Source organism: Plectropomus leopardus, chromosome 3, assembly GCF_008729295.1.
Source record: "Plectropomus leopardus isolate mb chromosome 3, YSFRI_Pleo_2.0, whole genome shotgun sequence".
In the NCBI taxonomy this organism is placed as follows: Eukaryota; Metazoa; Chordata; class Actinopteri; order Perciformes; family Serranidae; genus Plectropomus; species Plectropomus leopardus.
The window spans coordinates 9,561,873-9,850,230 of record NC_056465.1 but is presented as its reverse complement, the minus strand read 5'-3'; the positions used below and the strand labels follow the sequence as shown (position 1 = coordinate 9,850,230).

The 288,358-nt window shown below is 38.8% G+C and overlaps 9 protein-coding genes, 1 long non-coding RNA gene and 1 pseudogene across 19 annotated transcripts; 7 read left to right on the top strand and 4 right to left on the bottom strand.

The window, feature by feature from the left end:
• Positions 1 to 19,679: 19,679 nt before the first annotated feature.
• LOC121962153 lies at positions 19,680 to 29,983 on the bottom strand (annotated as a pseudogene).
• A 569-nt stretch (positions 29,984 to 30,552) lies between these two features.
• Positions 30,553 to 31,243, top strand: LOC121966877. Its single transcript, XR_006107629.1, has 4 exons — positions 30,553 to 30,609; positions 30,813 to 30,894; positions 31,004 to 31,080; positions 31,202 to 31,243. It is a non-coding gene; the product is annotated as an uncharacterized LOC121966877 (long non-coding RNA).
• Positions 31,244 to 31,385: 142 nt separating this feature from the next.
• On the top strand, positions 31,386 to 45,952 carry stxbp3 (syntaxin binding protein 3). Of its 2 annotated transcripts, XM_042516934.1 has the most exons (19): positions 33,061 to 33,270; positions 35,644 to 35,693; positions 35,896 to 35,977; positions 36,087 to 36,163; positions 36,285 to 36,357; positions 36,457 to 36,557; positions 37,001 to 37,146; positions 37,558 to 37,651; positions 37,960 to 38,084; positions 39,141 to 39,239; positions 39,325 to 39,382; positions 39,466 to 39,531; positions 39,821 to 39,901; positions 40,200 to 40,335; positions 41,645 to 41,751; positions 41,999 to 42,097; positions 43,917 to 44,002; positions 44,590 to 44,738; positions 45,253 to 45,952. In XM_042516934.1, the coding sequence occupies exons 1-19, from the start codon at positions 33,225 to 33,227 to the stop codon at positions 45,354 to 45,356; spliced, it is 1,779 nt and encodes a 592-aa protein (XP_042372868.1). In that variant the 5' UTR covers positions 33,061 to 33,224; the 3' UTR covers positions 45,357 to 45,952. The 2 variants fall into 2 exon arrangements, with proteins under 2 accessions (XP_042372874.1, XP_042372868.1); XM_042516940.1 differs by lacking the exons at positions 33,061 to 33,270; positions 35,644 to 35,693; positions 35,896 to 35,977; positions 36,087 to 36,163; positions 36,285 to 36,357 and adding an exon at positions 31,386 to 31,429 and having other exon boundaries at positions 36,507 to 36,557.
• Positions 45,953 to 48,836: 2,884 nt separating this feature from the next.
• Positions 48,837 to 59,573, top strand: ankmy1 (ankyrin repeat and MYND domain containing 1). 2 transcript variants are annotated; one of them, XM_042482182.1, is made up of 20 exons: positions 48,837 to 49,222; positions 49,488 to 49,634; positions 49,728 to 49,922; positions 50,718 to 50,762; positions 50,845 to 51,083; positions 51,247 to 51,463; positions 51,701 to 51,862; positions 51,978 to 52,051; positions 52,838 to 53,384; positions 53,480 to 53,661; positions 53,740 to 53,911; positions 54,037 to 54,177; positions 54,819 to 54,926; positions 55,369 to 55,476; positions 55,568 to 55,690; positions 57,373 to 57,474; positions 57,728 to 57,893; positions 57,996 to 58,077; positions 58,800 to 58,954; positions 59,240 to 59,573. In XM_042482182.1, the coding sequence occupies exons 1-20, from the start codon at positions 48,989 to 48,991 to the stop codon at positions 59,440 to 59,442; spliced, it is 3,402 nt and encodes a 1,133-aa protein (XP_042338116.1). In that variant the 5' UTR covers positions 48,837 to 48,988; the 3' UTR covers positions 59,443 to 59,573. The 2 variants fall into 2 exon arrangements, with proteins under 2 accessions (XP_042338116.1, XP_042338110.1); XM_042482176.1 differs by having other exon boundaries at positions 53,477 to 53,661.
• Positions 59,574 to 60,874: 1,301 nt separating this feature from the next.
• On the top strand, positions 60,875 to 67,652 carry LOC121939425 (E3 ubiquitin-protein ligase RNF14-like). Of its 3 annotated transcripts, none has more exons than XM_042482457.1 (7): positions 60,875 to 61,208; positions 61,507 to 61,637; positions 62,288 to 63,202; positions 63,530 to 63,608; positions 63,924 to 64,124; positions 65,615 to 65,787; positions 65,967 to 67,652. In XM_042482457.1, exons 1-7 carry the CDS (start codon positions 61,055 to 61,057, stop codon positions 66,099 to 66,101), a joined length of 1,788 nt encoding a protein of 595 aa, XP_042338391.1. In that variant the 5' UTR covers positions 60,875 to 61,054; the 3' UTR covers positions 66,102 to 67,652. The 3 variants fall into 3 exon arrangements, with proteins under 3 accessions (XP_042338391.1, XP_042338385.1, XP_042338396.1); XM_042482451.1 differs by having other exon boundaries at positions 60,875 to 61,220; XM_042482462.1 differs by lacking the exon at positions 65,967 to 67,652 and having other exon boundaries at positions 60,875 to 61,220; positions 65,595 to 65,671.
• A 10,678-nt stretch (positions 67,653 to 78,330) lies between these two features.
• On the bottom strand, positions 78,331 to 89,358 carry zmat3 (zinc finger, matrin-type 3). Its single transcript, XM_042482666.1, has 6 exons — positions 89,092 to 89,358; positions 84,293 to 85,035; positions 84,070 to 84,210; positions 82,687 to 82,853; positions 82,325 to 82,428; positions 78,331 to 78,736 (listed from the first exon to the last, which is right to left on the bottom strand). The coding sequence occupies exons 1-6, from the start codon at positions 89,213 to 89,215 to the stop codon at positions 78,528 to 78,530; spliced, it is 1,488 nt and encodes a 495-aa protein (XP_042338600.1). The 5' UTR covers positions 89,216 to 89,358; the 3' UTR covers positions 78,331 to 78,527.
• A 1,414-nt stretch (positions 89,359 to 90,772) lies between these two features.
• Positions 90,773 to 122,568, top strand: LOC121963985 (phosphatidylinositol 4,5-bisphosphate 3-kinase catalytic subunit alpha isoform-like). Of its 2 annotated transcripts, none has more exons than XM_042514230.1 (26): positions 90,773 to 91,132; positions 91,552 to 91,620; positions 97,549 to 97,655; positions 97,907 to 98,075; positions 98,506 to 98,632; positions 98,986 to 99,195; positions 99,621 to 99,715; positions 100,215 to 100,370; positions 100,918 to 101,163; positions 101,719 to 101,804; positions 102,800 to 102,905; positions 106,119 to 106,271; positions 106,466 to 106,600; positions 109,806 to 109,930; positions 110,818 to 110,899; positions 111,248 to 111,412; positions 111,748 to 111,851; positions 111,990 to 112,161; positions 113,312 to 113,412; positions 113,531 to 113,652; positions 114,214 to 114,292; positions 114,429 to 114,599; positions 114,803 to 114,920; positions 115,767 to 115,918; positions 117,017 to 117,179; positions 117,316 to 122,568. In XM_042514230.1, the coding sequence occupies exons 3-26, from the start codon at positions 97,600 to 97,602 to the stop codon at positions 117,421 to 117,423; spliced, it is 3,201 nt and encodes a 1,066-aa protein (XP_042370164.1). In that variant the 5' UTR covers positions 90,773 to 91,132; positions 91,552 to 91,620; positions 97,549 to 97,599; the 3' UTR covers positions 117,424 to 122,568. The 2 variants fall into 2 exon arrangements, with proteins under 2 accessions (XP_042370164.1, XP_042370157.1); XM_042514223.1 differs by having other exon boundaries at positions 113,306 to 113,412.
• Positions 122,569 to 123,100: 532 nt separating this feature from the next.
• kng1 (kininogen 1) lies at positions 123,101 to 130,799 on the bottom strand. 3 transcript variants are annotated; one of them, XM_042514247.1, is made up of 9 exons: positions 130,691 to 130,799; positions 130,520 to 130,611; positions 129,256 to 129,402; positions 128,846 to 128,962; positions 128,564 to 128,639; positions 125,092 to 125,261; positions 124,902 to 125,012; positions 124,725 to 124,823; positions 123,101 to 123,997 (listed from the first exon to the last, which is right to left on the bottom strand). In XM_042514247.1, exons 2-9 carry the CDS (start codon positions 130,586 to 130,588, stop codon positions 123,701 to 123,703), a joined length of 1,086 nt encoding a protein of 361 aa, XP_042370181.1. In that variant the 5' UTR covers positions 130,589 to 130,611; positions 130,691 to 130,799; the 3' UTR covers positions 123,101 to 123,700. The 3 variants fall into 3 exon arrangements, with proteins under 3 accessions (XP_042370181.1, XP_042370174.1, XP_042370187.1); XM_042514240.1 differs by having other exon boundaries at positions 130,520 to 130,614; positions 130,691 to 130,798; XM_042514253.1 differs by having other exon boundaries at positions 129,256 to 129,399; positions 130,520 to 130,614; positions 130,691 to 130,797.
• Positions 130,800 to 132,890: 2,091 nt separating this feature from the next.
• LOC121941316 (lysosome-associated membrane glycoprotein 3) lies at positions 132,891 to 138,293 on the top strand. The gene is made up of 7 exons (XM_042484093.1): positions 132,891 to 133,015; positions 134,158 to 134,274; positions 134,830 to 134,912; positions 135,317 to 135,442; positions 135,717 to 135,789; positions 135,899 to 136,069; positions 137,685 to 138,293. Exons 1-7 carry the CDS (start codon positions 132,955 to 132,957, stop codon positions 137,822 to 137,824), a joined length of 771 nt encoding a protein of 256 aa, XP_042340027.1. The 5' UTR covers positions 132,891 to 132,954; the 3' UTR covers positions 137,825 to 138,293.
• Positions 138,294 to 138,614: 321 nt separating this feature from the next.
• On the top strand, positions 138,615 to 150,635 carry mccc1 (methylcrotonyl-CoA carboxylase subunit). Its single transcript, XM_042483870.1, has 19 exons — positions 138,615 to 138,894; positions 139,481 to 139,524; positions 140,098 to 140,237; positions 140,372 to 140,467; positions 140,674 to 140,795; positions 141,021 to 141,168; positions 141,274 to 141,395; positions 141,507 to 141,618; positions 142,172 to 142,253; positions 142,353 to 142,480; positions 142,578 to 142,761; positions 143,072 to 143,181; positions 143,369 to 143,585; positions 143,696 to 143,782; positions 145,236 to 145,285; positions 145,802 to 145,939; positions 146,865 to 146,972; positions 148,768 to 148,839; positions 148,937 to 150,635. Exons 1-19 carry the CDS (start codon positions 138,839 to 138,841, stop codon positions 149,069 to 149,071), a joined length of 2,151 nt encoding a protein of 716 aa, XP_042339804.1. The 5' UTR covers positions 138,615 to 138,838; the 3' UTR covers positions 149,072 to 150,635.
• An 11,223-nt stretch (positions 150,636 to 161,858) lies between these two features.
• On the bottom strand, positions 161,859 to 224,765 carry atp11b (ATPase phospholipid transporting 11B (putative)). Of its 3 annotated transcripts, XR_006107305.1 has the most exons (31): positions 224,484 to 224,765; positions 215,763 to 215,879; positions 214,561 to 214,650; positions 212,403 to 212,483; positions 211,891 to 211,998; positions 210,334 to 210,462; positions 208,063 to 208,166; positions 206,135 to 206,182; positions 205,760 to 205,824; positions 204,433 to 204,514; positions 204,185 to 204,335; positions 202,542 to 202,739; positions 202,138 to 202,296; positions 201,738 to 201,925; positions 198,726 to 198,794; positions 198,517 to 198,590; positions 197,653 to 197,756; positions 196,487 to 196,668; positions 193,723 to 193,926; positions 191,888 to 192,041; positions 191,692 to 191,794; positions 191,450 to 191,595; positions 191,179 to 191,238; positions 190,598 to 190,725; positions 189,574 to 189,712; positions 187,356 to 187,421; positions 186,081 to 186,184; positions 184,189 to 184,354; positions 171,273 to 171,436; positions 163,293 to 163,862; positions 161,859 to 163,129 (listed from the first exon to the last, which is right to left on the bottom strand). XR_006107305.1 is itself a non-coding variant. In XM_042514199.1 (30 exons), the coding sequence occupies exons 1-30, from the start codon at positions 224,508 to 224,510 to the stop codon at positions 163,781 to 163,783; spliced, it is 3,492 nt and encodes a 1,163-aa protein (XP_042370133.1). In that variant the 5' UTR covers positions 224,511 to 224,765; the 3' UTR covers positions 161,859 to 163,780. The 3 variants fall into 3 exon arrangements, 2 of the variants coding, with proteins under 2 accessions (XP_042370133.1, XP_042370126.1); XM_042514199.1 differs by having other exon boundaries at positions 161,859 to 163,862; XM_042514192.1 differs by lacking the exon at positions 161,859 to 163,129 and having other exon boundaries at positions 163,774 to 163,862; positions 171,152 to 171,436.
• Positions 224,766 to 288,358: the final 63,593 nt, after the last annotated feature.

Below are 288,358 nucleotides of genomic sequence, written 5' to 3'. Positions count from 1 at the left end.
ACATTTCAGGTTGGGTACCCTGCAGGTGGTGTTAGTGGAGCTGCAGCTGAGAAGTCGCTGATAATCATCCACGATGGTGGCGGTGAAGGAGTTTATCCAGGGCTCGCCACGCCAGGAAATCAGAGCCTCATTGGCTACACAGTCCACGGAAGCAGTAACGTCATGCGGTGGGCAAGCAGCTGCAGTGAGACAATGGCACATTTAACTCACAGAAACAAACAAACAAGACTTTAGACAGAATTTACAAAAAACTGACTGGATTTCTTTTAAAAACATCAAAAGAACGCAGCCTAATGACACATGGCCCAAAAAATAGCAAGAAATTAGTAAAAAGTTGCAAGAACATTACCTGAAAATAAGCAAAAAAAAAAAAAGAACAATAAAAAACCCTGCAAAAAGTGCAGAAAATTAAAAAAAATCTATGTATCTTTTTTCAGTAACAATTTTAAACATACAGATACGAATTTGAATATTTTAATTGCCATTGTATGAATATCTAAACATATAAATATAATGATTATAAATACACTATATTCATATTTTGGACTATTTTTTCTGTAGTTTTTTTTTAAAAATAATTTTAGGATAATTGTTTTTAAAACTATTTTTCAGTTAATTTTGAGGTAATTTCCTTTGTCACCTTTGACTAATGTTTTTCTTATGTGTGGGTCATTTCTTGCCATTTCTTGTCATTGGATTTTCTCAAGGTTTTTTAAAGAAGTCAAACCAATTTAGTTTGGTTTCAAAAGGTTAAATAGATTGTGAAATGTGTCTGATTTTTAAGGGTGAATGATGTGGTTTACCCATTCAGTATATAACAGATCATGCATAAACGTTTGTTCAGTCTGCCCAGACAAAGTTATTGATATCTAAAAGCTTAATACTGACTCAAAGCATCCTTCAGATGGAGGATGCAAGTCCCTCCTCCCACAGTGTTAATTTCAATCAGTTTCACGGTAAAATATTCCAGAGGAAGACAAAACAAGCAGCCACACAGTACCTGTCTCTATGGTGACCATCTCGCTCTTGGAGCTGTTGCACATGAAGTTGGAGGCAATGACGTACGCTGTGTAGTTGGTGCTGCACTTCAAGCCCTCGATCTTACATGTCATATCCATAGAGGAGCAGCTGTGAATGACACCATTATTGTCCTTCGCGATGGCCATATAGAAAAGCGCACTGCCGTACATTAACCAGGTCATAGTGATGGAGGTGGCTCCACAGTCGTTCACTGCTGATACGTTCCGAGGGACACATGGGACTAGAGGAGAGGGGACAGATCAATATGAGAACAAATTTGAGGTTACCAGTGCATCCCGACTGAGCCACTTACTCAAACTTTCCTTTGTCTTTGCTAATAATAATACAACTCAAAATTAAGATTGTTTTAATGACCAGTTTTTCTGTTAGTTTCTTTCTTAGTAACTAGATTACTAGTTTGATGTGTAAAATATCAGTAAATAATGAAAAATGGCCCTCAGAAAGTGCTTGATTTATCTGACCAACAGTCCAAAACCAAAAGATATTCCAATGATACTAGAATTACTACCTCACTATTGTATGCCTCCTCTAACCAGTCACTGGCAGGAGTCATTGCTCTGTAGGCAGCTACTTTAACTTTTGAATGTGGTCTAAGTACATTTTGCTGATACTTATGGAATAAGTAAAGGCTCTAAATACTTTTTCCACCACTGCTGATATCTAAATTATGGGCACTTGCATCTTCTTCTCACCTGTCTGAGCCACAGGCCCCAGCTTCCTCGGGCTGGCACACTCGTCATCATAAGCTGTGATGTAGATGGTCAGGGACTCTCCACAGTGGACGCCCCCTATAGCGCAGCTGTTAGACATTGCGCTGCAGTTGTAGCGACTGTTGTCTCCCTTGTTGCCAAAGGCCTCAACAGTGTAGCGCAGAGCCCCCTCCGCGAGGTCCCACTTGCTGAGCAGAACATCGGAGTTGCAGTCGGCTGAGGTTTGCAGATTCTGGGGAATACAGGGTGCTGGAGACAGGCAGGGTCATTGTACTTTAATTGTAGTTTTTATTTGCAATTTATAAAAGACAATAACTGAAAAAATGCAAGAATAAAAGAGCTCAAAATATAGAGTAATTCAAGTGATTGTCAATGGTATGGTAAATCAGTTTAAAATCGTGTTGTAAAAAAAAATAATCAAATTATGGAAATTAAATTGACATGTATATGTATTTTTTGCCAATCCAAAAAAAGACAGATTTTTCTGTCTTTGTTTTTTTTTTCTTACTTTGGGGGGGATTGAGGAAAAAATATCTAAATAACTCTAGATTATGCAAAATGAGAGGGAAAAAAAAGTTCTGTTTTGTTATACAAAAAGATATGTTTAATGTACGTATCTGCTGCTGTAGACTTAATGTGGTCATACCTGTTCGAACGTCAACAGTAGAGCTGATCTGGCTTCTGCATTGCCCTGCGATGGAGTAGACTGTGAAGTAATAGTGTCGTCCACACACTGTGTGTGTGAAATAACAGGAGTTGTCTTCAGTCAGACACTCCTGGACCACTCCCTGGGCACAGAGAAACCACAAAGTATTTAATATGTACACTAAATTTACAGCTGCTGTTTTCAGACACCTGGCCATTACTTCTTTAAATGTATAGCTCAACATTTTGGGACATATGCTTATTCGCTTTCCTAGTAATAGTTAGATGAGAAGATCTGTATCTCTCTCACATCTGCATGCTGGTTGAAGCTACAATCAGCAGCTGGTTTGCTTAATTAAGCACAAATACTTAAACTCATTTTTTTACTGTCAGCCAGAGCCAGGATAGCTACATAGAAAGCTACTGGCTTTACCTTCATAGTGATATCAATCTTCTCATCTAATTCAAAGTAAGAAAGCCAACAGTAAGTGTTACAGTGTGAAACATTTTTTTAAAATATTTTTTTACATTTAAAAAAAAATCTTTTTTTTTTTTTTAAAAAATTGTTGTTGCAAACATTTTTTGTCCAGAAAACAGGAAATACCTGAGAGTCCACTGCCCGGGCCATGTAATGGTCTGTATTGTCTGTATGTTCCCAGGAGAAGATGATGACTTCGCTGGAACAATCTCGCAACAACGTCAGATTCTTCGGCGGACAGGGAACTTAGGAGGAAACAATACAATTATTTATATTAGTTATGTTAACCATTTTTCTAAATTCTCCCTATACCATCAACTTCACCCACATCTGACTGATGGATGGATGAATAAAGGAAGGAAGGGTGGATGGATGGAAGGATGGATAGATGAATGGATAGACAAATGGACAGAAGAAATGATAGAGGGAAGGACGGAAGGAAGGAAGGAAGAATGAATAGATCGATGGATAAGCAAATGGACAGGGATGGATGAGTGGAGGAAAGAAGGATGGATGGATGGATGGATGGATGGATGGATGGATGGATGGACAGACAGACAGACAGACCAAAAGACAGATGGAAAGGAGACAGGCAGACAGATGGACAGATAGATAGATAGATAGATAGATAGATAGATAGATAGATAGACAGACAGATAGATAGATAGATAGATAGATAGATAACATTCTAAAGGACAAGAGAGGTAAAAAAAAAAAAAACAAGTAAATGGGTTTAAATATCATCATCAAAGGAGAGCGTCATAAATCCCTTTTGAGGTTAAAACGCCCTGATACTGAAGATTACGCTCCAGTGTTGCTTTTCACTGTATGAGGTTTCAGGTTTAACACAAACACAGGCTCATTCTCAGAAGCCTGAACACAACAGAATATGATATAGACAGTGGAGCTCAATAGGAGACCCACTTTTCAAAGGAGACAACTAGTGATGCACTCAAATAAACGTTAGAATTTACACACTGCACAACAGTAAACAACAATGGGGGGGGGATAGCTGTAAACAACTATTCCCAAATGACTTCTGACTGATTTGGCCTCAGTAATCCTTATTCTGAGGTAAAAACAAGTATAGTTAAGGTGTATAAATTTTGAGTCTTATTGTCACTTTTGTGCAATTTTAATGTCAGAATTCAAATATGGGTATAGTGTGGTTACAAAATTGTGTAAAAAATCATCTATGAAAGCCCAATAAAGCTGTATTATTACAGAACAAAATCAAAGCCATCTAAAGATGACGTTGTTTCCTTTTGCTTACGCCTTTAGGCCTTTCCCAAAAATGGTTTTATGTCACTGGATTAAGTTTTTTAATAATATTTTCCCTCAAGTATTAAATGGCTGTATACTTGACATGCAACAATTACTTGTCATAAAATCATATTCAGCATCATCCAAGTCACGAAAGCTTCACTGTGGACAATGTGGCCCCAGGGGTGGGGTTGGACAGAAAATCTCGACCGAGCTCTCGAACAGAATAGAGTGACATGTGAGATGAGAGGATTAACTGCCTGCAACAAAGTCAATGGCAGGGTGGAGCAGCAAAAATGTTCAACAGCCAAAACTTTAATAGATGCGGAGCTTTTCAGCCAGTTGACTGGCACTGATGGGTTGGTTACTAATTGGTTGGATGACTCTTCTGGAAAATGATAACCAAATCAAGGACTGGGTTCGGGGATTGGTTGTTTTGGCCTTTTAGTTAAGTGTAATCTGCTGTCTTTATTAAATTATACCACATTAGATCACATTTTCTCACAATTTTTGGTATTTTTTCAATCTTATTTTCAGCTTTCTATTGAATGGCATGCTGTTTGTTTCACTTTGTATTTTATATTGTCATAAATTTGACATTTGGCAGTCAAAAACTTAACAAAAATAATACCAAATTGATTGAACGAAACGAAAAAAGCAATGAGTGATTTGTGCCATGCACAAGTACGATTGCCAACCTTTTCCTCTCCCCTGTCATTTAGCTTTCTCATTAGTAATTTAGAAAAGCACACTAATAGCAAGATCCCAAGCCCATATAGTGGAGTCAAGCATTATGCCAACTGTTGTTGTGTTTTGAAGGCAATGTTCAGAGGAGACTGACGGCATTGAGCAGCTCTACTAGCCAATGGTTACTTGCGTTAAATAACAGTCCACTTCAGTCCTTTGATATGGCAGGTTTGCACACTTGATGCGAATCGTACCCGTGTACACATAAACCATACTCAACAGCACCTTTTCAAGTGGACCTGGGCATGGATCATTGAAGTACCATGCACAGGCACAGCATACAGCTTTTGGAGACTTGACTTTGGAGTCAAGTGCACTTGGATGGAAGTTGATGTCAAAGCCTCCTATGTAATTCACTACTTAGACAAACAGTCAATTATCGTCAACAGAGATTAGGACTTTGTCAGAGGGTCAGGCTTAATGGGGTACTCCACTTGACTTTAGCTCATGAAGTTCAATTTACTTGCTGATAACTGTTACTCGCAGAGTGTATAATGTCTTCTGCAGCTCTGGAGGAGCTATCCAAAAGTCTAAGAAATAAACCCCATATGATGTCAAACCAACGTCATCAGGGTTAAAGGCTCCATTACAAACAGAAAATGCCCCTAAGTTGCATTATGGAAACTATAGGCATACTTGTCTAGGGTTATTAGGATATATTGATTTTGACCATTTCTTTTTTAAATGAGCCTGTCACACATTTCCAGACATTATGAAATTGCAGTAATAAATTGGTGGCTTCAGGGCAGCATGGTTGGACCAGAGTTGTTTCTCTTCGTCCTGCTGCTTTAGTTTTCATCTTTTGTATAATTTACTCTCTTTAAGGGATTTGATTTAATTCAAAATTTAGTTAATATGACGGTGATTAAGATACACTACTGCAGCATCACGCTTGGGCAGACCTTTCTTTACTTTGCTTGTGAGGAAAATTCAGCTCAAATTATAACCTGAAATGTGACAAGTATGATGCCTCTATTGTACATATCATTTGGCAGTCGAATAAGATCCAGCAGATTACATTTACAATTCTAAACAAGTAGTAATGAGTCTATTCTTGGGCTCGTCTATTGAACTTTAACACTTCCCCTAATTTGAAAGGATCAGTTTGGCTCCGATGTTGCTGAATCATTTTTGGAAAAACCAACTGTTCCTGTACAAAGAATGGACGGCGACAATGACTCAGCTGGGTGGTTATAAGAGGGTCACACTGTCTGTAGTGAACTTGCTTTTTTTGTCTTTTTTCCTTTTTGTAAGCGTGTAAAGGAGTTAATGTCTAATAGATCCCGTAATAAGTTAAGCAATCCTAGTTATTTATTGATGACTGACTCACCGGTTTGAAAAATGGCCATGGTGGTGTTGACCGTATTCTTGCAGTTCTCTGACATGGGTATTACATGCACCATGTAGCTCTGGCCACAGGTCAGTCCAATGATCTCACAGTTGTGGCCCTGGCTTGTGCACGTCAGCATTGTGCCATTGTCACCCATCGCTGTGGCCTTGTAGGAGTCAGCCCCAAATACAGCAGACCAATGCACCATGGCGGAGTGAGTGGCGCAGATGTAGTCCACGGAAACTGATGAAACTGGTCTCAGCTCTGCAAGTAACACAGGACATTAGATTTTTTATCGTAAACTGGTAAGAAATAGTGATGGGGTGATTGTAGACTTTATCTAAGTTTCGCATCTCATCATTCAAGGACCATTTCCAGCACCAATCCTGATGGGAGAGTTATTTCTTTGAGTAAGATTCATTGATCTGTTCTGTTCTGTTTAAAACTATAACATTATCTCTGATTGGGGCAACCTGACAATATACTTTTAAGCTGCATATCCCACTATTAATATTCTATAAAAAATAACCTTAAATTTTAGTTTTTTCTTAGCTTCATGTTTATGTGACAGCCTTAACACAGGTAGGTTGTTAGGGCTTCTGAATCATTTTCCCCCTGAGGATCATATTCTGCATGTCTGAAAGGAGCGCCTCAGAGAGAATAGCTGACCTAGATCATAATCACCAAGTTATTGATATTGGTTTGGCTCTGCCGACTCACTGTTGGTGGTGTAGGTGTAGTCTGTGGGCTCGCTCGGCGTCAGGAAATCGTTGAATGAGGACACTGATATCAGATAGGTGGAACACGGGAGGATGCCTTGAAGATCCATCTGAGTGTCTGTAACGTTGTACACAAACTGGCTGGAGGGTTCATCAATGTCCTGGACGGTGACTCGGTATAACAAAACGTCTTCCACAGGCTCCCAAGTCACCCTCGCTGAGGCCTGGCCGGTCTGTGTTACTGTGACTCCCACCGGAGGATGCTTCACTGCAGACAGACATAAAAGCTTAGTTAAAGGGGATACCATTCAGTCTCATAATGTATGTAACTGAATTATTGTTGACACAATCTGAAACTAATACTGTGGTCTCTCTGATCTGCTGCCATTTAATTCATGAATTCATATTCTGCCATTACAACCAATGTCAAGTTCAACAGTATTTAAGGGTTAGTTCATGTACAAGCGAAACAGAAACCATTTGTTTAAACTTTAAAAAAGCCAGTGTCTGGGCTGCCTTAAAATTTTAAGTTAGCTGCATTTGAGAAGACAAGTTTAGCTAATTTTGTATTGATTCACCTTAAAATTTAGTCAATTTAAAAATATGTCACACCAAACACTAACTTTTTAAAGTTAAAATAACTAGTTTCTTTTTACAGGGTACGTCACAAAAACATATATCTCAAAGAATATCTCAAAGAATTTAAAGATTACATGTGAAAAAAAACACTGTATTCCCAGTAACTTTATTAGGATTACTAGTAACAGACACATCTTTGTGTTTTTGTAGAAACTATCTGTTCTGTAGAAAGTAGTTCCAGTTTAAACTGTGCACATTGGGGCTAGGATTTCCCAGACAATCAGTCCGACAGTTATCAAACAAATCGTTTCTAGAAAAGTTGGAAGCATTGGATATGTTGCTGTTGAGTTTTATGGTTGTTTTTTAGAACTTTGAGCACCAAAAACCAAATTCCTTTCACCTTAACTGTACTACAGTAAAGGCAGAAATCTCAGACACAGATGTTCAAAGTCTTAGAATAAACTCAAAGCTATCTGCATGTCTATATATTGTGTGACTGTGAGCAGATTTCTTTTTGTTCATTTGCATGAACTAACTTTTCTAAAGTAAAAAATAGAGACTCTGATGTTTTACCACTGTCTGAACTAAGCGTCTTTTGATAGGTGTTGATTGTGAAGCCCCTTGAGGCACATTTGTGATATGTGATTTTAAGTTATAGACTAAAGTTAACTGGTGTTAACTCTGCATGTAGACTGACCGTGTAAATCAAGAGAGCAACAATAAAGGGGCAGTTTTAGGACTTGGTAGTTACTCTGGGAGTGTGATATTTCAATAACATTAAATACTACATTCAAAGGCTATTTTTTTTTAACATATTGCAACTGTCCCTGTGTCATGTCACAATTGTCACCAGGGCTGGGGTCAGGTACAACATCTGATTTCTTCAATTCAAATTAATATTGTGAATAACATGTCATATGTAACAATGTTTAAATGCTATTGGTAATTAGCAGACAGATACAAGTTTAACATATAAGTTTGGTTGGTGTAGTCCAAAATGTTGTTGCATTTGCTGCCCTGTAATATCTGAGTGATTAATTGATTTTACTTAAAAAAAACCTTGAAAACTTGCCTTGAATTTTTAAGTTTACATAAAATTTAGTTAGGCCTATCTGTACATAATTTTGCCAAATTGTTGCAACTTAAAAATGACAAGTTTAATTAAATCAGTGTTTTAAAGTTCTTACTTTAGTAAACTTTAGTTTACTGAGTTATATACCTGTATTCTGCTGCTTGCAAACTAGTGAACCATATTTTTAATTTAATAAGCATGTTAATAAAACAGAACTTGCAGATTCCCTGTTGGCAAAAAAAAAGTCAGACTTCTTTGGTTTACTGAAGTTGCTAACATTTATAAAGAACATTGTAATTGCACTTGTCATTTTTAAATTGCAACAACTTTACAACATTAAGTAAATACAGCTCAATTTTAAATAAATTTAATAGTTAGACATAAAATAAACATAAATTAAGTTATATAGTTATACATACTTACTACTTACTACATACATACTGGCAGTTGGTTTCCAAGATTATTTCAAGATCAATTTATCAGATTTTACAGTGTCAAAGAAATGCAAAAAGTGTTGCAACCGTCCCCAGTCTCCCCTACATGATAACTACACTCTTTACAGCAGTCAGACGGACTACCTGTAGCCTTTTCAGCCATAAAGCTTGATTCAATAAGCACAACAGACATCAAGGATAATAATAATAAATCAACTGGAATAATATACTTGTGTTTCCAAAATACACGAAGTGAAGCAAAGCTCTGTTGTCTTCTTATTTCAATTGACCACACTCTTTCTTAAAAAAAACAATTTTAGGCTCAAAATGTACTAAAAGTGATGACTTACAGGTGGTGACTGTCCTCACTTTGCTCCTGCCTCCATGGCCTGCTGCGTTAGCTGTGACGACGTAGCAGTTGTAGTTGGTGTCGGGCTCAAGGTCTCCCACCACAGCGGTGTCGTCGGTAGAGGTCAGGTTGACCAAGTGTCCATTGTCCTGAGAATAAATCAGCAGGTAGTATTGCTCCGCCGAAGGTACCGTAGTCCACTTTACCACGATTGAAGTACTCGAAATTGCCTGTCCAGCTATTATCTGTGATGCGGCAGGGACTGTGAGGAGAGAGCAGGGGGGAAAGCATCGTTTAGGATGCGACATATTTGCGTTGTGTCCTGCTTAATGGTGTGTTCACGCATGTCAGTGCGCGAGGACAACGATTTGATACAGCTCATATTATGTCTTACTTTTCAAAAAACTCTTTGGAGCTTGTTATTATGTATATATTTATATAAATGTGATATTTCTTCTAATAGGTTTTTCATAATTTGGCCCATGATGTAGAGCAGTGATGCTGCCTAAAACAAAACAACAACCCCAGTCACCATAGGCGTGGATTCGGGGGGGGGGGGGGGGCACAATCCCCTCAAAAATTTGAAAATGTTAACCCCCCCAGAAAAAGGCCCAGATAAAGCAAAGGGCTTTAACTGGTGCTTGAAAAATCACCACAATACACGAAATAAAATGATGCTCAATATTGTCTGACGGAGGACCGCTACACCCATGTGCCATGCCCCCCCCATAGGTGAATGTTGTTTTACAATGTTGTATTAAGTGTCAACATCTTTACCTGTGGATGTCACATCTGTTGCTATACACATCACTGAGAAGAACCGAAAGATTTTGAGAGTAACGCTGTACTCAGTTCCTGGTCTCAGACCGTTGACAATCGTCTCTGTCGCGGTATCAGGCAGGGTCACCACAACCGGTGCATAACTTGTATTGTTTTTCACCCGAAGGTCTAAAAAATAGTTTGTTACTTGAGGATAAGTCTCCCATTTTACCAGAACTGATGAGGCCTCTGAGGACTTTGCTGACAAGATTTTGCACCCTGTAAGAGATGGAAATACAAAACAGTTTGAAATGTGAAAATATCGAAGTTTTTAATATTGATTCATGACTTAAGTAGATTTTTTCTCTTAAAAAGAATACAAGTTATGGCAACACAAATACTTTGACATATTATTTACATTAAATGTCTGGTTTACTTACCCTCTGCACTATAAGGTATCTGTAAATAACATAAATAACTTAATAAATAACATGCTATAAATATTTCAGAACAAGATCATATCCATATTGTTGAGTTTTACAGATTTTAATATTCAAAATTACATTTACCTGAGTTAGCGATACCAGTGCTAAAGAAAAGCCTATTGCTCCCAACAATCCCATCTTTGACTTTGAGTGCGGGATTACAATTAGTTTAGTATACAAGGGAGTCAAATACAAAAGGTGTTCTGGATTCTTTTGAGCTTCAGCCCAGCGTGCGTGAGAACCAATCAGTGGGTCCCAAATGGGGGCAGGCTGTCCCACCAACAGCCCCGGGCAGTCAGGGAGGGATGGAGGGCGGGATGAGAGTTTGGGCAATTTACCTGAAGTCAATGATGAGAAGAAGGTCCCTCTGTCAGTCTGCATAACCGCAATCAAAGCCATTTAGTCACATAACTGATCAGTCTGTCTGCTTGTAATGTGTCATTGTCAAAGTAATTTTCCAGCAGCACCAATGTGTTCCTGTTTTACTCTTACAGGTCACATCCATGCTTTTGCCATACTGTAGCCTCAGATAGAATATCAGAATACATATTATATAAGTGTGGTAAAAGTCTGAACACATTTTTCTTTTTTACTAATGTGTTGGGGGTCCTGGATGCTCTGTCCTCGCTAACAGCTAAAAAAATTTTTCATCAGATTGATACACATGTCCTTTCATAATTTTATCAGACTTTCTCGTGCTGATGACAGATGATCAAATTTTTATTGAGGTTTTCATGTTCTCTACATCAGTCATTGGTGTCACCAGTATTTTTTATTCAGCATGACCCATTCCAAATTCAAAATAGCTCATTTGGATTTTTGTTATTAGAGCTTTAAAAGAAATTGTGGCTTTAATGCTTTAATAATGTCATTATTTGGTGTATTAGCAATGCTTTATGTTCATTTCTTTATTTTGTCAGCTCCATCAAATGTGCAAGCCCATCAATCAATCAGTCAATCAATCAATCAATGATATAAAAACATATGAGATAAAAACATATGAGATACAACAACTCAAATCCAATGCCATCCCATCAGCTCCTTCAGCTTGTACACTGTAATTTAGCCCTTTATGCCTCTTCTCGCATTAAAGGCTGTTGCTTCAAAATTGTCCATGTTTCCAGACTGGCTGCAGTGTGTATGTTTATGACATCACAGATGGTACTAGTGGCCTTATCCATGGTTTATGGTTGTGGAATGATTTAACGGTAGTTTTGGGTACAAATGCTTCTGTTGTTTTACAAATTCAAGCCACCTCAGACTCAGTGAATTCATTAATGTCATTGTTGTCCACAGAGGTGTCCTGGAACATGCTCCAAAATTTGACTGGCCCCCTTCTCTTGCGTCACTGGGGGCGTATTTGGTTTGTTCACATAGCTTGACCCTAACACGTTGGCTGCATGGTTGCGTTTCTGGAACACAGACAGCGACTCAGCTCGGCAATTGAGTCTGAACGGCGAATAGCAGTGATCCAGAGTGTTTATTCTTCTTCTGGTGCAGGAACAGGACAGCACCTCACATTCCAATGTTAACATGAGTCCACGTGCTCTCTTGCAGGACGATCTCATGCAGTGTTTCTTTGTTTTCCTCAAAAAATAATGCACCAAAATTCATACATATAACATGTAATGATGTGCCAGTAATTTGTGGATAACCCACGTATTTCGGAAGGCTGTGATCATGTGACCAATGCGCTGACAGGAACAAAAAAGGAAGCAATCCTGAGCAGTCCACTTAGGAGGCAGGTCCCCTGGGACTTTTTTTCAAGGGACAGGTGTTCAGAGTTTGCAGTTTAACGTGCTGTTATACATTTTAATTTGAATCTGTGAATACTGGATTGACATGTCCTCTTTTGATTACAGCAACTGCAGTTGTGTTAAGTCAAGATTTTGTTAGTACTAAATTTATCATCATTTATTAGTTTGGGTACAAGTTGAGACAGAACATGAACCCTTAAAAATTATAACGTCTTTCAGGAAATGTAAAAACTTATTACTGACATATTAATCCAGACAATAGTTCTATTGCCACAGCGTGAACTTGACTTTAATTCATTTATTGGTGTACGAAAGTCGACAACAACTCAAGGGAGCAAACAATAAGGTGATCTACTTTAAATTAAGTTCAAACTGATGACAGATACCTGACCAACATTGATCTTATCGCAGCCATGCCATAACTTTTGTATTCAAAGGACCCAGTTTACATACAACTTTAAACTCTCCTGACCTACTTACTCAACCTATCCCCTCTGAATAGAGGGACACTATCACTTATAGAATCAACCCAAACAATGACATTCGAAAAAACTGTCACGGCATTATATACATTTGTTTTCACTTATTTCATTTCTCTCAAGTTCTTTCCATCCTTCCTTTCATAAAACCAAGCTACTGTAAATATCATGAATCTGACGGCATGCTGCGACTTCACACATGGCCTTGTTTCTGTGTTAACTGCTTTTTTTCATCCCTTGAACAATACATGAGAACACAGTGAATGACCTGAAGCAAGGAGATAAAGGCTTTGGGAGGGGCCGCCCAGGCAAAGGAGACAAGTGCCACTGAAACCCAAGTCAAGAATGCAAACTTGGGAATTGGGACTCAATCTAAATGGGATGCACAAACAAAACACATCATGTTTTGAACTGTTGCTAAGTTGTGTCTTTCCTAAACTGTTAGCTGTTAAAGGTTTTAAAGGTATTCAGTAATGGATTTCTGTGAAAAATGAAGTCATTTCCTCTGTGATAGGCTAATCCCTAAGATGGCTTTATGTAGGCTACATGCGGAGCTGAAAAGCATCTTTTATCTCAGGAGAATAAAGGGCTATCACCTCCTAGTTCCTCGCCGTGTATCAGAAAAAAAGGAAGTCAACATGAAAGTGGATACGGGCCATAAACATTGCCAGGAAACTTAAGCTGCCCCGCTTAAACAACAGAGCAATTTTGCAACGCGGTGAATAAGGACAAGTGATGTGAACACCTTGATTTTTCATTGTATTTTTATGCGGCTGTGATACTATCCTGAAGTAGACACTGTTACAGGTCACAGGTGTTGCACATCTAATGATGCAACTTCCCACAAATTTCTCAAGTCATTTTCATCAGAGCACTCCCTGTTCCCTAAAAATTATATCAAGACAATAAGGTTTGGTTGTTTTTTGCTGCTGACTCATCTGAAGTGTTATCCGTATTCAAATAGACTGTGTGCTCAATCAATTTACCATATTAAACTGCGCTTGAGGATGAAAAGAGGGATGTTTCCTGTGGACCATAACTGAAAGAAAGTCATGTCTAGGAAGCGTTGATTTGTTGTTGTATACATCAAAAGCTTTATAGATGTTTCATACATGTGAGCTGAATTTGCTTGACAATTATATATATTATAGCTTAGATTTTAGTATGAGGCTGGGTCTATGTCAACAAAATTAATATTTCATGGGTATAGTTACAAATACTGTAGCCTATGTGATGTCTTTTTAAATCTATTTATTACTAATGAATACTGGCACAAATAAAACATATTATATATTTTCTATGACCAAATGAGACTATTATATTACTATTATGTTAATTAAATAAATTCAGTGAAGTGGGAGGTCCCAGCTGGCCTGCCCATTATCATCCATCCCTTTTTAAAATCAAAGTCCTGCCGTATTCCATTGTGATGAAAATATCTGAAAAAAACTTTAAAAAATGCAGATTTTTCTAAGTAATATCCACAAGATAAACACCAACATTTTCAGACCACTTTGACAGAAAACTAGAATCTGATCAAATGACTCATTACACTGAGAAAAATCAATCAATAAATCAATCATATTTGTCACATATACAAGGTACAACTCCAGTGAAATGTAATCCCATCAGCTCCAACTTGTGCACTATATTTTGCTTCTTCTTACATTGTTTGCTGCTGCTTTAGAATTTTGGTTGTTTCTTAATGGTTCTAGTAATCCATGATCTAGAGAGCGGTATGGTTGCTCCACCCTAACATGGGCAGCAACTACGCTCTGCAGCTGCCTCCTTCAAGTATATAGTACTGATCCTCAGCAGGAACAGACAATCCCACCGTCACATCATTCCTTATTCACCAGGATTTGTCCAGGATTTAACCAAGTTCCGAAAATCAAAAAATGTTATAGTTTATTTTCCAATGCTGGTACAATGACAGCAGATGGCAGATCCAATATTTACTGATGTTTACATTTGAAAACCTTCACCTAGCTTTCAGCTAGCTAGCTAGAGGTCAGCAGAAGGAGAGTTTACTGACTGGTGAGTTGATTTCCACATACCGATGAGTTACCTAAGTCACACACCACTACTGTCCAAAGCCAACCACAAAAGGTACCACCAAGACTTTCAGAAATAGACATAAGAGCCTAAATTTAGCACAATTTAGCAGACAGAGACAGAGAGGCGACTGGAAACATCTGTGCCTATATTACATTATTCACTGACAGGATGAGATCAGATTAAGTCAGAAAGCCTCCATAAGCCTTCAAGAAACCGCCACTTGACATAAACAGGAATTTTAAAAAGAATTGCACATGAGTGGACCAAGGTTTAATCTCAATTTTTTCCTTTTATGTCAACAATCATTTCCTGTCACCTAACCAGAGTGGAAGGAGTCTGTTTTTGTATGCCCTTTCATTTTGTCAACAACCGTTCCTCCGATCGACTACAGTTAATCATGTATACAGGAGACCCTGTTAATGGCGTGCATACAGTACATTTATGAACAGATGAAGAAAGAGAGACCAGAGATACCAAATGGTAGCAAACAATGAGGCAAAGAACACTTTCATTGCTGGAAATAGCCTTGTCCCAAAAGTTGCTTTTTGGAAATGGTGCATATACTCTAGTGCTGCTAGGGAACACAGCTTTATCAAGGTAGGTGTATTGCTCAGGACCCAAGGCAACACAGTGCGAAATCTATCTTTAAGGCAGACAGAGATTTTGCACATTAGAAAAGTAAGGTGTTCGTGTGTGCATGTATTTGATAGCGAGATGCTTGGAGTTATAGCAAGGAAAGTTAAACAGTCTCACTTTATAGTTTTTCTGACAGTGGGATGTTATGTAAGCTGCCAAAATACCTCCAGATCTGTGTGTCTGAAAGAAATGCTACCTCTTTGGCTGCGTCATGTCCCAAGTTTTAGCTGTGAATGGCAACTGTTCCCCACTGAGAGCCACCAGTATCATTATTGATAACCTATACTGTTTAGCGCCGCACTGGGAATAGTACCAGACTCATCTCTTTTGTAATACAAGGGACTTAAGCCAACTGAAACTTGTGCTATGAAAAGGGGGCAGGGCGGCACATGTTTCTGGAATGGATGCCCTGTGCAGCTGGTGGCCGGTTGTGTTTTAAAGGAAAAATGCATTCAAACATTCATCGAAATTATTGGGCGGCCATTGTCAGATGTGGACTTTCGTTTATTGTAAGGCGAAGTGATATGGTGTTTATTTTATGCCCTGAAGTCACTCAAGTGGTTGACCTCTGCACTGAGGACAGATTGGCATTATTAGATCCTCTACCTGCTTTTAACTCTACTGGTGTCTGTGTTAATGACTTACTCTGACATCAGTTGCCGGGAGCGTTATGTTAACCTGAGTGCTCCTGTATCGTCACGCACATGAGCTCTAATAATACAAGGTAATTATAGATTGTAAACAAATATGTGGAGTGAATACAGAGGATGTTGAGTAACTTTAGGTGTCACCCAAAAGATAGAACCTGAGCTACACGACCTCCTCACCACCATGAAAACCTGGGAGAGGATAGACTACTCAAACAAACAAGACACACAACTCCTGTATGGAATATGAACATCAGAGGTATGATAGAGGTGTTTATGCTCTTGCATTCATGGAACTGCTCCAAAATGCTCCATAATGAGAAAATGGTGCTTAGACATATAATAAGACATCTGGTATCTGTTACCTACTCGACTATCTTCCTATAATAAAAGATCATCATTCTCTGCTTTTTATGCAGAGCACAAAAACACAGGGTATTATTTTAAAAGGTTTTGATATGATAAAATATGACTGTTAATGACTTCTGTATCTTCATAAATAGCCAGCCTGTTCTCATTCCAAAGTCGTCAAGTACTGCCACTTTTGCTGTGGTTTTGGTGTAAGATTGAGATGCCAAAAACCACCTTTCATGTATAAGCCTCCTTCCTTCACTTCAAGCAGCAGATGGAAAGTAAAACACAGGAGTGTGGCTCTTGGTGTCATGAGATGCCAAGCAAGGGGATGCAAATACAGGAGATGGAAGGCAACAGGAACTCAAAAGATCACTGTTTTTTCAGAGGAAACAGCAACTGAATATCACACAATCAAATCAAAGATCAAATGAAGACTGAACTAAAAACCAGGACTTAAACACAAACTAGACTGACAAGGGGATGAAGTGTAGGTGGAGAAAAAAGGGTAGAGAGGGGAATAAAGTGATAAGGCAGAAGAGCAGGCAGTGAGTTGATTGTCTGAGAGAAACTCAGAAGCAGGGAGGACTAAAGAGGCTGATGCAGAACAGGTGTATAGCTGGGTAAGTCAGGGAAAGGAGCACAAAAAAGGAGGGAAACAACACAGTGAACTGAAAACTCAGGCTGTGTTTGAAACTGCCTACTTCACTAGCAGTACATACTGATTTGGTCAAAATATAATATGCAGCATGCAGTATGCAGTATGTGATCAAAAGCGAAATCCACAGTATGCCAGAAATACCTGGATGTCATACTGATTCGGATCAAATCCTCAGTATGCATCAGACCAGTCTGCCTCCCCTACTGTTTCATGCAATGCATTGCACGGAGAGCGCAACTGTTGCTGTTGTGTCACCAGTGGCTTGAGCCCAGCCATCATGCAGCTTTGCAGACCTAACCCACCAGATGGGGTCCTATATTTTTATCTTTTAAGGTCATTTATATTACTTTTATCGGGTTAACCACATACCAATGTATGCTAACAAGAGTACAATTATACAGGAGACATGAGCGAATTTATTTATTTATGAATTTTTTATTTATGCGGTAGCGGTTTTGCTATTATTTGCTTCCGCTTTCAAAAACCGGAAACCAGCCATGCCAGGCTCAGCATACTGCAAAACGGATCAAACTAAACAGTTATACTGTATACTACTGTCCAATGCAGTATGTGGTTTGTAGAGCATACTGCATACTGAGTTCAACTGTAGTATGCAGTACACCATTTTGAACATAGCCGAAGAAAACACAATCTTCCCAACAGTAAGCCCACCGAGTGAAAACAAAGATAAACTAACCAATGAAAGTAACTTAAACGAGTCTTAAATAGGCACTTAGTCCAGGCTTCCCAAAAGTGTGCCCAGCCCTAACTATCAGTTGAATTAATTGGGAGGCCTTGTAAATGTCAACCAGTATGCTGATGACTTTCAACTGTATATTAGCAGGTGTCACCTAATAAGTGTAATCCCCCAAGTTTAATCATTTTTATTGAAAATATAAATTTATGGAGGCAGCATTACTTTATGAAGTTGAAAGGTGCCAAATATGCAGAAATGGTAAATTATTGCTAAAGCCTAAGCCAACAAGTAAACAGTAGGCTATTATTAGAAGTATGATTTGTCAGGTCTGCCATGTTTGATCAGTTGTTTTATATTATTTCATTAACACTGATCAAGGACATGGCTTTTCCTCTGAATCACAAAATTAAAGTGTTTAAATACCAGTCTAATGTACAATATATCCTCAAGAGTACTATCTTTATCTCTATCTTTAAGTTTTTATTTTAGATTCTTCACATCACTTTATTGATTTATTTGTCTATGACTTAGAGTTTTATCCATCTCTTCAGGGATTGTTTATATATGGAGCTGTTAGCAGTGTTCATTGGGAATTTTTTTTTTTTTTTTTTTTTTTAGCTAAATTCTCTATTGTTTCCTCCAGTAGGCTTACCTCACTTAATACAGTAATGAAGCCAGGACACACCTTTCCACCAAAGTGTATACAGACAAGCTATGAAAAGCTGAAAGTTCTTTGTATAAGGAAAAAGTGTTGTCAAACTAAAGGCTAACTCATCTTTTAGTTGAGGAAGACAGAAAGAAAGAGAGAATGAAAGAAACCAGAGATCTTTGTTTTATAAATGACAACTTATCACAAGTATTCCTTTAATAATTGCTCTACTGTGTAATGTCCATGGGTAAAAAGTACCAGGCTGAAAATTTCAGCAGTACAAAATATATTAAAATTAACAAGATTTTTGAAGAATTAGCCCACTGAAATATGACTACATTTAATCTAATATTTCGTTTTGTAAAGCACACATCTATGAGCAACACAAACCACAAAAGCACAACAATGATGCTGGGAATTCTTTATTAACTGACATATGCATCAGGTTTACACAAACCGCAGTGACACATATTTAAACAGTTAAATTCATCCTGCGAACAAGCAACAGCACACTGCAGAGATCAGAGGCTACAGGGTGACAAATGTCATGGTGAGACGCACAGATCAGTGACTGCCACTTATCGTCAGGAGGCTTCCTACTTGGGGTTGGAGCTACACTTTTTTTTTAAATTTGGTCAATTCTCCAATTAATAATTCTTAAAATGAAGGGGCAAAATTGTTTAAAATGTTTGTTGGGGCACTGTTATTGTTCTGTTAATCAATATTTTGTCGGTTCGGTCATTTATTTGGAGTTTTTTTTTTTAATGAAATAGAATTGTGATAAAGATCAAAATAAATTTCAAGTTACCCAAACTACAATTTTCTCAGAACAACTTATAAATTTAATTCTGGTTGTTAGTTTTATTATTTATCATGAAAAACTTTTACATTTACCAAATCCATACTGCAAACTTTGTCTGATGATATATATGTTGTTTGCGGGTTTGGGTCATATTTAAGTGCTTGATCATTATTGTTGAAGGCACAGCGGTGGTTTAGTTTGGCCAGAATACATGAACATCATTTAAAGGCAGCCTTACGACACTGACACTAAAACATGTATTTGTAATTACTCATCATGGTATCATGTGTGTGTGATGGCCAGCAAACTGACATATTTATTTCTGGTTTATCATTGTTCTTCAGTTTAGCTGTGAGCTGGCTTTATTCCACGGGGGCAGGAGTGATGCAGGAGGAAAAGGAGAATGAAGAAGATGGAGTTGTTTGTTGCATCTGTGGAGAAGTCATTCAGTCACATTCAGTTTGCAGGAATTTAGGTCATGTACTCAAATCTGACATGTTATAAGAGCAAAGTGTAGGGTCAGGGTTGGAATTTTGATGCAGAACACAAAATTTGAAATGCATGTAATGTTTTATTGTGACCAGCAGAGTGCGTCATTAAAGCTTAAGTAGGTACATTTTTATAAAAATAACTTTTTTTCACATTTGCTAACACTGTGACAATATCCTGAAAGTAGAACATGAGAAAGATAATCTTAGAATAAATCATGCTCCTCTGGCTCCTTGTAGTGAGACTTATTGTATTTGCATGAATCCACCATGAATAAAAGCAACCAATCAGAGCTAAGGAGTCTATAATGACTGTCAAACACTGATTGTGCACATGCTGCTCTGCAAAAAACAACACACACAGCAAAGACAAATGACAAAAAGCTTCCTATCACTTTCACAGAAGAAGACAACCGATCAGTGTGAGCACAGGCAGTGACACCGTCATGGTGGAATATTTCAAATGCTATTAAGAGCACTGGAAGGAGCCAGGGGAGTACGTTTTTTTCACAGATTATCTGTCTCATGAATGACTGAGTGGATGTTTTTTCAGCAAATACAACCAAAAGTTATTTTTTTAAATTAAAGTTATCTACTTTAGCTTTAATATAAATAGACTTTTGGCAATGAATGTTATTAATATGTATTTAGAAATGACTGGATATTTGTTTTTTAGTGGACTTTTTGTATTTTTTCTCGAGTGTGTTGCTTTAATATTTGTGCTTTCATAAAGCGTGTCTAAATGTCTCCATTTAAATGTAAAAAAAATGTAGTCCTATACATTACTGTAAAATTATTGTGTATTTTACTTACCATATGCTAGTCCAAACTTCTCTTTCCTCTGTAAATCACTGCAGAAGAACAGGTTGAAGTGACATTAGAAAAGTCATACATACAAAAAAACTCTTTTTACCTGTAATTGTTGGGGTGGTTTTAAATTATTTTGACCTCAAATAACCTTCTAAATATTTATGCAGATTAATACACTCACCTTTGCCAACGTTGTTCCCTATGCAAGTGACTGAGAAAACAGAGACAAAAACAGAGTGAAATTCAGTAAAAATGTTTTCATCCGTATTCAGAATTTTTCAGCTTCATTACATTTTTTCATCTGGTTTCTGATCATCTAAAATGTTTGAATCCTCTTTTCAGCTCTTTGTTCTTATCCCAAATAAAGCTATAGAAATTTCTTTACAGAGGTATATAAAATGTCACAGGGTCAACTACTGTAATTACAAACAAACAAAGAGAAATAAGCATGAAGACATTTTTTTTTCATAACCAGAATTTACTGTGAGATCCCACTGTCCTACCTGAGAACATTCTCTGATGGCAGAACATGACTTTGCTGCCCCCTGGTGTGAGTGGAGCCACCACTACATTATAGACGTCCCCACACTGGACATTGCCAACACTACAGCTGCTCTCCCCTGGAGACGCGGTGCAGGTGTAGGTGTTGTTGCTGCTAATCATCTCTGTGATGTAGCTGTGCATGTTGCTAGCGCTGTGCCAATACACCCGCAGAGAGTTACTGGCCATCCTGTAGATCCTGACACCTGATGGGCAGCAGGCACCTGTGACGGAGAGAAAGAGACCCAGATGAAGTGATGCGACGGTTGTGGATCTATTTTATTATTTCTGCTAAATATAACTGTTACACATTTAGCTTTAGCCAAATGTTTGGTATTGTTCAGTAAAAGTTACATACTGTGGCTTTAACTTATTTAAGGGAGCCGATTACCTTTAATAACATTAAAAAATATTCTAGAGAAACGTAGTGAAAACAAAACTTCCCAAAGCTTTTTGTTTTGTTGTTTTAAATTAATAAAAATGCCCTATATTTATAATTGTATATATGAATATGTATAAAAATTCAAAATATTGATTACTATCTGTTTTTTACATAGATGCATATCATACAATTATTTTAGATAAATAATCCTGAAAATTGGTTGAAAACCAGACCTCTGCAGTAGCATTTAAACCTGCAACATTACATTGGACTTCTATTTAAACTAATGTGGTTCTCAAAGGAGCTTGAAGATTTTGTGGTGAAAAATTTTCCCGAGCACGATCTGTCTGTAGAAAAATTGACAGGTATTATTTTATTTTATGTGTGACATGTAATATATTGAATTTAACTAGTCAAAATACACTTTTTGGCGGCTGTAGATACTCATCAATAAATAGAAAACATCATCACTCACTGGATGAGAAGCCTTGATAGGAACAGTTGGCCCTGCGCCCACTGTGGCTGTATGCCTCCATGGTAACGGTATAGTTGGTCCCGCAGGTGATACATCCCATGAGGCAGTGGGAGTCCTGTGTGTGGCAGCGGGCGTGACCACGCGTTGATGTCAGCGAAGTGATGAACGTATACCCCCCCTTGGCGTGAGACCATGAGACGTTGGTCATCGCCTGTGTAACCTGATCCACTGTTAGATTCATTGGACAACAGGGTTCTGTGAAAAAGATGATATATGTGGATGTTAAGGGTGGAACACAATGCTACGTCCTGTGTCTGTTTATATCTCAAACATATCTGTATTCATAGCCATATTCATAGTGTACCAGGCATGGACTGGGCCTACATCGTAAACTGTTAGAAACTGTCTGATCTGCTCCATTTTCTGCATCAATTTTTTATTCAATTTAAATTTTTGGCTGATATTTATACTCATCGTACATATGGTTTGCTACCAAAATAAAAAGGTATTTTAACCATGTACTTAATCTAATATTTGTACATATGGTGCTTTTGGACCTTGACACATTCTATGGATTAAAGTGAGGAAATCCTGATCTCTGCTGCTTTTTCAAATCTGTCTCTTTAGTCCCTTAACTTTATGTGAAATGCTAAATCACCTCAGGGATCTTTTGATTAATAGAGGTGAATCATTTTCAATTCACAATTTTTGGGAAATACCTGTTTCCAGAGTGTCAGAGTAGCTGGGTAAACTCTGGCCGAAGGGGCTTGTCGCGATGACAGTGACTTCATAAGTGGAACCGCAGGGAAGGTCAGCGATGTCACAGCTGTCTCCGGTGGTGGTGCAGGTGTACATGCCGTCATCTCCCAGTGCAGTCACAGTGTAATTAGCAGCTCTGTTGTTTGCTGTCCAGCTGACGGTAACGCAGGAGGAGTTTTTGGGATTCAGCATCAGATTCATCGGCATACAGGGAGCTGAAAGGAAAGAAGAAAAGACAAAAGATGGCTAAGCTGACTGATTATGTTCATTACCTTTTTACCTGATTATGTTCAGGGCAGTGGTGAAAATACTGACATAACTTTCTTCTAGCCAGTGTAGTTTTGTTATATAAAAAAGTAAATAACAGACAGTTACATGAAAGCAGTCATTTCTGGTAATTTAAGCTGAAAAATACATAAATCATACGGTTGTTTAAAAAAATATACGCACTTTTATTATCAATGTTTTTTAAAAGTCACTAGGCACAAACAATATTTCTCTTCCTAATAGGTGTTGCTAGAAACATATGTGTATGAACAGAAGCTTTCTACCTGTGGTTCGGGTGTGTGCTTTGCATGCACGGTTGCATCCGCTATTTTCATTGCAGGGTGTCACCATGACACTGTAGGGACTGTCACAGCTGAGGTCAGAGAGGGCGCACACTGGCGCAGTGTCGTTACACAGGATGACCTCTGAACCGTCTGCAGCCCGAGTCTCGTACAGATCTGCTCCCCGGGAGGCCATCCACTCAATCTCCAGTGTGTCAGTGCTCACCGCAGAGACAGATACACTCTCTGGACAACAGGGCACTGGGAGAAACAGGTGATACACAAGTAAACAGACATAAACATGCACCGTCCATAACCAGGAAGAAAATCTGTTTCGTAAAGACTCAAACTGATAAAACGTGTCCCCTCAACTGCCACTTACAGGTGGTGTAGTTGAGAACGTCTCCTTGAGGACTGCAGCCAGCCTGGTTGAACGCGTGCACAGATATCAGGTATGTGTAGCCACACTGGCAGTTGAAGGTGCAGTTGTTGTTGGTGGTGTTGCAGGTCTTCTCTGCGCCGTCATTTCTCTTGATGAAGGCCCCGTAGCTGTCTGCATAAGGCACCGTGTCCCACGTCAGCGTGCAGTTTCCTTCTGGTGACTCCACGAGAGCCAAAGACTCTGGTGGGCATGGGACTGACAGGACAGGACAGCAGGGAGTTAGTCACACTCATATAGCGACAAAATTCTCAGAGCAACACTGATAAACAGTATCAGCCAACATAAGTGTTAGGATCTGATCCAACTCTAATCTCTAATACTCACAGGAGATGAACACCACAGGGCTGGATGGGTAGCTGGGCCCGGCCTTGCTCAAGGCGGTGACCTGGATAGTGTGTACCTCTCCACAGCCCACCACCAACAGGGTGCAGGGACTGGATGTAGAGTTGCAAGTGAGGTTCTGGTCACTCATTACATGGTACTCAATGTCTCCATAGACCATCTGATCGAGCATCCAGGACACAGAGAGTCCGGCCTGACCGTGAGTCTTCACCAAAGAGACGCTGACAGAGGATGGTGTTGGAGGTCCTTAAAAAACAAACAAGAAAAACATAAATGATGCATCAAACATGAAAACACACATCTATTACACCAGTCAGATACAGACTTAGATATTTGATACTGCGACGCTCAACATAGTAGAGCCGTAGTTACTCAAGGTCTTTATTTATGTACCATTTCAATGTTTGGTACATAACGCAAGTGCATTTCTAATACAACCATTTGTTTGTATTAACTCAACTATATTTATCAGATGGCTGTAGTTACAAGATATCTTTTTAGGTGATACATATTTTTATAGACAATAAGTTGATAAAACTTCTACTTGTTGTGCACTTTATCACAAGTGTATTTTTCATTCAAGCACCTAAGTATAGAACGTAAATACAACAGTAGCATCTTTGCTCTGATAGCAGAAAAGAATTGGTCCAACTTATGTGTTACTAACAGCCAATAAATGCTTAGGGGCTGTACTTCATTTATCAGAGTATGTGGTGGCTGTTGTGCCACTTCAGTTGTTTCAAACACAACTTCCTCCCAAGTGTTTAAAAAAATATTTAAAGTGCCTCCTCAATTTGGCACCAACACCTCCATTCTCATAAAGAAGAGCAGTCCCTTAATGTCTGGTTTTGTATGTTTTGATACTACCACTAGGGGTCGCCAAAGTTGGGCTTTTTTAAAATTACACTCAAAGAGAGCCCTTTTCCTTGCGTTGAAATATTTTTCCTATATCAAGAAGATGTTCAACACTTTCATTCAGTCAAGGTCATAGACTAGAAGTGATAAATGAGAAACTAATAATTTTGTATGATTTTCACTTCATACAGGAGGCTTTGATGCTGCATTATATTTACTGAGATTGTGGTCTAGATCTCTTTCTATTCATGACTGATGGGTTTGGGATGTCAGAAAGTGTACTTTTTCTTATAAGGTGTTACTGCTGTTCTCTAGGGACGGGTACAATTTGGGGTGTTGGTGTGTTTGTCAACCCATACAGGTACAACTAGAATAAAACAGAGTTTACAAGTCAACAGACACACTAAAAACTCATATCACTAAAACAGTTATCTGATATAAAACTGTGATAGGTTTTGAACAAAATTGTAGACCTAATTATTCTCTTTATTTATAACATTTTAACAGATTATCATAAAGGTACATGGCTATAGAACCGTACCTCTCTGTTTTACATGATCTGGTGTAAACAGCTGTCCAGTATAAAAACAGCTTACAGGTGCTTACTTACTTGTTGTCTGGTTGTAGTATGGACTGGTCTCACCCAGTCGGTCCTCAGGGTCCCAGGCGACCACCTTGATGAAGTAGAGGCAACCAGCATCCAGGCCAGAGATGGTCAGATCAGTGTTGGTGGTGTTGAACATCATGTCGGAGCTTGAGCCAAGTTTATATACAGTTATGGAATATTGGACAGCGTGAGCAACAGGGGCCCACGATACAATGATGCTGTCGTTGCTGGGAGAGGAAGTGGAGACCTGAGGAGGAGGCAGAACTGTGGAGACAAGAATTTGAAAGGTTTTGTATGTATGAGATGTTTTGGGAGAGATTAATACCTAAAGGTGATTTTTTAAAGCGTTATTGCTTATTTTGGCATTAATATTTCATGTTTTTGAAGCCAGGCTTTCAGGAGATTTACATATTAAGTCAGGTTCCAGGTAAGTCAAGTGTCACAGCAGTTTATTTAAGCTTCCTTTTTACTCAAGGAATATATAAAAGTAGTTTCCTTCATTTAAGCTCCTGTCAGAGTTCGGAGCATGGAATATCACACCCACCCATATATATATGTGTGTGTGTGTGTGTGTGTGTGTGTGTGTGTGTGTGTCCAGTAGATCTTTACTTATTGAACCGACATGTTTTATTTGTTCACATTTCTCACTTTGGTAATGCAAACATATGTTTACAAAGCTTATATATAGTTATGGAGTATTGGACATTGCTATAATAAAAGGCAGTGCACTTGTTTAATACAGAAAGAGTGTACAATGCACAGCTGTTTTGCTACGTTTTGTCAGGGCTCAACACTGCATTCCAGTTCACAAATTTTCATTCTCTAGGAAGAAATGACCTGCCCTACTCTCACTTTCTTTGGCTAGCATACCTTTTGTTGGTTGGTCAGGTTACACAAGAGGAGTGAGATTAATAGGAATAAGGGTAAGAATCCCAAGGTCAGCCAATCATGCAGGGTAAAGCAGAATAGGGTGGGTCAGGCCTTTGCTATCCTGGGAAATGCAAATTCTGAAAACCAGTTCTAGGTGAGCCATTGTTAGCAATACCAGCAGCCTAAATAACAATGCATTGTGACGACCCCAGAGTCGGGGCCTGGGGTTGTAGAGGATTTAGTCCTCTGGGCATGTATACTGTATGTGTTTTGTGTCTCCAGGTCCAGGGCCACGTGCTCGAAGCGAACAGTGCATTCCTCTCGTAGTAGCTTAGCTTATTAGCAACAGACGCTAATCAACGGTATAACGACAGTGGTGCTGTCGGTTTTAATATTTATGTGATAATCAGATAATGGTATACCTTACTCTCTATACACACACACATACATACAACTTATCAGGGAATCATATTGTAATCATGACCGGAGAAATCAAATTAACAGAATAAAAATGTGTTGTGCCCACAAAAATATTAAAAAAGCTGGTGCCTTGTAAAATTGCCCCGTGTATTATTACACAGCTCAACTTTAAGTAAATACTACGTTCAGTACTGTTTAGTAATTGAGTGCTCCGCGCTGCTCACTGATAAACAGCAGACTGTATATACGGTCTCTGATACAGACACGGTAAGACGTCCATATTAGAGGTTTTACAACCAACAGCGTATGGATGTGTTGTAAGATGGTAAAAATTATGAATTATGATAAAAAAATATCCATTACTACGGCCGGCACGAAGCCTGTGTTGTGTCAGGGACTCCAAGAGTTACATGCGCATGCATGCGCAGTGGAGTCCCACGGGTCTGATGTGGGTTCCTTTTATGTCTGGAGAAATATCTCTATATTCGGAAAATGGCGCATTTTACATCTTTTGGACTTAATGATTGTAATAATGGCTATTAAAAATGCGTTCTGAAAAGTCAACATGTCTCAAAAAAATTATCCAGTGATTTAAGGATGTCTCTTTCCCAATGTTAAGCAAATGGGGAAAAGTGTTTCTGGGCCAGTGTGCATCACGTGACGCTGTAATTCCACTTTCAGCTACTATGTAAATTTTGCTTCAGAGCGTGAGCACCTCCTGGGGGCTTGGTGATGTTCCAGTGACTTGTTGAAATTTCTGAGCAGGACTTCGGAAATTTTTACTTTACAGTGCAAATGAAACACACCAATATGACTCAAGTCGGGTGTTGAGTAGTTACTATCAGAAGTCTAATATACCAGCAATGTCAGAATCTGACATGTGGTGACCTTACATGAATCCCCTACCTGCTCTTCATTTTTGTAAATTGCAGTGGGCCAAGCATTGGGGAGAAAAAAAAACGCAAAAATGCTAAAATGCAGTTGACACTATTTAGAGCAGTTGTTGGGTTTGTCCTTTCTGAGCTACTGTTGAACAATGTGGCATACTCTGTGGAAGAGGACCTGCTCTGTATGTGGGTACGAACATCTCATTTTAAGGTAACGAAAACACAGTGTTTATTAGTTTCAGGTTATTATAATAATAATGGCAACCAAAAGCAACAAAAGATGGTGAAACTGCTTGTAGCATGTTTATTCGGCTCATGCGGATCAGATTTTCCCCCCGGGATGGCAGTGAGAGGTGACAGCTATTTAGTCAGGATAAGGTCAACCTATTGTGTTCGCCACAGAAAGGTCAGGTATAGTTACCACCGATACAGTAGAGGCCCTGAGGGGGCGCTGACACATATATTGGATAAGAAAAAACTGGATTTGCACAAACAATGAGGGTGATGTGTATATCTCCTCACACAGTACTGTATTTAGTGGCTCTGCTGTGAGACAATGAGGCAGATCAAGTGACTTCTGCAGGGCATGTGGGCTGATGAGAGCACATTGTCTCTAAGTGAATGTGTGACTCATTTCAACACATAAACCAGCCCTTGGGTGTTATTTTCTTTCCCACTGAATATATTTATGAAGTTTTTGAAGGTAGAAATATGTAATCTAACATTCTGCACAGAAATAAAAAATAAACAACAGTACCTGTCTTTGCAGTCGTGGAAAGAGATGGCTGGCTCCGGCCTCCACTGTTCATAGCCATGATTTTGAGCGTGTATTCGGTGTACGGCGTCAGGTACCTAATCTCAGCAGGAGAGGTTGACACTGTGTCTTCTCTGAAGAAGCCATTGGCATCCTCGATTCGAATGATGTAATTAGTCGCCCCAGTTCTCAAGCTGAAATCCACTATCAAGGTGCTGCTGTCCCTCGACTTTACCGTGTGGATGGGATCCATCATCTCAGGGGCTGAAATAGTTACAGCCAGTTTGGATCACAAATAGCATCAAAGAAGAGGACATTACTGTAAAATTTAAATGTGAATAGAAAGATTTTGGTGGTGAGATACAAGGTTGTGGATTCCACCTTCTCAGAAATGGTTGGTTTTTCAGCCACACATTTTAGGATGAACTGAGGGCAAACGTCATTTTATTTTGTCTCATCTCCTTGGGCACGTTTAAGAAGACCACACACTGAATGCGACAATTTGTAAAATATTCCTCTTCATTCTATCATTTTATTGCAATTAAGGGGGACCAACATTAAGTCTACTGCTGTACTTTGCTCAGTGTAATTTGGCAACAATATCAAAGTAACATTTAGGTGCCTAAATTTATATTGTAGTCAATATCCACTTTGTATTTTTTCAGATTGCTTTCTAAATGGACTGTGAATTAATGTGCCTGAACACATCAGCATAAAACTGTACAGTACAAATGTTTATAAGTAATTTGCATGCAAAAAGACTGCTTGTTTTTAAAATGGAAAACCAAACAACAATAAAGCACTAAATAGAAAAGTATGTTTTTAAGTGTTAAAACACAAGTATACAGCCTCAAGTGAACTTACCTGTGGATGAGTCAATAGCTGCAGTGGCCACTGGTAATAGGTTATTATCCAGAGCTTCAATTGTGAATGTATACATGATGTTCGGGGACAGAGAGTTGATAGAACCCATCACTGTGTTTGGACCAAATGTTGCAAAAGCAATGGGGCTGCTTGGTGAGCTTTGGGGGGTGACTGTGATCGTGTACGAGGTGGCTCCAGGTAACCTAGTCCATCTGAGAATCGCAGTCTTGGATGTTGTTGAGAACACGGATACTTGGAAAGCTTATGGGAGTGATGAAATAAATGGAGATTATTATTATCATAGCACTTGCTCAGCACCCTGAGACATATTTTCTTTTTCATTCTCATATATGACATTATAAAAACATGACATAAGTGGATTTAAGAAAACATACGATACCTTGGGCTGCAGCCTGCAAATTTAGATAAGAAAATATTATCAACAATAGTTCTATTTATGCCTCTTTCACAACAAAATTTTTGTCTCTTCAATTGAAATAAGCAATCGATTATAGCAAATTTTATTCCATCACTGTACCTGTGAACATATGCCCAGCGAGATTAAAATCACCGTCCACTTCATAGCGCCCATTCTTCACGTCTGTCTCATAAACACTCTTCTCACTGTTTCTCACACTTTGCTTCTGTTCAGTTTTTAAAACTGCGTCACTCTTAACTGTTTTATCTTTTTCTAAAACATATCTGGTGTCTGTGCTGGTTGAAATACCTGCCTCTGGTCCGTCCCACTGGAGACAAGGATCCAGTCATAGGGAAGTAGAGAGATGCGCCCTGGGGCAGGTTCATCTTGGGTAGCATGAGAGGGAAACACCTTTGTAGCCTTTGGCTTGATATTCAATAACCAAGGAAGTAGTCGAGATGCCAGATATCTAACAAAAGAATTAGATTACCTCTATGTTGAGGCCTAAATGAACCCCCTCTAACACTGAGATGTGAATACATCTTCTACATTGCTAATGAGTTTTAATAATTGCAGAAGCCTTAAAAAAATAAATTAAATACTCAGAAAAAAGATTCTCAATATTAGGCCAAAGTCAAAACAGGGATCCTGAGTTCAGAAGTATTACTTGGCCAACTAAATGATATAAAATACTAAGTAACTGAAAACCTTAGAACTGTGACTTATAATTTATAACTGTTTTTCTTACAGGAATAAAAGATACAATTATTACAGACTGCAGGAAATCTGAAGTATGGAAGGTAGGACCATTTTCCATGTACTCAGTGCAGAATCATAAACTTGTGTTTGCAGGAATGGACACACTCCACAATTACAGATCCAATTTTTTATGTCACTGATTCCACATATGCACTGTGATATTTTCAAATAGTTTTGTAATTCCTGGCAACATGTGAAAGTGTGACAGAGTTGACTTACAGGTACATACTCATCTTCTTCACAGATATTGATTCTAGACTCCTTCACCACCAAACTGCTCTCTTCATGCTGCAAAATGTCCGATCTGATGTCCGAGAAAATAACAAGTAGGTTTCCATAACAGTTACACGCAAGTTTTTACATCATGAACTGACTGCAGTCTGTGTGTGGATGTCTGTAGCTACTCTGTTACAATAAAATGTTTTGTTTCTGAAGTTGTGGAGGACTTGTACAAAAACAGAGAGCCTGTTCCAGAAATGAAGGCCATCTACTTCATATCACCGACCGCTAAGGTTTGCCATTATATCCTCATAATGATGTACCATTCAGATTTAAGTTTTCATTTCTGCAAAATATGCCTTTTTTCTGCATCAAACTTTGTTGTGATATCTTAAATGTCATTTCATTTCATAGTGTGTGGAGGCCTTTATTGCCGACTTCAAGCCCAAACCCAAATACAAAGCGGCATATGTATATTTCACTGACTGTAAGCAACTTGAACCACTGACTTAATCAACCATGATAGCAAAATAACTGACAAATAGATCTCTGAAAATGTTTTGATCGCGAAAACTTTTTATTCGTCCCACACACTGCCCTGATGACCTGTTCAACAACATGAAGCTCTACTGTGCAAAGTACATCCGAGTCTATAAGGATGCTTGCTTTAAGCTACTGTATGATGTAATGTTTTAGCAAACTTAGTATTTTGCCAGTGGCTCATGAACTGTAACTGGTTGTTCTCTCTGTATTTAAAAAAAAAAGTAGGTATAAGGTGATATAATGATTTAGCAAACTTTGTATTATATTTCATAATTCAAACTGAGTCAGTCAGAAGTTTGACTTATTATCTCATGTTTAAACTTAATATCTCAACATTTTGACTCACGTGACTCATTATTTTGATTTAAGTCAGAATCCTGATTTATAATATTGTACGCTTTTTTTCTAATTAGCTCAGAATTAAGAAATAGTATCTTATTATTTTGACTTGAAAAAAAAGACTTTTTATGTCCTTAAGAACACTGTATATAAGATTTTTTGTCTCTCAATTTTGACTTAGAAAGTAAAGATTTTAATTGCATAGCTCCTGATTGTACTTGCTACGATGAGGACACAGCCTATAGTTTTATATCTATATTTTAATACATAATAAAAATGCCAGAGCAAGGGTAGTCTAGATTAGATAACACCACTTAGGCCCACCAGTTACTTGGTAAATTTAGATTATTAATAGACCTATATACCCTGAATCAAGTAATGACTTATGGTATATTAGCCAAAATTAGGTTATTCTACCAGCTGTATATGAGAAAAAGTTAGCTCAACTGTTACCAGCTGCAACATTAAAGTGAAGCTACACATTAATATCACTGGGATGGCCTATAATCTATATTATTTTGAAATGTATAACTTTATTTATAAAGCACCTGTAAAAAACAGATGTTTACAAAGTGATTTTAAAGTCAAAGCAAAGGCAGGAGCTCAGGGAAATTAAATTTAAAAAAAAAAATGCTAAACAGAGGAAGGTCTAGAAGAGTCAAACACAAAGGCAAGAACAAAATATGAAAACAAAAAGTCAACAAGAATAAAGGAATTTCAAAGGAATAAAAGTAATACAACAGGCATCTCTGGAGGCCAATTAAGGTACTAAATTAATTAAGTTTTTTAAAAAAGTAAGAAAAAAGCAATTAAAGACAATAAAAATAAGAAGACAATGAGGATTAAACAGTGAGCCACTCTGAATAATAAATAGACCACTTTTACTTTTGTAAAAGTAAAATTTGGAAAACAGGACTTTACTCAGCCTCATTTAGTTTAGTTTATAAATTTGTTGCAATACAGGCAGTACAGCACAATATCTGGAACTGAGTGTTTCTACTCAGTAATACTGAGCAACTTCTGAGGACTTTTAAGATCTGAGTACTTTTTTCACCACTGGTATGCGGCGGGGTATCCCTGTCTGGATGTAAACCAGACAGATGATGACATTTGGATGGTCTAAAAGCAAGATTAAATTCTTTGGACCACCATTCAAACCAGCCGAAACGCTAATCCGGAAGTCAGTCGCTCCGCCGGCAGGAGTTAACCGCTCGGCCGCGCTCGGCAGCGTTCGGCTACTGTTAATCTCTACTACGCAAACTCTGCAATGGGCCCGTAGACTCGGATATTTTACACATGATTTCTGACCGGAAAAAAAAGAGCTTTTTCTGCTTCATGCGCAATGAGCAGCTCTCATAGGAATGAACGAGGTCCCACCTCCACGGCTGTATCCAGATTTATAACAGATCATTGATCTATCTGTGGTATGCGGTATTAAAAACTACAGCAGCGCTCCGTCGCACACTTGTTGTCGCAGGTAGCGTCAGAGTGTGAGGAATAGCCCCATGGAGGACACGGGACCGGAAGAGGCGCAGGGAAATGAAAAAAAAACAAGATGGCAACGGGCGCAGATCACGGGCTGAAAAGAGTAGTTTGGAAAAGTAAGTTTACCCCAACGGGAGAGTGTTTTACTCTGCATACGAAACAGTGCAAAACGTTGTTTTCAAATGTTAATAGCTTTAAACTAACGTTACGGGCTGTTTTTAGGAGCCCTTTCTTACTTTGTGACTTCGCATCTTGTAATGACAGTTAACAGCTAAGTTTCATTCTGCTGTTTGTCGCAACGGAAGTTTACAAACTTGAAATGAGGGAAGACTCACAACACTTGACACCTATGTTTATCACAATGTTACCGAAACTGCCCCTTTCAGTGAAGTTTTGGAGTGAGTAACGCTGGTCGGAGACCGTGAGGTCACTTTGTTTCGCCTGGAGCCCCACCTCATACACCAGCAGGCTAATGTTAACACAACACTGCTGGAAGTAGCTTTAGCTAACGTTTACTGACAACAACATGATGTCAACTTGTCGACGTTTGTTTCTCCCTCGATAAAAACTTCCTATAGCGTTGATCTCGGTTGGGTTTAGGTTATGATAAAGGTGTCGCAGATATGACTGTTTCGGTTTGGGTTTCAAATAAGAGAAATCATAACGTTACACTCATTAGTCTGGTTCGTAGGCAACTGTACATGTAGCTGAAACGAATCCACTCAATACATTAAGTCAAGACTTATTAAGGTTATAATCAGTATTTCAGTCTTATATCTTACACACTACATATAGAAATATATAATATGATATAGATATTTGGCGTTTTGCTAACTATTTGTATCAGCATTTTATATTAATGATTGCTGATAACATTAATTAATCCAAAATTGCAAAGAAATTGTCAGCTTGGGAGGAACTTTACCTTTGCTAAATCTGAGGGGGCTTTTTTATTTAATTATTTTATTTAAATTTTTACTTGACTTAAAAAAAGTGGGAGACTTGCTGCATTTGATGTTGAATGTTTCAGTTTTTATTAAATATTTACTAAAGGCATTTTAACAAAGTTTTGTGTTTTGTTACATTCCAAATTCTAACTATTGAATGAAAGATTTTCATTTTTATTGTAAATGCTTATCTGTTCCAAATATCAGTTATCTGTATCATTAACTAATGATAATCGGTATCCGTATCAGCCCTGAAAAACCAACATCTGTCGAACATTAGATTCTTCATGAAGGTAACATTAGGATGCATCGCAGGGTAGCTTTATTAAGTCCTGGAGGAATTATTTATAACCTTTATGGTACTAATACAACACTGTGAAATGACTCCACAACAAGTTCTGCATTCAGAACTGATGATGTAGCCCAAGTAATATCAGCAAAGTGTACGTGCCCTAAGTAAAAATACTCACTGCGCAGTGAAATGTTTCCTGTTAGTGTTTAAATGTTATATGTTTTTGGATTGATTGTTTCTGCTGCATTAATGTGTGTGTTGCATTTTATTACCGTAGATGTTTCAGGTCGTGCTCCTATTAACTCCTTTATATACTGTTGGTGTTAAATCTGAAGTAATTGATTATATTCTATAAGATCATCATATGATTGTAGCACAGCTGTCCTGTGAGAACAATGTATTTCTAAAAAGTAAATGTTTCATGGTGTCAGAAAAACAGACCAGTTTTCAGCTTTATGCCAATGCATTTTCCAGCTAATCCAAGAATGTTTTTATGTTGTTTCATTTAGTTTAACAAGTAGGAGAATTCTAAAAGGAAAACTTCATCTCTCAGATTAACAAAAAACATGTCCACCTCATTTGGAGATATGTGGTTTTCACTGGTCAGGAAGGGGAGGAAAAAATGTATTCTGAAAAGTAACAAAAGCTGTCAGACACTTGTAATGAGGAAAAAAGTACAATATTTCACTCTGAGATGTAGTGGAGTAGAAGTATTTAGTCGCATGTAATGGAAAGGCACATGTTAAGTACAAGTACCCCAAATTTTATCGTAAATATTGTACTTGAGTAAATGTCTTCAATTACATTTCACCACTGGTTTTATTAGACTGCATCAGTTTTCATCAGGTGTTCCTAATGGAATATAAATCAATGAAGAGACACTTCAGGTGCTGTGATTTTTAGACTCTTTAGACTGACTTGCTTTATCAAGCTACAGACGCACACACACACACACACACACACACACACACACACACACGGTTGGCAAACTTGTCTCTTAGCATTGTGTGTGATGTAAATGGTATTAAACACATAATCAGGTACAATTCTTTGAGTAAGGCTGTTTACTCGATCAGTGACTTATGCAACTAATGGATTGTCAAAGTTATTGCCTAGTCATTTGATTTCTGTCCAACACAAGTGTTTCAGCACCGAAACTAAGCTACAGCTAAAATAGTGTAGTCATGAACAGATTTTTTTTTCTCGTGTTCTTGTTTTTCATGAGTCATGCTCTTGTGTTTTTCTTACAGGAATAAAAGATACAATTATTACAGACTGCAGGAAATCTGAAGTATGGAAGGTAGGACCATTTCCATGTACTCAGTGCAGAATCATAAACTTGTGTTTGCAGGAATGGACAAACTCCGCAATTACAGATCCAATTTTTTATGTCACTGATTCCACATATGCACTGTGATATTTTCGAATAGTTTTGTAATTCCTGGCAACATGTGAAAGTGTTACAGAGTTGACTGACAGGTACATACTCATCTTCTTCACAGATATTGATTCTAGACTCCTTCACCACCAAACTGCTCTCTTCATGCTGCAAAATGTCCGATCTGATGTCCGAGAAAATAACAAGTAGGTTTCCATAACAGTTACACACAAGTTTTTACATCATGAACTGACTGCAGTCTGTGTGTGGATGTCTGTAGCTACTCTGTTACAATAAAATGTTTTGTTTCTGAAGTTGTGGAGGACTTGTACAAAAACAGAGAGCCTGTTCCAGAAATGAAGGCCATCTACTTCATATCACCGACCGCTAAGGTTTGCCATTATATCCCCGTAATGATGTACCATTCAGATTTAAGTTTTCATTTCTGCAAAATATGCCTTTTTTTTACATCAAACTTTGTTGTGATATCTTAAATGTCATTTCATTTCATAGTGTGTGGAGGCCTTTATTGCCGACTTCAAGCCCAAACCCAAATACAAAGCGGCATATGTATATTTCACTGACTGTAAGCAACTTGAACCACTGACTTAATCAACCATGATAGTAAAATAACTGACATCTCTGAAAATGTTTTGATCACGAAAACCTTTTATTCATCCCACAGACTGCCCTGATGACCTGTTCAACAACATGAAGCTCTACTGTGCAAAGTACATCCGAGTCTGTAAGGAAATAAACATGTCCTTCATGCCTCAGGAGGCACAAGGAAGTGGCTGCGGAGGATAATCAACCTTTGTTTAACGTCTTTTGTAATGTCCCATTTCCTCTTTTTATCCAGACGGTAACTTGCTAACCAAGGCAAAAATTAACTCAGTGGGTAGTGTCATGTTGCCTCGGGGAAGAAGAGAGTTGCATTGTCTTAAGTGAATCTAATGGGTGTTGGCCGCTTTAAGCTATGATGTAATGATTTAGTAAACTTTGTATTTTGCCAGGGGCTCATGAACTGTAACTGGTTGTTCTCTCTGTATTTTTTAAAAAAAAAGGTATTAATGCTTTCATTGTTTGGATATTTTATTTATTTCTGTTGATATCCAGGTATTTATAGCGTATAAGAAAAGATTTACAGGCTGCTTAATTTCATTATTATATACAAATTGTTTAATTAAACAGTACATATTTTTCACTCCAGTGTGTTAAATGCTTTTCAGGTGTTCACATGCGACAATCCAGGGGCTTTCCAAAGCATCTACAGTCCGCACAGTCAGGACAAAGAGAAGACACTGGAGACACTCGCGGACCAGCTCGTCACGCTGTGTGCCACGTTGGACGAGTACCCAGGGGTCAGATACAAGAAGTAAGCCAGAGAAGATTTGGTTTCACAGCTAAGAACACACCTCAAGCCCTAAGCAGCGACCTTTTATGAGAAAAGCTGAAATCGAGATCATATGTTACCTAACTTATTTATACTGTTTTCACCTCACTTAGCTTAATCTAACATTCAAATTCCAAAAAACAGCAGTGTTTGGCTTTTATTATCTTACATGAAGTATGATTTAATTTTTCCCCAGAGTACACGCTTAAATTATACGCGTAAAACAGCAAGCGTCAGACCGCATTAAGCTGAAAAACTTTGTTCAAAAACACTTGCCTCGGGTGATTTAAAGCCATTTTTCTATAAATATCTTTTCCCTCTGATATTTTGCAGCCTTGTCGTGCACTAACTTGACTTTGATAACTCATGAAAAACAATTTATATCATAACTAGGGACAGCAACATGGAGAACGCCAAAATCCTAGCAGAGCTGGTGGACAACAAGCTGGCCAAACACTACGAGCTGGATGACAGCGGCAAGAAAAAGGTGATGCACCTCATGAACAAAGATACTTCACGGAATAAACAAAATCTCAGCCCAGGGAGAAATGCGAACCTAGAAATGCGGTATTATTTTCCACTGAGAGCTTGTAAAAGAATATAGATGACCTCCTTTGCCTTAAGCAGATTGGATTATTGCTGCACTTCAACAGAAAATTCAAATCAGAAAAGCTTCTGTTGGATCCTGGGTAGCAGTTAAGCAAGGAAAAAGACTATATGTCACCGCTGTTTTTATTTTTAAAAATGAAGTGGTATGTTTAATGTTTTTAATCTGTGTTTTCCCCTCATCTAAAGGGAAAGACCCAGGCCCAGCTGCTGATAGTGGAGAGAGGGTTTGACCCCGTCAGTCCCATCCTGCATGAACTGACCTACCAGGCTATGGCTTATGACCTCATTGACATACAGAGCGACACCTACAAGTAATACAAGCCTTACTGAATCTTAGCATTTTTTACAGTCATACATAATATATGTAAAGCACCATATCCCCATTCTTTTATGGCAGATAAGCTTTGTTTTTTTTAAATTAAAGGTTAAGTTTGATATTTTTGAGTGTAAATGTATTACCTTAAAGGGTAATTGAAGTATTTTTCAACCTGGGCCCTATTTTCCCATGTTTTTGTGTCTGTGTGACTAATTGGAAGAACGATTTTGAAATCAGTTCAGTAGTGAGTGAGAGTGAAACTGGCTGTAATGAAACCACTCGGGACATGTTCGCACCAACAGTTTATGTCCACTTAAAGTGCTTGTTTTTTGCCACTGACAGGCCTAGACTGTCATTTTAAGTTTCAGACATTACAGAAAAGATCCCTTACAGAGATAGAACTTTTTTGTTGAAGAGTAAGATCCTTTTAGTTTAACTTTGTTTAACAACCCCCTAATTTTCATCACCAGACTCTATTTACATAAACGGTTTTATCATTTTAGCATTGTAAAATACACTTCATGAAGTTGACAGAAACTAAACAAAATTCACAAAAAAAGTAGTTTTGGTTTGTCTCCCCCCATTTTTCACCCATTACCAGCCCTGGTTTGTTGGAAATAAACCCTTAATTCATCCATTTTGATGTGAAAACATGCAGTCTTTACACACTCTAAATTTACCGTTTATTTAAATGGAATCTGGAAGCGTTGGCGTTGGTGATTTTGGCGCTGTTTCTGGTTAAAACTAAAGGATGTTATTTTAAAAAAAGCTCCATCTCCATGGGGTTCTTAGGTATAATGTTGTCAGACATTTAGAATAACAATCTCAAAACGTCAGAGACAAAAATAAATACATTACGTTACATTACATTGCAGCCTGTGTCAAAGCTGCTGGCTGCAGCGCTTCTTGCTCAGTACTAAACCAGTTTCAAAAATTCCCATTAGTCACCTAGAAACAAAAACATGGAAAAATAGTGTCCACACTGTAATTACCCCTTAAGGTAATACATTTCTAGCTAAAACCAACTATTTGGTTTATTTTTTGTGGCCAGGTACAAGTCCAAAGATGGCTCAGAGAAGCAGGCCCTGCTGAATGAGGATGACCTGCTCTGGGTGAAGCTTAGGCACAAGCACATTGCTGAAGTCACAGAGTAAGTGCCGAAGATCTAAGGACAGAGGTATCCCATGCTGTGTTTCTCAGCCCCAAACATTAACCCCATTTTTTTCTCACAACAGACAAATCCGCAAGTTGGTAAAGGAAATATCTGCTAGCAAGAAACAGCCAGATGGGAAGGTACTGTGCTTTGGTTTCTTTGTGCTTCTCTGATACCTGGAGTTCAGTTAGTCTTCATAGTTCATTTTTCATTGTTTTTCCAGATCACAATTAGCAATTTGGCTCAGATGATGAAGAAGATGCCCGCATTCCGTAAACAGGTGACCGAGGTATGTGGCACCAGTGTTTATTAAATTATTTTTGGAGTGGTGTCTGTAGTTATAAAGCTGAGTGATCATTGTGGTTCATCATGGTGGCTGGGTGTGGTGCCTCCAAAGCCTGCTATTATGTGGGGTTGACATCATGTTTTTAGCAGCAAATCAGAACAGGAAGTCATCCTCTCTGGCCCCTTAGATGAATGTATTTGTCTTCCATTAAGGGGAATCATTTTGAAAGTCCTGCAGGAATACCAGGTCCTTGTTATAGTGTTCTTAACTTTTCTCTCTTTCTGAATTCAAGAAAACAATTCATCTGCAGCTGGCCGAGGACTGCATGGAACACTTCTCAAACAACGTGGAGAAACTCTGCAAAGCTGAACAGGTCTGTCTGTGCTCCCTCATCTGTTTTGGTGCAGCAAGTGCCAAACATTTTTATCACTCAGATTTGTTTGAACAAGTCAGCAGGTAGGCGTTGGGAGGGATAACATTTGCATAGAAAGCCTTATGAGTTTAAATGTCTGCCCTAATAAAGTGACGGGACAGTGTGTTGCGGTATGTTACTTACAGTGGTCAGATTCCAGATGTGAAATATGTGGAGCGTCATGAATAGATATTCAAAACTTTCACTATATTCCCAGCTTGAAAGGAAATTTAAAAGAAACTGCTTTGTCTCTGTGTAGGACCTTGCAGTGGGGTCAGACGTGGAGGGAGTGAAGGTGAGAGATCCCATGAGGACCCTGCTGCCTGTGCTGCTCCACCCGTACAAGATCCACGACAAGATCAGAGCTGTGCTGCTCTACATCTTCAGCCTCAGCGGTATGACAGTCTTCTCTTGCAGCATTTGGTAATGTGGTGTTTTGCAGTGTAACTTCCAGGGACCTTACAGAGTGCAGAGTTAAAGAGAGAAGTTTCAAAAATGGTAAGAGGCGATGAGAATCAGTCAAGGTATAAACTGTTGGGTTGTCTGTCCTGACAGAAATTCTCAGTTGACTACTATACAGAACAGTTCATAGACTAATCCTTTAGTTGATTTTTAATCATCTTTTATTGTCGTATTTGTCTACATTGCATGAATGGATAGACATTTAGATACAGGTAGATAATTTGAACATGTAAAAAAAAAAAAAACAGAATAAGATAAAAATTAAACAAAATGGCAATACAAAAATGGATACCTTTATTATTTCGTACCTCTTCTCAGGTAATCAGTTAAATACATTTGTGAACTTCACCTCTAACTTATGTACATACACTTATTTGCACGCACAGACTGACATACATGCAAGCATACACACATATATCCATATATATGCATACACATACATATATGTGTCCCACTGAATTTCCACATACTGACTTTAGATAAGGCTGTTCATGTTGCCCACTGTAGTTAGCAGCCTCTTTGCAATGAGAGCTTCAGAAAAAACACAGATTTTTAAAGTGAGACTGATTTATTCAGTGTTTTTAGCGGTTTAAATCACTGGGTCCCTTTGTGATAGAGAGGACGAGACCACTGCAGATACTTCAGCTCCTGGTAATAACCTCCTGAATATAACAAACTCCAGCACAAAACTTTGTTTAAAATGCCTTTAGCAAATGTTGAATCCAAACTGAAACGTTACATACAGAAAGATCCCAGCATCTTTTTTTTTTTTTTTTTTTTTTTTAAATAAAGTCAGGTGAAAAATGTAAATAAAAATGAATAAATAAAAATAGCTCCCTGAGGTTTACAAAGTAAACGTTTCCCCCATGCTGACACTTTCTTTTCACTTTGTAGTTAAATAATTTTATCGGAGATCATCAAAACAAAATGCTGATACAGATAATTGGCAAAATGCCAAATATCAGCCCCAATAATCGGCTTGGCCAATAATCTGTCAATCTGTAATTATAATTTGGAGACGTTTCGGCGGCTTGCCGTCCTCACTGCTAGATGCCACTAAATTCCCCTAAATATTACACACACGCTGTGTTTTTAACAGTGATAGATATCCCCCCCAAAAAACACCATAGATGAGACAAAAAACTATTTTTTTCTTTGCTGATCAAGGCTAATTATTGGAGTTAAAAAAAGCAGCCCTGATAAACTATCATCAGGTTTTCACACTGCTTTTTTTGTAAACAGGAACAACAGACGAGAACTTAAGCAAACTCATCCAGCACGTGAAGATCGAGGATGAACGAGAGTACATCCTGAACTGGAAAGAGCTGGGGGTCCCTATCATCACATCGGTATGTGGAGAAAAAGGAGGAAAAGATTGATTGTATTGATGCTTTTCAAGGGTATTGATTGTAGATGAGAGTACCTACTTCAAACTATAAAAATGACTAATTGTAGCTGGCTGCTTGGTTTTTCACTGTGGTTCACTCTGGGTTTTTTTTGTTGTGTCATCTTCGTTCTTGTCTGGTTTATCTGTTCAGTTCTTTCATTCAGTCTCAACTGAATCTGGCTCACTGTTTCTTGTGCTTTTATTTCCAGCCTAGTTTCTTCTCTCGCAAACCGACCAGGCGAGATCGTTCCCAGGATGAGACATACAACCTCTCCAGATGGACTCCTGTCATAAAAGATGTCATGGAGGTCAGTGAGAGCAGATTACCTTGTTATATAATGTACTCTGTTAGCAGCTAACATTTCTGCACAATCACACAACATTTACACCTGATTGCATTCCAGTTTACACACTGTTCTTTAGAAACACTTTCCGGCTGAACATGAATTAAGCAGCATAACTCCAGAGAAAGGGATCTGGGTGCAGCTAGGAAGCTTGGTTTTAAGTTGTACAGATAGGATGTAGGATATCCGGCATTGACGTGAGTTCCGTCCTACAAATCTCAACATATAGCTCAATCTAGGTCACTGTGCTGCCTCAGTCCCCCTCTGAATGGAATCTGTGAGACAAAATGAACAGAACTGTGAAAGCACGACAAAAGGAAATTATCAGATTCAGGTCATCTGATAAGCAGTGTTACATATTTGTTTGTGTTGTTGTGTACTGCATCTCAGCATCCATTAGGCACAATAATGCACCACTTGCGTGCCGATCTCTGGGGATGATCCTTCCGTCTCAGCAACATGTCTCTGTACTGATCCTCAGAAGATTTGGCAGTATGTTAAATGTGTTCCTTTTCAGAGGTTATTATATAGAGGTGAGATGTTTTGTGTTAAAACAGAGGTACGGTGCTGCCTTGTGTACGTTTGTACTTTTAAAAAGAGAGATGTCACGCACACAGCACATTAACGTAGCTTTTTATCCTTGTGAGGAAGTTTGCTTTTGAGTTTACGTTATATGATCTGTCAACCACAGATAATATCAGCTTTGCAGCTGTTACATTAAAAATCTCTGCTGTTGAGCCGAATTCTCAGAAAGAGATGAGGAACTGAGAGGAGTTATGCCAGTGACTTGGTAACAAAATAAGGTACTTTCTAAAACCTAATTGCTGCCTCTCAGTTCTGTAATCCCACAGAACTGAAATTTCATTTTTTGGTATCATATGATGTCAGATGAGGAAATGTTTTTTTAATAAGTAAAAGCCAAAGTCTCATGGTTAAATTTTTTTGCAAATATGATTTGTGTTGACTTTAAATTAATGATAAAAACTAGTTAAATTAAAATGAAAAATTATCCAAAAATGAAGAACTTATCTGATCTTTAACATAATACGATCTTTTATGTCCTCTCCTCATTTTCACATCCCTTTCCTGTTATTACCTGAAAAGCCCTTTCTAACACCACCTGAGTACCTGGTTTCCTGTAAACTGTGATCAAAGTTTCCTCTTGCAGCACGAAACTGACTCTTTTGTGCAGTGTGTCAGCATAAACTGGTTTCAACCATGAAAAATAGCATTGAATTTTTAGTGAAAATGTTCTAAGTACAAAAAACAATGAGCACTATAAGTTTAGAATCACAACTAAAATTTAAACTCCGTCTCTGAGACTGAAGTGCTTGACAGCAGATTGATTTTCTACTTTTTTGTATTTTGTCACCCCTTATTCATCTTGTAGTTAGCAGCAGAAATTGTCATACAGTGATGTGTTTTTTTAATATTCCAGAGACTACACCTACTTTAGAGTTCTTTAGAGGGCTCCTCTACTATTTAAAGAAGTTTCATAGATTGCATGCTTTTATGTCATTAAAGTGAAAAGCCAAACCTGTGTTTCAAATGTAGAGATAGAGGGGAAATACTGAAGTACCGAGTCGAAACTCATAACATTAGTAGGGTAACCACTGCGCTGTTAAACTCCAAAAAAAAGAGTCCTGTGTGTATGAATGTAAGAGGGATGCTCTCTCATAAATACAAACAGAGGTTAATACTTAAATTTATGTTTTCCTGCCAACGAGAGGTGATCACACTTTCACAAATGACGGATAAATAAAAATAAAACTGTGACCTTCAGGATGCCGTGGAGAACAAACTTGACACCAAAGAGTGGCCTCACCAGTCTGAGTGTCCTGCTGCCTGGAACGGCTCCGGGGCTGTCAGGTACAGTAGCATTTTTGTTTGTGATCATACCAGAAGTAGGTCAATAGTTTCTGGAAATAATTCTAAAAGCTGCTAGAGATACTCCTATCTGGCTTTTTTTCTAGTTGATACTAATTTCCAACTTAATGTCAAATGTTCCTGCAGAAGACTCTGTGATAGCCAACACTCATGACTAATTAAAAAATACTGATATATTTCTCCTACTGTCAGTTGCCGTCAAAGGGGCCGCGTTTTGCACACAGAAGGTCCTTTTTTTGCTTTTACAACTAAAGGCAGACAGTGAGACGCTGATAAGTTAGCGCCCTCTAGTGATGACTTGTGCTCCTGCTTTCAGCTCCAGCTGAATGTGTTGAATGTGTTGTGAATGAATGTGGTGTTTTTTAAGGGATTGTTTAAAGTGTCGTTGTCGTTGCATTAAATATTAAAAATAATCTGGGTCTGTTTATGGAATCTAGAGTTAGATCTGATGTGTTTTCATGTCTTTGTTGTTGGTTTTGCTGTTTCCCTCCACAATTTCGACATGCAGCTCCCACTTTTTCTTTGAAATGTTGGCAGTAAATGTCTGTCGCCCACCCTCTTTTCCACAGTGCCCGCCAAAAGCACAAAGCAAGTGCTCAAGACGAGCGCCGGACTGGCTCACGCCTCATTGTTTTTATTCTTGGAGGAATCAGTTTCTCTGAGATGCGCTGTGCCTATGAGGTCACCCAGGCGGTAAAATCCTGCGAGGTCATCATAGGTGAGCACTAATACACAATATTATAGCTGACTGGTTAGTATCATGTATTTCTGAGGGCATAAAAATTATTTGCATTTTTCAGTACTATTTTTTTCTTGCTTGTGCTCAATACGACTGTTTGGCTTTCTGTTGTTGTATCGCTGTCTATGTATCCCATTTCTGCTTAGCTTTGTTTTTGTCAAAGCACTTTGTAAACTCTGTTTTTGAAGGTGTTATATAAATTAAGTTATTATTGTTGTTATTATTACTCAGTGTCTATGAAAACAATGTTATGTAGTTTTTTTTTTATTGAATCCAGATGGTGACTCTTTTGAGTTGTGGCCATTCAGATTCATATAGTACATTATTATAAATTTCAATTCAACTGCTCTTTTTGTCTAGAAACACCCATTAAATTGTAACTTAGTTTTTATTTCCCAGGTGTTTAACGCAACCTACAGGAGCCAGTCAGAATTGTGAAATGTTTTTTTGCTATGATCTGGGACCCTAATAGTTTTTTATACTTTGTTTCCAGGGTCTTCTCACATTTTGACTCCGACCGGTCTCCTGAATGACATCAAGGCTCTGAGCAAAGGCCCCATGGAGACTTTCACAATAGAGGAAAGGAGCAATGCCTGAGAGGTTGCAAACTAACACGTCCCGAAAGTTCCCCTGCCTCCTTGCATCTCATTTTACTCAGCACAGTGCACTCAACTGGACTTCCTGAATGGAAGACTGAAGGGAATTGACCTTATACTTTACTTTATCTTTTTTAATACTCTTTTCAAATGTGGTGCACATTTACAGTAGGCATGAGGGGAAATTCTCTTTTGACTTGGTCAGTAACTATGGCTTGATTATGGCTTTTTTTTTGGTAATTGTCATTTCATTATATGGATCATATTAAAAGTGAATTGACCTCATCCTGCTCTAAACATCTTAAGTAAAAACTGTCTAATCTGCCTATCTGTGTTTGCGTTGTCCATAGAAAAGATGGTTATGTTATATGTTAAAAGGCGTCTGAGAAAAACCTTCAGAGAGAGAATGGTGGTGAAAAGTAGTGCAAAGCTAATGTATATATACTGTATGTAAGCACTGAGTCCCTGCTGTGTCATTCTGACTTTTTCAGTCACACTTTATGTAATTTAGAAGGGTGTTTTTAACATAGAGAATTTATGTTTTTGTTTTTTTCTCGAATTGAACAAATGACTAATAAATGGATGAAGTGGTTCAAATCTGATCTGACTTCAATTTAAGGTTAATATTTTCGTGTTTGTGAAATGGGTCGCAGCTGAAAATAGATATCGTGACAAAGCAGTAAAAAAAAAAAAAAAAACAATGCAAGAAAAATAAAGCACCAGGATGAGCTTAACCCTTTGAGACCTGGATCGACATCAGTTTTCTTGTGCTGCTTTCAGATGCCTTTTACAGCTGCTGAACCTGTTGAACATGAACAAATTGGTTTGATTTCTTTTGAAAACATGGGAAAAACGTCAGTGAGCAACTTTTTAAGAAATGTCCCATAAATTGCAATAAATTAGTTAAAGGTGACAAGAAAATGGCCTTAGCTTATTTTATTTTGTTAAAAGGGGGAAGTTGAGAAAAAAAAATAGAAAATTCTGTTCATAATTTTCAGTTATATATTTAAAAATGTGTTACAGAAAAACAATTTATACATATACATTCTTTACATTTTTCAGCACTTTTTGAGTCTTTTTTTAAACTCTTTTTTTTGTGCTTCAAAAAGCTTTTATTTTTAAAAAACAGTAGACTAAAAACTTTAAAAACAAGATGTTTTGGTGTTCATCAATTTTTTGTGCTTATTTTCAGGAAGTTTTCTTGTAACTTTTTCTTAATTTCTTGCTCATTTTTAGGCCATGCCTTCTTATATTGCTCATTGTCTCCTCCCCATTTTTTTTGCAAGACATCAAACAAAATTGCTTAGCTTACAAAGGGTTAAAAGTACCTAAATTATACCTGATTCTAGATATTTGACTTGCATTGACATCAGTCAACTATACCTAAGTGCTCTGGCATGTTTCAACACGTTTTGTTTGCGTAGGGTGTAGAGGCTGTTGAAAGAATGATGGTAAAAACTCTTACCCTGGTCCATCAAATCAGCAGTAATGTAATATTCATAAAAAAAGACCTTCATAAATCGAAAACCACATGTTCCATAGGAGCCAACATACAGCTGAACAGACAATAGGTGAACTATAGACATTATGGGGCTTCTGTAATGTTATACATTTAAATCTGTCCTACTTCTACAGGCATTATGCTTTAGTTACATGACATTTAGATGATTGATACTCAGGACTGTGCACAACACAGGAATGTGCATTTTAGAGAAAACTTGAGAGGGGTATTGAATCTTTAAGTGTTGCAGGCCTTTGTACTGCCTTTGTACTGAAATACTGCAGTAGTTTGGTTTTGAATGGAGGGATGCTTTGCTGCAATTTGTGGTGTAACTGAAAAGCAAACAAAAGAAATGTGAGGATTAAGGTAACATTTATCTAGTTTGGTAAAACTGAACTAAAATGCACACAGATGGCTTTGGCTCTATCCCACATCCTATACTGTACATCACACACAGACAGCACTTTCACTTCATCTCAAATCTCCCAAGTTGCATGTGCTAGGGGAAGCATTTCGTGGAATTGTAAGAACAAGTCAAGTCAAACTTAAAATATAAGCAAGAGGAAACACACATCAGATGTCCTGTAATTCTTCAGTACATCAGCATAGTACTTGTGAGGGTATCATGTTTGTGGAATGGAGATCTCATCAGATGTGATTAAACTCGAGAACAGGGTGGCTCTCTTACAGTGAGCTTTAAATCAGAGCCACATTAAATTCATTATTGTGTTAATAGGGTACACTTGTACGGTTGTCAAAAAAAGCAAAACAAATTTCTAAATTTAATCATTGAGGCTGTATCTATATATTATGCCCCAAACAGCATAATATTAAGTTGAATTAAGTGATTACTGCCTCACTAATACATGTTGGCATTTTCTGTTTTTTCTTTGACTTTTCTTCAAACTTGAAAAATTATCTGAGTTAGGACAATGTATACATTATATAATAAGTTCTCGACATAACTTGATAATATTTTAATAATGAATGTGATGGCCCCTGATGTCATCCTCCACCACCTGACTTACAATAGTGTACTGTATGCTGAAACCAACTTTGGCAGTGTCTGTTACAGGAAAACGTGTCAGGTGACATATCAATAGACACACACACTCACAGAGTGGTCCTGCTTCATTGACCCAAAACAGAGGAACACTTACACTTGACAAGGATAGCCCAGCTCTCTGACAATGACCTACTTTCATTTTACACAACTGTAAATTTAATCATCCACTATCTTTAGTCGGTTGGGGGGGGGTTCCTTTTTTTTGCTTCAGGGGTCGCCAAATAGGAACAGGTTGCAAATTGCTCATTTGTGCCAACAAATTTGTAGTGAAATTGTCAAGATTTAATATGAGCTAAATGAATTGTATATGCAGTTTAATTTGGTTCAACTAATGTTGTTCTTTGTGGGGAATATCAAAATAATGGAAATAAATAATAATAAATATGAGCTATTATTTGTGAATTTCTAATGTATAAAGTGTCAGCAAATTAACTTCCCTAACCCTAAACCCCCATATTTCTTAGGGGGTAAATTTAATCAGTAACTTGAGTACAATTAAAAATTGAAGTTAATAGATGCTTTAGTTATGTTTATTTTATTCACTGCAAACTAGCTTCAAACTAGCTTCACTGGAGATAAATTAGGCTATTTTGGAATTTATGAATTTAATGTTAATTTCATTTATATTGAAAGAAAAAATAATGTAACACATATATATAGGTATTTTGATTTATTTATTTATTTGTAATTAATTCAAGGAAAGCAATAGAGAAGTTTTGTTTGTAGTATTTGGTACGAGGTTTTTTGCTGCTTTAACTGATCAATAGAGAGAACTTTTAAGTAAACGCTCAAGAAAATAATATTATTGCAACTAAAAATCAAGTGTTATAACTTTGGATGCTTTGTTTTTCGTACGCGCATGCGTAAACCTCCGCTCCTCCACCCGCACAGGATCCCACTGTTGTTATGACGACGGCGCTTACAGGAAAGTCAAAACTCAAATCTGACCACTGACAGCTAAAGTTTTCTTCTCTCGTAACTCCTGTAACGTTAACTTTAAAATAACTGTCATTGCGCTCAATGGATTCAGGTGAATTATGTTTAGAGAGGATACGCCCCGGATAAAATGCTGTCGACCTGCAAAGGTGTTGCGGCAGACCCTCCAGAGAGTGGAGGTGCAGAGCCGGGTGCAGAGCCGGGGCCAGAGAGACACTGCGGCGGCCTCAGAGGAGCTCAAAGCGGGGAAGAGAGGCGACAAGGCCTCGGTGTACAGGGGTGGCCCGACGGAGCCAGATACGAGGGAGAGTTTGTGAACGGGTTCAAACACGGCAAAGGGAGGTACACGTGGAAAAATGGAGAGGTAATGTGAAATTAACATAACGAATCAGGCTATGACACAACAAGAGCATTTTTCCTTAGTTTTGGTTAGCTAAGGCTAGCTAGGAATTAAGCGATAGCTTTGCAAAAATAGTTAGTGTTGGTATTTTGTCATAGTATTTTGTGTGTGAACGTCAGATATATGTAACATAAACACAACGACATTTTGTTACTTTCTCCTGTCAGTTTTCCCTGAAGTTAAACAAAGCAAGTCACTATTTAACATCCCAATCTGCTCCATTTTGTAGTTCTATGAGGGCTCTTTCTACAAAGACTACAGGCATGGAGATGGAGTTTACTGCTGGCCAACAGGTCACAAGTTCACAGGCAAGTTCTACCTCAACAGAAAGGAAGGGTACGGACAGCAACTGTTCTCTGACGGTGCTGTATTTCAGGTAAACTGGATGGATGCCAGGCATATGGATAGTTTTGTTTTTTTTAGTTTTTAAATATCATAAAATATTCAAAGACCTCTCACTTCCACTCAGGGTTTGTACCACGCTGATCAGAGGTTCGGTCCAGGTGTGTTTACTTATCCAGATGGGCGTAAGGATGTGGGTCTGTGGCTCGGGGAGCGCCTGCTTAGGCTCTGTACCTCTGTAAAAGAGGGCTTCAGCCTTAAGAACTTTCCTGAATATGCTGCCTACATGGAGCCTGATGCCACCACAGACTACCTGACTCAGGTACGTGCTGACTGTTGTCTCACCCAGAGATGAATACATGTATTTGGTTTGAAATTATGATGTCTTGTATGTCTGTTGTCGTTTTTTTGAATATTGTCGAGCCCCAGCCTAAGTGTTTGACCCAGCCAAGAATATGTAAAACATAACTCCTAACCAAATTGCCCAAAACTACCTCTTTAAGACACTGGATCATTCTGTTTGGGTTTTTTTTTTAGCTTTACTGATTGATTTCCAGTAACCTCTATGCTGGAAAACACTGTACAAGCAAAACGATGTGCTAGGAAGTAGAACCTCTCTCTACATGTATACTGTACACAGGGTTCCCAGGGTCATGGAAAACCTGGAAAAGTAACTGAATATCACAAACACTTTTCCACGTCTGGAAAAGTCATGGAATTTTGTTTTTTATGAAGAAATTGTTACAGTAAACTTCCGTGGATAACCTTCGATGTCTTGTAATGTAACGACAAATTCATTTTCTGCAGCTGTCGAGGTGTCATAGCACTAATATGCCTTGATGTGTGACATTTTTTTAACATCATGTATGCTTCATTTACTCCTTGCAATTCATCTCTTTCTTTGTGTATGCCAGCTAGCTGAAATTATGTTTGAACAGAGGTTGCATATGATGTGTTTGCAAAATGATGGGAAAAGAGAGCCAGAATTTTTTTTTTAAGTTATGGGTCCTTGAAAAGTCACTGACAAGTTTTGAAATTTTGTCCCTAAATGTACATGTTCATGTATAAATGTGCAAAAAATTCTTAAATTACTTCTTGTCTCTTTTCTTCTGTCCAGCCTCCCACTGAAAGTGTACAGACAAGAGCCAGAACTGACTTTAAGGTAAAGTACTGCTACAATGAGCAACCATGTGACCTTTGTGACTTAACTCAAAACAGATCGATTAATTACCTATCCTCCTCAGGTGGCCATGAACAAAGATCTGCTGTCAGATGAGAGTTTTATCCTTCCCCCTGGCATGGAGAGTTACTCAACAGATGGGGACCACTTGCCGCTGCCCCCTGGCCGAAGAAAAGAGCTGGATCAACACTACTATGGTGAGCTGTGGGAGCCGGATGCTTGTCTGCACCAGGGCTATGAGCGAGACCCACTCTCCACTCTGCCCTTACAGGCCCGCATGCAGGCCCACATACACAAACACAGGTCAGACGCACATCAAAAAAGCATTGTTTGAAATGACATTTTGCTGGCCCCTCCTAATGTACAGGTATGTACAGTCTTATAAGTACACTGAAATTATATGTTTACTAATAGTGTGTGTGTGTGTGTGTGTGTGTGTGTGTTTGTGTTTGTTTGTATGTCTCAGACTACAGGCTGAAAATGTGAGCTGGGACGTGGCAGCTGTTCTCTCTCTGGACAGGGAGAGTTTTGGTCCCAAAGGGCCTTTGGAAGTCAGTTCAGAACTGTTGATCCAGCACGCCTCCCGAGGGGAACTGCAGGCCGTGTCACTGACCCTCCAGACCGGTTTGGTCCACCCTGATGTCACAGATTCACAGGGATACACTGCGCTGATCGCTGCCACAGTAACACATTATTACCCTTTATTTGCCTGTTCTTTGTTGATGCAGTTGTTTACTCATTTGCTTTTTGATTGTTATTGAAACCTGCACTGAAAATATTAATATAATGAAAAGGAAATTAACAATTACAGTAAACACTTCTGACAAAATAAAGAAAGGTAACATTTGAAGATTTATTCTTTGGTTTTAGTTTCATGTTTGTTCCTCTGACTGTTTCCTTTTGCTTCTTGTGCCTGTCAGATAAACTGCCATAATGATGTCATCCAGCTGTTGTTGGATATGGGTGCCGATATCGACAAGTTGAATTGTGAAGGCATGTCAGCCCTGGCTTTGTGTCATGTCCTCTACTACCCTTTCCAGTCTCTGCACACCACTTTGACTGAATCACCTGCAAAAACTCAAGTAAGATTCTGCCTAATGTAGTTTCTCTCTATCTTTGCTCATCACCACTTTGTGTGAAACTGTGTTTGGTGCAGGCAATTCAAGAAAAAAAACTTGCACTTTAATATGTCATCAGGCTTTGAAATCTACATCTCCATGTGGGAACAGTCCCCAGATCAGCCAAGTGGACTTCACTACGGACACACCCAGGTTAAACAATAGACTTCAGACCACTAACACAACCCAAAGCAACCACACCAACCAGAGTAGCCTCTCTGACCGGTAGGACTGTAGCTGATCAACTCTTACACAAATGAATCAGGAGAAACTGTTTATATTCTGTATTTTGTTATGCACGCTGATGTTTCCCACCTTTACAAATTGTGACAAAGCTAATTCACTGGAAATTATCTTGGAAATGTCATTCATAGATTTATTACTCCCTATTAATTTAACCCTTTGAAACCTGAGCAAATTTGCTTGCTTTCTTTCAAAAACATGGGAAGAAGGTTATTAGCAACGAAAAAAGAAATAACACAAAAATTAGCAAGAAATTAGTAAAAAGTGCAAAGTACAAGAAAATTACCTGAAGGTTAGTTAAAAAGAAAAAAGAAAAAAAGACAAAAGAAAACAAGTTTATAAAAACAAAGCTATCCAGACTAGGAAGAAGTGCTTAAAATATAAAACATAATTTTAGATATGTGATTATGATGATAATAAAAAAGTTGTTTTTCCATAGCTTTTTTCCCATAGATATTTTTCCCTACCTTTTTTAAAAAATATATTTTCTAAGTCTACTTATTTCTTGCAATTTGAGAAACATTTCTTACCAGGTTGCTCATTGCCTTTTTTCAAGTTCCTTAAAGAAGTTGCAGCAATATGCTCAGGGTTTAAAGGTTAAAATACTTGTGAAAAGCATCTGAAAGCAGCACAAGAAAAGTGATCTTTCTCTAGGGTTTAAAGGGTTAAGTTCCCTGTTTGTTTTATTGTTTTCAGGGCAGCATCAGAGCTAACAGAGCACATCCTGCATCACAGCAGTAAAGTGTCTAATAACAGTGAGCTCATCTCTGAGCGCTGGCCTGGGACCCCTGTGGACACCGGGCACCCACAGGAGGAGGAGAGAAAAGATCCAGTGGAAGAAAGAGAAGAAAGGGAGTACAAGGAGAAAGAGAGAGAAGAAAGGATCAGAAGGGAGGATGAGAATGAAAGCAAAGAGAAGGGAAGGGAGACTGAGATCAGGTGTGATCAAATTTGGGAAAACGGAGAAAGTGAGGTCGAAAGAGAATTGAAGAAAAGCGGGGAAGATGCTGAGCTTGGTGAGAGGAGAGAAACAGAGTTAAGAAGAGAGAATATGGAGCTTAGCGAGGAAGATGTGGAGAAAAAAACAAGAAATATTCCCAAAGAGGATGTTACAGAGAGAGAGGAAAGAGGAAGAGAGGATGTGCCTGGTGTGGAGCGCTCCCTTCAGGTGTTGGACGGTCACATTGCACTGGGCAGCGTGCAGTGGAGGGAATGTCGAGCTAAAGCAGCAGGAAGAGTTCAGGTACAAAGCACAGAGATCCTATCTGATAATTGCTTTGATAACTTGGTATATGTCTGAACACACTGTTGTCTTCTCAACTCTCTGTCTGGCAGCAGGGTAAAGACCAAGAACTGACCCAAAAAACGACCTTTGACTCGGCCTGCTCCGTCAGCAGCTATGACATCCATGTCACAGAGGAAGCCATGCAGCGCTCCGCAGAAGCGCTGAGTCGCACCGGGATCCCTCAGCGCTCTGACACGCAGGAGACCGTACGCAAAATGGCTGCGATGAAAACTGAGTCAGTCCTGTTTCCTTCTCTTTCCCTTTGCTATGTGTTAGGCTCTGATGACACTGATTTTTTTTTTGCACTGACCAGACACCGTGTTCGTTTGAACACCTTGAAGCTGCTACTGGAACGAGGAGCTGACCCCAACGCATCCAGGGTGCCCATGCCTGTTCTCTTTTTAGCCATTATGGCGGCTGATGCTGAGGCGGTCAGGAGGCTGCTGCTGTGTGGAGCTCGCACTGACATTCCCCTTCCACCCGAGGTAGGAAATATGTCGAGCTACAGAGAAAACCAGAGTGAAATTTCATCACTCAAACAAAAATCTATAAACACGCACCCGTCTTTTTAAACTATGAAATTGCCCTCCACCTCTTACCTTTTTGGTAGAGGAAAGGCCTGTATCCCCTGCATGTAGCTGCAGCACTGCCAGGTCCAGCAGGTCCCCAGATCACAGAGTTGTTGCTCCACGCTATCACTGACCCAGATGCACAGGCTTGTGACCAGAACGACATCTATGAACCGGATAAGGTATGTTTTTTTGATTTAAAGGTACAATTCACACAGAATAAAAAAAAAAAAAGATTTTCCTCTTACCCATGGCACTATTTATCCATCTAGATTGATTTGGTGTCAGTTGCTGAGTGTTGGAGATATTGACCATTGATATCTGCCGTCGTTCAAATGTAATTGGATGAGATAGCACTCAGCTTGTGGTGCTCAGAGTGCCAAAAATTTGCTTGAAAAAACTCAACAGCAATGCCTCTTTCTAGAAATCATGACCTGGTTACCACAGATCTTGTTACGAGCAGTTTCGTGTGGGAACTGTTTTCTTTCTACTGAACTACACCTGCCAACTGCGTCACAGCGCAGAAGGAAGCACGCGTCTACTGCCAGCATAGCACATAGCACAACTGAGCTAGTTAACATTACAGACCTGATGAAGAGGACACCGTTAATGTTTACATCCTGCGCTCCCTAAAGCTTTTTGTCCATTCATAGATGCATGCTTCCTAACTTTGGCCTCTCTAACACTTTGCAACTCCAACCAAAACAATCTAGATTTATAAATAGCACTACAGGTAACAGGGGAAATATGGATTTTTGATGAACTGTCCCTTTAAGCGTTTTTTAAGTCCTTAAAAGTAATTGCTAAGGTGATTTTTGGTCAGATTTTCATGAAGGCCCAGAAACCCCTCAGCACCAATGAGAGCCCACACCTCAAAGACGGAGGTCGAACAGCTCTGCATGTGGCCTGCCAGAGAGACAGTGACTACAGGGTCAGTACATACTGCACATGCACATGCCCACACCCATGTGTAGCACACAGTCACGGATGAAACATCATGCTATTGATTGTTCAGATTTGTGGCATGTTGCACACTTAAGTGATCGTGTTGATTATGTTTCCCCAGTGTTTTATGATGACAAAGGACACATTGGCACTAACAAAACTACACACAGAGCTCAAACAGTTTGTTGTATTTATTTTATTACTTTGAGTGTTTCTAGAGAAATGTAAATCAGTAATCTGGCTAAGAATTAAGTTTGATATCTTTACAATTAATGTAAAACTTTGCATGTCTGTTGCCTTTCCAAAAACTGAACAACTGCAGAATATTTATTTCAAGCAGAAAATCGTACATATTATGAGGCTTGCTCACAATATTACATTCCATTTAAAGGTCCTGTATTTAAATTTTTTTTTTTTTTTTTTTGTAGAATGCCAGCAAGGTGGTAGCCCTCCTGCTGTCCCACAGAGCCAGCATGGACCTCCTCTGGAGTGGACACTCGGCTCTCTCCCTGGCTATAGCGAGCGGGAATGACCTGGTAGACCACACACACACACCCCTACACTTTGACATATACACGCCAACAAAATCTTACTTTCTGCCTAAACCTGTTCCTTTTCTGTGCTCAGGCAGTGGAGGAGCTGTTGAAAGGAGGTGCAAATCCTAACATCCCTCTGGGCCGCAGGGTGGGCAGCGCCCTCTGTGCCCTCGCCAACATTAACTACCACTTAGGCGGCAACAGAGCTAAACTGGTAAGCACACACACAGACAGCACTGGCATGGTATAGATGATAATGATTGACAGATAGGTATTCATCCTAAAAGCATACAGTAGACAGACATGTCAAGGAAGTTTTTCAGCACATTCAGTCAATTTATTTCACTGCAAAAATGGCCTGTCAAATTTAAGGCCAAAAACCCTAGATTTAAGCATACTTGCACTTAAAAGAAGCAAATTTGGCTGCCAGTGCAGTGAGCAAATTTTGCTTGTTAAGATGTCTTAAAACCAGTAAAACTGTGTGACTCTCATTATAGCCCATAAAATCTTGAAATAAGATCAAAAACACTAATTTCAAGCAATTTATTTAAGCCTAGTTGGACATACTAGTGCTTAAAATAAGGTTTCTATAGACCTGAAGTGGATGTTTCCAGACTTGTCTCCTGTATCTAGTTAAAAATAACTCAGAAAAAGACAAAGATGCTTAACAAGACCAGGCAAGTGATATTTACTTGAATTAAGTCAAATGATCTTTCCTAGTCAGCACTAGATAATCCATTTATACTAAAACAAGACTAACTAGATTTTTTAATCTAAATATAAGATTATTACACTTGGTTAGATCGGCAGTTTTTGCAGTGTTTGCAGCTGACTTTTTACAAAGTCATTCATCAGGCATTTCTAAATTTCCAAAATGAAGCTGCCTAATAACGTGACCTTGTTGGTAAGGTTCAAGGTTTTTGCTTATCCCTGCTCTTCTCTTGGGTGAAATCAGGTGTGAAAAGATTATTTTTTACTGAGAGTGTGAAACCTTTAGATCCAAATTAATTTCTTTTCATTTGTTACATCTCAAAACAACACAGGTAACTGTGTTTTTTTGGTGGTCTCAAATGTGGTATATTTGATTTCATTCCAAAAAACATATCTTAAATGGCTGTATCCCTCAATATCATGTTTTTCAAAATAGTAAGCAAAGAAACACATTTTTTAGTTTTTTTGTACTTCAGTAAAAAAACAATTGCTATGTTGAGTCATATAAAAATATAAGGTTGCATCAGTGGCGTAAGTTAGTTAAGATGGGCCTGAGTGCATGTTAGTTACTAGTAAGGAAGCCCCGCACATCACTGGCAACTATTTATTTAGAAAGAAAAGCAAAGGAATCTAATTTAGAGATCTCTTGTCTTTCATACAACTGCTTTTATTTTGAAAGGCACTACTGGTCGTCTGGCTGGCGTATCATGGTATCATTTGATCAATAAAGGATGACAACAGACAGCATCATCATCAATGTCACATATTACTTACAAAAATACATTAACAAAAAAATAAGAAACTGTTCATGTCATTGAATTTTTTATAGTTTATTTATATTTTTGTACTCTATGCAGAATAATCGTATAGTTTTGTTATAGATGGTTAATGACAATTTAACGGGAAAAAAAAATTAAAAAAAACCCATGACAATTGATTTACCTTTTTGAGGGTGTATATAGCAGATGGCATCATTTAATATAGCCTGGCTTCTTTTTTGAACACAGACATATTTTCAAGGTGGCAGTCTTAATTACTTCTTCTCACCTAATTCATTGCTGGAGAGCCCAGTCTCACGACTGGACCCCCATCCCAAAGGTCCCAGTGCTACTGTGCTGCTCACACTGTTCATATTTACTCCCCTGGGTTGAATTGTGTGTATATGTGTGTGTGTTGTTGATGCAGTTGGACATGTTAGCTAAAGCTGGTGCCGACATCTTGATGCCAGTTACAGTGGGTGATGTTGTGGGAACCGCAGTCGACTATGCACACTTCTCTTTCAACCAGGTAAAACACCAACCGTAAAAACACTATCCATTTCAGCTGAATTCAGCCAAATACAAGAGCCTCGCAATAAATCATATTTTGTCACCATTATAAGGATTAGCTTTTGTTGAGACTATCAGAGAGTTATTGATTCACTTTGTGGTTCCTCTTGCAGCAACAAGTAGTATAGTTTTACTGGACGGCATTACATTGGCGTATTTTTCTGCATAATTTCATCTTAAAAGCTGTCTGTGTGTTAAACGTTGCCATCCAGGACTTGCGTATTGCCAACACCCCCTTCCACGCTCTGAACATGCGAGAGAGGGAAACATTCAAAACACGGCGCCAGCTGCTGAGCATGATGGGAGATCTGTTGAGACAGACAGCTCGTCAGAGGGAGAGAGAGAATTTAGAGAGAGATCAAAACATCACATGGAATGGTTAGTGTTTTTTCGCAGGAGAAAAAAAAGATCATCATTTTGTGTTTTTGAGTATGGCTGATCATCATAGTGTGTGTTTGTGTGTGTGCTGCATTTATGTAGCAGGTACCGGTAGCACAGAGAGGTACACAGGAGCAGGTGGCATTTCTTCAAACATGCTCCTCCCCAGCTGTGAAAAACACAGGTACATACATTCCTTTGTGAAAGGCACCTGCCTTTTGTCCTTTTTATCAAAATCTTTATTATTCTTATTCCATCTTTCGTATGTTTCTCATAAGTTACACGCTGAATTTTCCTCAATGTTAATATGATCAAATTGAAAGCTCTTTCAAATTTTCAATAGTTGCAGTGAAATAAAAAAAAATCTTATTATCTTTAATCTACTGCACTACAGAATTCTTCTATTCTTCATACTTTTATCTACAGACTTTGTAAAAGTAACAAGTCGCAAATTAATTATACTTCTCTTGTCAGTTTTGATAGGCTTAAACTATGGACGTGAAATTGTTGTGCTTTGTTATGGACATTTATGCTTGAATTCAACTTTTTATGCTTTTAGAGTATAAAGCATTTCGTCTTTCAGCCTTTTCAGTTCATTTCAACTTTCACCTTTAACAGGATCACAATTGAGCTTGAAGCTTTTGTGGCAGTGTCTTTTAGCTTTTAGCTTCTTTTAGTAATGTATTCAGCTTTCAGTTCTACCAGAATTTAATATCTTTTTGGAATTTCGGCAGTTCTTTTGAATCATTTTCAGCTTTCACACACGTTCTGCTGGAACTGCATTTTCTAGTTTAAACTTGTGCCTTGACCAAGTTCAAATAAAAATTAAATCCAAGAGTTCAGCGGCAAAATAGTAAAACTTTCAGGAGCCTTTTTCCAACTCTTCACGTGTGACTCTTTTCTCAGGAAACCAGAGTTTAAGTTCTGCTATCACTGCGGCCGCTCTGTGTCCGTGAAGCTCACTGCTTGTAGCCGCTGCCACAAGGTCTTCTACTGCTCCAGGACCTGCAAGCTCAAAGCGTGGGATGAAAGACACAAAGAGGAGTGTATCCGTGTGTCAGGTGGGAATCTGAGCCTCTCACTCCAACAGTTACAACCCAGCAAGCCCAAACAGCACCAGGCCCCGAACCCTTACCCAGGGGCCCCGAAGCTCAGACCAGAAAAAAATATCACTAAATAAGCTTTTAATAAAATGAAAATGTGTAACTTTGTCAGTGTTTTGAATCGGTGATATCTTTAGTATAGCATTTGGATATAATGATGTATAATATCTGGGAAATACTTCGTTTTATCTTTGAATGAACAGGGCTTGTAAATATATTGTCTGTCTGTCTTTCTCAATCTAGCATCTGCTGATGGCATCCAGAAGAGTGTTGTGTTTAAATCCGCAAGAGGCCCCAGACACTTGCCTGCCATGTTGAAATCCAAAACAGTCCCCAGGCCCTTGAGTGTCAAGTTGAAATCCCAAAAAGTCCCCAAGCCCTTGAGCATGGCAGAGAAGGTCTTTGAGAGCCAAGTCAACCTGAAGGAAAACTACAGCTGCAACTGATGGATACTAACATTTCACGTACTGAATAACAGCTTGAGTATTTTACTACCTAACATTTCAATGCTCTTCTGTACATTTATTTCTGAATCTAAGTCTTTAATTTACATTTTTATTTGGATAGTGATGCCAATATTTTGAGCCAAAATCATTTCTCTTTGGAATATTTATACCTGTAGATTTGCAAACTGTTTTAATCATGAAATACTAGTGTAATTATGCAATATTAACAGCACTGAATGGCTGCATTTACAAATTCACAAAATGAGTGGAAATCAGTACCAGCTTTTGGTATACAACTTATTTTGTATCTGCATGTTCTGTCTAAAGCTTTCACTGTTATTGACTTTATTTCCATTATATCCCTATGTATATCCTTTAATGTTCTGCTCAGCTGCTTGGTAGAGCACATTTTGAGTCACTATATATTAATGAAAAATGTGTAGAACTCAACTATATTGAGTTTTCTCCACCATTCAGTTTATCTGTAATGCTAAAAAAATATCCACAAGATGTCGATGTGCCTTTAAATAGTATGAGTTTCAGTTTGCCTCCAACACAAAGCTAGTAACAAAAAAGTCACTCCAGACATGAGGGCCTTGTGTGGTGGGATTTTCAAAGGTAGGCATATTTGTTATATTTTTAAGGGTCTGACTTAACAGATTTATGTAACTCTATACAAAAAAATAGAAAAAACTTCTATGGGTCAAATAATTATATATAAAAAGTATATATATATGCCTACATGCTTTTGTACATATGAATTGGAGTTTTTCTTTAACGTCTAAACCCATGCTCAACGAAATGGTTAATTTGTCCCATTATGGTTAAGGTAGTAGAGCTAAACTAGAATTCAAGATCATTCATTATATATATATATATATATATATATATATATTACCATTTATATAACGTTTAAAAATGGATACATTTTCACATTAATATCATTTATTTAATGTTATTCCATTATATATTTGATGGAAAAATAAACATGTTTTCAAACTACTAGAAAAAGTAAGTTTTTTAGAAAAAGTACATGGAATACTATCACTGATAAATGAAATGATATATGTTGGCTTATTAGCATATCACAATAATAATAACAACAGTAAGCTACATGGATTTTAATTTTCTTTTTATTAATTTTTTTTACCTTCATATTACACAAATACTACAATGGGACATCTGAACCGTTTTGTTAGAGTCCATTTTAAAAAACGGGTCTGTTTAAAAAAAACATTTTTATTTTTAGAAAATAAAAAAAAAATAGTACGCATTTCTTTTTTCATTGCTTCATTCTTGTGTTGGTGTGTTTAACATGATTACCATAGCTAATATTGACCTGTCTTGTACAGTCAACGGCAGCAGGGTGAGGTTACTGCTGAGTCCTGCGCTTTGCATCATTCACCGATGAGTCAGACAGAGGGACGGGCAACTGTGGACTGGCAGCAAGTAGGCACACACGCAGTAAACAGCGAGGATTCACCCAGCATTTTTACATTTACAGTGAAGAATATTGATAACTGTTGACAGAAACTAGGCCGCCGAAACAACTGCAACTCCAGACGTCTACTTCCTGCACTCACGCTGAGTTTGTCGGGACGCTGTTGGAGCTATGAACGCGGACAGAGAGGAGCAGGAAGACGAACTGCTCGCGCTCCACAGTATCTTTGATTCGGAGGAGTTCGTGCGGGATGAGTCGAAGTTTGCCGGAGAAATCCGAGTGTGTTTCGAGCTGCCTGCGGGCTTTACAGTGACTCTGAAAGAGGGTAAACGAGCCGGTTAGAGAGCTATTATGTTGATGACATGAACAGAAGCGTGTGGATTAAATCAGCAGTTTACTTTGAATGGGAATGTTAGTGAGACACATTGTCTTGTGAACAAAATTAGACTTTTAGGGCAATTTTATGTAACATTTATTGCTATATATTATTTTATAATAATATATGTTACAATATTGAGTAAAACAATAACAGGAAACCAGGGATGTTTCCTCAGGTGTTAACTATGTGTAATGTACTTTGGTCATGTTTGTTTTGTCGTTGTTCGTCTTGTTTTTTTCCTAAGGTGAAACGCTAAGGCAGTACGAGATAGCCTCCCTTCCTCCTTTGCTTCTGACCTTTGAACTCCCGGAGGACTACCCATCCACCTCCCCTCCGTCGTTCACCGTCACGTGCAGCTGGCTGACACACGCACAGGTAATCAGTAGAGCAGGGTTCCCGCGGATCCTTAAAAAGTCTTAAAAGGCCTTAACTTCATTAATCTGGCAAGGCCTTAATTGGTGTTAAAATGTCTTAAATCAGTCTTTCAAAAGTCTTAAAAATGTTGAGATATAAAGGATTTTATGTATCATTTCTTTCCTGACATTGCATTGTGTAATCTCAAAATCATTGATAATATCTATATTTTAAATATTTTTTTCTAATTTGAAGTAAGGCAGATAGAGATTGAGGAATCAGCAGTCCTTAGAAACATTTACCACATCTGATTAATGGAAAAATGAACTAACTTTTTTTCAAGACAAACCAATAAACACATAATATGCCCTTTGTCTTCCAGGTGTTCTTTAGAAAGTTTAAACTTTTTTCAGCATTTGTAGTAGATCATATAACTCAACCAAAAAAATAGTGTTTTATGTTGAAGTAAACCAAATAAGTTATCAATGTTGGTTACCCCCCCCCCCCCCCAAAAAAGTCACCTTGAGCTGTAGGAACCCTGGTAGAGGCCATGTGGGTCAAGTCAAATATTATTGGTCACATTTACAACCAGGTCACAAATGCAGAGATGAGTGCAGATTGCACAGTATCAGTAAAGGTTACATCAGTCTGTTTTCACTCACTTTTCTCAGCTCTCTGCACTGAGTGCTCAGCTCACTGATCTCTACGAGGCCAGCGGAGGCACTGTGGTGCTCTTCTCCTGGGTACAGTTTCTTAAAGAAGATGCACTCGGGTTCCTGGACATCAGTTCTCTGCTGGAGCTCCCCTCTGATGAATACAGCACAAAGTGTGATCAACACTCAAAGCCAGGACACACAGATAGTTGCAATGTCTCGGATCCATGTAAACCAGACCTCTCTGCACCAGCTTTAGAAGTTGAACATCTGATAGCGACTCTTGAGGATGACCTAGATCCATCAAGAACCTCAGACTCTCAGGAAGCCGTAGCATTGACCCAAAACACCTCTAATGATTCTAACCGTACTGCACAAGCCTCAGATCATCTGGGGGAGGCTGAAGAGACCCTCCAAAAGTCAGAGACTAAAGCTGACTACCAGATTGATCTGTCTTCAGCAGCAAGCAAATCGAAGAGTCTTCTATTTTCTCAGTCAGATCAAAGTGGCCGGAAAGATTTCTCAAATGAAGGAAATGATTCAGCTCCGTTATTACTTCCCTCCAGCTCCTCAGACCCTCTGGATCAAAGTGAACTAGGAGCTGCTTCTCTGCCAACCCATCCCAGAGAATCCCCTCAGAATGAAGACCACACTCTCTCTGGTCTCTCCCTAACTCCGTCACAAACTCTCCTGTCCCAGATCTTGATCTATAATGAGGCCCAGAAACAGAAAGCGTTTGCCGCCACGGTGTTTGACTGTGGCGTGTGTTTTACGGGCTGTCTCGGTTCAGACTGTGTGCAGTTGCCTGAGTGCCGCCACATCTTCTGCCAGACCTGTCTCGCAGAATTCTGCAAGCTCCAGATAACAGAGGGGAATGTCAGGGGTGTCACCTGTCCTGAGGCAGACTGCACTGCCACCCCTACACCTGCACAGGTACAATCCTGTCTGTTGTCTCTGCTAACAGCTTCTTTCTGAAGCACTTTTTTGTGTGTTTTTAGGCTTGAGAATGTAGAGCTGTGCTGAAAGAAGTAAAGAGACAAACTATGTAATGGAGATACTTTTTTTTAACATTACTTTGGCATATCTGACTTGCTATGTGTAAAGAGATTCACTAGTACCAAAATATCTGCAATATATGTCGGCCATTATATTGATACATCTCATCAAAACACACTAGTGTTTATTAGCTAAAAGGAATAACTTGCATTTATTGAGATTAACTCCCTGACACACTTTGTCTCTTTGTGGCCTGTTGGAAAGGTGAGGCGTCTGGTTGGTGAGGAGCTGTTCAGCCGCTATGATCGTCTTTTGCTGCAGTCGACTCTGGACAGCATGGCTGGTGGGTTCCCCTTATATCCTTGTTAAACTGAGAATATATCCTAAGCCTTTATACATTGGAGTGACCAGAGTTAAGGATATAGTACTTCCTCTGGGGAAGTCAAACACTATAACAGAATGCTTTTCATTGGTAACTACTTAGCAGTGTATTAAAATGTGTTTTTTGAATTGTTTAATTCTAAGCATGTGATGCTCAGCTGCTATTCTCAAGCAAATAAAACTAATTAAATACAGAAAGAACATTTTTAGCTACCTTTTGTTGATGAAAATAAGAGGAGTCTCTGTGCACATCTCTACTTTTCCTTCTTCCTTGTAGATGTGGTGTACTGTCCTCGGCGTTCCTGCGGTTCGGCCGTAATTCGGGATAAGTCCAGCAATGCAGCATTGTGCTTTGTGTGCAGCTTTGCCTTCTGTGTCACCTGCAGGAAGACCTACCATGGTACAGACTGTCAGGGAAAGAAGAACACAAAACTACTGGAAGCACAGCAAGGCAATGCAGACCTGCCACAGACAAAAGGTACACAAGCATGTGTGTCTGTTTGTTTCTGTAAATTTACAATCAGGATTTTTTTTTTTTTTTTTTTGGAGGCAGACTTGATTTTAAGTCCCCTATCAATGTCACAATCCATTTTTGCAGAAATGTATCAGCAGTTTTGGAGGATTAAAGCTACTCTTAAGTAGAGCTGAAATGATTCGTCAAATAATTGATTAGTCGATCACCAGCAACTATTTTGATCATCCTTTTAGTCATTTCCTAAGTAAAAACTGCTTTTTCCTCATCTTTTGTGATTATGTATTTAATATATTTGGGTTTTGGACTGTTGGTCCTACAGATCAAAAAAAGTGTTGGGCATTTTTCACAGTTTTCTTACACCTTATTTGAGAAAAACAAATTAATAATTAATGGAGAAAGAAATGGCCTGATATAGGAGTAATATAAACAGTTGTTGCCAACTGTAGCCCGACACAGAAGAACTGTGTTGTGTGTGTATATTTTAAAATGACGAGATAGGATTAGCACTGCTTCTATGTCTGAAATTGTTGTGTGTTACTATTGACTTTAGCCTTAAATTTAAATTGTAAATCAGTTCATATGTGAGAGTATCAAAAACTGAAATTGTATTTTAAATTTAGATTTTCAATGCCTAAAACTGCTTTCCCTCCAAATTTTTTCTGAGTAGATAAACTTTTAAAGCATGCTGTTGCAGGAAAACTATGTTTTATGATTAGGAACTCTTCAAACCTGGGTGAACTATTGAATTAACAAATAACAGAACAACACTCTACTATTTTACTCTGGGCTTGGTAATATTTTTGCTAGCAGTAATCAGAGAGGAAACTTTGAAGCAGAGGAATGGCTGATGGATATTTTGTATCTACTAGATCAGTGATTTCCAACTGGTGGATTGTGGTCCATAAGTGCATCCATTATGAGTGGACTGCAGGTGACTTATTGACATGTCAAGTTTGGAAAAAAACACTTTATTTTAAAGTACAGACCTGCAGACTTTGTTGAGGGCCTTATTAATTTATGCCAGCCAGTTTGGCCTTTAGACATGCTGTGCCTTTGTAGCGTTGCTGCTCTTGAGGCAATAATATGCACTTTTTTGGTTGCAGTGCTATTTATTTGTAAAGTTTTAGGCAATCAAACTTTATTCTTGCAATGTGTTTCATTTAATTGTATTCTAAGCCCACATGTTGTTGACATTTCGAGAATTCAAATATGTGGTCTTTTATCTTAGGTGTAGACCTTGAACTAAGGGCTAAGGACAAATGTGGACCCAATGGCTGGACCACTGGGAACCACTGTACTATATGATGTATGGTTGCATTGTAACTTTCACTGACTCCTTTACTTACTCTGTATATATGGAGCTGGAGAGATGGTCTCAATACAGAAGAGAACAAATTTTTTTGGTTAACCTTTAGTTATAGTTGAAGGTTAATTTTTTTGTGGGGGCACTTGTGTCTGGCTTTGTATCTAAAGCAGTGATCTGTGTGTGTCAGAGGGGCTGAAGGCTCTGTGGGACGACTATGCCAGTGGCAGTAAGCAGAGGAGGCGCCTCCTGGAGAGCAGATACGGCCGCAGTACAATGCAGGGCACACTGGAAGACAGCCTGAGTGAAAACTGGATCATCACCAATAGCAAGAACTGTCCTCACTGCTTCTGCAGAATAGAGGTATTTAGTTTTTCACTTATTGGCACAATATATTATACAGTCTGTGATTAGCACACAAATATATGAAATCATTAGCACAAACAAATATGTGATTACAGACACATTTTTTTACAGTGTGAAGTTGTGACTGTTTTAGACCACCGTGGCTAACACATATGTTGTTGTGTTGTGTGTTACAGAAGAACAAAGGATGTAACATGATGACTTGCACTCAGTGTGGACAGCGGTTCTGCTGGGCCTGCCTCGCCAGACTGGGAACAGGTCGTATAGGCGATCATTTCACAAGCAATGGCTGCTCTCACTACGAATATTAACCAGCCTAGTGCTTCAGATGCCTTTACTACAAGCCACTGGCCACGTGCCATCAAGAGAGTGGAATATGCATAATGCTCTGGGTACAATGTTTTTAAATCTGTTTAAGTGCACTTAAAAGAGAGACACTTGATAATGCACATAAATGCTGACATTTGGGGAAAAAATGCAAACATGTTTAAAAAAAACTACAATAATGTGGAACATGTTGCCAAAACATTGTATTATTAACACAGTTTGAATCTGTCAATGCTGGGAGAAGTACTTCAGTAAAAGTAGCAATACCACAATGTATAAGTATACAATTATGTAAAATGGCCTATTTCAGGATAAAATGTATATAATTTTATTATAATGTGTAATGTCTAAGCATCACTTATGTGGCAGCTGCTAAAGGTGAAGCCGTTTTTTCTTCAACTTAATATTCATTTTGAGGTGAAGTTAATTTGAATTACATCATATACAGCAAGGGTAACTTAATCTACAGTATAATTCTAAATCATAACTTATTACTTGATTTATATTTTTTATAATAATCTGAATCTGCAAAGTAACTGATATCTGGTGTTGGCAAATAAATGTAGTAATCTTGGCTTCCAAAAGGTAGCAGGGTAGAAGTATTTAAAAAAAACATAATATGGAAATACTCATGTGAAGTTCAAGTACCTCAAAACCATAAAAATGTAACTGAGGAGCTCACCTAATAGAGTGGGCGCCCCATGTACAAAAGTTATGTCCTTGCTATCTTTCCTGCATGTCTTCCCCTCTTTCTCCTGCGTTCACAGTTCACCTGTCCTATCAGATAAAGGCAAAAAGCCCCCAAAAAATCTTTAAAAAACAAAACAAAGCAAAAAAAACATACTGACATCTGCACACAGTGAACAGTAAAGGCTAAATTTTCTTTTCCTTAAGGTGAAGTAATACAAAACTAAATATTTGTCTTAATATCACTCATTTCTTCTGTAGCTTTCCAGCCATTCACAAAATCACGCCATATGTCATACTCTGCCGTGACCACTAGAGGACGCTTAATAACAATACAAACTGCTTAAAAAGAGATTTTGGTGATACCAGGAAATGCACTTCTTATAAAAAAACATGCATAAGCATTCAGTGTTTAATAATCAAACAATGCATTAGTGAAAACTGTTATTTATTCAACATGAATATTTGTAGCTCTGGATGCAGAGATGAATGATTATGAGAGGAATAACCCAATGTGCCTTTTAATGGACAAAGTCAGATTCTTTATACCAAGGCATACTTCCCCCTCAGTTATTACGAGAGCTTTTACTGTTTTTTTTAATCTTTTTTAATGTAACAATTAGTTTATTTATTGATACATTTATTATTTTGTTTATGCAACGAGCAACTAGTTTAAAAAATGAAAAGGACATCATAATCCCTGCGGTGATGACCAGCAGTCCAAAACCCAAACATATTCTGTGAACTATCATATCAGACTAGATAAATATGATGAACTGAGTATCAAAATTGTTGCAATTAACTTCTCTAGTAATCACTTACTGATTAAGCAACTAATTGCTCCTATACCTAGCAAGTCACTTTTTAAACCTTTAACTTCCTGTAATGTCCTAATAATTGTACTTTCAAAGAGTACTTTATCTTAGAGCATTTAAGGAATACATGAGTTTTACTGTGCAATAACTTTACTCCTATAATGTTATTAAGCTATAAGAGAAAAGTCTATCTGTCTATCCATCCAAACTCCAAGTTGGACTGCAACCAGAGTGGCTTTATTAGTTAAAATTTTCTTACTTTTTCTTTTACGTTTCTTTTTCCCTTTTTTTATCAGCAAATGTCATCCATGTAAGTAGTGTCATGGTAGCTTTTTAGAACAGAAGCAAAAGTTAAATATTGCAGTAATAGATATTAGTTTCAAAAAGCAGTTGGGGATGTCTTATCCTCAACATGTGCAGTATGTACTTATTTTAATGCTTTCAAAGGGAACTTGCAGGTAATTATTGGGGCGATTTGCATCTGCTCACTGATTGACTTCCTGTTTTGTAAACGCTTCCCTCCCATCCTCAACTGTTCTGTCAAAACAGTGGAACAAAGACCACTGTTGCATGTCCCCAGGCTGTCTCTGAAATAATCGGAAATCTGCAGTTGTCTTTCATATTTAGCCAAAAAAGACTGGACCTCTCTGTTGCTGTCTCTTTATCTTTATCTCTCTCTCTCTCTCTCTCTGTGTGTGTGTGTGTGTGTGTGTGTGTGTTTATGTTTGTGTGTGAAAAACTTCCAGAAAGAAAATCCAGTTTCCACACAGGGATCGTCACTTCCTGATACATGTCTAAACAACTGTTTGCCTTACTGACCTACAGTATTCTTAGCAGGCCCTGTGGGACTGGCCATGTGTTTGTGGTTGTTAAACCTCTCTGATGCTACATTGGATATATAAAGTACAAATGAAAAGAAAAGGAATGAAAAAAAGTATTTAAGGAACAAACCACATCAATTACAACACCCTTAGAAAATCGAAAGTGCTAGTGAACACCACAAAAGGGGGTTAAAAGCAAAAAAAAAAACAACACCCGAAAAACAGAACTTAACTGAGTCTATCTGGAGCCCAGTGACAAAAGCAAAATTTTGAGCTATTGTTGCATTGATAAGCATTTGGTATATAAAGTTATAATTGAGTCTGTTTACTAGTTTCACTGAGTCCTTAAAGCTGAATAAAACATGCATTGTATTCTAAACTAGCGGCAGTGCACCTGCAGCATTCGAGGACATGAATTATGCAGGAGAGTTATTAATATCAAAGTGCAAAAATCCCATATAATATGAAGTATTAATAGTAATTCATGTGCACAAATAATTCTGAAATGTACCCCTGCTATGAGAGCGTTTATGGACCAAAGATTCTGGACAAGAAACTTTTATTCGGAAACATTTTGTACCTCTAGCAGAAGCATTTTTGTCCCCTTTTACATTCATTTCTTTGTACTATACTGAGTAATGAGGAAGTTGGATGGACATCTAATGAGGACAACTGGTGAGCACTGGCCCAATTCAAGCACTGATTTCATAGTTGCAAATAATAATAGTAGAAACTCCAACCTGAGGCCAGCACACCACATTTCAGGCAATCTGTTCATTACGTTTGTGAGATATCCCGCTGACGGGCAAACAAATAAACTACCAGGGGCACGAGAACAGCTTTCTTGGCAGAGGAAGTAATATCAAGAATAATGAGTAAAGCCTGGCTATCAGTGCAGTGGAAACTAGGCTATGCAGAACGTCTCCTCCCTGTGAGCCAATAACAGCGTCAGCTAACAGAGTCAGTTATCTCCCCCGGAGCGGTATGAGACGAGCCGTGGAGGAGAACACATGAGACACACATTCACTGTAATAATCATCAACTCAGCTTAGTTATTAATATCATCTGCACGTTTATTCATCCGTCAGAAAACACACACACACACACACAGCCTCAGAAATTAGTATATCAGTCGTCCAGGCATCCATCTACTCAGTCAGTCAGTCAGTCAGTCAGTCCGGGTATATTGGCAACGTTGTTCAGAGGCACTGAGAGTGTGCTGAGGTTTTCACAGAGAGTACAGGAGTGTATTTTGTCCTGCAGGGGGCGATGCTGGGAGCCCCCTCCCCCCCCACCGACAATAGATGGAGGTGAGGGGTCCTGAATTCTGTCAGTGTACAAGACCGACACAGTCTGTAGACCAGGAGACATGGGCTTTCATGTGAGGCAAGCATAACCTGTTCTATATGTTGTTACTGAGTAATATTAGACGAAAGTAAAGCTGAAGTGGACAGGAACAATTGGTACATGCAGGAAAAACACAGATTTAAAGGAACATTGTGACATTTTGGGAAATGCGCCTGTTCTCTTTGTTGGTGAGAGTTAGATGAGGAGACTGATACCATTCTCATGTCTGTGTGCTCAGTGTGGAGCTGGCGCCAGGAGGTTATTAGCATAGCTTGGCAAAAAGACTGGAAGCAGAGGGAAACAGCTAGCTTGGCTCTCTCCAAGGTTAAAAAAGTCTAACCACTGGCATCTTTAAGTCTTAATAATTAACTAATTCCTGGCATGGTGGTTTAATCTAAACAGAAATGTAAAAAAAATAACAATTTGTAGTCCGTGATAGAAATTCTCAAATCCAGGTTCACTTTATTAGCTATTCCGACAGCTTTAAGGCTCAGACATACCTCAGATGCACACATGGTTCTGTTCATTTGAGGGTCTGCGTCCGCCCCTAGCAGTAAATGGAAGAGCTGAGTGGTGAGCTTACTGTCTTCCTACCGCCATCATCAGGTGAAAGTGAAACTAAGAAGACGCTTCTGAGTCTGCAGTGAATGCCCAACTTATAACAAACTTGACTTGGCCTGACTGCAGTGTTTTGGACTGAATTTTTGGAAAAAGAGGTTGTAGCATCCAGTTATGTCTAATAAGTAATTGGATAAACATCTTTTGAGGGTTTTTTGTTTGTTTCTTTGACTTAACCTCACAGTGAAGCCCATCTGCCCTGCTCTGTTCAGTCCAACAGTGCAACACATGGATAAACACACAGAATTACAGATATGGTACACATCCATAACAGCTTCAGCGTCTCACCTTGTAAACATTGGGATACAAATAATCGAGAAGCAAATAATGACAATGGTAGCAAAGTCTCCACTTGAACTAAACAACATGTGGTAGCATACTTCTCTTTACAAGTGTCTCTTTATATTCAGTGCAAAATCATGATTCTTTCCAATGCCCTTTTGTAGATTCAGCACAGCATACAGACATTTCCAACCAGCCAAACCTCAGAAATAAAACATTCTTGAACAGCATCCTCACTATCATATATTCTCTCAGTAGTAGAAACATCTCAACACTTATTAAGTCTTAACTCATGCACAAAGTAACCCAAATACAGTTTATATGGTGCAATATGTAACACTTCTCTGTCATTTACAATGAAGCACTGACGTTTGACGTTAGTTAGTTATGGTGCTGAAACACATCAGTATTCAGGTTGGTTAGAAACAGTGAAACCAATAATTCTCAGTATATTATAGTTACCAGCTGTTACAGTCACAGTTAGAACAAAACAAACAAAATCAGCACCCCGGGTATTTGAACTATTTCAGCATATTACAAAAAAAACAACTAAACAGTCTTCCTAGAAGTACAAATGCAATGTAATCAATTTCAGTGAACAGAGAGCAAATAAAAATGCCTATTGCCAAAATAATGAACCTGTTAACAGTTAATGTTAACAGTTATATGTCTTTATTTACCACAGTGTTTTTTTGATTGGGTTTTTAGGTTGTTGGCTTAAACATTTGTGCAACAATATCCATCCAAAAATAGTTCCATTTAGAAAGAGTGGTTTACCAATGGTTTGGCATGTTTTAGTCCATTAACTACAAATAGTGTTTACTATGTTATTTCAGCTGATTTCATTTCTTTTCAATTAGAGCCTCCTGGTTTCAACATGTTCTTGAATCAAGACAAAATGCCAAAAGATTGACGTCTTTTCCTTTTAAAACTCTCAAATGAACAAAAAGAATTTGGATGAAATGTTAATCATTATTCATACTTATGTTGCGGCCTCCTTTGGTTTTCCAGCAAAGGGTCAGTGATCTTTTATATGTTTTCAAAAATGAAACCAATCTAAAACCTTTGCTGTGAGATCTGTAATATTGTCACAAATAAGTAGAAGAAAATGTCTTTATGACATAAAGCAGGGGTTCCCAACTTGGGCTCATAAATAGATTAAGGCAGAGTGTAGTCTCTGCCACAAAATAATGTTGTTTTTTTTGTTTTGTTTTTTTAAATAGTGTTTTATTCTGAAATACCAAACGCCTTACCTCAGGCTTCAGACACATGGCTAAACTTATTTGTTAAGGGGCCCCAAATTGTATATATATACCCAGTCTCCTCAAAGTTCAATCAAGCACAATGCAATCAGCAGACTATATGAAGTAGTTTCAATGTTTACCCAGACACTCAGAAACCACCCACTGATGTGCTGGATTGATATCACTTGGCGAATGCCCTGGTTTCCAAATGGTTATAGCTAAATGCTACACAATCACAACATAGTTAGATGTGCCAAACCTGCCACCCTTCCCTTGTTCTCTGTCTGCTTTTACAATACTGTCTTTCCATTAAAGCCAAAAAATGCCTAAGGAAAGAAAAGTTAGGCAATCTGATTAACAAAAAAATATGCAACATGTGAGCACAATAGAGAGTAAAAAAGGGGGTCTTAATAGGTCTTAAAACTAGGTTTTGAAACAGTTCCTCTACAACACAGGACAGCAAAAGATCAGCTGATAATGTAATCTCTAGTTTAGTTGATGTACTTTAGCTGTGCAAACTCCCTGACAACTTTTCAATTTAAAAAAGTAGAAAATCCTATTTGAAAGGAGTAAACCTGTGATTTTTGGGGCCTCTGGGGGTTTGGGTTCCCGTTTTGTTCAAAGATAAAATCGGACAAAAAAAAAAATTAATCTTTGGTTGTCCTCACTGACGCCCTAACTTGTGACAGGGGGGTCTCAGCTAGATACTTTAAAGGAACCCTTCACCAACAAAGTGATAATATTTATATTAATTACTCATCCCATGTTATGTTGAATTCATGGAAGAAAATGTTTTGGGGGTTTTTCACATGCCTCCACAGTGAACAAGTAATCAAAAAACAACCTTGGTGAACAACCTTGATAACTTGAGGTCACAGGGGGTGGTATTTACAACAGAAAAATAATGTCAAAAATAATGTCAACATCTGTTTATAAAATCTCACACACCTGGTGCAGTATAATTCAAGTTCAAAGCAGAAATCAAATGCACGTGCTGGTCCAGGCATGCAGCTCATCTGTGTGCGAGACTAAATAAATGCGGAAGTATTTTAAATTGAACCATTTTGGCAAAAATGCATGTGTTTGGGAAGTGCTAAGCATATGAATGGATAGTTATTTGATTTCTGTTGTTAAACGTGGCCCCCTTTGACTTCAATTCATCAAGGATGTTTTTGGATTCTTCTTTCCCTGTTGAAGCATGTGAGAAAAACAATGTTTAAACAATTGATGGTAACACAGGGTGAGTCATTGATATGCAAATAGACATTTTGAGGGCTAATACACCTTTAAAAGGTCTCAAGCCAAAAGGTTTAGGAAACACTGGTTTACTGAGTCCAGATACAGGACTTAACATAAGCAAAAATGGTTTCCAGGCAACTGTCTGATCTTAAAGGCTGTTTAGGTGATGCCTGTTAGCAGCCTGATCTACGATCTCCTTGTTCCCTCCATTCCTTTGCAGTTCATTATTTCATAATTTGCGCGAGGTGTTCAGTAGCTGCTTTGGAGTGTGAGCCTGTCAACATAATAAAAGGTTATGGAACCCATTCTTTCTTGTCAGACAAAGCGTGTTATTTCTAGGAGGAGGAGGAGGAGGAGTGCTATTAACAGACTGCAGTTCAGCCTAATGTGAAGAAGAACTCCTCGACTAGCTGTGTCTCACCCACAGCTTTGGTTACAGCTCTGCTTTCATCAGTGCATCTTTGTTCCTTTTTTTTATTACACCATACAGCACAGTGGGATAATAAAACAGCCGGGCATTTTGTTTATCTCTCTCTTTCCCTCTGGCTGTGCCTCTCTTGCATGTTTAAATCCCTAAACACCACAGCACTTTGTCCTCACAGTGCTTTTCTCCTGAGTGTCCTCATGTGTGATCAGGTGTGTGTTTGTGCTCTGTGGAAGATGTGAGCAGCTGCCTTTCCGCACAGCTAACCAAACCAGGATGCTGCGTTCAATTCACTTTATAACACTTCTGATGACCTGATCAGACCTTTGACTGACTGAATTATGTAGGAGTGTGTGTACACGGCTGTTGTGCAGGAGCAAATTTAAACTGAAACTGCTGTGGTGAAAGATGCTGAGATCTCAAAATCAAGACGTAAAATCTCTTTGACACTTTAAAATTCCTTTTAAATAATGTGAAAGAAAATGTTTGTTTGCTTATTTTTGTGAGTAATTACTTTAAAATGTGTGTTCATAAATGTGGTATTTAAATACATAATAGAATTTCTTTTAGATAATGTTGAAAACGTAGATGGAACAAATTAACTTGTATGGGTTATCAATTTAAAAACTTTTGTTCATAATTAGGGTAATTAACTATTTAATTACCATACTTATTAACACACATTTTTAAGCTGAATACTTAAAAAAAATTAATTGGTCCAACAGATTTTTCTGCATTATTTAAAAGGAATTTTAAAGTGTTAACTGCTACATTAAAAAAAAAAAAAAATCTGAGGAATAAATACATTTTTCCTATTTATAGGATCAAAGAATCATCAGTCTGTAAATAACAACTTAAAAGACAAAAGTCATTTCATATGATCAAAATGCTAAATTTTTGGCCCTGTCATTGTCATCTCTGAATTCAGTGGCGATCACAGCCAATCTTAAAGGCACAGTTCACATTTTTAGTTGTTTAAAGTATGACTGTCTCACTCGAAAAAGGCCTTTGTGACTGCACTGCATTCAGCTCGGCACAACTGAACTGGAACAGATAATCAAATAAACAGAAACAGAAAATCTAATTTGATTCCGATTACATAAGTGATCTTTTTGGGAGGGGCTTAACACTTAAAAAACAGCTGGACCCGGGTCATAAGGGATAAACAAAAAAACCAAGACAACATTAAAAAAAAATCTGTGCACAAATCCATGTGACTCCTCTGCAGCTGCTTCACACTGCAGTAAAACCTGGTTATGTCCCCTCTGGGAATCACAATTGATTGGGGAGAATTAAATGATATGTCTTACAACCAGTAACATCCATGAGCTCTACACACGTTCATTTGCAATTTGCAAACTAATTAGAAGTTTGGAGTTAAATGCTTTTGGCTACACGCATTCAGTTTCCAACATTTTCCTCCCGTTACAGTGCCAGTTTGGCTGTTGTCAAGACAAAGACTGAGCTTCACAAACAGGCCTCTCCTGGCATGTATGTGCTCCTCCAGCACTGTCACAGTAATGAGACTAGCAGCTTTTAACTAGACAGATGGAACCAGAGTTACTTCACCAATGAACAAGGGCATCACCTCAAGTGGTACAGAGGGCCTATGGTAAAATCCACCCAAAAACATACAGAGCTGATGGACAGACATTCAGTCAGTGCACACTTTGTACAAGATTCCTGATAATTATTTAATAGAGTACGAGTATTTACAAGATATGCTAGGCTAACATTAACCAAAGATTTAGTAGTATTCATGTATATTGAACAAAAATTTAAACCCAACACTTTTGTTTTGGCTCCCATTTTTTAGAGGTTTCATGTAAAGATATCAGACTTTTTTTTAAAGTACTCAGCAGATGTGATCATAATAAAAGGCCACTCTTAAATGGGCGGTTTTATCACACAACACACTCACCAATAATTTCGGGGGAGCGTGTTATGGGAAGGCTAACTGTACTCGTGTCCGCCAGAGCTGTTATCCATGAACTGATTGTTTATTTTACCACCATAAGCTACATGCAATGTCTTTTCTTGGCAGTACATCCAACCACCTTCACAACTGTAGACAATGTATAACTACACCAGCTCAGGACCTTCACAAAGTATCTTTACAAATGAACACAGCTTTCAGGATTTTTTAAGGTGAAATTGCCAGAAGTAAAAAGCTAAATGTTAGGCTATAAACAAATTACACCTGTGTTGCCACTACTACGAGGCTGTAAAGCCATGTTCAGTGCTACTCAGGTTGATGTTGTTCTGTAGTCTCATTTAGCCACTTGTCTGCAACTGCCTTTTTTAAGACACATAAAAGCTTAAAAGTTTGCGAGTGGGGTATTTACTGACTTATTTTATGTTGTAGAACAAAACGGGAAAGTCTCTTCAGCTTGTGTTGACCACAGATCATATTTCAGGCTTCTAACAAAAAAAACAAAACATTAAACCCATTGACTTTGAGCCAAGAGAAGTAGAGGTGCTAAAATGCTATTTTCAGGTTTAGGAGTCATTACTCGGGTTATCTGTTGCTGCTCCTGGTTGTTGACCTGACAGCAGTTCATCATTGTAACTGACTTGTGCAGTTGTGAGGGCGGTTGGATGTACTTCCAAATTTGCATAAACAACATCTGGGATGTCTTCTGGTGGTTTTAGAGCAACAGCTCAGTTTTAGAGCAACAGCTCTGGTGGACATTCCTGCAGTCAGCATTGCACATACCTCAAAACATGCAACATCTGTGGCATTTTGTTTGATCAAACTGCACATTTTTGAGCAGCATTTTTTTGTGACCATCCCAAGGCACACCTGTGTAGTAATGATGCGGTTTAATCAGTATCTTGATATGTCACACCTGTCAGGTGGATGGATTATCTCGGAAAAGGAGAAGAGCTCACTCCTAAAATTTGACAGAAATATATCTTTTAAGTTAATAAAATAGTCTTAGATCTTTAACTTAGACCTCTGAAAAATAGGATCAAAAACAAGAGTTGCGTTTAAAGTTTTGTTCAGTGTATATTATCCTCTATTTACATCTATAACATAATTTGAGAATATTTACATAAAATTTAGGTGGATTTATCACAAGAGGAGAGGTGACACAGTATATAGAAAAACCCAATCAATACTGTAGATTGGTTTCCGCTATATGTCAAAATGGCTAGCCAAAGTTTACTCTTTAGCCTAATTCTCACTAAAGGCACAAACAAGGCTAGCCGGTGTGTAGCCTTCAGCCTGATATACACCAAAGGACCACTACGCTAAGAGGTCGGCTAAGGCTAACTGATTCATCTAACACTGTTTCTACCACATGATGTTGTTTGTTGTGCTTTGTTGTTTTAAATTAGCTAATAGTGCTTTGGATGTTACTACCTGTGTTAGGCAGGTTATAAACATGTTGGATTTGTGGCGCAGTGGTCACTACAGTATAAGTGGCCCTGAAGTCCCTGCTGTAGGGTCTGTACAAAAATACCTGCAGGGCTGATTGACACAGGAATTGAAACAAGTCTCAAACTTTGTCCTCAGTAATGATTGTGTTCCCAAGGACGAGACTTCTCTCCATTTTCTATATTTTGGGTTCTCTCTTAGGGATACTTCAGATTTTTGAATTGGGGTTGTAAGAAGTACTTCTCCTTAGACCGTATGTTACAAATAGTAGATGTCAGTCAACAGGCCCCCACTTTGGAGAAGCAGGCCGGTGTCGGACACGGAAAATAAGCAATGTACTGCTGTTGATAGGGGGTCCGCAACAAAACGTACTATGTACTGTATGAGCGTAAGCTTTATTGAGAGTATTTTTTATCACTTTATCTTTCTGTCAGATGGTGATGTCCAATGGGAAAATTAAGCTGTTATATTGCTCTTTTTGAAGCCAGACTCCTTTGAGAAAAAAGTGATTTAACATCGCTGAATACAGGAGTTGCTGGTCAACCACTGCCTCAGACAGCTATTTTATTTGTGTTATTGTGAGACTTTGGCATTTAAAAAGATTTGTTCATATTCAACAAAGTTGAACTGCTTGAAGCAGTTGTAGACCAGATCAGCGAGGTGGATGTTTTTTTCAAAGGAGTCTGGTGGCTTTGTCGAGAGTATAGATAGGGAAATGAAGCCATAAACGGCTTCCCCATAGAAACAGGCTGTCTGACGGAAATGTAAAGGGGTAAGAATAGTCTCAATATAGACTTAATATTTTTAGGTGGGACTTTTTTTTTTAGGTGGTTAAAATAAGTCTTATTGCTAACCCCCATCCACAGCGGTACATAATTGGGCTTCTGTGTCGGACTTAAGTCTGCATCTCTAAACTAGGGGTATGCTGACTGCCTTCTATTACATGTAATATTCTGACTACGCATAAGAACCCAATACAGCCCTACTTCAAACAATCCAAACAATCCCTTCAATGCTTGACCCCTCTGCATGTCCCACTCTCTTCCTGTAGCTTGTACAAGCTCAATACTTCTTGCAATTCATTTGCATTCACCTGTGTCCTGAGTCTGTGAATGCAACCCACCTAAAAAGTTGACCAGAGACGATATAACAACAGATGGAGGGTAAAAAATTGGATTCAGTACCTTTAAAAAAGAGACTTTTTGATTGATTCTTCAAAATCCATCCTTTTCTCAATACATGTTGCAGCCTGATTCAATACAGACTGAATTTCAAGAGTAATACCCAGATCAAATAAATCCATCAAATCCAATTATGGCATCATATGCCAGAGCATTATGTCAAATACGAGGATTTAAGTGTTTAAGCGTATATCAAATGAATTGCAACAAGATCTTGAGGCCATTTCGGCTAATCCCTTCACTAAATATGCCCTTCAAACACGGGCTAGAATTTGCTTCACTGCACTTTGGATTTGGACTGTCTCTCCACCTATTCTGTCCCACTCTAATCTCGGTCTTATCTCTCCCACCCCGTCCCCTCTAATGTCTCTTAGCTGTAGCCGAGGTTCTCCATCTCGTGGCGGTATCTTAACTCTGACACTTTCGCTTTGTGCTGCTTGCTCTCCAGATGCTGCCTGAAGTCCGTCTCCTGCTCAGCTCCGCAGTTGCACATGGAACAGTAGAACTGTCCACTGGGAGTCACACACATGGCCAAGTCCCTGGGGATGCGCTGCCTCGGTCTGGGGTTGTAGTACGGTCCTGGAGGGAGCAAGAGGGGAGAGACGACAGACAGGAGAGACGTAAGTTGTAGCTACACATAAAGTGGCTGATTCTTATTAGATTTATCTATCATGACAGCTAGAAGGTCACTCTAATTAAAGACTAACAGTACTATTATACCATAAGTTATCAGTTATTGTAATGGTACACTAGTTGTTAGTTGACAAGATGTCAGACATTGTGAAAAACACACAACTCTCCAACAGCCCAAGGTCTTAAATTTTCTCATTTTAAACAAGAGAAGTCCCAAACCCAAAGACATTCAACTGTTGGTCCAGACTGAAATGTCTCCGTTGGATGAATTGCCATGAAATTTGGAGCAGGTAACCATGGTACCTAGAGGATGAATTCAAATGTCTTTGGTGATTGCCTGACTTTTCCTCCAGCACTGCCATAAGGTTCACATTTGTGGTTTTGAATGGAATGTCTCAACAATTATTGAATTAATTAACATAAAAATTCTGTACGGACATTTATGTCCTCGTTAGGATAATTGTAGTAACTCTGGTGTTCCTTTAAAATTTCCTATGGTACCATTGTCAGGTCAAAATTTTGATATTTAGTGGTAATATTTAGTCATTTATGATCAAAAAATGATCAAAACTAATGATATTCCCATCAGCTTTAGCTGTTCTTTGTGTTAAGTGCTGAATAGGAAATGTAACCATGCTAAACTCAGATGGCAAACATGAACACATAGACTGTAAAGATGGATGATGTGTCTCCACTTCCACCGCTCCTGGGCTCTCCTGGTGTATTTCATGCATGCAGTGTAACTAGAGCTGCGATGTTGGAGAGTTACAGCAGATGATGCTAGAAATAAAGGGACGGTGTCCGCTGAGGTGCTCTTTGGGTGCCCTCGGCTGACAGAATTTTTTGGATATGGTGAAATAGATGGTGACTGAAAGACAATAGAGTTTTCATGTATAAATCATTCATTTATTGTCCTTTATTAAGGACATTTTAATAATTGTGGAATTGTAATTCTCACCCATATATTTATTTCATCTAAAATATATTCAGAACCAAGGCTGACTGTTGAGTGGACGTCTCCGTGAAACAAATAGATCATCCCAGTGTTCCATGATAGTTCGACAGCTATTGAGCCTTTCGGCAAGTGCAGAACAGAATTTATTGTGTATGTATTGTACCCCGATGATAAACAATATGACGCTGTCACTTATCTTTTTCAGCTTCTTGAAAATATCCTGGATATGGGAGTCATATAGAGCCACAGCCTGCACAATGGTCATCTCCTCTGTATTAAGTTCCCGCCCATTCACCTGCCCAACCAATTGTGAGCAGCACCCTCGATTGTAAGCACAGAGCTGTCAATCATGATGTCATACCCCCTTATAATGGTATCAAATAACAAACACTTGAACAAACATTAGGGTGATAAAAACATCCTTAAATGACAGAAACTATCTTTGGGAAAAATGTATGTGATGATGCGTACTTTTTAGTGTGGCCCATGTTCCATTCGCCATACCGTCCAGATGTTTTGGCTTAACTTTTGGGGAGCAGTCATGTCATCCATCTTTATTATACAGTCTGAGGTTCAGAATTACACCTGCTTCACATCAGCATGACTGTCATTGTCACTGTCATTGTGAGCGTTCTGATGTTGGCATTTAGCTCAAAACACCACTGTGCCTAAGTGCAGCCTCACAGAGCAGTTAGCATGGCTCCTAACAAGTGCTGTTGCTTGATAAATGACTGACACAATTGATTATTAAAATGGATTAATCCACTAATTGTTTTAGTGCAAATGAGATGAGATCATAGCCACATGATTTTGAATATAGACTATCAACACACACTTAAAATGATGTGTGATAAAGATTAACCAGGATTACGACTAGGTGAATCACTGGAAAAGGAGTATTGCTTGTTTTTGTATGTTTGTATTTGTGTGTGTGTGTGTCTGTGTGTGTGTGTGTGCGTGTGTGTGTGTGTGCATGCGTGTGTGTGTGTGTTACGGATACGAAAAATGAGAAGGAGATTCAAGAGAGAGATACGAAGACAGTGAGAAGGCAACCGCAGGAGAGAGTCAGGCTATTTTGGGATTTGTCCATCAAGAAAACTGATTAAATCAGCAGAACGTTGTAGTGTGTGTGTGTGTGTGTGTGTGTGTGTGTGTGTTTGAAAAAAGAGAGTGGATGGGGGACAGAGAGAGAGTGGTAGAGGGAAGGAATTGGCTTGACTTTATGATTTATCCTGCTTTATCTCCAGCTGAGGTGCTACTGTTTTTGTCTGTGGAAAGAGACAGAGTGGCGAGAAAGAAATGGTTGTTTGACGTCAGCACAAAGTCTGACGTTATCTGCTCTGTATCTGTTTTCACACGCCTGCACACACACACACGCACACGCACACACACACACACACACACACACACACAAGGGTCAAAAGAAGACACCCACATAAACACACAGAAAACACGGTAAAGTTAAAATAAAGTTTCAGCCAAAAACGTTGTCTGCCAACCCTTAAGTTAAATGGCACACTGGTAAAATGTTTACAACCATGTTACCCTCAGGAGAGCCACTGCGTTTCAGCTTTTCCAAAACATCTCAGGATGTCAATAAGTGGCTGCTCCTATAATTGTGTAAAATGCATCAAATAACAGTCACAATGCTTTGGGTGAAAAGGTCCAATATTACAACATTATTACTTGGATTTTCTGCACAGTGTCAACCACTGTTATAGCACAGAAATGCTACCTTCAGAGGCTGTTTGTTACTTAAAAAAAAAAAAAAAATCTAACTCGTGGTTAGATGTTTAAAGAGGACAAAAAGGTCAAATACAAAGCTTGTTTTAATTTAAAATTTTCGATGTGTGACAGTCTAATATTAGGAACAGATTATTAAGTGTTTTCTTGTGTTCACCATATCTTTCTAACCAGCTGCAGCAGTTTACTTCATTGATGTATTCTGACATCAGTAAATGTGAAATTCTTCTCTCCCTCAGGGACTCCACTACAGCTCAGTGAGCTATTGGAGCTCATGGCGGCATTCTGGGAAGCTAAATTGGCTTTCCAGTATACAGTGCTGTATACAGTATATACAGTATGTGTGCAGAGGTCATTATGGATTATATCACATTTGAGATCAATTCTGAGCAGCCAAAGGCCAAATAGTTGTGCAGTTCTCACTAGGCTGCACAGTTTTAGCATGGACTCTTGGATCCTGTAGATGCCAGTGCAAAAGAGTGGAGTGGAGTGCGTTAAATGGAGCTAAATTCTCTTTGAATCTAAAGTAATCCAAAAGAAATAACCAGGGCAAGGGAATATTTGACCGCCGATTGCTTCTTTAACATAACTCTTTGTATGTGTTCAAATGTAATACTTTCTTGAGTTATGATCGTCAAAGGGGGCAAGTTTAGCAAACAGTAGCTTTTTCGTATAGGATTGTTAATTTTTTCACCAATAAACCACAAATGCTACTGTTGGGTTGATGTGTTGCACAAACACATACAAACCACATTGTAAACACATGTATCTGTTGACAGTTTAACATTAACAGCTCAAAAATAAGTCGTTAATCTATTTATTTCTTAATATTTTACCTGGCATGGATGCAGGAAGCTGTGGGCTGCGTCGGTTTTTCACCAGTCTGTACTCACTGCCATCCTTTCTGTTTCTTCTCGGGGTTGTCTCACTGCTGCCTTCCCTGAAACAGGCAGAGCACCAGACAAATTACTTTGTTTGATCCAAAGATGACAGTAACTGCCCATCTGTTTCTACACCTTTTGTTTGGCTCATCCCATTCACACCTATTTTTTTTATCACAACTTTAGACTTGAGAGAAGTCAAACCAGGTAGTTGTAGTGGCTTTCAGGAGATCTGCAAGACAAATGCTGAGCCAATAGAAAGCTAAACAAGGACGAGACCTCTGTGTCCTGCAAAGCATTTCTATAATTAAACCTACATGTTATTGGAGTTCTGTTGGGCCTCAGCGAGTCGTAGTTTCTTGGCGTGGTTCTTGCCCTGATAGTGAGCCTGTGCCACTGCCAGTGAACTGAAGGAGGCGTCACACAGCTTACAATAGTCATTCTCTGTGGCCAAGATGACCCGGGTCGCCCCCTTATACTGCGCCTGCAAACACAGGACAAAGCAGCGCAGTGTATGTGGTGAGAGGAGTTAGAAAGTGACCAGTGAGAAAGAAAAGAAATACATGCTGGGAGGAAGAAAAGAATTTTCAACTAAAAAAATGCACACTGAAGAAAGTTATTAAATCGAAAGAAATCACATCCATGTGCTGAAGTCCAAAATAGTCTGACATATTTAAAGGATTATGAAGACAAGGGAAATGTTTAGGTTATATTGTTGCTTTTTTTTTGACAGTGTTAAAGTAGCTGTATGCAACATTCAGATTATAATCTATGATTCAGAGTGTGGGGTGAGATTGTCTGCACATGGCTCTCAATGTGGTTCTCAACAGTGCTAACTGTGTAAACGGCAACTGTGCTGACAGAGCTAACATTGCTAGAATGAGGGAAACCCAAGAGTGGACATTGTGCCTTTGTAACAGCGCCAACCTGATATTAGTGGTAACTGCTTTATCAGCAAGTGCAGAGTGGTGCCAATTAGCTAGCCAGTGGTATACACTCACAGGGACTCACATCCACTAACATACATGACCAATACTAAGGACCAGACTATCTACCATAACAAAGATCAGAGATGCTCAGATTTCAACACACAAAGAGGCAGCGTTAATGAAGTTTCTTCTTCTTTGCCATTATAGCCCATCCTTACATTTGCTGCAAGACTATTTAGGTAATTTCAGTCGCACAAAAAAAGACAGTTGCATGTATACAACATTTCCTGCTGTCTACATTGTAGATAATTTTGGCCATTTGACCTCACATGAACACAAGCATAGACATGGTGAATCCTTAAACCTTCAGTTACTGATTTTTTGGGCACTTTGAGGCAGGAGAAACAAGTTGTGAACACAACAATGACATTTCATCACCCTTTAAGTTAATTCTGCAAACTTGTTAGCAAAAACTTTTTTCCCATATACAGCACTTACAGAAATTTTTGGTTATTTTCTGGCTGTCTGGTGAATATAAGGCTGCTAAATGTTCCATAATGATCACCAGCAGTAAATTGTTTGGTGGTGAGCGGATGATGATTTTCCGCTGTTTAAATAAAACAGAATGACTGTGCAGTTCCTTGCCGCCTCCACACAGGGAAACTACCTCTATCAGCAGACTGTCCACTTGAGCAGAAGTACACCCACATCCTTGACTAAAACTGTAACATTTAGGTAGGCTGGTGCTGAGTTGCTGAGTTTGGATCTGACCTGCCTGCCTGCATCACTGTCGTTTGATCCTGAGCTGAGGGATGTCTGGCCAGCCGCCTCAAGGACTTCTGGGATCCTGATGGCTGGAGGCTGTTGACTGCCAGCGTAGAAATTTCTTAACTTTTTACTGTGGTTCTTCCCCTAGACAGAAAAATAAGAAGATATGTGTTTGTGCATACTTCTTGATAATTTACTTGATTTGTCCATGTGTATTTCAGCTGACCTGGTAGTGAGCTTGTGCCTGCTGAGCAGAGTTGAGGGTAACGTTGCAGAGTTTACAGTACAGTGGTTTACACAGTTCCCCCAACCCCAGGGAGTCCTCCTGCTCCTCCATCCCCAGCAGAGAGCCCTCATCTTGGGGCTGCTCGCTGGCTGGAGCTGCTTGACCCGGAAGAGGACCGGGGATGAGGCAGGACATCGGGGCGGGGATGAGAGCCGGTCCTGGGGGTCTTGGGGGCAGGTGTGAAGGGTCTGGGCCCGGAGCAGGAGGGGAGGACATGGGGCTGGGAGGGAGGGGGAATCGGCCGGCTCCGGGTGCCACTACAGGCGGGGGCACCAGTGCTTGTGCAGGGTTCAGAGGTGGAGGCCCCAATGGTTGAATGAGGTCCATGGTTGGAGGCACAATTGCTTGTGTGTGATCTACAGGTGGGGGCCCCAAGGCGTGTGCCATTGGTGGGGGCCCCAGTTGCTGAGCTGGGGCCATTGGAGGGGGGCCTAGGCTATGTGGTGGGGTAATTGGGGGGTGTCTTAACGTGTGAGTAGCAGTCATGGGAGGGGGCCCTAGAGTCTGGGTAGGAGCCATGTTTGGGGGTCCAATGGCCTGTGCGGGGGCAAGGGGTGGTGGGCCGAGAGGCTGCGTAGGCGCCATTGGCGGAGGTCCCAGCTGGTGCAGAGAGTCCATGTGGTGGAAAGGCTGTTGGGGATGGCTGAAGAGACTCAGGGGAGGTTTCAACATGGTCTCTGGGCCTGTGGACATTAGAGGCACATACACATTACTTCAAGACAGGGGCAGATATTACAAATCGAAGAAATGTGTTTACGAGGAAGTTCAGCAGCCGTGATGTGGAAAGCAGTGTTGTACAGACAATAGTACTTTTTATTCAAGGAAACTAGACAGCATTCAGAAAGTTGATGCAATCAAAGAACACATTTAGCCATTTTTAGTAATACGGGTTGGTTGGTCCACCGCACTTGTCCAGATTGAAATATCTCAACTACCGTTGGATGAATTGTCATGAGATTTTGTATTCATAGTTCACAGAGGATGAATCCTACTGACTAATTTAGTGCCACCAGTGATATTATTAGCTAAGAGACTAAAACAAACACATCAGGCAAAAAAAAAAAAAAACAACTTTCTTAAAAAATAAAAAAAAAGCGCTTTTGCATTGGATTGGACTGTTGATGCTTCAGATGCTGCAGACTTAAATGGATTTTGTCTATTTACAGATCATCAGACACACATCGAGAAAGATCTAGGTGAAAATCCAATGACCAATGTACAGTGGCACTAAGAAAGGAAGCATTTTTTCCCCCTGGATGCCTGAGGCAGTAGAGATGTAAAGAGATGGGCAAATGGAAACACATTCTCGGACAGAGGAGCTTCACACTCCAGTGGGCATGAGAAAGATTAGGCTTAGCCTGCAGCGCCTGCAGTCATGCATACGACGTTACATGCACATGCATGTGCACACACACAAACGGAGACAGTGACAATAAAAATCGCCAAGCATCTTTGATCGGGAGAGATCACAGCCTGAAGCACGACTGCTCGAATGGATAATGTAGTCTGTATGTGTGTGTGTGTACATGAATAGGAGATATGGGTGTGTGTATGTTAAAGAAAAAAGAAAAGAAAGAGCATTATATTAGGCAAGGCAATATGCTGATTTCATTCGCTTGTGCCACTCTAATGCTCCATTGTGTGTGTGTGTGTGTGTGTGTGTGTGTGTGTATGTGCTTAACCGCATTCTATATTGTCAGGTCAGTAATAGGCCAACAGCTGTGTCAAAACTCCCTGTGCTGGAAGCTTTTATCTGGAATCCAATTGGACGCCCAATGGTGGTGATTCATGGACCCAAAATAACATCCCGAGGTGTTTGTGTTTCCGACTGCTGCTCGCTGTCAGTCTGTCTGTCCAGTCTAAGAGGCTGCCTGTCTGTCACCTGGCCTGGCTGACCTCAGGAGAAAGGTATGCTGGACAGGGCGCTGACCTTATAGTCCTGTCAACTGCAAAATGAGAGTGTTGGGGAGTCGACAGGGCTGGGTGGGTTGCCCATACATTAATAAGGTAACATTATGCAGCAATTATATATTTATAAATAAGTTGTACTACTTATTGGCATTGTAAGTGTTGTTTAAACATATCCTGCGTATGAGAGATTGTATATTTGCTGTTTATGGGAGCTCCTTCTCAGATATTCTCTGGCATCCGTAGGGAGCACCAACAGTGATTTATTGGCAATAAGCATCAGTGGGAGCGGGTGAAAATTGGCCATTGTGAGTGGACAGTTATAGGAAAGAAGCTCTTACAGAACCACAGCTTCATTAACAGAAAAATCCAAAGAAAAAGACACAATTCATTTTCATTGCAGAAATATTCCAGCAATTAAAGCTTTGGTGCAGAAGACGGAGACAAAACAGGATGAACGTTGTTTTAATGAATGGATATAGCCATTAAAAGCTTAAAATAGTAAAATACAGCAAGTTTTGAGACTGAGCTTCAAACATTCATATTATGAATTTTTAAATCAGGCAACTCTTCAATGCAAAGAGATCACTATTAACCCTTCTTGTGCTGCTTTCAGATGCCTTTCAAAAGTATTTTATTTTTTTGCTAATGTTTGGGTCATTTCTTCTTTTGTTGTTTCATTGCCTTATTCCCATTTCTTTGAAAGAAAAGCCATTTGCTAAGGTTTCAAAGGGTTAACGCCATCCCGAACCAGATCCACCAATCAAGTTCCACATGCATCATCAATCCAATCAGGAATAGCCTCATGAGAACCCCTCAACTCCGATTGAGACAGCTTGCACAGCAGTCCGGAAATCTCACCACAGCAGCAATTTTAAGCACAAAGGGCAGCTGTGCTTTGCTTTATATCATTCATCAAGTAGTTCAGAGTTCACATTGCAGCACTACAAAATAGGCGACTAACTCCATATGCATTTATTGGATATCTGTTACCATGTAGTAAGCTTGAAGACGTTGCTTTCAACTGTTTTTCAAACACTGCCTCTCCGCAAAGTGTTTTCTTCTTCCTGACCTCTTCTTCAACTCCTGGGGATGCTACTTCTTATGAAATTACTTGACATTAAGATTTCCTGTAGTGGCTTTACTGTGGCTGAAAGAAGAACAGGGCTTATATGTTTCCATAGCTTTAGTGTGAGCTAGATAGGCCAAGGTCAGTTTTTACCACCTCCTCAGAGACCCAGATCCAGGTCCACAAAGTGCAGTCGACAGAGCTACAGCACATACACTATGCATGTTCACAGCAGTGGACCTTGCTGCAAAGTCAAAAACACCTTTGTATTTTGCATTTGAGTTTTTGGGAAGGAATCAACTTTGCAAGTCAAAGCATGTAATGTTGCTCTGAAGCAGAAGGCAGCTGATCAAGAGGTTGACAGCGCAATGATGTTCATCATATATTCGTGAAGAGATATTGTTCTCAAAGTCTCACAAGAATCGGCCAGATTTGGGGGAGGAAAAATCTCAAACTACCTCAGAAGTTATTCATTAGTTCTTCGCGCTATCTGATAATATCATGGCCTCCACTGAGAATCTCTAAATAGGCCAAGTCTTCATTTTCTCTAGAGTTTCTCTTGCTGTTCTGTCTTGTGTCACATCAATTATGGAGCGATGAGAAGCACATGCCTCCTGCGCTTATTCCATCTGCTTCAATGAGCACAGGAAGACCGCAGAGAACAGCAAAGACCATGTATGTCTTACTGTACTTTGATATACTGTCACGTAACAGTAAGGCCTGGCTTTCACTCTTATATCTCAGCAGCACCAAAGATTTGACTGTCTTATATAATAATGATCACAAAGTGAGCGGTATACCCATTTAGAGACCCTGAGCACCAGTCAACTGGCCTGTGCATTAGGCTGCTATTGATTAGCAATTATCCATTCCCTCTTTTAGAAAACAACTAGCACTAGACCTCAGGCTTCATTTGAAAAAATGATAAAAAGCCAATCACACACTCCCAGAGTCTAATATTGTTTACTTGGCCGGCAAAAAAAGTTGTACAATGAGAAAGACCAGTTTTGGTTATTTAATCCAGCAAATCTTTGGAATCTTTATTCTTATACTAAATGATTGAGGGTTTACCATAAAAATGTCCTCCTATTTTGGCACTGTGTACATTTGACTTCCAATCAATTACAATAACTTCTACTAACTTAAATGTGAGATTTCACGCAGTCAGTGCAATGAAGATGTCAGTTCAATTGCAGGAATAGTCACATCCTGTAAATGTGGATCATCTATAGCTACATGACGATGACACAAGTCCCTAAAAACCAAGAGTAACACCTTCCTGTATTGGCAGCAACTGTGCAGGTGCAATAGAGAAATACTAAACTGTGTAATTGCCACATGTCACCATCATCTGTGCAGATCAAGCAATGCATGAAAAGGGAGCAGCGACGATTTTGTTTCTTCACCTGCTCTGACAACCACTGGATTGACTGCCATGCACGAGAGATGAAAGTGAGCATTGCACTGAGGCTATGCACTGTTTCAAATTACATCAGCTCAACTCTCCAAGAGTCCTTTAGAGTATCTCGACAACCTCAGATTTTGCATCGCAGCATCCATGCTCTATAAATTGAGCAGAATGATGTCTAGTGCACCCCTCTACATGACATTATGATGATGACAGCAGCACCAGGGCAACCGGTTTCAGCATCCACCTTCCTCCTCTGCGAACGTCTCTGGTTAGATTTTTCTCCATCCCTGCACATTAGCGCATACGCCTGCTGACAGAGGGGAAGATCCTGTATGGCAAGCCTCTCCTTACCTGGCAATCGGGCAAGATAATGGTTGCTGTCACCGTAGTTGACAGGCGGCGAAGTGTAATTTCTGCAGTAATCCGCACTCTGGTAGTACGCTGCATCCCCGTTCTTCAGCTGCAGCGCCATCATCGCAGTCACATCCCCTTGCCAACTTATTCTCTCCAAAAAAAACCGGGCGGCCAGGCAGGCTGACAGTCGCTACCACACGCTCAGACACTGTGGCTTTCACCGAAGGGGTGTTTCAGAGAAGAGAGCGAAACAGCGGAAGAGGCAGTCAGCAACAATACACCTTAATCCATAACATGTAAACACATTACGTTTGCGTTGTAACATTAATGCAAATAAATAGCTCATCATCGCAGCATTAGATTTTTTTTTCAAAGACGTAAACCCTGCCGAGGCTCCTCCAGCGTCCTTCTCCTTCTTGGTACAGTCCATTTCCGATGCCACCGCTGCTGATTTGCATGGGTGGCAATCATGACACATTGTATAAATATGTTACACCTCTGTGGTACACTCTAATCACCAGTGGTTAGCTATTAATGAGTCTCAAATCTGCAGAAAAAAAAGACAGGATGATGTTGTGATTGAAATTATGTTAATTTCTGGGCAAATCAAACAAAATGCTACAATTGCCAAAAGAAATGTAAAAGTGAAAATATCATAAAGTATTAAATAAATTACATGTATTTTACTGTTTTTTTCTTCTTATTATTATTGTTGTTAGTGGTTCTAAAATTTGGACAGTAAGGTGAAATATATATATATTACTTGTTAATGTATTATTATTATTACTGCTACTAGTAGTAGTAGTGGTACTTTAGTAGTAGTACATACATATTTTATAATATTATTGCCTACTAGGTTCACACTACACAATACTATTTATATTATGCTACTTACATTGTAATATTGACATTTTTAGGTTACTCCATGTAACAAGCTAGTAAGTAGAAGTTTAATTTTTTTGTCCTCAAATATATGTATGTATTATATATCAATGTTTTACGAATGAAGATGATGATGATGATGGTGATTAAATAATAATAATAATAATAATAATAATAATAATAATAATGATAATACTTATAACTAGGCTACTACTAGACTACTAGTAATAATAGTCATTATTATGTGTGGGCATTTCATATTTTATTGATATATATCACTGCTATATATTTTCATATTTGATGCTCATTGTAGCCCTATTTGTCATATCTCAAAGTGACTACTCCACCTCAATTAAGACTGCGTGGTTTAAATGGAATTTCTTGTTAAATTGTATTAGTTTAATTGAAAGTGTCATGTTGCTATTCTTTTATCACTTTGGCCTGTTTTTGTGCTCCTGTGAAGTGTGAATTTTCCTCTCAGGGGATCAATAATGTCTTATCTTATCTCCTCATCTCAACAAATTGTGGTCTGCTTTACAAAAACAAGTGGGTGTCACGCCCACAAACAATGAGACGTGGTGTTGTATCATATTATCTGTGTGCTATGATGATATTGTGTGGTACTGTGATAACATTTGAATTAAAAAAATGTTTTTTTGTGGTTTGGGGCATTATTGAGGCGACTTGTTTTACCACTAACACATCACACTGATGAATCACACCCAGTTTCACTCTGTGCCTGTGCGTGTTTGTGTGTTGGAGGAAGGGAGGAGGGCCCCGGACAGACAGCGTGGCTGCAGTGCCGCAGCAAGACAGCCCGTCCAGTCTACCAGCAGTTCAGCAGCTGCTCATAACATCCCCAAGCTGAGCCCCTCTGACGGGACATTTTGGACTTATTTTCTGTAACTGTACGCCTTACAACCCGCAACCCGAGAGGATTTCTTGTCGGTTCTGAGAAACGTTTACTGTCACATACAAGTGGCACGGAAGCTGGCAGACGGAAGATAACAGCCTGCTTCGCCCGGTGCCGGGAGCCTCTAGCCCGGGCCGTTGGGGACTGGTGGGGTTGGCTAGCTGGAAGGCTAGCACTAGCCGGGGAGAGTCTCTCAGACCAGCATCCTTTAACGCTTCGCTGCGTTGACGCCAACTCAACAGGGTGAGCAATCATGCTAAAATGGTGATAATTGAACCTTTCTAATAAACAAATTTGGTTGGGTTTAATATAGGGAATATATTTGCCAATATGGGGATGACATGCTCAGCGTTAGCCGTTAGCTAGTGAACAAGAGAGCTAGCTAACCATTCCCAAACAGGTTAGTCGAAAGAGATGTGTGTGGTTAGACAGAGCCGACTTAGTTAGAGCGGTTGTTTGTATTTTTTTTTATTATTATATAGATACAACATTATCATTTTATCGAGAACTCACGGTGCTGTGTAGCTGTCAGCTCTTGAGCTAAACAGCCAACGCTAGCTAACCTGCTGCTAGCCCGTGTGAATCTGCTGCTAGATGCTCAGAGTGTGTGATGTTGTTTGTGTTTTCATGTCCTCTCCTCCCAACACATATTTCTGTGACAGCCTGAAGATGGATTGAAACATGAAGGGTGGAACCGTCCCATCATCAAAATAGGAGGGCGTCTCTCTTAGGTAACGTTATGCTTCACAAATTCCACTCCTGTGTTGACAGTCCAGCAAAGACATTTTATATTTAATGTTGTCTGCTTTCTTGTAACTGCCAGCCGAAATAGCAAAGCTAATTCAATAGAGAAAATTTAAATCGATCAAGGTTTCACAAGTGTTCTCTTGAAACCACATTATTGTGTAATGTGGTTCAAACCTTTTATCAGCCACAAATGTATGTGTGGTAGAGACTGAGCATATGATCTTGCCAACCTTCCGTTGCTAGCTAGTGCCACTGCAAGTAGTTGTGCAGTTGTGTTTCAGTATTCAATGCAAGCTTGTGTCTAGGCCAGTGTTTCCCCATTCCCCACATCCTGTGTTGTGAGGAAGCTTCCTCTTTTGTCCTAAAGTGCTTAGCTGCATCCTGATCAGGGTCACAGATCGCAGAACTGCTCAGTGGGTGGTTTGTTTTAACTGAGAGTTTTCCGTTTTGGCTTGTTTTTGTACATATTCAATGCTACTGTTCTTTGAAAATAAAGTTCAGTGTTTTACTTTTTTCATTAACTGTCAGTTTTTGCCTCTGCTGCATCTTTAAACTTTTAACTGGGATGACAGTTTTTTTCATCAGTTGGAGGATCAATGTCAAAATTTCAGAGGATGTGACTCTTTTTTTTCCTCTCTGTTGCCCCGTGTACATCATGTAGTCATTCATCCATGCATAGAGTTGTCATTTCTGTTTGTCAACTTTAAGACAGTTACTATAGCTGGGTCTGTCTCATCTGTGCTTGTTGCTATTTTTGTTGCAATTTCTCTGGCTCTGGCACAGGAAGTCAATCTAGATCAACAAAGCTCCGATTTGCTTTGTTGCTCATTCTACCAGGGAAACAGCCGTCAGTGAGCACAACACCAGATGTATGTGAATTACTGGAAAAATGTGAGATAGCGGGTGGTGATTCAGAGGCTAAAGTGTCATGTCATGGATATTCCCTGTGGATTCCCCCCAGTTGCAAACCCCCAAAACATTTCTAAATTCTGGTGCAGGAGGGCATCTCGCCAGGTGCCTTCACCACTGCATCCGATCTGGTGTTTAGGCTCCTTGTAGATGGCACTGAGAGATATAAAAGTAATACAGGCAGTGTAAAGCGAGACAAGATGTTGTGAGGGATTTTAATTATAATATATATTGATAGATCATATAAGTGTTGTTCTTAGAAAATATAATGACCCCAGTCATGTCCAAATTGGGGCCAATTGTGTCTCTCAGATCAATTTTAAATGGCCCTCAGTTTGTCTCAAAATATATTATATGATTAACACAATATTGGTTAATTAAGCAAGATAACTTTGCATTTTTTTTCATTTTCATTTATTATTAAATATTATTATATTATTATTGAGCGCTTTTCAAGAAACTCAGGCATGTCATAAAGCCCCCCCCCCCCCCCCCCCCCCCCCCCCCCCCCCCCCCCCCCCCCCCCAAAAAAAAGATCATTAAATACACACAGTATTATTATTCATATTGTATTAATTAAACATAGAAAGCAGTTTTGAAAAGGTGGGTTTTGAAGTGATTTAAAGTGGGAGAGGTCGGTGCAGTCCCGGATGTGTTTGGGGAGAGAGTTCCAGAGGGAGGGTGCAGCTATGGAGAAGGCTCTGGCGCCCCAGGTTCTGTGCCAATCATATAGTTTGTACACACACACACACCAAGCAGGAACTACGTAGGCAAAACTAATGTGTTTTCATAAACAGACAGTAAATAAGCAAACTAACGTTTACCAAACACCTGTTATTTCCTGCAAGGTAGCAGATATGGCCACAGCAAAGAAGCCTTAAGAGCTTTCACGAGTGTTCTATACTTCTATACTTTTTCACTTAAAGATGAAACAGTTGTCTTTGTGTCATTTCTTTCTTTCTTTTTTTTTTATAAGCCATATGATGCCAGAAGCAACTAGCCCTCAAGTATTGTCACATTATCTAATCTGGCCCCCATCAAAAAAGTCTGAACACGCCTGCCCTAATTTATTTGAGTAGTCTAGCTGTGTGAAATGAACAGTAAAGGCTCAGCTCCTATGTCCACATTATTTTCTAATATTTTTTCCTCACAAAAAGTATCCACCACCCATTTTCCAAAGAGAAAATATGAAATATTGTTACTGAACACCAGTTGTTTCTTTATCAGTTCATTAAAGTGTTGCAGTAGTGTAGCTTAGTAATTGGGTAATAATGTATTTTTTAAGGACTTCATGATGTTATCTTTAGTATAGTTTGCATTTGTGCAGTCCTTTGAGTGCAGGACTCTTTGTCATAATGTTGTAATACAGACCAAGTCAATGTGAGGAAACACCCAGAACGTACATACCAATACAGTGCAGTTTTGATGCAGTATATTTGCAGTTTGATGCAGTTTTGACAGCTAATACAATCCTGAAAGAATAGCAGCCACAATTATTATTATTGTTAAGAACTATTCTAATGAAGAAGAAGAGCAATGAAACACTAATGTAATGAATAAAAGATGGGTATTGGCTCAATATATGATGATAAAAATAACTCTTGGTTTTCTTCTCATCCTGATTTATTTCTTAGAGTTGTTTATGGCCACAAGTTGGCTGAAGGTTAAAATAAGGCATGTTGTAATTTTCTAAGAGCCCACACAAACACATACTTTCCCATCACCGTGTCACAATCTGTTGCAGTTGAGTCACTGTGTTGTTTTTGTGTTTGTGAGTGTCGGACATAAGCAGTCTGTCTAAAATACTCGCGTCAGTGCAGTCCCAGAGGACCCTGCTGCTTCCCAGTACTCCAGAACAGAGAATTGAATGAGCAAATGTTGACTGGTAGAAAAACAGCTATGGCTAGAAAGGCACTCTTGGCTAATTTTTTCTTTCTTTGTGAGGAATTGTGTTCACAAATTAAAGTAATGTATTCATGAGGTTAATCTCTAGAGGTTTAGAAAAAAAAGCTGTGATCGAGTGCAGATACAGTACTGTAATCTGTTTCTAGTGTCAGAATAAAGATAATAAATAGTGTCAGACCACCAGAGGTGATAGTTTGTTCAAAACAGTATTGGCAGCTTGTGAAGAGGTTAGTGCAGATGCTGCAAAAGTATCAGTTCTGTCAGAACTGGATAGTATTTCTTCATTGAGAGAAGAGCAAAGGACAGCACTGGAGGCTTTTCTCAATGGAAAAGATGTTTTGCTGTTTTGCAGACTTGCCACAGCAAGAGTTTGATTTACCAGCTGGCTTTGCTTGATCTGGTTGGTTGAAGTCTGCCCATGATAGATGGTGACAGACAGATGGTTTATCCAATCACCTGCAGAGTATTTTTATGAAAGTGCCTGCCCTTTTCTAAACGGTTTCTAATCACATCTTATCAGATGGTTATGTGGAAAATCTGATTCTTTGATGAAAAAAAATATTTTTTGATTACCTGAGATCTTTTTTTTAGCATGATTTTTTTTTTTTCCACACTGGTGCCCCCTGCTCGGTGTAAATAAGTCATTGCACTTTTTATGTCCTAAACTGCCACACTGATATGATATCCATGCTGAAAAATAACACCCAACTTGTTTGTGAGAAAAACAGGAATACATTTTGTACAGAGATGGCACAAACATGGTTACTTTGGTTTCCATTCACTTTTGGAATGCACAGTAATTGTGCAGTAAACCTACAGTATGTTTTGGGAAGATCTGAATATGTCTGAATGGGTCAGTCTCTGATATATTTCCTTTGCCGATAAATCAGATGAAATTGTCATTTATTTCCACTCTAACTCTTTTTGGATCACTGAAATAAGCTGTGGGCCGTGGTCCAGAATTTTGGATCCAATCTAGACCTGTCTACCTTTGACCGACAAGGGTTGAATGGAGGTCTAACTGGCTTTGGTGCGAAAAGACACATCCCTGTGATAATAAGTGGACTTTAGACTAGAGTTTCATTTTCAATTTAAATTGATTCTTGTTGCTGAGACTCAATCATTTGTGAAAGTGGCAAAAGAGAAATATAGCATACGTAATGCTCAGATGGGAGATGATTGGACTGGAAAGGCTTGTGATGAAGGTCTCTTTGCTGGATTTGATCTCACCGTTAGAGTGTCAGTTATAACTTGACCAGGCTGAATTTCCAACATGGCAGTGAGTTCTTCTGTCTTTGCATTTAGTGTCAAGTGTCGCGCCAAGTACTGTTCAGTGAAAGAGCCCATCACAGTCTGAGTGGAGAGACTTCTTCAGATTGGATTGGATCTCAACAGAAAGATGATTATGGTCTCTCTCAGGATTAAGCCATGTGGTAGTGCTGAGTTATCACCAGTAAAGGATAATCCAGACTGAAGTTTGACTTGCTGATAAATGGACTAGAGATTTTATAAGATGATGCTGAAGCCAAAGCCTGAAGAATATAGGAGTAGACACTGAGGCAGTTGATCAGAACAAGCACAACAATTTGATTCCAACCTTATACTAAGTCCATCTTTACGTGTTTGATTGTTGGAAGATGATTTTCAGGAAGTTAAAATATATTTTCTTTTCAGAGACCACAGGAAAACTATTTGTGTGTCCCTACCATCAGTAAAAGGGATGTTTCACCAATTTTCAACCAGCTTTGAATCAAAACAATGTGGGTAGTGTGTGTAGATGAAATGTGGTAAGTTGTCCTTCATATGACCAATGCCTAAAAATCCCTTCTCCCCCCTCAGCAAAACTCCTGCAAATTATGCATTTTACATAATTTTTCACTTTAAGGGCAAGTAGAAATGTCTTCCAGCTCAGTCTTTTGTTTTGCATAGATATGCATGTGTGTCTGTCTGTGCTTTTTTCAAGATATGCATTATGGGTGTCTGGGATCACCCATTTAATTCGGGTATAAGTAATCTTTTTGATGAAATATGAGTTTAAAAGGAACTGGCTGGACTATAAGTGCAGCCTGTTGTTAGGAGATATACTTGAGTGACATAAAGCAGTAAGCTGCGGCAGTTTTACACATGCCATGGATACTCTGCAGTCAGTCACTGTACTTGTTTTAGTCTTGCTGCTGTGTGGTTGACTGAACATGCTTGTTCTCTTTAACTCAGCGAGCACAGCTGAGCTTCAGCCACAGCAGGACAAGCAGGACTGCGGATTGACCGAGCAATAGTGCCTTCCTCTTCAGCTTAGAGTAGTAATGCAACTATTTTTATGTTACCAGATGTAGCAAAAAGTTGCCTAATTGCGTCACTGAATATTTTTTTTTCTTCATTTAAATAGTTTGGTGGAGTTTTTAAAGTCACAAGGCACATAAATAGCTGTTCAGTTGGCAACACTGGGTTGCTTTGTGTGTGCACTCATGGGCTCACCCTGAAAGTGAAGCACGTGGATCCATAAAAAGTCTTAAAAAGTGAATTCATTCATCTAAAAATAAGGTCTTAATTGATATTAAATTAACTTAATTCATCTTTCAAAAGTTTTAAAAATGCTCAGGCATGGGGAATAGCATTGTATGACTCTTTTTTTCTGATTTTTAGTTGTTAAAATCTATTTTTATTTTTTGTGAAATAATTCAATCAGTTCCTTTTCTTATACTTGTCATGATTGGAATCAAAACAGTGGAGTTGTTTTACATGCAGACTGAGAAACACATAATTGCTCAGAAAACCAGCCAAAAAGGCAAATATTTCCCACTTCTGTTGGTATACCAAATGGATGCCTTTATGATAATATAATAAGGTCTTAAATCTACCTTTCTTTGAGCTGCAGGAACCCTGGAACTATGTGTGCCAGTTGGTCTAATAACAGCATAAACAACATTCTTACATGCAGCCTGAACAAAAGCATCAAGTAAACTATAGTCATCAGTTATTTATTTATTTATTTTTTAAGTATCACCACTTAAGTGTAAGCATAAGTGGAATTGGGCTGTCAGCCAGTTGCTTTACACCCTGAGGATCAGAACTCGCTTGAAAGTGTTGTTATCTTTTAGGTTGTGCTCTGCAGCTTAACTGTGTGACTGAGCTGGGGGACAGAGAGGAAGATGCCTCCCAGGCCGTCCTCAGGGGAGCTATGGGGCATCCACCTGATGCCTCCCAGGTATGCACATTATAGAGTCTATTGTGGATCTAAGCACATTTTTTTGTATGTACACAGGCAGTGACAGTTATTATTTCCAGAAGCTCCAAAATTCACATGCCTTTGTATTTGTTACATAATTTCATATATATGTTCCTTACTGAATGCTAAAAAAATATCAATAATGTGAAATACTCCAAGAGGACACAGCAAGTAAAAAGTAAATAATTGATTTAGTCATTAAAATATAATGATGTTGAATGTGTCTGCAGGATCCTGGTGGACTGCCTGCTGCCCAATGGGATGATTCTGACCCTGGAGTGCCTCCGCGAGGCCACGCTTATCACCATCAAACATGAGCTGTTCAAGGAGGCCAGGAAATATCCCCTCCATCACCTCCTACAGGAGGAGACGTCCTACATCTTTGTCAGTGTTACACAGGCAAGAACTCTCAATCTCAATTTGAATATTTGGTGGGCATAGGTGTGCATCTAAATGAGAAAACATGATGGAAATCCATTGCTGTTTATAAAGATGAATGGTGTAATAGCCATAGGTGCTATTAAAAATAAAAAGGTCTCTGGGACTCATCAAATACTGTAATTTTTCTTGATCTCTGAAGATTTCAGAGAAAAATGCCTCCGCTTTGTTGTGAAAAATAAGTAGTTCAGATTTTTCTTGCCTCTCTGCAAAACTTAACGGATCTCAGCTCTCTGTACTTAAAAACACACAATTGCTCTTTTTCAAAACATCCGTTCTACACCTGCAGGAAGGCCTTCAGCTCTAACAGAAATTCACCAATGCTTTTCATGAAAAAAGAAAGTGGAAATGTTTGAACACTGCCTGTTTTGTTTTTTTTTCCTGCCTGCAGGAAGCAGAGCGGGAAGAGTTCTATGATGAGACCCGGAGGCTGTGTGACCTCCGACTCTTCCAGCCCTTCCTCAAGGTCATTGAACCAGTTGGCAACAGAGAGGAAAAGATCCTCAACAGAGAGATTGGTGAGAGGTTTTTCTCATCTGATAACACTGTTTTTATCACTTTGTTATTTTTTTTGTTTTTAGTTAAATGAAAGTAAAAAAAAATGTAGTTGGGAACATGAATAATTGAATGGGAAATAAAAAAAGATGCAAAAAAGTTTCAGTAAATTACCAGCTTTTTAGCTGATGCAAACAAAGTAAATCTACAAATGTATCTACAAATAAAGTTGGGAATGAAAAAGCATGCCTGAGCTATGTTACCCCTACTAATAAGCAGTGATGACGTACTAAAATAAAACATTATTTCTGTGTATCTCTAAATGCACCTATCTAGCCAAAATTGCCTTAAAAGACTCTGTTTTCCATTCTGTCAGGTTTCGCCATTGGTATGCCTGTGTGTGAGTTTGACCTTGTGAAGGACCCCGAGGTTCAGGACTTCAGGAGAAACATCCTGAATGTTTGTAAAGACTCTGTGGAGCTGAGAGATGCCAGTGGGCCCCACAGCAGAGCGCTGTATGTTTACCCACCCAATGTGGAATCCACACAGGAACTTCCCAAACACATCTATAGCAAACTCGACAAAGGTAGGCAACAGCTTGAATGGTCTTCTTTTTTCAGTGTACAATTGAACCAATTTTGCAGAAAAAAAATACTTCTTACTATTTTTTTTAACAATGATACACAAAAAAGCACTAGAAGACAATAAAGGGACAACAGAGAGCAAGAGGTGATCGTTTTAGCCTTCTATCAATACTTGATCTCTACTAGCAAGCCTTAACAATGGATAGGACCCACAGTCCTATCCATTGTTAAGGCTTAAGCCTATCCAGGGCACTCAATGAATGGATTGATGTGCTACAACTGTGAAGCTCGATACAATACCCTCAGACCTCAGGATTATTAGAGGTGGCTGGTTATTGTTTCTGGGGTTTCTGCTCAAGTAAAATTTGATTTATTGATTTTTTTTATTTTATCCTGAGCTTTGTCTTTTTTCTGTCTCTTTTTGTAGGTCAAATTATTGTTGTGATTTGGGTGATTGTGTCTCCAAACAATGACAAACAAAAGTACACGCTGAAGATCAACCATGACTGTGTGCCTGAACAGGTGGGATCAATTTGTGCTGAAATAAAAAAAGACAATGAATCAGACATGTGCAACCTTAATTTTTTAATTCAAAATGAAGAAATTAAAAGGTGTTACGCTCGGCTGGTGATACTCAACTTACTGGGTGGAGGGTGGTCTGCCAACCATTTTCTAATTCACAATAACAATGAATTGCTTTGCCCTTTTTTGTACTTAGAATATAAATGATTTTCCATAGTGCATGAAAAAACATAAAAGTAGGATCAACTATTTTTTTTTTTAAAAAAAAGTGGCTTGGGAGGATCACCTGAACCCCATGGCAGATGAAGAGTCCAAAATGTCCAAAAAATCCTAGAAATGCTGCCCCTGTGTGCACCTGACTTGTGCAGGGCTGCTTCAACTGGTCCCTGGCCTCCTATCATTTTGCAAAAATGGCCCCTGGGCATTGCAAGTTGATTATTCCAGCTTTAACCCTCATAATCATCTAATGTAGACTATATGCATGTATCTTGTCCTAAAGGTGATTGCAGAGGCCATTCGTAAGAAGACACGCAGCATGTTGCTGTCTCCAGAGCAGCTAAAGATGTGTGTTCAAGAATATCAGGGTAAATACATCCTCAAAGTTTGTGGCTGTGATGAGTACCTGCTGGAAAAGTACCCCATAAGCCAGTATAAGGTAAGAGACCAAAATATTTTTGAAAAAATATAATTGAGAAAACATTTAACTTGTGAAAATTCTGAACTTAAATGACAGTAAATGATAAGTGTAACCATTGCTGGCTTACATGAATGAGGAGTTGGAATGCTTATTGAAGCATGAGGAAAATTAGCAGGCATAGTTGGGGGCAGTCTGCACAGAAAGCCATCAAACTCAGCACTGAGATGCTGATCCAGGACTTTTGATAATCCGTATCAAGGTATAGCCAAAGCCTAATGCATTTCAGATGCTTTATTTTTTGTAACCATTGTGGACAACATTCATAAAAACACTGGAACCGTTTCCTCATGCGCACTGATGTGAGCCCACGCTCTGAGTCTATGTGAGCAAGATCGTAGAAGTAGAAGATGCACCAAGTGTCACTGTTTCCTCTGAAGCTGCTGGAAAACAGCCAATTGCTATCACTGGTTACACTTATGCACGCTGTAACACTAGCAGCTCTGTGTACTTTTGTTCTAACCAACCTCCTCTGCGTCATTCCCTCCCTCTGTCTTTCTCCCTCTAGTATATCCGTAGTTGCATCATGCTGGGCAGGATGCCTAACCTGATGCTAATGGCGAAGGACAGCCTATACTCTCAGTTGCCAACAGACAACTTTGTCATGCCATCATACTCTCGCCGCATTTCCACGGCAACATCCTATATGAATGGCGAGGCAGCTGCCAAGTCGCTGTGGACTATCAACGGAACGCTGCGAATCCGGATCCTGTGTGCCACCTATGTTAACGTTAATATACGAGACATAGACAAGGTGGGGAATATACCAGTGTCTGTGTCTCAATTGAATCACCCCTATCTATGCTCTATTCTTACATGGGTGGTAGTAGATTAGAATCAGCCAAAGTGAGAATAATGATCTTTTTGTTATAAAAAAAAAAAAAGTGGTTGTTTTTTGTTGTATTTTTGCAGATTATTGAATGAAGATATTTTGAGCAAAATCAGTTGACTGTTATTTCAGTTGTCCAAAGTGTCCCATCTTCCAGCTCCCTCACTTCCTGTGGAAACAAACAGTCATTGTCCAGGTCTCATGTGAACAGAGAGGGAGAGCAGTTCTCGTTGTTCATGTTGTGCTGTCATGAATCATTTGTGTAAATGTAATGTCTTCACAAAACAAAACTGCCAGACTCCATGCCTCTTAAGTATAATGATCATTTATCATGACAGCTGTTACATGCTATTAATGGTGTTCTTCTGAGATAGGTTGTGCAATAGGAAAATGTTATATTGAAGAGATATCACATCTTGTATTAGTGTTTTCAATAATGTTTTTTTCTTGTTGCATTTTGCTTCTCTTGTATATTTATAGATATATGTGCGAACTGGCATTTACCATGGAGGTGAACAGATGTGTGACAATGTCAACACACAGAGAGTACCCTGCTCCAACCCCAGGTAATTAGCCACCAAGGGATGCATGATTTGCTGTTATCGAAAATATACCAATATGTATCATCTCATTTGGCTTATAATCACTACCGATATCGATATATCCACTTTTTTCCCCCACCTTTTATCTTTTCTGTAGTGGAATTATCATCATATTATGCATACTCTTATCATGATGACCTATCAGCTGATGGAAACATAAAATAAAATGCTATTTAATGTTCATTCATAGTGCAAAATAAGAAAAACACTTCAACATAGGGTTGATATTTTGTACATTTTCACTTTGTCGTTAAAAAAAATCTGTTTGTAATATAGGCAAAAATCAGCATGTTGGCTGATTCAGATCTTTCTTTTTTTTTTTTCATTCTTTCAATATTGGCTGATACCGATGACATGCCAATATTATCGCGCATCCCTAATTTGACATTTTACATTTTAGTCACTACAGCAGTCCTTAAATGCATGACACATTAATTAAGACAATAAATTAATTGGTGAAAAGCTTTTACAAAGTGCTTAAACAATGTGATTGACAGTATTTAAACAGTGAAAAATCAAACCAAACAAAAAGAGATTCAATACAATATGATAAATTATGGCAATGAAAATTACAGCTTTTTAAATTCACTTTCCCTTTATTTCACTGAAACAGTGCTTTAGGCTATTTACACCGCTAATTTACTTTAAGTAGTCTAAGACAGGAGGGTAGCATTAACAGTTTAGTGCCTGCTCGTAACACTAAACTGCTGTATTACATTACTGTTAAACCCAAGTCTGGTTAACTCTTTTACCCCTGGACAGCTAAAAGAAGCTGCTGAAAGTATAAGCTCAACGCAGCCCTTTGTAATAGCAGTGTAAGGTGTCTGAGCATTCAGTTTTCTATTACTGGAAGCACTTTGTTTAGTGCACATCAGAGAATTAAGTGGCTTTTGAGATTGTTTCTGGTTGTTTTGTTGGCTCCCTTCTTATAAATTGTCCCTTTCGTCCTTTATCTACAGGTGGAATGAGTGGCTCACGTATGATATGTACATCCCAGACATACCTCGTGCTGCCAGACTCTGCCTCTCCATTTGCTCTGTCAAGGGCAGGAAGGGAGCCAAAGAGGTAGGATAGAGAGCAGTGAAATGATGACTTCACAGTGCAATTGCAGTTGACAGGAAATTGGATTGCAAAATTTGGAAGCATCTTAAGCCTCTTTCCCACTGCACAAAAAACCCACTAACATTTGGCTTTTGTATGTAATGGGAAATGTAACAATCCGCTTTTACACCCCGGTCAGTGAGTCTGCAGTGGTCATGGGTATTTATCAGCTCCGATCGGCAATGATGGAAATACAGCAACTGGGTGAACGGGCTAATTTTAGCCCTTCACTGGCAACATTCAGTTACACGCCACTACAAAATACCGCCTGTCTCAAACATCAAACATTGTTCCAAATTAGTCAGTGTTTGAGGTAGGGACTGAATAAGTAAGTGATATAAAAAAGTAATCATTCCAACATTTTCATTGGCCTACATGCTGCTTTTTACTGTTTACTTACCAGTTTCTAGCTTGTCTGTAACATTAACATCGTAACAACTTGTTTTCTGCAGAGCTGTGTACACAGCTCAGGTCTACTGGCAGTGGGAAATTAATCTATAGCCTATTTTTAGTGTGGGGCTTTTAGTGGAAAAGGAGTATATCTAAGCCATTTAACCCATTTAGTTATGAATAACCATAGAACAGTATTTGTTTTAATGAAGGGAAAATGCAACAGTACAATAGTTGAATCAAATCACATATTTTTGAATTTTGTGATATAAAACACAAAATAATCCATAACTTGCCACAAACAAACAAACAAACAAACAAACAAATAAATATGAACTCATGTTTGCCAAAGGAAACTTATACTTGATCATACGAATACCAATAGGAGTGTATGTTATATTACAGATATACAGACAGCTCTGCAGTAATCGCAGCTTAATGTTGGCAGAGAGCAGATGACCTCCATGTGTCTCAGTCTTTATCCAAGACTGGCATGCTAAGCCATACTGAAGGATCTTATATGTATAGGTACCTGTGTGTGTGTGTGTGTGTGTGTGTGTGTGTGTGTGTGTGTGTGTGTGTGTGTGAGAACATGGTGGTATTGGTGTATGAAACTACACCCTAATCTATGTGTCAGTCTGTCTGAGTATATGTGTCCAAGGTGAATGGGAGCTGTGGTATCGTCTTTGGCTCTGTTTAATTACTAATCAGCCACGAGCGCTGTGGTGGCAGAAAACATCAACAGATACACAATCGAGTAGAAGGGACTTTTCCATTCATGTTAGAATATGCTTCACTGGTGCAAGCCACGCTGATGGCATGTTGTTAGAGGACCTAATGTTCTCTCTCAAACTTCTATCAAAGCATTTGAAATTAAGACTTTGACAACAGAAAAACTGTTTACTGAAATAATCAGATCATACAAAATTCTAGCTGAGGAGTTGGCAGGAATCCATTGAATTAACTGAGAAGTGATTTGTCCTTTGTGTAGCAGAATATTAACACATTGTTAAGTCTTAAATCAGATTTACAATAAAAAGTGACAGTTTACACTGTGTTTAGGAACCATGTGGTGTAAAACTGTCTGGAGCGTGTCTGTGTTTTGTGCATTGGGTCTGATACTTGTAACACACACCCACACTGATTGATTTTTCTGCCATCTCTTGTGGTGGAAAAGCTGGAGGAAGAGAGTGTGTGTGTGTGTGTGTGTGTGTGTGTGTGTGTGTGTGTGTGTGCGTGCGTGTGTGTGTGTCAATGAATGCCAGACATGGATATTGTAACAGACACCTGCAGTGAGCCGTATCCCATACCGCGCCAGGCTCGGCTTAGGTCAGGTTAGCGGATGCTCTTTCAAGCCCCACCTGAATGAAAGACAAACACTTCTCTACAGTAGCCTTTTGTTCCAGCACTTACTATAAATAGGCGTGTTTTGACTGGCCGTCTGCATGTAACTCTATCTGCCTCAACATGCAGCCTTTTGTCACCTGGTTCTATCTCTGCCCCTTAGTGAAGACTTACTCTGAAGATCAAGATGTTATCTTAAATATTTCCTCAGCCTTTGTGAGGACTTACATGGTAGCTCCAGCAGAAGTTCTGCAGTTTAAAAGTTGTTCGATAACCTTTATACCTAAAGATGAAAAGGTTGTACGTATTGCCAAGACTTTATGCTTTTACTGTCTTCTGTGCCACAATTAATAATCTCATAACCAAGCACTCATAGAAAGGTCCAATAAAGAGTTCAATTGATTATACAATATAATTTTATCTATTACTGTGTGAGGGCTGGGCTGTCTTAAACCTGTGAAATGTCTGTAAAATCAATGAAAATCTATTACAAGTTGTTAAAATTCACCAACATCTTTATAACTGAAACCTTCTAAGAAAAATATTACTGCTCATATTTTTCCTCAAACCTCCCTTAGGAGAAATAAGATGCAGAGAAATAATTAAGCCGGAGTTCCTGTGCTGTTCTCATAGGCTTCTCAGAAGTGAGACAATTCTGAAATAGTGCAGGTTAATGTATAAGCCAGTCGAATTTTCTTTTTGATCTTATTGTTTTCTAAAGAGCGGATTATTTCAGACAAATAAAGATCAGTGCAGTGAGAGAGAAAAAGGTGCATTTTAAGTTCTTAAATTAGGATCGGGCTGCGACAAAAGGGAGGCAAAATCTTTGATACTAAAGTGAGCTTGGTTATTTATGAGACATAGGCTGGAAAATATATGGGATCTTATTTTGAATTTTCCTTCCCTCCGGGTAATTTTTGTCAAAGTGTCAGCATGCTGCAAACCAACACGTTGAAGGCAAACAAACAGCATCCAACAAAGAGCATCTCCTCTATCTGCCCAACTGAAGACATTAAACTATTTAAATAGGGTAAAACCCAATACGAGTTGAGAGTTTCATCAGTCCAGTTAATCATGGGGGATGACATGGAATAAGTTTGGCTATACTAAGCAAACTAAAAGCTGAGCTTACTTGTTAACGTGCTATTGGCTGTGCTCACTTTGCTTAAGCACTTTTTGTTATTACTATATCCAGTGACTATTATATGAGTGTATTGTATGATGTTGTATTTGATACAGGCTTTTTTCTAAGTCGCTGCTTTTAATGTGTCCCAAGCATAAGGAAACCTTAATGTGTAAAGAATATGATGGTGTTAAAAATCTCTTCTACACAAAATTATTCACCATCTGTGTTTGTGTCTTTTTATTCCCATGAGTATCTCATATTGAAACTAATTACATTTGCAATCAGTGGGTCTCTCTCTCTTCTCTTTCTGCCTTCAGGAGCACTGTCCGCTAGCTTGGGGTAATATCAACTTGTTTGACTACACTCACACTTTGGTGGCCAACAAAATGGCTCTGAACCTCTGGCCTGTCCCTCACGGCCTTGAAGACCTCCTCAACCCCATAGGAGTCACGGGATCCAACCCTAATAAGGTATCCAAATTTGGCATATTATTTTTTAATAGTTAAAAAAAATTGAAATTTCTGTCATGTTCAGATGGGGACTGTGCCAGAAATGGGGTATAAGAAAGTTGCAGGTCTCGATGTTTAACTGAGAGTTTGACTGTTTTGTGAGAAACTGTAATTGACACATTGTGATGATATTTCTTTAAATCTCTGTTGTTAAGGAAACTCCATGTCTGGAGCTGGAGTTTGACCACTTCAGTAGTTCAGTCAAATATCCAGATATGAATGCAGTAGAGGATCATGCAAACTGGACCATCTCAAGAGAACTGGGGTTCAACTACAACCTCTCTGGACAGGTAATAATCTGCTAGACAGCCTCCAATCAGTGGACTGAAAGGTACAGTGGGTTGTTTTATGTTTTAAAACTCAAATAAGAGTTAAGAAATATTCGCTAAAGTGACATATCAAAGATCGGTAGAGAGCTAGCAGGTATGATGCTGGTGACAGAAGTGGGTGTGAAATCAAGCAATAAAGAAAAACACTGCAGTGAAAAATAGTAAAATAAATTTTTGCCTTCATATTTCCATTGAACAAGTAGGTAAATTTAGGAAGTAACAGAGCTGAAATATGCATTTCTTAAAAACATAGTGTGTTCAGAGTTATTAGGAGAGATGGGGATGGTATTAATGAAGGTGTTCGAATTCCAGCTCTCATTAAATTCCCTTGTAGCATGAGGTAATTTGACATTGATTTATGAGGTCCTAATGCGAGGTGAGATTGTACCCTTGTTGAGGGCATTACATGTAATGAGTGAATCTGCTAAATTAGTGGTGATGGTAGTGTGGAAGCAATGTGAATGGATATGTGTGTTGTGTAAGACACTACTTGTGATTACATTTGGGTGTTATTGAATCTTTTTTAATATGTGGGTGTTAAATAGGGCTATACCCGACACAGAACTGTGCCAGTCAAATCAGATTTGGCATGTCAATACAATTTAGGTTTTTTTTTTTTTTTTTCATTTAAAGTTTTAAAGTTTGAGGGACTCAGCGGGACATTCAGTGTGACAGCAGTGTTATTGTCATATAGTAAACAAGCTACATGTTACATGTTACAATGACAATAAAGACCTATTCTATTCTGTTCTATTCTAACTGCTAACATTTTTTCCGACATTAGATACAAAAGAAAAGCCCAAGAGTGTGTCATATTAAGTTGTTGTGAGCTTTAAATTCACCACTTCTAAGCACAAGAGCAAAAATCATGTTATCACAGAGCCTTACAGTGCAGAGTCTCACTCCCTTTATGACACTGCCCGCAATGCAGCTCTCTGTACCAAAGAGTAGCGTGGAAGTCAGAAGCACTCACTCCACAGCAAAATCTGGGCACCAAAACATTCCCAAAAGTTCATAGACAGTACACTGACAAGCAAAAAAAACAAAAATGAAAAAAAAAAACTGCTCAACTTAAGTCAAAAAACAATCTTGTGAACAGTGTCTACAATAACGTAACAGTTAGTGCCATTATTTGGTTAAATGTGCTGTATCATTAGGTGTCAATAAATATTCTAGACCTTTTCAGTTTATTCCTGACAATTTATTAAAAAAATTGATATGAGTAAATTTAGGTCACCAAGTGATTTATTAAATATAGTTAATTTCAAGCACAGCAATAAACTATAAAAAAAATCCATGTTGATGTAAACTTTGTTAACTGAGTTGGTTCCCAACACTTTTCATGTGGCTCAATAGCGCCGCTGTAAGCTGCTGTGTTCAGTTATTCATGATGGTGTCAGTGATGTAATCTTATCAGATTTCTAGATGATGTGTGGCAGGAGAAGCATGACTTGTGTGTGCCTGGAGTTACTCTGCCATGTGAGAGGATGTGAACGGTGTGAGACAATGTGTCAAGTTATCCATGATGTGTGTCAAATGTGAGGAGGATTGCCCAACTCAGTACATGATGTGATGATAACATCATCGGACTTGAGCTTGGCCAGAAAAGGCACAATTAAAATTTCAATTAAAATTGCACATATACAGTCACAAATCTGACTTTGTTTAGACAAGTATGAATGTAACAATTTAGCTACAGATTCTGTGCCTTTGGCAAAGTGATAAACAAAAGAAAGAAGATCAAATTCAGGATTTTAGGGAATTGTCGGGGTTGTTAACAGCTGAATCTTCACAGCATCTGGCAGCTCACGCTCCAGTTGTGCTCTGCCTCTGTCACAGTGTCGATGTCCACTCTAAACATTTCAGAAATTAAGGGTTTGTTATTCTGCAGCCACATGTATAGCACCTTGGTGTGTGTTGCTGAGATTTTATTGTGTTTTACAAGCATAAAACACGTTTCTACACACATTTCGAGGTAATAATGGATGCTTTTTGGCCGTGTTGAATAGTTGATCCTTTTGTTCCTTCACCACCTTCCCTGTCATCATTCATGTAAAATGTCAATATAGCTGATATCACAGCTCAGGTACTGTAGTTACATTGTATTTCTTTAAACTTGTCTGATGATGTCATCATGATCCTAAAATAATGATCTGATCTTAATGTCGTTGACTGACAGCAGAAACCGAAAATATTTAATTGAAAACAACTCCCCTTTCTTTCTCTTTTCAAACTTTCAATACCTACAAACATGAATGATTAGTTTTGCTGTGTACATGTTAAGATGAAGTCCAAAAAAGGAAATGCTTCATTAGTATTCATTATTTTCAAGTCAAGTGCCAGAAAAATACAGCCCTTTAAATACATTTACAAATGAATTTTACGCCTCAGAGATGCGAGCTGCTTGGCTCCAGATCTGAAGATGATTTGAACACAGCTTGAACACAGCTTCTCATTTTACCATAAATAATGTGACTCTAAGGTTTGCTGATGTCGACAAAAACCTGACTGTGTATAAAAAAACGATGGTTATCTCGGTGCACTCATTTAGAACTGTGGTTGTAAACTGTGGTGAGCATGTTTGAATTATTTAGATTATAGTACAAGAGTGGGGCTCTCGTAAATGACTACAGCAAATAGACATATTTTTGAGCTGGCCTGTTGTTCCAGGTCCACCAGATAGTGTGTGATCCAAGAGAGCTGGTCCATTTAGTGTTGATTTATTTAAGATGATAGCATAATATGGTGCATTAAATAATTCCTTTATCTGTGCCTTGAGTTGTTGGAGAAGCTTTCCTAATAGTAATGGATCTTAATGGATAACAGTTGTTAATGCTCCAGGCCATTATTGTTTCTCATAATGGCTGCATGGCTGAATATCCAGACAGGCAAATCTAAAGATACTGTGATGCAAGAAAAAAAATAACAAATGGAAACTCTAACCAAAAGCGACAAAGTAACGCTGCTAGTTAGTGTACTTGGGTATGATAAAAGAGGTAAATAATAATATAACCATGTTTTACTGTGTTACCCTGTGTTTTACAATGAAGTAAATGTAGGGGTCTTGTATAGTAACTTGAAAAACATGACAACCAACAAGCTAATTATGACAGTGTTTATGTAAGACTGCAGTGTTTATTAATGTATTTTCTTTGTTGTCTTTCAGAGCAACCGGTCGGCCAGAGATCACGCCCTGACAGAGAGCGACACCGAGCAGATGAGACAGCTGAGTAACAGAGACCCTCTTTCAGAAATCACTGAGCAGGAGAAAGACTTCCTCTGGAGGCACAGGTAACCTTCCAGCCAGCAATTTTCAGACGCATTTGTACCTGTATGTAAAAACAGATTCAATACAAGTTTATCCTAGATGGTTAAAACATTTTGTTTTGTTTCTATACAACATGCATTTTTAAAAAAAGGATACATTTCTGAGATTAGTGCTGCGTTTTCATGGAATCAGGAAACTAGATATCATTTTCTTTGATGAGAGTAGGACGGTAATATTAGGTGAGGCTGACAGAGAAAGCCAGCAATGGTAACAGAAGATGGCATCACAGTTCAATATTAAAATATTTCAGCTTTTTGCTGTCCTCCATGATGGAATTTAAAACCGGATTTTACGTTGCTTCGTCACACAAGGAGAAAACATGAGCGATCTGGACAATTACTAGACATGACTGGAATAAATACATGACGTAATAAACACAAAAAAAATTTGAATCCCATTCTTCATAAGCAATAGGCTTGTCGTTAGGGGTTGACAGATTATCAGCCTGGCCAATTATTGGGGCCGATATCTGGCATTTTGCAGATTATCTGTATTGACATTTTATTTAACTAATCACAGATAAAATGAATGGTCTAATTAATTACTAACAATTGGTATCGGCCCTGAAAAAAACAATATTGGTTGATCCCTAGTTGTCGTGTGTTTTGTTTTACCCATTTTGTCGGACTGTTTGTTTGTTTATTCCCTGCCGTCCAGAAGGTGCCTTCTACTGTCTGTCTGATTCCATGTGAACGCAGTATATCCATTACCAAATTATGTATGATGAATACATGTGAATAAATGACACATTTGTGATGTATTCTTGCATGCAGGATGTAGATATGAAGAAACAACCAATTAAGATGTACAGCAACACAAAGTAGTGATCTAGTTTTCCTTTCTTTACCAGACACTACTGCATGAACATCCCTGAGATTCTTCCCAAGATCCTTCTCGCTGTCAAATGGAACTCCAGAGATGAAGTAGCACAGGTAATGCCATGCTATTTCATACCTGCGTGTTATATACATACTTAATCTGTCTGATAAGCCAGAAGAAGCAGAGTTACAGAAAGATGTTCTCAGCTCAACTGTTCCATAATGTATTTTCAATAAAAATGTATTCCATCTATTCGATAATTGACTACTTAAATCAAGTTGTTAGAAATGGACTGCTCTTTTGTTTTTAAATTTGAATGTATACTTCTGCATTTGATACTTCTGTATTTTAGCAACATTATCTTGCAAAATTACAAACTTGAAACAGAACAACTCAAAGGGTGATTTATATAATTTACTTCTGAGTATAAATTCACATGTTTTGGCTTGTATGTTTTCCAGATGTACTGTCTGTTAAAGGAATGGCCGTCTATCCGTCCTGAGCAGGCCATGGAGCTGTTGGACTGTAACTATCCAGACCCCATGGTCAGGCACTTTGCTGTACGCTGCCTTGAAAAATACCTGACTGACGACAAACTCTCACAGTACCTCATCCAGCTTGTACAGGTAGGTCTAATCGAGAGTCGGGGCTATTGAAAACAAGGAAGAGATTGATGAAATGATGGGGTAAAAAGGAAGACACTGAGGAACGACAAGTACTATGATTCAAGTGGACTGTGAAGTACCTTTCTCTGCCTGAGTGTCCTTGGCAGCCAGAGTTCTGTCTGTTTGAATGCTGCTGCTCTTTTGTGTTGAAGACTTTCCGGTTGTATTTGTTACTCGGTGTGCAGAGACTTCATGTTGAGAGACATAATAGCGTCTGAAATGACTAATCTGAACCTCCTCTGTGCATCTCCTCTTGCTCTTTTCTCCAATCTTTTCTCTCTCTCTTCCTGTCCTAGGTATTAAAATATGAGCAGTATCTTGACAATCCCCTGGCCCGATTCCTCCTCAAAAAGGCCCTGACCAATCAAAGGATAGGTCATTTCTTCTTCTGGCATCTCAAGTGAGTCACTATTCAGACTGCTTTTTCTTCATGTTTATTTACCTTCCTTACTCTGTCTCTTTCTAGAAAGCTAAAAACTCATCTTACCTCCCTGCTTCCACTCCTTGTTTCCCTTTTCTCTTTGCCGCTTCCTCACAGGTCAGAAATGCACAATAAAACAGTGAGCCAGAGGTTTGGGCTGCTGCTAGAGGCATACTGCAGGGCGTGTGGCATGTACCTCAAACACCTGAGCAGGCAGGTAGAGGCCATGGAGAAGCTCATTAACCTCACTGACATCCTCAAACAGGAGAAGAAGGATGAGACGCAGAAGGTAAGGAGGGCGACAGCACACTCACATACTCACAGGAACAAAGCCGTTGTTATTTTAAAGCTACACTGCGGCCCTCGCTGAATGAGTTCCCAGAATGGACTCATTAAGCTTATCGCCGTCAGGGAGAGCTCTTTGTGTTTCACAGTATACAGGAGTGAAAGTGTCTGGTGTCTGTGGCGACTTTCATGCGCCATGAAGTGATGCAATTTACGTCAACCAGCCAGAGCTAAAGGGGGCAGAATGGAGGGAAAGAACATCGTGATGGAGCAGCAGCTAAGAGTATGGTGGAAGTAGGATTGCAGCGATAAATCGGTTTTAAGGTATACCATGATATGAAAGTTGATGATTGATATACCGTGTAGATCTGCATATCTATGATATTAAAAAAATGCAACTGGTTGGCGAATATCACATTTATTTTGGTTATTTTTAAAAGGGAGACATTTTACAAATGCTTACATTAAAAAATAGTTTCAAGTCTTAATTATAATGATGAATTATAATCATTCCTTTAAGGGTCATTCTGGCAATTCATAATAATAATAATAATAATAATAATAATAATTCTGTAATACCGTGATAGTGCAATAGTTTTGTACTGTGATTATCGTTAGCGTACCATGAAAATCTCATACCGTTGCAACCCTCAGAGGTGTCCAAGAAAAGTTTTTGGAGTTGTTGCTCCACCTAAAAAGGAAACTCTGCATTCAGAGGAAGAATTCAAGTTTTAAAAAAAGAGCGATCAACAGCGAGGACAAACATAGGTCACCTTTGGAGTAGTTTTACTCATTGGAGAGCCCTAAAAGAATAGCATTACTTTTCTCAGGTTCGTATTTGTAAAACACTAGTGAAGTGCTTATTTCATCTTGTGAAGGGCTCCTTTTATGGGATTCTCAATCAATGCTGTAGCTACAGCAGATAACGACCCTGATGAACTATTCTATGTCGCAACGTGTTATTATTCATTCAACTATTTGTGGCTTTGTTAAATTCATAATTCGACCTGAGCCATAACACCACACAAAGGCAGTCCTTTTTAGAAGATTTCTCTGTGGATGCGTGTGTGTAAATGGCTTGCATTCACACACATTTATGTGCAAATGCTCGTGTCTGTTGTGTTTGTGTGTGTGTGTGTCTTGTGGAGGTCCAGATGCGGTTTCTTGTGGACCAGATGAAGAGACCAGACTACATGGATGCACTGCAAAACTACACCTCTCCTCTCAACCCTGCACACCAACTGGGAAACTTGAGGTTAGACACAGTATTAAATGAGCTGTTGTATGCGCAGTGCTGTGTGTGTTTGTGTGCCTAAGTTGGGTCGTTAAAAAATGATGTCATCGTTTAATAACTTGAATTGATCTGCCCACAGGTTAGATGAATGCAGGATCATGTCATCAGCGAAGAGGCCGTTGTGGTTGAACTGGGAGAACCCTGACATCATGTCCGAGCTGCTCTTTCAGAACAATGAGATCATCTTCAAAAATGGAGACGGTAACACACACATGCCATAGCATTTGACATAAATGTTTCGTTGCCAAATAAATTCTCATACCTCCCTTTGATGATAAGCCTTAATACTGAGGATTATAGGAAGCTTCTATTTTAAGCATGTGATATTGTCGGTGCTTATGACTGTCAAAACATGACCACATTTCCTGTAAACCCCTAAAGCTGTTGCAAAGATGTAGGCAGCAACACACATGCGCATGCACACACACACACACACACACACACACACACACATATATATATATATATACGTGTGTGTAACTTTTTTTTTTTTTTACACTCCTACCACCACATGCCAATTACACAAACTCTGAACTCTTGATTTCTGCTTTAAAGCGATGCAGCATATTTCCCAGTCAGGATCCTAAATGTTGACATAAACTGTGAGGTGCTTTTTAGCGGCTGCAGAGCTTCTCTGTAATGGCTGTCTATTACAATCATAATCGTCCTCATGTTGTGCATGAGTATAATCCGTCAGTCTCCCAGGATGCTATTAACTGCAACTGTCTTCATTGTGTGTGTGTGTGTGTGTTTGTGTCGTAGACCTGCGGCAGGATATGCTGACGTTGCAGATTATTAAAATCATGGAGAATATTTGGCAGAATCAGGGACTGGACCTTCGGTACTATCTCTCCCCTATTATCTCTGTTGTTTTTTTTCTCTTTCTCTCTTTATCTTTTTGTTTCAGTTTCTTTATTCTCGGTCTCTTGCCTGCCGCAGTGCATGAGGCTAAGAAAATCTGTTCTGTGTGCCTCCAGGATGCTTCCTTATGGCTGTCTGTCATTAGGAGACTGTGTGGGTCTCATTGAAGTGGTTCGCAGCTCCCACACCATCATGCAGATTCAGTGTAAAGGAGGCTTGAAAGGAGCCCTGCAGTTCAACTCAAACACTCTGCATCAGTGGCTTAAGGATAAGAACAAGGGCGAAATGTGAGTGTTTCTCTGCTGATATTATTTCTTACAGCATCTTCACATCATTAGACAGTATAGAACGTTAGTGGACAATAATGAGAAATGAGAGTAACAGTCCATTTACTTTTAAACACCTTCTCGTTGCTTATTTATTTTCAAAATCCAATATTAATATTGTTACTACTTACTGGTATATCTGGGCGTGTGTTTGTTTATTGCAGGTATGACATGGCTGTGGATCTGTTTACAAGATCTTGCGCTGGCTACTGTGTAGCTACATTTATCCTCGGGATAGGAGACAGACACAACAGCAACATAATGGTCAAAGATGATGGACAGGTAACTTCTTTATGCAAACATACAATGCACATAGTTTTGGTCAAGGGTGGGGAGGTAACAATTTCCATGCATGGTATACATACACATATTGAGATATGATTGATAATTAACCACACTTGAAGGTTCACTTATGCTGACTAACCTTAACCTTATTGTTTTAATCCTAGTCAAATTTAAGTAAGGTTATCAAAAGATCTGAAAATGAAACTTTGTAAGCTGCCTCTTTTTTTTTTTTTTTCACAAATAATACAGACAAAAATATGAAGATGTCAAAATAACCTCACAAAAAAGAATAAAAAATTGAATAATTACATTAACCATACCGGTTGTTTAGAAACTGAAATATACAGTAGAAGAGATAGCTAAAGCAGATTTATTCTCCTCTGTAATTGGCTTCAGAATGTTTTCTTTTATTTAATTTAAATTTGGATTCATTTTTTTAGACTGTATATATTTTAACAGAATAATTATATTAATTATCTGGGGACAGTTTTCATCCAGAGCCTCCAACCGAATGCACACTTAGTAGGCTGCTTTATCTATCCTGCTTGATGTAACTTATTTTCCTTTTTCTTTTCATTTATATTAATTTAGTGGGGATTTGTCATTGTCTAGTACATATTTTATAAATTGAATAAGTTTAAACAATTACTCAGCATATTTATAGATACAGTATACTCATCTCTGTAAAACAACTTGACATTTGTGTTGAAAGATTGCTGTAGATGCCTTGTCTTTTCCTGTAGGTATACAGTATATGTACTGTAGATTTTTATTTAGAGGTTTAATCGTTAGAGTTGCTAAAGCTTGTATTCCTGTTTTTTTCTTTGTCCTGTTCCTGTCCAGTTGTTTCATATAGATTTTGGCCATTTTCTGGATCATAAGAAAAAGAAATTTGGCTACAAAAGAGAGCGAGTGCCCTTTGTACTGACACAAGACTTCCTCATCGTCATCAGCAAGGGATCCCAGGAGTGCGCAAAGACCAAAGAGTTTGAGAGGTACTGAGGCGTCTTATCTATTTTCTGTCATCATCCCTTTTTGATCTGCTTCCTGTAAGTCGTATCAGTCAGCGTGTTGGTTTGTTGGCTGGTCCATCTCAAAAGCTCTGCTCTTGTCTGATCGTCAGCCACTTTAGCTTCAACTTAAGTGTTCTATAGGTGTGTTTTGCTCAAATGGGTTAAGTTAAAGGTAAAGGGTGACATTGTTTTTACCACTGTGCCATAGAGCACAGTGTTTTTATATGAAAATATTGAAATGGAGGTTTGAATTTACTTTATTTGTTTCAAGGAGCACTGCACATTTTTCTTGCCTGACTAAGGGTAGTTTTTACTCAACTTCCCCAACTGACTTAACAATGATGATCCCTTGGCTACTTTCAGACTGCAGGCAAAAATGCCCCTATTTTTTTGCTTTTTTGTGAGGTCTTTTTTTTCGTAACAGTGTGAACAGCACAAATCACACAAAATCGGACCTTTTCAGATCTAATTTAAGGCCACTTTCATATGTGGTCCTAAAGTAGATACATCACTTTTTTTTTGCAAATTGTCCCCAGTCTCAACAGTCATACTGGAATACATGTGACTCTTGCATCACACTAGACCTACATTTGTCAGAGTTCTGGCGGTGAATACTAGGTGAAAACAAACATGGCAGACAGCTGTGATGGAGGTAGTCAGTGGAAGGACAGCGAGGTGTTAGACCTTATAAGTAGTTGGGGTCTGTTTCAGTGAAGTTATTCACTTCATGATGCCACCACTTTTGGCTCCCACTCTACATCCAAACACGTACATTGATGCAAAAAATAGCAGCCATTGCTCCTCAAAATAATCATAATCATTGCTCCTCATAATTAGAAATTTGCCTCTCTTTCTCCTCATCCTCATTATCATCTGCTGACAAATTTATTGGCTTCCACTGCGCATCAACTTATTTGGCCGTGAACATCAGAGCCCTAAAATCTTCTTTAGATGGCATCCAACTGAAAAATATCAAACACTATTACACTTTTTGTTTTCTCTTGCAGCCAGGAAACAAATTTCATAAAAATGTTCATTATTTTTTGTCTCTCTCACATCCCCCTTTCCATCTCCCTCCAGGTTCCAGGAGATGTGTTATAAAGCCTACCTGGCCATCCGTCAGCATGCTAACCTCTTCATCAACCTGTTCTCCATGATGCTGGGCTCTGGCATGCCTGAGCTGCAGTCGTTTGATGACATTGCCTACATTAGGAAGACACTGGCCTTGGAGAAAACTGAACAGGTCATAAGATTTTTATCTTTTGTACTCTGATCCACTCAGTTCTGATCTTATTTTGTGTCTTTAAATAGTTCTGAAATGTCTGCAGGAGTGTTACATCTACTCATGATTCCCTCTTATTTCTTTCTGCTTTGTGCAGGAGGCGTTGGACTACTTTATGAAGCAGATGAACGATGCTCACCATGGAGGATGGACCACCAAGATGGACTGGATATTCCACACAATTAGACAGCATGCACTTAACTGATCTCCTGCAAACAAACAAAAAAACACCACCAGTCCCACCGTAAAGTAACAACTCAGCAATGATGGAAGTTTGCAGCAACACCAGTAGAAGCACCATTTTTGTTTATCCAAACGAGCACCCTGTTTTTCTGCACTTTCTTGCCATAATCATCTGCCTCTTTCTGTGGTCTTGGTGATGTCCTCCCTCCCACTGCTTGCTCTGGGGTCCACAAGAGAGCAGTGTCCTCATGTTCCGGTGACGATGTGTCCTACTTGGATGATGCTTGTATCCTTGGCTACTATACCTCCTCTGTTTTTTTTCCTCCACCAGGAACAAACTGGGAGGTAATTTTGCCCCCTTACCTTGCTGCTCTTACTGGAAAAACACAAATTGGACAAAACGGCGCGAAGAAGACACATCTGCCAATCCATAAATGTAGCCACAAAGTAAGTTTAACTTCTTGCCCTTCTGCTGTATTACTTCTGCACTGTGGCTCCGTCCCATAAAGGAGGTGCTCGGGAACCTTTTTATTTTTGATCTTATCACTGCTGAGAAAATTGGGAGCAGAAAAAACTGTCTAAATGACCTATTATAATACAGGTGTTACTCAAACGTGTTGCACAGTGCAGGATTACTGGAGTATGAGGGTCTCTGTGATGACTACCACTGCACAGTCTTCCACCATCTATGTGGTGAAGTTGCCCTCCTGAGCTGATCTTGTGTCAGCTTTCCCACCTTTTAACCCTTTTGTGAGGAAATTTCGAAGCTCAAAAACTGCAGAATAGTCCACGTGTTTTATTTTGCACAGCTCCGCAGTCTCCCACGGCCTCAATGAAAAAGCACTCCAACCCTTGGGAACAGTAGTTGGTGGCGCTGCTTTTGACTGTTGCATATAATATAAACTTCAGGGTGATGATGCCTCTCCATCAGAAAAAAACAGCACTTAGAAATACCAGAATAATATACAGATTTATTATGACTTTTCTGAATTTATTTATGTATCTAGTTTCTTTCAGTTTCTACACAGGCAAAACTCCACTCTCCAGAGACACGCCATTGTTTGTGTAAATATATCTGAAGTTTTTTGTATTTGTGTTTACCGATTTGCTTCCTTCTTCTGACTACCACGTGCCACAGCTTTCCTCCTTTCTTTGTCGAGTTCTGCTCATATTCATGAATTATGACTGCTGATGCCTTTTTCTCCTCCATAACTTTTAAGTTTAACATCTCATTCGACCCTGTCAGTAAAAGCCCCATTTGTTGTATTGTGGCTTGTTTGCAGCCCTACTTGGAATTTATAACAAAACATAATTTTGGGATGCAAATTGGTAAGAATGAAAGTGCCAGTGTCACATTTTATGTAGAATGGGACCTATTTTAAGCCTCAGGCTATCTGTTTTGTTGGCAAGCAGATGCCCAGGGGAATGTCACGTCTTCCTGTTGATAAAATGCCTTGGCGTCACAGCACAACACCCCACAACACTGCACACTGCGAAGCCCTTCAGACTCTGCCTAAACATGTAATAATGAGCAAATCACGACAGCACTATTAACATAACAAGCATGAGAAGCTAGATTTGACCTTCGTTGTGTATTTTTTTTTTTTTTTTTTATCTCTACCCACATAAGGTTGATGGTCTTTAGCAGTTTGTGGTCTTTAGCATGTTTCCCAGTAGAATATCTTTGTAATGCCAATTTATGGCAGATGTTTTTACCTAGAACACCTTTAACTGAGACCATTACCCTGGCGGTTTTTAAGCCACGCTCTCTGTTGCCACGTTCTCAAGTTAGATGCTTATTTCATAGATTTTCCCCGACAGAAACATTTGATTTTCAACAAGTCACGTTGAAAAGGCAGTTATAGCATCGTTTTGTAAATCAAGTGAAACTCCTGATATATACTGTAGTTATGAGAAGGTTTTAAACAAATGCTTCAAATCTGATTGGATCCCTTAGAAGTGGGAATGGTTTAGCCAATACTGAGTGATGTGAAACTGCAGAGAACTATTGCCCCCCCCAGCTATTCTTCAGACCTCTGACATAGACTTTATATATATAGATGGATGACACATGTCACTTACTCCCAATGCACAAAAATGAAGCCAAAATATCCCAGATATAGCCACTAGCATCTTGCGCAGGCGGCATCTTTTGGAGCCAGACTCTGCAGTAGTGATCTCTTCGGTGGTAAAGTTCCCGTCCAAACACCTGTCCGACCAATCGCTAGCGGCACCATTGAATGCGGACACACCGAATGGCACACACAGCTGTCAGTCATGTTGTCAAATCCCCTTTTTATAGCATCAAGTAACTAATATTAACCAAACTTATCAAAAAAATCACATCAGCGTGATAAGACATCTTTTAGTTCAACCCACATCCTATCTGTTACCATGGAGGGGGCAGGGTTCGTGACTCATACTGCAGCCAGCCACCAGGGAGCGATCCAGGTGTTTTGGCTTCACTTTTGTGGAGCTGTCATATCATCCATCTTTATATAAAGTCTATGACATATAGACAAATATTCAAACACACACCTTCTGTATCACTTTGCTTGTTATTATGAGCCCCCTAGCTAAATGTGAATGTTGTATAAAATGACAGGCAGTTTAAACTAATCCTGTCAATAACATTTTATTGAATCAATACCTCTACTAAATTTTAGTATTATTATTTTACAGAAAGAGAAAAGGGACGATTTTGATTTTTTAAAAAACAAGGGAGTTTAAAAAATAAAAAAAAAGGCATATAACAAGACAACAGCTAACACAGGGACCGGATTACAGCTTGATAAATGCATTTTTTGTTTTATTGTTTCAGACCATAGTCCCCTTGTGTTGTGAAATTGGCAATTTTCTCAAAAATTATTGTTATAGAAAATGTTTTTAATCAGATAACCCTGAGTCACAGTTAACCTAACGACTTTGTCAGCTGAATTGAGAACTTCTCCTTTAGTGTGTTTTGCCGAGAAGAGAATGCATTATTTTACAAGAAAAGGTGCCTCCATGCAGCCGCCTGATCCAACCCCCAATGTAAAGACACTTGGATGTGTGCATAACTAAGTTATTATCTTAGTAACTGAAGTATGAAATTCAATCTGTCAGCAGAAAAGGAAAACCTGCACAACTGTTGATTGTATTGAAAAGCCAAAGTTATGGTCTGTTCTGATGTGGCGCACATGTGTGATGTCATAATACTGCTGCATTAATGGCTAGAATGTATTTAACTGACATGGACATTATGTGCACTCATCTATTCAATGTTTTTGCATCAGGTTATGAGCAGAGATTCTCTTCTTTTTTCTAATGTGCCAAATCAGGCATCACTGAGGCCCGTGAATGCTGAAATTACATCATGCAGTAAGGCATATCAGTAACAGACGTGGAAAAAAAAAAGAAAAAACGTTGGGGTATGCACTTAAAAATTCTAGTTCTCATTGCCTTTTTGTCCAGAAGGACGTGGAAAGTTAGCCTAGTAAGCATGTTTCTCAAGCAGCATAACCAGTATGTATGATATACATTTTGAAGCAGCATTAAGCAGTATGTATGTACAGTCACAGTCTTTTTCTATGGTAGGCTTCATGTGTGACAAACCTCTTAGTGTTGTTATCTTTACTATCCTTTCCCATCTATCCTCCAAACTGACTGCGTGAGTGTGTCTGTGTGCATTGATTGATTTTTCTGTACAGGTTGCAGAGCTTCATTGGCAGGCCCCAATGAAAACCCACACTGTGTGTATTTACATGTCCATGTGTCTGTGTGTGATGACACTTAACTGTTGAAGTGGTGCTGTCTCTAAGTGTTTTGTAAGCCTGTTTTTTCCCCCCACTGGCTGGTCTGTGCCAGAGAAGGAAAAACAGAACAAAAAAGGAAGTTTTTTGCATCATTTGTAAGGAAACATAAACGCGGGGGGGATTTTTTTCATACATGAGTTGTAAATGTTTTACTTGAAATCAGGACCGCAGCTGTATTTTGTTGGTTTGAAGTTGAGATGGGGGGTAGTGCAGTGTCTGTTTAGTACTGACTTTGAGAGTGTGTGTATATTGTACTGTTGAAGCATTGTGTACAGGCTGTTTGTTTGATACTGGCAGTGAATGTATGTGATGCCACAGTCCTACATTTCAGTGAAGACGCAACTGAACTATTGAAGGTTGTGCTTGAGTCCAAACTCCTAAGATCAGGTGCGAACTACGATAAAGTTTTTGTTTTTCAGACTTTAATAAGATTCAATAATCTTATATTTTCATCAGTCTCAAAATCATAAGAATTATGTCCACTGATGGTTCTCACATCGTCTTAGAGCTTGTTTGTTTGTCTGAAAGCTCTCCTGGCACTAAATGGGCGCAGGAATATCAATACTGTTGCACTAGTTTTTCTTCCTTCAAGTAAGGACTTTGATGGCGCCCATGCACCAAAATCTCAACAGTGAAAACACAGTCTCCTGCCGCCTGTTTAGATCAACCATCTGCAGGAGATTGTGTATCACATAATGATACATAATCGTTGCACCTGCTGGAAAAAGATGAAGTTGGAAATTGTTGATCTCATTTTATTTGTGCAGACAAAATACTGATACATTTTCTGTGAAGTTAAACAGAGGAGGAAAATCCTTTTTCTTTCCCCCTGCTATTACAATCAAATGATCTAAGCTATGATTCCAAGATAAGAAACAGACATAATAACACAAACACCTAGAAAATATAACACACTTCAATGCAATATCAATGCAGTAAATACTACTTTTGTGAAGCCTATATTGTTCTGATAAGTCGTTATACTCAGGTGTTTCTATTATTATTCCTGTTTTTTTACGGGCCCTGATATTTAGTGAATAAGGCCTCAGATCTTCACCTGCTTTCTGTAAAGCGGGTTAAAAACATTGTCAAACCCACAATTATTGCCATTTGTTTGAACTGTGTTGTAAGACAGCCTTTGAATGGGCTTTAAACAGAATGAATGTCCTGGGTTTCAAACAGTCAACATCACTAATCATTGAGATTATTGATTGCTTGTGATCATGTTTTTAAAGTGTCCTAAATTCTCACTTTCATAAGAAATGTTGAAGAAATGGTCTGTGGCTTCATGTTCTTCTCTGTATGCAGTGCTCCAAACTGCATTATAGTGTGCCGCTAATATATTTCCATAACATACCATGCTGTCAGAACCTTAACCTATACTATGAATGAATGTACAACGGGCCAATGTAATGTTTTTCACAGCCTACCTGCATGAGATTGGGTAAAGATGAATATTCATCTTCTTGCTACATTGTTTTGTTTTTTGTTCATTTTTTGTTTAGTCTGCTAAGCAGCCATACAAATGTTTATAAATTAATGCCTTAAGTTTGCTCCGTGTAGGAACAGTTTCATCGTCACAATAACCTGCGTTTTTTAAAAATTTTATTTATAAATGTATATTGTGTTTCATTTTGCCTCCCCAGTCACAGAGTAAAGGTTTGTACCCTAACTGACTGACTGACTGACTGACTGACTGACTGACTGGTCATCTGAGTGTTCTGTGAAGATGTAAAAATAAATTTGTTAAACATTCACCCGGCTGCGTTTGCTCTCACACTGTGGGGCGGGCCCCTAATGAATCGTGACTTTAATTTTTTATTCTTTTAATTTTATTTTTTCAAAAATTTCCACTTCATCAAAATTGTTGGAATATCTAAGTGTAAAAGAGAATTTCAGGAAACCTGAAGGACTGAATCTGTGTTTATTCCTGTTAAAGAACATCATGGTGCACAGTTTCAGGGGGGAAAACAGTGTGAATTCGGTATATTTCTTATTTGTCCTTGATAAGATGCATTAATATTCACATGTAAAAACCAGCACACAGAAAAAAACTTTTTCTTTTTTGCAGATTTCCCTTTAAAGAATAACAGATTTCCAATTGTCTTTTCTTAGATCTCTAATGAATTGATACCGAGGACGCTTAATAGCTCATTACTTTGATTTACTCAAACTGTCAGGGATTTATTGCGCATAACCAGCGAATTAATGCAACAACAGTCTGGAGCTTTGTCGTCATTTCAGCCCTTTTTCCAGTGCTTTCTGAGGAGTCAAAGTGATCCTTTTTCTTCTAAACTGTATATTTTATTAACCTTTTGCTCATACAGTTTTAAATCTGCAAACACCCCTGAAGATGTTTCTACTTAAAAGAAATCCCTGTGATACAACTAGTGGACTTGACTATAATTTTTTTTTAAAAAAAAAGAAAAAACAATCTGCTGGAAGCCTGTGACAAGTGAGATTTTGTTATATATATATATAAATGTGTTTCCCTTAAGGATAATTTTATCCCAGCATGTCTAAATCACTGAAGGTCCCTTCCTCTGGGGGCTGTGGGGTGGCGTCCTCTGCCTGAGTCGGAGGTGCCTGCTGATTGAAAGCTTTCCAGGGTTTGGATGGGCAGTGGAAGGGGCTGTCGTTTGCAGCTTCTGCAGCCACATCAGGCGGGGTGGACTGCTTGGGCGCTGTGGTGTCTTCCTCAGAAGATTCTGCAGCCTTGGTTGGAGTTGGGGTTGCGGGAAGACGGTCAAAGAGAAAATTCCTGAGTGGAGACCAGCCGGGAGGACGGCGCCTGGTGAACAACTGAAGAAGAAAGAATACGGTAAGCCACTTTTCTTACCAGAGAATTTAAAATGAAGTGACATACCTTATAGGATTGGCAATAAAATGTGAAAGATTCTGCTTATATTGTGTGTTACATTGTAGTAGTATTAGCCTTATGGTATTGTCACTCTTTTTAATATCTCAGTCTATGTCAAATAGGCCAAATATCTGACCCTTTGTGCAATACAAATAATTTTCTTCAGCATTGTTAACATACAGCTTTTGAAAAAGTCTGACTCACATTTTTGGCAGAAGCTTCACTTGTATTTTTTTTTTTTTCCAAAACAATACTAATTTACCATACACTGTGCACTATTATTCAGAACTGAACTGAGCTGGTCTGCTATCCTGGAGCTCCTGCTACTAGCTGATGCCACTAGCTCTCTACACCTTCACTTCACCACGGCTCAGTAGCAGGTGGCACTTTATGAGGTGGCCTCAACCACCAGTGTGTGAATGCATGTGTGAATGTGACATGTAGTTTCAAAAGCACTTTCACAAGTTGAAAGACTAGGAAATGGCTATACAAGTGCAAGTCCATTTAAGATTTACTATAAAGTACATAAATAAGTAAGTTTAAAAACAGGCTTACAAAGTATTGCAATAAATAAAAACAAAGCATGTTTAAAAACTTAAATCAAGGCAGTAAATAATGGATTTGGAGGAGGAATGCTGTCCTGACTGTTTTGTGAAATATGCATCTCACCGAGGGAGGCAGTGCTCCTGGTTCACACTCTATGTTAGTCTGCGGGGTCTCAAGTCTCCACGGTGCTACATCCACAGTAGAGTTACAGTAAGCGTACTCCTGCAGAGAGACTCATTAGGTCAAATAAACCGGATGACATTAAGTTGGCACTAATATGTGTTTTGTTCTCATGTTTACCTTATCCTGATCATCAGGGACACAAAGTTCATTGAGGTCTTTGTGTTCAGCTTTGGCGCAGATGGTCTTCCTCATATCAAACCTCAGCTTAAACCTGAAACCTGCAACCACCTACAAGGACACATACAAAGTGTAGGTTAAAAAAAAGTTTTCTCCCAGTTTCTCTCTCCTCTTATCACCCAGTGTTTACCTGTCTGGTTGCATGGCCAATATCGTTCAGGGTGAACAGGTGAGTGGAGTCGGACATGGAGTTATACTTGGAGAGAGACATGCTAACAGGAACCCTGAGGTCCTCTGAGTTCACATTAATCAGCTCAGGGCAGCCCATACAAGACGCTCTCTCTGCAACAACGTAATCATCTGCAGAGGAGAGGGATTGTGAAAAAATAAAAAAATACATTTATTAGCCTTAATCCATGTAGGAAATATATTCAGTTAACTAATGTTACAGGCAGCATAAACTATACATTCAAGAAAACATTAGTCCTTATATCCTATCACTTCTACCACTACTACATAATACTGTTGGCTTTGCTTCTAGGAGACTGATCATCATAGATTAATAAAAGCGTTTCCATTACGTAAAGCAAAAATACGAGTACTTTACGTGATACAAAAAGTACTCAAGATTAAAATTTTCTTTATGATCTGAGGACATTGAGGAGGTTAAAACCAGACCAGTCAAAAATGTATAATAAAAAGAATAATAATAATAATAATGCTCAATAATAATAATAATAATAATAAATGATGATATATGTAATGGATGGAGCTTGATGTCTGACAGTCACAGAAAAATAAAACTAAAACATAATTTTCCGCATATTTGATAATTAATGTTACCTTATATTATATTGTCAAAAATTATTAGGATTATAGATAATTAATTTTATTCAAAACTAGCTTTACTTTTGAAGGAAGAAGGTGGATTTTACTTGACATATTTTGGAACTTATGCAAACTGGCTTGATTTAAAAAAAAGAAATTAGTTAAAATTACAAGACAATTATCTGAAAATCAGCAAAGCAAACAAGACTTGACAAAAATGCTTGAAATTATACAGTACTGTAATATATTTCGATAATTTTGCTGATTTGATTTATGATAATTAAATTTTCCCTTATTAATTAAAATCCAGCTTTTTTCTTTTTTTTCCCTAAAACATTTCCCCCCAGTTTTTTTTAGAATAATTTTCCAAATACAAAAATGTCTGTGGAATCAATTTGTGGAACATTTCTTACCAAGTTGCTTATTTTTTGCCCCCATGTTTTTGAAAGAAATTGCACCAATTTGTTCAGGGTTCACAGGTTTATATACTAGTGAAAGGCATCTGAAAGCTGCACAAGAAAAGTGATGTCGCTCCAGGTTTCAAAGGGTTAACACTGCAGGTTTTAAAACATACACACACTACTGCTGCAGAAAATAACTTCTTTAATACCTTTTTTGCAATCTGAGCCCTAAAGAGTATTTTGAAAGCTGGAAAGAAAAAAACACAACCTCTTAACTGTCAGCTGACAGTGGGCTGGTTGGGCAAACAGATTAAAGTCTAGACTGTCATTGCCAACTTGATATTGCGCTCTTCGTATCTGCACGCAATGTTGATATATTACACAATCAACTCCTCTCAGTATGCCCTGCGCCCACCAGTGTACATTTTCCTTAATGACTCACTGTTTTCTCAATCAGAAATATGCTCTCGTCTGATAAACAGAGTCATGGTGGAATTAATCAGTACACAAGAAATTCCTGCCACAGGAAAACTGTCCAACAGTAAAACTGGATATTACTGGTTTCTCATTAGATGTGATGAGACTTAAATTCCCTCTGGTGAAGGCATCACATGACAAGAAAAATAATGAGTTTTAATGAGCCACTGGGTCTGTGGATTATATCTTAAATGAGGTCCCAAGTCGGGAAGATTACTAGAAAAAAATCTCACTTAGTAAGAGACTTTTGAGATTCTTCACTTTAAATTCTGTTCATGTTTCGGGGGAATAAAAACCATTTGTCTCTTAAGTGCCCCCCATTATTTCACATTGCAGGAAACATGAGAGCAAAAGGCTTTATCTTTCATTTAGACTTTCCATACTTTTATTTATTTAAAGGAATAATTTATGGTTATTTTTCTATTTCACTCTCTTGCCAAGTGTTAGCAGATTGATAGCACGTAAAAATCTCTATGGTTTATATGAACATACACAGTCAGTTCCCTTTGTTTAGCATAAAGACTGGAAAAAGAGGACACAGCTAGACTGGCTCTTTGCAAAGGCAGTAAAAGCTCACTTTTTTATTGACTTTATACCTCTTTTTTTTAATCCATATAAATGCCAAAGTGTAAAAACACCAAGTTATGATTTTATATGCAGGCCTATTGGTTTGAACTAGTGCACTAGAATAAACAGGGCTCTGGTTTGAACTGGAAACAGTTGCCAGGCAACCAGCTGACACTCTGGGAAGTCACTGCACCAGGTTGAGAAAGAGTATTACATGTTATCCTCTGGAAAACTACAACTCCATGTTTATACACCCAGTTCTTTGTACAGATTAAATACGATTTTACATGCCAAATATTAAGCCTCAGAGATGTTGGTTAGTGACTTTTGGCAGATCCAGGCTAGCTGTTTACCCCAAAACCCCGGGAACAGCACCAGGTTTAAAAACCAGTTTGATATAGCCTTAGTGCCCAAACCATGTAACTACAACTCCATGGTCTGTCATTTGACGCCATTGAGTCTCCAAAGGCTTTTTTCCCCATAGACTAACATAGTGAAAAAAACCTCTGAATTTTTTTTTTAGATACGTCAACATCCTATAATAAACATTTAAATAGCCCTTTCTGAAATCAGCATGTCTTTAAGTTGTAAAATTAACGGATAACCAAATCTAGAATTATTATGAACTACATAGTTGGGAGATGGGGTTAAAGGAAACATTAGTGTGCTTGTTTTGGAAATTTTGGCGCTTTCATGTGTTTTAAAAAGCGATTGCTAACCAGTGGCTAAATGAGACTAACGAACGCCATCACACAGCTTTACAGCCTAGTCTTGTTGACGATGTTAAGTCATGCAACCATAGTGTAGTGTGATTATAGGCTAACATAAGCCTCGCACTTTCGTGATTGCATTTAGGTTTCAAAAATCATAAAAGTGGTGTTCATTTGTGAAAATGAAAATAAAAATATCATAAATGTTTGTTTACCACAGAGCTTTTTTTCTGCAATAATCCAAAATCCAATGGAAAAATCCCATAGGCTTTTTCATGAAAGAACCAGGGTGAAGATAACTTCCACGTCAGCCTACAGAATAACATCATCCCTGGAGCACTTTACGGGGCCATGGATGTAGAAGACCCAGAGGTCAAACCTTATGTGGCGTCATGTGTCGCTAAGCAACTTTCATTGGAATGAATGGGACTTCCAATGCTATATCCAGATCTCCATATACATCCATGCTTTTTCCCCTGCTTACAGTTTTTATGCTAAGCTAAGCTAACTGTGTGCTGACTCCTGATTCAGATCCACAGACATTAAAGTGCTATCATCTTAGCGTTTTCCAAAATTTAAATAATAAATGTTTCACTGAACTTGAAGTCAATTCTGCTGGTTGGACTTGTGTGCACTTGTGTAATAACAGTAATCAGATACTGCGTTTATCTTCACTCACCGAGCACGCAATCCACCTGTCTAGTTTCTGCATCATTCTCTGTCATGTAGACCGTGGCATTGCATGACATTGGCTCCTGGGAGAATAGCAGTGAAGATGATGTTAGATTCAAGATTTGTTTTATTAAAGAGTTTAATCCAAACCTTTATATTAACTATTGTCACTAACTTTAAGCAATACAATCTTCTCCAGTGTCTTCCAGTGGTTTTTTACACAGGAAAACTGCAGTTTTGAGCTTAAAGCTCAAATATTTCCATATTTATTTCATCTCATTATTCTTACCTTACGTCCCTGAGGCAGGTAGTTGCACTCTGTCCAGGGTGTGTTGCTCCCAGCTGAACAGTTACTCCTCCTGCAGGTGAACTGCAGCGAGTACACCGAGTCTGAGCCATTCTCTGACTGTCAAGACACACACACACAAACACGCATAAACACACAATTATTGCATACCAGAGGTCAAAGTATCTAAACACATTTCCTAGAATTTCTTGGCAATTGTCACACAGCTTTGATTCCTCTTGTTTCATCACTGTCCACTTTCAGCTCTCAACTGTGACATGTAGATTTTTAAAAAGGGTACAAACATTAGTATCTTTTCTAAACATGATATAAAGGGTCTTAATTGTACTTAAAATGTATTCTGAGACAAATAAATAAATATGCAAAGAGAAAAAACTTTTCAGTTGCTCTACCTTGCTGGCTGATAGTATCTGAAAGAGGGCCAGCTTGTGTCCGGTGCTCAGCCTCTCATTGAACTTGCTCACAGCACTGTTGACGGCCATCGTCACAGATGGGTCATCACAGAAGATCAGGACGCCTGGCGGGACTTCCAAAGCCTCCCATAAAAAGAGAAACAGAAAAAAATAAATAAATTTCTACTGCAAAAAGTAGTCTGACTTTTCTAATCAGTACTTTTTTGTAGTAAAATTCTGATGGTGAAACATGCTCGGGCCTATTTTTTTATTTTTTATTTTTTAAACAAATGTTGGATGGGGAAGTACTCTTCTTACAGTATTTAAGCATATATAACCTGTGAAAAGCAAGGTAGAAAGTAACAGTTCATTTACTAGAGTAAACTTCTGTGCTATCTGTACTTTACTGTATTTTCACCTTCTGCAACTTTATACTTGTACTGCGCCAAATTCAGAGGTAAATGTACTATTTACTCCACTACATTTATTTTGCAGCTGAAGTTACTAGATACAGTACAGATTATATTTTACTTAAAAATATGATCATATTATGAAATATCATATTTTGTGATAGAATAAAAGTAGATAGGGTAATTTAACTACAACATTATAATACTTAATTTCAAGCTTCAAAAGGGCCAAACTTCTTATGGTTACTAGACAAAAAGGTTGAGAATGACTGAAATGAAAGACACTGCAAGCATGATATGTAATAATCTAAATATGTAGCTGTAAATAAATCACGATTGTAATCCAATGGTGGAAATAAGTAATCCAGTACAGTAGGAGCAGAAATCATAAACATTGCACCTTTAGGTTCAAATTTGAAGAGCTTGAAATGCGAGTATTCTTATTTTTACTTTGCTGTATATTTCCACATTACATTTCAGAGGAAGATATTGACCTTTTTACTCAGCTACATTTATTTTATAGCTACAGTTGCTGCTTATATGACTGATTATGATTTATCAATATACTATACAATGATCTGCTGGTAATTGTGTTACATTATGAGTGCTTTTAAAACGTTTTCTGATATTACCTTTCTTTTAATTCAGTAAAGTTTTAAATGCAGGACTTGTCATGAAATATTTTTCTAGTGTAATATCATTACTTTTGCTCAAGTAAATGTCCTGACTACTTTTTCCATCGCTGCTGTTACCCTCTACAGCCCAATAGTCGATCTGTTCTCACAATGCAATCTGGGTTTTAAATGCTTGAAAAGCAGTTAGAAGTTCTGATTTCTGATTTTTTATCTCCTTACTTGGCTGAAGACTGAGCTGTGGAGGCACAGCAGGCCCAGCAAACACAGCCCCACTCTGCTCCTCATCATCTGATCCTGATGAGTGTTTGACTCTGCTACAAGGAGGAGAAACGGTAAATATCACACATTTTGATAAGCACTTTCAGCCCATAATGTTGATTCTGTACTCACAGTTTTTGAAGGGGAGGCCTGCCTGTTGATGCTGCCGGGCTTTAAGAGGAAACTTTCAACTCCTCTCCACACAGGAATGGGCGACTGAGTGTAGTTCTACTGAAAAAGTGGGAGGGAATCCTGAGAAAGATGATGACACTCTGATAGACACATACACAGGGACAGGACAGGAGGGCACAGACCACACACACATACACACGCTCAGTCGGTAAAAGGAGAGTAAATGTTTGCTCTTTTGTTTGCCCTCCTACCTGTCGAGTCAATACAGCAGTCAGAATCAAAGAAAGGAGAGTGTGTAAGGAGATGTACAAACTTCCCTCATTAGGGACTTTGAAAGTGCAAATACTCTCCTGCTTTAGCACACACACTAACACATGAAATCACACAAATTAGAGTGTATGGTAGCGAAAAATTCCCCCATTTGTATGTGTTTAGGGGCCACTGTGTGTGTGTTTGCTCGTTGTGTGTTTTGTGTATTTTAACTGGTACTTTGTCCCTGTCGACCTTTAGCCTATACCACTCTGATTTCTCCAGAGCTGCTCTGTGAAATGAGGTGAAATGTGCTCATATGTTACGCTCCATATAGATCATAGCATCACACAGATTCTATGTTTGCTTTGTGCATGTGCAAATTACTGTAAAGAATTACACCAAGTGCACCAAGTTACAACAAGGTCAGCGCACGTTAAGTGATGACAACATGACATAATCATCTGTATGCCCCCGGCTGATCATTGGTTCTGTTACACTTAAGGAGCCACATTAGTTCCATATACAGCTCTGTAGTGTCAGATGCAAAGTAAGCCATGTGAGTGACACTTGTGATTATGTAAAAATCAAGGGACTAACAGATTTATTAGAGCATAATTCTGCCCTCTTGTGGTCATACATGCACCTAGAAACAGATACAAGACTTTGGTTGCCAACATGGATCTAGAGACCTCCTCATTTCCTTTGAATTGTTGAATAATTTTACCAATAGTATATTCAAATACAAGTAAAAAGGATTGATAACCCTTTGTTTTGCAGAATAGTTCAATATCTTTGGAATTATGCTGCTGAGAGATTGCTATGGAAGATCGATACTGCTGTCCTTCTGTTAAATAAAGCTACAGTACAGCCAGCAGTCAGTTCTTAGTGGTGGAAGAAATACTCAGCTCTTTCAAGTAAAAATAGCAATACCACACTGTACAAATGGTCTGTTACAAGTAAAAGTCCTGCATTCAAAATTTTAAGTAAAAGTTTTTGCAACAAAAAGTACTAAAAATATTAAGTAAAAGTAGTCCTCATATAGCACAGTGGTTACTTTTATCGAAATTCTTGCATATCATAGTATATTATGTCATTATTGTTACTTTAGGATTACTATTATTGTTGTGGATATATCATTTAAGAAACTCATTCTCATTTCTCCACAAGATTTAAATCTGAAAAGTAGCTGAAGCTGCCAGGTAAATGTAGTAAAAAGCACAATATTTCTCTGTGAAATGTAGTGAAGTAGAAAGCTGTGTAAAATGGATACTCAAGTATTAGTACATCAAAATCAAGATAATCCACAGACCTTGTGAGCAGTTTCATGCAGGAACTATTTTCTGTCACCGAAGTACACCGGCCAACCATATCAATGGCAGAAGGAGGCGTGCATGGCTTGTGCTCTTGTGTGCTCGTGTGTCTCTGTGTAGTGATATGTTTGGTGGGTGTAGTTTGGTAGAAAGAAAATAGTTCCTAAATTAAACTGACAACTCACAACAAGGTCTGTGGATTATCTTGAGTAACCGGGTCATGATTTCTGGAAAGAACCATTTGAAAAAGAAACATTTTCAAATGTATTTTTTGGGGAATGTAACCACCACAAGCCGAGTGCCATCTATTTCCATTATACTGGAGAGAAGGCGTCATCTCTACAGCCAATATCTCCAACACTTGGCATCTCACATCAAAACTATCCAGACCAATAAATAGCACTACAGATATGAGGAAAAATATCTGCTTTTGATTTTGCGGTAAAGCTTCCCTTTAAGTTTCGCATTATTGTGAATGTACTTAGTTACTTTTAAGCACTGAGCTTATTTCTCATCAGAGGCGTCAACTCAGTGCCGAGAAAGGCAGCCGTCTCTGCACCGCCTCCTGCACTTCCTCTGCACCACTTATTTAGGTGTTAAAGTGTTCAACAGTTTCACATTTACAAGCCAACCACAGCTGCAGCACTCACTGCACTCATCGTCTGTTACTTAAGCATAATTATTTTCTTCTCTATACTAACTATGATGTTAATGGCCAACACAGGTGGATGGTCGCTTTACTTCCTGGTTGCTGTAATTCCAGGTAAGTTTGATAATATTCATATCTTATTTCACTCTGAGACAATGAGCCAAACTCTCTGCAGACTGCTCTCTGTCTTTTTTCTTTAACACAACTCAGTATTATGGGGGGAATTTTTACATAGGGCTAGTGATGGTTTGCACATCTTTACCACCCCTTTGTCCCCAAAATGAAACAGCTAAACTCAAACACAAATACACTTACATGATGAATGCTGCACATGTTTCATCACGTAACCCATTATGTAATTATGTGCACAAATGCAGGAAGGTCAGTGATAATGGCTGCAAACCTGGGATTGGGACTCTTCTAGTAATTGTTTTCATTTATCTTTAATAGTTTGGCATTAAATTATGGTCTCCAAATTGCTGTTTCACCTTCTCCTTAAACAGTGGTATTTCCTTGCAATTGTTCAGTGTGAGTGCTGTCTGTGCTGTGTCATAAATGAGGCTGTTCTGGTTTCCTCCCACACACTGATCGTTGTTCAGTGGTCTTCAGTGGTCCCACACGTCTGTCTTTCTTTCTCCCTCTGTGGTTTCAGAAAACAGGTGACAATGATCAGACTCATTTTTCACGGCAGTGACACCACCACATCCACGTCTTCATTGGCAAATATCTTTGAAATAGAGGTTTTTAACATTACATTTTGCAGCAGCAGTAGCTTTCAAACAGTACAGACAGCCTCATATTTATTTCATATTAACGATTACAAAAAAATGTATTTTCTTGTAATAAGATGGACAAAGCAGAGACCAAAAGTGGTATGATTTCTTTAATTATTTCAACTAGAAGCATGTAATTGGATTTTTTTTAAAGGAATCAGTGAAGCATCAGTGAAGTAGAAAGTAAACCAGGCCTTCTGCATTATGACTCAATCTGGTGATGCTGTCTTTTAGAGGGGTCCTGTGTCAAAATACACTCTCTGCTGTGCTCTACTGGTGAATATTCTTAATTTAAGTTTGTTTAAGCAGATTATAAATTACTGACACTGAAAAACTTTGTCAGGGTGCTGGCTGGTTTCTGGGTCTGTGTCAGCTGTGGGCACAGGACTTAATTGATTTTGCATTGCTACGTTTTATATAACTTTTTTTTTAAAATCAGGTAATTAACAGATGTTGAGAGAGACATGTCTATTCCTTCACCAGGTGTCCTCCTACAGACAGACAACAGCTCCATCCAACCCAGCCCTAATTTTGAGCTGCCCTCTGAGACTCACATTGACCAGCCGGTGTTGCATCACTCCGAGTCTGTTCCTCCAATAGGTGCACACCAACACAACACCACATATATGACAAACATTTAAAACAAAAGCATCCATTTCTGTTGTCCATGTATTGCAGAGACATTGTGCACACAATTTGATATAGGAAACATTTTGGCAAAATAAAAACTGTGAGATGCAATATAAAATTGACACTTTTGCATATTTGAAATACACTTACAGTGCCATACATGCAGTGTAAAGCCTGACGTACAGCATCCTAATGATGTAAAGCTAGTTGTGTTACCTTCAGATAATACATTAATCATCTGCACCAGTTAGTTAATTTGCAATTTAAGACACTCAACTGAGTCTATGGCTCATTTTTTCTCTATGCATTTCTGTAGTTTTAAGGGAATATTAAAAAAAAAAAAAACGAAGCAGAAAAAATCTGGAACTCTGTTGGCTGCAACAACACAATCAGTGTGTAAAGTAAAACAGACGAAAGAACACATTTGGAAGTTCTAGATAATATTATGACACTGTGTCCAATCATGTTGTGCAATAATAACATTACATGTGGTATTTCTTTCGGTGTGTGTGTGTTTGTTCACAGGAACCTACATGCTGAAAAACCATGTTGGGAAACCTTGTATCAAAGCCACCATGGGAGCAGAGTACATTGTCACTGAGAAAAAGGTTAGAGGCTGTGACTGGCTCAGCAGTGTGTGTGTGTCTGACAGGTTTATTAATTTGTGAATAGAGCGCTGTGTGTTTTCCTCGGTGTGTAATTTTCTAGTATTTCAGCACTTTTTGTAGAGCGTTTGTGTTTGTGTCAGCATGTCTGTGAGACATTTTGCTCAGACTGTTCAAACTGTATTCATCTAAAACCATCAGCTCTTTGTAAGACATGTTTACACTCACTGAGGCTTGATACATATTTAAATGTAAATTTTGACTGTCTTGTGTCTCCAGTATAAGTGGAGAATGTTAATACAGTCATGTTTTTGGTGCAAGGTAAACAATCTAGTCAAAGAAGAGAAACAGACTTGTGACACCATTGTTGTGATATAATGTGATGTTCCTCTCCTATGTTCATTCAGATGACTTGGTATTTCAACCTGGACCCCTCCAGGGTCAGGATCGATGGTAACTGTAGCAAAGAAGCTGCTGTACTCTCTCTCACGCTGCCAGACAGAGCTGCCAATCTGCAGTTCAACTTCAGAAAGGTACGACAAATTTAACATCAAAGAGGCTGTCTACTTCTATCGTGAGTAGAAAAAAGGCTCTGAAAATGTGTTTGCGAAAGTATGATGGGAGAAAAAAAAATCACAAAATAGTTTCTGTATCAAAACTACTGTATGTCATAGGAATACAATTTATCCGAGCATCGGTGAGTCCTCCAGCTAGATATCAACACACAAATGATGAAAAAATGATTGTTTAGTTGGATCTGTTCAGACTATATGAATCAGCTTCAGTCTCTTGTGTTTTTGTGTCCAGGAAAATAGCTTCTTTTCTGTCACCGAGCTGACTGCTCAAATATCTCCCCTGCCTGTCTGTCAAAGATGTGCCAGTAAGAACACATGCCAAAAAATTGGATGACAGATTTCATATATTCCTCATTTGGAACAACGACCTGCAAACACTGAGAATGTCCCTGTCGTACATCCTCTTCCTCCCAGATAAGACTTACTCGGGTTTGTTGGCCGATGACAAGCTGTTCACAGCAGCTATCGGACAGAGCTTCAGGTGCAAATCTGAGAACCTGCTTGAGATGTCGTCCGAGCTGAAGATCAAGCTGGTTCCTCTGCAGATGCAGGCGTTCACTCTGCCTGAGGGACGGTATGGAGAAGGTGACTGATCTGATCATTTGTATTCATACAGTGATGTAGGGGTTAATTAAGTCTGCTCCACAAACTAAAGCTAAAGCTATGATCACATGCAAGCTTGTGAAGCTGTTTTGGGAAGACATGGATCACATTCAAGATGCTCTGTAAAAAGTAACTCAACACTTCACTTAAAATTGTCTTTATTGGACAGAATACTCACTACATAACAGTCTTGTCTGTGCTTCCTGTCTGGTCTTCAAACCAAACAAAAACATAAGTAAATCAGAGATTATGAGAACCACATTCGCAAGTTTTTCCATGTATATAAATACAGATATTTTCATGTCTATATAGGCTTGTATTCTACAGTTGTAATGTTCTTGTTTTTAAAGGTCCAGTGTGGAGGATTTAGGGGGATCTATTGGCAAAAATGGAATATCATACAATAAGTATGTTTTTCTTTACTGAATGTTGACCTGAACATAAGAGTAGTTGTGTTTTTGTTACCTCAGAATAAGAATTTTCTATCTACAGAGGGAGCAGATGCTCATCCATAAATGCTTTTACAGTGGCCCAGAACGGACAAACAAAACACTGGCTCTAGATAGATAGAGCCGTTTGTGTTTTTGCATTTACATGTATGTGCCAGCAACTATAGTTAGCAGCCCATCTGCCCGCAGTAGCGTCAGAAAAACAGTGATCTTTGCATAACTTATAGCAAACAGTGTTGGAGAAACACTGATTGTGAGATGAATTGCTTTGTTTAGTGTTACTCTGGTGATAATCACTGGATCGTTTGTTATGGAGAGGAGGGGACCTCTGGAAAATTTGGCTCATGGGAAAAACCTTTTGAGCAATGAACACTGAAGGAATCCCAACCAGGAGTTCCTGCTTGGCACATGGTAGAAGTTTTACCATGTTGCATGCTAGAGGCCACTAATCCTGCACGCTGCTCCTTTAAAACACTTTTAAAACACATCCGAAACTCACCAATAGCTACAGTTTTGAGGAACATCGCACTGTTTAGCTCCTCACTGGCTTCATCAAAGTCCAATAGGGCAGTATGTAGCTGAGATAAATCTCACTTTGTAAAACAGGAAGTTATGAAAACGGTGGAGGCAATTCATGCTTTTTTCTGTCGGGTTTATATTGTTTTTATTTCTCTCAGACATCTAATGTGTGCCAGATACAGAAGATAAAATAATGGTGTTCCTGTCTTTCTGATTGAGAATATAGGCCTGTGTGGATATTCTGCGAGCGTCATTGTTTTGAGGATGCCATTTTTTGAGAGTGATAATTTGTCCCATTGGACTGAGTTTGGGCCCAGTTAGAATCTGCTGCAGAATTTTTAAGTGTCCTGTGTGATCTATAAATGATGGAGAGAAAACAGCCTGGCTCTAAAAGCAGTGAACCTGTGGCCTTCTGCAGGATCTCTGAGAGGTTCATATGGTTACTGTAACAAAAACATTTTGATCAAAGTAATTGGTATGTGTGTGTGTGTGTGTGTGTGTGTGTGTGTGTGTGTGTGTGTTTTCAAACAAACAACTAATAATTTCTTCTTAAATTAAAGTTCTTATTTGTGTTAAATCATTCTCCTCTTTCCTCCTGCATGTTGCTCTCCTCCTGTTGTTCGCCTCAGAGGTGGAGTGTTGGGTCGACATTAACAAGCAAGTTATTCCAGTCATCGTCGGGGCCATAGTGGTGGGTCTCATTCTGATTGCTGTGCTGACCTTCCTGGTAATTAAAGACCGCCGCAGAGGAGGATATGACAGGTTGTGAGCTCTGTGAGAAACTGAATAGAGACTTACGCCACCTCAAATAATATTTAATTCTCAGTTACTGTTATAAAAAGTTTTCAGATCTGCTCTCTCAGTCTGACATGTCCTATTAAAATGAAAGTGTTGTTAAATTAATTCATTTGACTTTCCTTTCCTTGATTTTTATTAAGAATATATATTTTTTTATCTCCTATTCTCTTCTATATCAATTATATTTCACATATCATTTCAGTTTTACTCTGCTTTCAGTAGTAACTTTTGTTCCCCTCTGTTTGTTGTAATTGCATTATGTGCTTTATCATAACCCTGAGTGTTGCAGAATAAACTATTGCAGCTCTATTATCCTTTACCAGTTAATTTGGGTTGACTAAAGTAAACAACATGACACTTAAAAAACTGCAAAAATAATATGTAACTCAAATATATTATAGTGGCACCAGTATAGATGTTAAATATGTGTTTTTCAACTAATTTCTGTTTAAAAATCTCTGCATTGCTTTGTTAGGAATTTTTGTTGTTTATCAAATAAATGAGTTTTATGTTATAATTCTTGTGAGTGTGAACAATAACAACATGTATTTATTTCCTGTACTTCATCGAGAGAATATACAATTTTCTATATTATTCTTTAAACATTTTATCATATTTTAGATTTTCCTTATATTCGCCACCTGTTTCATAGAGAAACGCCGCCCTCTGCTGGTGCTTTGTGGTTACTGCAGCGCCCTCCGCCTCCACATCCTTCTTTCTCATTGGCTGTCGATACTACGAGTCCTTGGAAAGGTCAGAAATAGTGATACAGATATTTACAAGCGTGTGGCAGCCGATATTAGTGCGATTATAATATTGTAAGGCCCCAAATATTTCTCCCTGGTCGAAGTTGAATGACTTAGTGCAGTTGAATCGGAACAACATCGTGTATGAGAGGGTTAATAAATTACCGCTTCGCCTTTTCCTCCTCATCTGGTCATTAGTGTGTTAGCTAGCTAGCAGCTAGCCTCAGCAGCTGTTAGCTATGGCTGCAGTTATTCTGAGTTTCCCAACTCTGCAGGGCCTGAGGATATTCACACAGTGAGTACATTAAAGCGTTACTTTACTGTTATGATTTTGTCTAAACACAGGTTGCCCCCTTTAAGATTATCTTTCACCAACCAGCTTCATTTAACCTTTTTATTAACGTTAGCTTTCTGCTAAAGTTTTCAGCGCTAACCTCCCTCAGGTCTGAGCTAACCTGTGCAGCTATCATTGCAACACATCACGTTGTAAATTATCTGCTGCTGTTCATGTTTAGTGACCTCGTCACCGTGAGGTTATTTGTCTCCACAACGGCACCGTGCTGATAAAATGTTTTTCATTTTTGCGAGCAAGTGAATCAGATAAAAGCTGAGCAAGGTTAAATAAAGGTATCAATGTGTCAGCTAGCATGGCTAATGTTGCTGATAGGGTACAACATGCACACTGTTGTGTGTATACCTCTGCGACCCCCCCCCCCCCCCCCTCACTGAGTATCAAAGTGATCTGAGTTATTTAGGCTTGGTTGCGCTTTACTGTACGTGCTGTTTCATAAATAAGCATTTCTTCCATCCAGCATCTCAATGCCCTCCACTGATACAGACATTTGAATTACACTGAAGTTGTTGTCCTCTTCTTTCCCCAGAAAACTGTCATGGACCAAAAGAGGCGTGAGGCTCGTTTCAGGAGGTGAGTGATAGAAATATTTTAGTTAGTTGGTTTAGTTTCGCTTAGTTTTACTTTATTTTATTATTGATTTGAAAAGCAATCACAACAGAAGTTGCTCTATTGCATTTGAACTTCTAATTAAAAACCTTTCTTTATTTCTGGATTTTATTTTGATCATTCCATTGATTGTTAAATCTACAAAATGTCAAAAAATAGAGAAAAATGCCCATTGCAAGTTTCCTGGAGCCTAACATGACTAATCCATCCTGCTTGTTTTTGTCAGAATTACAATCCCAAACCCCAAAATATTAACTTTTTAATGACAAAAGAAACATAACTTTGTCACGTTTAGAAAGTTGGAAGCAGAGAATATTTAATATTTTTGCTTGACTTAAACAAGTCTAAATATTAGACTTGTACGCACTGTGTATCCCAAATCATTGTCTGTGCTGTGGTTGTTTTGTATAAACAAGAACAATATCATTCCAACAGATTTTTAACAATAAAATGTCTTAGCTCCAAGGTGGAAATTATTGTTAAGTTAATTTTAAGAACATTTAATTATTTCCATGGTGTCTGCTGTGCTTTTCCCAGGGGTGGGAAGGATAGAAAAAGTGCTGATCGCCAATCGAGGAGAGATTGCGTGTCGTGTGATGCGCACGGCCAAGAAGATGGGTGTCCGCTCTGTGGCTGTGTACAGTGATGCTGACAGACACTCCATGCATGTGGCCATGGTGAGATGCTGTCTTTCAAAGAACTCGGCTAAACCTTTTAGTGTTTTTAATCATCTGCTTCTCAGTCTTTGCTTTCAGACTTTACAGACTTGCATTTGGTATGTTCAATGAAATTTTTTTTTTGTTTTTCATAGGCAGATGAAGCGTACCACATTGGCCCTCCACCCTCTCAGCAGAGTTACCTCTCGATGGAGAAAGTTTTGGAAGTGGCAAAGAAATCTGGATCGCATGTGAGTAATACTCTACTTGTTGACAGCAGTTTGGGGAAGAGAAGCAATGCTGCCATTTTCCTGTAGTCAAGCTACTTCAGAAAACTACAATGGATAATATGCTGTGCAATTCTTTTAACCCCTTTGTTCAACTATTCTGCTTTGACCAACAAGGGGCTTTGACAGTGTTAGCTGAGATGCTTTAGAAAATGTCTTTGTGTGTGTAGGCAGTCCACCCTGGTTATGGCTTTCTGTCAGAAAACACAGAGTTTGCAGAGGCGTGTAAACAGGAAGGCATCATCTTCATTGGCCCACCTTCCTCTGCCATCCGTGACATGGGCATTAAAAGGTAATACACACAAAACAATACATTTATATCCTTCTCTCTTTTTTAAAGTGTTTTTGGCACCTAAAAAGACAAATGTTGTGTTGTGTAACAAATGTTGTCTACCCCTGTAGGAACTGGTGTCATTTCAGGAGCAATGATTTATTAGATACAGCATAAACAGCCAAATACAGGAAAAAAAAGCAATATTATGTGCCATTCACTTATATTCTGTCCCTCTTTTTTTAGCACATCTAAACACATCATGTCAGCTGCTGGAGTGCCAATCATTGGTGGTTACCACGGAGAAGACCAATCAAATGAGAGGCTGCAAGCAGAGGCTGCCCGGATTGGATACCCCGTCATGATTAAGGCAGTCCGTGGAGGAGGTGGGAAGGTGAGAGGACATATAAGAGCCCAAATGACTTCGACTAATTAACTTAGGTAACATAAAATAACCTTGTGTGTGTGTGTGTGTGTGTGTGTGTGTGTGTGTGTTAAGGGGATGCGTATTGCACAGTCAGACTCAGACTTCTTAGAGCAGTTGGAGTCTGCAAGAAGAGAAGCCAGAAAATCCTTCAACGATGATGTCATGCTGGTTGAGAAGTTTGTAGAGGATCCCAGGTGAAAAAAATAAGTTCACACACTCACTCAGATACTGCTGACCAGTCAGTTCTACCACCTTATTATGCTTATATAAAGATTAATTTGTCCGTTTATTTCTTTCTTCTGTAGACATGTGGAGGTTCAGGTGTTTGGGGACATGCACGGTAACGCTGTCTATCTGTTTGAGAGAGACTGCAGCGTCCAGAGGAGACATCAGAAGATCATAGAGGAAGCACCAGGGGTGAGTGATTAATAGTGATCAGTGTGAATTATTCTGACTGAGGAAGGAACTGTAAAAGATCCCGATACGTGGGTACATTTCTCACATCCAGATCACAGGAGACTGACTTGAAGTTTGAGCTGACTATAAGTTAATTAACATCTATAGCCCCTGGGCAGGAAACAGAGCAACATTTCTGTTAAGCAAATTAAAACTTTTGTATGAAAACACAGTTATAAGACAATACATTTTCAACTACAACACCTGCTACAACAGCAGCAAGATTTGCATTTATGCATAATGGGTGCATGGTTGGTGTGATTTTTAGACATCATTTTATCCCATATCAGTGTTTTTCCTTTTCTAACATGGTGACAAAAGCTGGACAAACTTTTCCACGCAGATTTCATTCCAGATTTGATGGTGGAGTTTACGGCCGCACTAATTATCCTGACACTGTGTTACATTTCATGTGGATATATGGTGTGAAACTGTGTATTAGGGCTATGATCACTTAAATATTTGTGTCAGCTGTTTAAAGTTTTTCACTCTGTTTCTATATGTGTGTGTTCAGCCTGATATCAGTCCTGAGGTTCGGAGGAAACTTGGAGAGGCAGCAGTTCGAGCAGCCAAGGCTGTCAACTATGTCGGGGCAGGTGAGACACACAAACACACACCTGCACACACCACATCACAGTGCCTCAGACTCAGAACACACAGTATACAGACAATGCATTGTTTGACTTCCTGTGTAGGTACGGTGGAGTTCATAATGGACGCCCAGCATAACTTTTACTTCATGGAAATGAACACCAGGCTGCAGGTGGAGCATCCCGTCTCTGAGATGATCACTGGGACTGACCTGGTGGAGTGGCAGCTCAGGGTAAGAGAGGAGGGAGGAAAGAAGAGTAAAAAGAGGGCATAAATGCTGACGGCTAAAAAACTTTCGGTCCGCTGATTGCTCTGTAAATCTCCTCCAGGTGGCAGCAGGGGAGCGCCTGCCTCTGCTCCAGGATGACATCATTTTACAGGGACACTCTTTCGAGGCTCGTATCTACGCCGAGGACCCAAACAACGACTTCCTTCCAGGGGCGGGACCTCTGCTGCATCTTTCCACCCCTTCACCAGACCAACACATACGCATAGAGACTGGAGTCAGGGAAGGTAGGGAGACTAGATCTGACTCTGGATGTTTTTACATGGACGTGTCCATTTTTCTACTTTCTGTCAATGCCTGATGTATCACAATAGCCCAACTGGCTGATTACACACACAAGAAAGATTAAAGTAAAAAGACCAAATAAAAGATAAATGTGGAAAATGTAGGGCATTTATTTTTTTTACTGTTTATGATTAGAATTTGACTGCTTCAGTCTGTGTAGATAATAAAGGATGGGCGGTTTAAAACTGATATTGTGTGTGTGTGTTTGTGTGTGTGTGTGTGTGTGTGTGTGTGTGTGTTTTTTGTTTACAGGGGACGAGGTGTCAGCACATTATGACCCAATGATTGCCAAGCTTGTGGTGTGGGGAGAAGACAGATCTGCTGCCTTAAAGAAGCTGCGCTACTGTTTACAACAGTACAATGTAAGACACACAGTCAGAGGATGCTTTACATATCATGCAGCTCAGCTTGTCTTTTGGTGCAGTTTTTGCTAAACTTAAAAAGCCAACATGTAGCCCGTGATTTAAATTATACAATAAATGCATGCAAAAGTGTCTATTAATAATTCAGGGTTCTGTGTCTTAACTTGTTTTGCCTCCCTGTCTTCAGATCGTAGGACTGAACACTAACATTAACTTCTTACTGAGTCTGTCGGGCCACCCGGAGTTTGAGGCTGGAAACGTGACCACCAGCTTCATCCCTCAGCACTATGCAGACCTCTTCCCCACTCCAAAGGCTCCCTCTGGGGAAACGATCTGCCAGGCGGCCCTGGGTCTGGTGCTGCAGGAGAGGAGACACACACAGGAGTTCACTCAGACCTCCACTGGTGAGGAGATAATATTTTTCTCATCAGGACAAATTATTTATAGCACATTTGATCTGAAGAGGTGATTGTATACTAAGTGTATTTATTGTGTGTGTTTGTGTGATTTTCAGACCCCTTCTCCCCATTCGGCTCCAGCAGCGGCTGGAGAAGCAACATTCAATTTAACAGAAACCTGACGCTGCAGCTGGGAGACAAAAGTGAGTAACAGACACCTCATGAGACTTTACTGCCCTCTAGTGTTTAAATAAACAAGGTAAGGCAGAGGAAGAAAAGACGAGAGAGAACCTCTGTTTTCATCAACAGGATAAAAGGTGGTAGGACCGCTGAAAGGCATTTTTGTTATTCTAAATAGTTAAACTTTTAGTTGAAATGCACTAAATGTACCACAGAGTTGCAATCCTAACTTTCGGCTAAAGACTCAAGGGTAGTTCAGATAAGATTACACAAAAAGAAAAAGAAGTTAAGATTCATCTTTTGAGCATTTTTTTGGATTAATTTATTGGTCTTAAAATATCAGAAAATAGTGACACATTTTCTAAACCACCTTCAGATTTCTTGTTTTGTCTCACTAACAGACCAAAACAAACTAGATGTAATTTTCAATCGTTAGGGATGATAACTGACTATTGATTAACTGGTCCTTAAGAATTTAATCGAACATGTGAAATTTAATCGATCTATCTATAGGCTGTGCATTGCTGTCAAAGTATATGCGATATGTTGCTGTGAGTTTTGATTGAGGAAGTTTTAATATTTTTCAAATAATGATTATTTGATTGTTAATTTTACTAATAATTGATTAAGAAAAGCGGGTATGATTTGCAACCCCATTAATGATGTGAACAAAGAAAAGCAGAAAGTCCAGAAAATTTGAAACCCTGGAACCAGAAAATATTTTCTTGATAAATAACTAAAATAGTGGATCAAAAATGTTGTTAATTTTTACAAAAAATTATTTTCTTAAAAAGACCTAATTTCAGCGATGAGAGGATTACACCAGAATCATCTGAAATTCCAGTTCTGATTCAAAAGGTACTTGATTTTAAGTTTGCAACAGCAGCCAATAAGATATACTTTCAGTTTATTGTCATTGTCACAAACATCAGAAGCAGCACTTCAGTGCAATGAAAAACGTAGGCATTAGGCAAACATTATGCAGTAAAAAGAGATAAATACCTATGTACAGGGATTACATGGATGCATTGGGTGTCTCTGTCCTCATCACATATCTATTAACAGGATCACTGAGCCTGAAAGTTAAAAACTTTGTCTTCATTCAGTGTTTTGGATGCTTTAGAGTTATTTGTATGTGTTAAACTGTGTTGAAGAAATGGTGTATGGTGTGTGTTAGTTTTAATAAGATCAGTGCAGTTAGGGTCAACTCATAACTGCTTAATGACTGTTTAAATAATTAAATTTGGAGCTTATCTGGTCTGTGACATCGTGTTCATTAACTCATATTCATTATTCAAGATTTTCATTATAAATGTCACGGCAAGGCCAAAAATAAATTAGTGATGATGATGTTCGACCAAAGCCTCTGCGTTAAGATACTCCATCGTCTCCTCATGTTTGCTTCTTCACTCTTCTCAAACCTGTTTGGTCATTTGCAATTCCAACAAATTTCTGTTGTGTGGTTCCTGTCCTTAGAAGTTGATGTGGTCGTCATGTACAACAAAGACGGAAGCTACACAATGCAGGTGAGCTGGAATATGTTTGTTTTCATTTTTGTAGTTTTCCACTGAGAAGTACCCAGATTTTGCAAAGGGAGCAGATCAGATTTTTGCTCACATTATTGCATGATTGTGTTTTTCTTCCGTTATACGTTTTTTATTGTTTAAAAAACAAACAAACAATACATTTGCTAAACTTGAACATGGAAGTTAGGAACCGTGGTTTGACAAAATAGACACAACTCAAGGTCTACATGCCTTTTCTGGAGCTTTCAAGCACATCACACAGCCTTTAGCAGCAAATTGAATTCTAACTAAACTCCATTCACTAATGAAAACTGTGAGATGTGCAAAAAAATCCCGTAAAATCGAGTAAGTAGACTTTAAATTTAGACTATTCTGTCAAGCTAAGGTCAAGAATTGAAAGCATTAGTTTTTGAAAAGTAGGAGTAGTAGATGACGATATATCAGGATTGCAGGGGTGTATCTGTAGTAGCAGATCTGTCTCCTCCCCGTTTATTGTAAAAGTATTACATCTTTCAGATTGGGGAGGAGGTGTACCATGTGACTGGGGAGGTGGAAATGGAAGATGGAGCATCATTCCTGCATTGTTCTGTCAATGGCGTGAAGTCTCGTCCCAAACTGGTGATCCTGGACAACACAGTGCACCTCTTCTCCATGGTACGTTCCTCCCACTGCTGTTGACAATACAAACACAAGCCGAGTTAATGTGCATGCATCATTTTTCTACTCATAGTGTAGATACGAAGATTTGCATTTTGCAAATTCCCTAAGTCATTGAAGTATAACTCATCATCTTTCATGGTGGTTGCACAAGGATTTATGTTTATTTAAAGTTGTTTTAAAAAATACATTTATTACAGAAATTCCAGTAATTGTATAAGCTGATTTCTTCCAGACCTGAAACTAAAATTTTAGTTTCAGGTCTGTGTTTTAGAAAACAGTGAAAACGACCATCACAGTATCCTGGAAACCATCATGAAATCTTCTGTTGTGTCTGACAAACAGTCCAAAATCACAAAATAGTTAATTTGGTATTGCATCAGACAAAACAACACAGCAACACTCAATTCACATATTTCAGAGGCAGGAACCAGAGATTTTTTAAAAATTTCTTGCACTTTTTCTTAAAAAAATTAAAAAATACTTTTTTTTTTCTTAAACATAAAGCTACACAAGTGTGTACCTCATTTACACACCTCAGTTCCTCAAATATAAATCTACACATACTACTTTCTTTGTAAACCTCAACTATTTTAAATCTGTACAAAATGTGTGTTTATTTGCTTTCCCTATTTGGATTTATTGCAGTTCAGTTTTCCCAAACTGAGAGATTTTGTTGAGGCTGTAACTCACTGTTTTACCCAGTTGATTTAACGAGACCTACTCTTCACCTGTCACAGCAGAGTCTCTCTCTCTCTCTCTTTTTTTCTGTTTTAAGCGTCTGTCATCTTTAAGGACCGGTGACTGGGGACAAACACTCGGCGTCTGACATCAAGGGAAATTAAAGACTGTTCAGATCCTCTTTCCTGAGCTGCCAGTTAACTGTCGCCTCTGTTTCTGACATCTTTACGTCTTTCTGCAGGAGGGAAGCTCCCAGGTGTCTGTTCCTGTGCCTAAGTATCTGGCTGGTGTGAGCGGCTCCGGGGCCCAGGGTGGAGCTGTGGCCCCCATGACTGGAACCATAGAGAAGGTGAGTTTGGTTGTATTAACAAATGAATTATAATTAGCGGTGAATTTAGTTTTTGTCATGCAAAGGAATCTGCTTATTTACCTTCGGCTTCAGGCCAATCTAGTGATCACCAATGTCTCAAGTCATCATATTAAATAATGAATCGTTAATAAGAATATTTTGTATAACAGCACTGTATTTTGGGATACAACAGTAAAGAGCTATTAATAGAACATTATTCATAAAAAAATCACATAACATTAATAATATAAGCTTACAAAATGTTCAGCAGAAAGTACAACTAAAAAAACAGACTAAATTAGTGTACTAAAGTGTTTTGTTTACAGTTGAGATTTAAAGTGTGATATGTACAGTATGTACAGAGAACAAACAAATAACCAAATTAACAAACAAACAAAAAAGCCAAAATATCTAAAAGAGCAATAAAAGAAAAGTGCAAATAAGTGTGCCAAAGTGAAGATGGATGTGCAAGTGAGTCCAGTGCAGATGGTGAGTTCACCTGCCACACAGAGGGGAGCAATAAATACTCCTTTTGTACCCAGAGCATTGAAAGTAACAGATTAACATGTTGTTAATTAGACCGCAAGATACAAAATGTTCATAACTGAGCTGTAGAGGTGTTGGTGGATGTATTTTTCACTGTTGGGACAGGCCAGTTGTTTCTCCACGTTTCTAGTCTCTATGCTAAGCCAAGCTAGCAGCGTGACCATAGTTTCACATATAGCACACAAACGCAAGAGTGGTATCAGTCTTCTTATCTCTCTGCAAGAAAGTGTATATGTCATAACTTTAAACTATTTTAAGTTTAAAGTCAAGAATTATCAAATGAAGTTGTCAGCACAAAAAAAGTATGTAATACTTTTAATGTGCGCAACAGCAGAAAGAAAGGGATGCATTTCAGCCTCTGGCTTTCCTCTTTGTTACTGAGACATTTGTGGGTGTGGCCTCTATTAAATATCAACCAACTGATAGGGATAATCAAAATAACAATCAGAAATCAAATACCAGTAGGAAAAACAGTAAATTTAAGTCAAATTTATTCCATTCTTGCAAGAATCAGATAAATGATCAGTTGATTTATAAACTAACAAAAGAAAATGCATGTATGTCCATATGCAAACTCATCATGTGTTTCACCACAGATTTATATCACGAAACAAGTGTTATATTAAAACTGCAGGTAAAAGTTGCTGCATTTCTTCAGTGAACTCACTGGTGAAACTTCTTTTTATTATGAGTATAAGCACTGTAATCCACTAATACTGATATAGAAAATAATTGACTCTGTGACAGAGTTGCGGTTCTATTATTTTTTATTTATGGGGGCACCTCTCACTGTGCTATTGTTTACCCTCATAACACTAGCAGCCAGTGTAATGAGACAGAAGCAGAGGTGATAAGAGCGGACGGACTACCATATTTTGAATAACTGAGAAGAAATTGACTGAGCTGTGAATTGAAAAAGAGAATTACAGCAATAAAATGATAAAGTAATTAAGAAATAAAATATCCTTGTTACCTCAGGTAATTTTCTTGTACTTTTGATTAATTTCTTGCTCATTTTTGGGTCATTTCTTTTTCCGTTGCTCATTGGCTTCCTCCCATGTTTTTGAAAAATCAAGCCGATTTGCTCAGATTTCACATGGTCAAATCTGATACGTTTGAAAAACCAGCAACAACAAGTAAGTGGGGATAAAATATGGGTCCTTGAAAAGTAATAGAAAGTTTTGAATTCCATCCATGCAAACGTGTGGAAACCCAGGTACAAATATATAATCTGTGGTATTGTGTTCAGGTCATGGTGAAGGCTGGAGACAAAGTGGCTGTAGGCGACCCGCTGATGGTCATGATCGCCATGAAGATGGAGGTGAGGGACTCCTGCGGGCTCTGCCACACACACCTTTTAATGCAGAGTCACACTCTCTATGCTGAGCCTGTAACAATGTTTGTTTCTCTCTGTGCAGCATACGATCAGAGCGCCCAAATCAGGTGTGATCAAGAGGGTTTTCTTCAGCGAGGGCTCTCAGGCCAATCGCCACGCTCCTCTGGTGGAACTGGAAGAGGAGGCAGAGGAGGAGGGGCAGGCGAGCAGCCAGTAAAACAGACTCAAACACACAATCACAGCCACAAATACACACTAACAGGTAGGAGAGAGCCCAGAACGAGTTACTGTGACCGCCGGAAGACAAATGAGCCAATCTGAACCGGCTTGGCGTCCATCACTTGATTAACATTTCTAAAAATGCGAGTCAGGACCTGAATCATCTGTTGGTAGCGAGTCTGGTTCAGTCTGGAATGGATCGGTCAAATACTTTCACATATAGGAAGGTCAAAAACAGTTACAGTGATGTGAAATCTCCCTGGGTTCCTCTTATGTACAGTTGCCTTTAACCCGTCACAATATTATCTTCATGTTGATTTTAGAACTTTTGTTTGTCCCTGCTTTTCTTTCTTGTGCGTTTATATGTGTAAATCAGTCAATCTCTGTCAACTTCTGTTTGCAAAATATGTTTTTCCACGTCTCTCATCTCTGTGTTTCTGCACTTCTTTACCGATGAGGATGACAGCTGAGTTTTCCTCTCTAAGCACACAATGCGTACTTATTAATCTTTACATCGTGACAAAATTAAATAATTGAACGTGAGGTCATCTGATTCAGAAAGTATTGAGTAGATAGAATGGCAAGAATGAAATCAGACAAATTACTTACAGAATTATGCCACATTGGACTAAAAGAATAGTTACTGATTACTGAAGGGGGCAAACCTTTACCTTTACCTTTACCTTAATATATCTACTGAATACAATCAACTTGTAATGCTTTATTACAGGTTTATATGAGGGGAAAAAGCCATGAAGTTATTGTCGCTGTCTAGTAAGAGCCATGTAGTTCAAACTGTGTAGAGTTTTCTGCCAAACCCGCCTTTATAAGTTTAAAAAAAACTGTCTTGTAAATATCATGAAATATGGCAGTATTTAAAATGCATTGTCACTAAGCATGAAGCAATGCCTTATTTTTGAGTCATTAAGAACTGACACTTTGTAGCTACATGGCTTTCACTGGACAGTGATCGAGTGTCAAAGGAGAAAAGAGGCTGGATGTAAACTTATTGTGAGTATGAGAAAATATTTTGTACTTAAGGTTTGCTAATGTCCAATTTTTTCCAACATTTACACACACTGTCCTTCCAGACTGAATCCAAACTTTTCATATTGCCCTGAAAGTGTGTTTACTCTCTTAAATACAGCAGAGGTCTGCTGTAAGCCTCTGTTGTTGTAGGGGAGATTGTACCGTGGCACTAAACAGAAATGCCTTTTACAAAATTGGGAGGCAGGAAAACACTCCAGAATTATCAAATGATTCCCAACTTTTGTGACCGGATTCGGCTCTGATTTGAAAATATCCTGTAAAGGATGAAATGTCGGTCACTGAGGGCTTTAAACAGACCGATGGCTTGTTTCTTTGTAAATCTGCCATCAGTCTCAGTGAACTTGACCTGTGTCTGCTGACCACTCTCCTCTTACTAACCGGTGTGTTATGAGGCCTTGTAGCATAAAATTAATAGACACCTGTGTTTCATTTTGTAGATGTGTGACAGATGATTTATTGTTAGACATTGGAGTTGTGGGATACTGTAATAAAATGTTTCTAAATTATGCACAGCACCATGTCATATTTAAAGTACTTGGAAATGTTAGAAGGTGGGTTGCTTAAAATAAGACTTTTTAAAGAGGAAAACCACAAAAAAGCATCCTGACTTTTTCCCGACTTCTGTGTGTTTGTCTTTCCCTCCCTACGTCTGTTCGTCCATCTCAACAACTCCTCAAGGGAATTTCGTTAAATTTTGCACGAACGTTCACTTGGATTATACAACGAGTTAATTAGATTTTGGTGGTCATAGGTCAAAGGTCAAGGTCACTGTGACCTCATCAGCGTCATTCTTGTGAACACGATATCTCAAGAAGACTTTGTAGGAGTTCTTTCAAATTTGGCACAAATGTTCGAGTAGACACAAAAATGAGCTGTTTTGATTTTGGCATAGACTGTATATAAAAATGGATGACATGCGCCCACTTACACTTGTTATGCTGAGAGTGAGGTTAAATGAAGACACGGGCCTTGCCATTTTGCAATGGTGATGTCATTGAGAGCCCACATCTGCGCAGTAGTTATATCCGTGGTGGGGGAGTTCCTGTCAAAACAGCTGTCCAACCATCCCGTCTGTGCTAGTGACGGATTGGCTGTAACAGCTGTCAATTATGGCAGAAAAGCCCCCTTTTGTATAATTGAATACCTCATTAAAACTGGACTAATTGTAAAAACTATCACTTTAAAAAATCATTGAAAAATAATGAGAACTGTGTTCAGTGTCAGAAAACATCTTTTGGAAAAATGTATTTGGCATGTACATTGAGTTTTTAGTTTGGCCTGTGTTCCATTCGCTAACATGAAAGGGCAGACCTCAGGACCTTATACTGCAGTCAGAAACCAGGGAGCGATTGAGATTTAATAGCCTCACTTTGGGGGAGCTGTCATGTTGTCAATCTTTATATGAAGTCTATGGATTTTGGTGGTTAAAGGTCACAGTAACCTTGCATCCCTCTTATTCTCTCTGAGTCATACTATGATGTACTATATGATTACTTTTTGAAATCAAATGTATGACAGACTACAATATGACTTTTTAAAAATATTGTAATGACGTTTCCTATGAATTTATTGTCCTATTTTCGCTGACATACTATGCTATGACATTTTTATGAGTCCATATTGAACAACATACTATACTATGACATGTTTAGCCCATTTTGGACGACAAACTATGACATTTTGAGCCCATTTTGGACGAAAAACTATAGTATGGCATTTTCCTTACTATAGCCTTGCCTTTTTTTTCATTATTTCAACATGCTATATTATGGTGTTTTTGGCCATTTTCGCAACATTCTATGCTGTGACATGTCTATGCACGCTATTTTATGCTGTTTTGAGGTGTTGGTGTGCTGGTTTTTGACCATGTCATATTTTGCCATTTTTTGCCATACTATTGTGAGTCATTTTCGGTCATTTTTTCAACATGCTATATTATGGTGTTTTTGGCCGTTTGGCAACATTCTATGCTGTGGCGTGTTTCGGCATGCCATTTCATGCTGTTTTCAATTGGTTTTTGGCCATGTCATGTATGACCTTTTTTTTCCATAAAACAGTATTGCAAAAAATGTGTCTAAAAATGTCAAAATATGTCCCAAAAACAGCTGAAAAAAGCAGAATAAACATAAAATAGCATGCCTAGACACGCCATAGCATGTTGCAAAAACGGCCAAAGCACCATGAGAAATGACCGGAAAGGCAAGGCTATAGTGTGGCTAAAAATGTCAAAATATGACATGTCCCAAAAACAGCTGAAAGCATCTCAGAACAACATAAAATACTGTGCCTAGACAAACCATGGTATAGAATGTTGCAAAATGGCCAAAAACACCTTAATAATACATGCTGAAAAAATGACCAAAAAACTAAAGCTATAGTATGGCTAAAGATGTCAAAATATGACATGTCCCAAAAACAGCTGAAAACATCTCAAAACAGCATAAAATAGCATGCCTAGGCACACCATAGCCTAGTATTACGCAAAAACAGCACATAACACCATAATAATGCAGGTTGAAAAAAAATGTCTGAGAAGGCAAGACTATACTATAGCTAAAAATGTAAAAATGTGGCATGTCTCAAAAACAGCTGAAAAGTACCTGAAACAACAAAAAAACAGCGTGTCTTGTTACGCCATAGGATAAAAATTTTCCAAAATCGGCTAAAAACAGCATGATAATCCATGTTGAAAAAGTCACCGAAAAGGAAAGGCTATAGAATGGCTGATAAAAATAAAACATGTCACAAAAAACAAGGGCAAACACCACAAAACTGCATAGCAAAGAATGTTGAAAAATGGCCAAAAACACCAGAGTAATCCATGTTGTAAAAATCAAAAAGGCAAGGCTATAGTACGGCAAAATTGCCAAAAAAGCATTATTTGTGATGTCGAAAAAATTACCGAAAATGCACGGCTATAGTATGGCAAAATTTTCAAAAAATGACATATCCCAAAAACAGCTGGAAACCACATTTAACGACATAAAATAGCCTTCCAAGATGCGCCATAGCATAAAAACTTGCAAAAAGTTTCAAAAACACCATAATTTGGGATGTCGAAAAAATGACCGAAAATGCAAGGCTAACGTATGGCAAAATTTTCAAAAAAATTGACATGTCCCAAAAACAGCTGGAAACCACTTTAGATGACATAAAATAGCCTTTCAACACAGGCCATAGCATAAAAACTTGGAAAAAGTGCCAAAAACACCATAGTTTGGCATGTGGAAAAAATGAGCGAAAATGCAAGGCTATAGTATGGCAAAAGTTTCAAAAAAGGACATGTCCCAAAAACAGCTGGAAACCACTTTAGATGACATAAAATAGCCTTTCAACACACGCCATAGCATAAAAACTTGCAAAAAATGCCAAAAACACCGTAATTTGGGATGTCGAAAAAATGACCGAAAACGCAAGACTATAGTATGGCAAAATTTTCAAAAAATGACATATCCCAAAAACAGCTGGAAACCACATTTAACGACATAAAATAGCCTTCCAAAATGCACCATAGCATAAAAACTTGCAGAAAGTGCCAAAAACACCATAATTTGGGATGTCGAAAAAATGACCGAAAACGCAAGGCTATAGTATGGCAAAATTTTCAAAAAATGACATGTCCCAAAAACAGCTGGAAACCACATTTAACGACATAAAATAGCCTTCCAAAACATGCCATACCATAAAAACTTGCAAAAAGTGCCAAAAACACCATGATTTGGCATGTGGAAAAAATGATCGAAAAGGTAAGGCTATAGTATGGCAAAATTTTCAAAAAATGACATGTCCCAAAAACAGCTGGAAACCACTTTAGATGACATAAAATAGCCTTTCAACACACACGCCATAGCATAAAAACTTGCAAAAAGTGCCAAAAAAACATTATTTAGGATGTCGAAAAAATGAGCGATAATGTAAAGCTGTAGTATTACAAAATTTTCAAAAAACGACATGTCCCAAAAAAAGCTGGAAACCACATTTAACGACATAAAATAGCCTTCAAAGACGCGCAATAGCATAAAAACTTGCAAAAAGTGCCAAAAACACCATAATTTGGGAAGTCGAAAAAATGACAGAAAATGCAAGGCTATAGTATGGCAAAATTTTCAAAAAATGACATGTCCCAAAAACAGCTGGAAACCACTTTAAACAACATAAAATAGCCTTTCAAACACACGCCATAACATAAAAAATTGCAAAAAGTGCCAAAAACACTATAATTTGGGATGTCGAAAAAATGACCGAAGACGCAAGGCTATAGTATGGCAAAATTTTCAAAAAAATGACATGTCCCAAAACCAGCTGGAAACCACATTTAACGACATAAATAGCCTTCCAAGATGCGCCATAGCATAAAAACTTGCAAAAAGTGCCAGAAACACTATAATTTGGGATGTCGAAAAAATGACCGAAAATGCAAGGCTATAGTATGGCAAAATTTTCAAAAAATGACATGTCCCAAAAACAGCTGGAAACCACATTTAACGACATAAAATAGCCTTTCAACACACGCCATAACATAAAAAATTGCAAAAAGTGCCAAAAAAACATAATTTGGGATGTCGAAAAAATGAGCGAAAATGCAAGGCTATAGTATGGCAAAATTGGCAAAAAATGACATGTCCCAAAAACAGCTGGAATCCACTTTAAACTACAAAAATAGCCTTTCAAGACGCGCCTTAGCATGAAAGCTTGCAAAAAGTGCCAAAAAACCATTATTTGTGATGTCGAAAAAATTAGCGAAAATGCACGGCTATAGTATGGCAAAATTTTCAAAAAATGACATATCCCAAAAACAGCTGGAAAACCACATTTAACGACATAAAATAGCCTTCCAAGATGCGCCATAGCATAAAAACTTGCAAAAAGTTTCAAAAACACCATAATTTGGGATGTCGAAAAAATGAGCGAAAATGCAAGGCTATAGTATGGCAAAATTTTCAAAAAAATGACATGTCCCAAAAACAGCTGGAAACCACTTTAGATGACATAAAATAGCCTTTCAACACAGGCCATAGCATAAAAACTTGCAAAAAATGCCAAAAACACCGTAATTTGGGATGTCGAAAAAATGACCGAAAACGCAAGACTATAGTATGGCAAAATTTTCAAAAAATGACATGTCCCAAAAACAGCTGGAAACCACTTTAAACGACATAAAATAGCCTTTCAAGACGCGCCATAGCATAAAAGCTTGCAAAAAGTGCCAAAAACACCATAATTTGGGATGTCAAAAAATGACGAAACGCAAGGCTATAGTATGGCAAAATTTTCAAAAAATGGCATGCCCCAAAAACAGCTGGAAACCACTTTAAATTACATAAAATAGCCTTTCAACACACGCCATAGCATAAAAACTTGGAAAAAGTGCCAAAAACACAAAAATTTGGCATGTGGAAAAAATTAGCAAAAAGGTAAGGCTATAGTATGGCAAAACTGTCAATAAATGACATGTCCCAAAAACAGCTGGAAACCACTTTAGATGACATAAATTAGCTTTCAATGATGCGCCATAGCATAAAAACTTGCAAAAAGTGCCAAAAACACCATAATTTGGGATGTCGAAAATATGACCGAAAATGCAAGGCTATAGTATGGCAAAATTGGCAAAAAATGACATGTCCCAAAAACAGCTGGAAACTACATTAAACCATATAAAATAGCCTTTCAACACACGCCATAGCATAAAAACTTGCAAAAAGTGCCAAAAACACCATAATTTGGGATGTCGAAAATATGACAGAAAATGCAAGGCTATAGTATGGCAAAATTTTCAACAAATGACATGTCCCAAAAATAGCTGGAAACCACTTTAAACGACATAAAATGGCCTTTCAACACAAGCCATAGCATAAAAACTTGGAAAAAGTGCCAAAAACACCATAATTTGGCATGTGGTAAAAATGAGCGATAATGCAAGGCTATAGTATGGCAAAATTTTCAAAAAATGACATGTCCCAAAAACAGCTGGAAACCACTTTAAATGACATAAAATAGCCTTTCAAGACACACCATAGCATAAAAACTTGCAAAAAGTGCCAAAAACACCATAATTTGGGATGTCGAAAAAATGACCAAAAACGCCAGGCTATAGTATGGCAATATTGTCAAAAAATGACATGTCCCAAAAACAGCTGGAAACTACATTAAACCCCATAAAATAGCCTTCCAAGACGCGCCATAGCATAAAAACTTGCAAAAAGTGCCAAAAACACCATAATTTGGCATCTGAAAAAAATGAGCGAAAACGCAAGGCTATAGTATGGTAAAATTTTTAAAAAATGACATGTCCCAAAAACAGCTGGAAACTACATTAAACCATATAAAATAGCCTTCCAAGACGCGCCATAGCATAAAAACTTGCAAAAAGTGCCAAAAACACCACAATCATCATCATCATGACGACATCTAGATGCCACTCCCTTGTAAATGTTTGCACAATGGACATCTTATCATGTGTTTCGTAATCTGTGATGTTATTTATGGTATTTAGCCTGACAGATTTCACATTTGAATGGACTATGCATGTTTTGGAGGTACAACTATTTGATTTAGAAGCAACATAAACAGTTTTGATCAGCGAGATATATCCAGTTGATAACTGCAAACTCTTGACAATTGTACTTACTCATTTGCAAAGATGTGCAACGGCATTTGTGATGCAAATTTTTGGAGGGAATAAGAAATCCAAATCTGTTGTGAAGAACTGCACAGTGGTTTGGATTTGCTGTTTTGAGAATATTTATTCCCACTGGAGAAATGAGCTGACGCAATAGACAAAAACTGTAAATAGACACTGACAAGCTGACAGACTAAGCATCCTGCTGTACTTTATTCCTCGTTTTCTGTAAATACTATAACATGGTAGCGTGGTGAAAAAAGCAAGCTTAGCAGCCATCTGCTGCCAAGGAAAGAGAGGATCCATTAACTCTGTGCTCATGTCGGAATGGGAGGTGCAACTGTTTTAAAGAGGAGAGGAAAAAAGACTGATGGAAACTGAAGTAAATATTACGTGTTCCAGTGTCAGACCAGGTGCCACCCCAGTGACACAGTTCTCCTTTTGGTGATCAGTTGCGACAGCTCGACTTTCAAACTTTCTCTGTCCAAAGTCCGTTACTGGGTATATGCCATACACTTTCTGTTTCAAATTAAAAGCCCTCTAGTGTTTCATACACCACCACTGGATCCCAACCTGGGGTTCCCTATCCCACTGTGGGCCGCCAAATCTTCCCAGTGGGGTTGTGAAGACCTCTTGACTTTTAAGGGGGTTTACGAAACTAAAATAAATAAACTGTATAAACAATAGGTGAGTAAGGTAGGCAAGTAAGATGGTAAGTAAATGCAATTGTTATTTTCAAAGTTTAGATTAATGTTCAAAATGTAAACTTCTTCTCTGTGAAGACCTGAACACAAGTTACATCCACAGAAACTCCACTATCTGCAAAACAGCCTGATCCTGCTTTAGAAAAGATGGCTAAGCAAAAGGAATTCTGCCAAAAAGAAGCTGTTGGCAGAGTGTATGATTGTTGAATATTTGTAAAAGTAAATAATGCAGGGAATTCTATAAAAAGTTTTTAAAAATATTAGGAAAAGTCATCTCTGATGCATTATTCACATGAAATGATGTGCTCAATGGGTTAACTGTACAGTGTAGCAGGTCTTCTCTACTGTTGTTGAAATATCCCTTAAATATGGTATTTAGTCAGGGTCATCAGTTTACTTAAAATTACATGTAGAAGTGATATACATATATATATATAGGTGTGTATGTGGGTGTGTGTGAGATTTACTTCACAGTATATTATTTCATTAAATACTGCCTCAAAAATCTGTTAAAAGGTCGTAGTGCATCATTAATATGTTGATTCATAGTATAGAATGTCACAAAGAAGTCATAGTGTGATAAATCATTACAATGAAAAGTCAGGACTTTTCATTTTTATGACACCGGCATGCTCACTGTGTCGGGTCAGTTTCGGCCACAGTGGTGGGTACCCAATACAGACCAAAACTAAGAGAGAAAAAAGAAGAGAAAAAAAAAAGAAAGGAGCAGCTTACCTTCGAGCAGTGGTGGAGTGGTCTCTGGGTGGTCACAGGTACTCCTGTGTAGGAAAGACAGTTAGAAAGAATAGAAAAGACAAAACGCTGATGCGTTTCAGCCTGGTGGCCTTCCTCACAGTGTCGCTGTTCTGCACCGGCGTGCTGAGGTAATTAGGTAGGTGCGTCATCATTGAGTGGTTACGTGACATCCCCGGTCACATGACATGTAGGCCTAACTCAAAAAATATATACATATATTTTTTTTTAAGTCAATTTCTTTGTTCAAGCCTGGAAAGGTCATGACATCCAGTTTTTATAATCCAGTATGTTTCTCTTTGGAGACGTTTTTAGACGCGTCCACCCCCTCTTGTGGACGGCCTGATGCGAGAGAGTTTCATTGCTGAAATGTCGTGCTATGGGTTAGTCTGCATTGTTAGTTTTGATGGCATGTTTGAGTTCACCGATGCGGCCCATAAGTCTGCTTTTAGTACGTCTCACGCAGAAACATCCACAGGGGCAGGTGAGGCGGTAGACGTGGATGGTGTCACCGTTAATGAAGTCGAAGTTGGTAGGTTGGTAGGTTTATTTTTAGATCCGTGAATGTCTGGGTGCATATAATAATGTGAAAAAGTTTACAGCTGCTGCATTTGTAGGTGCCAGCGGGTCTTTTGAGCCATGATTCAGGTTTTTCTCGGTTGATAGGTAGCTGTGTACAAGTTGGTCTCTGATGCAGGAGGAGGAGAAAACAAGCAGGTCCTGAAAGAGCTTGCAGAGGGTCTGATCACAGGCGAGAATGTTCCAATTGGATTTGATGATGTCTTTAATTCGGGGTGCCTGGGTACTGTATGTAATGGTGAAGTAAGTTTGGTTGGAGTGGGCCATAAAGTGGACCGGCTCTGTCTTGCGTGGCAGCTCTCTGGCAGGCTTGTGAGATGAGGTGGGGTCTGTAGTGGCACCCTCTGAATCAATCAGACATGGAGCGTGATTGAGTGGTGAAGTCCTCCTCCTGGTAGCAAGTTCTTTTAAGGCTTTTAAGGCGTAGAAACTGTACGTATTGGATGTTCGACTTCAAGTGGGGAGGATGAGAGCTATCAGCATGAAAGATTGTGTTCCGGTCTGTGCTTTTTTTGGAGATGGTGTTGTCCAGAAAGTGAATTTTCTCCTAAGGGTGCACCAGGGACAGTCTGATATTTCTGTTGGTTGAGTTAAGGTATTTGTGGGAGTCCTGTAGGTCGCCCCCCTCCCCCCAGTTAAAAATGACATGGTGACATGTTCTTCTTCCCATAGGACAAGAAATAGATTTGCATAATTAGGTGCAATTTTTTTTTCTTTACATTTTTATGAGTAACTTTTCTTTTTTTAAATAACATTTTACTATGCTATGACTTAAAAAATGAATTGAATGATATTCAGTTATTTGTTTATGGATTTAATGTAATAATATGCTATAGCCTTTTCATCATTTAAATGAGAAAAGTCACACCGCAAAGACGTGTTTCTTAAAAATGTATTTATTTTGTAAATAGAACCGCATCTTCATAAACATCACCTATAAGACAGATTTACAGACAGAGAGGAGGGAGGACAGACAGACAGCGAAAGATATCAGTCAACAGAAGAGTGATGATGGGGGTTTAATAACTGTGTGGTTCAGCATGACTTACTGATAAGAGGAGAGAACAAAAATGATTTCAACGAACCTTTACACATTACGCAGCCTCAACCCCAACTGGCTGACGCTGATTCACAGAAATCAGTTTTCCAAGAGCACCGCAGCACTAAAAACATTTCCATTTCTAAGCATTTTTTCAATTTAAAATTTTCTCAATTTTTTTCTGACATTACATTTCTGACATTTATGGTAACAATGCCCATAAATTTGTTAATTGAATACATCTGGATCCACGTCTGGATGATAATGTTACTTAAGTGACCAATTTACATTTTTTCATTTTTTTACTTTACACTTCTGTAGACAGAGTTTAACAGCTCTTCACAAGGTATCCAATTAAACTTGGATGGTGCTTCTGATGGGTGACGTGATCATCATCAGATGTGGATGCGTGATCAAATTTTAAATGATGTTTTAAATGATCTTTTGCTTCAGGAAACCCCAGAGGCCTTGTGTCTAAACCCTGCTGCTCTTTTGAAATACAGCTAATATAATATCAGTACTACCATGCTTTGGAGAATCAGGTCTATGTTGGTGCTAATGTCACATCTGATCTTAAAAAAATATATAGCATCTGTTTTCTGTATGAACAGCAGCAAAGATGTCTCTGAAGGGCCACTTGGGCCGGATTACATTTGAAAATATGTACCTGGATATACAGTCTGGATAAATGCGCAACTAAATAACACGGATAAATATAAAGACCCAAAGTGTTACAAAATGATAAATACATAACAAAAAAGATAAACAATCTTGTAGACCAGCACAGATGTGTTTTTATTTGATGTCGCTTATTTTATCATTAACTCTCCGTCAGTTAAGATGTCTCTTCCTTTGACAATAAGGAATTCTGGAAAAAGAGGATGTAGAATTATTTGAATGGGTTTTCGTATTATTTATTAGTCTTGGTGAAACAATTGTTTGTTTTTATCGTATTGCTTTTATTTGTCACATATTTGTTTGCATTTGTTTATTTGGTCAGAATGTCAGATTTATTTAGTTTTGAACACTTTGGGTCTCCGTAGCTGAGCACAAGGGGGCATCAGAACTGCACGTACGCTGCAGGTGTTTCTGCTTTTGGCTTGAGGGGACTTGTCTCATCTCCTCTAGAGTTTGTTGTTCATTCCAGAGAAGGGTTGTCCATTTTGGTATGTTTTTTTTCATTAAGTGAGGATATCTTTGCGGCAATAAATTTAACCCTTTTTAACCCCTGACATATTTTTCTTAATCCAGGAAGATTATATGTATCAGAAGTGTATCCAGGTAGACATTAAAATTAGATATGTTAAGAAAAAAAATCAAAACAATTTCTATTGCAGATGTGTCCATATTATCACCTGTTGAGTTGAACAATGAAGTGATCTAACTGAAACTTTCCAAGCGTCATGTTGCTCTTTTAAATGTCCTGTAACATAACTATCATCCTGTTTATTTTTAGGCTGACAGCTCCCACCTGCACTTTGACTTTTCAAACAAAAACAGAGCTTAGAGCTACAACCTCCCGATTCACGTCTAAGATCAAGTAAAACATCGTGGAAAGTTGCTGCATTGAGGCCATGTACAGGATACATATATTGCAATGATATGGAAGAAAAATTCAACACAAACCAACAAAAAAGTACCGCAATATTAAATAGACACTTTCATTGTCAGTTGCACCTGTACCAACAGAGATCATACAACAGGCCCAGGTATGCATCAAACAGCGTACTATATTGAAAATAAACATCAATAATGTTACTTGATGAATTGACTGAAAATATTGACGCTCTGATTTTTAAAAAAATAATAACAGACATTTTCCTATGACGGTTTGTTCCCTGTGTGAGCTGAGGCATGTACCGGTCGTTGTTGATGTCAAGTTTAAAACGGTTGTCTTGTCTACGTTTCACCTTTATGAATCGACTGAATTCTTCGTTAAAAAAAAAAAAACAGAACAAACAAAAAAAAAGATTTTATCCTCGTTTGAACTTTTTTGGAAGAAAATACATAAAACCAAGCATCAAAAACTTTTGCCCTGGGGGGAACCAGTGGCCACAAAGATCATAGCAAGAGCTTAGAACAATGCTACGTATCGCACCGTCTTCAACCACCATGGCTGCCGTACGAGAAAAACACCAACACTTACACACACACACACACACACAACCAAACTTTAACAGGTGGGTAGAACAAAACAGCAAAAGCGTGATTCGGATGATTTCAATGGTGACAGACGAGCAATGGTTGGAGAAACAACAAAATATGATTCCGATATGTGATTTGTGCAAACGCTCTGCTTTTCTTCTCATCTCTGTAGAATTAGATTCATCTGATATAGCTTTCTCTCCAAAGATAGAGACATTCTGCCGTCTGGGTCAACGTGCACCAGCCGTGATCTGGAAAAGCAACTCGCCATTAAAGCCATTTTTGTCTCTCTAAAACAAAAATGGTACCGTTATCTGATCCGACACTCAAGTAATATTTTCAGGCAACTGGGAGGGATGATTCTAGCCATAAAACCTCATCAAGTCAGCTTCCAACACCGACCCCGTTACCTCAAAATACTCCCCCGTGAATCATGGTCTTTAACGCTGAGATGCCTTTGCTAACCCGGCTGAGAAAAAGGCATTCAAGGGGAACAAGACTCCAAACACAAAGTGACAACAACAGGCCCAAACAGCTGCAGTACCTTCAATAATCTATCAATAACCTCTTAAAAATGTATGGCTTTTTAAACAGACCCCATCAAGCCTCCTTCAGAACAACGCAGCGGGGAGACAGAGGTCTGAACAGTCAGACAAGAAAGCAGCACTAACAATAATAATAGTCTTTTTAACAAAGATATATACGCTTCTGTACAATCAGGCACAAAAATAAACACTTTTTTTCTTCTAAACTCCAGTCGAATCCTTTGGTCTTTGGTTCCACGGTGGAGATGAATCTCCTCAAACAGTATCGACGGCGTTCTGTCAGGAAACAAGTCTAGACACTAACAGAACCAGCAAGGCTCTGAAAGCTACAGGTAGTCTAACTTTTTCCCTTTCCATCTGAATGAAAAGGTGCAGCGAGGCCGACGGCTCAAAGAGGAAGTTTATGTAGCGTCCAATGGAAGCAACATGATGTTGAGCCTCAGCTGCTAGCTGAAAGCTCTGAGATCTATTTCTAATGTAGTCCGACTTCGCAGAGCTTCCATCCTGGTGCTACATCCTGGTATAAGCCACCTCGGTCCTGTGTTGAGGTTAATCAGCATGTCGAAATCGGGTTGTTAGGTTTAACGTCCGTAGGCTGCTATGCTTTGGGCAGGACTGCTGCCTGACATGAAAAAAAAAAAATCAAGATTGTCATGAATCTTCATTCCACGTCCACAAATTTGTAAGACGTACAAGATCATTTTAATGCCAGTTGCAAGAAAAAATAAGTCTGGCAACTGTGCTAAAAAAAAAAAAAAAAAATAGCTGTATGAGAGTTCATGTACCTGGGCTGATCTCAGAGGGAAGCACCAGTGAGCTGACACGTCTTCTTTGACCTTTAAAAACTTCCTGAATTCAAATGTTTTCAGATACTTGTGATTGCTGAGACTCTGAAAGCAGCAGGAATCTGATAACTGCTCAGGTGCCGAGTTGATCTTCCTTCAGGAGCAGCTCCACAGATGTCTAACTTCATGCCATGCTGATGTGCCACACTTCATGTTTTATTTCCTTCCACGTCTCAGCTCCCATCTCAACCTTGCTACTAAGAACTGATTCACTCGGGGAAAACATATCGGTGGAGTCGAAAGAAGCCCGCTGCACTGAGCTGAGTCCTTTGGTTTCAAATAATGCGTCCGCGTTGCATCCAGCTGACAATGCACTGAGCTTAAATAGAAATAGGTTTATAAAATGGTGGCAGCGGGGTGATTATGTTCTCCTAGCGGAGTAGAAGCGCTCCCCCAGCTCTGCCTGTTACAGTCAGCGGCCCTGGGAGTCAGCAGTGGGTGGCCTCGATGGGCGACAGCGTCAGGATGCTGCGATCATTGGAGTAGAAGTTCTCCGTGTCGCTCCAAGACCTGGAAACAGGCAGCAGTGACTGAGGGTTAGGAGACTTACGGAGAGTGTGCGTGTGTGTGTGTTGGGAGGTAACACACTGTTGTGCAGAGGTTTGCGATTACAATCTACATAACCAGGCTGGAAGAAGCAGAGAGAAGAGAGGGATGGAAGAGTGAGGAGTTAGTAAATGGGTGTGATGGTGTTAGTGATGAGTTTCTGAAGTCTCGCCTCATAAACTCACTCTAATCCAGGTCTGTCGGGGCAGTTTCAGAGAATTTGACTTGAACAAATATTTTTTTCAATCAGTGATGGGGTCCTCCAAGAATACACTATTGTTTGCCAAAGTTGGAAAAGCATTGGTTATTTAACATGAAACATTTCTGTATTTCTGTGGGTCCTGTCCTTACTTTATTCTTTGGTTTAAAGAGAGCAGCTTTCAGGTGCTGAGTGTAATCCAGAGTACTTTTGAAAGAGGCATGGTTTTTTTTGTTTTTTTAATTGATTTTTTTGTTAAGTCAGGGTAAAGAAAAAATAAGTTCTGAGTTTGAAACGCAATGGAAAACTGTATTTTTACCACCCAGCTAAATTTGAATGATTAAAAAATTGCCATGTATATAAAATTACATTAAAATTTGTTTTTCAGGGTGCCCACTAGCTCACCTGGTAGGACGGGTGCTTTTGACGGTCATCAGCTTGATGGTCTTTTCACCCATTTTCAGAAATTCTTTTCGAACATGTTAGTGTTTACAAACAAACTTCTGATTCTACTCTGGACTTTGTACTATGAATTGAATGAATTATGAATTGAAGAATGACAAGACGTACACCAGGTAGATAATTTGTGAGGGGCCACAAAGTCCATCTGTGTTAAGCAAAGCAGATACAATGATTTTTGGACACTGCACTACTGATGAGGTTTTGTATTTAATTCAAACGTGGAAATAAGATCACTAATAATCGCTGAGTAAGGCCTTACATTCTGCATATCCAGGGCCTGCTAATACTCTGATCTGAATAAAATGAAAAACCAAGCTGTTTAAACGTAAAAAAATTAGTATATCATCTCTAATCTCTTGTCTGCTTCAGCAAAATCTGCAGTGTGAAGTCATAGTAGACCTATGTCCTCACGGTGCTTTAAATGCAAATGATGGTTAGGTGCTGAGAAGATCCAAAGGTTTAGATTCGATAAAGCTGTTCGGAGACTGCTCATTAGCCCTAAGGTACTGTATGTCTCCAACCTCACACTTCAGAAGTGATGGTAAAGGCTGGTGAATGCTTGGTGCTTCTCAAAACACAATTCAATTTCTTTGTACTTTAAGTCATTTATGTTGATGCTGGTTTTGTGTTCTGGATCTGTCTCTGTTTTGTTCTCAGACGAGGGAGGAAGTGAGGTGAGACTTGAGCTACTCAGCTGATGAATATAAATCAACACAATCATGGTAAAGAGAAATAAATAGTGATAAGCACGCATTAACAACATTCATGCCTCATATAAGAACCCTCAAGATAACCAGGATGAGAATCTCATTTTCTGCAGGTAGTATATGCTTTCTAAAGTTTAGTTGGGTATTTAATTTATTTTTTTTTTAACTAGAAAAATAGGTATCATACCGTCCTCCACCATATTAAACATATATGCATACAGTATCAAATCTAGTGTATTTCCTATGCAGAGACATAGCAGGCACAGTCCCTTTCTGTTATTAGCTTAGCAGGCTGGATCTCCTTTGGACATGCCTAACAAACAGAACTAGTACACAATCTCATCCATTTACACCACCCAAAACATTTTCCAACTACACGGCAAGTCATCAAGCTGAACGAGAAAAAAAAAAAAAAAACACAACATGGACACATCATGAATGTCACGGCTGATTTGAATGACAAAGGTCACAACATACCAAACAGCGCCACGCTGACTCGCATCAAAGTAAAACCAGAGCCAGTTATCAGAGCTTCTACCTCAAAGCACCAGCAGGGAGGAGCAGAGAGACTGTGGTTCAAACAGTGCCCCCAACATGGCTGCTACACCTCATCTTCACATGACTGCTCAACTCAAGCCTGACACGCCGAATAGTTTTATAGCTGAAAGTCTGAACAGAGAGCGACTGCACCTGTCCGCCCACATCTGCAGATATTTTTTGATTTCTAAATGTCAGCTGCTCTACTGATGACCTTTAACGCTGCTCTCTACGATGAAGACAACCGTTTTAAGACCTGGTAAACAGCAAAACAGGGACACCAAGGGACTTTAAATAGGCTGATGACTCAAATGGTGGTTTGACTGGAGGCACTCTCACGTGCTACATCACCAGCTCGGCTGTCTAGCGGGGCTGTGGTCAAACTGAAAGCATCGGTGCTAAAACCATCTCTGCTCCGCGGGTTACGGCAGAACAGAGAGGACGTTAACACTTTTTAGGATGAGCCGGTGGGAACATGAACCCAAGAAAAGAATGGAACAGGCAGATTTCTGACAAGACGGAGCTCACGGGGGGACGTTAACAGCACATGAATAATTAATCTGGAAGGTCGAACAACATTATGCAGATTTCAGACACAGAAGGACAAGGACACAGACATTCACAGGAAAAAAAGACAAGTGCAAGAGGAGGAAAGTGTGTGAGGGGGCACAGATACATACAGGTTTACATTGTATACAAAGTACCAAAGGCAACAGCAGCCCCCATGCAACAAGACAGAGTCTGGGCATTCTTGTTTTGTAACCTGCAGTGGACAAGACAGGTGGAGTCATAGACTGTCATTATAACCAGCAGAGACGGTAAACTCCACCCACTTGGAACACCCCTGGTTATAAAACGAGCACGCCCCCATAAGTTGGCCTCTTCTCAGAAGCACATATAAGGCTTCAGGATCCAGTAAAAAAAGGCTAATCGATACAGGAAGTACCAAAAAAGACTCTCTGAGACTACATTTCCCAGCAGCCTCTCTGGTTTAGAATCCCCTTGTTCTAGGAGAAGAGGATGAGGAGCGAGGGATATCAGACAGCTGCTGAGTTTTCATCCAAGTGTTTTTTGTTTGTTTGTTTTTTTTTAATTATGATGTATTAAGTTAGAGAACATAAACATTTTAATTAAACTTTTAATCAAATGTCCAATATTCAACAAACTGGTTTTTAAAGCAGACTTATTTGTTAATGAAATAATCACGAAGGATGGTTCAACAGCTTTGAATGTTTGGATTTTTTTCCCCAAATATACACCTGCTAATTGCTGCACCCAATAAAATCAATAAAATGTGTTTTTAGTCTTTAAGTCTTTTAAGTCTTTAGTACTTCACTTCCCAAATTATAATTTATTTATTAACTACTCACCCCAAGTTATGCTGAATTTGTCTAGAAAACTTTAGAAAACGTCCTTCTCGAATGCGTCTGGTGGACAAGGAATCTATAAAAGGTGAGATTTCCTAGTGAATTGAAGTCACAGGCGACTGCATTTAACAACAGCTACATTTTATCCAAATATCTGTTTACAAACTCAACAAATCATGTAATTTAATCCAAGTCTAGAGTATCCAGTCGTATGCTCAGTACTTTCTTAACAGAGCCCTTTTCGACAGGGAACTGAACTGAAAGAGAACCTTATCTGTGCTTTCTTCAAAACCAAACACTGACAAAAATAGTTATTTTAGTTGTATTTAGTTGCTGGTTTACTGCTGCCTTGATCAGTTACTTTATTTGTGTTATTGTGTGACTTTGGTGTTTTAAAGGGTTAGTTCGGATTCACCAGAGTCACATAATAACACAAACTATCTAACTGACAAGTAGACCACCAGCTCCCGTGTTCGGTGAGGTAAAATGACTTGGCTTTGAAGAGAGCTGTCAGAGAGAGCTGCCTGTTCAAGAAGTACTGGGTATAGGACTTGATAAAAGAAACCTGGATTTTACTGTATTTGTACAAATTGTGTGAGAGCTTGTAAACGGATGTCTTGATATATTTTTGCTGGTAAATGTAGACCTCCATGACTTCTATTCATCAATAATTTTCTATTTTTTTTTAATTCTTCGTTCTCCGAACAAAGTTTTCTTCACAAATTCAATGTAACACCGTGTGAGTAACTGTTATGCAAATGGTCATTTGGGGAGTAAAGTATTCCTTTAAAAAAGGTTTTTAAAAAAATGCCAATTAAAATGCCTCTTAAATCTGGGTTTTATTTTTCTAACATTTAAAGGTCTGAGTAAAATTTGTTTGACATTTGGATGGAGACCCAGCTGTCAATTTGACAACTTCACACAGGCATGTATCTCGTTCATTCTTTGACTCCTGACATCCGTGTCTGCTCCCGTTTTGTTGCCCCTAGCCATGATTCAGCTGTGACCAGCTTTCAGAGCTGCAAAAACAGGCCAAGTCAAGCAGCCAGCTACAGTTGGGCTTCCAATATATAACAGATAAATACTTTATGTATTAATATAACTTGGTAAATATGATTGCTATATGCCCCCTCGAGTCATTGAATATGTTATATAGGACTGGGTGGATACATTCCCGTTCCCCTATGGCAGTATCCTAGCATTAAGGCCAAATGTGGGCTGAGTCTCACTAGTCTTTCATTCTTGTGGTTTTCTACTTTATTTCCTCAAACCCACAAGGTAAAGAAGAAGGAGGGGAGGGATAAATGAAGCAGTGTTTAAAGTAAAGGAGAGGTGCTGAGGTGAGGGGAGGACAAGGAGAGGAGAAGAAAGGTAACACTAAGAGAAGGAAAACAAGGGATAAAATCAAAACCTTCATATTCAGCCTCAATTCTATAAGTTGAGTTTACAGTAAAGCGCACCTAAGCAGAGCATTTTACTTATGTTCATTGTTTATGTTTATCCTTCTGGGAGTACAAATTGGCTGCTGTTTGCTCAGTTGGAAGAATCCAATTGGCTGCTTCGTGCCAAGGTCAGAAAACAAATCAATCATTCCCACAGGAAGAAATTCATCTAAACTGAATGATGCATTTAGTGGTAATTTGACCCTGAAGCGATCGGAATGGTTTCCTTTCTTTCAGTGAAGTGACCCTGACAACAATTGTAATGGATTATTTCATGGAGCATATCCCACCCACCTCTGTCTGAGGAATAATGAAGGGCATAAATATTAATATGTAGGACCCATTTTATTCTCCTGACTGGGTGAATCAAAGTGGAAAACATGCCTTAAATGTTAATTATTTGCACACAGGCCTGGCGCAGAATAAAATTAGTTACAAAGAGATGTTCTAGCAAGTCACAATTTGATGTGTCTACTGTAAGATTACTTGCTGTATCTCCCCTGCCTGACTGATTGGGATGACGCAACACTCTACCTGACCACTCGGTCTGCAGGTTGCTGTCCAGAGGGGCTGAAGGGAGGAACAGCGCATCCCTTGTTTAACCTGCATGCTGTCATTACCTTTACAAACACACACACGCACAGTCATGAACAAACAAACATGCGTGCCTCTGTGCAACGTCCACTGCAAAAGTCACACAAGAAGAACAAGAATGCTACATCTTCATTACTGATGTAATCAATACTGAGAGTCCCAAGCTGTTTTGGGGAGTATTGATTGCTCAGCAGAAAGGGACAATCAGGTCAATTAATCAATGACCCCACTGAGTCAAAAGACACAATAACACTGAAACTGCAGATTGGGCAGCCCAGCAAAATGTGAACTCAGCTTACTCGTCTTTAAAGCTGCACTAGGCAAAAACTCTGTACGAACCCATGGCCCCCCCCCCCCCCAAAAAATCTAGTTATTAATGTTTTATCATCTTTTATCACAAAGTGGAGCTGCATCAGAGAACAAAGTTTTATCTGCACTTACTGAGAGCTCACTGACATCATGTTACGTTTCACCCGCTTTGCCATTTAGGGCTACCTAAATGCAAAATCGCAAAATGCAGCTTGAAGCTACGTTGCCACAACACGTCACCTATGAAGCATTTCCACATCTCTTCAATCGTATGTTAAAGGGACAGTTCACCCCTAATCCAAAAAAATGTATAGTTTTCTTCATACCTGTGGTGCTATTTGTCAATCTATATTGTTTTGTTGTGAGCTGCTGAGTATTGGAATAGAGAGATGTCTGCCTTCTATTTAACATTATGGAACTACATGGCACTTGAATTGTGTGCAGAAGGAAGCGTGCAAGAGGCTAATGCTTGTAACAGCGTGATAATAATGAATAAATTATGTCCTCCTTGACAAAAATGTAACTAAGCAACCTCTGGGGGAAGTGCCAAAAACGGCACTTCGGCTGTGATTTCTTGACATTGCTGTTGAGTTTTTTAAATGTATTCTTTTGGCACCACAAGCCGAGTGCCATCTAGTTCTGAGAGAAGGAAGACATCTCTACGGCAGATATTGCCAACACTTACCATCTCCAAACTTGACAATCTAGATTAATAAATAGCAATACAGGTATGGGGGCACGTGTATTTTTGATTTTGGGATGAACGGTCCACAAATTTGAACACATTAAAATTCAGTTTTCTGATCATGTACTGTTTGACCAACTTGTTATCTGGATCAAGTGGAACAAGTGGAAGTACAAGACAATATAGGAGTCAACCTATCGCTAACAATTCAACTTAATAATTGACAAATAGATATTGGTGTCATCTGTTAAAGTGCATTTCAAATTAAACAGTTTTCCTTGAAAACTACCTAATCAGGTTAATTTGGACACCACTCTTTGATTTTAAGGATATATCAAACAGAAATAGTAGAGACAGACAGGACAGACAGAACGACAGATCATAGCATAGATGATTAGGACATAGACACATGGGTTAATAGACAGACCCTCCTTAATGTAGGGGATACATAAACAAGACAGGTTACATAGTGTAATATTTAGACCTATTGTGTGCCTGTATGTGACTACAGATCTTGAATGTGAGGGGGCTTAATAAAAATACTGGAATCCAAATTCTCCCTGGCTAGACCGCCAAACATCCACATGTGCATGCTTTGTAGAAGGCATGGCCACCGCAACGCATTCAGTCATTGGTCTCTTATTTTGGTTACAAGGTGTACTATTATATTTTCTATAGTACACTACAGAGGATATAAGATTAAGCACATCTTTCTGTCTGCTTAATCAAAATGTTGACACTCAACAGACTTTGATGGAAATAAGAAACTCAAAATAGTGCAGTCCATGATGGCTTGATCCACACATATACAACTTCCAAGTCCTCATTTGGTTGTTATCCCAAACTCCTGCTAAGCTGCACCCTAAAACCAGTGACTTCAACCCATCTGAAGCCCTGCTCCCCTACAACTGTATGCTAAACCTGCAAAGGATCTGAACAAGAAAGACTTACAGTAGAGTTGTAGCCACATTATGGGCTAAAACAGTCAGGGCTGCCCAAATTTTTGGCACCAAGAGGTGGTGCGGGTTCATCGGGATTCATTATCATTGTTTCTTGTCGTCGTCCTCCCCACCTGTTGCTGCGGCTGGATGCGTGGCAATGGTTGGTGCCGGCCTGGCACTGCCCCGTCATTTGTTCCAGGAGGCGGGCCAGGCGGGAACAGCCGCTCTGCCCATGTTGGTAGCAGCACAGGGACTCCACACAGCTGAGGGCCTGCGTCTGGGAGGCTGATAGAGACTGGAGGGAGGAGAAAGAGCAGGAAAAGGAAATGGTGAGGTGAAAAGTTGGTGGCATGACAGAAGAGTAAAGAGAACAGGGCATGAAAGGGGAACAGGCAAAGGAGAAGGAAAAAAGTGAGTAGAGAAAGAGGAGAAAAAGAGCGGAAATTAATACCAGTGCAACACAGGTTCATTGTCACATTCTGACAGGATGATGGATGACTGGAGGATGACATATTGCATGCTGTCACAGGAAGAATGATCCAAGGTAATACACTCAAAACATGACACAAAAGGTGCTGAATGTTGCAAATAAATACATAAACCATAAACCCTGTTAAAATGTTTTTGAGAAAACAGAAACATAAGTTCCAAATGTTAAATCAAAATGATTTGCAGTGTACTTTAGGGTGGTTGTAAAGCAGATAAACTGTCCATGTTTGGAAATCACATCAGACTGAAGTACTAAGCAACTATTCATTTCCACAGATGTTAAACTTGCAGTTCCTACAATGCCTTTATTTTAGATTTCTTATAGTGGACACAGATCTGGGATATCCAACCTACATCTGTTTTCACATAAGTAATGACAGCTTCATAGGTCATATCAGTTTGACAAAAAGTTTTCATCCATAGCAATCTTTTCCTTTTCACATATGTGAAAACAGGATGAAACTAATGTAGAAGCTGACATGTACTTCAAAGAAACCTCTCCCTGACTATGTCTACGTGGACTCTGGAATTCCATTATTATTCAAAATATGACGATATTGTGAATTTGATACAAGTCATATTAACAGCATATCCAGTTTGGATATCCTGAATTAGGCCTTTTTCCGAATGTAGCATATTCCAGTCAGGACATGTTGGATATGGCAGTATTATTTGGGTTTCAGGAGCTATTTTTTTGGACATGTATGCAGTGCCTCTGGAATCAATTGAAGGTTTCACCACATGTCGTGACACAACATATCGCGATCTGTGGAATACTGTCTTCTCGGAATACGGGAAAAAACTGTAATATTTTGCGCATGTAAACATAGTCACTGCCTGAATAATAATTCTGAAAATATATTTTATTTTATGACTAATCTGACTTTTCAATGAGCCAATGATGCATTGGTATACAAATCTGAATGAAGCTGCTGCCTAGAAACCTGCAGGGTCAGGTGGCTCTGTTAACCTTAGTCAGCACCCGAGAGCAAGAGAGAGATGAGAAGAGGGAAAGTGAAGAGAGACAAAGACAGAGTGTGAGGTTACACTTATGTAACTTTCCATCCGGTGCACTCCTTTTCTACAGCATACCATGAGAGCATAATTATAGATTAGGTTCATAAATAAGCTTCAATTTGTACTTTTGCCTATTTTCAATTAAAAGTATCATTTCCGGAGATGTGTGTAATATTAAAAAATTAGCTCTGGGGTAAAGCAAGTATTAAAAACCTGCAGTTTTTTTTTTGAGCGCATGGAGAGCTAATTAAACGCTAAGATGGTTATTATGGTCTACAATCAGCAAGTCGAGGTACTTTGAAAACATAACCTTTGTCAGAAGCCATTTCTAAACTTCCATACTTAATCATTTGCTGGCTTCTATGATATATCCCAAATTGGTTGTATTTTGTAGATGAATGTGTAACCTATGTATTCCACAGCGTTTTGGATTGAGTTGTTGCCACTGTTACATTTCTCTGCAGCAGAAATTGGAGACGCTGTTGGCATTAGACCAAACTTCTGCTTCTTGGCTGGCAACAGCAAAACACAGACAGGACACTGTGATTTATTCTGGCAGGATCAGGTGTCCCCTGGATAATAAATGCGTAGTTTTGCTCTTCCTCTCAGAAGATATTGCTATTTTCCCTTTTGAAAAAAGGAAAAGGAGATTTGTTCACTATTGTAAGACAACAGTGAGCAAAGAGGATAGTTGTAGAATGTGATTATCCTGAACTCACAGTCCAAACCACAGTAGAAGCAGTGGCAGCAGCCAAGCCACAGCTGTAGCCATGGTAGATAATCTATCCACTATACTAGTGTTTATCTGTTGGTGTAGTGTGCTTGGTGTATTTTGTTGGTATGACCATATTATCACTTCAAGATGACTGATTTAGCTTGCATTAATCTACCAATCGCATCAATCTGCAAACCAGCAATCAGTCATCACAGGGCTTATAAATCAGAAGCAATGGCAGCTGAGGTACTGCAGTTTTTAGTGGCAGCTGTGTTACAATAAAACTTGCTCTCCTGAGCTGTTTACAAGAGAGATAAACCAGAGAGAAGTACGTTTCTGAAGAGCTGTTTGGTGTTTTTTTTTTGTTTTTTTGTTTACTTCTATAGACACAGCAGCAATATGATGCCCAGGGTAAAACCAGGCCAAACCTCAAGATTAATAGCTCTCTTGTTAACTGAAGGTTTCTAAGAAAAGAACGCCTGAGTTGAAGGTTTTCTCGTAAAATGACCAAAGCCTCCATGACGGCTATATGGGTGACATCATCCCCTGGCTGATATACTATAATAGCTAGAGTTCAGCTGAAGTTCATTTTTGCTGTCCTTTTGTTTAGCACATTATGCTGGTTTACACAACTAAGACAGCATAGTATCTTTGTCGACATGTTTTTGGTGACTGTATACCTAAAAAAAAAAAAAAAAAAAGTTATAATCTTGGGTTTTCAGCTTGATATATAACAAAACATGGTCTGTATGTAGAGAAATCAAACCACTGAAAGTATTAAATTATAAAACATAAGAGAAAATAAATTAAAAATCATACTTGAAACAGAAAAGGGATTATATGAGACTTTGAATACTTACAAGCAGACAATGATATATCATTCAGGCTTCAATATGGAATGTTATCGTGGTGGGATTACATGGTTGAACAAATATACAGCAAAGACAATGAAAGTCAGCATGCCAACAGCATTCTCTCTCTCTAAACTCTGATCCCAGGTCAGGGGTGAATTAAGACCAGGGTAGGATGGGGACAGTGATGGTTTTGTGAGGGAGGACATACAGGGTCAGTCAGATCTGTGTAGGGAGGGATGAGGTCATTCATGGAAAGTTAGGGATGGATGGAAGTGATTGTGATTAGGTGGGATAGGGTGGGGTCATTCATACAGGAAGTGAGACCAACAGAGACATACAGAAATAGCATTTTTACATATGAAATAAAAGGGCAGTGCAGGGGCAGCTGTGACATACAGCCATGGGTGAATGACTAAAGGCGCAGGTTATTTTTAACCAAATATAAGGACATATGTGGTTGACTGCAGCTTTTAGGGGTGCAGAGGATTGGTTGGTCCTCGGGTGAAGCCATAATGCTGGGGCAGTGACAATACGAGGGGGGGCAATGGGAGTGAAATCATGGTACTACCTAGGGGAGCAGGGGTCTGGGCCGGGGGCAGCAGGGGGAGGATAAGCAGCTAGCAGGTGCCAATTGTCCTCCCCTGGGCTCCGCTGGGCTTTAACAGGGTCATATTCTGGGCCGACTGAACCCTCACCCTCTTCCATCTGAAGGACACAAGATGCTTACAGTGAGCCCCGCTGGCTAGTCAAACAGCTCATCAGTCAGCCAGGTAGACTACTGGTAGGTCAGACATCGACACAGAAACATAACCAGTAAAGCAAGCACGTTAACTAACCAATCACACCGCAAACATATCCACAGTAGTCATTTGCTCCCATGTTAGGTCAGTTTAAGTAATGGGCTGAGCTTCCTTTTACCATTTTTTGAAAAAAAGTCCATATTTTGAAAATTAGTAGGACTAGTAGGGTTGCACAATCATGGCCAAAATTATAATCATGATTATTTTGATCAATATTAAGAGAATGATTATTTATCACGATTATTCTACTTTTAATGGAATAGAATAGAAAGAGTCCATTGTCATCGTACAACAGAATTTGAAGGTGCTACTTCAGAAAACAGTGCAAGAATTATAATTATAAATGGAAAAAACAACTCCACAAACCAAAAAAATATGAGGCACACATACATAGATAAATGACTAATAAATACTTTAAAATAGGTTAGAAATTACCCATTGTTGTTGCTCAGAGGAAAGCATTCTATTGCACAGAATGACTAATGTTTAGGTTATTGCACAGAATGGATATAGGTCAATTCACATTGATGAACTGTTTGAGTTTAGCATTCTGATGGCCCAGGGAAAGAAACTGTTCTTGTGTCTGTCAATAAACAAAGCACTGCTTTGACTACCAAGTTGTACAGTATTCCTGCAACCGTGCCTGCAAATTGTTGCGCTTTTTACACAAAATTAAAACAACAGAGCACTTTTATCTTGAGCTGAAGTCTTGCTAATTATCAAATATTTGTCTTAAAATAAGACTTAAAACTAGAATTACAGGAATCCCCCCCAGTTTTCTTAAGATATTGCGTTCACAAGAATGAGACAGTAAAAGCTCACTGTGACCTTGACATTTGTCAACCAAGATCTAATCAGTTCATTGCTGAGTCCAAGTGGATGTTTATGCAAAATCTGGTGAAAGTCCCTAAGGATTTTGCATACAGACAGTATATACAGACAACCTGAAAATATAATGCCTCTGGCCACATCTGTCGCTGCTGCAGAGGCATAATAAGGTTCTTCATCACCTGAATTCAGTGCACCTCCTAGAGCAAAACATAAATACGTGTTTATTGGACACTTATCTTTGGCCAAATGGAATGTGATTGCATTGGTTATTTCACTCCATCGTTGAGAGCTGGATGGACACTGTGACGTGCTGTACAGTATTGTTTTTATGGATGTCTGGATTGATGCCATGCAGCACAGGGATTCAGTGAGGTACACTGAAATGTTAGCGACATTATTGTTGTTCTTCATGCATATATTGTACTGCAGTTTATGAAGTTCTGTAGGTGGTTGAACAAGCTGTGTTGCCTTGCAGCTGAGACACAAGTCTAATGCATTCTTAATCCAAAGTACTTCTTAATGATGGAACTGTGTAGAGGGGCTGGCTTTTCGCCTCCTGCTCCTGACATTTGATTTTCATTATACCTGTCTGCTCTCTGTTGTTCATTACTCTTTCACTCTGGACTGTAGCCGCAACATTCTAGAGTTTTTTTTGAGGGTTATCTATGCAAGCTTCACACAAAGCGCCATGTCACCTCTTCTTAAGTAGGGGCTGGCTCTTATTTAGTTAAGTACTTAAATTTGATTTGCAGCAGGGCTCTGGCTTGTGAAGAGCCAAAAATCATGATAGAGATTAATATTGGATCAGTTGTGCAGCCCAACACACTGATACAATACATTTTATTTGATTTTTAAAATGATATTTTTGATTTGAAATGATATCATACCTTTGGCGTTATTTTGTTTTGTAAATCTATGGACTCAATACGAGACCAAATGACTGAAGATACAGTGGATATGTTTTTCAGTGCTGCTTATTTACCAAACAGCAGGTTAATTAGTCAGTTAGTAAGCAAGCAGTCCGTCAGTCAGCAAGTCAGTCCAGGCTGCGCTGTAGGAGGGCGGTTAATTATATTTCTGACCCTCACCTTAAAGTGTGCTCAAATACAAATACAGAGTATATAGAGACCAAATCAATGCTGGTCCCCTTTTTAAAGCCGTTCTAAAGTGACCTCACCAACAATTTTCTTCATAGCAACAGAGATGAGAACAAACTTTTGGCTTACAAAGCAAATAAGAGCCACTGCTTTCTTTTGTTTGACACAAGACACCAATGTGCATCCCAGGTCTTATTCCCTTGCTACAGACCTGAACCTCATCTTAATTGGCACTGTGAGATAATCATAAATCATTGCTTAAGAAGAATACTGTCAGAAAATCTGACTGAGGGTGATGAGGTAACTGGAGGAGGGCTTTAATTCCTCACAAAAGCAGCGACAAGTAAACACAGAAAAAAGCTGCAGGCGGAAGAAAGATGTCTCGAGGGAAACGCATCCTTCTAGTGCAGATAAGAGCAAATCTATTAGCATCCGAACCAATTAACCTGCTGCTGAATCTATCAGAGCCATAGAGTAGGCAAACAGCAGAAAACCCAGGAGAGCCCTCTGGGTTCTTTTGCGATTACCTCACTCTCTAATCTAATTAAGAAAAAAAGACTCTGATAGATACTGGAACTCTTTCGACAGAACTGAATAAATTGCATTATACAGCACATAAACATGGAAACAGACTTTGATTTAAAACCCAGTAAGAGCATGTTATGTAGTTCTACCAATCCAAAAAACAAATTACTCAAACTGAGGAAAGAGGACGTCCTTTGCAGAATGCGCTTTTTGAGCCTTCCCTTCCCATAATGCACGAAACACATGTGATCAGTCAGTCTACAGTTTGTCTCTGTGCACTGAGTTTATGGGATGGGACCTGCATTGCCTTCATTGTTGGTAAACTGGAATATAAAATCAGTTGACAGCATCTTACACCAACATCTTCACCTTGCTAAAACAACTGCAAGTAATTGTACCTTTATGAAGGTAGCAAAAGTTTAGTTTGTGTTGAAACTGTTTTTGAGAGTTGTGTCTTATTAAATATTGGAAATGCAAAACAGTTCAACAGCACCACAAACTACAACCTCTAAAATAATGAACCAGTTGAATTAGCACCTCTATAAAACTGTTTTTTCAGAAAAGATTATTAATACGATTGTGAAGGTAGGATTTATTGGAGGGCAGTTGTATAAGACTGCATTAGTGTTAGCAATGTTCACATACTGGCAACTACAAGTAAGTGTCATGTAAAGCGCTATAACCGTAAAATAAAAGCTTTTTTTATTTTATTTTTTTATAAATACGTAGTAGCATATGCAAGTGCTACTGAACTATACGAGTTAACATGCCACTCAGCTGCAAAGAGAAAGACATGCATGCAGCAAATATTAGCCTGTAGGAGCATACTAGGTCTGCAACTGACTATTATTTTCATTATCATTTAAAGTGCAGTTTATTTTCCAGATAAATGTTTTGCTAATATAATGTCAGAAAATGACAAAAATGCCCCAGAATGGTTTTAACTGACTGTAGGAGTATGCTTTTGCGTTTTTCCCTGATGTGTAATGTTTGACATCGTGGGCAGGCCAGAAAATAGATGAGTAAACAGTAGAAAGCAGCATGGATGCCAGTGACAATGTTGCAGTATATACAGTATATAGTAGTTTATTTCTCTTACTTATTCAGTCTCTCCTTCAAACTCGCTGCCAACTAATTTGGAACGATGTTTAAGCACTGCTTGGTGGAGTATATTGATGGTTGTCATCGCATCTTGCCAGCAGAGGAGCTAAAATTACTGTGTCCACCTAGTTGTTGCATCTCCATCACTGCTGATACCCCAATACTCCAGACTACTGCACACTCATTTCACCTGGGTGTGAATGCCAACCGTTACCTTTCCTTTTCAATACAAAAGCCAGATGTTATAGTGGATGTAAGTGGGGTTTTTTCTGTGTTGTGGGAAAGGGGCTTAATTGCTGTACCCCTCGGCACGACTAAAATACAGATAAAAGAATATCATCCAAATACATTTACAAGATCAATTCACCTGATCTTGGAAAGTTACATATCAGCAAAATTAAACGGTTTACATGTTCACTAGCAGAGACTGATCTGTCCAAGATCAAGATTTTTTTTTGGCTTTTGGTCTTTTCCCTTTTCCGCAGGGAGCTCACACCATGGTTACCATCTCCCTTGTAACTTGTTTATAATGACACCTTCTATGATAGCACAAGATCCTCAAGTCATCAGTCTAAAACAGTGATGATAATAATGAACCATCAGTCATGCTTTTAACAGAACAGCATCATGCTGCTGTATAAGGCAGCTCGGACCTGTCAAAGAGTCTGTCATGCAGCTGTAGAGGGTCATTAGTCTTGTGCTCTGGGTCTGCTGAAACCATGCAGGTACTCTGAACTCTGAGGTGAGGAGGGTGTCTCAGAGCACTGAACCCAATTCGAGGGGTTTTGACTGGGCATATGTGGAGAGGACGGACCATGCTAAGAGGGGGTACTTCGATGTGCTGCACCATGCGACTGTCTGTATGATGTCACTTTAACATGAGTGTGGCATGCCAGACTGCAGTTGTATGAGAAGATCACAAGCTGATGGTCAGGAGGCGGGTCTGACCAGGTGCACTGATTTGGGACTAATGCAGATGCAGGATGTCACAGTCAAAATGACTCAGGTGCCCAAATAGCCCCTGTATGACAACATTGCCAGCACACTATAAGTGTCAAGGAAAAGAGTAGAAATTAGGCCACTCATTCACTCACTCATTCATCTGTGTGTTCATGCACTGAGGGGAGTGATGATGGTACCATGCTGTAACATGCAGCGGCTGAATTGCTTGATGTCACAGTCTTCTACATTATCTCTTAGCCCACAAAGCCCTGAAATATATTTAGCCCCCTGCCCTCCCATCCCAATCACGGAGAATGCTGATTGGCTTGTACAAGGCATGCAGTCACAGATATGACAGAAAACCAACTGTTCCAACATTAACAGCACACTTCTCTATAGTCAGTGTACTGCCAGTGTTAGAAACAGGCCTCAGTAGGACTTAATCAAGTCCAGACCTGGGAGGAAGAACATTTCAGTACTGTCTGAATGATAATAAAAGAGTGCTTGATTCTTAAAGCAATGTTTCTACTTTTTAGACGCTAAGATTATAACACTGATTTTGAAAAGCATCTCAACTTCTGCATCTGTAATCTAAAGCTAAATGCTTCAGAATGTTTAAGACGTTTAAAACATTTTAAATAATATCTGGTATAAACTTCTCAAGTATATTATTTACCATATATAGTTAATGTTAAATGTTAAATTTGCATCACAAGTACATGAAGAAGAACACAAGCTTATTGTAAAGAGACACAGTGCAGAGTTATGTATGGTTTAGACGGTACAATGAAAGTTATGGAATTGCCTTTTGCGGCACCAATTATATTTTGCTAATTTAAATGTTAATGTGTGATACAAAGAAACAAACTCCTAATAACTTTGAAAAACTGACTGTTGTGGTTTCTAATTTCAAATATATATTTCTAAACGAGTGAAACTGAAATCAAATTTAGAAGGAGCAGCATCTTTGCAGGGAAAAAGGACAAACTAGTTAACCTTTGCTGATCATTCACAAAAACACAAAGATTTATCCAAAAAACAACTAATACAGAAATATTGCTTTTGAATGAAGCACTCCCAGGATACTTATTCTATTTAAATTAATATTAAGGCGCATTTTAAGCCCAGGGCTGAATCCGTCTCATCCCCTCTACCTAATTTTGCCCAGCTGGCTCTTGGCTCTGGACAGAGGCTGCAGAGCGATGAAGTCATCACCTATCGCCACACGGTTGGAATACATCTACGCCGGGAGAATACACAGAGAGGATAGGAGGAAGAACACACACAGACGGGTTAGATATCAAGCTCTCATGCACACACACGCAATTTATACCGTACCTACATTCAGACTCACACACCAACATACACACAAAGACAAAACGAGACAAAGGTTAGAGTAGAAGCCACAAACACCACATAGGATTGGAAAAGGCTGTTCATTTTTCTCATAAACAGGACGAGAGTTATGTCTAGTGTATGTCTAGAGATTCTAAAGATTCTCTGTCTGGGTGCATTTTTTTAAAATATTGTAGATAAGCAAATGTACACAGCAAGATAACCATTAATTTTTATGCCACAGTATACCTCAAAACCGGTGTACTGCAACAACTATACTTGTCACTGTCATTTTTTTCCCCAGCCATCCAATCACAGTGAGGGAGAGGCTGGACAACTACCACAAAGACATATTGCTGTCATCCTGCTGACCAACAATAACAAATCTCCCGACATGTTTCAGCCTTCCCAAATAAGCAAGTAAAGCAAATAAGTACTCTACCTTCAGCCAGTGTTTTTACTACAGAACATTACATATTATACATAAAATCACAAATATTTTGTATAATTTTGTATCATAACCACCAAGGTGTCTCAACTTAGAAAAACACTGTGCCCCTTATTGTACCTCACTGTCTTTCTGTGTTCTGCATTTAACAATGAACAAGTATTTAATTTGTTTTGAACCTGTGACATCTGTTTGTTAAAAAGTAACAATGTACCTTATGATAGCCTAAAGATAAAGCGTATGTAGAAAGTAGTAAAATCAGCAAAAATACAGAAATTAAAAAAACAACAACAACAAAAAAATGGAAGTAATCAGTACATTTGTGCCAATCACTGCAGGGAATTCCTCCATTGTGACAGCCCTAGCATTTTGAGGAAATTTCTCATTATGTTGCGATCCCTACTTATAATTATTATTTAGAGATAAATCAGTCTTTGAGAAAGTTAAACACTATTTTGCGGTACTAAATGACTATCTTGAGACACTAAGTCATCATTATGACAATGTTTGTTATAATAATGACTTCAAGGATTTTTTTAAATATGTACACTGTATTGGCAGAGATGGGCTTCCATAGAGTTTCAAAAGGAAGACGGATTAAACTAAAACATTAACAATAACAGCATGTATCTGCTGTGAGGTGACCATGCACACTGTGTGTTTGTCTATGCATGTACTGGATCAGAAAGTAATGCAGAGCATGTGTGCAACTGAACACCATGCTGTTCCTGTACAGAAGTATCTCCTGACCACAGAGGCTGAGAAAATAATAAACTGTTTAAACCATGTAACACAAACAACATTTCCTTCCTGATGCTAGAATGTGTTACCTTGACATTTTACTTTATTTTCTTCCTCCAGGCTCTCATTACAGGAAATATTATTTCCATCTTTGTGATACAAGTAGGAGTAAGTATTAAATCAACACGGCACACAGAGGACAGTTTAACTACTGGAATATGTTTGGCCTCCCCTGTGCCATTTCATTATTTTAATGAGTTTTACTTTTAAGCCTGCAGACCTTACAGATAAACCCAGAACTATAGAAATAGCCTTTTAGCACTCTTCGCCTAAAACAGTTGGTATGATTATCTTACAACTACAGTAATGAACTAGCTCATATCCAATTAGACCGTCTGATTCAAGTGAATGCAAAACATGCTTTGATTTCATTGCAACATTTGCCAAATTGTGAATTTCTTCATGAGCTTTTATAGGTTTGCTTTCCATACCGGATACCATACTCTTTCTGACTTCTTTCTCTCATCCTGCCTTTCAGCCTTCTTTAAATCATCATTTAACATTGACAAAAGTGATGTAATTTTGGCTTCAGTCACTTGAAAACATTTTTTCTAAAACAATACAAGTTGAGAGTCTGGGTGGATTCCTTTCACACATTCAAGATTACCATAACAAAACTACCATTGAGAGCAGAAATAAGGAAAGATAACTTTGGAAAAGAACAAAACATCTGCTGTTCCCCAAGTGGCTTCTGCAGAATGGATGCCCAGGAGAATATAGAAAAGTTTTCTGCTAAGAAACTAGTCAAACAGTGAGTTGAGAATTACTGTGACCAAGAGTGACTACTTGGAGTCAGGCCAGCAGGGAGCTGGGCATGTGAAACCTCTGGGAAATAAACAGATAAATGCTGGATGAGGCTCTTTAAAGCCCAGCCAATTTGAAAGAAAATCCTTGCTTTGGACCAAGATTAATCCAGTTCACAAGAATGGCTGGACTTCTTTGCAAAAGTTCCCAGACAAAACAACTAGGACTGGGGCGATGCATCGACGTAACTGGCGTAATCGATTACGTGAATACCTTGATTCATATAACGTGTGTCAACGCGTTGCACCGTTTCACACAGCGCGCCTTAGGAGAGCGTGAGCAGCACCAAGCGTGTTATTTTTTTGTTTTGGCGCTCGTGTATCAAGTTAGAGCGTGCACACTGCTCGTCTGAGCTGCGTGTCAGCCGCAGCACATCTAGAGAAACGGTGGCTTGCCGTTTTTTTACGCAACATTTGCATTTGTTAACTCTATACCAATTCATATTGCAGTTTAAAGTCTCTCCCTGTCACAGAGATGAGGAAATGCAAAGATGTTTGTTTTACCTCAACTTCCTTGCTTCCCTTTCAAAACAAAAGCTACCTGACTGTGTCTCTGTGGACAGAATGCCATCAGTTGCTGATACAATGCATTTTAGTTTGAAACATTTACAGGACGGGGTTGTCAGCTGTGCGGGAGCTTGTATAACTTCATAAATGAGTGGATATGTGCTTATAAATATGAAAATACAGCACTCATATCAGCAGGCAGCGGTATGCCTTAAGGCCCAGTTATGGCTGGACTATTTTGATACAGAAAGAATGTACTAGTTTTTTTTCTGTTAGAGAAAAGTTATAGTGTTACTCAAATTGCACTAATTTTACTGTCAGATGTTTTGTTGGACTGGTAGATTTGAGGTTTGTTACTGTAACAAAGAGTAACTGTTTTGTTACTCCTCCAGAAAGTGTCTTGTATTTAACATTGTTTTATTTATTTTGCTGTTGGATTGATTGTAGTGCAATGTAGATGCACTACATTCCTTTTACTTGAGTGGAACAAGCTCTTGCATTAATTTTATTTTGAAGAGACTTTATATCAGACTGTAAAACACAGATTGGGGAATAATGCCCTGCAGTGCATGACGAGTTTTAAAATTTTATTTTCGGTAAAATCGTTGTTATATTAATCCAGTAATAAAAAAATAATAGTTAGATCAATTAAAAAAATAATTGATAGATTAATTTAAAAAATAATCGATAGATTAATTGATAAAAAAATAATTGTTAGGTGCAGCCCTAAAAACAACATATAAAAGTCTTCTTTGACTTTCTCCCCCTGTACCCCATGTTACCTGATTCTTCTGTGTGCTGGTGGGCTGCAGATGCCGGTAGAAGACCTTCTTCACCACATCAGGAAAGAGGCAAGTTATGACGATGATAATGATGGCAAACCACGCTGAACCGCTGGACAGCAGCTGTACAAATACAAAGTACATGTCCTGGGTATGGAGGAACGGCCTGGAGGGGAGAGGAAGGCACACAATGGTTACATACTGCAGAAGACAGGAAACAGATAACCGTTTTAATGCTTCTTGTCAGCAGTTTATAAGTAAGCAACAAGCAGCCTGGCTTGTCTCTCTTTGCCTCTTCACAGTAAATTCACCTTTCACTGGCGGTTGCAGTCATGTTCTTAGAAATATTGAAATATTCCCACGCGCCACAGAATTTAACAACCTGTACAGATGTAATGCCACAAATACCAATTACAGCCCAGTGTTAATCGGGATGGCTCCCACTGGTTCTTGAGTTGACTGGATTGAGTAAAGTGTTCAAGACTCATCTGATCAATCAAACACACTCCCAGATAATCACTGCTCGTTCTAACAAAGCCTCTGTGATTATCTGCTAAGTGCAAAGATCGCTGAATCTGATGTGAATCAGCCCGTTTCATCCAGAGCCTCAGCATTGCGCTAATTATGTGCTAATAATGTGAATAATTTATACACCCCTCATACTGTAGGTGAATCCCTACAACAGGAATTCAGAGGAAAGGGAAAAATAGTGATGTCGTTTAAAGTAAAGGAGAGCTTAAATCTATTTCAGTAAGAAACTTGTGCTAGATTTTTTTCTTGATGCGATTTCACTGAATCTTAATTTAACAATACAGTAACTAATAAATTATTGAAATACTGAAAGCCCAAAAAGTGCACTGCACATACCTTTATCAAGTTCTGTTATAAAAAGGTTTTCAAAGAGCCAGAGAAAAATTTGTACATATCAGGGTTCCTCCAGATTAGAGCAAGTTAGATTTAAGACTTGAAAGGCCTTCTTAAATGGCACTTGGAATGAAATTCAAGACCAGTTTTTCAATGACTCAAATTAGTTGAAATACATGACTTGGGAAAAAGGGGGAAAAAAAGTTTAATTTGTTTATAAACAATTTTGCCCAAATGTCCACTGAAACACAAAACATGTGTTTTTTTGTCTTGTGCTGGAGATGAGGGTATAACAGAACTGGGAAATACATTTTTTTGCAGGTTGTCATGGTGATTTTGTGTTTATACTTCTGCCTGTGGGATTCCGCTGCCTTGCCTTACCGTCATGCTAAGTTAGAAAAACGTTTTGCATAAAATAAACAGAGCCTCCTAGCTTTTCCATGCTGCAAGATCTTGGTGATATAGCCAATTCGAACTTCACCATGTCGTCCAGGGGACAGGGACAGCTAGACAGCTGAATGCCTTTTAAGACTTTTTTAGGATGCAGGGGATACTAAGAATATAATATACAGAGTATGATGCACATAATATGACAATCTCTTAGAGTGGTGACATTTTTTCGTTGGATTTATCCTTAGATGTTACAAAAGATTATTATACTGTCTTGTCTTCCTTTTCAAGGCATTTTAAGCTCAGAGGCTTAAAGCAGTACACATATCCCATTATATAAACTATTGTCCACTTACTTCTATTTTCCATCATTAACTATCAAAGTAGTCACTTGTTACCAACATGAAAGGTTCTGGAACAATGTAAATGCAATAATTTAACACTTAGAAATTCACTTTGTTTTTCTTTCAAGACATCTATTATGTTAAACCACTGCAATTTACTCTGCAGTATGTATTTGTAGGGATTATTAATGAGATGTTATGAGCGACTAACATTTGAGCAGAGAGACCGTGTTGCAAAGCATTTTCTTCGAGTGTGAAAGTAACGTCTTACAAGAACTAAGAACCTCTTCTTACCAGATGATGCCTCCATAGAAGAGAGAAAAGATGAAGTAGAAGGCAATCGAACCCCACGTCACAAAATGGTTCATCCACGTCCAGAAATGAGTCTCTAAAGCAAGCTGTTATCACACACACACACACACACACGACGGGGAGGAAATAAAGCTAGGTGTAAAACACAGAGACAGGGGACACATAGGACATCAATAAACCACAGCAATCTGCCTCTCTGCAGTGAAAAAGACCTTGACCGCAAATCCCTGACAAAAACGTTCCTCTTAATGGCCACTGACATCATCTTATTACTTCACAACATGCTGTATTTTATATTGAGACTGTGGTAATACATGTGTGTCCCTGTGGATGTGAAAATGCTACACAGCTCTCAGCTGATGCACACAGTTACAGTCCCCTTAAAAGTCCAGTGTGTAGGATTCAGGGGGATTTGTTGGCACTAGTAGTATATACTATTCTTAACTGTGTTTTGATCAGTTACAATCACCTGAAACCATGAGCTATTGTGTTTTTGTTACCTTAGGATGAGCTGTTTATATCTACATACAGAGCAGGTCCTCCTCCATGGAGTGCATTATGTTGTTTCTACAATAGCCCAAAACGCACCCAAACAAACACTTGCTCTACATAGGGCTGTTTATGTTTTTGTGTTTCCGTATTTTTGCGTTTTAGCATTTCTCACCAAACTTCTCCTGCGTGCTAGGCACACAGGAGATGTTTCAGTTGGTTGCAATCTGCAACCTCAACACTAGATGCCACTAAATCCCAAAGACTGGACCTTTAAAACTGCATTTGGCTATTTGTGACCAAGAGGGGTCACACAGACTGAAAAAACAAACTCACAAATTGATTTTCTATGGAAAAATGTTCTCCAACAACTGATTTTAAACCGAACATTCAATTGCTTTTTACATTAAATTTAGTTGACTGACCCCAAAGTAAAGTATTTAGTGTGCTACATGCTAGACTAGTTGTTTCATCAATCACAGATTTTTCTTTGGCTGTTTAGATTTTTACTGTTTTGTGATGACCACATAGCTTACATGCAGTTTCTGAAATGCTCCTTCTATACAAACCAAGCCCTCCCTAGACCAATATTAACCATCACCATTTAAGAAAAATATATGTATTTACAGCTGAATATAACTTATACAGCTGAGTATAAGCTGACATGTAAAGAGAAATACATTCAAAGATGTGTGAAATGAATTGATCATGTCAGATCTTATACTGACTAATGCAATTGTGAGAAATTAAAGATCAGGTGTAATTTACCTTTAATGTGACAGTGATGACCATGACAGTAAAGACCAACGTTCCAAAAGTCCAGTTCCCAAACATCTATAAAACAGACATAAAACAATGACTTAAACTGTTGACGGTATTTCATTGTGACAGTTAAATGGCGAAATAGTGGTTACGCTTACATGCATGAGCACTGTTACTAACAATATGGCATTATGGTAAGATTATCGTATGGTCGACTTGTTTACATGTATCTTTGATACTTAATCTAAGTCCTATTCCTGCAGTCAAGAATGAACCCATAAATATAACGCTACTCCTCTTTGACTCAGCAGTATTACTTTAGCTCCAGGTTGCAGATCTTTCACAAATAAATCTATGATGTTTATTTGGCATTTCACTGCAATGAATAATGGATACCACAAGCACCTGTCACACTTGCTGTATCTAATATTGACTGATTACATTGCATAAAAAAAAAATCATAAATTTTTCCCATCAAACCACAACTCTGAGTGAAATTTAGGAGTCAGGTGAGACAAGAGGAGCAGCACTCTGCTTCAGTTGTGCAATGGAGAGAGAAAGAGACCCCTGCCTCAGTTAACAAGTTGAGTGGCAATACGATGCCTAAAATGAGGCCTCGCCCCCCGACTGTGTGACTGCCATTGGTAGCGCCACCGCTTGCTATGAGAATCGCTCTGCTTGTGTGTTGAGAGCTGTGGGAGGCATCGTTTTGTTGCAAGCCAATTCGGGACCCTGCTGGAGTCTGAACACTCCAAAACTAATAGTGAGAGGACTAAGTATCCACAGAAACACTTGGGGAGCAAACAACAATGCTGGGCCTCTTATAGGAATATCACTCAAGTTCTAGTATATGTATATATCTATACAAAACAAGAAGGGGTTTTTTATGATAAAAGGAAGTTATAACCTCTGCTCTGAGGAACCACGTCGTGGATAAAATCATCCAGCTTTTTATGATCTATTTAAATGGGCCATCATCAGCTGTAGCCTCCTTTACCATCACCACCTTAAAACCCACTAGTGACAGCAGTGGTGACACTTTTGATAAACCTTGCACCTTGTCCAGATTTGTCATAATCAAGGTACAGACTGACCCTTGTTATTCTAATATAAATATTTGAGTTAGTGGGGTGGAAAACAAATTCTCTCAAATCCAACAAATCCAAAGTATGTAACAGCACAAGATAGAGCATACAATCTGAAGCCCGTGCTCTATATGTTTTCAGGCAATGATAAATCTATGGGTGGATTTAGATTTTCTAAGGCATATTAAAGCCTATAAGTGTGTTTCAGAAAAATAAATTTAAATTGGAATGAATGCATTTTTCTACAGAGGGTTACTTATATTGTATTCAAATACAAGACATGAAACTGAGAACTGAAAGCACATATAGCTTTAAGAGAAAATGGAGGAATAAAAAAAAAAAAAAATTACCAGAGTCATCAGTGATCAATGAGCCAATGCGTGTTATACAACTGCCATCATTCAGCTTATTTCAAGAGTTTAACAAAATCTGTGCTGTTTTGTCATCCAGCGTAGTGCAGGGTAGCACTCACATGTAACCAACATGTAAACGTACTGCAGAACAAAGGTATGATTTTTTTTTTCTAAATCATCATTAGCAAGACAAAAATATATTTAGGAATCATCCTGATAGTCGTCTCATTTACCCCCCAAGGAGATATGCATTCAACTGTAGAGCAGACTCTTACCAGCTGCCTGTTAGCTCGCAAGATCTGAAGACATGCACAGCGTGAAGGCAGAAGGAAAAAAAGGAGAAATCAACAAAATACAGAAGAAAAAGACAAGCAAGAGAGAGAACAAAATGACTAAGTGCTTTCTGAAATACCAAACTTCAAACAGAGAGACAGATGGCAAAGATATGCAGCAGAGAAAGCAGAAGGAAACGGATTTGAGGAAACAGAGACACAGAAGACAATGATAAGAAGAAAAGGTAAAATTATCACAATATACTCATCAACAAGTGGATGAAAAACATGCTGGCACAGTAATAGAGACAAACAGATTGTGTAAAAGGCCGTTAAACAAAAAGACTGAATGAGGAAGAGACGGATAAGAAAAGACAACTCATCATTACATTCACACATTACTTTCTAACGTATCATTCATTACCTAATATGGTTTGAAAATCCACTCAGCCGGCCAACAACTTTTCTACGGAATGAAACACACAGCACATCACACACACAATCAAGCACTTACCTGTCCATTGCCCATAAGTGTGGTGTCTTCTCCCATCAGTATGTAGGATCCAAAGAAGAAGACGAAAGCATGACAGAAGCCCAACAGAGTCCAGTACAGGAACGTGCGGAAAGATAGCAGAGAGTTCTTGCTAATGTCCCTGTAGGATAAAAAAAAATCTTTGGAGGATATACTCAAAGTACTATCAAAGCACTGTGTCATGTTTTACTGTGATGAATATGTCTGGTAATGTACTGGTTGATTCAACAAAAATGTTAAATGAACTATGGCGCTAATAGTATGCAGCTACCAACAAACTAGGGATGATATCTAAACGACAACCAAATACTTGTTGACTTGGAATTTAATCAAACATTTAAAATTTAATTTATCAATCGATAGGCTATGCAATGCTGTCAAAAAATATGTTGCTGTGAAGTTCCAGTAACGATCAATTGATTGCTTTTATTTTTATCTTAATGTTGTCTGTCTTTACCGTTGTACATATTGTTTCCCCACATTATATATATATATATATATATATATATATATATATATATATATATATATATATATATATATATATATATATATATATATATATATATATATATATATATATATATATATATATATTATATATATATATATGTAGGATGCCTTTTTTTGCCACATCAGGCAAGGAACTAGCAATGAAAACTAGCTTCCCAGATAACTTGGGTGCATTTACATTTGTTTAAATGTCGATGAATGTACATTGTCCCTTCTTAAATACATAAACTACAAATTACAAAATTTAATTTTGCCAATAATCTATTAAAGAAACAACAAACTGAAACTATTTTTGTTTGATCTTGCTTAAAAAAAAACCCCAAAATTTAAAATCCTATTAGCTGTCTTTGGTTAACCACATTAAAGTTTCTTTATTTTGTTTAGAAATGTATTGCAGTTTTTTAAATACTTAAAGAAAACTGATAAAAGTAGCTTTCCACAAACAGTTAATGCTAAGATTTAGTGTACACCTACAGATTCCATGTAAACTTACCTGTACAGGCCAGGTTTATTCTGCAGTACGTGCGGATGGACCAGCTGTTCAAACAGACTGTACACCAGGATCGGCAGCGAGGTGAAGCAGATGTTGTACAGTGTCAGATAAACACTGTCGTACAGAGTCTGCGATAGACAGAGACACCATATCACTTAACACCAACCTATCAGCTGAAACTGATATATGTAATTTATCTAACCAAACTTAAACAAAAGGCACACTTGCACAAAAACAAATAAACAAAAAACAAAACAAAAAAACCTAACCTGACTTGAGACATGTTAAAATATCTCTACACAATATACGCAAAACATAAGATCCACCGTTTAAATGTTGCAGCAACTTTTAATTACTCTCTCCTGCACAGCCTTTTGAAACCTATGAAAAATATCAAATAAAAAATAAAATACTAACTGGATATCAATCTGTTTCATCCCAAGATCAATTCTGAAAAGAACCTTCAGTGTAATTAAGAATGCACTCAGTGAAGTCAATGTGAGGCTGTGCAACATTACAACCACAAACAAAACTGCAATGGCACATGAGAGGGTGGAGAGATGGAGAGATAAGACACTTACTTGTTGTGAAAACAGACAGAAGAACTGGTATAAAAACTGGGGCGTGATAAAACACACATTCTAGAAAAGACAGAGTATAGGAGCGAAACATTAAAAACATTGCAGTGAAAGGAGACATGGCCAAACACAGTCTTTTTGAGCTCTTGAGGACCTTTTTTACTAGAGACATTAAATTGAGTGTGTTTTGGAAAATGCTACACATTTTTTATTGATATAGCACTTCTCAAATTACTAAATTATCATGGATATTCTTAAAAGCAGAGTTCCTTACCTTGTAGAAAAAGTACTGTACAAGCGTAGCTATTCGAATGTAGTAGAAGTGACCGTGGACCAGCAGAAGTTTAGCCAGGAACTTAAACCTGGCGATTGCATAGTCACTGTTTCTCACGGCCTGACGACCCTCCTTCCCCATGATACCTGGATACAAGCACACATACATATATTTGAGGACATACTGCAAAAACAACACACTGCAGATATTTTGTGTGTGTGTGTGAGAGAGATGGGTGTTACCTATGCCCACATGAGCTTCCTGTATCATACTGACATCATTAGCTCCATCCCCAATAGCGAGGGTGATGGGTTTCTCGGGAGAGGTTTTTAAAAGACGCACCACCTGGAAAGAATAAAGTAACATTGACATTTTGGCATGAGGGTAACATATTTGGCTGGTGTGTGTGTGTTTGTGTGTGTGGCAGAGGCCTGGTACCTTAGCTTTCTGCAACGGGGCCATGCGGCAGCACAGCACGGCTGAACAGTTTTTACACACTTCCATGAAGAGCTTCTCGTGTTCCCGCAACGCTAAAGACAGACTGGCTCCATCTACGACTAACCCGTGCTGTATGACATGGTCCTCCTTTATCCTGGGAAAAAAAACAATGGAAAAGAGAAAAAAGTTAGGAATGAGCAGAATATAAGAGGAGATGGTTTAAGAGAGGAACGGGGGGGGGGGGGGTTGTGATGACGTTGTAGGAATGACTGTTGATGCTTTCACAAAATATTTAAACAATCAGATTTTTTGTTAATAATCATCAGTTATGTGGATGTATGACCAAGGTGGGTAAAGACAAATACTAGAACAGCTATAGCAGTCTGGTTAGTTTCATTACATAATTACAACTATTTACTGTAATGTAGCCTGTAAAACCAGGAAAAGGATAACACTTACAATATCACAATATCCACAATGTAAGACAATATCTTATGTGACCATCTTACCACAACTTCACTTTATTGCTCAGGACTGCAAGCAACAACTACAATTTGATGCCATATTAGATTCTACTGTTAGTCCATTCACCTATACATAATCTTGTTACACAGATGTTTTGTTAAGCATCCATTTGTCACAGACACATTATCCTCTTATATAGCGAGTCTGTATTTTAAATGAATCACTTAGGAACTGTCACAACCTCAGCTTTTTTTGCTGATGCAATATGATGTAGGGTTGGGCTGATGGAAGTCAGTCATCAGCTGCTGAACCCAATGCGCTAATGACATTAATTCCACGCTTAAAAACTAACAATTCTGATTTATGTACCATATGAATTCTGAGCTGCCAGATGGGTGAAGTAGTACCTTTTATTGCAAACAAGTCTGTCACCCCATCATGAAGATTTGCCACCATTACCGATCAATACTGACTCATATCCGTTGAGCTGTCTACCATTTTTTCTACCATTTTTCTGCTTTTTAAATTCACTGGTATATATGATGGGTTCTGGTGGACAGGTTAAAAGATGACATAGCAGCATCCCCACAGTAAGTTATTAAAAACTGATAGAAATGTGCTACATGTGCTACAATCCACCTTTTCCTCACCGCTCTCTGTCACTCTCTCTCACTCTCTCTCAAACACACTCACACACGTGGGAGTTCTTGTGTTTCTACCCTTGTACCCTCGTACCCTTAGAATGCACAAGGCTGCTGGTTTGCTGGGCAGCTTCACGTAGTTGATTACCTCCCAACAATGATGCCATCGTACACCACAATATATCACTGTGGACATTGTCAAATGCCACTTTCGTAGACATTGCCCAACCTTTTTATGTTTTAAGACCGACATATGAAATTTAAATATTTAGGTCTAGCTTTAGACTTAAGAATATATTGGAAACAAGCATATAAACAAAAACCACTATACGTTCACTGTAGCAATGGCTCTTCCTTTCTGCCTATGACTTTTATCAAAGTAATCAACGCAAGTCAGCCTGTTCCAATTTATATGCTAGATCGTATGAAACTGTAGCATTTTCATCTGTCCTATTTCTTAATTCTCTCATAGAGAAACTTTTCTATTTCCAGAAACGGCCCTCTAAAAACATGAGAACAAGTTGATGTGCACACATTTTACACTGATGCAGACAGTAACGATGGGACACCAATCACATGAAAGGTATCCAATGAAAGCCTAACTCCTGAACTAACAGTTAAAGAGCACCGGTGTTATCAGAATACAAGGCTTCAAGATGCATAATAAGACACACTGTGTTTATTCTACAGTCAAGAGTAGAATAAACACAGAATCCCAAACACACTCACCTCCTGGCCAGTCTGCGGAGCTGCTCAGCACACTCGTTATCAGAATGTTGCTGCAAAAGCTCCAGGATGTTCATGGTTCTGTGGAAGTGGCCACAGGACAGGCTGACGCTGACCGCCGTCTCATGTTTGTCCCCTGTCAGCACCCATACTTTGATCCCTGCCAGCCGCAGAGCTTCAATGGTCTCCTGGACTTTGTCTTGGAGTCTGAGGAGACATAGGAGGGAAAGAGTATAAACCAAGTACTTGTGTTGCATGTTCTGTGTATGCAAAGCTTCCTGTGATCCGTGTCTGTAATCACATTAGCACACTCCCCATGTAACATAAACCGATAGAGAATTTTGTTTTAGACTTGTTGTGGATGAGGTGATGAATTGAGCTGGCATTTCATCCTGTCGTTTCATTGCTGTGGTTGTAATGTGGTCAAACCACAGAGGCCTGTTAGAAAACTACAGTGCCCATAATTCAATACACCAATTTGGGGATTGTCAAGACCTCTTCATTTTCTACAGCTCCTTTTATTGAGCACTTAAAGTCTTTAAATATGAAAAAAATCTGTTTTAAAACATACAAGGCAACAAAAAATCGCATATAGTTATAGTATAGAATAAAGTCATAGGAGGTCATAGTTTGAGCTGACTTCTTCAACAGCAACACAAGATATAAAGGCTCTTAGGATCCGTGGTAGGTTTTCCATGTCTGATGAGAGGAGGAGGGTGAAAACTGACTGGGCAGCACCGAATTTTTCAAAGAATATTTATCTTATTTCAAACCGCAGTTAATATTTGGAGTGAGGTTAAAAGACAAAAAACAGGATCTAACATTACCATGCATGTCAGCATTAAACTATTCATATTAGGCTCAAAACAGAGAAATTCTACTCTAGTCTTCCATAATAGAGGAGATCCTTTGATTGTGACCATGTGTGCCTGAGGAGGAATTCATTCCAGATACATAAACAGAGCAGCAGAAAGAAACACGAGAGAGAAAAGAGATAAATGGAGAGGGAGAAGCTAGAGGCTTATGTGAGGAGCAGATGGTGAGCGGATGCAAACATATCAGCATTAATTTCCAGAGAGGCTGAGTGAGGTGACGTCTCTTTCTCCCTGCTGACTATATATTGTTTGTTTGTTGAAGATTCTCCCACCCACTGTGTCTGTCTGTCTGTTCCTGGCCATATGTTTCATACCGTTTTATGATGCCCTAGTTTTTTCTCTTATGTCAAACTATTTTTAATCCACACAGCTTTAAGGGTTATTTCCTGTAAAAATAATCATGTTTAGTTTGCAAGATTTCTCCCACTTTCATTTGTGCCCACCATGATTCAAACATATCCATATGTGTTGATTTCCTATTTTGGATTTGGGCCATTCTTTGAGAGCGCTATTAGAATATTTATACAGTTCAGTTATTCACTGCACCACACTCTCGAAGCGGAGTGTGTTCTCTGGGCACAGAAGGAGCAGTAGGCTGCCAGTCATAGTTGAGACTTAATCATTCATTGTGTTGGGTCTAAAAGTAAACTTATTGTAAACACCAAGATTTCAACAGTGCCACACATGGATTCTAATTCTGTGGGAATCACTGGTTTGGTTATCTAATCTTTTCTTCTCTAGCTTTGAGCGGCTCACATCTTTACTGTGGGTATGACTGAAAAAGCAGATTTTCTACTAATCGAACATTTCACAGCACTTTGAGTCCACAGCTCTGTTAGTGGCACTGTGAGGCTTCACATAGTCACAGCGATGCTATAAACTAAACGCTAATGTCAGAATGCTAACATGCTCACAATGACAATAGAAACATACAAATGTTTAGCAGGTATGTTCCCCATTTTACCCATCTTGGTTTGGCATGTTAGCAGGCTAAGTTTTGCTAATTAGCACTACAGACAAAACACAGCTGAAGCTAATGGAAACATAAGTCATTAGTTTTGCAGGTCTGGTCAAAAGCCCAAGTATTGGACACATTACATTTTCTAACTACATCAAAAGACAGAGAATCACAAGTCATTAAGATTTTATCCAATAACTTTTCAGACATTTCACAAAAAACGTCAATGTGCTGGTGGTGTTAGCTTAAAAGTCAGGACATCAACAAAGTCACTAAGCTAGTCCTCTTGGGACCATGACTGTCCCTCCAATAGTTGTTGAGATATTTCAGTCTGATACAAAGTGGTGAACTGACCGACCTTCAGACCAACATTGCTATCCATACGGCCATGCCACTGGCATCCAGAGAGAGACACATTAAAAAGATTGTTGTGAAAGCTAACCATGCATAAATAAAACATATGTTTATCCAAACAGTAACTATATGTTATTTACTAACTGCCAGCGGCACCACATGATTAAAAACGTGCATGTTGAATAATCTACCTTATGCTGGATGCTAAATGTCTCTGTAATTGGGCAGTTGGAGTGGCTCTTGGATGATCCCCCTCAGTGGCTTTCCTTTAATGCCAGTAACCATACTGTACTCAAAAGCCAGCAAATTTTGATTCAGAATCAACTTCTTCCTACTGTTTGCATCAGTTAAGATGCATTGCACATACACAGCCATATTAGAAGCGAGGATAGAGGCTAACCTAAACATGGCCAGCACTACCTTGTGCTGCAGCTTTCTGTATGGAATGTACTGATAAACTGATAAGATTTTTACTTGAAGTCACAGACTTTAACTTCATGGGAATATGCATAAGGGATGAGAACTGGTTTTCAGTACGGACAACACCAATATATTCAAATGCATTTGTAAGACTTCATACTTGTCCTCAACCCCCGTTGCTCCCAGCAGATGCAGGTCTCTCTCAATGTAGCTGAAGGCCTCCTGTAGTCTCTCCTCCCTCTGCTGCAGCGCGGTGCGGGCAGCATTCAGACGCCTGTCCACATCAATGTACTCCTCCGGGCTGAAGTGGCGACACGCTACAACCAAGGTTCGCAAACCTTTCTACAGTTGCAGAGGGAGGGTGGGTGATGGGTTGAGAAAAACAGGGGACACAAGTCAGAATATGAGAAATATGAAATGGAAAGATGAGAGGAGAACATGAAGAAAGGAAGAGGAATATGAAAATAATAAATGCAAAAATGAAAGAACAAGTTTGTGTAGAGAGGAAATGTGTGTAAGTCAAGAAGATGAGGATAGGAGAAGAAGAGAGAGACGAAAGGAAGCAGAAAAAGAAAGAACAGAAAAACAAATTATAAAAGCTTGGCTTTAAATCACGGAACCAGCCTGAGGGGCAGACGACCACAAATCAACCCAGTCCAGAGCACTGACTCCTGGGTACTGACGTACGATGACATGATGTGGGGGCCGGATATGTGTGTGTGTTTGTGTGTATTTGTGTGAGTGTTGTGGTGAAGAATTTACAGTCTAATGGGAACACAGAGCAACAGAGCCAAAAGTAATCACTTCAATGCTGGGAAATGCCAGGCCTACGCAAAAAGAGACACGCAATCCTGAACATATGGATCAAGCGGTATTTCAGAGTCAGACACTTGAAGGTTGCAATAAAAAGAGGAATTTTTCTGTGAAGAAATTCTGTGATGCAAGTGAGGTATATAACGTTAATTTACTGTGCCGCAAATATGTTCTTGTCGACCCTCCTTTATCTTGGGAAAATATGAATATTAATAGTCATTTTATCTCAACAGACTGCGTCACGGGAAGATGACTCACCACAAAATGAAGTACATTTAATCAAAAATAATAAGATGCATGTTGATCAAGTGTAGCAAACATATAAGCATGTACATTGTGTCCAAATAATCTACAAATTCAGAGAATATTTTTTTGCAAAAAATGTGATGGGATTTTGCCGACTACTACAAACCAAACAGATAAATAATATAGTGGTAACAGTGCAAGATGTGGAGACACAACTGAAAAAATACACACTTCAATAATGCTATGGAAAAAAGAAGCATTTCTTACCAAAGCGAACTCGTCAACGTGCAACCTCGTCTTTTCTATCTCACCACTGGTAGTGAAAGGCAAGATGGCCGACTCGGCACCCTTAGTGAACAGTACTTGGCCTCCTTCAAAGTCCAAACAGCAAGAAAAAAGCATTGGTAAACATACAGAAAAGAAAATGATACCTTGTTAAAAATACTATGAAAATACTATTCAAGTGTACACTGGTACACAAAATAAAAACCATAGCATATTTATCTAATAGCTCTCAAGCCATTTGAGTACATTTTCAATTTCATTTTCACATTTTCTTGTTTCATTAACTTTAATAATTTCACATTTTAACAATGTTCACATTTTTTATCTTCAGTCTTTTTTAAGAAGGTGACATAATGAATTTAACATTATACACATGTATAGCACATACTGAACACTAAAAACAACAACAAAAAGGGGAACAAGGTAAAATAATAGTCCAAATAAACTAATAATTTTATCTTGCAAAAGCCGGTAAATTTGGGATTTTTTTTTCTTCAAATATGGCACCCATGTTTATGTTTCTGATTGCATGTTTGTGCAAAGGAAAACAAAACAATACAAAACTAGAGTGAAATTAAACAATAAAATAACTAAAATAGTAACAAAATAACCTTAATAATGAACACTATTAGGTATAGTAAAAATAAAATATTAGTAATGCTTTGGAAATATTTTGGGGGAAAATCGAAAAAGCAAGGTGGTAATAGTATGGAAGGAGTGATATCTCTCCAGTCTTCTGTTTGACCATATGATCAATTTGCCTTTTGTCAAGCGTCCATTGTTAGTTGCTGCAAGCAATATTTTGTCAATAATGCTAATATACTGTGTGGTTTAACGTGGAGTTACCTGAGGGAGTCTGCAGTATGACGCTCATCCTTCTGCGGTCAGCATCAAACTCTAACACATGGAGCAGTTTATATCTGAGAGAGCAAAGAGAGACACTCACAAGACTGATGTGATGATTCAATTTTTTATAGACAGCTCACACTGCCATTTTTCTGCCTGCAGTCTAAATGGCATGCTATCATTTCAGAGATTAAAAAGGTTAGACGTACTTTTCTGCCTTGCCAAATGTTTTGATTTCCATGGTATCTCCACTGCTGCATGTGAAGGCCACTCCGATCCTGAGAGAACAAAAGGAGAGAAGTTAAAGCTAGAGTTCTTTGGAGAATGGACATTTTGACTTCTACATGCTGGGTGACAAAAAATGGAGTTTGGGAGTTTTTTGAAGGTAATTGGGCTTTTAAAAGATACAAAAATGTAACTTTTAGCAACAGTATTCTTCTCAAGCTATTCAGGGCCCAATTTTAATGACAAGTAAAAAGTGGTAAGTCGTGGGTGTTCAGTGTGACAGTCTCCAAGTGCACCTGCTCCCTTTGTTCAAGTATGTGCAGCAGCGCAAATGGTCTGGATGAGGTGGTACAATCAACCAGTCACATCACTGGTCTTATTGCTATGAAATAGCAGTGCCTATCACATAAAACATGACAAGAGCAGCTCAGCAACTGGAAAGATGGTTTTCAGGAAATGATACTGCAGTGTAGATGGTGCAGAGTGGCGCGACATACGCAGGGCAAAGAATTTGCTGCCATAGGCAAATAGTGTGGTTTTTATTCCACTTCTACCATGAAGATACAAATATTTAATAAAAAAAAAAAAAAAATTAAACCATTTTTAGATTGCATTCATGCAATGTTATTTCAGTTCTACATCCACTGCTTTTCGTGGTATAGATGGCTGCATCATAACATTGTTAACTGAATTTTTCACACAATATAAAACAGCTGTGAACAACATACTATGAGAATTACTCATTAATTTCAAGATGAATGCAGACTGCTACACCAACACGCCCACTTTGACCACATTAAATGTTCATTTTTGATGCCAATATACTTCATCTACTGATTGGAGAATGATCACTTATAATCGGTATTTATTTTGTTCTTGGAAAAAATAAATTACCGGATTGGCAGTTAAGTGAAAGCACCGTGAGGCAGCTATGCCTCAGGATGTAGAGTGGGTCATCTTTAATTCACAATGTTGGCAACTCAACCTCCAGCCTCCTCCTGTTTGTATGCCAAAGTGTCCTTGAGCGAGACCCTGAACCCCAAGCTGCCTCTGATGGAAAGGCCAGAACCCTACATGTGTGTATGAATGTTTGTTTGAATAGTTGAATGACAGACAAATTGTGAAGCGCTTTGACCGGTAGGCTAGGAAGGCTTTATATAAATGCAAGCTGTTTAATATCCATTGACCATTCTGAAATGTCTATTTTCAGTGCAATTTTCACAAAAAACAACAACAACTAGCTTTGCACTGCCCAATTTCTCTGTTTGCACCCCTCCTTGTGCCTGTACATGCAAAGTGAATATCAAGGTCAGGAAAATATCAAACCGTGGGAGTACAGATTGTGCTGGCGGTTGGGCGGCCATGAAAATAGGGCCCTCAATCATGCATTCATTCAGTCATTCAGCTATTTATCTTCCTCGGGGTCATGTAGGGATGGTGTTTACAATTTATGGCAGGTGTTAATTATGTGGGACAAGCAAGTGAAATGCAGGTGAACAAACACATGACTCCAAACAAGGTAATAAGATCTTGTTGAGAAATGACTCAGCACTTTTTGATTATTATTATTATTATTATTATTATTTTTGAACACCAGAATTTGGTGCCAAGCTAAAAAATCCCTACTATCTTTTGTGTACTCTGACCAATGGCGTCACATTTCAGTTTAATGGTGTGGTGACGTTAACAGAGTGCTCTATTTATGAGTGATTATTGAGGTTATGGTTCCAACAGTGTCTCCTTTCAGTTTAAATCAACACAGATACACTGTCTGTAGCTCATTAGCGCATGAAGGCACTGGGTCATGGGTGCAGCCCCTTACTTCCAGACATAATTTAATTTGATGGTATGAAAACTACACTTGCCAGGATCAGTGGCTCCATGCACCATGAATCCTGGAAGTTTTGTAAAACAACAAAGTCTAACAGTTTAGTTGGGTGCTACAACCACATTTCTTTATCGTCAGTTCTCCATTGTTTCTTGTAGTGCTGGAGGGGTGTTGCAGCTATCAAACTGCTATAGTACAACGTGGTTAAATTCTATTAATGTTTTTCTCCCTTCTGAACCATTTTCCACACAGACGTCTGGAGTGTTTTCTACCACTCCTGGGACATTAAAGTGTTGCCTGCTCTAAATTTCAGTGACAATAAAAATGAACAACAAATGATTAAGTGCCACTTTTATTTGGCCTGTGGGCAACCTGCACAAGTATTTCAAAATCCCTTAGCAACTGACACATACTGGTGCAATGATCAAGAGATATTATCCAGTGCTTTTTGGCTAAACTAAAGCCCAAACTCTTCTCTTAAATCTATAGTAGCCTGAACAGACTCTGGACATCACACTGAACTCACAGCTCTGAAACGTTTCGGTTTCTTCTCAACATTTCCTCTTCAACATTGGACACGCAGATGAGTACATTTCCTGAGTTGTAACAATGACACACCCATCTACTCTGACAAGCTACTCTGAAACCACAAGCTCATATGGAAGTGTGACACAACAAGACACTCAGCTTTCACTGACAACTTTATTTCGAGGTTTCCATCAGATTTCAGCTGGTGACTTGTTCAAGCCACAGGTGAAATTCCAAACTTGCTTTTAGTCATAGAAAAAAACAGTGGCTGTCACCACTGGATACAACAACAGATTCAAGTCCTTAAATCTCCAACAATTCAAAACAATCTGCGCCATTCTTACAAACAAGTGCAGTCACAATTCAGGCTTAAAAATCAACTGTGGCCAAACAATACAAAAACCCAGTACTTCAACCAAAGAAACATAGCTGTTGCTAATATCTGTGTTTTCAGTTGGTCACAAAGGTGCTCCTAATTGTGTGAAGCATGTTTCAAATTTGCTTTAGTGGTGACGGTTGGTGGAAACAGCGGAGATAAAGGCGAGAGTAACACTGCGTGAATCAGCTAGCTTTGCTGGTTCTTCAACTGATGCACTCAATGTAAAGAAGCAGAGAAGCTCAAATGTAAATGTAACTGTACCTCTTTGCTGCCTCTACTAAAGCTTTCTCGTCCGGGGAAGAGGCGTAATATTCCATGTGATTGGAAGAGAAACCGTTGACATGGGAGAATGGGTCTCCACCCCCAACCAGGCAGTCTGGCTGGTCGTAGCTGATCTGAACCGTGTGACACAACGACACCGCCTTAAGAAATAACAATTCCTCACCAATCTGTATGGAGAGACAACATGGAGGTATGAGAGAGGAAGAAACGCCATCAAGTTTATTCTGTGACACACTGTATGCCACTGTAAACATAAATGAGATATGATTCAGAGTCTCTTCATTTGTACTTAATTTGTAAAGAGGAACATCATACTGTAGCAGAGGCTTTATGTGTCTGCCAAAAGAAAATAATTGTAATGAGTAAATATGCGAGTTACCAGGTGAGGCGTAGAACCATCTGGAGAATCTTCAGTCATTCCCTCTGGTACCAGTTTGCCGTTAACTTCCCGGTACTTGGTTCCGTTAATTGAACACTCACGGAACTGCATCTCGTTTTCCGTTAGCGTACCCGTCTTATCTGTAAACACATACTCCACCTGGGGAACAGAAACACACAGATGCACACAGAAGTTGAATATTATGCAGTCTAGTTCTTAAGGTGAGGCAGAGTTCAAGTTCTCTTTCATCCTGTAAGAATGTAATTTGATTAGTAGGACATGCACTTAAATACAAACACATACAGATATTCCTGTGTTCAGTTTATGCATATGTGAGTTTATGTATATGTGTCTTTACTCCCTTGCTGCATGTACGAATGGGTGCCTGCACTTCTATTCCATACCTGTCCAAGCTCCTCGTTGAGGTCAGAGGTGTTGACTTGAGCTTTCTGGTCGCTCTCCTCATGGTAAAGGTCTAAATCCCAGCCAATGAAAAAGGAGCCAAGGAACTTCTGCATCTCCACGGTGACATACAGCGAGATGGGGATGATGAAGTTATAAAGGACCAGAAACGCCAAGAAGTCTGAGATGAACTTTAAGATCTGAAGACAGATGAGAGTAAATTTAATAAGACTGAGACACAAGAAAACAGAAAAACAAATGTAAACAGTTTGAACTTTAACCGGAAGAAAAATGGAGAGTGGGTGAAAGAGAACTGACAAAAACTGAAGCGGATTATAGTTAGAAAACAGGAAAAATGGGAAGTCCTTAAAGACCTAAAAATGCTTCAAAATCATTATAAGTAAAGATGTTGTCGTTTGATCCGTTTAAGATAACAAATCATTTTTGTTATTTAATCTCAGCTAACATCAGCCATGGTTCATCTGACAAGAAAAATACAAAAATGTTCTTGGCAATGTTGTAATGCACTGCGCAACGTAATTTTGTAAGTGGATGAAAAGATAAAAATTGCAAAATATATTTGATGAATACACATCTTAGCCACACAGAGTGATGGTGCATCAGCACTGATCCTCGTGAATCAAAGTAGGCAGGGTAATTTATTCACATTACAGAGATAATTACTTTATGTGTCAGGAAAGGAGAGTGAGGGAGGACCACAATCTGAGAAACAAAGTATCAGCAGCAATACAAAAGCTACATTTATGACATGTTAGACTTGGAATTGAGCTGTGACAATCTTACTAAACAAAATACAGAAAAAAAAGAAATTTGCTATTCTCTAATGTGTAGGAACATACATTACACACAACCAAATATTATAGTTACAGTTATAGTCACTAAATAATACAAGTACAATGTTTTTGTAGTTATCCTTTTTGGACTTGGATATTGTAATGTTGAGGCCTCAATTTGAGACAATTGTCAGGCTTTTGTAAGAGTTATTCCCTGGAGAGAGGAGATGGCTGTGATAGAAAAACAAACAATCATTAGTGTAGGGGATACACTGAATGGGGTCAAGGGGTTTCTGGAGCACCTGTTATACTAAATGTAAAACCACAGCCATTATTTTGTTGCTGCTATTTCGTTCTGTCTCCAGGGAGAAAGAAAGAAAACAAGTGTACTGGACTATGATCCCCCCCACCCCCCTGTCTTGATACATAGAGGCTGCTGTTCTCTCTGACTGATTAGTGTTGGCAGGTGGGCTGATAGGCTGGCAGACTGTCCCTATGCAAAGCACTTCCTCTCTTAAGTCTTGTCACTAAATCTAAAGACACTAAAACTGCCCTACCAGCACCTCTCTGGGACTCTGTGTGTGTATGTGTGTACATGTGGATTCTAGGATGACCTTATCTTAATATTTTCACATACTCTCTCTATTAATTTATAATGGCAGAGTAGAGAGAAAAAGCCCATCATAATTTCATATGGAGACTTAAGTGGAGTAAAAAAAGAGAGAGAGAAGGAAGTGGAATGTTGACTAACATCTCAACTCATCTTCTCTCTGGGGCTGAGTCTCCACTACGTACAAAAGAAAAATCAATAGGAATGCATTCTTCTGATGCCTAATACAAACAAGACTTACTGGACTGCTGTTTCTCTCTTGTTCTGTCTTTTGGTTGTAGAAAGGCTCGTCCCATTTGTCCTCAGCCTGCCAGGCGTACTTCAGGATGGTGCTGAGGACGGCCTCAAACAGCAAGATGCCCAGGTAGATGATTAGGAAGGTATTCATCGACCTAACACAAGAAAATATTTACAGGTGAGTGTTAAATTAAGCACATCCTAAAACTTCAATATTATTGCTTAGTCTGAGAGACAACAGAAAGTGCTCACTTCTCTACTGCAGAGCGTTTCTGGGACTTGCACTTATAGTTGAGGGCCATCTTGGACTCCATCCCTGTGTAAACTGCCACACCTGCAACAACACAAAGTATTTACACAAGGCTTATGGGATGTCAGATCATTAGACTGCTATTCAATTTATGCTCGAAGTCATGAGGACATGAGACACCGAAATTATCCATGTCTGCATGGTAGTTTATTGGCATATGGTTCTCCAACCTAACCAATTACATCAGTATACACAGATCATAGAAAAAGAAGGAGAGCTGAACGGACATTTCCATTTAAATCATATAGCAGAATGGTCAGAGTGGCTGCCATTTCTATGTGTAGTGTTGCTATAGCAATTGTTGTCACGGGCTAACTTCTGTATAAACATTCTTATAAACAAATCAACATAAAGTGAAAACCTCACGCAAAGTGAGGTATTGCACTAATGACTAAATAGTAATAGTGGAATAGTAAAGTTGAAAATAAGCAATTTGTTAAAAATATTACTGTATTTTCCTGTTTCTTTTGTTGCCATTGTTGCATCTTTGGTGAAACATGATGTACTGTAGCTGCCTTTCAAGAACAAGTGAGAGCCGCTGCCCAGCTGACAGCTGAGAGGCAAAAAGAAACAGCCAGAATAAACAGCTTGTAGATCTAGCATTTTTTCACATCTAATTCTGTGAATACAGGGCTTATTTCAACCAAACCAGTTAGTTATTGTTGGAACAGTGGAAAGACTAACGTTGACTATAACTGTTTTGGTGAGTTTAAGATAATGCTAATCTTAGTTCAGTGAAAAAGAGAAACTTGGATTGGAGTTCAGCTGTATTTTTCCGTTTAATAAGGAAAACAGCAGTAAAAGAGGCCAAATCGGCGTTCTCAATCTAGTGAGCGTGACACACTTTACAGCCTCACTGAGGTGTGTTGTTACCATAACAACTAAATACAATCTCAATTTTCTTTGCAACTAGTGCAAATAGTTTGATGCCTTTCTATTCATTCTGTTTCTGTGACAAAGACTTTGATTAATATAATCAGACCTCAAATATATGTAAATGAGTGGCCTGCCCTACAAGTAATGTCCACTGAGCTTGGCTTTTTTTGTCAAAGCTGCGATGTAGCTGTGTCACCTCTCTATCATGCTTCCAATATCCACCAGAAGGATTTTAGAGGCAAGCTATTCTTGAGCAGCTATATTTTTTTCTCCCTCAATTCAACTGGAAACTTCCCACTGTAAGAAATCATTTACCCCCTAGCTGCTTCCCTCTCAGGTGGAGGTTCTGCTTTTGCAGGATCTTTTCCTTTGATTCTAACTGTATTGACTCACCAAAAATCTCTTTGGTATTTTTCAACCTGGCTCCTCGCAGCAGCAAATTCTCCGGGCCCAGCGGTCTGAAACAAAAGCAAACAAAAACAGAGATAGAGAGGGATAGATGCTGCGACAGGACTTCAGCACAAACAAGACACAATAGGAGCATGATACTGAAATAAAACAACAACAATAGATGAGGCTCACACATTTTCAGTTGATGTGATAAATCATTTTTTTTTTTTTTTTCACATTTTTGTCTGCTCATGAAATATTAGTCCACTGCTAAAACTAAATTGTGTAACACTGGCACCAGTATGCTAATCAAAAGGCCCTGTGTCCATATTATTTCTCTAATTATCAGCCAAAACAGCTAGATAAATCTGGTCTCACCTGACTATCTCCTCTCCATGTTGAGTCACCGTAATACGGCCGACAAACCTGGAAGACAGCAAAGGCGTTTTAGTTGAGTGGTGTGAGAGAGACAGTGACTACATTCACATGCACAAAGGAAACAAGGCTACTGGAAGAAATCATGTAAATGCAGGAGATCTGATAAAGGCTTGTACATGCATTTTAATAACGTGATTTTTTATATATTGCTGGTTAGTAATTGTATTTCTCCCTGATGCTCTGACATATTTTACATGTACTAGACTGATGCCTCTAGCAGCCTGGCTGGGTTTTCTCTGCAGCATTTGGACTAACGGAGCACTTAGAGAATTCACTCTACAGTGAACAGTTTTTCTTAAACCATGAGAATGTCTCTAAACGTTAAAAAAAAGAGGGAAACTGAGATTTATAGAACTACAAATTTTAGCTTCAGTTGGACTTGAATCCTGGATAATTTGCATCCATTTAATGATAGTGATACTGTCAGTTCCCTCCAACGGAATTCTAACAAGGTCTTAATCCCTTAAGGTCCAGACACAACAAACCGAAATCAGTGAACTAGCGGATATGAAAATGCCCTGCTGCATCACCTCACCTTGCCTGTGTCTCAGCCAAAAAGTTGCACATGAACACACTGCAAAGATTACAGCCGACAGCTAACAATATGAAAGGAAATACCCCTCTATATCAGCAGACAGCGGTCTGTAATTATCATTCAAAAAGGGAAACCGGAAGACTTTTTTGACGCTATTTAGCCAGTTGGCACACTGACAATGCAATCCAATACTGAAGAAACAAAGCATATTTACTGTGTGCCAGTGAGCAATTATACAAACCATCAGGAAACATTTCTGCTAAAGAGCCCAATGGCTAAAAAAATTACCTGACCTTATACAAGAAGTTGGTTTTGACTTCAATTCCTCTTGACTTTAGCTGTTTGCTGTCCTCATTTCTATTTCTCTCTTGTGCGCTGTGCTTAACTGCCAATCAGAGTAATTTCATTCACCAAAGGGCTCCACTATCACCAATTCATCCTGCTGAATAAATGGAAAGCCAGCGCCTACTACGGCCGACAAGGACCAATTACATGCCACAGCGTCCAGGGCGACAGATACTTACTGACGGCCCGACATTAGCTGACAGCTGACCATCGCGTTGGTGTTGTCAGAGCCTTTATCTTGATTAAAGAAACCAAGTTTCTGGTCAATGTTATGTTGCAGAAATCAGATCACAGAGCAGCTTTCGGTACTGGTATCAACTTAGTAACCAGCATAGTGTGGCTCAGTCCACGCGTTTTTGCTGGTTTCCCTCTTACAGAGCCAGGACTGTGTATGAACACTGGATTTTTTTTCAACTCAAACACACAGAACGGAAAGCTAGTGGGCCATGAGGAGATAATCGTTGAATTTGACATTAAGTACATTGATTAAAATCGTTGGCTACATCCTTAAGTGCAGTTCTAACGCAGTGAGTGTTGAGAAAGAGAGAGACAGCAACCAAAAGAGGGGGAAGTGAGCAAATTGCCACCGAGAGAAAAACTGCTTGATCTAAAAATACACTGATCGATCCTAAACTAGCCAGCTGAGACAGACAAGAGGAAGAGCAGTTGTTGAAGAGGCGATTAAGCCATCTCACCTCATCTTGTGGGGAGGGCATTTCTACAATTTATTATCATGGTGGCTTTTAAAATGGGTTTTGGAGACTTCCATGAGTCTTTGGGGATGCCCAAATAGAGTGAGTGAAAAGACTCATCTATATCTACAGTGTTACAGTGTTATTGTTATGCAATACAATATAAAAAGCTAGAATAAAAATAAGAAAAACAAAAACAAAAAAAATCTGGCAAAATTATGAGTCAAAAGGCAGAATCTTCATTTCCAATATGTGCTTTATGACTTCTGGAGTGCATACACACAGATGAAGATTACCTGTACAAGTCAGGTTCTGGTTGTTGGCACTCCACCACAGCCTGCAGGGCTTCCAGTTGGTTCACCGACTGACACACTGCTGTCTCCGCCACAGAGTAATGAGTCTACAAAACATACACAACACAGAAATACAGTTAAATCCTGATGAAAGAGAAACATTGTTTCTTAGACAGTGCAAACACGTGAACAAATACTGGAGATCTACACTTTAAACAAAAAGCCTTATATTCATAAAATAACTGGTTTGGTCAGTTGTGACTGCTCTGCCTGCAAGGAGGCTACGCCTCAACAGCTTTCCCTGCCATATAAAGGAGAGAGAACATCAGTGAATGTGTTATGTATGTGTTCACCTCCACAAAATCTAGGGCTGTATCAGAATTATGTCAGTCGAACCAGATTTGGCTGTTCAATATGAATATTGGAAGATTTGTTTTGTTTTCCAGATGGAGTTTTAAAGTTTGAACAGGCTCAGAGGGGCGTTCATTGTGACAGCGGCATTCACATGATATAGTTAACAAGCTAAAATCGCTAACGACATCTTGCAAACATTTTTTTTTTGACACTAGATATCAACAAATGCAGAGATTGTATCGTATTAACTTGCTGTGAGCTGTAAATGTACCACTGCTTCACCTTATGGTGCGAGCTCTCTCCCTCTGTTCTGCTGCAGCTTGTCTGCAGCTGCAAAGAGTAGCGTGACAGTCAAGAGCACTCACTCCAAAGCAAATCTGTGGACCAAAACGTCCCCTAAAGCACAATGCGCAGAAAAAAGAAGACAAAACATCCTTGAATGAATCCCTATGCCAACTCTATTTGGGTTGACTGTCTAACCCTCTGACCTTCTGTAACACCAAATATACTGACTCTGTCCAAAACAGCTGAGCTCATTTTTTAAAACTTGTCATATAATGTATATTTGGTCAGACTAACCTGATCCCTTCAAACTGTAGCTACACTAAGAAAAAATAGAAAATATATGGATGTGCTATGGCGGTATCACTTTACAATGCACGCTGTACTATAGCTACAAACAGCTGCAGCTGACAGCAATATAGTAGAAATTCCCAGGCCAACATCGCAAAGTGAGGCTAGGCTAGGTGAAGATAGGGATGGCTAAGCAAGGTGAGGTGAGGCAAAGCGAGGCAAGGTAAGGAAAAGGAAGGAGAGGACTTTATAAATGCAAAAATAAGAGGCACAAAACACTCAAATTGTATTTTCATATCTAAGTCGTTTAATTTTGTTTTTTCCATATACCTGGCACACCCACAGGCTAGCGTTTCTCATGTGACAGACAGCCGCAGGTCTGCCAACTAATCTCTATCTTCTTAATGAAAGACAATGAAAATAAATAAATAAAACATGCACACAACAAATTCCTTTATGAGAGGATAATTCAGAAAATGTCGAAAATAGAATATAATAAATTACACTTGGATAATGCTGCACAGGGATTTTCTGAAAGTTTTGTGGAAGTGTTTGTGCTATCTTTTGTCCGGCCTCTGCTAAAGTCTGTTTGCACTATGTGCTTTAATTTTCCATGCACTCTGCTCTTCTGAATGCCATTCGATAAGAAAGCCTTAGACAACCTAGGAGGGTGAGTGCTACAATTCATATTTTTGAGGGGGTTGCACTGGGCCATGGTTAGACTCGAACATGCAGCTGCTGCGCAAGTACACAGCCTTTGTACATGGAACACCTGCTCTACCAGGTGAGCGACTGTGTGCCTCACTAAAACTCATTTATGAGTAGCATGAGGTTGCAACCATGTCAGTAACATGATTCAAGTCCTACTATTGGTTTTACACAAAATTCTGCAAAACATCAACAAAGGCAGTGATGAAAAGAACGGCCACAAAATATTTAAAAATCTATTCAGTAATTGTGTTATTTTGAAGGAAATGCACACAACATGTTTATCAAACCTCAAGGACTAAATGTAAACTTTTTGATGAATGTAACTTGTTTACATGGCATGGGGGAGCAGGTGGAACAGTGGACTCGTTTGCAGTTTTGAATTGCAGGATTGGATGTGGACAAGCAGCTATCTTGTTGACTTAATCAAATGGTTGTTTGCAGCACAAATAGTAGCACTAGTAGGTTGTTAGAAAGTTTTATGCCAGAAACTCAGACACACCACAGAAATTCTCAAATACACTCCCAAAAACACACACACACACACACACACACACACACACACACACACACACACACACACACACACACACACACACACACACACACACACACACACACACACACACACAGACAGACCTTAAGGTTGGTTTCTCCATCGAGGCTGGCTGTGGTGATGTGACAGGTGCCATCTGCACGATCTGATGACAGCAATGCCAGGTCAGCTGGGAATGTCTCATCCTTAGCCACACGAACAATATCCCCCACCTGGACAGACAGGCAGTAAAACACACACATACACATCAAGGTCGATAGTGTTCAAGTTTTATAATAACATTTACTTACACTGTTTTGAAATCACCCTTAAGTACATTTTTCAGGAAGGGAGTTGAATTTAATTTTTAGTCTGAATTTTCATAAAAGTTATACCTCATAATATCTCATCTTTGTAAAGAACCAAAGTGGAGACAAAGTTTGTCAACTTAATGTTCAGAAAAGAACAGAAAAAATATTCCCTTTCTATCTTTTTTTCCTCAAAGAAGAGCACTGGATACACGATTTACAAAATAGATGCACATGTCGTAGCAGACAAAAAAGCAACTTAATTTCAGTTGAACTTTAGATAAAATAACTCCCTCCTGTAGACAGCAAGTCTGCTGGCTGTGACTGGGTAAACATATCAAGTGTACTTGACGAGCTTGAGAGGTTCATTTACTGATTCAATAAAGGACACACGTCACTTAGGTAGCACAGCCTGAACTCTGAGGATTTGTGTGCGCTACAGTGTTCTGATCTACAAGCAGCAGACACCTCAACACTGACCAAAGAGGTAATGTCAAGGCTGTAAATATGCAAATAGCTCAAGAATTGGCTATTATGGCACATTAGCGGTCTTCAAGCAAACACTGGGCTACAAAGACAAATAATGCCAACTAGTAAACTATGGATTTCAAACAAATTTTATTTTTATCTTATTTTCAAAGACTGTAACAAATACCTCATTCACAGAACATCCCCATTGCTTTGTGTAAACCACCCCAGTTTCTTGCAATCCTAACAAATGAAACAGATCTCTTTTCATTAACAACAATATTTTATATCTTCTTTCCATACAGCTTAGTTCTAGAGAAACACCACAAGCACAGGGAATTTAAAAGCCAAGCTTAAGTTTTAATGGCCGTTGGCTATAGAGTTGCAAAAAAACAACCCTATTTTTAGGTACTTTTTTTAGGTACAAGCTTACCCTTTAACATGTAGAGATGCAACTATAAAACTGAGAGGAACTGAAATACTGAAGTTTAACAATTTAGACAATAGCCAATACCATTTTTTTATTATTGTTATTTATTTCCCCCTGTGTGCCAGAGAAACAAAGATATCCTCATTATAAGAAAATAACTGAACTGTTATAAACACTGTTCACAGTGCAGTATTATCGGAGAAACAAAAAGGATGCGTCCGCTAGGAGTTTACTGGGAGACGATCATCAGTCTGTAGTCTGGAGCCCTGCTTTTTAGTCTGTGCAAAATTGATGTGACAAAACAGAAGACCATTGGCCACTGCCATTGGCAAATGCTAAATTAAAGCACAATCCTTTGATTTGATAGAAGTAATGTCTTAAACCAAAAGTAAAGCTCTGAAGTGGAACAGCTGGTATAATGCAGTTCCCACACGGTGTAGTAATTGCCGTCTTACCCTGATGTTCTTGGATCTTGTCTGGACCAGACTTCCACTGCGAACCACAAACACTGGAGCCCCGTTTACCTCATTGTCCGCCTTGTGTCTCAGCCAATCCTCATAGCCCTAATAAAGGAATTGAACCAATAACTGATAACATGCAGCAACTGACTTTAAAACAGCATTATTGATCAGTGAAGGTGATACTGTGCTGGCACAAATAGTCTGATCAACTGAAGTGACCAATAGCTATTTAAGATATTTCAAACAGCTGTTTATATCGATGCAAAGTTTATGACAGGTTAGTAAATTAAGCATCCAGAATATATTTAACATTGATGACATTTACACAACAAAAGGTTTTATTTCTATCAGAATTCAGCTGAATAATAAGCTGAAACAAGTTGTTTATCATCAGTCAACTACAAACTAACTTTAATGTGTTAGGGTTAGGGTAGGATACTGCATGAATGCAAGTTCCCCATTTTCAGGCCAACAAAGAGGAAGCCATCGTGTGTTTCTGTTCTCACCTGTTTTATGGCAGTTACTGTGATCACAAAGAAGAGAGGCAGGCCGCTGGTGACTGGGGAAGTTGGGGTGTCTATCATTAACTGTAAAGACAAATACAGGGGTCGTTTTGCACAGGTTTCAATGAATTGGAAGTGCAGTGGAAAAAAGATACCAGTCTCAGTAGTAGTGCATATGACTGAGAAAAAAAGCAAACTAAAAAGACAACAGAAAGAAGTAGCGGCTGATGTGTCAAACAGGAAACCCCTATAACTTCCCATGAAGGTTAACTGTCAGTTCAGAATTACACACTCACACAAAACAACACATGAAAAGCCTCAAAAGCAACATTTACTGGAGCAGAAACAGCTTTCCAAACCTTGGGGAATCAATCAAGAGCTTTTTGTTCAGAAAATTGCACACATATTCTTTCAAAACTCAAGTGATTAAAAAAACATTAAGTCAAGCATCATTTTCTGCAAATCATGGCATTTTTTGCCTTTATTGGACAGTTGACGCTATAGAGAGACAGGAAATGAGTGGCGAGAGGGAGGCGGGGTAGCGGATTCAAACCAGGGACTTTGCGGTTCTGTGGTATGCAGATATATGGTTCAACTCAGCCACGAGAACACGCTACATAGAACTGTTTTTGCAGACTAGCCTATAATACTTTTGAGAATCACAGAACATGGAAGGACAGTGATGTGTTCTATAAGTTTTTCTGGCATTACTTGCTGGATATCATTTTAAGATTTTGTTGCTTAACATTACACCAACAGCACAGTTGTTAGCTAGAGCTGCAACTACTTCCTGGCTGCTGATTTTGAGAGAATATGAGCAAAAATGCAAAAGAGAGAAAAGTGTCTGTGGTATTTGCTTTTGCTCAAGATGTAAAAAACCTAGAAAACCAGAATGTACTGCCTCATGCCAGACCGATAAATGCACCCACTGGCGGGTGACCTAATGTTCACTCATGTGTGTGACACAATAGTGGCCGGCATTCCGATTTAACAGTAAGCTTAAAAATGTTTCTGAAAATATTTTAGGTGAGAGATAGGCAATATAGTAGCATAATCTTGATTTACATTCGACCAGCACTTAGTGTTACTGTTTGGATTGGATTTTGGTCCGAGTTTGAGGCAGAAGGAGGGACGGGTCTGTCTCTTGATGCACTTCTTCACTCTATGTGTCTGCTGTGGCAACATGGGTTGCCAGAAATATAATAAATAATAATAAAGTTTCAGAAGTACAGCCTGTAGTTGAGGCAACGGTCCAGAGAACCAGCTGAATGATGGGGAGGGAGGAGAGATATCTACTTGGTTAGATAGAGGGAGGTATACAAGAGTTCATCCAAACACACCACCCACATTGTTTTGACGCAAGACTGGTTGAAAATTGGCAAAGTTTCTCTTTAAAGGGTAACTACACCCTCAAATTCTGCTAGAACAATCCATGCAGCGGACTCAAAAAATGCGAGAGGAGTTAGTGAGCAACAACTGTAGGAGGCATGAAAAATTCAAATTTAAAAATGTTTTGGCTGTTTTACATAAAATGTTTTAAATCATAACGTCATATGAGACAAACATTAAATTCACAAAAACATTCAGAGTTTGCATGCATTATAATGAGACTAAGGCTGTTCTTGACTTGTTTTGCTAAGGGAAGTAACGGTTTGCAGCCAATCTCGGAATCAGCCATCTAAAAACGGTCAAACTGGCCATCTGAGAAAACGCCGTGTTCACAACGTCAAGATGAAAAGAGGCCCTCAATTCAATGATTTGAGTCTAAGCTGACTTCAGCTTCTTGAGTGGGTGAAAAGAGAGCCTTTTTAGACAGAGTCAAGTCGATTGCTCTGGCTTCACTACACAGGCCCAAATAAATCAGGAGAAGGCTGAAAAATCTGAAAGCCAAATCCTACTTCAGCACAGGCTGACTGATGCACAGTGAAGGCCTAACGCCTTAGGATGGCTGTAAAGACACACATATTACTTAATGCGTGGGTGTAACGTTTTAATACAGAGGCAGACCTGCCTCTCTGCTGGTCCCTAGAAGTCGATGAGTCACTCACTCGTGCACGCACAAACAGACATGCACAGATTTGTTTTTAGGGCATACTGAGGTTGCACTTGACTTGTCACCATAAAAAATGAAGTGTGTATGTGCATTTATGAGTGTTATTACCTGCACAAGGAAGATGATGAGAAAATAGAAGTTGGCTATTCTTCTGAACTGCTCAAACAGATTCTTTGGGACAAAATTCCAAATTGTGTACTGAAAGAGAAAGAAAAAAAACAATTAGGACAAAGATTAAGTAAAAGGGTATCGAATGAGCAGGTTATATGTGGGTATCAAATATTTGAGGATCTTATAAACCCTAAAAAATGCTAGTCAGAATTGCATTTAAGAACAGCAGGAGAACTTAGCCTATTTCAGACTATACTGTAAACTGACACATTAAAAAATGGTATTCATTTTGAATTAGTTGTTGAAAGATATTAGTTTAATTGTTAAGTATGTGAGACACAAAAACCATGCGAATCCTGTTGGCTGACAAAAAAAAATACACATCAAATAACTTAAGTACTAAAATAATCTTTTTTAGGTGTACTCAGATATTTTATTTTCACTTTTTTCAGAGTTACTGACTTCATTATATTGCACATTCGTAGCTCCAAGTAAAATGAATATGCTAAATTGTTATTCTGACATAAAAGTCTTATGGTAAGTGGTGAAGCAGTTCATCAAGCTGCACTAGACCATGGGCTCTGCTATTTCAGACTGTTGCTGCTTCAATCTTAAGTTTCAATTCATCGTTTCCTATGCATGGTCTAGAAAGAAAAGCTGATGGGGGGTTTTTTGTTTAATTTCTGCATGTATTTTTAATTCACACTTCACATTACCAAGGTGAAGTTTATCACATTAGTTCACAGCTTCACCCAGACTAGCCATTTTTTATGTGAGCTGTTTCTGTCACTTAAAAATGAATGCCTTAAAATCAATTTAATTCTGACTCACGTGACTTAACCCTACTGTCAATCATTCAATCAACTGGCTGATCAATAACAGCCATTCATGCTGGTGGGAGGCAGCAGCCTCTTAGGGATTATTATCTCTCTGTTAGTCCTCCAACTGACTGACTAATGTCTGAGAGGTTTTGGCTGTTTTCAAGTCAGATCCATAAGTAAACTTCAATCACTCATCTTCTCTGCACAAAGTTAGTTAAAACATTTTTTTAAGAACGTAGTTAGAACGTATGTAGACAATTAGAAAATTAAACCATAGTAAAAAAGACAAATTGCTTCATTCTAACTGACAAACATGAAATACTTTATCCATTACACAATGGGTAAAATTCCATTGGTGAATTGAACAACACTTAATACCTTGGAGGAGATGATTCTGTTGTCAGCAAAGCGTTGCGGTATGTAGTGGCCATGCTGCGGGAAACGGTTTGCCACATAAACCGTCCTGGTGTCACTCTGATGAGGGGGGTCAAAGCCCTGAGGGAAGGGAGGATATATGAGAAGGGAGAGAGACAGGGGTGGGGCAGAAGAAAGGGACAAATGGAAAAAGTGGAAAAGGAGGGAAAACAGGTTACTTACTGTTATGTATCTCTCTTAGTACATTCCTTATATTAGACATCACTTGTTTATTCTTTGCACAATAAATATAAATTCTCTTATGTATGTCTTTTTATCAAAGTTACTTTATTGGGGCTCTGTGTGAGGTTCAGACTGCATGAGTTGTCTAGTCATGGATCTCAACATGGAGGTGACTGAGTTGGCAACAACATCTAATGATGCTAACTCCATTAACAGTGCTAAACAACGGGAACAGTGTTGACAGAGGTAACAGTGTTAACCAGGGGGGTAACTGGAGGGTGGGCACTATGATTTCTCAATGACAATGCCTTGATATCAGCAGTAAATGTTGTACGCGCACAACGCCAAGTGTGATAGCCATGTGCGCTAACATGACAGAGCACAGGCGGCTGGACCACCATACCGCAAGGAACCACGGAAAACCTCACACACCAAGGTGTTCTGACTTCATTCCCCCCTCAGGATGCCATTACTCAACTAGCCTATATCTTTACATTGCCAATAGTGGTGTGCTGCTATATTAATGCCCTGACTGTCACATACAGAACCTTTATTAGTTAGGGCAGTGCTACTGTATAGTTGAAAACTGAATATTTGGGGATTTTGGAGTGCTGGCTTGACAAAAAAAAGCAGTATAAGTATTTCATCTTAGGCTTCAAGAGGTTGAGATCAGCTATTTTATTACCTTTTTTTTGGTTAGGCAAGACCTTTTATATTGTTGGCATTAAGCAGAAGCAACTAACCCCTGAAAGTCTACGCAACACTTAAATCTCCAAGGAGCAACATTATGTTGTTCAATTCAGTATGATTTCCCTTACTGGATAGTTTCTATGGGCAATTATTTTGTCTGTTGCAGCAGAGGCTATTTTGAAACTAGAAGGATTCTTTAGTGAGAAACACACAGAGAGACAATACCAGACACTCCTAGTGTTACATCATGCAGGTACAGACAATGACATATGCTTACAGTGCAAGAGGGAGAACACGGTAAATATTTCTTGCTCTGCTACTGTTTGTTATTGCATGTTTCCATTCAAACTGCTTTGAGCAGCCAGGTAGTCTAGGTGGTTAAAACATGTTGGACTAGCAAGACACATTTTCTGGTTATTTAGACCAAATAGTAGACAAAGCTTAAATATATGTTCATAAAAGCGGGGCAACTTAAATAAGAAGTATTTTTTAAGCCCAACATTGAGTGTGAAATTAGTGTAAAAAGGTAGTTGGCTAGCTTTGGCTATGAATGTCAAACATGCAAAAAATGTAAAGTCTCTTACCCACTGGTTTATATTAGAGAGGGTTTTAATATTATCAGGTAATGTTGCTGATTTTTCATCCTTTCATATGCACACCAAAACAAAGAGATGCACTTTTAGCTATCTATCCTTTTTTTTGTTACTTAGTTCTAGTATAATTTTTTTGGTACTGTCCTGTGTGTCACATGCGTACCGACTGCTATTCTAAGACAGTTAAAGCAAGTGCTTACAATCATTTGCAAATGTTCTATGACGTAGGTTTACACACAAACACACACACATACGCATGCACAGAGGAATGTATCCGGGCCACGTCACTCACTCCCACACAGATTCACCTCTGTTCAGGGACACATGTAAACTATTACTGCCTTTCTGTTTCACTCTCTCAAGCTCTCCATCTGCTGCTCGTTTCTTATTGTTTATTAAATACATGCCCCACACCTAACACTAAGACAGAACTGCGACAGCACAGATGTTAGCCCTTTGCAGTTTTTACAAATTGTCTCACCTGAACAATAGCAGTAGAACTCTTCAATAGAAATAAGTCTAATAAACTAGCCATGGATGTATTTTGCTATATTTGGTCAGCAAATCAATTTTTAATATTGCAGGGAGGAACTGAGAAACAGCCACATGAGCTGTTAGAGGAAGAGCTGTAGCTCGCTCTTACTGTGGGTTGTGACTAGAACACCTCCAATACGTCATCAAGGTAAACAACACAGAGACTCAGCAAGAGAGCTGAACTTAAACCACACCGTCTCTCTAGTGCACTGTGCTAGTCATTCATGGCAAACGGCAGCATTTTGCTGATATGGTGGCTGACAAGGTTAAACACATTACAACAGGCCAAATTGTTTCCATTACAGCTTGAGAAATAATGCTGAATCAAAAAAGTTTAAATTCTAAAGCTGTAGCACATTTCTCCCAAAAGAAACGTTTCGGGCCTTTGTAGCTTTGTAGCAACTCATTTGGCTGATAACTGATACAGATATATCCACTTCTACTGCTTTTTTTTCTTTAGGGTGGAGGTGGCCAATACCAGTATTTCATTTTAAAGCCAATATCTGCTGATACTGATGTTGTGCTTATATTATCGGGCATCCCTAATTGTAGCACATTTGCGCTTGTCAGCTAATGTGAAATTCTCACAAATCCAGCGTTAATGCATGAGCCTGGTTAAGGCCTACAGTGCTAAACTGGGTTAAATAGTTGCCAAAATAATTAAATTTCCTAAACTTTTAAATCACAAGTTATGGGGAGTTGTGGAAAAAAACTTTATTTGATTTATGAGCTTGAAGAATGCCAGTTTACTTCTCTTTGATCACAAATCTATAGTATTTTAAAGAGAAGGTCAACTGAGCATGTAAACAATGAAAACCTTTTAAAGCAACATCCTGCATCACACCAGCTGCACATACAGTACTGCTTTCATGGTTTAGTGCAACCCGAGTTTGACGGTGTAGGAAACGAAAACCTACCCAATACTACCACGGTTTGTTAACACTGGCTGCATTTAAACCAACATTACTTAATCATGATTTTAAATCAACGTTTATGAACCAGCTATGACGACCCAGTAAGTGAGTTTTGTAAGCAGGAAATGCCTGCATCTAACCAAGAAGTTGTTGAGTCACTGGCATTGATCAACAAGCTATTACATCCCTGCAGAGAGATTATGGTGATTTTGTACCTTAGGGCAGTAACACATTTCTTAATACACCTTAACAGGATTACAGTAAGGGACCTTGATGGTGGCGGTTGAAGGAGATAATTTCTCATTGCCTTTCTCCACCCAGTTTGACAGTCTGAGGAGAGGGACATTCTTTACCACAACATCATTCAGTTAAGCTATCAGTGAAGTTGCTTAATCATTAATATCTTTGCACACACAGTAGCTCAAGTTAGCTTAACTGCCAGAAAGAACATGCAAAATGCTGTGTTGAACTGTTAAAAAGATGTGGCCTTGTGAAATTAAGGAAAGCACCTCACCCTGGTTTTGAACACAGTGGGCTAATTGTTGCCCAAGCTTCAGTGGATGGCTAATGACACTTTTCACTGAAAAGAGCAACTGTTTTATGAGTGTCTGGTTTGTATTGTTGAAGAAGCAAGTGAACATACAGATGACTGGTTACATCCAGGGTCATTCAAAGTTTATATAGCTATGGACCAGAGTTGGCTGATATGACAAAATGTTCCTATTGGCTAGTATCACCTCTGCTAATTTGTCTCCAGTCTTTATCACCACCAGCACCGACATATACAGAGTTAAGGTGATCCAACAGGCTAATGCCTGATGCAGCTACATGTTTTTCAATGCTGAAGAATCAATGCAAAATTACATTACTCTTCACATGATTCAGATTATGAATGTTGGTCTGCACAATGAATAAAAAAAGCAAGTACTCCAACAGAGAGGAATGTTAATGTCGTGCTGTGATTCAACCAAAGATGGCCTGTTGCAAGCGTATACACACACTTCACCAACCAGAGGCAATCAAACTAGTGTTTGATTTACAACAACAGTGTTATCTACCCTGGACAATAGATGATCATACAAATGTGCAGCAATGTCACACCAGGATGATCTTTGTAATAAGACGCACTGAGATGCTTGGTGGGTAATGACATTGATACTTTTAATCAAGATTTAAAACCATATATTGTCCCTTTGTTGGGGCCTATCCTGACTCAAATGCCTGAGGTGTATGCTCCGCTTCAGGCAGCAAATAACAATATCAGTCTGCAGTATCTCATTTGTGTCCAGTAAATTAGTCTTACCTGTAAATAATGCCTGTAACAAGAGAATTACATGATGTAAAGTGTACCTGCTGTATTTAGCTTTAAGAGGTAAACTTCAGGAGGAAAAAATAAATCACCAATATAAAGTACTCCAAATTGTGAAAAACACACAAGCATCCAAACAATGGATTGTGCCTATTGCTGATTCCCCAGACAAACTCTTACTATTTCACTCTACACAACACAGACAAATACATCACTAATTAAAGGCCTCATACAGCTAAAACCACAATCATTCATTTGATTCATGTATATACACCTCTGTAGCCCTACAGCAATCAACAAGTCCCAATATTAAATTTATTTTTGTTTAATATCAAAACTTAATCCAAAGCAGGCTGTAACTATTGTATTTGCTTAAAAATACATAGACTATACTTTTTAAACTTTCAGATGTTCCTGACATAGTCAAGATTCAGCAGTAATGATGAGCCAAAGAGTTAAAAGTCTATCTAGATTGCCAGATTTACACATTTGGAACTGCCTTTATTTAAAAAACAGAGTTGAAATGTCTGCATAGAGATGATGTCATACTTGGCTGATGGCTGGGTATGACTGGCACATATTAGGGGCACTTAACCGTTTCATTAAGTACACTACTGAGGTGAATCCAAGTAGGAGCCACTTTCAATTCTTGATTTCCCCCATTACATTTATACTACTCTCAAAAGATAAGATTAACAAATCAGATGGATAAGTCAAAGAAGAATTTATTAGAGCTTAGGGATCATTAATATTGCACAAAGAGGCCAATACTGAATATCAAGACACACACATTTTTACGCCACACATTTCCGGCTGAGCTTTGAAATTTTGAAATTTTGTTTCCACATTGACCATAACCTATAAACAAATAATACTGACATACAGTATATACTGCATAGCAGGTATTCCAATGTGGCTTTCTTGTAAAATTCTCCACAGCTGAAATCAGACTTTTTATTCTGTCCCCTGACTCTCATGCATCCATCAATTTGTAAGACCGACAGGTAATTATTCCCCGCATACAGCCTACAAGTCCCACAGTGCCTTGGGGGAAACACCGCCCTGAACAATGGCTGGGCAACAGAACAGACTAATGCATCACAACCAAGTCAATGCACTGAGTCGTATCGTCGACTAAGAGGCATTTAATCAAATGCTTAATCAGAGATGGAAAGAAGGCGTTGCATAAAGAGCAAGTAATAAAGAGAGAAAGAGCTGCAACACAGAGAGAGGGAGTGAAAGAGAGCAAGGGTGTTTCTAGTCAGATGTGATAGGTGCTGCTTTTGACTGTATTACTGATGACAACAGCTAACAAAATAACTACAGGCATGCCAAAAAGATATCTAACAACAAGTGGCATGGAATGAGAAACCTGCAGCCAAGCTACAAATGATATGGAACTTAATATCTGCATCAAGGGTGGCATTGGCTAGTAAATTATCAAATGTTTTTCTACTTTATTATAGTAGATTACTAGGGTTGCTAGGTTGCTGCAGCAATGTCTGAATTATCCTAAATGAGACTGACAAAAGTGTGCATACTGCTAGCTAAGATGCATAGTGTACCTAATGTTATAAATACCAAATGACACTGATCCATATAATTACACTTCTTAGGTTTCTTTTCCATTTCACTCTGACATAAAAAAAAACTTGCAAAGACTGAAACCTGATTGAGGTAATGCATTAAAGTGACCATTTAAAACCTCTAGGCTTGTTTTGTTTTTCAAAATTACATCATACACTAGTCACTGCTTGCAACTGCATTACCAAGCAATGACAATTTCGAAAGCTCTTTTCTCTTTAGGCATTAAGGCTATATTCAAAATGCTATATAAGACATATCAAGCCTTGCTGCAGAGAAGCTTTACTGGTGAAGTAAGCCTTTGGGAAATCAAGCTTAAAACACAAAACCTAATAATGTGTCACAAAAGTTATATAGAGGACTTCATGTATTTGGATGTTTCTTGCATTGAAACACAAATATTAGAATATGTGAGTTGACCTTCATATCATGTGGTCATGGACCAGGAGCTGCCTGGAAGGCAGCATGTCAGAATAACATTTTATATGCTTTGGAAAATAGCCAGCAATAATATATAAACAGCTATATGCAATTCCCCATTGGAAGTACTGGAGATGACAAAAAGTTCTCAAGTCATTGCAGAACAGGATGTCTAAGGGTTTTCCCAGTTGCTACCTTTGCTTGTGCTGTAATTACAGCAGGTCTTTTATGATGGAAATGCATTACTAGCATAATGTCAGCACTGCTGGTGAAAAAAAGACTGACAGTAAAAGCTTGTCATGCTGCCAAACTCTCCCGCCTTCCTCCTCCTTTCTCCTTAATGTGGACCACTGTCACAAGGAAGTAAGTAATAAGGAATATGTGAGGAAATAAACAGAACTGCATTACTTTTAAACTTATATAGAGGTCAGACAAATGCACCCCAACAAACTTTTTCATTAAGTCCAGTTGCATTTTAATTACTCTTTTAATTAAATGGGAAGGTCAATCATATGGGATGGGTCAAATGAACGGAGCTATCTCAAATTAGTAGGAGGCCACTTTTTCTATGAAGTCTAACTCTCTGTGGTTCTCTTAAGAAAAAAAAAAGAAAAGAAGTGAAATTAACCTTTAAAATCTGAGAGATATTTTGAGTGCGAGACAAACTTGTAGCTAAGGAGAATTCACTCTAACCCAGTGGTTCCAAACTGGTCCAGACACTGGGTCCAGATTTCTCCTTAGTCATTAGTTCAAGGTCCACACCTAAGATATATTACCATATATTTGTTTTATTTCACAACACCTGGGCTTTGAACACAGTTAAATAAAATTTAACGCAGGGATAAAGTGCTATTACTTAAAACGTATTAAATAAATAGTACTGCAACCCAAAAAAGTGCATTTTATTGATTTAAGACCAGTGATGCTGCAAAGGAATGGAACATTAATAGGCCAAATAATACCAATAATACCAGGGCAATAACATAGTTGCTGTACTGTAGTAGCTGTATAGTCGCCGCCCCCCCCCCCCCCAAAAAACAAAAACAACAACAAAATAAAAAACAGTTTGGCCTGATAAGAGGTTCATAACAAAGTATGTAGGTCTGTAATTCAAAATAAAATGTTTTCTACTGCCTTGACACATTCACGACCCACTGTTGTACCATGACCCACCAGTTGGGTACCAGTGCTCTAACCAGACCCAAAGTACAGGGTGTTCTCAGGGACAGGGACTAGCGCATGAGAGCTTTGAAACACCTTAACATTGATTAAGCTCACTGGCTGTGGAGACATCAACACTTAGACCAATGTGTGACTAATCTCTAAACACTCATTCATTCATTCATTCACTCACATAGGCCTGCTCCCCTCACTGGCTAACAAACCCCAACTACCAGTCATACCAGTCTCATTTCAACTGTATTTCTATGTTGGTTCTTATCCAAAGTTGAGCAAACATGAATTACCTAAAAAAAATCAAATCATATGGCCATTGTGACATTGCAGCATGACTGAAACACATCGTTAATTCATCCAACAGAATTCAAAGCTCATTATATATACTATACCCCTGTAAATCATTCTCTGCAATGGCAACATCAGTTAAAATCAAAATCCGGCAGGACTCATTTGCTTGACATGGTTCGTTATTGTCCTTTACCCGTTCTACTTGTGCATTTGCATTTCAAGGCGTTAACACACAACCATGTTTGCAGGCAAACAACAGGTGATTACAGCAAATACAGGACGCTCTCTACGGATATGTAATCTTTCAACGTCAACGTTCGAATGTAGCCAGCGCATACAAATTTATACGAAGTAATGAATGAGAAAAACAAACACACTGGGCCGAGTCAAGCTTGCATTAAAGTTCCAAAAAGGGAGACTTCAATTGAAACTAATATATTACCGGCTGTTAAAGTTAGTCTGTTGGCTTACTTAACACAAATAAATAAATCACTATGAGTTAAGTGCTGTGTGTTAGCAAACGTTAAGAATTAACGCTAACGTTAGTGAAGTTAGCAACGCTGTTTAACTTTGCCAAGTTTTACATTGGTAGCCACCTTGCTACCGTTAACTCTCGGAAATATTTTTTAACAACGGCATTCTGTGGTTAAAAACCAAGCAAACTTCAACTCCACTTACAACTCCAATTTAAACTCAACCCGTCTGTTTTTATTTCAGCGTTTAACTCGCTAGCTTAGTAGCCCGTTGTCGGCTAATTAACAGTAGCTAACTAGAGAGGTAGCTAACACTACCTACACCTGACTGTCATTACACTAAGACACACAACATTGTTTTGGACACATCGGCAACAGCTAATAAGCTAGGTTGGCTTGCTAAATGCTATCCAAACAAAGTTTATATAGCTTTCCATGGATTGAGAACTCAAATAGACGACTACTGCTGTGAGATAATGAGTGCTAGCCTTCTGAGAAATGCAGGAGAGTGGGTTTACCAGCTGTTGTCGTATCCACCGTAGCATCCTTAGCGAATACGTTCCAAGTAGCCAGCACAGTCGCTAGCTCCGCGCTAGCAACTAGCTACTCCAACAAAACCGTCCCGAACCATAAATATGTCCCCCCGAAGGCAGCTCCTCTCGGTCGCATCACGCGACACATTCATGCAGAGTAACTGTACAAAACAAGAAATTCGGTCCTTCCCATTCCGCGGTAATGTCAGACAAATGATCCCCGGTAAAAGTGACAGACGGCTGGCCACGGAGTCCCAGCGAGCTACACTACATCTCTGCTTTGCCACGATCAGTTTCCCCCTGCCAGCACACACAGCTCTGCGCAGACTGTGGCTGCTCTCTAGCGGCCTCACGACGCCTCCTACCTGTCTGCAGTCACCAAAGATGGATGGATGGATGGATGGATGGACGGACGGACAGACAGATATATAGATTAAAAGAAAATGTAAAGTAATTAATAATTTAAAAACAATGACCCAGTATGTGATATATGTGTTGTTGTTTTATAAAGACGAGTAAGAAAAAGGGGGCTTTACTAAATGATTAATGCAGGCATATGCACAAAAGGTTTCTTGTATAGCTCAGATTAAAATGTTGAAAACAGTCATTCTATAGTATATCGCAAAATGCCATATTAGGCTATATCAAGTGGAAAGAATGAATCGTTCCAGCTGTAAAAAAGTCATAGTACAGCATTTTGAAGAACATTATAGTATACAATGTGGAAGAAAGGATCCATAGAGGGAACATTACAAGTTTTGAAGGATCAAAACAGCCTCTTGCTCGTTAGGTCGAGTGAGCACCCCACATGCCTAAGCCCGGTGCAGTGACCCAGGTTCGAGTTCAGTTTGCACGCATTGCTACACGCATTGCTTTCCTCGGTTTAACTGCCCTATAAATAAAAGGGAAAATGCCCCGCATTAAAAAAAAAAAGTTAGAGTTTAGTATGTGAACAAACGCCATACTATAGCATTTTTTAATTACTTTAAATCCCCCCAGAACCCCAATATGGGTTTATAAATCCATCTTTTCTTTTAAGATATCCAAAATCACACCATTTATCAATTTATCATAGCCACAAACTGTGAAATATAGTTATTTATAGTGGAGGGAGGTACATGCAGTTTCCCCCCATCACTCAGGGAGGTTCAAATAAAGATATTTGTAGTTCTGGGAAGGGTTGTGATGCAAAAACAAAAATGCTTCTGGTGAAAAAGCATGCTGTGAGACTTAGCTATTTTGTGGCACTGTTTTGAAACAGAGTCCCTGTGTAAATATCTAGTGTTAAGAGCTTCATTAATATGAATTTTTCTTAATAAAGACCCAGAAACTCTTTTTTTTTGCCATTGGTCTGCTAGCAATCCTAACATTTCAGTGTGTTTTAGATCTCTTAAACCAGAGAGGATTTGTTCATCTCCTGGGAAGGTTTGAAAAAAGAATATGAGTTGCAAAACTGGTTCTTTCTACATTAATTCATGGACACGTTATCATTCAAGTCCTTTTGTTTTCTTCGATTTTGTGGCACCTTTTCAGAGTTAAAAATCCAAAATAGAACAACATAGAACTAATAAGGCATGTGTTTGCCTCCCTTTGTTCTAAACCTCAGCAATGCTATCCAGTCATCATGTAGTTCCTGAATTTCTCTTGGAAAGCATCTCACATAAAGTGAGATCATCCTTGTATTAGTGTCTCCCAGTGATGAATCCATTCCTGTCCCCTCCCAGCTCTGAGACTTGGCTCCGGTACATCACAATCAGTCAATGGACAGACAATAAATGATTCTACACAGGGAGGATGAGAAACGCCCAGACATGAAAATATCAATAAGTATCTGGAAGGATTGAGCTTTCTAAATCAATTCAATATTCTGTATATGACTGACAGCATGAAGTTGGAGTGATCCATAGTAGCTATATTAAGAACAGAAAAGCTGCAGCAGTTATGTGTTTTCTTTCTCTCTCTAGCCTCCTGAAAGAAAAGTAAAACATACACATGCATTTGCATGTTTTTGCATCGTTTCCATCCAATACTTTGCTCCTCAAGGTGCTTGTGTGACTCGTCTCACCACCGCACACACAAAACCTCTTGCTACAGGCCCCTCTATCATGAAAGCCTTTTTAAAAAAAACAGGGAAAAAACACTGAAGCTAAGCCAAACGCCACCAACACGCATTTATATCCAGGATTAAGACAGCTTTAGGCCACTGTGAGTCAGCAGACTGACTGTGCCACAGTGTTTGCAACATCCTGGGTTCAAGTCCTGCTCATCTATCATATACAATAGCCTGTGTCACGTGCTTTTCGTGTGCTTTTTTTCTCTAAAGTATATCAAGCAGAAGCAGAAATGTCAGAAACTCATCTTAAAAAGACAGCTTTCCTCTGCAAATCCTGGGGGTAATCCGCTATCTGTCTGTGTTTGTATGCAAGCCCTGAGCCTGGCGGTCCTGCCCATGTGACTGTCAGGGTAATCTCTATGGTTTCACTGGCTTACATAACCCCACTGAAGCAGCAGCAACATCTGGGAGCTCCCACCTCACAGCTGGAGTGGGTATAGTATGTGAGAGGTTGGCAGAGATGCGTATGTTGCTGGTGTTTCCATACAAGCATCACGCTTCTGAATATTAGAACTTTTTCAGGGACTAAGAAAATCCTTCCTCGAACTCTAAGGTATTCTCCAAGAATAACAAAGTTACAAGGCAACTAAAAGTAGAAAGTTCAAAAAAAGAAATGACCTGGAAGAAGTGCTTGAAAAATCGAATAATTCTGTAAGATAATTTTAAATCATTTTAATAATTAGGCTATAAATACAGTTTTTCCTGTTTTTTTTCTTTTTCCTTAAAAATTTCCATCTAGCTTTATTTTCCCTTTTTTCCTAGACATTTTCCCTTGCTTCTTTCTTTTTTCCCTATACATTTTTCATTAGCTTTGTAAAAATAAATCTCAAAATCTATTCATTTCTTTAAATTTGTGCAACATTTCTTACCAAGTTGCTTATTTCCGAGGTGTCTGAAAGCAGCACAATCAAAGTGATGACGCTCCAGGTATCAAAGGGTAAAACCAGACCAAACTTCTCCCATACATGTTGTGCTGTCAGGAAATAACATAAATAAATAATAATAAATAAACTTTATCCCTCTGTTTGGAGTTCAATGCAAAACAATCAAGATTCAATATCCCTTGAGTCATACTCTTCATTGCACTCTACAGAGCCTCTTCCTATTGTTTTTTGTCTAAAATCATAATTTACTAAAAGGCTTCACGAAGCACAAGTCAGATCATGTATTGTGGACACGCACAGATGGCGCCGGTTGAAAGGTTGTATGCTTAATGCATGTCTTTGTGCCTCAGACAGGAGACTGGTGGCCAGTGATCCATAATGCCCTTGATGTCTGTCATGGAAATGGATGGCAAGGTACCAGATAACATCTGGCTGCCTTCCCAGCACTGTATTGAATTTAATTTCCTTTACGCTGCAATCCTACAAGTGCTTGTCTTATCAAACACTGTAGCCCAACAGGTTGAAATTATTCGCCATGCTAGGCTAGACATATCTCTGTGTTTGTACGTACCATGTAGGATATAACATTTTCATGAATTTCTGTATGACGAGGGTTTAAGTTGGGATGATCATAATCACTATATAAAATGTAACTCTACTTCTGCTATTAGAGCGGGCATATCCGAAGTCCCAGGGTCCAATTGTGAGCAGATTTTAAACAGCTCATTGCTTGTCTTTCAAAATATTGTGCAGCCTGCCACACAGTTTTTTTTCTATTCACCTGATGATGCCGGAACTGATGTGTTTTCATGGTAAACACGCAAGTGAATAGTGATCCAGCAGCATTAGTTTCCTGCCACAGTGTTTCCCACAGAATTAGAATCTATGTTTGTCTCTTTTTTGTGTGTGACAGAACTTGGTGGAGTTTGAGTCGAGGAACTCAATAATCAATGTGACTGGAGCTGATCAGATCTATGGATGAGAAGAGCAGCTGCTGCAGAGGCAGGTAAAAGCTTTTAGACCAATTGCAATGATTGGTTAAGTTTCACAGTCACTGCTCCTGGAGTTCTGCTGCTCCATCTGTGCCCAGAATACACTCTCTGCTCCAAGAGTGTGGCGCAATGCATGACTAAATGGTATTAAGGCCTATGTTCCAATAGCACTCCTAATGGACAGTTGAGCTTCAAAAATAGAAAATAGTTGAGGTAGATGTTGTCATCATGGCCAGCCACCACAAAAAAATAAATGTGTAGGAAAACCCAGCTGCTAGGCAGCAGAGTGACAGTCCACAGCAAGGGCCACCGCTTTCAGGAGGAGTAGAAAGTAAAATAAATACTTTTTCACTGAGAGAAGAAACCGTTTCGTTTGTCCTATATGTATGTTTTTGTACTTGTGTACAGTGAGGTATTCATATTTGAAAGTATCAACACCACAGTTTAAAAATACTCCATATAAAGAAAGTCCTGCTTTCAAAACAAAGTAAAAGTAGCCTAGCTATGCAGTAAGTATCAAAAGTAAAGGTATAGAGGATACACGCTCCCTTGTCATTTCAGTACTGTATAATCAGGATATTATTACTGATGGATGTATGTAGCAGCACTTTAACATAATATTAGTTTACTCTGAAATTCAGATGCAGATTCCTTTTATTTGTCATTTTCATGCTTCACATAAAAACAAAATTGTGTTTCACATATCCACCACCTAGTAATTCAGTGCAAGACCATAAAAACTGTAAAATAAGCTGATAAATAGGAGCATTAATAAATAAGCTAAAATTATAATGTTAATGCATATTGTTGAATGTCTCAAGTAAAGTATAAGTACCTCAGATTTGCATTTGGGTGCAATAACTGAATAAATCTACTTAGCTATTTTCCACCACTGCTTGCAGATATGATGACTAAACAGGTAGAAGCATTCACTACGTTAGTTAATTTATAGAAATTTGAAAAGCTCAGTATTGTGTTTAATTTTACTGTAATGGACTCCAAAACCAGTAAACCAACAGGCTATTCTGCACATATCAGGATATTACCAATATTTCAGATAATATCTAAGTTCATATATACACATATTATTTATGTACAGCACAGCAATAAATTGGACTTGCGTCTTTTAAAGGCTATATCAATAAAACATCTTAGCATCAACACTCTAAGCTTTGGAAAAATCCGGTCAAATTTGCAAACTGTGCACTGTGCAGGTTTTGATGGAAGAGGAGCGATGATTGATGATGGCGTACCTCAACATCCATGCAAAGTCGTATGGAGGAAGAGGTCCTCTGATGTGATTTTGAAATATGGCTGTCATTTCTAATAAAACATTGCAAGTCCTGCTCTTACAAAAAAAAAAAATAAATAAATAAATAAATGTAAATCTCACATAGATAAAGTGTTGCTTCTTGACATGCCTAATCAATTTGCTTCTATATGGTAGATTTTGGCATGCAGTAGTGGAGAAAAAGAGGCTCGTCTAAGGGACAATCTACACTATAATAATTTTCCCTTCCCTTCTTCCCAGGTCAGCTTGCACGTCTCAGTATTGACCGAGTTAATCCATCGGGCCTGTTTAACTATGCTGTGGCTGATCCTCTTGGTAAATACACCAGCACTAAGTGGCTTTCAATCATTACCACCAAGTATCACTAATAGTACTAATAGGCTTAGGGCGAGTTCACCCTCTCTGCCTAGACCTCCTATTTCTATGTAACGGTTGCTTGCACAGGCTGCGGCTTCATATGTGTGTATATTAGTGTCTGTCTTGTTGCATTAGCACCAACATCTGTCTCTCGGTGAGGACCGGGGCTCCGGGAAGCCTGGCAGAAATGGTTGCACTGCCTCTTAGGGAAATAAAAACTGAATGGATTTGCTTTTAAAACTGAATGGCTGAATCGATAGCAGCTGATCATTAGTCTGGGAAAAAAAGTAACAAAACAGCTTTTAAATCACAAGAATTTAAGGCATATGGGGAGAGGTTTAGTGCTGCTTCTATATGAAATATAGACTTCAAGAAAATAGATTCTAACAAAAGTAAATTACCAAAGTAAAAGCTGTGCTGGAGATCTAAATGGTGGTGTGAGTCTCCCTCTTAAGGACAAACAGAGGTGTTACACCTATAAGAGTGCAGTTTTAAGTAATGCAATTTGTAAAATGCCACACATAAGACATTAGGAGCATAAAATGAAATTTGCAAATGCTTTTAAGATATGTGTAGCAAAGTCTGTGTATCTACGGTATGTGTGTTTGCAACTACAGCTTGTAATAGGCTCCATATGATTCCTGAGGGCAATTTTTCACAACCAGGTGAATCACTGCAGCTTGAATTATTTGTGTGTCTCTGTGTTCATCACTGTGTGTGTGTGTGTGTGTGTGTGTGTGTGAGTATGCATGTGTGTGGCCAGGTGGGTGGTATTGGGTTTCCTAAGGAGCCACTAATTCTTCACCTAACACCCTGACCTCCTTAGTCTGTGACCCAGAGAGGCAGAGGGAAAGCAGCTCTTCATCCAGTTCACTGGACCTGGTCATGGATGACAAATTGTGTTCCTTAGTGAATGTCAAACGAATAACCGCTGAATGAACCTGGGTCTTTATGAATAATCTACGTGCAGTGCGGAGGGTTTTTCCTTTCACTGACAAGAGGCAGAAGAGGAGGCAGAAGAAAAGGCAGTGCAGAGGTTTTCTCTCCAACTAGTAAGGAAAAAAATTCCCTTGCGTGTTAGAAAGTTTAGAGAATGTAGTGGGGAAATGAAGACAGGAGGAGAAAAGGGAAAGTGATAACTGTGATTAATTGGAGTAATGGTTCTTTAACTGTGGGGCGGGCTTTTCTAGGGGGGCACAAAGCCACGACTTGGGGTGCGGAATACTGGGTAAAAAATGTGAAGTGAAACCAACCAAAATTAGCATGTGCACGCAGGTTTTTAAGACAAGGGTAAACCTGCTAAAAACAGGCTATGAACTGCTTTCCCATTGCATGGAAATCAGAGCATGTACATGGCTCTGCAGCAGACAAGTGCACCTTGTGTGTGTCTGTGTTGGTTTGTTTTAAAGTATGTGTTTAGGTGGAATGCCCCAACCATTGCAGTTTTTAAATCCAAACTGAAAACCGTATTACTTTAAAGTGCTTTTAACTACATTTTTAAAACCCAAGGTCTTATAATAAGATACAAAGTGACATCTGAGAAACAAATTGGGGAGAGTCTGCTTTCCCTAAGCCAATAAGCATCAGATCTGTTTTATCTGTTTTTTATGATAAAGAAAATAAAATAAATGCTTTACTGTGAGGCTTTGCATTTTGTGTTGCTCTATAGCGGGATACACTTACTTTTTCTTCCCTACAGGATGCAGTACTTGCTTTTAGCTGTTGAGAAGACTTTTGATGTTCAATTTAGTTTCTCCTTGTAGATCTGACATCCTGTTACCGATAACACTGACTCGTGAAACCCTTTGGTTAAATAGGGTGAAACTGGTGCATCTTTATAAGTTGAGATAATGCATGTTTCGGTTGCAGCCACCCATATTTGGTGCTTTTTATCTGATAAGATTTAGTGTTCTTTTAGAGCTGTATTGTTGTTGTTTTTTTCTCAGCAGCACAGTCCTTCATGATGTAATTTGTTGCTCGACTACCAGATACTGAATCTCAGAGATGACTCATGGCTTCTAGTGATTCGGTCTCCAGATACTGTGCCGTGCGGCAGCTGCTGCAACACAGCCACCCACTGAGCACCTAGACTGCTCTGTAGCTCATGTCACAAGGTTCCTTCCTGATGGTGGAGGTTTGTGTATATAAGAGTGTGTGTGTGTGTGTGTGTGTGTGTGTGTGTGTGTGAGGGAAGGGACTGTCTATGCTATTCCGCTTTTCCGATCTGCTTCATTTCTGCCTGGGACAAGCAGCTGCTTGAAAATGCAAACCCTCGCCCGTCCATCACTCTGACTGACACTGACACACACGCACGCATGCACGCACGCACACATGCACGAGCACGTGCACGCACGCGCATGCACGAGCACGTGCACGCATGCGCACACACACACACACACACACACTTTCTGAGAAGTTTGGCTCAGGAGGGTACTGATGAAAAACATTTCAAAGCTTGATGTGATTTAATTTTGCACTGTTTATGAGAAAAGTTAACCAAAACTTGGTTGTAACTGCATATACAAACACTTAAAAATCATTTTTTTAAACACAGATTTTTGCCATTTGTGCAAATATTCTAACTTGGATGAGGTGGGGGTTGGAAGAAATCTTTAAACAGTTTTCCAGTAAAAAAAAAAAAACAAAAAAAAACAGGGCACTTCTGCCATTAGGTTCCGTGGGAATAATAATTCACATAATAATAATAATGAAAGAATAGCATTCATTTCCATATGATGTGAAAAGGTGGGAATACTTTTTTAAAACTCAATTTTAAAACTTTTTTAAACTAGTACTATCTTAATACTGTGAACTCTTTACTGATTATGTTTTTGGTCTTCATTTTTTTCCACTCAAAAGACAACCCTAATTGCCAGTATAAAAGTTGGAATTGTACATTTCAGCAAACCACAGATATGTTATATTTGTACATTTCATATGTAGTAGATATGCTGAAACTTGATGTTTCAATTTTCCATATTATGTTGAGACAACGCTGTGGTGAGCATGTCTTTAGGTTTAGCTAAAAAAGCCCCTTGGTTAAGAAAAGGTCATGTTTTGGTTTAAAATACCTGCCACCTGGTTGCCACAAACATTGCTGGAAATGTCCTGAACTGATATTAAGAAACTTGCAGGTTTGTTGTTCTTGAACTGTGGTTCATTGCTGTCTGCCGCTTAGCAGCCATCTCACCTAGGTGTCACGCCACCCACCACCTCTCTTCCTTCATATACATGTAATCTAAAATACATACGAAATGTGGAAATGTTGCATATCTGTGGTTTGCAGAATTGTATAATGCCCACATTTTATTCTGGCAACTGAGGCAAAAGTACACTGACAACAAGGACCTACAGGCAGAGTACACACACATAGAGCGACTGATGGCTTCAGGGAGAACCTGCACACATAGAGGTGTCTAATTAACTGTGATAAAGCCTCAACCACACAGTCACTCTCCTCTTGATGAGATGTGTGTCTGTGTGTGTGTGTGTGTGTGTGTGTGTGTGTGTGTTTTGTATGAAGTTGCTGTGGTAACACTTGTGCTCACAACATGCATCTGCCTGTTTGAATGCATGTGTGTGTGTTCGTTGTTGCCTTGGTAACGTTGGGCCCTGCTGACCTTGGCCTTTCCGGGCCCCTATCCTCTCTGTCTCCTTCTCTTGGCTCCCCAGCTTGTGTCTGACTTAGCGGCAGCTGGGTTTGGACTAGTGTGTCTATATGAGTTCAGACATGCTCAGTGGCATCTGGCTTGTTTTAGCAGACAGCTAGCTTAGCGCTAAGTTGATTTTACTCAGCCAGTGTTTGGAGGGAGTGCTCAGATCCTTCACTGAAAGTAAATAATGAAGGTAAAACACTGCATTATCAAAAATGTAATTGTAATTGCTCATGCATTGTTAGCAAAATGTACTTAAAGGGAAACTTTGGTATTTGTCAACCTGGACCCAATTTTCTTGCAGACAAAAAAAACTGAAAATGGCTACGCTTTATGTTCACGGAACTTTTTCTTATTGTCAATACCCACGGTTTGTACGGAGTTTGTTTTCCATATATGTGGAATCTTCTGCAGAAATACTCAAAGCTGCACTCACTGGTTCCTCTAGAGAGTTTTAAAGCACTGCTGCAGGACTTTTGTATGTCATCTTCTACATGTCAGTGTCAAGGGGTATCTTAGCTGGTGATTTAATTCTGTCTGATTTAAAATGTTCTTATCGTTTACTCATAGCATATATGAACATACTTTTTACTACTTCCTTGTGGTAACTTTATTCTGTGTTCTTTTTGTGCTTTATATTGTTTGTTTATTATTAAACAAATATTATTGTTGTTGTATATTTTGATTTTGTATTTTTGCTGTCTGTCTGTAAAATTTGTTGCTGCCTGTCTTGGCCAGGTCTCTTGAAGTAGAGATTTTTAATTTCAGGAGGTTTTTCTGGTTAAATAAATGAATGAATAAATAAATAAAATCACATGGCATGTATTATATTATTGGATTATTATTGAGACATTACCATGAAAGTAGTATTTTAGTGTCACATCTGGTTGAGGTGGAGCTTATTTGACCTACACTGTTGATTTAATATTTAACAAACCAGTTTCTTTTACAAACTGATTTTATGTTTTGTGGACAAAAAAATCCTAATGTGCTTATTCTTCCTGTAAATTTAACTGTGTGCAAAGCACATTTTCACCTGGAATGTTGAAGTATATGTCAGTGACATAAAAAAAATGTACACACAAATCAAAATTGCATGGAATTTGTTTAAATGTATGTAATAACTTTTTACCACTGTGATACCATACAATGATGCCAAGCAGTGAAGCCCATACAGATATAGATTTGACTTAGCGCAGCCACCCTAAGTCAAACCAAGCCGTGCTGATTTGCCTTTCCACTATCAGTTAAGACACGCCGAGCCGCGTCAAGCCGCACCCGAGACTCCAGAGTGTAAATACTGCATAGCAGAGCCAGACAGAAGGTTTTCTTTAGAACTCTTCTGATCTTTTCCAGAGAGAGAGAGCAGTTGACATACTCTCTGACTGTTTGCCAAAGTCCTAGAACATTATTTTGGAAAAAAATTTGTCCTTGTTGCAAGAGAGTAAAATCTGTGTATGCGTGATGCAGTGGACAGCCGGGTCACAAGTGTGCATGTGCAACTGTGCATTTGTGTGAATGTTATCGGGAAAACCTCTGGTTGAACTCTCAATGGATTGCGCAGATTCAAACTGAGCGTACATGTGCATGCGTGTGTGCAAAGGACTTAGCCAACATACAAGTCATCAACCGTACCTGTTGAGCCAGACTTGCTTATTTTCTGTCCCCACCTCCATCACAGTGTGGCTTTTATGATTGAGTAATGATCAACAAACTGCTCTTTTATCACGTAAATGTGTAAAATCAGTGCTACAGTATTACAGACTGATACTGTATCTAACATCCTCTCTGCCTTACAGGCCTTTGCAGCCTCTATGCCCGAGGCAGTAAACCTGTCTGTCCATCAACAATTATAAGCCTTCTAATAGTTGGCTGTGTTTAAATGACAGGCCTTTCATCTGTCTGTCTGCCCTCTCCAGCTACATGACTTTAATGGCCCTGACATCATGTAAGCCGGAGCAGCTGGCTGTCTGTGTGCATGACTGTGTGTAGGTGTGTGTGCAGATGAACAGGGAGTTGTTGCTACCTGCATGATGGTGTGGCTCTAATCCATGTTTGTTCTGCTCCAGCACCAGGGGAGAATGTCCCACACACACACACATTTAGGGCACACCTGCAGCCTGACATACACACACACACACACACACACACACACACAGATCTCGAAAGGGTTGTTTCTCTACTTTCACAGTGCATAAAAAAGTAGAAGTAGGCATTACATCCTGTTTGTTCAGAAGTAGATATTTTATCATCAGAGGCAGTGATTGTGATCTTCACGGGACTTAAATAAATATGGCTCAGTGCCAACATACTGTGTTTTGTACAGCTGTATTACCATATAGATAACAGTTGATATATTGTCTATAAATATATTTTTATACAATTTAATATATTTTAAGTAAATAGCATACTAATTTGAATAAAACTACAGAAGCATAATGCATGGTTACTTGAAAAAAAGTCTATTTTTTTTAATTAATTTAAATTATCTTGAAATTATTTTTATTTGAAAAATATTCTCCTGTTTTTTTTTCTTCTGAGATTTCAAGATAATAATTTCATTAATTCAGAAAAATGATAAATTAGGAGATATTTTTATCATGACATATTTTTAACATAATTTTGAGAAAATAACTTTGTCATTTCAGAAAATTAGGCTTTTTTCTTTCTTAAGTGAATGCATTATGCTTCTGTAAAGACGTACTTTCTCTCAAGCATTCTGTGTATTTCCAAATCATTTGAACTACCAAAATTGTAACTTAAAATACTTTTGAAAGTAAAAACCAAAAGTATGTTTTAATTGTCAAGTGTGCTAAATGAGGCACATGCATGCAATACGTAGTTTTCAGGTTTCATAGATTTATATAGTTTTCAGTTTTCCATAGTTTTAAGTTTTTATTACATAAAAATGCTTGTTTTTCTGTATAAGCAGGATTATAATCTCATTAATTAAGGTGTGTTTTAAACTGTCATGGAAGGAGTGGTTTGTGATTAAGATCATCAAAAAGTAAAGACCATACAAAAAAAAAAAAAAACCCAACCCTGATTCAACCAAAAAGAAAACCCAAAAAACTTCACTTACTTTGGGCCAAACTTAAAGCGACTCAGTGCTGTTCAAGTCTGACTCTGATGTCTGGGAATTGAGACGCACATACCAGTCAGTCAGTGGGCTAATCTAAGAGAGAGGCAGACAAGAGGGGGAGAGACCACCAACATAGTTAGCAAGCCTATCTAAAACTGTGTGTGAGTGAGACAGAGAGCCGTTATCGCTCCTCAGCTTTGATATGAGACTGGGTTTGAGCTGAAGTGGAAAGATTTGCACAGTTCGTTTCACAACTTCTCTTATCTGCGCTGACTGAAGTCATGCCTGATACTACCATTGCTACTGCTACTGTGTGTGTGCATGTGTGGGGAAGCACGCATACAACGGGAGAATATCAATGCGTGCACCTATGAAACCTATGTATTTAGTGGACGGAGCAAATAATGTAATACTCCTGGTTGTGCAGTACGGATGTTAATTAATGGTAAAAAAAACCAAGATCTCACAGCTTTGTGACTTCAGAGAGTTTGCACACAAAGTCCTGATTCTGTGTGTTTGCAGATTCTGAGCACATGATAACATGTGAGGGGACAATGATTACTTTTTTTGGCTAACATGGCAAAAGGACACAGTCCAGGTGTTGGGGTCAGATTTGTTTCACGGTGATGTATGGACAGATTACATGCTGGGAGGTAACCCAAACATATTTGGAAAGCACGGTCAAACTCAATGACACTTCCAGGTCAAATCCAAATCCTGGAAGACATCCTGTTTCATACAAAGTCAATAGTAGGTAGGATAGTAGATAGAATAGTAGGATAGTTGTACCAGCCTTTTTAAACCTAAACGTTAAGCCTTTGAACTTGGTCTAATTATAATCTCAGAAAGTGAAGGTTAATGTATTGCTAAATTCCAACAGGTTGAACACACAGAGCCGTTTATATATCAGTATGAGTTGTTACTAAATATTTACAACCAGTGACCAGCTGAACCTGTTAACGCAGCAAACTGAACCAACTGACATTTGATATCTTTAGACTTGACAAACTCAAAAAAGACTTGCAATTAACTTGGACATCAACACCAATGATTTGCATTCACTTGGACTTGAGCCTTTTGATTTGAAAATAGGTTACTTGATACCTTTCCCCCAGCCCAAAGATTATAATTTTGTAGGAATTGATTCATTTTCCTCGAATCAACTTATGTTTCATGTTACGAGTTATGAGTTATGTGTTATGTGTTACATTAAACTTTACTCAGTGGCAGTTAACACCAAAGATTAACTTTGTGGTGATCAACCAAAAAGCAAATTGCAGTATGCAAAACATGTAATTTGAAGGCAGACGCAACAACTTCAAACAAACCTGATTTAAAAATAAATAAAAATCTGAAATAGCATTGTAAATGTAGTATGCTGTTATTCTGTTCTTAAAATGACATTGGGCATTTGACTTGTTTAGAACTCAAAACTCAAAGATTAGGACTTGGGACTTGACTTGGCACTTGTTACCCTGTGTACCCACCAAACGCGATGAAAATTATTTCATCGCGCCTCAAATGAAATCGCGTCGCGCCGGACGCTCCAGTTTTGACGCTCGTACAAAAACCCCAAAATGGGACTCGACGCACGACGAAATCGCGCCGCGCGTCGAGCCCACCCAAACAACAACATTTCTTCCGCCATTTCATTCTCTCGTTGACCATGCCTGAGATAACCACGATCGCTGCACTGTACCTGCTCTGGAGAAGTTCCCAGCGTCGTCTGTGGGCTAGGCGCCGACGTCGGTTTTGGGTGCATGCTACCCTACGGAGGCGGCCTGGTCTTTCTTGTTCCTTCGTTGGACGCGACGCGAATTTCGCGTCCAACGCGCCGCGCAATCGCGTCCATCGCGTCGCCCGGCAAAATGACGCGTCAAATCGCGTCTTTGCATTGACTTTGTATGTAATCTTGAGGCGCGATCATTTTTCATCGCGTTTGGTGGGTACACGCCGTTAGTCTTGACTTGTGACCTGAGCGCAAATACTTGAGACTAACTTAAGAAAGCATCATTGACTGGCACCATTAACTGGCTGTAATGGTCAATATGTCTCATCTGACACTTTGCTAAAATGCTTTTTAACAATGAACTGTAAAACTTTTAAATAACATGGAATATAAAAACAACACAGTATACCTCAAATTACAAAATGTTATGCAAATAATTTTATTTTTAATGACTAAGGACAACAATAAAGTTAATATAATTAAATATATGGAAGTCACTATAGTTAGTATTTAATGCTAAGGTGACTTTCTGTTTTTAACGTAAATCTCTTTTGACTGTGATAGATTTATTCACAGCACCTAATTCATACCTGAGTGAAGTCTTGCCGATCTGAATTGTTCCTTAACTTTAAATGGTGCAATGTGGTTTAGTTAATCACTCGTTGGCAAGCGAGTAAGCATAGATAAATTAGGAAGGACTTTATACATAATACTAGTATTGGATTTATGAGTAGTTGGTGCAGCCCAGTTCAGATCATTTGGACAGAAAGAGAGGTAAAAGGAGAACTGGAGTCTGCTACATACAGAGTCAGGTGTGTGTTTGGAGGCAGGCGGACCAGCATGTTTATCTGAAGCCTCCATCAGCCACAGACCAAACATTTGCCTTACCTGCTTCTCTCCCTCTGTTTCTCTCCGTCCCTCTCTCCACCCCTATATCTGTTCTTCTGAAGAGGCAGCATGCCGCCAAACACCCACAACTATCAAAGACAAAGCAGGGAAGACGAGGGGGACCAGGGCTTTTGAAAAGTGTCTGTTTATACATACGTGTGTGTATGCGTGAGGCCCATGTCTTTCAGCAGTCTGAATTCTTTATGTAAATACCGTATTATGGTCAAGTAGTTAGCAGTGATTACTTGGCACTTTGAGTATACGAGTGTGTCTGGTTTAGAGGATGTGATGGCTGGAATTGTATTGATTAAATGAATTTGTTAGAATTATTAAATGATGACATATACACATAGCTGTTAAGTAATATTAGCTGAATAAGTCATATTTAAGGTCTTATTCTGAACATCAGGCTTTAATAGTGCACATCACCGTATCTTTAAATAGCTGTATCAGGTTCTTGTGTCAGCATGGTACTCTGTGTTTTCTACTCTATTTTGACATATATATGGATGTATATCACCTTTTACATGTTAAATTTTATCATAAATGCATGTTACTTGTACTTTTTCTTCATGGGCTGAAGTAAGAATACTATTTTTATTTTTGTGTTATTTATAATGTCTTATTGTTTATCTCTAGTTAAACAGGTCTATAGTTTAATACCAGATTGACTTTTCAAGATGGCGGCAGCTCAGGTCTTCTTCATATCTTTCACATATAGGAAAATGAAATAATAGCAAATAAATCTTGTCAAATGAAACTTACAATTATGGCAATCTAACTTAACATTTTAATGTGATATAAACTTGTTAATCAATTTTTTAGGTCATAAATATCAGTGTAATGTTGTGGAACAACAAACGTTGCAATAAATGTATTTCTTTTGCAAATTAGCCAGTGTGCAGGAGTTTTTCTACAAATTGTCCTACTTGTCCCTTTCCTATGCACTTGTTTTGTAATAGATGTGATAAGTATTCTTTTGTTCTGTTACCCTAACCCTCTAATTTATAAGATAATAAAAATAGTGACTATAAACTGAAGAATAACAGCATTATTAATTATTTCTAACTTATTTGCTCTAAAGTGTTGTTTCTTTAAAGAGGTAATGCAACAAAACCACACTTACTTTTAGGAATTATACCATCATTCAACAGTTATGACATATATAAGACTATATATTTAAGACATAATATTTCTGTTAAACATAATTAAGAAATATAGGTTTAGACTGTAGCTGTGCAAATGCCTCCAATATATGTTAGTAGTCTCTGGAATCGATGGCTTCACTTCATTAGCATTATGTATGTTGCCATGGCAGCCACCAACGAACAAACCTGAGGTTTCATTGTGCATTTTTTCTTCGACAGCAGGTTCAGGACTGGCAAAACGTGGAGTCTCAATCCAACTTTTCCCTCACATAGGTATATGTATTTTTTCAATGTACCATCTCGGGGCTCTACGAGTTCTCCTTGCAACCACTAGATGGCGATACATCCTCAACAATGCGCACTGAGCAGGACAGATTCATGACAAGAACTGCGTTGGTATTTACCTCACTGTTCAGTTAATCGTGGCTTCTTAAAACTGACTGTTACATGTGGGATATATAACTAAAAATATTTTTCAAAATGTAAAAGCCTGAAGGAGTTTGACTCTAAGAAGCTGAACATGAATAAAAATAGATTCAGAATTTTAACTTAATGAGAAATGACATGCACTTATATTACATGACACACGCACATCATTGGTTTAATTGGAGGTGATACAAAAAAAACAAAAATGAAAACTATCAAGAGATGCTTCCAGACAATCCAATTTATTTTGTGTTGTCCTTGTGTCCTAGTCTCTGTGTACATAGGTCCACATGGACATCAGTATGTGTTTCCCCCGGGGGTTACATCACTTCTCAAGCCGCCAATTGTTACTGTACACCTGTTAGTAACTGCTCTCTTTACATTGGGTGGACATGCACGCAAACACGCAAATTCACTGGAAATTCTCTCTCCATGTTTACCTGCTGTTTGTCTGAAGCAGCTGCTGTCTCTTTGTAATGACGTTAATCCCGACTCAAAATGGAAACACACATACATAACACACACAGCACCTGAATCCATGAGACCTTCCTGCCTCGCCTTTTTCAAAACTGGGTAAATATTTGCCTCTAAAATGCTTCAAAGATGTTTGCTGCATTTTTGTTTCATCTATTGTGACTAAAAACCGCTTGTGGGGAAGTGCGGGTTTACTCTAATGTTTTACAGGGACAAAGAGAGGGAGAAAAGGAGAGCAGGGGCTGGTAAAAGGCTGGTCATTGTCCTGTTTTAGACACGTTGATGAATGTAAAAGTTTCATTTTCACACTTGTTCTCCCATCAAATCCCACCCAGGTGTGTTTCTGTGCACATCTACCTCTTCAGTTGACTTAAGAGTTTGAAAGTGTTCACAGTTTGTTTAACTTCTTCAGAAGTGGGTGGAATTGGTTTTTGGTCAACCAACACCAAAATCTACAGTGAAAAAAACTACAAGAACATTTAATCATACTGTGCTGCTGAGTAGATAGTAAGACATAATTTTCTTTGACTCTGTTCAACAGCTTTGTGTCTGTTCAATGAGTTTGTTTTATCAGGATCAGACATATGCACTATGTGCAGAACCGTAGTGCACCGTACCCATACATTAACAGAAGGTAACCTTTCATTTGTCTGCACCTGCAGCTCTAGAATAGCACATAAAAAAGTCTCAATATCCAGGTTAGATTCTGTCTCTGAACTTCTCCAAAGAAAACCCACCTATTTACAAAAAATAAAAAACGACCTTAACTGGAGTGATTGGTAAAGAGATCTTATTTGCTCCGTGGCAATTTCATAGAAACTGCACAAGTGGAACTGCAGGAGAAACAGGTGGAGTTATTTCACTCCACTAGCCCAAACTACTTTGTGTGAAATTTTTCTTTTCCCTCAAACCCAGTTACTTCTTTAAATAAAAATGATACTACTGCAAATGTCCCTTCTTTATGTCATTTGTGTAAAAAGTCACAAGAGAGATCAGTTAAAGCCCTTTGATATCAGTCAGCATTCAGACCAGGTAACCTGAGGCTGAAAGTCAGAAATACTTGTCTGTGTTCCAACCTTGGAATCGGCCCATTCCACCAAGTTGACTGATTGGTCTGGCATTGTGACGTCAAACAACAGTTTCTTGGTTGTCAATGCATCAGTCCAATGAGCATCACAGGGAGATACGATCAGCCAACAACCAATGCCGTTGCCAAGCATTGTCAAACAGTGCACTAAAACCAGTAAGAAGTAATCAAAACAATGGCGACCGCTAAAGACAAGATAAACGCTGCCTTCAAGGCTGCTCTGTATCAGCTGCTCCCACATCAAGTTTATTTTTACTTTCTTTGGAACAACTCTTCAGCCCTTGGCTAAAACAGGTATGTGGGCATGGCCAAGCTTTAGAGTGGACTTAAAATGCCATTAGTTTAAAGGAAATATTTTAGTCTCTATGGTTATGAAAACGGAATCCCCTACCACACGGCAATGTCAGACTAAAGACGTAAACACAGTGTAAAGACTTAACATTCTGTCTAATATTGGGTAAAATAAATATATATATTTTTTATTATTATTATTACCATGGGCATATCAAGATAGTATCTAGATTAATGGACACAAAAACTTCAACGTAAAATACGATTTTTGCAAATCGACACCAAATCATATTGAAGGTGGTTTAAAATATGAACCAACCAGATTTCTACAGATGTGTCTGAGTCTGGCTGCTCTGGCTGTCTTTTATGTGACTTGCAATGCAACACACAATGATGTCTTATTGCAGAGTGAATCTCACCATGAGTCCAACATGGAGCACTGCAGTGTATACTAGCCTCCTTAGCCTCTGAGTTTGTCTAGTGGGACAGAGGAGCTCTACACCATGACTTCACAGTGAAATTGTTTACGGTGCGAAATTATGGACTTCCATTTCTAATATTTCTGTCCTGGAGATCCAACGTCATTACCACAGCAAGTCATGCAGATAGCTTGGTTGTGTCTGGACACACAAATCTGATGTGATCACTTGCAAATGACAGTTTGGATTTTCTGTCTTAAAGACAAATCTGATTTGCCTGCAATATGAAGGTAGGCTAACTTATTTGGACTGCTATTTGGTGATGGGCAAATAGTGTACATTAGGTATATTAAAGCATTTCCGCTAAGGCTAGAAAGAAGGTTAAAATTATGGGTTGTAAAACCAAAACAATAAGCTGAAAGAGGTTAAAATGCTCCATAGAGCTGAGGGGAACTGTAGAGTTGAATGATATATTATTAAGAGCAATCCATTTCATATTACATGGTCATTTGATCCACTAATAATTTTTAAAAATATTCATTGCAGTAGTTTTAACTTCTTACACTCATTGTTGAATAACTGACTTTAAATCACAGTATTTTCTGAAGCGCAGGATACACATACTATTTCTTGCTGCTTTAAGTGCTGCTCCCCTATTAGTCTACGAAGTGGTTTTACTTTGTCAAAACTTCATTTCACTTTCGTGAAAAGTATGGATGGGGAGTTGGATCTCGAGCCCGTGACAGCCTACAGGAGGAGAAATTAGAAGTAGTGATTAAAGATGGTGGTTGTTAAGGAGAGAGAAATGTCTGCCTCCCTGTCGCTGTGCCTGTCTCTCTGTTTCTTTCTCTCTCTCTCTCTCTCTCTCTCCTTCTTTGCCTGTCTCACCGCCGCCTCGCTCTGGCTCTGCTATCAATGGGGGCTTTCACTTTGCTTTGCATGATAAATATGATGGCTGTGTGTGTGTGTGTGTGTGTGTGTGTGTGTCCGACAGAGTCCAACAGTCCACTCCAATGCATGAGTGGCTTGGAGTGTTGCCAGCATGTAAAACCTAGCAACAAGATTTGACTTGGCCCCACTGAGAGAGAGAGAGAGAGAGAGAGAGAGAGAGAGAGAGAGAGAGAGAGAGAGAGTGAGAGAGTGAGAGAGAGAGATCTGGCATATGCACAGCATGGGCATATGGATCTTTGTTTGTTCGTTTTGGACCATTTAGTCATTCTGTCACTCCAACTGGACTACTTAGCGAATTGGTGCTACTTCTGGTTCTGAATTACACACACACACACACACACTCACTCACTCACACACACACACACACACACACACACACACACACACACACACACACACACACACACACACACGAGTGAGCCAAGACTTGACTCTGCTGCTGCTTTACAGTCTGTTACTGTTCACATGGCCTGAATGAAATGAAGAACCTTTTCCAATTAATCCTTTTAACCAACATGTGTGATCCCTGGCTCACGCTGATGTGGCCTTCAAGCTAAACGGGTCCACGCCAAGTCAAGTCAGTTTACAGCCTCTGGGGCTTTTCCTGAACATCAACACTGAATCAGCTATGACAGTAGGCAGCTCCAGCACTGATTTCCATCCACGTCTGATTTCAATATAGTACTTTCAAGGTTGATTTAAATGCTGGTCTGTTTTTTTTTTTTTATTGTCTCTCCAGTGTCATTATTTTCTTACCTCGAAAGGGAGTCTGACAATTTTTAGATGTATTTTGTCAGTCTTGAACCAAAAATCGTTACATGAAAGAAAAAAAAAAAGATCTATTCTGGGTTGGAATACTGATAGGGCTGCACAATTAATCAAAAAATATTTAGATCACATAATGGCCAAGTGCAAATTCTAAATCCCAGGAGATTGAATTCTTTTATGAAGGTTACATACTGTGATACACTAAAATTGCAATATCTGTCAAAATAACAGCAACATGATTGTTTTTGCATATCATTCAGCCTTAGTTACTAAACTGTGGGTACACTGAACCTCTAACTGCTCCTTGTAAGTATTAATGTGTCGGTATGCTTGAAACAAAGTACTTATCAGATCATGGAAAAGCATCTGAAACCTCATTACCCCTTGCACCTCACCAACATTGGAATAGGTGGGGCTGCATCCGACAATAACTTTGACTTTCTGAAATCGACAATCAAATCTGTTTACTTTATGTAGCGATGGTCCAGAGAGTACTGTGGTGAGGAAGAATGAAGGGTCTGAACTTCTCTCTCAAGCTCTCTTTTGTCGTTCTTCTTGTAACTACGTTGTCGACATGTTTGTGTGTACTACTCAGTGAATGCTTTTGAGGATAGACAGTCTGAAAGTGTAAGCCATTATCCCTATATATAAAAGATTATTGTCCTACACCCTCTCTATGATGGCAGGCATTTCATCCCACCATTTCGTCCATTTCAAATGCTTTTACTTGATTAAATGGCCATTACAAGTGGTTATCATCATCATAAATATGGGATAGTGTTGCTACAGTGATGCTACAACAGGAGGTTGAAAACGCCATAATCATAGCATTTAATGTTGTTGGCATTGGTAGCAGTTTTGTTAGGTCACACTTTCACTTTCATTAGGTATAGGAACCAACGCTTCATGATAAGGTTCAGAAAAAAAACATAGTAGTTTGGCTTAAAATAAGTGTTACATGACTCATGTTACATGAAGTATTTCACATGGCATATAGTTAGTTTAACTAAATTTTGACTTTTGGTTTCACACAAGACACGGACTTCTGACTCATTGGTGAAAGTCCTGTGTTTGTTTGACCCATCCTCCAGCCCATTCACCTTCCTAAGTGGACTCCCTGGCTCTTTATACTAATGCCATGTTAGATGACTTTCTCTGTCGTTGCATAACAGTAAAACTGGCTGTTTAATGTGCTGATATGGGTGTCCTGAGCTTAGTCGTTAGTATAGCAGGACCCTTCTAACACATATATTTGACGCTGATAACTAGCGATAATGTCCATTTAATGGAGTGATAACATTCAGACTATCACTGGTTGCCTTTCGGGCTTTAAACGCTTTCGCCTTTAGACATATTCGGATGACATTTCATTCAACTAGTTTGTTTCAAGCACACCCTGGCCTTATTCTTTCTTACTGGTGGACTTGGTTGCAGGATTTTGCTCAAACTCCTTCTGGCTTGGTAGGGCAAATTTTCTGTTGGCCACAAATCTTTAAAGTGTTTTATCTGATTTGTTTGATATCTTTTTGTATAAGAATAACAGACTGATCAAGATCATCAGATGTGTGTTGCATGCAGTTCACTATGTGATTGTCGGGTATGAGAGCTAAAATAGCTTCACAAACTGTTTTACCTCTCCTTTTCTTGTCAGAGTGGAGAATCCATCACACCCTCCCTACCATCTGAAAACCCCAACTGTCTTTGTTCCTAAAAGTCTTGTATATAGTGCTTTAATGTTATAAGCATTTATGGTATCCCTGCAAAAGACTTGCTCACAGCATGGTTGTTTGTTGGTTTATGTCACCAGAAACGAACCTTCTGAATGTATAGCTGTATCTTAAGCAACCTGTCTGTCCTGCTCTTTCCTGTACTGGACTGAACTAGACCTGGGAGAAGTTAAGAGAACTTCTTGGTGTGTCATTTAGTCAACATGGCAGCGTGTCAAACAATCCCCCAGGGTTCCTACACTAGCTTCAAACCTCTGCAAGAATTAAACCATTTTTAAATTAGCCCCGTTCAGAAATACTCTAAATCTGTCATGCTCTAACGCGGTGTCACATTCCCTCAGATTACCATCATTACAGTAATTAATGCTTTAATTTCTGGGTATGTTTTTGAAATGAAACCCAAAGTGCCTGTGATTTTAATGTAATATGGGACTAATGTGGTGTGGAACATTTGGTAATCTGGCTCCCACATGCCTTGGATCTGCCGAATGGGTTTTATCTTCTGTAATACGGTTCAAACACTCAGCTATAGCCAGTTAGGAGGAACATAGAGTGTAGAAATCAACTTTGTGTACAAGTATTGGACCATTTTTAAGGAAAATTTCTGTTTTTCTATAAGTGTACAGTGCGGGACAAGAGGGAAGTTGCATGACACTAACATGATGATTATGAGAAGCTTTTGCAGCAGCAGATGGAAAGTAACTAATAGGGAGCTGTATTTCAGCGCTTCTACTCTGATGTTTGTGACTAATTTAACACCATGAAAGGAAAATGGAAGAGAAATAATGGAATAAAAATAATGTGCAGATTTCATAACCTGTCATTTCTCTTTTTTCCCCAAAATGAACCGACCAACCTTTTACTGAATAAAATGAATAACCTTTTTTCTTGTCACCAACAGATGAATTGCTAACTAGGTTACAGTTTCACATAAAGGACTTAATGGGCTGCATGTCGTGCAAGCTCCACCTGGCTTCTCTTTGGCCTCACACAAAGTGTCGAATATATCCAATTCATTCAAACACTGTTAGCCATAATGAATATTGCCAGTCGTGAGCCTACTATTGAAATATAGTATTAATAACCCGGAACAGATGAATAATGCTGTGGCTCATCCCCGGGTGTAAATGTAATCTTTTGTCTGAGGTGGTTTGTATCTTTTTGGGAGGCTTTGTTTGGCTCTGATCTGTTCCCTTCCTTGTTGTTTTGTGTGTTATTGGCTCCACATCTGTCTTAATTCTCATCTGATTGGTTTATGGTAGCCCTATCCCAGACCTGATTAGACACTTTGGATGGGAAAGGCTTCATTTACACCTGAGACAGTGGGGTATTACACTCCTGTCAACACAGGATGGACACAAAAGTCATCGTTAGGAGACTTTGACTGGTCAGTGATTTCTTTCCTTTGACTATACTAAACCACATTTAAGTTATAAAAAGGGTTAAAGGGACATCCCAATATCAAAACTACATATATTCCCTATTACCAATAGAGTTTTCAACGATCTAGATAGTCTTGGTGTTCGTGTAGTTACTCACTCAACCAATTGATGCATGCAAGCTTGGGAAACAATTGTATCATACATGTCTATCTACACAATAGATCTACAAAGTTGGACAGATTGACAGATTTAACTGAACAATTGAAGAATCCAGTAAAAACACACAGTGAAAAACTCTGTGTGTGTGTGTGTGTGTGTGTGTGTGTGTGTGTGTGTGTGTGTGTGTTTGTGTGTTTGTTCCCGTGTGTGGTCACATTAGTACCGCAGAGCAGAGGTGTGAAGTAATAACTGAAGCTGTTAACAAAGTGACAACGACCATACACACACACACACACACACACACACTAGCACACAAAGGGAGCAGTGGCTGTGTGTAAATCTTAATCCTTTATAATGTTTATGTGTGTGTGTGTGTGTGTGTGTGTGTGTGTGTGTGTTTTATTTACATGAGTGAACACATGGTGAGTCCATGCACGAGTGGCTTGATATGTGTGTTGTTTTGTGTGCATGTGTGTGAGTGGGGGGGTGGTGGGGGGTGAACTAGCAGTGAATCTAATAAACAACTGTTTACACCCATCAGGAATTTCCTGTACTTAACAAGAAAGGGTAGGGAGGGGTCGTCAGACACTGTGTGCAGTTGTGTGTAATATATATGAGGTGATGGTGGCAGGTTCCAGTCTAGTAGTTGTACACTAAACAGCAACCTTTGTACTAATCACAGGTCATAGTTGAACAGGACCAGCGGGTGTCTGTCTATAATTTTTTGTACAAATGGTAGCATGAAGAAAGAAACTGGGAAACTGTGTTTGAGGGAGAAGGCAAAAATAATACTGTTAATAGTATGATATATTCTCATTCAAGGCCATTTGTTAATTCAAATGGAATTTGCCCAATTGTCTTGCATTGTTGTTATTTCCTTGGCTAAGGAGGTAATGTTTTGGTTCAATTTGCTAATTTATCTCTCAGTAGCAGACTAAGGGCCTGATTTTTAATGAAACTTGGTGGAAGGGTGTAGAATGGGCCAATGAAGAAACCATTAAATTCTGATGTGGATTCGAATGACGGGGTGGATACACAGATAAGTTTTGTTAAAATGAATAGATGGGCGACTTGGCCTTGTAGGCGGTTTGCGCTCTGTTGTGTTGTTCGTATGAGTGCCATTGTTATCTGTTTTTCATCATTCTTCAAGGCTGTTGCAGCAATTAGATGAGAATAAGAAACAATACGTGTATGAATTTGTTTTCTATCTTGTCATTAGCATCCTATAAAAACTACTTCAATTGCAATGAAATTGATAACGAAGATGATGACATTCTCTCAGTGCCAAGCAAACATTTAAAAAGATGTGCATTGTTCAATTTATTCGATGCACTGCTGGACACATTCTTTCGTCACTGTAACAGTTTATTTTGACCCAGTCTCACACACATCATCCTGCTGCTGTAAGTACTTAGATATTTTTATTAATTTGCTGCTGAAAAAAGTCCCCAATAAATGCACTAAAAAACTGTACGTTCGTGACCCAGGTTTTTCTCTAAACCATGAATCAAAGGATTTGGGGCTGAAAGCCAGAGACCAAATCGTTAAGTCGTAAAGTATTGAAAGACACACTTTGTTGGTTTTGATTTTTCATGAGATTTGTTAAAATAATATAAATTTAGGGCAACACCTTTAACCTCAAGTTTGGTTTACACATTATTTTTTCAGGTTTTTTAACAAAGAGGTAATTAACTACTATTTCATTATCACTTAAATTATTACTCTCAAAATAAATCTCACAATTACCATTGTTTTTTTTTTTTTTAAATTTTTAAATAAAATTAATTGTCCAGTTACTGTATTCCCAGATTTTATCATTTCTAGGTGTTCTCTCACATTAAGCTGAAAAATGACAACAAATTTAACTCTGTGGCCGTCTGCTACAATACTGATTTATAGAGTAAGTGCAACAACTGCAATGCGGCCATTGGAAATTTTCAATGCTATTTTCACATTTAGAGGTACAATGGGAAAAAATGCACCCAGTGAGAACAAAGTTCAATAATCGTCATCATCATCAACACCTGTGTGTCAAATATGCAGCCAAAGATGTTTACAGGGTTGTTCTCTGATTTGCTTCTTATATTATTTTTCTGCTTCAGTGAATTCCAATTAGATAATTCAAAACATGTTAAGCTTTTTGTTGTTTTTCCCTTTCTTTTTTTTTGATATATTGTTTTGAGCCCAGTGAGCAGGGTGACGGAGGGCTGCCTCTGCATCCTGGACACTGGTGGAATGTGCTGGGAGGTGTGTGTGTGCTGATTTAAACCATCCCCCTTTAAACATCCCCCTCCTTAGAGCCCTAGGATGACACAGTTCACTGATGCATCTCGCTCATTATCATCTCTCTCCCACACACACACACACACACACACACTAAGAGCTACTGTGTGTGAATCTGTGTCATGAGAAATGCTCAGGGAAGAGGCTCTGGTGTGCACTGATGTCTTTAAGACCAAAGGTGTGGTGCGTCAGGTATTACAAAACTCATGATATATAAACTTAAATTCATACTTCAGCTCACATGCAAGGAAACTTAATTTTAATGTTTTGTAGTTTACACATTTTCAGAGGACACCAAATATGTTGGGTTAAATTACATGTCAACGTACGCAAAATATTTAAAATAGATTATTAAACAGCCTATTCGAACAAGGTGACCTTAATATTTACAGATTTAAAGTAAGTGTAAGTGAGACAATGTACTCGTGTTTTGAAATTTGAAAACTATTTAAATCCCCAAAAACTTGCACGTATAATTATGTTGTAAATCTGTTGCTCTCAGCAAACCAGTATATAGTAGACTGGAAAGCCACACAACAAAAAACATAAATTATTTTCTAAAGACTGAAAAGTTCTGGGTTCATCATAAAACAAAAGTATTTAGTGTATTATAAAGTATTTGGTCATTTAATTTCAAGGACTTGTTGGTTGTAACATTAAGAGGAAATAATTGGTACAAAAACATTAAAAGAAAGAGAAGGTATATTATTTTCTTTGTGATAATAGTGATTAACATTCATTGTTAAAGAACTCACTTTCTGTCTTTTAAAAACTGCCTCTTTTTTTCTTTTCTGTCTGGTTCTCACACATGCGCTCACACACACACACACACACACACACACACACACACACACACACACACACACACACAGACCTGATTAACGGTACCTAATTAGCAATGGTAATGACCAGGTGTCTGAGAACCGGCCAGCTTCTTCCAGCGCGAGGGACCGAGGGGGGAAGGACTGTGTGTTCGTGTATGTGTGAGTGTGTATGTGTGTGTGTGCGTTTGTTAAATGTGGTGTGGTGTTCATGGGGGCTCCCAGTTCCCAGAAAATCTATTCCCACTGACTGTCACTCCCACTCTCACTGTCTCACTCTCTCTCTGTCCAGAAACACACACACACACACACACACACACACACACACACACACACACACATGAAACCAAAGGCCAAGATCAATTAAGGTTCTGGGCAACTAGGATGGGAACTGTGTTGGATGGTGCTGATGGTGGTGGTGGGGTGACTGGAAGCTGTTAGTGATGGTGTATATTTGTGTGGGTGGGTGGGATGAGAAAATAACCCAGAAATCTTAACTATTGATTATTTTTAACATCAATTGATTATATTAATTCCAAGTGTAAAAATGATGGACTCAAACAAAACTATTTAGTGTTTCTTAAATAACAGGTTGGTATTTTGTCAGGTCTGTCTTGATGCAATATTCACATGCACAAATATACAATTATTTTTTGGAGAGAATAATATGTAATTACACTGCATAATTTCCAGATAAAAGTTTTGTTTCACTTTCATTTCTATATCTGTCTCTATATATGCAGAATCTCTCTCTCTTTTTGGTGAGTTGGTTTAATTTAAATTGTATTGTTGAATTCATTACCAACTCTGGTTGGAAAGAGGCTCTCAAACAAGATTCCAGACATGGGTGTGAACTGTATTACCATGTTGGTCTGAATGAGGTATATATGTTATGAATGGTTGTCATAAAAAAAGGATGAAAAAATGAGTTAATGGGGATAATGGTGGGCACTCTCAGTCTCCCCACAAAAGCATGGTGGTTCTTAAGGAAAAGTCAGGCATCAACAAAGATCAATGGACCATGAATCTCTGTACAAAATATAATGGCAATTATCCAGTAATTGCTGGTATATTTAATTCTGGACCAGTGTGGTGGGCAAACAGATCAACAATCTACTAACCAACCGACAGACACAGACATAAAAATCTCTTTGTGACAAAAGCACAAATTGAGAGAACAGTTCAGAGAACAGTTCAAGTCCTACATACAATCTCACCCCCATACACCTGGCAAATAGCTGCCTAATGTAAAAGTTGCGTAATGAGAAAGTCGGAGTGTCAGTTTTGGAAAGTCACAAAAAAATTACAAGTTACGCCTCACAGGTGCTTCGTTTGAAGCAATTTAAGGCCTTGATCATTCTCCCTGTCCATGGTGACTGTGTAATGATTGCATGCTAGCTAATAGCTGGAGCTTAGAATTAGTGCTTTTCCACTGGCACATTTGACACACTGAGCCAAACCATGTCTTGTTGATTTCAATTCCATAACCAATGCACCAAGCTGTGCAGAGTCGCACCACGCCCAACATGGACTAGCTCCAGATTCAAGCGTAAGGGTGCCAAACCGCCTTAACCGTTGACTCAAGGAAGAACTGATTAGATTTTGCTGGTCAAAATGGACATCTGTGCCAAATATTTGAATAATGACCTCCAGGTGTTCATGAGATATTTTGGTCACGAGAATGAGACAGACGAGAGCACAATGACCTTGACCCTTGACCATCAAAATCTAATCAGTTCATTGTTAAGCCCAACTGGCCATTTGTGCCAAATTTGAAGAAATTCCCTCAAGGTGTTCTTGAGATATCTTGTTCATTAGAATGGGATGTATGTGTGTATGGATGGATGGATGGACAACCCGTAAACATAACTGTATAAAAACTCAGACAACTGTAAAAGAAAGTTGTTGATTGCATAACACCACTGATGTGGACAGTGACATGTTCTGTTTGTTAACAAGCACTTAATCAGTTTAAGATAAACCTTTGGGTAGCTCTGTCGTGAGGGGATGCTAATTCCTGGCGCTCTGGGCTGATGTGTCGAGTCAGATCAAGCCATCATAAGTATATGTGAAGGGGCTTTAATATATCTGATTTTAATGTCTTTTCTTAGGTACAAATGTGAAAAATGTATTCATGTAACAGGTAGCGAGCATCCCTCTGTCATATTATTGTAATGGTGAAATACAGCAGCAGGTCTATAACACTTTGTATTTGGTTGAAATCTTTGTTTAACCCTGATTTTTTTTTCTTTTGGTTGCTTTCTTTCTCAATCTCGTCCTTTCTGTTAACTCAGGATATTCAAACACTCAGATGTACCCACAGACACATACACACACAGACAAATGCACAACCCCTCCATCAGCACACACACACATACACACAGCTACACCCACACAGACCTCCTGCTGTGTAGGATTTGGTGATAACCAGTGTTAGGTAGGCAGGTGAGAGGGTCATATGGCAGCAAAAGCTGTTATCAACCTACCCTGTTCTCTCACACACACACACACACACACACACACACACACACACACACACACACACACACACACACACACACACACACACACACACACACACACACACACACACACAGGTTTATCACCCTCTCCCGTTCCCACACACTCGCCTTACATCATTACTTGGCTGTAGGAGCCGATCAGCCAATCACACTCCGAGGCTGCGGTCAGGTGACCCGATCAGGAAACTCTAGCAAGAGGATGAAGTTACACACAGCCCTGCTCTGATAACAGCTCTGTGTCTACCCCTCTCGCTCTCTCTCTCTCTCTCTCTTTCCTTTTCCCTGCTCTGCAATTTACAGATTCAGTTTCACCTTTGCTTTCATGCTAAGCTGTTGGATCCCAAAGCCCGATGAATCTGTGTTTGCTGTTCTCAGGTTAAACACTTTGACAAGTTGGAGCAACCAACAGCAGAAGTTTGTCCCTTGTTTACCTGGATGTCCCAAATGTAAATTTAAAAAAAAATCAGTATGGTCCATGTTCGCGTGTTTGCGTCAGTTAATTTATCTCCACTGTAGGTCAGCAGAGGTTGCAAGCCTTTTTAAAAATACACATAACAGCAAACTACATAAAGTCTTACGTGATTAATCAGATGAATAAAGGTTAGTATGTGGTAGAATCAAAATCTCAAAGAATGAGAATATGTTAACAAGTTTGATATAAGTTCAAGGGTAAGATATTTTTACCCAAAAGTGTTGTATGAAATTAAAGCTGCTCAGTCATAATTGTCTTTGTCCTCTTCATTTTGTCAATTAGCACTTAACATTTCACGTCCTCTCTATTTGAATGTGTCTGGTCAGGTCTGGATCAGCAATGGAGACACTGCGACCATTTGGAAAATCTATTATCCGGTTATAAATCACTTTGGGGAGTTGAATCTATTAAAATCATTAAGTGTTGACATAATTTAAAATGTTAAATCTGAATCATAAAGAAAAATGTCAAACTTACTTTTTTATGTTGATATGAAACTGTTAAAAGGTTTCCAGCAGTCAGGGGCCAGTTAGCACTAGAGGGAGACAGAGAATGAGATTAAAAGCTGACATGCTTTAAAGCTTATGAACTGTATGCAGATGTAGATATTCTGATATAATGTTAGTGATACTAAATCAAGATTTAGGGAGCATGGGTATAGAAGTTGTTGACACAACAGAATGAGCATCAGAATCAGTCATAAGATAGCATGAGATACTATCTTGTTTATTTTCACTAAGTTACCACTGCAACAATCAGTTGCAATTTGATGAAACAGCTCTGCCATAAATTCTAACTTACAAAGTTTATGATTTTCCGTTTTTGATGGCATTGTCAGACAAGTAATATAAGTTTATTATTAAGGTCATAGATAATGGCGATGTTGTGCTGGACTGCATTGGAGGTTTTTCTATTTTATTTTTTATTTTGTGCTATACTATTGTACAATACAAATACATTTAGAAACTAACAGTATATATATATATATATATATATATATATATATATATATATAATATATATATATATATATATAGATATATATATATATATATATATACAGTCTATAACCTCATCTCTATTAGATAGTCATTTACTTGCAAAACTTTGTCACAAAAATCCTCAGATTTAAAGCACCTGTCATCATCTCAAGGTCAGTAACTTAATATTGATCCATATTCATGTTTCCTGCTCTGACTCTGGTCCTTGGAGGTGCGGGCTGCAGTGCTGAGATTTGTCAGAGAGGTGAAGGTTGTGGCTTCAGTGCTGTGATCTGTTGACAGCGAGTGACAAGACCCTTCTCCTGTCTCCTTATGTGTAACAGGACCCCCCGTACCTGAGCCTAGCTTTGACCCTGTGATCTCTGACCCTCCCTGCTAGGTCATTCTCATGCCACCCTGACCTGCCATGAAACCAGAGAGCACTAACGGAGAAAGGAAGTGCACCAGCATCACATGGTTAAAACCATAACTGAGAATTAGAGCCATGGTCAAAAATGGGCAAAACTCTCTGGGCAAGCTCTTTACCAAAAAGGAGAGCCCAATAACAAAGTATGATGTAAAACGTTTTGGAAAGGGAAGCTATACTGTACTGTAAAAAAAAAAAAAAAAAAGAAAAAAAAATGAAAAGAAAGAAAACAAGCTTTGATTTATTCTACAATGTAATTTCCAATGTACAGTAATATTCATCATACCGAATAAAGCCAGAGGACCTGAAGACTTATTTTTTCATACATCCATTTTTTATACACATTTGTACAGTTCAGAGTCATTGGGCAGTCTGTGCCAGCATGCACTAGGTGGAAAAATGGATGTGATTAACCTATTAATTATGGAGGTGAAACTTTATTTGAATAGACCACCTACAGATAGTTTATGGAGTTCAAAAGCTTATTAGTTGCATTCAACTGTTTTAATTTATGCTGTAGATATTAATCTAGACAGGATATATGACATTTCACTATATTCTCAGAATAATTTAGTTTAACTTGACAAACCGCTCAATCAACCAATATAGTCAATTGGACTATTCTGAGAATATGTAGGCATATACATGATTAGTCACACAGATAATCTGTTAAACATCTAAAGAATAAAGCCAAACAGTCAAACTGTTGAATCTCAGCCACAGAATATAAGAAAAATGGACATAACTACTGTGGCATCACCCACTGGTTTGGGGACTCGATAACTACATTTCGGCAGTCTTCATATTGTTTTTTAAGAGCCAGAGGTGACCACATTTGGGCAAGATGTTGCCGCTGTAGAGAAGTGAATAGTCGATACGACTTAAAAGCATAGCACAGTTTCAGCAGACAGCCTGTCACTCGAAGTGGCCCGCCCATCAGCATGTGTACCTTGAAGCCTTATTAAAATGTAAACAGATTAGTTATACAAACATTCATCCCGGGCACAGCTGCCATGAATGATGAATTTAACTATAGAGACCATAACTGTTTTTTGTACTTAACCATACAAATGTTTTTTTCTGCTGTAAAGTTGGGCATTTTAACATTGGGGCCTATAGGGATTTAGTCTGGAGCCAGCCTCAAGTGGTCATTCCATGAACTGCAGGTTTTGACAACTGGTGGGTTTATTTTCCAGCCCTGGGGGCTGTTTCTTGACCTCAAGTAATACACTTTTAAAATCTAAAACTTTCTACACTATCTGTAGGCAGACTATCCAAATAAAGTATTAACGAATCGCACATAAACATGTAATGTGAATATAGTCAAGTATGTGAATCAGCTCCTTTTTTCCAAGCTTTGTGTCATTTTTTTTTACTGTAATAAGAAATACCAAAGACTATCAAAATAAGAAAATATATCTCAAATGCCTATTTCTGGAAGAAAAGTGTCAAATATGATGAATTACTTGCCTTTAGTTGATGTTTTAAAAAAGAAGTTCTACATTTTTATCATGTCATTTTCAAGAAACATCCCAAAAGGCCTCTGGTTTTCTTTTTTTCTCCCTACTTGGCATATTTGACCGAGTTGATTTAAAAAAAAAAAAAAAAAGGTAGCAAAACACTTTCTTTCCATGCATTTTCCAATCTATTTCCACTGAGCATCGAGGTGGCAGAAGCTTGTCATCAGCCTATCAGCATGAACTGTCTGGAAGACATGGACAGACCACTTGTCCCATACTGGGAATACACGCATTGACAGGGAGCAACATTCATACACATATTCACACGTGACACATTTGAGAATCTCTGCATGTTGTTGCACTGATGGTGAAAAGTGAAAATCACATGCACACAAGGACACTCAGAGAGAACAAGGTTCACACTGAGAACATTTTCAGTTCTAAGGCGACAGTATACTCAGAATTTACCAAATCCAGGAAGGAGATGATCCAGATGTGCATTCCACTTTACTGTTTCTGCCAGCTTTACATCCCAATGCTGATGAGAACAGCCTGATGCTGATCCAGGACGAGTTCAGGACAATAATAATCATTTTCCTTTTGCTTTAAAAGTCACAACACTTGACTCCCCAGGATGGAGGAACATGCCAGGCAATCAAGGTCACCCCCCCCCCAAACCCACCCCATGTTTATCAAAGCAGCTGTTTGGTGCTGAATGTGCCTGTCACCTTGATGCTAACTGAAGCTGCAGAGCAAGATCTGCATCTTGGAATCATCGGCGGCTCAAGGTTAGCCGTTAGAGCTGTTGAATCGGTCCTTTTTGTGTGTGTGTGTGTGTGTGTGTGTGTTTGTGTTAGTCTTTCAAGGCTTCTGTCTGCCACTCAGATTCTTGATGGAAAATGTCCCTGCCGTTTAATTAAAGCTCCGATACCTGCACAGGAAGGTCTACACACACACATTCTTCATTTGTGAGAATTTTGTATTGACTTTATGCATTTTTTTTATCCTTAAAGCTAAATCCCTAAATCTTACCAAAATCTTAAAGCTAAAAATTGTGAAAGTCCTAACCTTGAACTAAATAGTTCATTGAAGGAGCAGATTTCTGTGTGGGAGGCAAATCTCCACAGTGTGACTAAATAGTTTATTGCGACTGATACGAGTTAACACACACTGTTCAGTCTGGTTTGTCTTTGGATTTGGTCCCATCAGGATCCTAAAATAGGACAGGAACAAGACTAGACTATGAATAATATCACTTAGCTCTTATCAAAACTTTTTTTTTTAATTTCACCTTGCTGGCAAAGAGGAAGAGCAGGAGGAGAATGATTTCTTATTGTTTATTCTCATGTCACTCGTCTGCCCTGTTCACATTTCACTCCCCTGAGGTTGGGTGGAGGGACTGCTCTCCTCTGTTCTCCTCCCCTCAACAATTTATGATATTCAGATGATTTGTTACTATATGCAGAAAAAGAGTACATTATGTGTTGTTACGTATGTCAAAATGTTATAAAAGAATACATTTCTGTGTCCATGGAACCATGAGGATGTTATGAATACATGGTTATAGAAAAAACTGTGAAAATGCATAATGGATGCTTAAGTCTGAACTATGTTATCAACAAAGATTCACTCTAACCATCTCTTGAAAAAGCATATCAAACAATCACCTCTCACAAAAATGAAGAAAGTGCACTTGCTAAAAAATTGGCCATCAATAATCACCTGGAGTAGTAAGAATTTGTTTTCCAATGCAGAGGTGATCACATAAATATGTGAATATTACTGATTAGTGAAACCAAGATAAAGATATAAAAACCTATAAATACACTCCAATGGCTTGTTTGGGTATTATTCAATATGCTCTGTCATACAATGGTAACTGCCCTATCAGTTAAATAACGTCATAAAAATGTATTATAACTGATCAATGTGGCCACAGCTAGGGCTGTAGTCAGGTCCAATGTATTGCAGTCTGGTTGAGGTCCAAGACCAAGACCCTTTTCCACTAAAATTAGCACAGAAATATATCTTTTTTTAAATACATGAAAACCAACTAAATATAGACAAGACCCTCCTTTCCTATTGCCAGTGGACCAGAGCAGTGGACACGGCTCTGCAGCAGATGAGTATGCCTTTCTTTGTGTGTTTTTTTTACCTTGTGCATCATGTTCAACGTCACGGTCGGGCCAAAACACAGGTTTGTAAATAGTAGGAAGCAGCATGAAGGCTAGTGGAAAAGTAACAGGTCTTATTTATCCTCTTCTATATCTCTTACTTCCCTCTCAATTCAGTCCCTCTCCCAAACTCGCAGGTAATTTGCAACATTGTTTCAGTGCCTCTTGGATGGAGACAGATGGTTTTTTGTAGCAGACTACTGCAGAGTCATTTGAACCAAGAGGGAATGCCAATTATAACCTTTCCAATTAAATACAAAGACCAGATGTTAGCGGGTGTTAGTAGATTTTTTTGTGCAGTGGTAAGGGACTTATGAGTCAGTCCCAACCCTTGCTCCTCCACAGCTCTACTCTCTCATCCAAATATGGTCACTTCCGGCTCCACACCAGGATGGTGACAGATGAAATACTGATATCGAGGCCACAAACCAATGGCGTCATGGCAGCTACATCTATTATTTTCAAGATTAAGATTAATTCTCATTAAGTAGGCATAATGACATTGAAAAGGTGATAATAGACAATAACTATAACAATAAGCTACATTGGTAAAAGAAGCATCTTAGCATGCTGCTGTCTTAACCATGATAGAAATGGAGTGTTGTGTAGCCATACTTTTAAACATTTTGATGGCATCTTAGCATGCTGTCTGCTGCCAACTTCCCTCTGGGCAACGGCTATTGTCATTGTGCCACAAGGGGTTTCTGTCCCACTGACCTCAACGGAAGAATAACTTGATATTAACATCACTGCTTCCACTCTCTCCCTTGCTCTCCTTCTCTCAGTCTTTCCCTCCTTCCTTCCCTCCCTCTCTCTCTCTCTCTCTCTCTAGCTGTACCTGGTTTCCGCTGGTTCGATCCTACCTTTGTCTCTCTGTAACTAATATGACACATAAAAGGCCTTGGACAAAAGAAATGGTGCTAACTCCAAATCAGGCTTCACCTGATACCGAGGTTTTACCCAGGAGCCTCAGGGCGTGTACGAGGGGAGTGGGAGGAGGAAGGAGGGGGAGGCAACCACATATTTATCTTTTTCATGTGGCTTTCTCTCGTTTTAAGAAGCTATCAGGCTCCTTCTTCAGTAGTTACGCGATTGTTATTCTCCTCAGGAGGATCTTTTGTCCGTCAGGGGAAGACTTTAATACTCAGACCCCTGGGGTTAATAATAGGTTTGACCTCGCAGATAAACCTATGTGTGTGCGTGTATAAAAGTGTTTGTGTGTGCTGCCTTCTCTCATCTTTAAGTTGATAGTCTGTGTAATAAGTTGTTTTATAGATAATGCCAATTGTCTTTGACTGCAGCAGCGCTGCGATAAGCTGCCAAACACTCTGAGGCTGCTTGACTCTAATTGTTCTGCCTGACTCGTCTTGGTACACATTCATATTATCATTAAGGTTGGATATTGTTAAGTGGGCACCCCTGTAGGCGCAGGGTAAAACAGATAGCGCCTTCTGCTCGTCAAATAAGTGGCTACAATAATCCTCATGTTCCAGATAACACTTAACAGATAGGTGCTGTGTTGACATGCTGGAAACACTGGCCTGTCATAGCAAAGGAAGTACAAGAGAAAAACTAAAATTGCCAAAGCAAGATTTTTCTATGCTATGACAAAGAAAAGAGTAAAAGTTTTTACATTAACTACAGTCAACATGACATCAACAGGAGTATGTTTTCGCTTGGAATACACAGCACTACATTAACTGCAATGCATAGAGGAAAGATACGTAGATATTCTCTATGTCTCGTCTTGTCAACTAATCCCATGAGAACACCAAAACCAACCATGAATTCTTCCTACTAACATGCACCGCTTGTGATGTGGTAGAGCATGGAAACCCAACCCGAGCCCAACAGGACCCTGTCAGAAGCTGTCGGGTCAGGCCAGGACTGGACAAATATTTATGATGTTTGGGTTCAGCCTACTTGAGATAGTGCTTTAAGTTCTTTTTTAGTAAATAAATTAAATTAGTTTAAAAATGATGATATTACTGTCTTTGTTGGGCTACTTCATGTTCAGTGCTGGGGTAGGTTATTTATTTGACAATGCATGAAGGCAACTTTCAGCTGCTTTTGTTTTTTATGTTGGGAGGTTTTGCAATTCACACTTGGACTATTTGGTCCTCTCTTATGACTTGAATAACTGAAGGCAGCTGTTTGCACAAATCAATCTCAGATAAGCTGATTACACTTTCTGTATGGCCTGCAGGAAATGGCATACAACCAAAGTAAACCGGAGTAGTAGAACAAAGTATGTGAGATACTGGTATCCCACATATTTTCTTTAAGAGGTGGTGGGGACCAAACCCGAAATAAAAGAAGAGTGAAAACTGGACACACATTTGTAAGATGGACAGAAAAATTCAGCTAGATATTCATGTTGCTCTGTGTCTGCTGAATGTGTGTACAGGCAATCATTTCACATCTGATAATCATGTTGTTTGAGCTCATTGTTTTTAAGAAAGAGATTGCTCGAAACCCATCAATATGCAGATTTCTTGTCTACAAATCAAGAAGGATTTTGGTTTCTTCCAAAGTAAAAACTCAAATGTACCTCGCAGGTATTGGGAAACTATGTAATTTCCCATCTTTCCGAAAACCTCTAGCTTTGTCCTCAGTAATGATCATTCTGTACCCCACACAATAAAAATAGGTACCCAGCAGTTCAAAATTACCTACAGCATAAAGTCTCTTAAATCTCCAGATTGTTACTTTCTTTTTCTTAAAAAAAAAGGCAAGAGAACAGCAATGTAGAATAGCCCATAGAAAAGAAAGATATTTTTTTTATTATTATTAGATATAAATATTATTGTTATAGTCCAGTGTTAACTTAGTTGTGTGCATATTTTCTGAGAAGTGTAGTAAGGGCACATAAGATCCCAAACTGCCCTCGCGGCTGTGTTAGAAGTTAACCCCACAGTTGAGGTAGAAGGATCATGACTCAGTCATGCTTCTAGAAATATTTGGGCATTCATTTTCCTAGCGCTTATACACAGACACACACGAACATGTCTGACAAGTAACCAAATAAAGTTTGTTGATGTTTGTCATGACTTACAGGGAAACGTTAATGAGGTGCCAAGAAATAAGTCATGGTGTTTTACGTGTGCACGTGTGCGCGTGTGTGTGTGTGTGTGTGTGTGTGTGTGTGTGTGTGTGTACACTTGTGTGTTAAGTTGACACTGAGGTGGAGCGCTGAATCCTGTCCAACAGTGATAAGGCTTTTGATGACAGGGCTGCATTAACCTACCTGACACACACACACAAACACACACATGCAGTGTGGTTAGGGAGGGACAGGGGTGTGTGAGAACACGCTTTAAGAAGCCTTGGCTCTCTGTGTGTGACACTAAATCCCATTCACGGCAACAAACACACTGACAGAGCGGCAGGAGTGAGATGGAGGCGCAGAGAGGAGGTTTATTACACACCAACGTGACGCAGGAGGAGGAGGAGGAGGGAGGAGACTCTGAATCCAACAAGACACACACTTTGCTGTCATCTTTGAGCAAGAAGAGGGAGAGCGGAGGGAAAACGCTTGTAACAAACGATGCTGTGATACCCACTGAAATACGTACAGTGTCATCTTAATATTCCTCCTGACTTTAAGAGGAATAAATGTCTCTAACTTTAAGCTATGTTTCACTTCATTTCAGGGGTAAGGTGCATAAAGGAAACCAGTCCTCCCAAATTCAGGGTTGGTATAAATCCTAACCTCTGATCCCTAACCCATGATATGGTGTCATGGCTATAAGCACTAAACTCAGTTATTGATGGAAAAAATATTTGTGCAACATGTCTGCTCTCTAACCAATTTTCGATTTTTTCCAATTTTCAATGCTGTACTGTATGAGTTATATCTTCAGTTGGGGCATGAATGGATTTGGGAACATCAGTGGAATAGGTGTGTCACTATATACCGGTATTGGCATTAAAAATGGAATATTGATTCCATTTTAATAACACCCATATGATTATATTATGTAAATAATCCAGCACCCCTAAAATCATTCCTTTTTTTCTGTTCTTGTTTTGTCTCTTTTTCCTTATGCCATCTGGTTGCTTTCGCACTATCCATTAAATTTAATTGCCCTTCTCTTACAGTTTTGTAAGGTTATGGTTATAGACCCTATCTTCACCGTTCTACACTTGCATTACAGTGTAATTCATTTGAAAAAAAGAGAGAAAATGCAAATTAAACAGAGCTAAAGCTAAATTATTTTTTCATCCTAAAGATATTGCAATAATAATTTCGTTATCATGAACTCATCTGGCCACAATAATTATAGTTTGATGTTGTGCCAGACCTAGTTTGGAGTTTAGAGTTTCAAACTAAACAGGTCTGGAGGTCAGTAAAAGCAGCTTGTTAAACAGAGAAGCTGACAGCATACAAGATGCTATCATCAGCATCGAAGTCGACATTACAGTGCTGAGATCTAAAATACATATTTTTGTATGTACAGAATGAATAGCAGGCCTGACATTGATCATTGAGGAGCACCTATATCAACCATTTGGGGACTTGATGTGAACCAGCTCTGAGAAGAATGACAGAAAGCAGCTTATTAAACAAATATTGTGGTCAACAGTAGCAAATGCCTTGGATACATCTACAAAGAGTTCATCACTGTGTTACATTTATTAAGCAAGTTAACAATGCAAATTACAACAGAGGTTGTAGTACTTGTAAGTTCTAAACCCTGACTGCTGTGGCTGAAGGACATTATTGTCATGAGAGAAGTACATATTCAGCTATACAGAGATGGAGAAAATTAACTTGTCCGACATCATTACAGTAAAACAGCTCCTAATCTGCAGTGCGTCTTAATGAAGAACATGAGAGAACATGATACCGTCCTTTATGACAAAGGATAAGATTGATATTAAACACAATGTGGCTTCTGTATGACATAACAAACATCTTTAAAAACATCTGTTAACAGTAAATAGTAATGTAACTAGTTTATGCAATTGGTACAGTAAATAATTACCAAAAATCACAAAATTATGATAAAAATACAAACTGGTCACATTGTAAAAGCTGTCTGGATGAAAAATAGAAAGAGAGGAGAACAGAGAGGCCAGTGATAAAAGAGGAAGAAGGGTGGAGTAAAGAGAGATTATGAGATACGGCTGATTATCATTCTCCATATGGTGCAGTAATGATGAGCTTTCATCCAATCACCAACATGCCTCAGGGCGTCTGCCCCCCGTGTGTATTTATGTGTGTGGGTGACCTGTTACCTGTCTCATTTACCTCCTCACAGCTTGCAAGTGTGACATAGCTGAAGGCCAAAAACGACTAAACACTTTTTCGTTGTCAGTACTTTTTAATTTTACTGAAATGATCCAGAAATTGTAATTGAAACTATCTTCAAAAACATGAATATGGGTGGTTAAACTAAAAATAAAAATATATTATTATTTTTTTTAAAGCCAAAACTGGAATTCTCTATTTAAAAAGTGTTTGGTGTGATTATTATTGTAATAAAAAATGTGACTTTCTTTTGGTTTGCAGTAAACTAAGGATTTTTCCCACTGTTTATTCAATAAATTCAGACTTTCCTGTGGCTGATTGCTGTGAACTTAATTATTTGTTAAATGAATTGTTTTTCTTCTATTTTTTGTAGTTTGTATCTACCAAAAGCAATGATATGATTGTGTTGTTGCCTATATATCCTCTCAGAGTTTATGCAGAAGAGGATAAGTATTACGTGGTATGCATGACTGTCTTTATCTATCTATATGATTAGAGATAGCCAGACTGATAGCCAGACAGCTGTGAGAGGCGACAGTTGTCAAGCCAGCCTCAGAAAAACTCCCCTTTGCATTATTCAGCTGTAACCGTCTGTCCTGTCAGCAGGAACATCAACATCCAGGTATCACATCATTAGTTGGCCATAACTGTCTGTAATATTATCACTTAGTCAGTCTTTGATCAGGTATTACACAGCCATCTGTTGTAAACACACATATGTTTAAATCACCTGTTTATGAAATAGGCATGTTAAAATTTAAGATGATTTTTGGTATTTGTTCTAATTCTGAAGGAATGCAAGAGGTTTTTGGCTGGCAGGCTTGTTGATCAACCTACTGGTGTGAGAAAAAGAAAAAGCAACTTAACTGATTTACCAACAGTAACTACAGTAAACACATGGGAACCCTCCACTAAGGCTCTCGTTTTAAGAATGTTTTATTTGCTTCTATAGCTGCAGTGCGTATTTTTGTAATGTCTAAATTTCACTAGTTATATAGAGGATGTGACAGTATTTCCCAGTAATGTAGGCTGTATTTTACTGGTACGAAATGCCTTCATGTGATCAACTTTTCAAGCTGTCTGGCTTCTGATAGAGCTGCACAAATCATCCAAATATTATCTGTATCGCAATAGGGCAAAGTACAATATCCAAATTGCAGGAGCAGCAGTTTTTCGATAAAGGTAATGTGCCAAAACACGCCATTATATATATGAAGCATTGCAATGCCCTAGCCTACCCATCATATTCAAGATTCAAGGGAACATGCTTGTTTCACACAGACCCCAGCAAATATCATATCACCATCATTTATATTTTTTTAATGAAAAATGAAATACAAAAAAATCAGTATGAATGCAAATCTCTCTTTTTTAAGATCTTTTTGGGGCTTTATAGGCTTGATCCTTTTTATACCTGCGACCACTGCGGCGAGGACTCTCTGCAGCCTGCTCTATCCACTGAGCCACCGACACCCCGTGAATGCAAATCTTATTGCAACAGAAATATCAGTCAAAAATAATCACAATGTGATTTTTTTTTCGCATATGGTAAAGCCTTACTTTCTAGTCCAGATTGGTGCATGTCAATGTGCTGACTTTTCTATCAAAAATCAGAAACCTTTAACAGTAATACTCCCCAAACCCCAAAAGAAGAAGAAAGTGACATAAGTCTCATCTATTATTATTATTATTGTTAATATTATTATAAAAAACATTATGGGAGCCCATTTAAAACATATGTAAAAAAAAAAAAAAAAAAAAAAATTAGATACAAACCATCTGAACTGGCAGGTGTTAGGGCCTACTCACACATGCATCTAATGCAGAAAAAGACAAGCCAGATAGAATCTCTTCCAAACTTTTTACAAACAAAAAGAAATTAGGAAACAAAGCACGAAACAATGGAATATAGGGCCTTAGTTGTCTAAATCTGTCACTCTTAGGCGAATTACCTGCTGAGAAATTGCATGCATGTGTTCACTCCTATCTATGATAAAGTGTGATATCCAAGAGAAAAAATATATTATATAAAGGATCGTGATGTGGGCTACAGAGCATGACAACAGACATGCCAGTCCACCAAAAACATGGTGTTACCTTTCAGGTATAATATGTAGAAGGGTCAGACAAACCCTCTGAAAATAATCCTCTGATGCCAAAATCTGTCACTATACAGAGGAGCTCACAAAACAACAATAACCCAAAAAATGAATTCTTCTCTCCTAAAATCAGACATATTGCAGCGAGCAACAGGAGAGAGAAATGACGGAGGGAACATGAGGATATGAGTTTTCTTTCAGCTCATGACTTCTAGAGATTTGAGCGGCATATATATATATATATATATATATATATATATATATATATATATATATATATATATATATATATATATATATATATATATATATAGATATAGATATAGATATAGATATATATAGATATATATATATATATATAGAGAGAGAGAGAGAGAGAGAGAGAGAATTTTTTTTAAAGAAAAACTTTTAAGTCCAGATAAAAACAGCCTGTCTGAGAGACCTGATAAATGTGTCAACCATGTTCGTATATTTTGTTATATGTAAAAACTAATTCAAGATTCAGTTTTAACAAGTTACGTTTTTAAGTCTCCTTAGTCTAGTACATTGCATCACATACGGATATTTGATAGAAAATAGAAATACATAGAAAATAGAAAATGTTTGTACATATATTAACAGTTAAAACCAAACTGCATTTTAGACTTGTGTCTTAATAACAGAATGTTGCATGTGAAGGTAGTGAGACGTAAAGGCTAGAGAGGAGGGAAAGAGGTTGAAGGAGGAGGAGTGAAACAGAAGGAAAGGGTGATGGAGACAGAAAGAGGGAAAAATCGAGCGACAAAAAGTAGAGAATGGTAAAGAAAGTAGAACAGGAGACCATCCTTCATGTATCAGACAGACCTGTGCAACCACCAGAGACCTCCCCTGAGGTTTACTACTGCAGACCCACACCCACACACACACACACACACACACACACACACACACACACACACACACATACACACACAGATGGAGGGTACCATGGGCCTATAGGCTGAGTGCTGCCTGTCTACCTGCCTGGCACACAGATACCTGAAACTGCTTCAAAGCTGAGGTAAACCTCCAACCGCCTGAATCCATCTCCCTACACACACACAAGTGTGCACGCACGTGCGCACACACACACACGCAGAGGCCTTAGGCTAGTAATGGCGTTCCCTCTGTGACAAAGTGAGCCTGTCACTCAGTATCAGACGAATTGAGAGAAAAAAAAGAACGGTTGGTTCATGTGAGACCTGGGTGAAAGCGCAAACAGAATGCATTTTGTCACTTAAAATATGTCATAATTTGATCATGAAAATCAGAGGAGTGATCCTGATTTTTGATGGCAAAACAAATGTGGTCGCGGCATGCATGATGACATTCGTGTGTCTCATTTAGCCAGTTGTTAGCAACAGTTTTTCTCAAGACATGTAAAAACTTTAATTTTCCCAAAAGGGGCATTTTCTGATGGATTTAAAGAGGTAGAACAAAACATGAAAGCATCTTAGGCTCGTGTTAACCACAGACTTTATTTCAGGGATCTAAAAAAACTCATTCAAAAAACCCACTGACTTTGAGACGAGGGAACTGGAAGTGCTAAAATACCAACCAATGCCTTGGTTTTCGAACTCATTACATCACTCCATTAGACTATGCAAATTAGATAATTAATAATATTAACTGTAGAATAAGGAACTGAAGTCACAAGTGCAGTGTAAACTGAGTATAAAGTAAGAGAAACAAATCTGTTGAATAGCAACCATTCAAGTGATATGTGGTATTTTAAAATAAATACATATATTTTGTGTTAATGTTGCTATATTGTAACTATAAAAATGTATTAATGACACAATAACTCTCAGTGTGTCTTGCTGTAGCTGCTTCATTTATATATCCACATAGCAACTGTACATAAGCAGTCAAAAGGAAAACCACCTCCAGAAACTTCATTAAAAGAACATCGGAGATAAAAGGCGACAGCGCTGAACATGTTTGATTGACGTGAGATCTTTCGGAAGTGCAGTAGCACAAAAAAAAATAATCACATCAACTTTGTGCCAACAACAACATCAAAAACACAGAGGAAGTCCTCGATTAACATTTGAATTTATCACCCTGCTTCTTTGTTAGATGATCTGTCAATTACAGGAAATATTTCTCTCCCTCTGAGTTGTTCTTCCTCTCGGTCTCTTCGTGCCAATTCTTTGATGTTAATTTGACAAGTAGGATTACACCCAAATGCACTTCCCACCACTCATCTTAATGAAGCAGCCGTCTTAAGGCGGAAACGGAATCTATATTTGGTGTCTAAAAGGGCTGTGTGGTATGTTAGTGCCACTTATTATATAGGACGAGAGTCTGTCAGGAAGGCAGAGAGACACAGAGGGATGATGAGTGCTAACAGTGTCCTGTAATAATAGTTAGTTGTAATTGAGTTAATCCAACTGGAGCTATAGCGCCTGTTATGATTTAGCCCGGATTAAAAGACATACCAAGGCTAATTGATCTCTGGTATCCATAGCAACATAGTCATATAGGGTCCTGAGAGGGAATACAGCTGCCAACACAAAGCCAAATACACGTGGCCAAAAGTATATGGACACACAAAAGAAGCTATGCTGATATCTTAACAATACTCGCATGCACAATTGTATTTTCATTGTCATCATGATGTCAGCTTGCACAATAAACACATCACCAAAGACTACTATACTGCATTTTGAATACAGTAACAATGTATTAGATTACATTCTGTCTGTAGGAGCTATTTTGTATAACACATGCCATGCTGTTAACTCTCAGACACTCAGACACAGTCATCGCTGTAAGACAGGGTCCATCAATAAAGATTCTGATAGCCAGTAAAAAGTTATGTCATGTCAATAAACAGCTATTTGCTTGATTGGGCTTCTGCTCAAAAAGTGGGTGAGCGAGCAATGTTACTATGTCAACTCTGCTCTCCAAGATTACACGAAACCTGTGTTTTTCGTCATGGGAATAGAGCTTGTTTACTTCATCGATGAAATGGCGGTCAATCTCAAAACAACATACAAGGCGAAATGCAAAGGAAACTTCAGCGTCGCTCCTAGCTTAGTGTTCGGTCAAGCAAGAAAGAGAGAGAAAGAGCGAGAGAGAAAGAGAGACATTGGATGTGCGCAAAATGGACAGTGTTGCCAATTAGAACAAAAAAGAAATGAACAGTAAAGTTTATTAATGGCAGTATGTGGCAGGCTGAGGTAATTGAACAAGTAGTCTCGACCAAGCAATCCGATTGGTCCACAAGGCATTTACAATGTGCTCAAATTTGCATGAGAGCACACCTCCCTCATCACTAAAAGAATTACTCCACCATTTCATAATCACTGTTCTTAAAGACATCATATGATTATCATACAGTTTCAGGCAGGGGACAAGGGGAATTTTAGAACAGTATCAATGAACATCAATTTCACTACATCGAGAAAAATTCTCGATAGAGAATACAGCCGACCAAGTGAAAAGTAACAGCCAACTCACTAATAGTACTAAGGAACACAAAATGACATAAACAAACATAAATCACAAATGTTCTGAACAGACGCATTAAAAACACTGCCGAAAAGTGATAATTGTGTGTACGAACATTAAACAGAAAACTTCACTGCAAAAACTACGCAGTTGAGAGCTAGGCATGGTGGGTAATATAGGTTGATTGGGACCGCAGTGACATTGTTTTTGAAAGGCAAAACGGCATCAAGAAGCAGAATATTTCATTAGATAACAACATTTCAACATTTCTGTGTTTATATCTAGTGTATTTATTTAGTTCGGGATACCCCACAGTCTCTAGAAAGTATATGCTCATGTTGTCCAGTGGACTCAACAGGGACTAGAAAACGTGTCCATTGCTACGTCGTTACAAAAGTTCAACCTACATGCTGCAGAAGTAAACTGGGTTTCATTACATATAAGATACTACTGATATGACTGTTTTCCAGCGACTGGTCAGATTGTGTGTATTTCCATTACACCTGAACAATAAACATCAATAAACAAAAAACACCTATATGTGCTTGCTTAACATCTTATTCAAAAACTATGGAAGTTTAAACATTGCCAGAACAGCTTCCACTTTTCTGAGAAAAACCTACAAACCTTTTGGAACCTGGCTGCATAGATTTGCAGATGTGTTGCATGGAGTTGGATCAGTCAAATTCTGCCACACCAAATAAAAACATTCCTCTTTAACTGGGTCCTTTGAAATACAAATGACAACATTTATTGTGACAAATGCCTTAATTGTTTCGTCTCCTTTCTGAACCTGTACCCCAATATGGAGAATGATTTCATTCGCCAGTGCCATCCACAATCATTACAAATCACTGGCAAAATAAAGAGTGTTTTGATGTGGCACTGGGTTCAGGCAAAAAAGAACTTAAGAAGGGGTTGGGGAAAGATCACGGTTTGGTTTGACATAACTACTTGGTCAATGTTAGAGAACAATCGTCATTATGGCTTAAAGAAACCAATTCTGACTGTTGGTACGAATCGGGTTGCAAAGAGCGATGTCCTATGTCAAGGTCAGACATTTTGTTGGCCTATCCAGCCGCATTGGCCTCTTCCCACTGCAGGCTCTGTGCCTCTGTAATAAGGTCACACTATTTTCTCCTTTGATACTTCATATAACTGCTGCAGAGTTTTGTCACTTGAACGTAAACTAATATTTTGGGGTATTTGCTAAAACAGCTAAAACATGAACATGCTGAAAGAATGACTACATTCCCTAAGGTTTTAGCAGAAAGTTGAAAACATACTATTGTATGCTGTTGCATAAAGATTTCACCTGGTTCAAACCTTGAAAAACAGCCTCAAACCAAAATTACAATAAGTTCTGGGTCAAACTCTGTCTAAAAAGTGTGTTAAGCATGAAATAGTTAACTCAACCCAAGGATCTCTCTCTCTCTCTCACTCACTCGACCTGCTCTACCTGTGATCTATGTCTCTCTGCCTCAGGGGAAACAGAATCATCACTCAGAGGATCCACCCATCCGTCCCTCCATCGCGCCAAGGGGCCCCCCGGGCCACTCCTAACCCCAAAACACTGCTCCCTCCCCGGGATGAAACCTGGCCGCGCGCCCCCTCTCCCCTCCCTGGAGCCTCCGTGGAGCCGCTGGCTTCGACTCGTCTTACAGGGCGTCGATTCAGCCTGAAATCAAACCCTGGTGAGAGAACAGCGGCCCGGACGGACAGACAGATAGATGGATCGACAGAGAGTCAGGTGGATACGTGGGGAGCAGATGAACAGACGCATCCAGGCCAGGTTGGGTGAACAAGAAGACGTCCACAGGGACATGCTGAGATGAATAGAGGCTGGAAGTGTGTCATTTTCCTGCGGGAGGCGGGGAACGTTATTTTGCAACCCTCCCAAACTTGATCAAGCCTGATGCTCATACTGTATTTAACGTCTGACCGAAAACCCTGAAATCTGTTGTGAAACAGAGCTGTGGGAAGGGGAGAGAGTGGAACAGGAGACTCCTCTATTTACCAGCTGTTGTTTCAGCGAACACACACACACACACACACACACACACACACACAGACACACAATTCCACAGAAACTAAACTTCTCCAGAACAGCACATATGGGAGATAGGAAGGGTGCAAACATACACACATATAACTCAAATATATGCCCATGCTGTGCTTCAAAAAACAAAACAAAAACAAAAATAAACAACAAAATAATAGGTACATGCTTATAAATTATTCTCATGTCATTAACGTATATATTCATCCTTTGTCCTAAATTGTAGTGACACACACACACACACACACACACACACACACACACACACACACACAAAATCCCCATGCAAGGATCATGACAATTGGGATTAAAATAACTACTACTATGTGAAACTATGAGGCATAAGAATATAGGATACAACAATAGCTATGTTTTTCATCCTTTTGTAGTTGTCTTGTGTCTCTTAGTGGTCATTTTGAGTCTCTTTGTGGTTATTTTGTGTCATTTTGAGTCTCTTTGTAGCCATTTTGTGTCTACTTGTTGTCAGTTTGTCTTTGTGGTTGTTTTATGTCTCTTGTTATTCAGTGATTTTTTAGTTTGGTTGCTTTTTGTGGGGGTAAGATTAAAAAAAAGTTGGTTAACTAATGGGGTGTTTGAATTACAATCTGGCCGTCAATATTTATATGTATATATTGTACTGTATATTACTCATATATGTATGACAGTGAATGATAATATGTATATAATTATGTATGACAATGTACAACAACCGGCTACAAGAGACACATTATCTTGCAGGATGAACTATGTCACGTTGGTTGATGCATGGACCTGCATCTCCATATAGGCACCTTCAAGACAATATTCAAACACAAATGCATTTTTTTGGCAACCACCAACAGTTTCCAGTAACATACATTTTGAAAGCACTCTACAATCAAAACACATCCTGCCACATGAACAGATAATTTACCCTCACAATACTTTCACCTTCAGCTGCACAAAGACAAGCGCAGACTGAAAGTTTTATCACCTTTGTGCCAGTGAAACAAGCTGCAGTGGTCAGCTGTACTGCTATGCTGCCATCAATAGTAGCATTGGGCTTCTTTGAGAAATCAAAACTAATGAGGAGGCTTATTTGTAACGAGATGATGTGTTGTGAAATTCAAACTAGTTCTCCTCTTAACTCATCAAATACCACGGGTTTGTTAGTGGGTATATGTCAAAATAAAAGGTACACTCCTGCGTCAGTTTTGTGTCAGTTAATAAAATAACTCCATTGACTTTTAGTTTCACACAGAAAATGAACAGTGGACTCCCGGGTGAAAGCCTGGAATTTGTTTGGACTTCTTTACTCTTTATACCACAATAATAGCAGTGGCAATACAAACTACCACCAGTCGGTACATTTAATAGCACCAGAGGGGTGCCTTTGTGCGTTCATTGTTGACACCAACGTCTACTGACAACGTAGCTGTATTTGATGAGATGGGTTGTTGCCATTTGCTTCATAGGTGCCTCTGTGCCCCAGTATCTGATGCTGAGATCACTGAAAAAGTGGCGGTATTTGACAAGTTTTTAGTGAGAACAGGCTCCTATTCTATGTATCAGTCAGAAAAAAAACGAGAAAAAGAAATCAAACATTTTGATGTCGCTCAAGATTTTAAACCGTCAGAGTAGAAATGTCATTATTTGTAAAATTAATCATCAGCTTTTGTGCCCCTTCTCCAATTATGTACCCATATTCAGGGGGACTCCAGAACCTGAAGCTGAAATACTAACCTGAGAAATAATCTCTGAATTCCCTAACATTTGTTGCAGCACAACTTTTCCTTTTAGTTACCAAGCTTCAGTTTGAACCGAATAGTGAAAGTAATTGTCAACACCTGACTCATGGTTGTAAATCTATTTTAAATCCCAGAATTTGTCTTTCTGTGGTCTTCATCAAAATGTAGCTTTCTCTTTCTTCGACTGCTCTGTGCTACTGTAACCTTTTCTTCTCTTCTCTTCCCACTTCTCTCCTCTCTCTATTTCAAGCATCCATCCAGAAAGTTAACATGGAGGGGAAATAAACTTTGAAGCTCAGCGACCTCCAGGCACGAGGGAAAATGAGAGAGAGGGGGAAAGACAGCTAGAAATGCAGGCAGATGAAGAGGGAGTGAGGAAGAGACTTGTTACTGGACTGTTTCCGTGCAACTATCAAGTGAATTTTACGCAAACTTGTGAAAAGTCTCAGAAAGTAAAATGTGAATTAGGCGCGCTTCCATCAGCTGAAGTTGAAGTTCATGAAAATAAATCGCTTAGATGGGAGATAGAAAATAGAAACGGATTCAGAGAGGACATTTATTCTCCCTTTTACTAAATCAAGCCCTAAACAACACGTCTGTCTCTCCATCTGTCTCCATAGCTGAAATCTTCCAGCTCTGGCTGCAGTATTGGGTTTCCTGACATTAGCGGCCCCCGTGGCGGCTCCGAGGCTGCTGCTCTTTGAAGCTTCGGTGGTGCTGCTCCGGCTCATTTGGTAACAGGTTGGGAATGGGCCGCTGGCGAAAAATGAGACCCCGGTCGCCTTGGAAACAGGTCCCCCACCCACCTTTACAACGTGGTTTGGAGGGAGCGGACAGTGACATTTAGTTGGTTTCTCACCGAAGAGAGCCAGGGACACATGAAGGGTTAACAGGTAAATAAACAAGATTAAACAGAGAGAGAAACTCTACTGAGAATGTGTCAGCTCTGATGCTTTAACAATGAACGCATGTGTAAGCACTTTTGTGTGTGTGCATTTGTGTGTGAATTTGGTTGTAAATGCCACAACAAATAGTGATTTACTCTCTTTTTTTCACACTCAAACAGTTAATTGTTACATTTTATCAATCCAAAGACTAACTGAAGAGTTCACCACACAGAGGGAAAGTGGAAAAACTGCTCCTGGCTTTAAGTTGGAAAGTCGTCAAGGTATTCTGTTACTCTCCTCACAAGAAAACCAGCTCAGAATCAGGGCCCCGGGCCCATTTTTGTCCCGACCTGTAGTTTAAGAAACCTGGTTTTGGACAATTGGTTTCGGTGTAATGAGTTTGTCTTCACGGTGATACCCGGTCATTACTGGGAGTAAAAGGGGCTAAATGTTACACTGTGTTTAACACAACAGGCCTCTGCTAACTGACCAGCCAGCAGCAGCTGTCAGGTTACTGCAGCTGTGAGCCTAAAGGCACAAAGCATCCTGGGAAGTTTAGTAAATATGATTTCTGTAAACAATACAACTCAGTTAAAACATCTATCTTATCAGTCTAATTGGTCATTTATATAAAGGTATAATTACCTGCTTAACTCAAACTGACAACCTGTAATCATCATTTCAAGTGTAGAGACTTATCTGTTTTGATGGTTGAAAATCAAATAAAACCTAATTAGAATAAAATCTGTGGAAAAAACATAAAGAAAATAATGCAGACATTATTTTCTGTGTTTATTGAATAACTTTAAGTCTCTGAAACCTGGATTGTCATAACTTTTCTTGTTCTGCGTTCTGTCGACTTCAAAAGTGGCAAATTGATTTGCAACTTGGCAAGAAATGCTCCACAAATTGCAGGAGATTATTTGGAAAACTATTTCTAAAGAAAGCTAGGGAAAAATGTCCCAAAACTATATTCATCATAATTAGATATAAAAAAATTATTTACAGAATTATTCATTTTTTAAGCATATTCGACAGATTAAGAAATATTTGACCGACTCTTCAGCCTGTTCTCATTCTGAACTCGTAAAGTAGCGTTGTTCTGTCAGTGCTTTTGGTGCAAGTGCACGTCCCCAAAAGGCACCTTTAGTGTGTGATTGGAATTCTGCAGGATGAACACAGCCAGACAGAGCCAATCGCAGTCTTGTATATGCCAGGAGACAGCTGGGTGGCACCTGGTGCGTCTGCCCAACATGTGCACGGGTGGCATCGCTTCAGAGCACGGCCAGAAGGAACGTGTTGTGTGAGCATGAAACACGGCAGGATGGCATCAGTTTGAAACGCTGCCGGTTACCACGTAATATAAAGTGATTTAGGACGCCTATAGAGCAGGAGGAATGGCGAATGGGTCCCACAAATGATGGACTATGATGCGGGAGTCAGGTCTGTAGTAAGGTTGTGAATGTGATGTTTTATTTCTACATCAACATGTCCCTAAACCTAACCACCCGTGCCAGCATGTGTGTTTGTTGACATTCTAGTGTTGGTTGCCTAAACAAAACCACATGCAGCATCACACCACCATGTGCAGTTGTTGACAACACAGAAGAGGCATCCCGGAATGTAAAATGCAGATGCAGAAGGATACCTACAGTGACAATATGTGACGAGGTAGGATGAGAACGTGTTGTTCTTATTCACCCGTTCATGTGCAAAACAGAAACTTTTCTTTATGCTGCACAGGACTTTTGCAGTCTCTTTCTACATTATTTAACATATCAGTACTTAGTGCTAATTTGGTATTATCACATGATCAAGAGCTACGGTATTTTTGATGCACTTGTTATCTTCTAGCAGCTGGTAGTGAAGTACTCTGTGCTTTAGTGTTTGGTGCTTCAGTACTTTGCGCTTTAGTACTTTAAGTAAAATTAAGTTCTTCTGCAGTTTAAGCAGTTAATTATAGCCATACCTAATTATCAGCTGGCTATGTCATCTAGATGGGTAAAATTGTAAGCAGGTCGTGGGCATGATCAGAATTTTTTATTTTTATTCGCAAACAGCTTTTTCTTGCAGTAATTAAGCTGAGAGCAACCTGATGCAAAGTAGTTTACATTTCAGTCTATATGCTTCTTACCGTCTCCCCCACTCTTTATGTATGTCTTTATCATTCATAGTCTCTTCCTCACCTGTTTTACCTCATCGCTGCACATCTCTCCCTCTCTGTCCCCCTCTCTGTGCTGCTGATTAAGAACACAAGCTGTTGTTGTCGCCACTCTTTCTTGATTACCTACCGCTATTTTTTTTTTTCATCCCTTCATCTTCCTCCTCCTCATCTCCATCTCTTTTTGGCCTAGCTGTTCGCTCAACCACACAGCATACGTGTGTGTGTGTGTGTGTGTGTGTGTGTGTGTGTGTGTGTGTGTGTGTGTGTGGTGGTGCATGGCGGCCTAACGAGTTTGATAGCTGTCACCTGATCTCGGTGATGAGGGTTGCTGTAGTAGCGAGAGGAGCAGGAGCGAGAGGAGAGTTAGGTTTCTCCGCTGTAATTAGTTTTCCCAGCCTCTAATTATACCAGACGGAATTACAAGCCTGATTGACTGTCATTTAAGCATTTTAATTCATGGAATTACCTTTTTTCTCTTAAAAAAAAAAAAAGAGGGAGAGTTGTTGTTTTGACAGGCAGGCGTGTTGGGATGGAATTGACTGAGTGCAGACCATACCCATACATAGTGACAGTTTTGACAGAGGTAAACACACTTTGTCAGAGGGGAGCAAAGAGACACACTGTATTACAGTGAGTTAAAATGAACATCTGAAGGTGGTAAACACACTGACGCAGTAAGAGTGGATTCATGACACTATAGGGTCTAATTTTTGATTGATTGTCACAAAAACTTTTTGAAAAAAATACTGGTCAAAAGGGAAAAAAACTTAAGAGATCTAATTCTTGCCCCTCTCCTCTGCTCTTAACCCTGCAAGCCGTGTTGTTTTAACCCTCATCTTTAATTCATCCCGACCAAGCAGCCTGCACTCAGAGCAGATTAGAGAAGCCGAGAGGCGACACGGAGAGTCATTTGGTTTCTGTTCTGTTTATAATCTTGTTTTTCCTCTTTCCTCATTCAACATGAGAGGTTTCAATAAACCCCTGGACTGTTTCGGCTGCACTTTATTTTGTTTGTTCTACCATTTACACTATTTATGTTTTATGAACTATTTAGAGTTATTGTAATCAAATCATTTTGTCTCCATCCGTGTGTTTCCATTTTAACTCACTGGCTGTCAAACTGCCTAATCCGTCTCATATTTTCCATAAGGAAGCAATTTCAAAAGTGTCTGCTTGGGTTGGGCACTATGTTAAAACTTTCCAATCCGCCACTGTCAGCCCAGCTGCTGACAATAGTATAAATCCTCCCATGTTATTGCAATACATTCGCACCTCAGAAACAGAGCCTCTGCCAGGTCGACAAGTCAGGAACACAGCCTTAGATTGGAAATTTAAAATAGTGTGTTGGCTTTGTATATTTCATCATAATTTTAAGTCAACTCCATTTTCTTTATATTGTCCAGCGGCATGGTTTGCACATTGAATGTGCTAATTTTTTTGGCAAATGGTACACTGAACACTTCTGTTTGCTACAAATGAATGTTAACATGAGCATTGACTTTTGCCACTGAATGACGCTCACGCACCACTTATCCCTACCTGAATCTGAACTTTCCTTTACCCTAAAAGCAGGGCACTCCACATTTTAACAGGCGGGAAACACTATTTGACAGGGAAACAGAATATAACACAGCACCAGCGTGCAACTGGCAATACACACAGTGCAGCTACCAATAACTTAACCTTACTGCTGAAACCAGTTCATATAAATATTAAAAGTTTTATGGACATATCAGTGCGAATTTCAAAGATAAAAACAAGCCTTAACAACAGCCACATTGAAGTTAAGTATCTAACCAATCACTAAGAATATCTGAATGAATGATGGGTCACATGATTTCATTCCATTTGAAATAAAAAAAACAATATTTTGGGGACCGTGAGCTTAGATGTTATGTTATCTAGTTAATTTTAATCTGTGTGAACTAAACTTTGAACTCCTTTGAAGAGTGAAAGTGCATAACATCACAAACTTCTCTCAAGGGGCTTTATAATCTTTACAGCACAAAACATCCTCTATTCTTAGGCCCTCATTTTGAATAAGGAGAATCTCCTCGGGTACACGGGAGGAAACTTCAGTAAGACAAACTGAGCATGGACCCCTCTCCCAGGATGGACACACGTGTTATAGATGTTGTGTGTTCAGAATGAGCCAACTTAGAAAAATTCAGTACTGACTCTGATTTCAGCCACACTCAGGTCTGTTTGTAACTATGTTTTTTGGCAAATGAAGTCACCCTGTGAACGTCTACGTCAAAAAGGTAAAAGGTTTCCACGAGTGACGTCAGCTGATTCTACATCCTCCATCACTGTCTCTGCTCTGTGAAGCTTAATGAAGCTGGAATATTGGCTAATGGACTTTATTCTCGCACTGTACATCTGATATCCAAACAAAACAAACGCACACACACTCACGTCTGTTATTTGATCCCGTTCCTCATATCAGGTGTAATTCCCGTCAACACACTGAGATAAATGAGTCGGCACCTTGTTTGTCATCCTGTATTTCCCCACTGAACATTTAAATCAGATACTGGAAACTGCCACACAATACAGTTTAATGTCTGTAACCAAACTTTGTTTTGAAATAAGGCCGCCGCTTGTTCTTCAACTTTGCAATTTGGAGATTTTGCTAGCACTTTTTCTCAATTTTGTGGCCCTTTTACTGCATAAATTACTTTTTGTTGAAGGTCACAACAGATTTTTTTTTTATTCTGAAGAAATAAATGAAAAGGTACATTCAGACTTTGCCAAAATATTGATTAGTATGATGTAACTTGTCTTTTTTGTATCACATTTTTTCTAAAAACTATGTTCAGACTTGAACTGATATCTCAAGGCCGTGTTTTGCATTTTCTGAGTGCGTGTTGTATACATGTATGTGTGTGTTTTGCATTTGCGTTGCAGCTCATGCTGCTGTAGTGACCTGAGAACTCCCTGATCTCATTAATAATCCGGCTGACTGAACTGAGCGTGCTACATAGAGCTCCCGCCCCCCCTTTCTCCTTCCTTTCCCCTTATTGTTTCTGTCTTTTCCTCTTCTGTTTTTCTTTTGTTCCTGTTTCTTCTGGTCTATTTCTTCCCTCTCCATCCTCATCATCCCGTCTTTCCCTCTGCTCTTCTTCTCTGCATATTTCTCGTCGTCTCGCTCTCCGTCTGTCCCCTATCTCTTTCTCAGTCTGTCTCTCGTTCACTCTCCCTGCAGACTTCTGCCTCTGATAGAGCAGCAGCCCCTCAACCGATTAACTCTGCAATCCCTTAATAACAATCTCATTCCCCTCTATCCCTCCTTCCCTCCCTCCCTCTGTCTCTCTCTGAAGCCCTCCCAGTTCATTTGACCACTTTATTTCAACCTCCCATTCATGGGGCTCAGATCACACAAGGGGCTGTAATGACAGCACATTTATTAATTAATTGCATGTGTAATTGCTAAAATTAAGTTTTGGAAACTTGGTAATGATGTGAGGAATTACAGGGATGGAAGGAGGGGACGAGCTTTGAAGACAAGCCCCCTGAAGTTCTTTTGGGGGATGGAGGATGTGGGGGTTAGGCGTGGATGGATGGATAGAAAGGGAGAGATAGAAAAAGAAAAGAGGGAGCGGGAGGGGTGGGAGAGGAGTAATCCAGGAGGAGAGCCACACTGTAGGGCTGATCAGAGCCGAGAGTTTTGTCTCTGGGCTAATCTTCTCTTCTGAAGTGGTGTCATGGCCGTCACTCCGCTCTTCCCGTCAGTCCGTCGTTCTGTCCGTCGCGCGGCGGCAAATTCCCCCATTGATTCAGACTGGGCCACTTTAATTAACTTCCTCCCTGAGATAATGGCTAGCTCAGAGGAATCTGCTCGCCGCGAAAAAACTCTGAGAAAAACTTTTCCCTACGTCTCCAGGATGGCTAAGGCGGCCCTCTTCAGCTGCGGCGTAATTTATTTCTTTTTATTGTCAAGACTTTGTCCGAAAAATGAGATTTGAACATGAGGAGTGAATTGTTTATTGTCTGGGGTATTCGGGAGCAGATGTGGGTTCTGGGTCTCTCTGTGCTGAGACGATAGGAACAGGCTCCATTATGTGTTGAGTGTGTAATTTCACTGGATGGACGCTCGGATGGGGAAAAAACGTCCTTGGAGGGATAAATGGTTTATCAGACACGTGAACTGTCGAGAAGAAGAGCGCAGGAGGGACGGAGAGAAGAAGAGAAAGCGGAAGAAAAGAGGTGTCAATCGTGCAGTTTATACTCAGACGTATATTCATACCTTTGAAAGAAGTAAATTGGGAAAAAACAGAGTCCATATGTTTTGCACGCCTTTCCCTTGTTACTTATTTAATGGTAGAACGATGCAGGAGCTGATGGAAGAGGCAGATAACAAAACACGACAATGCCTAAACCATTCACTTGTTGCATGAAGTCAGTTTGAGATAACAGTACATGTTCTCGCCTGTTTTCTCCTTTTCTTGGGCAATTTGTCAGTGGCACTCACAGGAAAATATCCATCTCGTACTCTGAGAGTATGTGAGATTGTCAGAAGTACATGTGTGTGTAGACATTTCTATACAAGTATGGAAAGACTCAAACGGGACTAGCGCCTGTGGTTGTAGCATCATAACTTAGAGAAGTGTTGTAGTGTTTTGTCTCGAGACTGGTTTCAGCACCACCTTTTGAAGGTCTCAGTCTTGTCTCAGGTCAGACTGCATTTTTAAGTCTTGTCTCAAGCTAAGACAAAAAAGGGCTTAGGGATTATTTTTCAAGACCAGTCAAGACCACAACTGTGGGAATATCACTAAATTGCCTGTGCAAAAAAAGGAGCGCTGAATAAAGTTTAAGTCAATAACAGCTTCTTAGTGGTTGTTTGTATTGATAAATGATACATGATAAACCAACACATCCTCTTCCCAAGCCATCAGATATGGGCTCTTGGTCAGTGCTGCTCATGTCTATGTATGACGTGCTTGGAATCCTCCTGCATTTAGTGCAGATGTCCCGGGATGGCGTGTTAATGTTCACCTGTTAGATGCATTGTGTCTATTCAAAATACACTTATGTTTTCACAGAAAATGTACAGTGTCTGTTCATTAGACGGTCTTTTTCAAAATAAACTTACAATGGAGGTAAAACACCAACACATTTTTGTGTATTTCCTTGTGCAACAAAAGCACATGGTTAGGTGTAGACATAATCACAAACAAGATTCAAGATATGGGAAGATCATAAAGCTGCGACGGTTGCCATCCGGCAGCATGCGAAAGGTGCTGTCCAGCCATTTTATCAACTGGCACTGTCTGTCAGCCTGTCCTACCCCTGCGAAAGGTGGCTTTAGGAATCGTCTGACACATTGGCAGTATCTGATGACTGAGAGTGAGAATGGGCTGGATACACTTATACATACAAACATGTATATAGTATAGCAATAAAAGAGGTGAATAAAGAGGAATTTCCATGTGTTTTCTCCTGGTGTTTTTATGGAGAAATGGATCTTTCAGCCCAGTTTGAAGAGTGCTTTTTAGTTTGCATGTTACATATTTTATCGTAAGTGCTTCATGCAGTGTAGGACTCGCCCTGCCTTGGTCTTGACTTGGCCTTACAATCTTGGCCTTGTCTCAGTCTAGATACACTCTGGTCTTGGTCATGAAGTGGTCATGACTACAGCACTGACTTAGAGCATGAGTAGAAAGAGTTGAATCGGTGCATTGTCAAAAAGAAAATCACATTTTATAATTGATTTTTAATCATCATCATCACTTGAATTATGATTTAAATAAACAACAAAGTGGGCAAAGTTTGAGATATGAAAGCGTAACCTGCTGCAGTCTGTAAATGAAAACTCAAGGGTTAAACCCTTCAACTGTGCCTGTCCCTTCTGAACTACAGATTACATTACAGTGCACTACATGAAAATTTCTCAGCTGAGTCACACTACAGTCACTGAGAAAAGAATTTGTCGTGGTAGAAGAATTGTAGATAAAGAGAAGTATTGCAGTGTAGAAGAAGTATTGCATTGCCTATAATCTCTTAGAATCTGTAGAAACTCAAACTACTCCTGGGATGATTTTCCAGATTAGAGTATCTATCTTAAAGTTTTACTTCCACCAATTTAGCATAGCACTCCACTGTAGAACTTAAGAGTGGACAGTTTACCAAAAAATAAGCAGAATCATTTTTATTCCATGCATTCTTCAAAACCAGGTGCCTAGATTACCCACAATGCATCTCAACCGCTAACAGTAGGGATAGTGATTTGGGCGGGAGGTGAGCAGCTAAGACATAAACACTTCATTTTAACTACTAACCCCACAGATTTGTTTCATTTTCAAACTTCTGGTCTTAACCCCCAACTGATGCTCCAGCGACATCACTTAAGGCAATCTGTCAGATTTCACACAACTCACTCCACAAAATACTTTGTGACTTTCCTCACATACTGTATGTACTTCCCAACCCCTGTAAACAGACATGAATGTGTTAAGTTAATGAAGTTTCCCTTTTATTTATAAACAAAACATTTGTGTTCTTCTTCACTATAATGTAACTTGTTCATTTTTACTTCCTTGTTTTATACGAGCTGCTTTCACACAGGTAGATCTACATACCCTGAAGCTGCTCTCATCAATACTTCTAATATGGCAACAAATATCTATTTACTACGTAAAGATATAATGGGGTAATGGCATCTAGAGCCGAGAGTGAGGTCAAGCTACCTTGTGTGTGTTGCAGTCTGAACTTCTTTGTACTTTGTTGTGGTAGCTGGTCCACCCATTTATGCATGTTAATGCTCATGAGTCCCTGTGTGTGTATCCTATTGGCTAGCTAATCGCCGCCACTCTGCACTGTTTTCATACTACAATTACAGCTAATATCAAGACAGCGTTGACGCGGACACATAGCACCCACCACTTGGTACCCCTCAATAAACAATGTTAGCTTTGTTAGCACTGTTGCAATTGTTAAAACTGTATTTGCTATTAACACTACTAGGTGCTAACCACCCGCTCAGCCACCTCCGTCAGGGCTTCCAACACATTCATTTATTTGGGTTGGCCCACCACATTTAAAATATCTGCCACCATGTATTGATGTGACATTTTTGAAGCTGGGCTGTACATTAGTTAGTCAGTTATGGTCAGTTATGCATTGCACCTGACTCTCCAGAGTGCAGAGTGTACTCCAGGCACAGATGGAGCAGCAGAAAGCCAAGCGAAATTTAAAGTGAAACTCAATCGCTAATTTCACAGGGTCTAAAAGTTTGCATTCATCCGCCTCTGCAGCAGCTGCTCCTCTCATGCAGTGATCTGATTTGATCAGCTCTAATCAAAATGACTTATCAATTATCCAACCTGCGACTCAACGTCACAAACTGCTGCTGAGGAAAAAAAAAAAACTCATAAAGTCCGCCTGTACTGCTATCTTGGACATGCAAATGTATAGGTTGGGGACACAGAATGATAAAAAAAAGAGACACACACACAATTAAAAAATGGGAAGTATCCTGACATCAGCCCCCACCCACCTGCCATAGATATGCTCTGAACATCATATAAAGCTCCTATATCCATATCAACATGTTTGCACCTTTGTGCATTGCCAGTAAGTGGCCAAAAAATATGAATGAATGAATATATATATACATATATATAGTTTTATAGATATATATAATGTTATATGTCTGTATCCATCTTACTAATGTGTTTCTAGTTTGTTGCCTAAATTGTCCAGCAGGCCATGAAACGACCTTTGAGGCAGACAGGTCTATATGAGGTTAATGATAGCCACTCAGTGTCGTTTTACTGGTGAGAGCAGGACTAAAAGGTCTGCAAGTCCAAAACGACTGAACATCTCCTCATCTCCTCCACCTGTCTGCTTCCACTGAGAGGCACAAAGAGGGGGCAGCTAATCCATGTTGGTGTGGAGGGAGGGGGGGCGTAAACCCAGCCAGCCAGCCAGCCAGCCAGCCAGCCACTCCGATGTGAGGGCTTGTGATAGCGGAGACACTTGATCACATTTATCTGCAGTTTACACCTTCCTGTCTTGATCTCTGAGCTATACAGGGGATCGCCTTTCCTACTCAAAGAAAGAAAGCAAGCAAGCAAGCGAGGGCCAGGGGGTGGGAGGTGGAGGGGAGGATGGATGGAGGCAGAGAAAAGAGGCCAGGGCCCTCTGTGTGAATGCTGGTTGGGACTGTAAAGCGAGCTGAGCGATGACAGCTAAATGCGCTAATTTTCTACTGGGACCCTGCCTTTGTCTCACAGGGAGGGCTCAGCCACAGAGCTGTGACATCGAGGGACCCATGGACTTTTTTTTTTTTTTAAGATCTCAGTGATCCAGTTGCAAGTTTGGTGACCAAATTTTAGTGCTAAACATTTGCTGTCTAGATGAAGCCACTGCCTGACAAGGGTCAAAACATCCAGCCATTCGTGCAGCCATCAGATTATGAAATCATCTGAAAATGTTGCAGATTTCTGAATGTAAAATGAGCACTTAATAATGATTCCAACACCATCCTAACATGCGAGTATAAAAAGCAGTTTTGAGCGAATTGTTAAACTAAAATCTCATGAAAGGATCATAAGTTGAATTAATTGTGTCTTGACTGTGTGTGAGAGTCAATGTATTATGTGTGTATAAAGTTAAAAATGTGATTACAGACCTTAAAAGTAAAACATGAAAGTGTTTTTATTTTTTATGAAGAATTAATTCAAAAAGTTACCATGTTTTGATTTGTTTGTTACTCGTTTTTTTGTTGTTTTTTTTCATGTGAACTGTGTGATCTGACCATGATCTGTCTGCAAAGCAGTGACTCCTTCAAGCCCATTAGAGGGTATGTTTTGTGACTTAAGTAAAAGATAAACTAACTTTATGAAATGAATATAATGAATAAATCTCTTGAGAGTGACAGTATTGTGGTTAATAATGGGGAGTGTTTTTAAAACCATTTCCCTGCCCTAAATGATGCCCTTATCTTTAATTGCAAACTCAAAAACAGTGAATATTAATAAATTTGTTTTATTTTTGTGGAATAATTAACAACTCGTAGAAAATACAAATTTGAATAAGCTGACCAAAACTATTGAAAAAAACCCACACTTAACTATGAATAAATCATTTTAGTTTAGTGACACCATTGAATGGAAGTTAACAAACCACTAAAAAATGGATTCATGTAGTCCACAAAAGCTGAACCTGAAGTTAAGTATCACTTAATGAAGACAATAAATGATCACAACAGTCCAGCGAGCCAACACTAAACTATACTGATGCATACACACTTGTCTGGAGCAGCTGACTTTATGCTGAGTTCTGCTGCAGAATAAGAGATCGCGAACCTTTATTGGTAAATATATTCTTTGAAAAACATTTTGTTGATGAGCAAAATACCTGTTTCCCCACTTTCTTTTTGTTTTTCTTGTAAGAAAAAATACAAAAAAAACCCTCAAGAAAGACAAGAATATTGAATACAAGCTAGTTAAAGAAACGAGTGAATAAAAAGGTCGAGATGATGTTTGTTGTGTGTTGTGTTGATCTGATGTTGGTGTATGCAGGTGTGTATGTGTGTGTGTGTGCGCACGTCTGTGTGTGTGTGTATTCTAAACAGCAGTGGCGGCTAAAGTACCTAAAAGCCATACTTGAGTAAAGTATAGTAAGTATATATCTTAACTGAAAATGACTTTGGTAAGAAATAAAGTCATCCACTGGAATATTGCTAAAGTAAATGTCTTAAAGTATCTAATGTTTACTGGACTTAAGTATCAAAGGTAATTGTAATATATCAAATGCACTTAAGTATTACAAGTACAAGTTAATGCTGATAGAAACAAAAGCAAGCAGTCAGAATTCTGAGCATTATGAAATTCATTTCTTAACATGTGCGCCACCTTAAAAATAGAGCACTTAACATTACACTTGAAGGAAAACTAGTTCCTTTTTCACCTCCTAAAGGATTTCAAGAAAAATCCAGTTTTTCTTTCTTGCCATTTCCTTCCTGTATTCATGTCTTCCTTCCTCCCTTTCTCAGTCCCTTCCCTGTTTTGTGGTGAATTACCAAAATGCTTAAAGGGAAATGTATTGGAGTAGATGTATGCATTTTATTTTTGTAGTGGAGTAAAAGTCAAAGTTGGGGTGCCTGGTGGTGCCTGTCTCAGTGGATAGGGCGGCGCCCCATATACAGAGGTTGTATCCTCACCGCAGCGGCCGCGGGTTCGATCCCCCCCGTTTCACGCTTAAGCTGTCCTGCCCATTACAGGCAATAAAAGCCCAAAAAATAATCTTAAAAAAAAAAAAAAGTCAGAGTTCACAGAAATGTAAAAACTCATGTAAAGTACATACAATCCCAAAAAATACTTAAGTACTGTTAGGAAGTATTATATCGTTATACTACTGCTTAAGTCAGTCCGGGGTGAAGTCTACAGTGTGAGTGGATGGAAAAAATGAAACTGGACAACTCCCTTTGAGTATGAAAATAGATGAGTCCACATCAACTGCTGTAAATATCACTGCCCTCATACTTCCTTGCATCCTTCATGACAGCTTAGATACAGCCAATAGATGGCACGAAAGAGAGGAGTCAAACGTTTCACACAACAACAAACTAGGCAACGGTGGAGGAGGCCGTTACATGGCAGTGGTGGGTGAGACTGAATATATCGCACGACATGGACAGAGAATTATTTTCACGATATTACTGATTTGTTCCGTTCTGCAATTTTTTAGATGCCTTTGTCTTCTCCTGTGGTTTTGTCTTGCTTGAAATACGCTATACTGCACACACACTTTCCAATGGTAGTGCTCCATTTTGTCTGTATCCATAAGCTTTAACAAAACGTGAACAAATAGAGCCGAAACAAATACATAAGAACAAAAGGCTCCACCCATGTCCATATGAACATTAAACATAACGACGAGCATATATGAACCCTGAGTCTTTTTCTGATGTGTTCCCTAACAGTTACAGTCTTCTGGCACAGTGACCCTGAGGCAGCAACAAACACAAACTGACACGTGTAAGTGTCTCCTGATTTGATGGACACATTTTGGTAACTACTACTCATTGATAAGGTCAGTGAAAGATCGCCCTCATGGTTAAGTGGCCCTCATGTTCATGGGCAAAAGGCCCCTCTGCCTCTCCTACACGGCAGCGAGATACACAGACTTTGTGGTGGTTGTGCATCTTTTCTGTAGATGTTTTGTGTTTCTTTGAGGTAATCCTGTGTCTTTTTGGTGGTTTTGTCCCTTTTTGTAATAACATGGTCAGTAT

Excerpts from the sequence above, each read along its gene's own strand:
- stxbp3 (XM_042516934.1), top strand. The coding sequence starts at position 33,225 with ATGGCAACGGGCGCAGATCACGGGCTGAAAAGAGTAGTTTGGAAAA. Across the intron at positions 33,271-35,643 it reads GAAAAGAGTAGTTTGGAAAA|GAATAAAAGATACAATTATT; the intron begins GTAAGTTTACCC and ends TTTTTCTTACAG. Across the intron at positions 39,902-40,199 it reads AACTCTGCAAAGCTGAACAG|GACCTTGCAGTGGGGTCAGA; the intron begins GTCTGTCTGTGC and ends GTCTCTGTGTAG.
- ankmy1 (XM_042482176.1), top strand. The coding sequence starts at position 48,989 with ATGCTGTCGACCTGCAAAGGTGTTGCGGCAGACCCTCCAGAGAGTGGA. Across the intron at positions 49,635-49,727 it reads CTGACGGTGCTGTATTTCAG|GGTTTGTACCACGCTGATCA; the intron begins GTAAACTGGATG and ends ACTTCCACTCAG. Across the intron at positions 50,763-50,844 it reads GAGCCAGAACTGACTTTAAG|GTGGCCATGAACAAAGATCT; the intron begins GTAAAGTACTGC and ends TATCCTCCTCAG.
- LOC121939425 (XM_042482451.1), top strand. The coding sequence starts at position 61,055 with ATGAACGCGGACAGAGAGGAGCAGGAAGACGAACTGCTCGCGCTCCAC. Across the intron at positions 61,221-61,506 it reads GAAAGAGGGTAAACGAGCCG|GTGAAACGCTAAGGCAGTAC; the intron begins GTTAGAGAGCTA and ends TTTTTTCCTAAG. Across the intron at positions 64,125-65,614 it reads AGACCTGCCACAGACAAAAG|AGGGGCTGAAGGCTCTGTGG; the intron begins GTACACAAGCAT and ends TGTGTGTGTCAG.
- zmat3 (XM_042482666.1), bottom strand. The coding sequence starts at position 89,215 with ATGATGGCGCTGCAGCTGAAGAACGGGGATGCAGCGTACTACCAGAGT. Across the intron at positions 84,211-84,292 it reads AGGCACAAGCTCACTACCAG|GGGAAGAACCACAGTAAAAA; the intron begins GTCAGCTGAAAT and ends TTTTCTGTCTAG. Across the intron at positions 82,854-84,069 it reads ACAGTGATGCAGGCAGGCAG|GCGCAGTATAAGGGGGCGAC; the intron begins GTCAGATCCAAA and ends CTGTGTTTGCAG.
- LOC121963985 (XM_042514223.1), top strand. The coding sequence starts at position 97,600 with ATGCCTCCCAGGCCGTCCTCAGGGGAGCTATGGGGCATCCACCTGATG. Across the intron at positions 112,162-113,305 it reads AGAAGGATGAGACGCAGAAG|GTCCAGATGCGGTTTCTTGT; the intron begins GTAAGGAGGGCG and ends TGTCTTGTGGAG. Across the intron at positions 113,413-113,530 it reads CACCAACTGGGAAACTTGAG|GTTAGATGAATGCAGGATCA; the intron begins GTTAGACACAGT and ends ATCTGCCCACAG.
- kng1 (XM_042514247.1), bottom strand. The coding sequence starts at position 130,588 with ATGATGAGGAGCAGAGTGGGGCTGTGTTTGCTGGGCCTGCTGTGCCTC. Across the intron at positions 128,963-129,255 it reads AGATACTATCAGCCAGCAAG|TCAGAGAATGGCTCAGACTC; the intron begins GTAGAGCAACTG and ends GTGTCTTGACAG. Across the intron at positions 128,640-128,845 it reads ACCTGCCTCAGGGACGTAAG|GAGCCAATGTCATGCAATGC; the intron begins GTAAGAATAATG and ends CTATTCTCCCAG.
- LOC121941316 (XM_042484093.1), top strand. The coding sequence starts at position 132,955 with ATGATGTTAATGGCCAACACAGGTGGATGGTCGCTTTACTTCCTGGTT. Across the intron at positions 134,913-135,316 it reads ACATTGTCACTGAGAAAAAG|ATGACTTGGTATTTCAACCT; the intron begins GTTAGAGGCTGT and ends ATGTTCATTCAG. Across the intron at positions 136,070-137,684 it reads TGAGGGACGGTATGGAGAAG|AGGTGGAGTGTTGGGTCGAC; the intron begins GTGACTGATCTG and ends TGTTCGCCTCAG.
- mccc1 (XM_042483870.1), top strand. The coding sequence starts at position 138,839 with ATGGCTGCAGTTATTCTGAGTTTCCCAACTCTGCAGGGCCTGAGGATA. Across the intron at positions 141,619-142,171 it reads TCATAGAGGAAGCACCAGGG|CCTGATATCAGTCCTGAGGT; the intron begins GTGAGTGATTAA and ends GTGTGTGTTCAG. Across the intron at positions 146,973-148,767 it reads TGACTGGAACCATAGAGAAG|GTCATGGTGAAGGCTGGAGA; the intron begins GTGAGTTTGGTT and ends TATTGTGTTCAG.
- atp11b (XM_042514192.1), bottom strand. The coding sequence starts at position 224,510 with ATGCTACGGTGGATACGACAACAGCTG. Across the intron at positions 210,463-211,890 it reads CAAGATCCAAGAACATCAGG|GTGGGGGATATTGTTCGTGT; the intron begins GTAAGACGGCAA and ends CTGTCTGTCCAG. Across the intron at positions 202,740-204,184 it reads AAGAGAGAAACAGCAGTCCA|ATCTTAAAGTTCATCTCAGA; the intron begins GTAAGTCTTGTT and ends ATCTGTCTTCAG.